Source organism: Zalophus californianus, chromosome 9 (assembly GCF_009762305.2).
Source record: "Zalophus californianus isolate mZalCal1 chromosome 9, mZalCal1.pri.v2, whole genome shotgun sequence".
Taxonomy (NCBI): domain Eukaryota; kingdom Metazoa; phylum Chordata; class Mammalia; order Carnivora; family Otariidae; genus Zalophus; species Zalophus californianus.
The window spans coordinates 114,596,283-114,813,430 of record NC_045603.1 but is presented as its reverse complement, the minus strand read 5'-3'; the positions used below and the strand labels follow the sequence as shown (position 1 = coordinate 114,813,430).

The window sequence follows — 217,148 nt, the reverse complement described above, 5'->3', positions numbered from 1 at the left end:
CTTGTTTCTTTTTTTTTTTTTAGATTTTACTTAAGTTCAAGTTAGTTAACATATATTGTATTATTAGTTTCAGGGCTGGACTTTAGTGACTCATCCCTCGCATGTAATACCCAATGCTCATCACAAGTGCCCTCCCTAATGCCCATCACCCAGTTACACCATCTTCCCACGCACCTCCCCTCCAGCAGCCCTCAGTTTGTTTCCTATAGTTAAGAGTCTCTTATGGTTTGCCACCCTCTCTGTTTTTATCTTATTTTTCCCTTCCTTCCCCTATACTTGACGTAAATGGAACTAGAGTGTTGCTTGTTTCTTTTGCTGTGGAGAAACGTTGTTCCATTGTTTTTGCTTTGATTGCTTGTACTTTGGATGTCATATCCAAAATCATTGCCAAGATCAACGTCAGGGAGTGTTTTCCCTGTTTTCTTGTAGGAGTTTTATGGCTCAAGGTTGTACATTTGAGTCTTTGATCCAGTTTGGGTTAATTTTTGTGAGTGATGCAAGTTAGGGGTCCAGTTTCATTCTTTTGTATGTGAATATGCAGTTTTCTCCGCGTCATTTATTGAAGAGATTATCTTTTCTTCTTTGAGTGTTCTTTATATGCATGGGTTTATTTTTGGGTTCTTGATTCTGTTTCATTGGTCTTTGTGTTTGTTTTTATGCAGGTTCCATATACTGTTTTGGTGACTACAGCTTTGTAACAGTTTGAAAACAGGAAGTGTGATGCTTCCACCTTTGTTGTTCTCTCTCAGGGCTGCTTTGGCTGTTTGGGGTCCTTTTTGTTCCATACAAATTTAAGGATTGTTTTTCCTATTTCTGTGCAAAATGTCACTGGAATTTTGACAGAGATTGCACTGAATCTGTAGATGGCTTTGAATAATGTGGATGTTCAATATTAATTTTTCCAATCCATAAACAACGAGGTATCTTCCTATTTGTGTCTCTGCTCTCTCTTTTATCAAAGTCTTGTAGTTTTTAGTGCACATATCTTTCACCTCCTTGATTGGATAATTTGAAAGTTTTAAAATTTGAAAATTTTAAATTCTCAGATTTTTTTTGATCCATTTTCCTGTCAGTGATTTCTATTGCTTTTTTGCATTTCATTCACTATATTATTCAGCTCCAGAATTTTTGTTTAATTCTTTTTTACTATTTCCAGCACTTTTCTAAAGAAAAGATTTTACGTATTTATTTCAGGGAGAGAGAGAAAAGAGCAGGTCGGGGGAGGGACAGAGAGAGGGTGAGAGACTCTCAAGCCGACCCGGGGCTCGACCCCACGACCCTGAGATCATGACCTGAGCGGAAATCAAGAGTCAGACACTTAACTGACTGAGCCACCGAGATTCCCTTCCAACGCTTTATTAAACTTCTCATTTTATTCATACAGTGTTTTTCGCATTTTATTGAATTGGCTTTTTTTTTTTTTTTGGTGAAGATTTTATTTATTTATTTTAGAGAGAGCGTGTGTTTGAGTGGGGGAAATAGCAGAGGGAGAGGGACAAGAAGACTCTGCACTGAGTGCAAGCAGGATGCACAGCTGGATCTCATGACCCTGAGATCATGACCTGAGACAAAACCAAGAGTCAGACGCTCACCTGACTGAGCCACCCAGGCACCCCTGAATTGGCTTTTTGTGTTTTCTTGTAGCTCACTAAGTTTCCTTCAAACTGCTATTTTGAATTCTTTTTTGGATAAATTACAGATCTCCATGTGTTTGAGATCAAATACTGGAAGATTTGGTGTCCTATATCCTTGACTTTTTATATTCTTTGAAGTTTTGCATTGCTGTCTTTGCATTTGAAGTAGCCTTTGATGACTACCTTTCCAGTGTGTCCAAACCTGATGTTTTTTTGCTCGGGTGGTGTGCTGGAACTTTTCTGCAGGAAATCTGGTGTTCCAAAAAGTCTCTCTCATCCATGGGTGATTATCTAAGACCGTGTTTTCCAGGGGCTCCCAGATGTGGCTGAGAGGAAGGGGCTGGAACCGGTTTATGGGCTATTGCTGGGTCCACAGCTGGGAATGTAGTGAGTGTGCCCGTCACCTGATGCATGGGTAGGCACGACTTTTCCGAGGTCCCTTGCTGTATGGTCCTTGATTCCACAGCTCCTACAAAGAGATCCATAGCAGTTTTGTCCCCACAAATGACACTGTATTGTAGTTGTATATGTATCTGTCTTTGAAGCAAGGGATGTGTATTTCCTTGTATATGGTTGGATTTCATAACTGTTCTGTGAATTAATAAATGCCAATTGAGATGGCTAACAGAATTTTACAAAAAAATTGTTTTTATTCTTTACCCGTAAAATTATTAGAAAACATTGGTTTTTTAATGGATATTTTAACTGGATTTTTAAAAGTAGTGATCCTGGTTTGCATATGAAGGAAGTAAGGAAAGATGAAAATGAAAAATGGACATCAAAAGTATCTGTGATTACGCCAGGGCTTGAGAAGGCCGATTCCCTAACTTCGTGTCCACTACAAGTGAATGATAAGAGCACTTCAGGTGAAATGGATCAGGATGAAGGAAGGTAAAAGCTATAAATTCTTCATTTCCCTCTGAAGGAAGTTTAGCAGTGATTACTTTTTCTGGAAATAAAACGCTGTAGTGTAGGTACAGGCTCAGGCAGGAAATAGTCAAGTATATCAGACACACGGCTTGAAAGGTTAAGATTAAGGACAAGGGACTCTGACAAGGAGCAGTTTCAGTAGTCACCATGGAAGCTGGACTGTAATGGATAAGTCGAAACAACTCCTTAGAGAATTTTTATGGGGAAAGGTAATAGAGAAATGGGTGATAACTGAAAAAGAATGTGGAATTCAAGGGAATTGTCTTTCTTTTTTTATTTTAAGTTGGGAGCTTTTAGAGTACATTTGTATGCTGCTGGAAATGATCCAATAGAGATAGACATGGTTGTTTAATTTTGTTTGCATTTCCAAATATTAGAAAGCTTATTGATTGTATTACATTATCTTTTTTTTTTTTTTTAAGATTTTTTATTTTTTATTTGACAGAGAGAGAGAGTACAAGCCGGGTGAGCGGCAGGCGGAGGGAGAAGCAGGCTCCCTGCCCAGCAGGGAGCCCGATGTGGGACGGGATCCCAGGATCCCGGGATCATGACGTGAGCCGAAGGCAGACGCCTAACGACTGAGCAACCCAGGTGCCCCTATTTTAAGATTTTTGTATTTGCTTGACACAGAGAGAGAGAATGCACAAGCAGGGGGAGCGGCAGGCAGAGGGAGAGGGAGAAGCAGGCTCCCTGTCGAGCAGGGAGCCTGATGTGGGACTCGATCCCAGGACCCCGGGACCATGACCTGAGCCGAAGGCAGATGCTTAATGACTGAGCCACCCAGGCGCCCCTGTATTACATTATCTTTTAAAGATTACAGTAATTGTCCTTAGTACTCCTATTCATGTAGTTTTGTGGCAAGAGGTGGTTTTTTTGTTTGTTTGTTTTAAGATTTTATTTTTTGGACAGAGACATAGCGAGAGAGGAAACACAAGCAGGGAGAGTGGGAGAGGGAAAAGCAGACTCTCGCTGAACAGGGAGCCCGATGTGGGGCTTGATCCCAGGACCCTGGGACCATGCCCTGAGCCGAAGGCAGATGCTTAACGACTGAGCCACCCTGGTGCCCGTGGCAAGAAGTTGTTTATTCAGAATGGGTTCCACAGTGGAGTATTCTCATATAATTGAATGTGCAGATACTATCATTCATAGACTTAAAAACATATAGATAATAGTAAATATACAAACTCTTAGGCCATTCTGAGTGGTACTGATCATTCCTTGATGATTTTAGATATTCAGTGCCTTTGACAGTATCATGAATAGCTATGGTTTTGTTAGGGACTTTGAAGTATCTGGTTGCATTAAGTTAATATTTGTTTAGATTCTGGGGAAGGGGAAAGACTTTATTTATAGTTGAAAAATAAACTATTAATCTATCATAGATTATTACTTTTAGATTATAAAATTTCTAAATCATAAAAGCCATGGTCCCTGTACCAAGAGTGTCATTGACACATACTGTGTGCTCATAAGTATGTATTTGTGAATAAACAGTTGAATGAATAAATGAATGCCATTGATGAACTTCTTTAGAAGAAGCCGATCTTTAGTTTATTGAAAGTGGATTTTCAATATTGCCTAGGTATGAAGACTTTTTATTTTAAAAAATATGTGTAAGATTCAGAGTATAATTATAGCTAGAAATGGAATAATAGTAGATTCATTTGCTATCATATTAGAAAGACTTAACTATTACTTTCACCACATATTGTAAAACACATGTTTTTGAAGGCACATAATCCTGGATAAGTTACTTATTTCTGTGCCTCATTTTCTTCCTTTGTAAAATACCTAATATGAGTATCTATGTTTATAAGATTGGTGTGAGGCTTAAAATACTTTTAAGATGTGTACAGCGTTCATAATGAGGCATAGTAGTTGCACAGTAAATCCTCAAAACACTACTATCATGATTATTAGAAAAGGGTTTCTTTCATATAAGAACTCAACTTGCACTTTCCAGATAGTTTTTAGAGCCAATAAAAGCTTGTTTTTATTGAAAATAACAACAAAAAATGTGGTGTATTTCTTCGTATCAAATAATGCAAGTAACATTATGATTTTCCTTTGCTTTTTGTGGATTTTATCTAAATTTAATCCTTTGTTATTAGTATTAATAATATTGTTTAGCTATGATTTAGATATTCTTTGTATTTTAAGTATTTAATACTTGCCTGAAAGGAATTGTTTTTTTTTTCTTAGACCTGCAAAGAAAAGATCTCATGAAAAGAAAGAGGTAAAAAATATATATATAATTTTATTTCATTTATGAATTTTTTAATTTTCACTTTCTTATATTACTTTGATAAATAATACTTATTAGAAATGTTATTCTATGGTAAGAAATTACTTTAGGAAAGGTATAGTGAAAAAATAGAAAATCTTCCTTTGTTGTATAGACATTTATTGTGAAAAAGTTATTCAGAAATACTAATTATTGATAAAGGTCGTTTTGATAAAAATCAGTTCTTTTAAAAAGTACCTATGTTTTTGCTCCTATAAAAAGATGGGTATTGATCATCTCTCTACACTTGGTATATTTTATGAATATTTGGGGGACATTTTGAAATAATATATTTTATTTGTAGGTCAAAAAGCAAATGAATTTTATGGATGACCTTGACTTAACAATCTGGAACAACTTCAGAGGATTCCAGGTTGCCTTGCTCTAATTATATGAGTTGCGTGTCGCTACCTGCACAAGTTGGCAAGGATTGTAAAGGTAGGACCATTGTATCAATATAAAGCCTTTGTATGCATATCACCGTAGTAATAAGTGCACGTCTTGTATAGTGCTGTACCACACAACACTCATGCGGTACTCATCTCAGAAATACGTTTTATATGAAAACAGAGAACTGTTGAATACTCTCAGCCAAAGGGCTATAATTTCCACTCTATGTTTTGTCATGGGAATGGCACACCTGATGTGTTGTTAACTCCGCTTCTCTTCTGTGCCTTCACCCAAGGTCGGGTTACCATTATTTTTCTCCTAGAATACTGAAATAACCTCAGGACTGTTTTCCCTGTCATTCCACCTCCCAGAATCTTGGTCTCCACTGCAACCGTAGTTATCATAATTTTTAAAAATTCATGTTTCATCACATTACCCCCTTGCTTAAAGCTTAGCTATTACTTCTCATTGCTCTAAGGTGAAAGACCGCAGTATTCTAGCTTCATCTTGTATTGTTTCATATCCTTCTTTTTTTTTTTTAATTTTTTTAAAAGATTTTATTTATTTGACAGGGAGAGACACAGCGAGAGAGGAAACACAAGCAGGGGGAGTGGGAGAGGGAGAAGCAGGCTCCCCGCGGAGCAGGGAGCCGGATGCGGGCCTCGATCCCAGGACTCTGGGATCATGACCTGAGCCGAAGGCAGACGCTTAACAACTGAGCCACCCAGGCACCCCTGTTTCAGATCCTTCTTTCCATCTGTGTCTCAGCCACTGTTTTCGATGTTTTTTCCTATAATAGAGCTTTTTTTTCCCCCAACAGCTTTAGTTAGGTAAACTGCACATATAGGAAGTGTATACTTTGATAGTTTTGACATATGTATATGCCTATGAAAACATAACCGTAATTCAGGCAGTTGACATATCTATCACCCGTAAGTCTCATGTCTCTTTATATTCCCTTATCATGAAACTGCCAAATTGTTTTCTAAAGTAGTTGTACCATTTTCCATTCCCACCAGCAGTGTATGAGAGTTCTAATTTCTCCCTGTATATTCATGAACACTTAGTATTGTCAGTTTTTTAAATCTCAGCCATTCTGATGGGTATGTAATATATATATCATTATGGTTTTAATATACATTTCCCTAATAACTGGTAATGTTGAGCATATTTTCATGTGCTTATTTGCCATCTGTATATCTGCTTTGAACTATCCAAATCCTTTGTCATTTTAAAAATTAGGTTGTTTTCTTATTTGTTGAGTTTTGAGAATTCTTTGTATATTCTAGATATAGTTCCTTTATCACCTATATATTTTTTAAAGATTTTATTTATTAATTTGACAGAGAGAGAGACAGCTAGAGAGGGAACACAAGCAGGGGGAGTGGGAGAGGGAGAAGCAGACTCTCCACTGAGCAGGAAGCCCGATGCGGGGCTCGATCCCAGGACCCCGGGATAATGACCTGAGCTGAATGCAGACATTTAATGACCGAGCCACCCAGGCGCCCCCACCTCTATTTTCTCCCAATCTGTGACTTTTCATTCTTTCCACAGTGTCTTTTGAAGAGCAGTTTTTCTTTTTGATGAAATCCGGTTTATCCATTTGTTCTATGGATTTTTGCTTTCGGTGTTCCTATCTAAGAAATCTTTGCCTAGCACAAAGTCAGAGGTTTTCTCTCATGCTTTCTTTTAGAAGTTTCGTAGTTTAAAAACAAAGTTTTATAGTTTTAGGTCTTACATGTAGATCTGTGATCCATGTGATCCGTGTCATCATTTTGTATTCTTTTTTAATATTTTATTTATTTATTTGACAGAGAACATGAGCAGGGGGAATGGCAGCCTGAGGGAGAAAGAAAAGCAGGGTCCCCGCTGAGCAGAGAGCTGGACATGGGGCTCGATCCCAGGACCCTGGGAGCATGACCTGAGCCAAGGCAGACACTCAGCCAACTGAGACACCCAGGCGCCCCCATTCTCTATTCTTTTTTTTATTTATGATGCATAGTATGGATCCAGGTTCATTCTTTTTGCATATGAATATCCAGTTTTTCCAGCACCATTTGTTGAAAAGGCTATGTTTTCTCCACTTCCTGCCATTGTGCCTTTGTCAGGACCACTTGACCATATGTGTGTGGGCTTATTTATGGACTGTCCCATTGATCTCTTGGGCCTTCTTTATGTCAATATCATGCTGTTTTAATTACTACCAGTGTATGATGATTTTTGAATTCAGGTGGTTAGTGTTAGTCCTCCAGTTTTGTTCTTTTTCAGGGTTCTTTGGTATTCTATTCTAGATCCTTTGTGTTTCCAGAACATGAATTGTATTTATTTATTTATTTTTTCCACATGAATTTTAGAATCAGTTTGTCATTTTCTCAAAAAAAAAAAAAACAAAAAAACGACTCTGGTGGTCTTCTGGAGATCAGGTTTGGATTATGTTGAATCTACAGATTAATCTTAACAATATTGAACTTTTCAACCCCAAACAGGGTATATCTCTCCATTTATATAAGTCTTCTTTAATTTTCTTGGTAATCTTTTGTAGTTTTTAGTGTATAAGTCTTTCTATCTTTTATGTTATTACCTGTGGTTATTTTTTATTTTTCAATACAGTTTCAATTTTTTAATTAATAATTAAAATTAATTTTTAATTCTTAAATTTTAATTTTTGTCTATTGCTAATATGTAGAAATACAGATGATTTTTGTATAATGATTCTGTATCCTCCAAACTTGATGAGTTCATTTATTAGTTCTAGTAGCTTTTTAAAAAATTCTGTCAGATTTTCTACATAACCAAAGGTTATCACACTTTAACTACTGTTTTACTGATTTCTTAAGGTGGAGGCAAAGGTCATCAATTTGAGACTTTTCTTCTTTTTTCATATATACATTCAGTGCTGTAAATGTTCATATGAGTGCTACTATAGCAGGATTTCAGAAATTCTAATGTGTGTATTCAATTCAGAATACTTTCTAATTTCTTTTGTCATTACTTCTTTGACCCAGGGGTTATTTAAAGATCTTATTTATGTGTGTGAGAGAGAGAGAGCATGAGCTGGAGGGGAAGCAGCCTCCCCTCTGAGCAGGGAGCCACATGTGGGGCTTGATCCCAGGACCCTGAGATCATGACCTGAGCTGAAGGCAGATGCTTAATCAATTGAGCCACCCAGGTGCCCTGACCTAGGGGTTATTTAGATGTGTGTTAATTAGTTTGTGGTCACAGAGCACACTTTCATGACTTCTGTCCTTTTGACTTGCTCCTTTTATTACAATTTATTTTATGACCCAAAATATAGTCTCCTTTGGTAAGTGTTCCATGGATAGCTGAGAAGCATGGTGGTGTTCCAGTCTACTATATCCTTGCTGATTTTCTGCCTATTGAAATCTCAGACTATAATTGTGAATTTGCCTGTTTCTCTGTAATGCTATCGATTTTTGCTTTATGTATTTTGAACCTATTAATAGATGCATAAACATTTAGGTTTGTTATGCTTCTTTTAATTGACCCTTCTATCATTATAAAATGACCTTATTTATTGCTGCTAATGTGTTTTGCCATGAAATCTATTTTGTCTGGTATTAATATAGCCACTCAGGCTCAGCCTTCTTTTGTCAAGCTGTTAGTGTGGTCTGTCATATTTCTGGCCTTTTAAAAAATTTGTGTCTTTACACTTCAGGTGTATTTTTTTAATGGGTGGCATATAGTTGGGTCTACCTTTTTCATCCATTTTGACAGTCTGCCTTTTCCTTGAGGCTTTTGGACCATTTTCATTTAATGTGATTATTGATGTGGTAGATTTGAATCTGTCATCATATCGTTTGACTTCCATCTGTCCTTTCTGCTTTTTGCTCCTATTCTCTCCTTTTTCTGCTTTCTTTTAGATTAATCAAGTAATTTTTATGATTTAGTTTTATTTATGTGAGTATGCGTATGTGTGTATTTTGCTTACTCTAGCTATAACTCTTTAGTTGTGCTATTTTAGTGATTAGGGTTTAAAGTATATGACTTAAGCATCACAGTCCACCTTTGAGTAATGTTATACCACATCGTAGTAGTTTGAGAAAAGTATAATAGCTTACTTCCATTTCTTCTCTCCTAGCCAGATCCTTCTGGATCTGTGGGATGATAGTTTTCATTATTTAGAAAGGTTTTGGTCATTTTTTCTTTCCTTTTTTAAAGATTGTATTCATTTATTTGAGAGAAGGAGAGTGAGAGGGCACGAGCGGGGGAAGGGGCAGGGCAGAGGAAGAAGTAGACTCCCCAGTAAGCAGGGAGTCTGACACGGGGCTTGATCCCAGGACCCTGAGATCATGACTTGAGCTGAAGGCAGACACTTAACTGACTGAGCCACCCAGGCACCTCTAAAATATCTTTTATATTGAAGTCATTCAATATATATTTGTTTAATGTATGAGTGAGTGAATGGGAAAACACATAGTCCTTTATATGCAAAAAATACTCATATATTTTATTTCCTTTTTTTTAAAGATTTAATTTATTTGAGAGAGAGAGAGAGAGAGTATGAGCGGGGGGTGGGAGAGAAGAACAGAGGGGAAGGGAGGAAAGAATCTCAAGCAGACCCCGTGCTGAGTGTGGAGCCCGATGCGGGGCTCGATCCCAGGACTCTGAGATTACGACCGGTGCCGAAACCAAGAGTTGGATGCTTAACCAGCTGAGCCACCTAGGCGCCCTATATGTTTTATTTGTTCTTATTTTTTTCTCTGATGTAGATTCTGCTAGTTTACTAAAAATCCAGGATGTGATTCTTTCGTATAAAAGATTAGTAGAACAACTTAAAAGAAAAAATAAAAAAATGGAAAATAAGGTTAATGGACTACAAAAGGAGCTATCAGAAACAAAAGAATTGAAATCGCAGTTGGAGCATCAAAAAGTGAAATGGGAACAAGAACTTGGCCGTTTGAGGTATGACATCTTGGTTTTAAGGAAATATTTGAACTATTTACCTTTTTTTTTTTTTTTTTAATAGGCTCCACACCCAGTGTGGGGCTTGAACTCACAGCTACGAGGTCAAGAGTTGCATGCTCTACCAAGTGAGCCAGCCAGGTGCCCCTTGAACTACTTACTTTTGTAATACAGATGTGTAGGAGAAGTGTTATAATTGCTACCTTACCTTCTGGAATTTTTCTAGGGAAGACAACTTCTTTAGTAGTGTGAAGTATGAGATTCTTCAAAATAATTCAGCAAGTTCTTGACAGTGAATACTTCTACTGATAATGTATATTCCATATCATAATTTTAATGACCATATAGAAGTCCACCATATGGAATCCTCCTTATTTAACAAATTGAAGTTTGGTTATTTTCCATTTTTCTATACTTTAATTAATGCTGGAAGGAATATCTTTTATATAAATCTGTTTCTACAATTCTAGTTACTTACTTGGAATAAATTATTCAATATAGTATTGTTTGCTTAAAGTATAAAAATTTTTAAAGAAGGTCTTTGATCCTATTTTTAAACTGTTCTCAGGGAAGTTTATGTTAATTTCTGTGCCCATCAACAGAGTATGAAATGGCCATTTTTCTCAAGACAGGAAAACTTTTTAAAATTTATTCAGTTTTAAACATATGCAGCCATTAAAAAGTAAAATGGAAAATGATTACTGCTCAGTTTTTTCAATATCTCTCTTATAAAATTAATCCAAAAGTCTCTGCTATAAGCACATACGACTCTTTATTGTTTACGTAATGTGGATCCTGTGTTGTTCTAAAAGGAGTTTTCAAATGATTTATAAAATGGATAATAGGGGCACCTGGGTGGCTCTGTTCGTTAAGGGTCTGCCTTCGGCTCAGGTCATGATTCGAGGGTCCTGGGATCGAGCCCCATCTCCAGATCTCTGCTCGGCAGGGAGCCTACTTCTCCCTCTGCCTGCTGCTCCCTCTGCTTGTGCTCTCTCTCTCTGTCAAATAAATAAATAAAATCTTAAAAAAAATGAATAATAATCAACAAGGTAAATTGAGAGTATTGCAGAAGAAACATAAAATGTATAGGGCAACAGATATTCGACTCCCCAGCCTAGTCCTGGATCACAGTAATCTGCAGGTGTATGTTGTGTAAATGTCATCTGCAGATGCTGTCTTATACTGCAAATTATTTTTGGAGGTACCTGTGATGTTTTGTGAAATAGAAATGTACTTCTAGTGAATTCATAAACTTTTTTATAAAGAGCAACTTCTCTTTTTAATTAGTAACTCAATTATCTGTTCTAATGGAGGAGGAGTAATTATGACTATATGTGAAAAATGACAATTTTTAATTCTCACTTTCTTGAATAATTTCAAAATTCCTTTCTCTACAATATCTACCAGAGTTAGTACTAAAACTTATTACTAAGCTGCATAATGCTTTCTCATTGCTTCTTTTCAACTATATATATCTTTTGGAAGAGATTGAAGTGAGAAATTAAACATGAGCCCGAGAAAGGAAAAAATTGAGAACACAGAAATTTCATTTGGGTAATAAACTAGTGTATGTGGAACCAGATCATAAAATGAACTTTTTATCGCTTACAAAACATTTTAAAATAAGCACATTTATTTGCAGATTTACCTTAAAACGTGAAAAAGAAAAAAGAAGAAATGGTGATATATTATATGAAAAAATGAGGGAGCAATTCAGAGTAAAAGAAGAGCAGTATAATAAAGAAGTCGAACTGAAACAACAACTTGAACTTTCTCTTGGAACACTAGATGTGGAATTGAGGACTGTAGGAAATAATTTGGATCAGGTAAATCTTTGATAAAAATTGCCTATTTCGATCAATATTATTTATAATATCCCCTTGATTAAATGTATATTATTTAGGTATAAAATAGATAAACACTTTAATTTTATCCAAATAGGAACTATAATATTTTTAGCTAAAGTTATTAACTCACTGGGATTCTTGGCTTCTCCTATATGCTCTCTATATATTTCCTGAATGAAGGGATAGAAGGTAAATTGAGATAAATGTGAATGTTGGCTTTTTTTTTTAAGATTTTATTTATTTTTAGAGAGAGAGCATGAGCAAGGGAAGGAGTAAAGGGGGAGGGAGAGGGAGGGAAAAGAATAAGAAGCTCAAGCAGACTGTGCGCTGAATGAAGAGCCCGACTCGGGGTTGGATCTTACAACCCTGAGACCATGACCTGAGCCAAAAGCAAGGGTAGGATATTTAACCAACTGAGCCACCCAGGCACCCCAGTTTTGGATTTTTTATGTTAAAATACAGGGCAAATCGCCTTGAGACTATGATGGAACTAGTTAAATGTTTTGTAAAGAAATTTTATTTCACATTCTATATCTCCTTGTACTTTTACTTTATGACAAATTTAGCTGTCATTTAAATTAAAATTTGAATTATTCAGGATAAAAATCCTTGTATTTAAAAAGGCTACTACTTTTGAACATTTTTTTCAAGTTCTCTTAAGCTTTTGACTTTTTTTTAATGGTGTGATCCAAAATCCTAATGAAAACATGTCTCTAGGTTGTAGAAGAGCGAAATGACGCTAAGTTACAATTTTCTCGAGAACAGGATGCCAGAGTATTACAAGATGGAATTCTAAAGAATCACCTTTGCAAACAAACGGAGATGGAAGTGGCTAATAACAGAATGAATTCTGGGGTATTTTCTTTAGTTATTGTTAAGTACATGTGTATATGTATTTGTGTATATATACATTTTATTTTCTAAAATCATTTTTTCTCCATGTATGCATATATATATTTTAAAAACCAACACCGTAGATCGTGGAAAGCATAGAGGATTTTTAAAGCATATATGTCTGTGTGTGTGTGTGTGTGTGTGTGTGTGTGTGTGTGTGTGTGTGTGTGTATTTGGGGGGGCCTAGGGGGTGGTGACATTTTTGGTCCAGTGGATAAAGTAATAACCTTAATTTAAATGCGTTTGTCTGCAAGAGTCAAATAGTGACGTTCATAATGTCCTCACCCAAAGGAGAGGCTTTTATTATTTTCCATAAGAATTGATGAGCTTTCCGTATGCTCAAGACTATTGCTACTAACAACATATGTTTCAATTTTTGGCAGTTACTTCATCACCTCTGTATTGGAAGAGAAGTTAGCTTAACACTGCCAGTGATGAACAGGAGGAAGAATGTAGCCTGTTCAGAGACTTTATTTTGGATTTAGTCTCTACTTTTGAGAAAAGTAGCCATTTGCTCCAAGTAGTATCCAAAGCGCTTTTGAAACAATCCTATGCTAATGATAACGTATTGATGAGTGTTGTATTCCTACTAAAATAGCTCAGTGTATTTTCCCCTATTTTAAACATTTTAAACATCATGAAGAGGAAATAAAATTTATTGCAGCAGCAAATAATCTCATGATTTTTCTAAGAGCTGTATAAATTTTACCTTATTTACCATCAGTATTTTGAAACATAAGGCTTCTTTTGTATTTATGATTTACACTAGAGAAGAGCTGCGGTTTGGTGTAAGAGCACTAGTAGTGAAGTAAGAAGACCCGGGGAAAGTCCTGCAGCTCACTTAATGTTTTTAACCTCTCCATTCTAGAATTGTGATCACCAAAAAGTTCACTGATGTATGTAGAAGTGTTTATAGTATAGTGCTTAGATTTGTCAGTTATCAGTAGGTGTAATTCTTATAACTGACTATAGAAACGTTAGAAAAGTAGAATTTCTATGGAATATTGTCAGGAAAAAAGAATTTTAGGAAATTTAATCTGTCAAAATAAATGCAGAGCTAGGGATTTTATTGTGGGGGAGCTGTGTTAGATATCAGACTGTAAATTCAGTTTTTAGTGTAATCAGATTTATTAATCTTTTATTTCAGGCTTTCTGGGTTTGTTGTAAATCAGAGAAAGACCTTTCCAATTCTGAGATTCTTAAAAATTTTGTCTTGGTTTCTTTTTTCCTTTCATGCATTCACTGTCTTCAATTAAATTTTTGAACCTGTGGGAATTTATGCTGGTCTAAAGTTTGAGGTTTGGACCCAACTTTATTTTTTTCCAGTTGGGATATCCACCAACTGCAACCTATTCATTGTATAAACATAGGTTATTCTTTATTTCAGAGAAAATCATGATGATGTCATTTTATTGAATTCCAGCTAAAAGTCTCTTTTGTTTTACTTAGATTTCTAATAGTCATGAAAAAGAAGAAGATCTGTTGCCTAAAACCCACATGTGGCAGGATGAAATTGCCATGCTAAGACTGGATCGAGACATAATAAACAATAAGAACCAGGACATGGAAAAGAAATAATGTGAAGGCATTGAAATTATAAAAGAAAAGAATGTCAGTCTTCAAGAGATCATAAAACTGAAGGTGGAAACATTAACAAAAACAATATTAGAATATAGTGGACAGATTAATGCTCTGACCACTGAGAATACAATGCTAAAGTCAAACTGGAGAATGAAAAGCAAAACAAAGACAGACTGGACAGAAAAGTTGAATCTTACCGAGCTAGACTTGCTACTGCTATAGAGGATTATGATCAAAGTCAGGCATCAAAAAGAGACCTAGAACTTGCTTTCCAGAGAGCAGAAGATGAATGGTTTCGTCTGCAGGACAAACTGAAGTTTGATGTGTCTAACCTAAAAGAAAACAATGAGCTTCTTTCTCAAAACCTTTCTAAAGCTGAAAGTAAATTCAATACTCTAGAAATTGAGCTCCATCACACAAGAGATGCTCTCAGGGAAAAGACTTTGGTTTTAGAATGTGTACAAAGAGACCTAAGTCAAACACAGTGTCAGAAGAAGGAAATGGAACACATGTATCAAAATGAACAAGGTTCTTAGAGGAGAGATTATCTCAACTACAAAGTGAAAATGTGTTGCTTCAACAGCAACTAGATGATGCTCACAACAAAGCTGCCAGTAAAGAAAATGTCGTAATTAATATCCAAGACCAGTTTCAGGATATCATAAAAAAACTTCAAGCTGAAAGTGAAAAACAAGATCTTTCTCTGGAAGAAAGAAAAAAAGAGTTAATCAATGAATGTAATCTTTTAAAAGAAAGAATGTATCAGTATGAAAAGGAGAAAGTAGAAAGAGAAGTAAATATCCAGAAAGATAAATATTTTTTAAGCTTTCTAAGAGAAAATTCAAAGTAATATTTGATTATTATTATTTTTAGAGAGAAAGAGTGCACCTGCACATGAATGGGAGTGGGGCAGAGGGAGAGGGAGAGAGAATCCCAAGAGGGCTCCACGTCAGAGAACTCCACCTCATGACCCCGAGATCATGACCTGAATGATTATGGCTGAATTTTGAATCTAGTTGAATATAAAAAATATATAGACTATAATTCAGCATAACTTGTATCCAGCAAATAAAAATTAAGACTTGAAAGGTGCTTTAATTTGAATAAAATTGTGTCGTCTATGAAAGTTTAAGAGGTTAAGTTATAAATTGTTAATAGATAGGCTGATATTAATAATTTAGTCTTATACTGCTAAAATAATATCTTTAATCTTTGTCACCACATTTTAATACCATGATGAATAGATAAATGGAAATGTTCATACCTGAAATGAACATTTTGAAATTGAGATTCAATTAAGTGGATGAACTTGACAGTGTACTCCAGATTTCCCACATGAACTGAATTCAGTGTAGATGCTGTATGTCAGTACTTTTCCTTTGGTAGCTTTTTATACATCTTAGGTTGGAAAAATTTTATTTTTATTTATATAAATTTGAATTTTTAGTCTGAAATTATGTATCTTATGACCTTTTAACTCTTTGCAGACACTTTTCATTAAATCATAATTTGGAACAACTGTGGTGAGCTTTAGCAAAACTGATTTAATCTTCCCACTGCTATTTATAATTTTTTAAGGCAATTTTACAAATAATTTGCTTCTTTCAAAGCTCAATTACTATCATTTGGGCATAAGCTTGTCCAATACAAAGAGAATTGTATCTGAATATATTAATTTGGCATTGGATCTCCATTTTCAGATTAATGGGGGGCGGCAGGATTCTTGTGTAGCAGGAATAGAGGTCAGGGAGGGAGGTGAAAGCCAGGTTATCTAGGGCCTCGAAGCCCATTAGAATGACTTCACTTTTGTTCTGAGATAGTAATCTCTTGGAAGGATTTGAGCAGAGGATGGAATATGTGAGGAACTTTGACATTAATTTAAGCCTCTAATGAAAAAGACGGAAAACATTTCATAATGTCGAATTTACCACTGCTAGGCTCACCTATATACGCACTTCTTTTTGAGACTTCAGTAGGCTGGGAAGCTTTGCAGATTCATCAACAAGGAATGGATAGTGAGGCTGAATTAATTATCTAAGTAAACTAATACTGACTAGGCAGGAGGATCACACCTGTATGTGGTGATATTTTTCAAAGTACATATGTTTGAGTTATGTATTATTAACATAACTTAATAGTAAGATAATTTATAAAATCAGTAACAGAAACGTCTTATTAGATAGCTGTGAGACACCTTCAGCTAGAACTGGCTGATGCCCTAAAAAAACAGTCCTATGTCAGAGGCTTCACTGGAGGTTACATCACATTGCCGTATTAATTTAGAAGATGAGACACAGGATTTGAGGAAGAAATTAGGTGAAATCAGACGTCAGGTATGTTTTGAATGTAGCATGTGTCAACAGTTAATCTGTAGCAGGTTAATATAAAGTGTTTTAGGATGCTAATTTCCATGGACCACTTTCTTTTGTATTTTCATTATAATTTAGTGCAATTTTAGTATCTTCACAATGCACTTATTTCTTAAACTTTGACTTTCATTCTTCTATTTGTGTTATACATTTTTTTTCTTACAGTATTTACCCTTAGGAAAGTTGAGACTTGTGCATCATTCCTCCCAGAAATTGAGGGACTTTTTTTTCCTACTAAACAATTTTTTTAAAGATTTATGTATTATTTGAGAGAGAGCGAGAGCATGTGCGCATGCACACGCGTGAGTGCGGTGAGAGGCAGAGGCAGAGGCAGAGGGAGAGGGAGAGAATCTCGAGCAGACTCCCTGCCCAGCACAGGGCCCCACGCCAGCTCGATTCCATGATCCTGAGCTGAAATCATGAGTTGGATGCTTAACCAACTGAGCCACTCAGTTGCAATGTTTTTTAATGGTATCTCTGTTACCATGATGAGTGAGCCATATAAAATCAGAAGATAATGTTTAATGGAATGTTTCAGAAAATAGTCTTATTTCTCACGTTCACTTTTGTGAATGGATATAGAATCTGTACTGATTTTAGGATAACTTGTACAGAAAAGTCATTTTACAAACCAGTTGAACTTAGGCATTTCCTTCATTTTCTTTTCCTTTTAGATATATTGTAAATGCATAGAAATATTGAGATCATATGTAGTATATACACCCAAAAGATAGAATTAAGAAATTAAGAATTAAGAAAATTATCTAGGTCCTGTCATTGGATTTTTTTTATGATTTTATTTATTTGACAGAGACACAGGGAGAGAGGGAACACAATCGGGGGAGTGGGAGAGGGAGAAGCAGGCTTCCCGCCGAGAAAGGAGCCTGATGTGGGGCTTGATCCCAGGACCCTGCCCGCATGACCTGAGCCAAAGGCAACCTCTTATTGACCGATCCACCCTGGCGCCCCTAGTGGATTTTTTAAAAACTTTATTGAGATAGGGCGCCTGCGTGGCTCAGTTGGTTAAGCGACTGCCTTTGGCTCAGGTCATGATCCTGGAGTCCCGGGATGAGTCCCACATCGGGCTCCCTGCTCAGCAGGGAGTCTGCTTCTCCCTCTGACCCTTCCCCTCTCATGTGCTCTCTCTCTCATTCTCTCTCTCAAATAAATAAATAAAATCTTTAAAAAAATACTTTATTGAGATATAATGCACATACCATACAATTCGCCCATTTAACATGTATAGTTCAATGTTTCTGATTGTATTCATAGAGTTGTGCAACTATCACTGCCATCAAGTAGAACATTTTCATCACCCTGAAAAGAAACCCTTCGCCCTTGAGCCCCCAGCCTCAGGCAACCACCAGTCTACTTCCCGCCTCTATCGAGTTGCTTATTCTGAATATTTCATCTACAGGGAGTCACATGGTGTGTGGTCCTTTGTGACTAGCTTCTTTCACTTCCTCTTTTCAGGGTTCATCTGTGTTACAGCGTCTATCAGTGCTTCATTTTTTTTTTTTATTGTCAAACAGTACTCCATTGTGGGCCAAAACCCTTGTTCATTCATCATTTCATGCACCTTTGGGTTGTTTCCCACTTTATGGCCATTAATGCTGCTCTGAACGTTCATTTAATTATTGTCTGGGCATCTGTTTTGATTTCCCTGCTGTCAGATTTTATCCTCGGAGTGGATTGGTTTGATTTCACCCTCTCTCAGCCTTTTCCTCGTGGTGTCCTTTCTGTCCTTTTAATTTCCCTTCCTCTTGCCTAGTCCTACACTGTTCAGACCTGGCTCCTAGTCTCTCATTCTCCATGGAGCTCTCTCTGACTATTCTAATTCCCACGGCCTTTACTGTCTTCACACTCGTCTCATCTAGTCTGTGCAGAACGGTTTAGTCCTTTATTTTACGTTGGTTTTATTTTTTTCATGAGAGAGAATTTTGTCTTTCTACGTCCACGTTTATCTAAGGGGGAAGGTGTGGGATATGCATGGTACCTATCCTTGTATAAATTGAGAATATTTTAACTTAACAGTTTTTAGGATAAAATTAAGTACTTTATAGCATGCCAGTAATTTCTGATTGAAAACACTGACATAATAAAGCTTTTATTCTAAATGTATTTGAAGCAATTAAATGTAAAATTGAGAGCATTTAATCTGACAGAGGAGAAGTGTTCAATCAAATGCTTGTTTTTTCCCCCTCACTGTGGAAAAACAGTCTAAATTTGCCTTTCTTCATTTTGCAGCCAGTACTGAGATTACTTTACCAACTATAAAGCTCCGGGGACAGCTTTTCTTTTTTCTTTTTTCTTTTTTTTTTTTTTTACCTTTTTTAAAGTTTGTTTGTGAATTTATTTATTTATGTAATTACTACACCCATTGTGGGGCTTGAACTTATGACCCCAAGGTCAAGAGTCGCATGTTCTTCCCACTGAGCCAGCCAGGCGCCCCTGGGGACAGTTTTTTCTGATATGCCATACCACGTAGCCTTAATGTATTCATCAGAGTACTTGCTAAAGTTGTGTAACACAAACAGTTGCTAAGATAATGTAAACGTGAAACGATTTGGGAATGTTGATTTAGCAAGAGTCCATTATTTCCATGTCAGTGGCTTTACCTTGCCTCTGATGGTCCTGTAAATATTTATTACTCAGTCTAGGAGGTACTGTTTGCACTGTAGTCCATGAGATTGTCCACTGAGTAGTATAGAGTTCAGGAAGTAAGTTAAAATTATAAGTGGAGTGGTCGGGGGTGGGAGGGATGGGGTGGCTGGGTGATAGACATTGGGGAGGGTATGTGCTACGGTGAGCGCTGTGAATTGTGCCAGACTGTTGAATCACAGATCTGTACTTCTGAAACAAATAATGCAACATATTTTAAGAAAAAAGAAAAAGAAGAAGATAGCAGGAGAGGAAGAATGAAGGGGAGTAAGTCAGAAGGGGAGCCGAACCAGGAGAGATGATGGACTCTGAAAAACAAACTGAGGGTTCTAGAGGGGAGGAGGGTAAGGGGATGGGTTAGCCTGGTGATGGGTATTAAAGAGGGCACATTCTGCATGGAGCACTGGGTGTTATGAACAAACAATGAATCATGGAACACTACACCAAAACAAATGATGTAATATATGGTGATTAACATAATAATAAAAAAACTCTAATTAGAAAAGAAAAAAAAATTATAAGTGGAAAAAGTACTGTTAGCTAGTGGAATTGGTAAAAGTTTTTTGAAGTACTGAGGATGTATTCTTATTCTGGGCCTCATGCTCCCCATTTGCTGCCCCTTTCAGTGGCATGAAGAACAATTTCAATATAACTTGTATAAGAGACCACTTTCATTGGCCTGCCATCTGCCTAAAATATCAAATATTTTTAGAACATAACATACAGCAACTATAATAATGCTAATTGCAGACAGAATTTGGTGTGTGCCACTTACCCTTCTTTTTTTTTTTTTTTTAAGATTTTGTTTATTTATTTGAGAGAGAATGAGAGATAGAGGGCACGAGAGGGAAGAGGGTCAGAGGGAGAAGCAGCCTCCCTGCTGAGTAGGGAGCCCGATGTGGGACTCGATCCCGGGACTCCAGGATCATGACCTGAGCCGAAGGCAGTCGCTTAACCAACTGAGCCACCCAGGCGCCCTGCCACATAGCCTTCTAAATAGTTTATGTACAGGGGCTCCTGGGTGGCTCAGTTGTTAAGTGTCTGCCTTTGGCTCAGGTCATGATCCCAGGGTCCCGGGATCAAGTAAGTCCTGCATCGGGCTCTCTGCTCTGCGGGAAGCCTGCTTTTCCCTCTCCCACTCTCCCTGCTAGTGTTCCCTCTCTCGCTGTCTCTCTCTCTCTCTCTCTCTCTGTCAAATAAATAGAATCTTTAAAAAATAAAAGTAGAAAAAAGTAGTTCATGTATATTTCCTAAATTCATCTTCCCCACATCCCAGTGTGGTAGATACTTTTATTATCTTCATTTTACAGAGAAGAAACTGAGACACAGAAATTTTAAGTAATTTGTTCCAGGTCACACAGCTAATACCCAGTGAGTTGGGATTCAGACCCCAGGCATTGTGGTTCCTACGAAGATAATGCCTCTCATACTATTCCATGAAATATCTAGTTGTCACTGAAAGCAACATGTTAACTTTTATAATCCCTGGAATAGCCATGGTCATTCACATATGGGAATATTTAAAATTATAATTGATGTGGTGCTTAGAATACAAAAATGGAAATGTTTACCATAAGGTAATTTCCTATCTTTCCCCCTTTGACCAATATATAAATTTGTAGGTTTAGGTGATAAAATATAATTTAAAAACATTAAAAATGTTACATTTTAGTAACTGGAGAAGTCAGCAAACTTTTTTGTAAGGGGATTGTAAATATTTTATTTTAAGATTTTATTTATTTGAGAGAGAGAAGGGACAGTGGGGGAAGGGCAGAGGAAGAGAGAGAGAGAGAGAGAGAAGCGGACTCCCTGTAAATATTTTAGGCTTCGTAGGCCATAGGTCTCTGTTGTAGCAGTTCAACTCTGCTGTAGCCATAAATGAGTATGGAGAGGAGATTGTGGCTGTACCCAATAAAATTTTATTTACAAAGACAGCTGATGATGGTTTTATACTAGATTGCCAGTAGTTAAAATTATTTCTTTTTTTTCTTTCTTAGTTGCAAGAAGCACAAGATCGACATGCAGAGGCTGTAAGATGTATTGAAACGTTGAAAGATCACGTGCAAAAGTACAATTTAAAGCAGCACAGAAAATAACTTGAGTATTTCTAAAGCAGATAAGCAGTGTAGTATGAGAAAGATACCAGTTACGGTAATAAGTACATCATTGTGAAGCTGGATAAAAGTTTCAGCTTTGCGCTATTTTGAAATGCATAAATTTTGCATATTATCTTTAAGTTTTGCACATTAACTACAAAACACAACCAGAAAAATGGCACAATTGCCAAATCTACTTTTTAAATTTTTAAGAATTTATGTAAGACCTTCAGATGTTTTAGAAATTATACGGTACTTTTAAAATTTGTGTGTGAGAGTAATTTTAAAAATATTCATTTTAGGCTTGAAGTTGAAAATGACAAGTTAAAAGTTACAGTCAAAAAACAAGCGGGCAAAATTGAAGAACTTCAGGAAAACCTGTTAAGTACAAGTTCGGTAAGTCAGTCTCTTAATTTCTGTCCTACTGAAAAGGACTTTTTATTTCTCTATAGTAGTATATAAGACTGTTTTGTATAATACGAAAATTCTCACTGATAAAAATGTTTATTATATTCATATTGCTCCTTGCTACTGGTAGTATCATTCATCTTTATAGATGAAGTTGACTGAATTCATAAAGTAATAATTTTTATAGTAAGACTGTAATAAAAATGATTGTGGTAGTCTAAGATAAGCAATATTTTATACATACCACATTTTATTTATCTGTCAGTGGACAATTGAGTTTTTCCACCTTTTGGCTATTGTTTAGTAATGCTGCTGTGAATATTGGTATATAAACGTCTGAGTCCCTACTAATATTTTTCAGTATGTTTAAAAATTCCCAAACTTTGAGTAATAATTTGATGTTGAATTCTGACTTTCTCTTGTCATCTAAACCCTTCAGTGAGATTTGAGAATGGATTACTTTAATGACAATTTGTTGTGACTTATAATTATAAATTTGTAATCTGTTGTCTTCATCAAGAATGACTACTAGGTCATTATGCAAACATTTTTCTCAAAGGAATATATTTTTCTCTTTGTTGGATTTTGAAAAGGAAAAGAGATGCCAGTGAAAAAGTGGAAATGACTGCTCAATCAGGGCCTTACATAGTAACATAGTGTTCCTAGCATTCACTGCAAGTTCAGGAACTAATTTTTTTTCTCATTCATTTGAGTTAATCAGCCTCTCAGAGATTTAACAATCCAATCTCAGAAAAAATTAATGTGCAATCCAGGATTCCAACTTATTGATATGTAGTGAAAACTATAGAACTATTTACCAAGCAGCACCGGATTATCATGCCATTTATACCCTCCTTCATAGAGAGGCTACCAATGATTTAAGATGAGAAGACTGCATTGTGAGTCCTAATTTGGAACAATGACGTAGATGTACCTACCACTAGTTTCTTTTAGTCACAAAAGCTGCATACTTGCAAATTTCATTATACAGCTCTACCTATCAGGGGAACGAGCACATTCTGTTGACTGGTCCTTTTTGTGGCCAAAGAAACATCGAAAATTATTTTTTTTCTAGATCTCATATAAATTAGTCACATTGTATTACTGTACTTTTCATTGAGCAAGTAACGTGACAATATGTGAATGAGAATGCCAGGAGTTGTCCCCCTACGGTGTCATATAGAAATCTATTAAGGAAGGTATCAAATCTTGTAAAGTTTGTAAGAATATCCGTAGATATTCTGTAGATGCCAATGGAAATGAATTAGGGTTATGACATAAAATTATTAGCCACTTTAAGGTCTACCCTGTGAAACAAAAACTTAGCTTTCAACCAACTCAGTCCATAGTCCTCACATCTCTAGAAGGATTTTATCTCATGAATCCCTAGGCCAGAGACTACCTGGGTTAAGATATTGGATGGACATAGTTTTGAGGTGAAGAATCTGGCTTGGGAAGAAGAGATAGCTCTAGGCTGACTTAAGCTTCCAAACAATATTGTCAAGTATGTGTCTGAAAGAACTTCAGAAGAAGACTTCCATAAGATCAAATCTCTGTGGAATAGGAAATTATTCAAAAGAAAACAAAGGCAAACCATTGATAGTCTGACCCTTGTGAGAGACATTTGCATCAGAAAAGAAAAGCAAGACAGAGTATGGTGGTCAGCATCCTAAGGGTAAGGGTGCCCCCTGTGATTATAAAATAACAATACACTCAAAGTAATACCAAAAAGAGTCAACAGAAAAGGTACAAGATTAGCTGTCTAGGGGTACCTGGGTGGCTCAGTCAGTTAAGCGCCTGCTTTCGGCTCAGACCATGATCTCAGGGTCCTGAGATGGAGCCCTGCTCAGCTGGGAGTCCGCTTCTCCCTCTCCCCCTGCTCCTTCCCCTATTCAGGCACTCTCTACTTCAAAGAAAAAAATTTTAAAAACTTAAAAAAATTTAGCTGTCTATAAAGGTAATCCACATCAGGTAATGGTTTTTGAGTGTGTGGTTGAGAATATTGTCTGTGACGAACTAGAAGGAAGATCAGAAAGTAGGGATGACCTCAGTAAAGGGACCAAGGCTGGAAATGTAGATTAGAGAATCTGGTTTTGAAGCCTTGAGACTGAACCAGCTGTGAGAGGATTTGATACAAGGAATAGCAAGAGTCAGGAACTAACAGCGGCTGCTGTCATTTAGAAATAAAATGGGATTAGAAGAGCAGAGGGAGGGTATGGTCATTGTTTTCAGCTGTTGCTGAGAAGTACAGCAGGATAAAGACTTTAAAAAAAAGATCCTTGATGACCCTCAAAATTTTTTAGTGGAATTCCAGGATTGAAACTCAGATTTTAGTGTAAAAGAAGACAATAAGTGTTGGAAAGATGAATCTGTGGATGAGATGACACATTAAAGAATGTTCAAGTCCCGTGAAAGGGGAGGAGCAGGATGATAGAAAAAGCTTCCAGAGCTAAGCAAAAGTTTTTATGTAATATCGAGAAGACTTAAACTTTGTTTAAAGAGAAAGGTAGTTAATAGAAAAGAAGAAATTGAAACCTTGCAGAGATGCTTGAAATGCTTGCAGAGAATGAGGGTATCTCATTCTAAAGTCAGACGATCACCAAAACTGTAATGGGGCCTGCATAGGAATTTTTCGGAGATGATCTTAAAAAGGTATGATCTCACAAAACCCAGGGTATCTTAAGCTATGGATGAAAATATTTCTAGGGCATCTTTAGAAACTAAAATGTAAATATAACCACTTTTTAAAAATTTTCATTAACCCTTAGTATTAATATGGGTAAGAACCTCTGTATTTAACAAGTAAATTTTGGCCATTTAAATTCTAGTAAAAATAATGATGAAAATGTAAAATCAGTTGAAGCTGTTTTTAGGAAAGGTCCTTATATTTGAAATTTATATTTATTGGCATCAGGCTTATAAAACTGCATTATATAAAACTTAAAATTATAAATTTTAAACTACATTATATAAATTTAAAATTATAAATTTATAAAATTTATAAAATGTAGTTTATGAGCCTTTCTAAACACGTTATTCCTCATGAGTTCATGAGAAATAATATTTTATGATAGAAGAATGAGTATCTAGATTTTTAAATATAATTTTCTTTAAAAATTTTTTTCAAAGTCTGATGATAACAGGGACAGTGTTAAGATGAGGGAAGGTTTAAGAGACTTTCTACTATGAGGTGACTTACAGTTATTTTATGGAGGAAAGATCTGAAACAATCCTAGAAAAATAAAAGTATAAATGTGTGGCCAAGAGAACAATAGCAGAGATCTGTTTTAGTAACTACTAGTGGTTTTAATTTTCTTCTTGATTTTCTGAGTTATTTGAGGTTCCACATTCCAAGACTACTTCGAGTATAGATAACATTTTGTTGAAAATGAATTTATTTTAAAATTTGGGCACCTGGCTGGCTCTGTCAGTAGAGCATGTGGCTCTTGATCTTGGGGGTTGTGAGTTCAAGCCCCGTGTTGGGTGTAGAGACTTAAAAATAAAATCTTTAAAAAAAAAATTTGGTCATAGTTTTGCATTAGACTATTTTCACTCTACTTCCAAACGGTATTATTTTATTCAGGCAGGTTGATGATCTTACAGCAAAACTGGAAAGTGCATCTTCAAAATGTCTATACCTGGATGCAAAAAACCAGCTTCTTACCCAGGAGTTATCATCTATGAAGGAAATGCAGAAGAAATATGAAAAACTAGAGAAGAATAAAAAGAAGTTGAAACAACAAGTAGTACACCTCAGAAGTCATTTAGAACTCAGTATGGTAGAATACAGTAAAATAGAACAATATAAATGGGAGCTTGAAGAAAGAATAAGATTGGACATAACAATTAAAAGAAGCCAGTCTGTTTTTACAGGTTAATTTACTGATCTGTAGTATGCTTTAATCATTTCACTGCAAGTTACATTTTGGTTATATGCATTGTATAATTTTCCTCTACTTCCTTGATAGCCATTTGGTAAATTTGAAGGAACATTTGTTCCTTCTCTTTAAAAATTTCACTTTTCATCATTATTCTCACTAAATTGATTTTTCAGAATGATTCACAGTAGAGAATCATTTTATTTTTTAAGACCAGTTGGTATAAAACAAGACTATTGACAGGAAAAGAAAAAATGGTCTTTTAAAAATTTTAACCATGGGGTGCCTGGGTGGCTCAGTTGGTTGAGCAGCTCAGGCTCGTGAAATCAAGCCCAGCATGGAGCCTGCTGGGAAAAAAAAGATGGTACCATACTTGGATTATTTTTTTTAAAGATATTTATTTATTTATTTATTTATCTGGAAAGCACGGGTGAGAGGATGCACAGAGGGAGAGAGAGAATCCCAGGCAGACTCCATGCTGAGTACGACACAGGGCTTTAATCTCAGGACCCTGAGATCACGATTGAGCAGAAACCCAGAGTCCGGCGCTCAACCGACTAAGCCAGCCAGGCACCCCCTGTTTTTGGATTATTCTTAAGTTGTATTGTTCACTTTTTAAAGTTTTTAAAGGATTCTCTTATTCTCTGAATTATCAGATTGCATGAGTTCTAATATAAGAATGATTGAACTTTATCATTCAGATTTAATTCAGTTGACATTGATGAGAAATATTTTACACTTCAGCTTTTTTTTCACATTTACAATTGCTCTCTGAATCATTGACTCAAAACTAAAGGAAAGAAATATACTGTATATACCCAGTTTTAAAACTATGCTTTTAATTTGCTTTAGACACAAGTAGCATCTCAAGAAAGGTTAGGACAGTTAAGAGAAACTAATAATGCTTCAATAAGAAGTCAAATGGAACTCCGAATTAAAGAATTGGAATTTGAACTATCCAGAATGAAAAGTTCTCGAGATTTTTATAAAACAGAATTGGAAAAACACAAGCAACTCTACGTAGAAGAATTAAAAGTTCAAACGTCATTGACAAATGAACTGAGCAAGTAAGTTAAAACAGAATCATAGAAAATAGATTTAGCTTGTTAATTTGCCTCTAAAGCATAATTTTTATGGAGCCAAGTTCATGAGATGAGTAAGATAGTTTAATTTTGGAAAACGATGTTTGTAAAAGAACTTACCTTTGAAATGTTAGTCCAAGACAGTTTGCCTCTCTCCTCCTTTTTTCGGTTTTACATGATTTTATTTTTTTCCCCTTAATATTTTCAGTTAATCTGATCTCCTAGTCTTTAAGCTAATTGTTAGAAGCTTTATAATTTAGACAGCATGTTATTATAAAATTGTTTGTCAGAATTGCCCTGAATAGCAATGAGTTTCTTAATATTAGTGAGTTTATTTTTGGAAGAGTACATCTTTAACCCAAACTGCACATCCTGGCAGCTTGGTAAATTTACTTTTTTGATTGTGATTTTTGTTATTATTACCAAATAGAGGGTGCTTTGAAACAAACTGTTTTTTATATAGTTTTTCTACCTTACATAAAGGTATACATGTGAAATACAACAAGATTCACCTAGGGGTGAAAGGCAGCATAATTCCCAAAGTGGCTAAAAATAGCACCATGGTGGACATGAGGAGGGGCTGGGTGAAAGACAGAAAGGGTAGATTCCACCTCCAGTACCCTGGTAACTGTGTTATAACCTAATTGCCTCCGGAGCTGTTTTCTGTCTTTCTGATCACAACTCTGCCATCTAGCAGTTGTTGGTCTAAATTATTCCTCAGTGTCAAATGCTCAATTTCTCTGAGATAATGAGTGAAATGTACAAGAGTGGTGAAAGCCAATACTTGAAAATGTCTTTGAGGGATGGTTTATTTTTATTTTTATTTCAAAGATTGTATGTATTTATTTGACAGAGAGCAAGCGAGTGAGCTCAAGCAGGGGGAGCGGCAGGAAGAGGTTGAGGGAAAAGCAGGGGCTCGATTCCAGGACTCTGGGGTCATGACCTGAGCGGAAGGCAGATGGTTCACTGACCGAGCACCCAGCCCCCCGGGATGGTTTTATATTTTTGTATCTCTAAACTGGTTTACTAAATATAAGTATATGTAATGGCATGCTGCTTTACTAAATATAAGTATGTGTCGTGGCATCCTCAAGAACCTTGTAAGTACAGCCATTCCAGAAGGCAGCATGTATTACCTGTTAAGCATTGTGCATCACTAATAGCCGTTTCTCTCCCTCCTTAATTTGAATTACTTGTTAGTTAGGAATCTCTAGAAATATATGTACTTCTTTAGAACAATTTTAAACCTATCATTATATATTGTAGGTCTGCTCTGTCACATTTTCAGTGTTAAAACACCGTTTAATGGCACATTCTGTTTACTATTATGGAAACTTTCAAAAAATGCAAGTCATTTAGGAATGATGTGGGGAGAAATGAAATACTAAGCGCTGTGTTTTGTAATCTTAACAGGACTAATGAGAAGCTGGCAGAGAGCAGTACCAGACTTCTGGTGGAGAAACAGCAAAAACAGTCTTTGATTAATACTATTACTATGAGGCCTGTCCTAGACTTGCCTTCTGTTAGAAATATTAATAATAGTTCACTGCTCAATAGAAATGTTGCTCCAAGAGAAAACCTAGTGATTCTTACCCCACGCTCACGGCCTACAAATAATGGCATTGAGACTTTCTTGACCAAGGTTAGTTATGTTATCTTTTTTTCTTGGGTTTCAGATTTCTGATAGAATTTTTGTTTTTAATTTGGTGAAATTCTAAGACTACTTTCAGGGATCATTTCTATAGTTTGTTAATTTGGTGAAATTCTAAGACTGTACTTTCAGGGATCATTTCTATAGTTTGTTAATTTGGTGAAATTCTGAGTTGTTTAACTGACTAATGCACACTAAGTGAAAGTCATAATTATATGTGCCAATAAAGAAATGAGACAGAAATTTTATGATATTTTTTTAGTTCCTGGAGCTCTTACTTTCAAGAGATACCTATTATTAGCTTTATTTAATAAATATAACTAAACTGACATATTTTATTTTTTTTAAAGATTTATTTATTTAATTTTATTTTTTGAAGATTTTATTTATTTGACAGAGAGAGACACAGCGAGAGAGGGAACACAAACAGGGGCAGTGGGAGAGGGAGAAGCAGGCTTCCCTCCAAGCAGGGAGTCCGATGCGGGGCTCGCTCCCAGGACCCTGGTGTCATGACCTGAGCCAAAGGCAGATGCTCAACGACTGAGCCACCCAGGCGCCCCTAAAGATTTTATCATTTTAAAGATTTTATTTATTTATTTGAGAGCAAGAGAGAGAGCATGAGAGGGAGGAGGGTCAGAGGGAGAAGCAGACTCCCTGCCAAACAGGGAGTCCGATGCGGGACTCGATCCTGGGACTCCAGGATCATGACTTGAGCTGAAGGCAGTGGCTTAACCGACTGAGCCACCCAGGCGCCCCAGATTTTATTATTTTAGAGAGAGAGAGTGCACAAGAGGGAGAGAGAGCATGAGACTTTCAAGCAGACTCCCCACTGAGTGTGAACCCTATGTAGGGCCCAGTCTCATGACCTATTTTCTTACATGAGAGTACATTCTTAATTGCTTTCTTACTTATAGCATTTTTTTTTTACTTATAACACCTCTGTTTCACGTTTTACAAAATGTCTTGTTGAGCAGTTGTAGAGCATTTTCTAAGTAGTTAAATCAAGCAAATATTTGATTTTTTTTTTTTTTTCAGAGAGGGAGTACAGGCAGGGGGTGAGGAGCAGAGGGTAAGCAGGCTCCATGCTCAGTGCAGAGCCCCATGTAGAGCTCAGTCTCACAACCCTGAGATCATGACCTGAGCCAAAATCAAGATCAGACACTTAACTGACTGAGCCACCCAGACGCCCCACAATTTGAATTTTTTAAAAAAAGTTCACGTATATCTACCTTGTCATCACTTGAATGATTGATGACTAATATGGGAATGATAGGGAGTCTTTAAATAGCAGCTAGTTTCCATTGTGTATCATTGTTATTAAAATATCCATTTCAATGAATGCACATAGGTTTAATGGTTTTGATGGTATATTCATGGTCTTATTAACGTAGACAAAAGGAGCATAGGCTCAGGGTAAATGAGGCCTCAGTCTTGTTCTTTCATTCGGCATCGTTATTGTCTTGCTCTCTTCCCTTCTAATTTGAGGACTTTCTTTAGTGTTATGCTTGGATGCCTTTCAATTTTTGGTTTGTGATCACCATGAAGTTCGTATGTAACATCCTATGTATATAGCAGTTTATTTTAAGTTGATGGTTACTTAAGTTCAAACACATTTTAAAAACACTACATTTTTACACCCCACCTTGTTTTATTTATTTGATGGCTTAGTTTACATCTTTTTATTTTGTGTATCCCTTAACTAATTACTGTAGATATAATTGATATTACTACTTTTGTCTTAACCTTCGTACTGGCCTTATAAATGTGATTGATCTATTACCTTTACTGTATGTTTGCTTTTACCAATAAAACTTTCTTTCATAATTTTTTTACTTCTAGTTATGGCCTTTCCTTTTTTTTTTTTTTTTTAAGATTTTATTTATTTATTTGACAGAGAGAGCCAGAGAGAGAGCACAAGCAGGGTAAGTGGGAGAGAGAGAAGCAGGCTTCCTCCTGATCAGGGAGCCCGATGTGGGGCTCGATCCCAGGACCCTGGGATCATGACCTGAGCCGAAGGCGGACGCTTAATGACTGAGCCACCCAGGCACCCCTCCTTTTTTTTTTTTTAATTTTAATTTATTTATGAGAGAGAGAGAGAGCAGAGCAAGCGAGCGAGAACACCAGTGGGAGGGGAAGGCCCGAGGGAAAGGGAGAAGAAGCAAGCTCCCTGATCAGGGCGCCTGATGTGGGGCTCGATCCTAGGAGGTCCCTTAGCCTGTCCTCATTTTTAAAATTCTTTTTTTTCCTTTTGGCTTGGGGGATTTCTAGTACCCTGTCTTGCAGATCACGGATCTGTTCTGCAGCTTTTAATCTGCTGTCGATTCCCTCTGGTGTATTTTTCATTTCAGTTATTGTATTCTTTAGCTCTGATGGGTTCTTCTTTATATTTTCTCTTTGTTGAAGTTCTCACTGAATCCATCCATTCTTCTCCCAAGTTTGCTGAGCATCCTTATGTCCATTACTTTGAACTCTTTATCAGGTAGATTACTTATCTCGGTTTCATTTAGTTATTTTTCTGAAGTGTTGTATTGTTCTTTCATTTGGAACATACTCCTCTGTCTCCTCATTTTGTCTGACTTTGTATGTTTATTTCTGAAATTGTTCTTTTCCAGCTTTTTCCCTCTTCCAAGTATGTTGCTTTGAACAATGAATGTTAGTTATAAAGTCAAGGAAGGAGAAAACATTTTAAGTGTTGTCTGGTCATTTTTCTTGTTGGAACTGTGGTGGAGTAGGTGGCAGATGACATTGCTCTTCTCTTTCTGAGTTGAGAACACAGGAGTCAGGCAGATGGAGATAAGCTTAGTAACTTTATTACTAACACATACAAACAAATAGGAGGATATGGTTTAGGTATGTAGCTACAGCGAGCTTCCCAGTACTTTATCCCAAATTAGACGCTTCCACACACAGTTGTAATGGAAGGAACAAATGTTTGATGCCCATCCCACAAAGATGAGAGCAGACTTGAATTCATGTTACTGTGGCAGGCACATCTTTTCAAAGAAGAGATTTGGAACCACGTAGGCATTGCTTAGTGCCTTCTCCCAAATTCACCCTTTAGGTAAATCTCCCTTCCTGTCGTGAGGAAGGTAGAGAAAAGTCCTCGCATGGAAATGAAGGTTTACCTATAATTTCTGACTTGATTTAAATTATAATTAAAGTTAATCATGTCTTTTGTACATACCAACTAATGATGAGAGGTTGGTCAGAGCATGCTAGATGGTAAAGAGAAATCTGTTTTGTGTTTTAAATTTTGTTATAAATAACCCACAACATAGGTAACTCATTTGTTGATTGATTTTGACAAACCAAGTTTTATTTGAAGGAAATGGATAATTCTTTCAAGGAAGAATTTCCTCAGGTTCAGGTTCTTTGGTTCAACTAAAGATGTTCTCCTTCAAGCTCCTTGTCCTTTGGTTAAAAAATTTTGTGCTTGTAAATCCTGCGTATGTTGACTGTTACTAATAGGAGTTAAGATAACTTCTGTTCCTCTATTTTTGTTCATGACTTTAAAATTTATAATTTAGTTAGAAAGCTATTTTGTGCCTAATGCCTGAACATTATTATAGAGCCACATGACAAAGTTTTATGTATTCATATTCTCTGAGTTATAGTTGAAAATGCATGCGTTGTTCCTGAATATGAGGAAGTAACTGGCATAAAACTCTAGGCTCAGTAAGACCTACACCACATTCCCGGCTGGCAACTAGGTGGTTTTTTGACCTCAGGCAAACTACAATCTCTCTGGGGCCTTTTTGTCTCGTATGTAAGATTAGGGACTTTGACGAAGTTAGTGACTTTTATACCTTTGGAAAAAAAATTTTTTTGCATTAAACTGTATTATATAAAACAGAGGCAGGTAGAGCTGTTCAGCTAAAGGAGAGATGGGACTACACCTGTAGACTTCCTTTTCCCTCAATCCTGCTGTGTCCCCAGTGGAACCTTAGATTTCTGTGGGCATAGTTTGAAAACGAACAGTTATGAGAAAATCCTTGTAGTTAATAATTCTTCAAATTAAAATTTGCTGATACATTGTACATTGTTTTTCTGTGTATAATTTTCTTACCCTCCTGTATCTTTGATAAGTGGAAAAGTATAAATAAAATTGCAAATGTGTTCTATTTATTAATGGACTTAAAGCTATTTCTGCTATCTAAGCACAATTCTCACCTGGAAATAAACAAAGGTCACAGAAGTAAATATTTAGGAAACGAGCTTTGGGGAAAAGATAATAACATTACGTTGGTAGTTCCTTAAGTCACGTCATATGAAAAAGTGGTTTATATTTTACATAGTATTTATTAATGGTATTATAAAATTCCTTCAATAAAAGTTTCTCCCATCAAGTGGTATTGAGTCATTAATTTTACAAGGCCTGCCTAGTAATGTTGTCAGATTATTCGTTGTCTAAATCCTGAATATAATGTTACTGTCAAAAAGTGTTATGGTTCCTCAAAAAATTAAAAATAGAAATACGATACAATTCAGTAATTCCACTCCTGAGATTTACCCAAAGAAAATGAAAACACTAATTCGAAAAGTTGTATGCACCCCTGTGTTTTTTGAAACGTTACTTACAATAACGAGAGTATGGAAGCAACCTCAGGGTCCATCAACAGACGAATGGATAAAGAAGATATGTTATATGTATACAATGAAATATTACTCAGCTATAAAAAAGAATGGGATCTTGCCATTTGTGACAACACTGGTAGACCCAGTGTTTTGCTAAGTAAAATAACTCAGAGAAAGGCAAATACCCGTATGATTTCACTTATGCATGGGATCTAAAAAACTAAACTACTAATAGCCTAGTTCGACTTGATTTCTCTTTCTTCTGGAAGCCTTACCCATAACATTAAATAATCCATTAACACATGTTTTGTACATTACATGTATTATGTACTGTATTCTCACAATAAAATAAGCTAGCGAAGAAAATGTTATTGAGAAAAACATAAGAGAAAATACACTACGATGCAGTATCAAAAAAAGTCCATGTGTAAGTAGAGTAGACCTGTACCATTCAAACACATGTTGGTCAAGGATCAACTGTATATTACAAGTATTCCCATCTAGAATGTTCTTACTTAGACCTTTCTTGTAAAAGGTATCCTTTCATTGAATGCCCAAAATGGGGTCTAAAGTAGGGTACTGAGGGGTGCCTTGGTGGTTCAGTCAGTTAAGTGTCTGTCTTCAGCTCAGGTCATGATTCCAGGGTTCTGGGATAAAGCCCCGCTTCAGGCTCTCTGCTCAGTGCGAGTCTGCTGCTCCCTCTCCGTCGGCCCCTCCCCCCACTCGTGCACTGTCTCTATCTCTCATTCTCAAATACATAAAATTGCTATAAACATTGGGATATAGTTGCCCCTTCGGATCACTGCATTTCTATCTTTGGGGTAAATCCCTAGTATTGCAATTGCTGGGTCGTTGGGTAGCTCTATATTCACTTTTTGGAGGAACCTCCGTACTGTTTTCCAGAGTGGCTACACCAGCTTGCATTCTCAGCAACAGAGTGGGAGGGAGGGTTCCCCATTCTCCGCATCCCCACCCGCATCTGCTTCCCGACTTGTGCATTTTAGCCGTTCCAACAGGTGTGAGGTGATACCTCATTGTGGTTTTGATTTGTCTTTATTTCCCTGATGCCGAGTGATATTGGGCATTTTTTCATGTATCTGTTGACCATTTGAATGTCTTCTTTGGAGAAATGTCTGGTCACATCTTCCACCCATTTTCTTTTTTATTTTTTTAAAGATTGTATTTATTTGAGAGAGAGAGCACATGAGAGGGCTCCCCCCTCTCATAGGAGGGAGAGCAGACTCAGAGGGAGAAGCAGACTCCCTGCTGAGCAGGGAGCCGGATGCGGGATCCTGGGACTCCGGGATCATGACCGGAGCCGAAGGCAGTCGTTTAACCGGCTGAGCCACCCAGGCGCCCCTTCCTCCCATTTCTTGACTGGATTATTTGTTCTTTGGGGGTTGAGTTTGATAAGTTCTTTATATATAGATTTTGCATACTAGCCCTTTATCTGATAGGTCATTTGCAAATATCTTCTCCCATTCTGTCAGTCGTCTTTTGGTTTTGTCGACTGCTTCCTTTGCTGTGCAAAAGCTTTTTATCTTGATGAAGTCTTTGTTTCCCTTGCCTTTGGAGACGTGTCTAGCAAGAAGTTGCTGCGACCCAGGTCACAGAAGTTGCTGCCTGTGTTCTCCTCTAGGATTTTGATGAGTTCCTGTCTCACATTTAGGTCTTACATCCATTTTGAGTCTATTTTTGTGTATGGTGTAAGAAAATGGTCCAGTTTCATTCTTCTGCGTGTGGCTGTCCAATTTTCCCAACACCATTTGGTGAAGAGACTGTCTTTTTTTCCATTGGCTATTCTTTCCCACTCTGCCGAAGATTAGGTGACCATAGAGTTGAGGGTCCATTTCTGGGTTCGCTGTTCTGTTTCATTGGCCGATTTTTGATTACTGCTTCAATTTCCTTGCTGGTTGTGGGTCTGTTCGGGTTTTTTTGTTTTTTCCTGTTTCAGTTTTGGTAGGTTGCACGTCTCTGGGAATGCATCCATTTCTTCCAGATTGCCTGATTTGTTGGCATATAGTCTTTCATAATATGTTCTTAAAATTGTTTGTACTTCCCTAGTGTTGGTTGTGATCTCTCCTCTTTCATTCATGATTTTATTGATTTGGATCCTTTCTCTTTTCTTTTTGCCAAATCTGGCGAGGGGTTTATCGATCCTATTAATTCATTCAAAGATCAAAGAATCAGCTCCTAGTTTCATGGCTGTGTTCTACTGTTCTTTTGGTTTCTATTTCATTGATTTCTGCTCTGGTCGTCATTAATTCTCGTCTCCTGCTGGGTTTAGGCTTTATTTGCTGTTCTTTCTCCAGCTCCTTTAAGTTTAAGGTTAGGTTGTGTATTTAGGACCTTTCTTAGGCTGTTACTGCTCTATACTTCCCCCCGCCCCCAGGACTGCCTTTGCTGCATCGTGAAGGTTTTGAACAGTTGTGTTTTCATTTTCCTTTGTTTCCATGAATTCTTTTAATTCTTCTTTAGTTTCCTGGTTGACCCATTCATTAACTTTAACTTCCATGTGTTTGAGTTCTTTGCAAATTTCCTCTTGTGATTGAGTCCAAGTTTCAAGGCGTTGTGGTGTGAAAATATGCAGGGAATGATCCCATACTTTTGGTACCGGTTGAGACCTGATTTGCGACCCAGTATGTGATCTCTTCTGGAGAAAGTTCCACGTGCGTTCGAGAAGAATGTGTATTCTGTAGCTTTAGGTTGGAATGCTCTGAATATATCTGTGAAGTCCATCTGGTCCAGTGTCGACCTTGGAGAGTCGTGGACCTGGGGCGGCGAAGGAACTGAGGAAAAGAGACGACGGTAGAGCGAGGCACAGGGGACCCCGAGCAATCAGCCCGAGGTCCCGAGGTTTATTTTCCGTAATCGTACAGCGATATAGATCTAGAATGGTTTACAGCAGGGGCTTAGTAAGGCACATTCTTCCATGTACATAGGATTAGTCCAGCGTGTATGATAAGAATCTTTAAAGCAGGACAAGGGAACGAAGAGGGGAGTGCACAGCGTGCTATTTACAGGGCAAGGGAACAAAGAGGGGAGTGCACAGCGTGCTGTTTACAGGTGGCTTCCTATCTGCAAAACATCTGCTGCTGCCTATTTTAGAACAGACCACACACGTCCCAAGGGCATTTCACTCTGATCCTTTCAGGTCATTTTTAACCCTGCAATCTCAAGTTTTCTCAGAGATCTCGGAGGCCGAACGAACCTGCACCGGTGGTGGTTGTGGCGTTCTGTTCCCACAGTCCAGTGTGTCATTCACTCTTGTTAATGTATCATCATCAATGTGTTTCTTTAATTTTGTTATTAATTGGTTTATGTAATCGGCTGCTCCCATGTTAGGGGCACAGATATTTACAATTGTTAGATCTTCTTGTTGGATAGACCCCTTTCATTATGATACTGTCCTTCCTCATCTCTTATTACAGTCTTTGGTTTAAAATCCAATTTGTCTGGTATAAGGATTGCTACCCCAGCTTTCTTTTGATGTCCATTAGCATGATAAGTGGTTTTCCACTCCCTCACTTTGAATCTGGAGGTGTCCTTGGGTCTAAAATGAGTCTCTTGCAGACAGCATATCGATGGGTCTTGCTTTTTTATCCAGTCTGATACCCTGCGTCTTTTGATTGGGGCATTTGGCCCATTCACATTCAGGGTAACTATTGAAAGCTATGAATTTAGTGCCTTTGTATTACCTGTAACGTCCCTGTTTCTGTATATTGTCTCCGTTCCTTTCTAGTCTGTGTTACTTTGGGGTTCTCTCTTTGCGTAAAGGATCTCCTTTAATATTTCTTGCAGGGCTGGTTTAGTGATCAGAAATGTTTTAGTTTCTCTTTGTCCTGGAAACTCTTTTATGTCTCCTTCAATTTTGAATGACAGCCTTGCTGGAGAAATAAAGTATTCTTGGCTGCATATTTTTCTCCTTTAGCACCCTGAATATATCCTGCCAGTCCTTACTGGCCCGCCAGGTCTCTGTGGTTAGGTCTGCTGCCAGTCTAACGTTTCTACCCTTGTCGGTTAAGGACCTCTTGTGCCGAGCTGCTTTCAGGATTTTCTCTTTGTCTCTGAAATGTGCAGGCTTCACTACTATATGTCGAGGTGTTGACCTGTTTTTATTGATGTTGAAGGGGGTTGGGTTCTCTGTGCCTCCTGGATCTGAATGCCTGTTTCCTTCCCCAGATTAGGGAGGTTCTCCGCTATCATTTCTCAAATATACCTTCTGCCAACCCCCCTTCCTCTTCTTCTGGGATCCCAATTATTCTAATATTGTTTCGCTTTACGGTATCACTTATCTCTTGAATTCTCGCCTCATGATCCAGTGGTTGTTTATCTCTCTTTTTTCTCAGCTTTCTTATTCTCCATCATTTCTTAATTTTTTAAAATTTTTTTAAAGATTTCATTTATTTTATTGACAGAGTAGACACAGCAAGAGAGGGAACATAAGCAGGGGTCATGGGTGAGGAAGAAGCAGGCTTTCTGCTGAACAGAGAGCCTGATGCGGGGCTCGATCCCAGGACCCTGGGATCATGACCTGAGCCAAAGGCAGATGCTTAACGACGGAGCCACCCAGGTGCCACATTTTATTTTGTCTTCTGTATCACTACTTCTCCTTTCTGCCTCATTTATCCTAGCAGAGCCTCCAAATTTTTTTTATTTTAAATACATAATTTTTATTAAGTATAGCTTAGTAAGTCTGGAAAAGATAAGTAAATAATGTTTTATTTCACCCTTACCCATATGTATGTGATAAATTCTTTAAAATTTCTTTTTATTTTAAGGATTTTATTTATTTATTTGACACAGAGAGATAGTGAGAGAGCACAGAGAGGGAGAAGCAGACTCCCTGCTGAGCAAGGAGCCCAACATGGGTTCGATCCCAAGACCCTGGGATTATGACCTGAGCTGAACACAGCCGCTTAACCAAGTGAGCCACCCAGGCACCCCTAAAATTTCTCTTCAGTTAGCTGACATATGTTATATCATTAGTTTCAGATGTAGTGTTCAGTGAATCATCAGTTGTATATAACAGCCAGGGCTCTACACATCACGTGCCCTCCTTCATGCCCATCACCCACTTACCCCATCCCCCCACCCACCTCCCCTCCAGCAAACCTCAAGTTGGTTTCCTATAGTTAAGAGTCTCTCATGGTTTGTTTCCCTCTCTGGTTTCTTCCCATTTTAGTTTTCTCTCCCTTCCCCTATGATTCTCTGCACTGTTTCTTATATTTCACATGTGTATGAAACCATATGCTAACTGTCTTTCCCCGATTGACTTTTCTCTCAGCATAATACCTTCCATTTCCATCCACGTCAATGTAAATTGTAAGATTTCATCCTTCTGATGGCGTAGTAATATTCCATTGTATTTATATATACCGCATCTTCTTTATCCATTCATCTGTTGATGGACATTTGGGCTGTTTCCACAGTTTGGCTATTGCGGATATTCCTGCTATAAAAATTGGTGTCCAGGTGCCCCTTCTGATCACTACATTTGCATCTTTGGGGTCAATACCTTGTAGTACAATTACTGGGTCATCGGGTAGCTCTATTTTTAACTTCTTGAGGAACCTCCATACTGTTTTCCAGAGGGAGAGCCTCCATTTTTTAGTGCAGCTTATTAATAGCCTTTTGATTTCGATTTGTTAAGATTTTAGTTCTTTTATTTCTCCAGAAAGGCATTCTGTAGTGTCTTCTATGCTTTTTCAAGCCCAGCTAGTATCTTTAGGATTGTTATTCCAAGCTCTAATTCCAGCATCTTACTTTTATCCATACTGATGAGGTCCCTGTCAGTCAGTACTGCCTCTTGTTCTCTTATTTGAGGTGAGTTTTTCCATCTAGTCATTCTGTCCAGAGAAGAATAGATGAATGAGAGAACAAAATACTAAAAGAGCAACAACGCCCCCAGAGAAATCTACTCTTAACAAATCAGAGGAGACCTGAAGCCACAAAAATAAGTAAACTAAGAATTAAAGTCGAAAGAGAATATAATCGGACAGCTGATGAGAACAGAGCAATACACTAGATTCTGGGTGTATTTTGGTCTGTTTGTTAGAAGAAACTACATCCCAAAATTGTAAAGAAAGAAAAACTTATATATATGCAAAAATGAAATTAAATACAATGAAAGTATAGAATGTAATTATAAAAATGAACGTTAAAAACATTTTTAAAAAACGAGTTGATAAAATAAGAAATTGGTTGTAAAGGAAGAAAAATTACAATTGAGAGATTAAGGAATCATGAGAAAAAGCCATGACTTCTATATAGTATTTTCGTCTAGTGCTGGAGTTTTGCAGTTCTGTGTGATCGGTAAACTTGGTCTTAGCCGGATGTTCTTGCTGATTTTCTGGAGGAGAGGCCTGTTGTGCTGATTCCCAGGGGTCTTTGCTCCGGCAGTATTGCACTGCCCTTGCCAGGGGCCAGCCTAAGTCAGGGCCTCGGGATTGCTCTATGTGGCTTCTGTTCCCTGAAGGCTTTCCGCACCACTTTATAGGATGAGAATGAAAATGTCAGCCTCCCAGCGTCCAGCCCTGGAGCTGAAAGCTGGCACCCTCCGCTCTTCAGTGTGCCCTCACGGAGAAGCTGTCAATCACTCTTATCTCCCTGGTTTCTGTCTGCCTTCTGTGTACACCCAGCCTGTGACTGAACATTTTTATCTCAGCCACACCAACTCCCTTTGGAGTTTCCAAACTTTGCAGTCTCCTGTGGCATGCATTCATGCCGCTCCTCCTGGGAGAGGGAGGGAGGTCTTGCCCTGGTTCTGCCACTTGTATGGCCCCTGCTCTGAGAGCGGTCGCCCAACTGGCTGCGGTTTGTGGTTTATGGCAACACTGAGCTGAACGCCCCCCTCCTCAACTCTCTGATTGCAGCCGGCTTCACTGCTCAAATGCCTGGGAACTCTCCCATACTCAGGCACCCCCATTCTTTCTGTGACCTTGGGGATCCTGAAATAAGGCTGTTCCACCTAGGGTTCCACCCTGCTTCTCCACCTGAGTGCCTTTCAAGCAGGGATGTCCCTCGCCGGAGCGGACTTCTAAAATATCCGATTTGCGCACCACTGCTTTATCACTTTCTGATAGCCGGCTTATGTAGGCTCCCTCGCCCCCACGGTTTATCTTCCCATATATCACCTCAGATTCGCTTCTCCACACCTCCTACCTTGCAGAAAGTGGTTGCTTTTCTATTTGTAGAATTGCAACAGTTCTTTTCTTAGATCTCAGGTTGAGTTCACAGGTTTTCAGAATGATTTGGGGAAAGCTACCCAGCTAAATTCTAGGGACCAACAAAACTATGGTCCTCTACTCCTCCGCCATCTTCCTCTTCTTCCAGAAAGTCTATATTCAATAGACCTATATTAATTGTACTTTTTATCAGATTCATCTAAATAGCATTACATATGTTTCTTCTCAGTTACCTAAGATTAAAATAAGTAGGGATTTATTTTATTTATGTGATTATCTTTCTATTGAAGCAATCCCTAACTTAGTTTTAGTCTCTAAAAGTGTTATTTAAAGACCGCATTTCATAAGCTATATATAATTCCTACAGTAATGTCTCTTTAACTTGAACATTATAAATAATATTTGACTTATTTCAGATGCAGCGGGAGATGGAAAGGAATATAACTAGAGAACTAGAAGAAGGTATGTTGCCAAATTTATGAATTAAGATGGTCATTGATTTTGGAAATAAACTATGAATAGTAAATGGCATCCCTTTCCCTTGTTTGGATAATAGGTACTACATAAATTTTTTTATATCTATCTAATAAAAATGTAAAACATAAACATAATGAAGAACATACTTATTCCTCATTTAATCATCGTGTTTGTTCAGACTTTTTTTAAAAATCTCCAAACGTCTACGTATCTGTTATTATTTCTGGCTATAATCTTTCTTCACTTCTGCCTCTCCTATGGAACCGTCAACCTGAATAAGTGGGATTTCTCAAATTCTTGTTTCTGCTAGTGGTATAAGACCAAAAAAACCAGACTTGTCTTAGTAATAGTTAAGCAATTATAGTCCATATAGCTGTCACTTGACAGATGGTATTTAAATCTCCAGTCATTGATTTTGTCATTGGTTTACCTTTTGCCATTGAGTAAAATTCCAAGTTCCTTATATGGAATAAAAACACCCAAATCAATTTGGTTCTTGCCAGATTATTCAGCCTTCTCTGTCGCTACTTACCCTACTCTGTTGCTTTGCTCTAGCACCTCTTCAGCGTAGACTACTTGCAATTCCACAAGTGTTCTTCCTCACTCTTTGTATATGTTCTTTGTATATGTGTCTTCCCTCCACCTGGCACACTTTTTCCTTGTACTTCAGGTATCAGTTTACATATCACCTCCACCAAAAAGCAGACAATATTGATAGAAAAGTAGGATGTCCCTTTTGTGTGTTCTTATAGTGTCTTGTTTTATACCTGTCATGGTATATTCAACTCTAAAATTGCCTGTTTGCTTTTTCAGTTTATAGTATATGGTTGTTCAGGGGTGGGCTCTGTCATCATCATGTAATTTCATCTCGTAATGAGAAACTAGAAGCTCTGATATTTATCCACAATAGCAATTAACTTGGTGGGCAACCATGAGCAAAATATATTTAAAAGTCATCTTGTATTTTGTAGTTCTATGCAGATATTTTTCATTCTTCTTAACACTCATAAGGCTTCAACTTTGTTTTTTACTAACTTGTAGTTAACTACAAAGTTAAAATTTTAGATAAAGAATGTAACTCTTTTTCTTTTCAGCTGCTGCTGAATTTGAATCAGACTCATTGTATAAGACCTCCTCTTTAGAATCTACTTGTGAACCACATGTAAAGTACGATCCACTAGAGAAATCGTCAAAAGAATTTTTACAGATTTTGAAGAAAAAGTACATGCTCTGAAAGATCAATAATAATTCATTTACTGGATGTTTGTATAACATCTTAATTGTGTCCTACTAAACGTATGATGTGTGAAAATCTTTATTAAAGGAAACGGGTTTGGATCATATGTGTAATGAAAGTTTATATAATATTTTAAGCTATGTTTCTTGGCACCTAATTAACTTTTAAGCAGGTTTTGTATGTGGAAACCAGCACTGTTGAGTTTTACATGCTTCAGGCTGCCCAAATACCAGCTTTTTAAACAGCACCCAACCAACCAAATTGTCGTTAGTACTTCAGTGGTGTTAATTGATAGCCTTTTTGTATTTTCCAGTTTTTATTACTACATATGGACCTAGAGATTTACACAGACATCATTTTGATATATTGCTGCTAAGGCTATTGTCAGTGTTTGTATATATTACAATTTTTGTAGTGCCATAAAACCTACGTATAATTTTAATTTTAATTTCAAGTACTGATTCGTAGCTCTTTCCTCATGGTGAAATAAGATTTGCCTAAGGCTTTTCACCTTTTCTGTTTATTTTTGATTTACTTTTTGAAAACAGTCTTAAAATTAGAGAAAAGAAAAATTGGAGAAAAAAGAACTTTTCCACCCCAGAACGATTTGCAGGTAAATTGTTAAATTATGCCTGATTCCCCTAGCATTTATATCCTACAAGTCAGTACATTCCACATAACTACTGTACAACCCTGACAATCAGACAATTAACTCTCATACAATTAACACTTGAATAATGTCGGGGTTAGGGGCACTGACCCTTTGCAGTCAGAAATATGTGAATAACTTTTGACTCCCCAACTTTTGACTTTACTAATAATCTGCTGTTGACCAGAAAACTTACTGGTACCAGAACAGTCAATTAACCTGTGTTTTGTATGTTATATGTATTCCATATTATATTCTTAGAATAAAGTAAGCTAGAGAAAAAATGTTATTGAAATCATAAAAGAAAATACATTTAGAGTACTATCATGTATTTATTGAAAACATCTGCCTATAAGTGCACCCATTCAAACCATGTCAACTATACATTCTATCATTTTTTTAAAAGATTGTATTTATTTATTTGACAGTGAGAGCACAAGTAGGCAGAGCGGCAAGCAGAGGGAGAGGGAGAAGCAGGCTCCCCACTGAGCAGAGAGCCCGACATGGGGCTCGATCCCAGGACCCCAGAATCATGAGCTGAGCCGAAGGCAGACGCTTAACCAACTGAGCCACCCAGGCACCCTGTACATTCTGTCATTTAATCATCATATTTTTAAGTTTTGTCACTTGTCTGTAATATCCTATACGCACGGAAGGTCCTGTTCAGAGCCATGTATTTAATTCAGATGTTGTGTCTCTTAGTTCTTTCAGTTTAGAATAGTTCCTTAGTCTTTCCTTAATTTTCATGACTTTTAATCTTTTATTAAAGAGTTAATTCCAGTAATGGAGAATGTCTTTCAATGTGGGTTTTTCTTATGTTTCCTGATGATAAAATTCAGATCAGGGATGCCTGGGTGGCTCAGTTGGTTAAGCAACTGCCTTCAGCTCAGGTCATGATCCTGGTGTCTTGGGATCAAGTCCTGCATCGGGCTCCCTGCTCAGTGGGGAGCCTGCTTCTCCCTCTGCCTGCCACGCCCCCTGCTTGTGTTTTCTCTCTCGCTGACAAATTAAAAAAAAAAAAAACTTAAAAAAAATTCAGATCATACATTTTTAGCAAGAGTATGACTGAAGTGGTCCTCTACTCTTCTCATTGCATCCTATCATGTGACCTACAATTTGGTTTGTCCCATTGTTGGTGATGTGAGCATTGATCCTGGAGGTAATATCTGCCAGGTTTCTCCTCTGGAATGTTAACTTTCCACTTTATAACTCATTAGTATTTTAGGGGAAGTACTTTGAGACATGTAAATATCTCCTTTCTCAGACACCCTGTGCCAGGCCACGTCTTCTGCAGATGATTTACTGCCCCCACAGGCTCTGAAAACCCCATGCTGGACTGTTCTTTCCCTTCAGTCCGTGATACCACATTCTCTGTTGTTGACCTTTCAGGGGTGTTCCAACACTGCAGGGTGGCTCTCCCACTTTTATGCCTTCCCCATTCTAGCCAGGCTCCAACACCACACTCTGGGCCACCACAGCTCCCTGTTTCTATGCTTTTGAACTGAAAATTTGGGAATAGAAAGAAGAGAGGGGGGAAAAGGCTCCATAGGTCTTTTATAATCAACTTGTCAAGCTTTACAAAGCAAAGATTCTGATTAGAATTGCATTGAATCTATAAATACTTTATAGGGAAAACACATAATACTGAGTTTTCCTAACAGTATTTCAGTTGATTAACTCTCAATGTTAAAAAATTTCCTATAAAGGTCCTGCCGATGTTTTTTAGATTTATTCCCAGTAATTGAATACTTTTGACCCCATTATAGATATTATTTTCAAAAATCAATTTCATTTCCTGTTTGTTGCTAGCTTATAGAAATAACAGTATTCTGTATATTGAGCTTAGATTCACCTATCTTGCTAAACTGTCTTATTATATTGTTTCTCCCAATTCTGGAGGCTAGGAAGTCCAAAATCAAGGCACTGGCAGATTCAGTGTCCAGTGAGGGCCGGCTTCCTGGTTCATGGATGCTGGTCTTCCTCCTGTTTCCTCATAAGGCACAGGGCCAAGGGAGCTCTCTCAGGTATCCTTTATTTATAAGGGCACTAATCCCATTCATGAGGGCTCCACCTTCATGACTTCATCACTTCCCAAAGCCCCCACCTCCAAATACTATTACATGGAACATTAAGATTTAATACATGAATTTGGGAGTGGGGGGAACAAATAGTCTATAGCAAGGTTGTTCCTTGTTCTTGGCCAGGTAGGCTTCCCCAATATGGCTGCTTACCTCATGAGGCCAACAAGGAGAATTTCACTGCAGAGAGGGCTCAGTCCTCTTTTAAGGGTTTCACCTGCTTAAATCAGGCTTACATAGAATAATCCCCTTTTGATCAACTCAAAATTAACCATTGTATCTGCAAAATTCCATTACATTTGCCATTTTCTAATGGCTAGAGTCAAGTCACAGAGCTTGGCTACTCTTAAGGGCAAAGGATTATAAAAGGTGAGAACACCAAAGGGCATTTATTATGGGGTCACCTAGGGTCTTTCTGTTACGATTCTATTAACAAAGTTCCCTTCTACTACTCGTTTTCTAAGTTTTATCATGAATGTTGAAAGATAATAGATGTTTGTTTTGCATATATTGAGATAATTTTTTAAAAATTTGTCAATGTCGTCAATTACATTAAGTGCTCATGTCAAACCAACCTTGCATTTCTTAGGTAAACTGAATTTAGTTGTGATTTCATTCGTCTGTTTCATACATTGCTACTCTTGATATGATGAAATTTTGGTGAGGATTTTGTCCTCTCTGTTCATGGATAATGATAATGCAAGGAGTTTTGAATGCTTTTAACTCAATTTACATGGCTCCAAACTTATGTGTATTGTTGCTTTGTGTTTTAATTCTCTCTTGTATCTTTAAAAAATACTCAACATTTTTATAACTTTTATATGATACTGTCAGTGTTCATTTAAATTGAAGGACATATTTAATTATTTTTTTCCCCTCTCCTCTTGCGTCTCAGAATTTCTACTTGGGATTATTTTTCTTCTGTTTGTTTATGTGCATTCTTTAAAATTTCCATGAGCGAGAGCTGCCAGGTAATGAATCTCTGTTTAAGATGTCTTTATTGGGCGCCTGGGTGGCTCAGTTGATTAAGTGTCTGCCTTTGGCTCAGGTCATGATCCCAGGGTCCTGGGATTGAGCCCCACTTCAGGCTCACTGCTCAGCGTGGAGTCTGACTCTCCCTCTCTCTCTGCCCCTCCCCTCACTTGTTCTTCTTCTCTCGCTCCTTCTCTCTCACTCTCTTCCAAATAAATAAAATCTTGAAAAAAGAATAAAAATGCCTTTATTTCCTCTTACTCTTGATACACATTTTCACAGCATAGAGAATCCTAGGTGAGTAGTTACTTTCTTTGATCATACAGAAAATGTCATTCCACTGCCCTTTGTCTCTCATAATTGCTCTTTAGAAATTAGCTGTCTGCCTATTTCTCCTTTGAACATAATCTGTTCCCCACTCTGCTCCTTTTCCCCACAATTTTTGGTTGCTCTAAAGATTTTACTCTTGCGGGCGGGGTGGGGGAGGAATTCTTTTTCTTTTTGTGTTTACTGCAGGTACGCTATTATGGGTCTAGATTTGATGTCTTGCTATTTATCTTAATAATATTCCATAATTAGAATTCCATTTACAGCAGCTCCAAAAACCAAAATATACCTAGGAATAAACGTAACCTAGCAGGTAAAGGATCTGTATTCTAGAAGCTACAGAACACTTATGAAAGAAATTGAGGAAGACACAAAGAGATGGAAAAACATCCCATGCTCATGGATTGGAAGGATAAATATCGTTAAAATGTCTATGCTTCCCAGAGCAATTTACCCTTTCAATGCAATCTCTTTCAAAATACCATTGACATTTTTCACAGAGCTGGAACAAATAATGCTAAAATTGCTATGGAACAGAAAAGACCCTGAATTGCCAGGGGAATGTTCAAAAAGAAAACCAAAACTGTGGAGGTACCACAGTGCCTGACTTCAAGCTATATTACAAAGCTGTAGTCAAGACAGTATGGTATTGGCACAAAAACAGACACATAGATCAGTGGAACAGAGTAGAGACCCCAGAAATGGACTCTCAACTCTATGGTCAACTAATCTTTGACAAAGCAGGAAAGAACATCGAATGGGAAAAAAAAGACAGTCTCTTCAATAAATGGTGCTGGGAAAACTCGACAACCACATGCAGAAGAATAAAACGAGACATCCTCTTACACCATACACAAAGATAAAATGGGTGAAAGACCTCTATGTGAGACAAGAATCCATTAAATCCTAGAGGAGAACATAGGCAATAACCTCTTTGACATTGGCCACAAGAACTTTTTCAAGTCACGTCTCTAAAAGCAGCAGAAACAAAAGCAGAAATGAACATTTGGGACTTCATCAAGATAAAAAGCTTTTGCACAGCAAAGGAAGCAGTCAACAAAACTAAGAGGCAATCCAAAGGATGGGAGAAGATGTTTGCAAATGACATTTCAGATAAGGGGCTGATATCCAAGATCTATAAAGAACTTCTCAAACTCAACACCCCAAAAACAAACCAGTCAAGAAATGGGCAGAAGATATGAAAAGACACTTCTCTGAAGAAGACGTCCAAATGGCTAACAGACACATTAAAAAAAATGTTCAACATCGCTAGCCATCAGGGAAATACAAATCAAAACCACAATGAGATACCACCTTACACCAGTTAGAATGGCCAAAATGAACGAGACAGGAAAAGGTGTGGAGAAAAGGGAACCCTCTTACACTGTTGGTGGGAATGCAAGCTTGTACAGCCACTCTGGAAAACAGTATGGAGGTTCCTCAAGAGATTAAACATACAGCTACCCTATGACCCAGCTATTGCACTACTAGGCATTTACCCTGAAGATATGTATGTAGTAAAAATAAGGGGCACATGCACCCCATAGTTCATAGCAGCAATGTCCACAATAGCCAAACTGTGGAAGGAACTGAGAGGCCCTTCAACAGATGAATGGTTACAGATGTGGTACATATATACAATGGAATATTACTCAGCCATCAGAAGGGATGAATACTCACCATTTGCCTTGACATGGATGGAAGTGGAGGGGATTATGCCAAGTGAAATAAGTCAAGCTCCTATGTGGAACATAAGGAATAGAGCGGAGGACCACAGGGGAAGGGAGGGAAAACTGAATGGGAAGAAATCAGAGAGGGAGACAAACCATGAGAGACTCTGGACTCCAGGAAACAAACTGAGGGTTACAGAAGGGAGGGGTAGGGGGATGGGGTAACCGGCCGATGGGTATTAAGGAGGGCACGTGTTGGGGTGAGCACTGGGTGTTATAGGCAACTAATGAATTGTTGAACACTACAACAAAAACTTATGATGTACTGTATGCTGGCTAACTGAACATAATCAAAATTCATTTGGCCTTTTGAATCTGATTTGGTGTCTCAGATTAAACATATTTAGACTTTCTTATCTAGGCCCCATATTTCTTAACCTCTCTTTCATGTCTCCATGGTTGTCTTTTGGTCTCTTCCCTTATATCCTCAATTATTTCTTCTATTTTCCTAGTTAATTTTCACCTCTGCTGTATCCAGTCTGCTGTCTTACCTATCCATAGAAATTTCAGTTGGGGTTAAGGCATTTTTAAAATAAGTTTTCTTCGGGTCTTTAAAAAAATCTATTTAAATAATATAGTTTTTCATTATTTGAAGAATATGTTTTGTTTTTTTAATCATTAACTGAGGATCTACTTCAGGGGAGGAAAAGATGGTGGAGGAGTAGGGGACCCTTTACCAACCGGTCCCTGAATTGGGCTGGATATCTACCAGACCACTTTGAACACCCAGGAAATCACCCTGAGATATAAGAAGATATATCTGGATCTCTACAAACAGAATATCACAGGCGGTTGATTTGGAGGTATGAAGCGGGGAGCCGTGATTCCGCGGGCAGCTATCGGAGGATAAACGGCAGCAGGAGGGAGCATGGCCGTCAGGATCCTACACCGCTAGTGAGCGATAGCCTCCCGCGCTGGGGACGGGGCACAGACTCGCACACCGGTAGCGGCAGGGAAGGGACTTTAGGGCAGTCCCCAGACTGAAACGTGGAGCAGTGGGGTGCATGGGAACTGGGGGAGGCTGTCGGTTTTAGAGACACAAAGGGCAGAGACATGCCCCGACCAGGAGGCGAGGACTGGGAGTGCTGCTGAGGGGCTCACAACCCAGGATGCTGCAGTTCATAGCAGCACACACAGAAACGGAGATAGTGTGGCCTGGAGAGCTCACCGAAGAACAGACTGCGATATTTCTGCTCTGAGGCAGAGAGGGTTGGAAACGATCTCTTCTGCGCTGGCTCTCAGAAGAGACGCAGAAAGCCGCCAAGGAAAGCCGCCAGAGAACAAAAGCCCCCCAAAACGGGTTTTCACTGAGCCCAGCCCCTGCCACAGGGGGTAGGGCAACTGCCCAAACAAGGTTGCCTGAGTAACAGCACGGCAGGCCCCTCCCCCAGAAGACAGCCTGGAGAACAAGAGTCCAGCAACCCTAAAGTTCCTATAAAAAGGTGCATCTTGCTTGGGTCGTGGTCAATAATTTGGACTCTGTACATTCCCTCAACCACCCCTCAACAGAATGACTCAGAGAAGGAACCCCCAAAATAGGAAAGACTCAAGAGACTGTGACTTCTGCCACAGATTCATAAATGCATACAGATATAACCAAGATGTCAGAGATGGAATTCAGGGTAGCAATTGTCAAGACAGTAGCTAGGATGGAGAAGTGGATTAATGGCAATGTAGAGTCTCTAAGGGCAGAAATGAAAGCTGAACTGGCAGAACTTAAAAGTGCTATCAGTGAGATCCAATCTAATCTAGATAATCTAACAGCTAGGGTAAGCAAGGCAGAAGAATGACTTAGTGATCTAGAAGACCAATTAATAGACAAGAAGGAAAAAGAGGAGGCCAGGGAAAAACAACTCAGAATCCATGAAAAGAGAATCAGGGAAATAAGTGACACCATGAAACGTTCCAATGTCAGAATTACTGGGATCCGTGAGGGAGTGGCGAGAGAGGACTAGAAGATATATTTGAGCAAATCTAGCTGAGAACTTCCCTAATCTGGGGAATGAAACACATATTTGTGTCCTAGAAGCAGAGAGGACCCCTCCCAAGATCAAGGAAAACAGGCCAACACCCTGGCATGTAATAGTAAAACTCGCAAATCTTAGAACCAAGGAAACCGTCTTAAGGGCAGTTAGGGGGAAGAGATTGCTTACATACAGAGGGAGGAACATCAGAATAATGTCAGACCTATCCACAGAGACCTGGCAAGTCAGAAAGGGCTGGCAAGACCTATTCAGACACATGCAGCGAAGAATACTTTATGCGGCGAGGCTGTCATTTAGAATGGATGGAGAGATGCAGAGCTTCCAAGAGCAGCAGAAACTGAAAGAATATGTGACCATTAAGCCAGCCGTGCAAGAAATATTAAGGGGGGTTCTATAAAAGGAGAAAGACCCCAAGAGTGATATAGAACTGAAATTTACAGAGGCAATCTATAAAAACAAGGTCTTCACAGGCAACATGATGAGAAGAAATTCATATCTCTCAATAGTCACTCAACTTGAACGGCCTAAATGCTCCCATAAAACGGCACAGGATTGCAGATTGGATAAAAAGAGAGGACCCATCCTTATGCTGTCTACAAGAGACTCGTTTTCAACCTAAAGATACATCCAGACTGAAAGCGATGGGATGGATATCCATCTTCCATGCCAACAGACCTCAAAAGTAAGCTGGGGTAGCAATTTTTATATCAGACAAATTAGATTTTAAGCTAAAGACTGTAATTAGAGACACAGAAGGACACTATATCATTCTTAAAGCATATATCCAACAAGAAGATCTAACAATTGTAAATATCTACACCCCCAACATGGGAGGAGCCATCTACATAGGCCAACTGTTAAGCAAAAGAGAGTCATATTGATAACAATATGTTAATTGTAGGAGACCTCAATACTCCACTCTCAGCAATAGATCATCTAAGCAGAATATCAACAAAGAAACAAGAGCTTTGAATGACACACTGGACCAGATCGACCTCATAGATATACAGAACATTCCACCCTAAAACAACAGAATACTCATTCTTCTCGAGTGCACATGGAACTTTCTCCAGAATAGACCACATACTGCACCACAAATCAGGTCTCAACCGACACCAAAAGATTGAGATTATTCCCTGAATCTTCTCAGACCATAATGCTTTAAAACTGGAACTCAATCACAAGAAAAAATTTGGAAGAAATTCAAACACTTGGAAGCTAAAGACCACTCTGCTCAAGAATGTTTGGGTCAACCAGGAAATCAAAGAAGAACTTAAACAATTCATGGAAACCAATGAGAACAAAAACACATCGGTCCAAAACCTATGGGATACAGCAAAGGCGGTCCTAAGGGGGAAATACATAGCCATCCAAGCCTCACTCAAAAAATAGAAAAACCCCGAATTCACCAACTAACTTTACACCTTAAAGAACTAGAGAAAAAGCAACAAACGATTCCTAAGCTATGCATTAGAAGAGAAATAATTAAGATTAGAGCATTGATCAATCAATTAGAAACCAGAAACACAGTGGATCAGATCAACGAAACCAGAAGCTAGTCCTTTGAAAGAATTAATAAGATCAAAAGCCACTGGCCAGACTTATCCAAAAGAAAAGAGAAAGGACCCAAATTAATAAAATTGACTAACAGCAAGGAAACAGAATCAATTTTTAGAAATTATTATCAACAACTATATGCCCATAAATTGAGCAACCTGGAAGAAATGGATGCCTTCCTGGAAACCTATAAACTGCCTAGACTGAAACAGGAAGAAATTGACAACCTGAATAGGCCAATAACCAGTAAAGGGATTGAAGCAGTGATCAAAAACCTCCCAAAAAATAAGAGTCCAAGGCCTGATGGATTCCCTGGGGAATTCTACCAAACATTCAAAGAAGAATTGATACCTATTCTCCTGAAGCTGTTTCAAAAAATAGAAACAGAAGGAAAGCTTCCAGACTCATTTTAGGAGGCCAGCATTACCTTAACCCCCAATCCAGGCAAGGACTCCATCAAAAAGGAGAATTTCAGACCGATATCCCTGATGAATATGGATTCCAAAATTCTCAACAAAATCCTAGCTAATTGGATCCAACAGTACATTAAAAGGATCATCCACCACGACCAAGTGGGATTTATCCCCAGGATGCAAGGGTGGTTCAATATTTGCAAGTCAATCAATGTCATAGAACACATTAATAAGAGGAGAGAGAAGAACCATATGGACTCTCAATTGATGCAGAAAAAGCATTTGACAAAATACAGCATCCTTTCCTGATTCAAACTCTTCAGAGTATAGGGATAGAGGGAACATTCCTCAAGTTCATAAAATCCATCTATGAAAAACCCACAGCGAATATCATCCTCAATGGGGAAAAGCTGAGAGCCTTTCCCTTAAAATCAGGAACACGACAAGGATGCCCACTCTCGCCACTATTGTTCAACATAGTACTAGAAGTCCTAGCAACAGCAATCAGACAACAACAAAAAAATAAATTGTATTCAAATTGGCAAAGAAGAAGTCAAACTCTCTTTGCAGATGGCATGATACTTTATGTGGAAAATCCAAAAGACTCCACCCCCAAATTACTAGAACTCATACAGCAATTCAGTAATGTGGCAGGATACAAAATCAATGCACAGAAATCAGTTGCTTTCTTATACGCTAACAATGCAACTGTAGAAATGAGAGAAACGATTCCATTTACAATAGCACCAAAAACCCTAAGATACCTCGGAATAAACCTAACCAAAGAGGTAAAGAATCTATATTCTTGGAACTACAAACACTCATGAAAGAAATTGAAGAAGACACAAAAAGATGGGAAAACATTCCATGCTCCTGGATCGGAAGAATAAACATTGTTAAAATGTCTATGCTACCCAGAGCAATCTATACCTTCAATGCCATCCTGATCAAAATTCCCATGACATTTTTCAAAGTGCTGGAACAAACAATCCTAAAATTTGTATGGAATCAGAAAAGACCCCGAATCGCCAAGGAAATGTTGAAAAAGAAAAACAAAGCTGAGGGCATCACGTTGCTTGATTTCAAGCTATACTACAAAGCAGTGATCACCCAGAGAGCACGGTACTGGCACAAAAACAGACATATAGACCAATGGAACAGAATAGAGAGCCCAGATATGGACCCTCAACTCTATGGTCAAATAATCTTCGACAAAGCAGGAAAAATTATGCAGTGGAAAAAGGACAGTCTCTTCAGTTGATGGTGATGGCAAAATTGGACAGCTATATACGGAAGAATGAAACTCAACCATTCTCTAACACTATACTCAAAGATAGACTCAAAATGGATGAAAGACCTCAATGTGAGACAGGAATCCATCAAAATCCTACAGGAGAACATAGGCAGTAACCTCTTTGACATCGGCTACAGCAACTTCTTTCAAGCTACAACCCCAAAGGCTAGTGAAACAAAAGCAAAATGAACTTTTGGGACTTCATCAAGATAAAAAGATTCTGCACAGCAAAGCAAAGGAAAGAGTCAAAAAACAAAGAGGCAACACACAGAATGGGAGAAGATATTTCCAAATGACACTACAGACAAAGGACTGATACCCAAGATCTATAAAGAACTTCTCAAATTCAACACCGAAAAAACAAATAATCAAGTCAAAAAATAGGCAGAAGACATGAACACTTTTCAAAAGAAGACATACGAATGGCTAACAGACACATGAAAAATGTTCATCATCATTAGCCATCAGGGAAATTCAAATCAAAACCACATTGAGATACCGCCTTATACCAGTTAGAATGGCAAAAATTGACAAAGCAAGAAAAAACAAATGTTGGAGAGGTTTTGGAGAAAGGGGATCCCTCTTACACTGTTGGTGGGAATGCAAGTTAGTAGACCCACTTTGGAAAACAGTATGGAGGTTCCTCAAAAAATTAAAAATAGAGCTACCCTATGACCCAGCAATTGCACTACTGGGTATTTACCCCAAAGACACAGATGTAGTGAAAGAAGGGCCATATGCACCCCAGTGTTCATAGCAGCAATGTCCACAATAGCCAAACTGTGGAAGGAGCTGAGAGGCCCTTCACCAGATGGACGGATAAGGAAGATGTGGTCCATATATACAATGAAATACTACTCAGCCATCAGAAAGGATGAATACCCACCTTTTACATCCACATGGATGGGAGTGGAGGAGATTATGCTAAGGGAAATAAGTCAAGCAGAGAAAGTCAATTATCATATGGTTTCACTTATTTGTGGCACATAAGGAATAGCAGGGAGGACATTAGAGAGGAAGGGAAAAATGAAGGGGGGAAATCGGAGGGGGAGACGAACCATGAAAGACTATGGACTCCGAGAAACAGACTGAGGTTTTAGAGGGGAGGGGGGTGGGGGATGGGTTAGCCTGGTGATGGGTATTAAGGAGGGCACGTACTGCATGGAGCACTGGGTGTTATATGAAAACAATCGTGAATCACTACATCAAAAACTAATGATATATTTTATGTTGACTAATATAATCAACTAAACTAAACTAAACTAAAAAACAAAACAAAACAAAAAACCCTGAAGACCTACTTTTAACAAGAAATAAAGGTTAAGGGTAGGGACCACTAATCAGAAAATGGGAATGACTACACTTTTGTTCTTTTTTATTTTTTAACTTTGAAATGTACAATGTGAAAACCAAACCTCACTAAAAAGGAGAACTACAGGCAAGTATCTCTGATGATCATGACTAGCAAATCAAACTGAACAATACATTAAAAGAATTATTCACCCTAATTAAGTGGGATTTATTCCTGCATTGCAGGAGTGGTTCAATATTTACAAATCAATGTGATACACCACATTAATAAAAGGATAAGAACCATATGATCCTCTAAATGGATACAGAAAAAGCACTTGACAAGAAACATCATCTGTCCTTGGATAAAAACCCTCTACAAAGTAGGATAGATGGAACCTACCTCAATACATCATAAAGGCCATATAGGAAAGACCCACAGGTAATATCATCCTTAATGGGGAAAAACTGAGAACTTTTTCCCTACGGTCAGGAAACAAGACAGGATATCCTCTCTCACCATTACTATTTAACAGTACTGGCAGTCTTAGCCTCAGCAATCAGACAACAAAAAGAAATAAAAGGCATCCAAGTCGGCAAGGAAGGAGTCAAACTTTCACTATTTGCAGACAACACGATACTCTATGTAGAAAACCTGAAAGACTCCACCAAAAAATTGCTAGAACTAATGCATGAATTCAGCAAAGTCACAGGACATAAAATCAACATAGAGAAATCTGTTGCATTTCTATACACCAATAATGAAGTAGCAGAAAAAGAAATCGAGGAATTGATACCATTTGCAATTGCATAAAAAATAAGATACTTAGGAATAAACCTAACCAAAGAGGTAAACGGTCTTTTTTCTGAAAACTACAGAACACTTATGAAAGAAATTGAAGAGGACACAAAGAAATGGAAAAACATTCCATGCTCATAGATTGGAACAAGCATTGCTAAAATGTCTATGCTACCCAAAGCAATCTACACATTTAACACAATCCCTATCAAAATCCCTCCAGCATTTTTCACAGAACTAGAACAAATAGTCCTAAGATTCATATGAAACCACGAAAGACTCTGAATAGCCAAAGCAATCCTGAACAAGGAAGAACAAAGCTGGAGGCATCATGATTCTGGATTTCAAACTATATTACAAAACTGTAGTCATCAAGGCAGTATACTACTGGCAAAAATACACATAGATCAGTGGAACAGAATAGAAAACCCAGAAGTGGATCCACAACTACACAGTCAACCAATCTTCAATAATACAGGAAAGAATATCCAATGGATATTCAACAAATGGTTTGAGAAAACTGGACAGCAACATACAGGAGAATGAAACTGTACCACACCTTCTTATACCATATGTAAAAGTAAATTCAAAATGGTTGAAGGACTGAAGTGTGAGACAGGAAACCATCAAAATCCTGGAGGAGCAGCAACCTCTTTGACCTTGGCTGGAGCAGCTTCTTACTAGACACATCACCAGAGGCAAGGGAAACAAAAGCAAAAGTGAACTATTGGGACTTCATCAAGATCAAAAGCTTGTGTGCAGTGAAGGAAACAAAACTAAAAGGCAGCTTGTGGAATGGGAGAAGGTATTTGCAAATGGCATATCTGATAAAGGGTTAGTATCCAAAATTTATAAAGAATTTACCAAACTCAACACCCAGAAAACAGATAATCCAGTTAAGAAATGGGAGGAAAATCTGAATAGACAGTTTTACAAAGAAGACATCCAAGTGGCTAACAGACACATGAAAAGATGCTCAACATCACTCATCCTCAGGGAAATGCAAATCAAAGCCATGATGAGATACCACCTCACACCTGTCAGAATGGCTAAAATTAACAACACAAGAAACAACATGTGTTGGTGAGGATGCAGAGAAAGGGGAACCCCCTTGCTCTCCTGGTGGGAATGCAAACCATTGCAGGTACTCTGGACAACAGTATGGAGTTTCCTCAAAAATTTAAAAATAGAACTACCTATGATTCAGCAATTGTACTACTTGGTATTTACCCAAAGGATACAAAACTACAGATTCAAAGGTTTATAGTTCCCCTGATGTTTATAACAGCATTATCAACAATAGCCAAACTATAGAAAGAACCCAAATGTCCATTGATTGATGAATGGATAGAGAAGATGGGGCATATATATATATATATATATAGGAATATTATTCAGCCACCAAAAAGAATAAAATCTTACCATTTGCACCAGTGTGGATGGAACTAGAGTGTATTACACTAAGCAAAATAAATCAGTCAGAGAAAGACAAATACCATATGATTTCACTCATATGTCGAACTTAGGAAACAAAACAAATGAACATATGGGATGTGAAAAAAAAGAGGGAACCAAACCATAAGAGACTCTTAACTATAGAGAACAAACTCAGTGGTGATGGAGGGAGGTGGGTGGGGGATGGGCTAGATGGATGATGAGTATTAAAGAGGGCACTTGTTATGATGAACACTGGGTGTTGTATGTAACTGATGAATCATTGGATTCTACTCCTGAAACCAATATTGCACGGTATGTTAACTAGAATTTAAATAAAGATCTTTAAAAATGTGTAATGTGATGAGTTGATATATGTATACATTGTGAAAGGATTCTCACAATCTAGTTAATTAATGCATTCTGCCCCCACTTATTTATTTATTTATTTATTGGTGAGAACACTTGTTTTAGTTTCTTAGTAAATTTCAATTATACAACACAGAATTATCAACTATAGCCACCACATTATGCATTAGATCTTCAAACCTTATTCGTGTTATAACTAAAAGCTTGTGTGCTTCTACCAACCTCTACACATTTTCCCCACTCTCCAGCCCCTGCAACCACCGTTCTACTGTGTTTATATGAGTTCAAGTTCAAAAACATTTTTTTTAGATTCCACATATACATGATATCATGCAGTATTTATCTTTCTTTTGCTTATTTAGCATAATGCTTCTGGGTCTATTCATGTTTTTGCAAATGATAGGATTTTCTTATTTTAAAGGATAATATTCCTATCTATCTATCTATCATCTGTCATCATCCATCACATTTACTTTATCCACTCATCCATCAATGGAAACAGGATTTTTCCCATCCCTTGGCTGTTCTGAATACTGCTGTGAACATAAGAGTGTAGATGTCTTTTTGAGATAATTTAAGTTCATTTGGATAAATATACCCAGAAGTGGGACTCATGGATCATATGTAGTTTTATTGTAATTTCTTGAGGAACCTCCATACTATTTTCAGTGGCAGCTGTACCAGTTTACATTCCACCAACAATGTATGAGTGTTCCCTTCCTCCACATTCTCAGCATTTGGTACCTCTTGTTTTTTTGATAATAGACATTGTAACAAGTATAAGGTTATTTCTTGTTGTAGTTTTGATTTGAATTTCTCTGGTGATTAGTGATGTTGAACACGTTTTCATGTATGGGTCGGGCATTTTTATGTCTTGGAAAAATGTCTATTCAGGTCTTTTGACCATATTTCAATTGGGTTATCTAGCTCTCTATTGAATTACATGAGTTCCTTGTGTATTTAAATATTAACCCCTTACTGGTTATGGTTTGGAGATATTTTCTCCCCATTTCATAGGTTGCCTTTAAAAAATTTTTTTTATGTTAATTTCTCAGTGCTCATCGCAAGTGCCCTCTTTAATTCCCATCACCTATTTCACCCATCTCCCCACCCACCTCCCCTCTGGTTACCATCAGTTTGTTTTCTATAGTTAAGAGGCTGGTTTTTGGTTTGTCTGTCTGTTTTTTTCCTCTTTGCTCATTTGTTTTGTTTCTTAGGTTCCAAATATGAGTAAAATCATATGGTATTTGTCTTTCTCTGACTGACTTATTTCACTTAGCATTATATTCTCTAGTTTTATCCATGTTGCTGCAAATGGCAAGATTTTTGTTCTTTTTTTATGGCTGGAAAATATTCCATTTATATATACCACATCTTCTTTATCCATTAATCTATCAATGGACACTTGGTTTGCTTCCCTATCTTGGCTATTGTAAGTAATTCTGCAATAAATATAGGAGTGTACATATCCCTTTGAATTTGTGTTTCTGTAATCTTTGGTTAAAAACCCAGTAGTGCAAAAAACAAAAACAAAAACGAACAACAACAAAACCCCAAAAACAAAAAACCCAGTAGGGTCGTTAGTTCTATTTTTAACTTTTTGAGGAACATCCATACTGTTTTCCACAGTGGCTGTACAAGTTTGCATTTGCACCACCAACATTGCAAGAGGGTTCCTTTTTCTCCATCTCCTCACCAACACCTGTTATTTCTTGTGTTTTTGATTTTAACCATTCTGACAGGTATGAGGTGATATCTCATTGTAGTTTTGATTTGCACTTCCCTGATGATACATGATAATGAGCATCTTTTCAAATGTGTGTGTTGGCCATCTCTATGTCTTCTCTGGAAAAATCTCTGTGTCTTCTGCACATTTTTAAATTGGATTATTCATTTTGTGTGTGAGTTTTATAAGTTCTTTATAGATTTTAGATTCTAACCCTTTATTGGGTATGTCCAATTTAAAAAGTCAGAATGGCTTTGGTGTGATGTTTAGGGTTTTCTCTATATAAAATCATGTCATCTGCAAATAGATACAACTTACTTTTCCCTTTCTGATTTAGAAAACTTTTAATTTTTTTCCTTGCTGATTGCACTGAGTAGGTATGTTGAGAAAGGGCATCCTTGCCTTGTTCCTGATCTTAGATGAAAAGCTTTCAAGCTTTCATCATTGAGTGTGATATATGTGGGCTTGTCCTGTATGTGGCTTTTATTATGTTGAGGTTTGTTTCTTTCTATACCTAATTTGTTGAGGGTTCTTATCATGAATGGATGTTGAATTCTCTCAGTTGCTTTTTATGCATCTACTGAGATTATCATATGATTTTTATCTTTTATTCTACTAACGATGTTATTTATTATCTATTAGTATTATTTTTATTGATTTGCATATATTGAACCATCCCTGCATCACAAGGATGAATCCTGCTTGATCATAGTGTATGATAGTTTTACTGTGATGTTGAATTTGGTTTGCTAATACTTATTGAGAATTTTTGCATCTATGTTCAGAGGGGATATTGGTCTGTGGTTTTGTGGGGGGTTTTGTTTTTTATTTTTTTCTTGTAGTGTTCTTATCTGGCTTTGGTGTCAGAGTGATGCTGGCCATGTAAAATGAATTTGGGAGTATTCCTTCCTCTTCAATTTTTTGGAAGAATTTGATAAGGATTGTTGTTAATGCTTCTTTAATGTTTGGTAGAATTCAACCCATGTAACCATCTGGTCCTGGTCTTTTTGTTGTTGAGAGGTTTTTGATTACTGATTCAATGTCCTTTACTCATTATTGGTCTGTTTGTATTTTCTATTTCTTCATGATTCCGTCTTTATAGGTTATATGTTTTTATGAATTTATATGTTTCTTTTAGGTTTCCAATTGTTGCCATATAATTGTTCACAGTCATCTTTTATACTTGTATACTTGTGGCATCGGTTATAATGTCTCCTCTCTCATTTCTGATTTTATTTAAAAGTTTTTTCTATTTGAGTATAGTTAACACAGTGTTACATTACTTTCAGGTGTACAACATAGTCATTCAGTTTCTCTATACCTTATGCTATGCTCACCACAAATGTAGCTACCATGTTTTTTTTTAAACCACTTAAAAAAAGAAAACTTTTATTTCTTTATTTGAAAGAGAGAGCACAAGCCAGGGAGGAGGGGCAGAGGAAGAGGGGGAAGCAGACTCCCTGCTGGGCAGGGAGCCCAATGCAGGACTTGATCCCAGAACACTGATATCATAACCTGAGCTGAAGGCATATGCCCCTATAGCTACCATGTTTCACGATACAAATGATCACAATAACATTGACTATATTCCCTATGCTGTGCCTTTTATTTCCATGACTTATCTATTGCATAGCTAGAAGTCTGTATCTTCCACTCCCCTTCCTACATTTTCGCCCGTCCCTTCACTCCTACTCCGCTGGCAACCATCAGTTTATTCTCTGTATTTATAGGTCTGATTCTGCACTTTGTCTGTTTATTCATTTGGATTTTTTGGATTCCACATTTGTCTTTCTCAGTATGACTTAATTCACTTAACATAATACCCTCCATGTCCGTCCATTTTGTTGCATATGTCATGATCTCATCCTCTTAAGGCTGCACAAAATGCCATTTTGTATTTCTTCCTTATCCATTTGTCTATTGATGGATGTGTAGGTTGCTTTCATATCTTGGCTATTGTCAATAGTGCTGCAATAAATAGAGGGATGTATATATCTTTTCAAATTAGTGTTTTCATTTTCTTGGGTAAATAGTAGTGCAATTACTGGGTCATATGGTATTTCTACTTTTAATTTTTTGAGGAACCTCCATATTATGTGAGAGGAGAGGGAGAGGGAGAAGCACCCACTGAGCAGGGAGCCCGACACGGGGCTTGATCCCAGGACTCTGGGATTATGACCCGAGCCGAAAGCAGGCGCCCAACCGACTGAGCCACCCAGGCGCCCCTGTGTATGGTTTTAGAAAGTGATCCAGTTTTATTCTTTTATATAGCTCTCCTGTTTTCCCAATATCATTTATTGAAGAGATTGTCTTTTCCCCATTTTGTGTTCTTGCCTCCTTTGTCATAGAATAATTGACCTCATGAGTATAGGTTTGTTTCTGAGCTCTTTTCTGTTCCACTGCTCTATGTGTCTATTTTTGTGCCAGTATCATAATGTTTTGATTACTACAGCTTTGTATTATATCTTGAAATCTGGAATTGTAATACCTCCAGCTTTGTTTTCTTTTTTTTTTTCTCAAGGTTTCTTTGTCTATTTGAAGTATTTTGTGACCAAGAAAAAAAGAGAAAGGACCCAAAGAAATAAAATCAGAAATGGAAGAGGAGAAGTAACAACTGATACCACAGAAATACAAAGTATTACAAGAGAATCCTGTGAAAAATTATATGCCAACAAATTGGACAACCTAGAAGAAATGGGTAAAATCCTAGGAACATATAATCTTCCAAAACTGAATCAGGAAGAAATAGAAAATAATTTCTGATTTTATTTATTTGTGTAGCCAAATTTTTGTTTTCTTCTTCTTAGTGTAGCCAAAATTTTGTTTAGTTTTGTTAATCTTTTCTGTTATTTTTCTGGTCTCTTATTTATTTTTGCTCTGATATTTATTATTGCCCTTCCCCCCCCCCAACATTTATTTACTTGTTGATTTTCCGTCTGGATGGTTTATCTACTGTTGAAAGTAGGGTATCGAAGTCTTCCACTCTTATAGTATTGTCTGTTTCTCTCGTCAGACCTTTTTATTTTTTTTTAAGATTTATTTATTTATTTTAGAAAGACAGTGTGTGCAGTGTGTAGGGGCAAAGGCAGAGGGAGAGGGAGTCTTAAGCAGACTCTGTATTGAGTGTAGAGCTTACGCGGGTCTCCGTCTCATGACCCTGATCATGACCTAAGCCGAAACCAAGATCTGGATGCTTTACCAGCTGTGCCACCCAGGCACCCCTCTCTTCAGATCTAGTAGTATTTGAAGTAGGTGCTCTCATGTTGGATGCATATGTATATTAATGATTGCTGTATCTTCTTGATCAATTGACTCTTGTATCATTATATAATGATCTTCTTTGTCTTTTGTTACTATTTTTGGCTTAAAGTCTATTTGTCTAATGTAATAAGTATAGTTACCCCTGCTCTCTTTTGGTTTCCACTGCATGGAATATATTTTTCCATCCATTCACTTTTAGCCTATGGGTATTAAAGCTGAAATGAGTCTCTTGTAGGAAGCATATATTTGGGTCTTATATATTTTATCCATTCAGTCACTGTATGTCTTTTCACGGGAGAAATCAATGCATTTTCATTTTGAGTAATTATTGATAGGTAAAGACTTACTTACACCATCTTATTTTTCCTAGCTGTTTTATAGTTCCCTTATTCCATTCTTACTCTTTTACTGACTTCCTTTCTGAATTGATGATTTTCTGTAGTGGTATGCTTTGACTCTCTTTTATTTATCATTTGTGAATCTATTGTAGGTTTCTGCTTTCTGGTTACCCATGAGGCTTATGTGAAACATCTTATATGTATAACAGTCTGTTTTGAAGTAGTCACCTCTTCTGAACTTTATGTCCTGACTTTGGTAATAAAAGACTTTTCCCTCAGAGTGGGGGCATGCTGATGCAGGACACCAAGTGTGGGGTGTGGGTGGCAATGGGCCTCTTTGGCTCAGGCTGCTGCGGTCCGCAGGATTGATAACTCTGTGGTCCTTGGTGAGCATTCAAGGGGTCCGTAGTGGCTTCAAGGGCCGTTGAAGTCCTCAGTGGCACTTCCAAGTACAATGGTTAGGGACCAGGCAGGTTGTGGTGGTGGCCAGAGCTTGTGGTGACATACTTGGCTGCAGGGTCTAGCTGCAGGTGCCTGTGTAGTGTCATGTGCCAATTGGGCACATAATGTAGTGGTGGGGTCAGGGCAGGCAGCAAAGGACAAGCCCAACTACAGGCTCACTGGCATCCCCTACTGTGGCTGCTGGGTATTGCCATGGGTGCACAGCAGTGTAGACTGTTGACAGGAGTCACACCTAGGGTGTGTGGGTGCACAGCTGGAGGGGCTAGCTGTGGCACAGGCCGGTGATAGAATACAGGGCCTAATCCAGGCCCACAAGCAATTACAGAAGTCCTGGCTGTTGGTGTGCTCCCCTATGCCTCCACAGTCTTACTCCAAGGCATGCCCATTTCAGTGGAGGCCAGGGACAGTTGTCACGCTTGCAGTATGCAAGTGCACAGCTGGATGGGCTAGCCCCAAGTGCACACATGGTGGTGGGGTCAGTGTCGGGCCTAGCCTGGCATCTTACAATTGTGCAACTACAGAGGCCTGGGCTGACTGCTGGTGCAGTTTCCAGGCTCTTTTGGGAGCCAGAGAGGGGAAGTAGTGGGAAGAGACTCAGACAACTGCTGTCAGCAAATTCCAGTACTTGTGGGGTCAAAGCTGGTGAAAACTGCAGGGGTTCCATGGAGGCTAAGTTGGCTATCGATTTCTTCAGTGGCAAAAGCTGCTGGGTTTCTCTGCAGCGGTTCCTGCTGCATGGCTATTAGTAGCTCCTGTGTTTCTTCTTGTTCCTAGCCATCTCTGTACATCTCACCTTTGTTGGTCTCTGGATGGGGTAAAAGTGAAGTGGGACCTTTGTGTGGTACCCTGAAGGCTGGGGAAGCTGGTCACTCACTCTGCTTTTCCTTTTCTGGTAAGTGGAACTCTTTCTGGCTGGGGATTTCCCTTCTGGCACTGAGCAGTGCCCACTTGAGGGGTGAGATTATGCAGGCAAAAATGAAGTGTTCTTCTCTTATGCAGTTATTCTCAAATTGTTTGTTCCACTGTGTTTGTTGCTAAAGTTTCTTAAGAGGATCCTGAGCTCTCCCAGAGCCATTTTTTTTCATGGAAAGCTGTCTGATTGTTGATCTTTGTGAAGGGATGGAGGTCTTCCTACATTGCTATTTTGGTGATGTCACTCCCAACTTTCCCGGATCTTAACATTCACTCCAAAATTTGTGAAGCATTGTGCTAGATAGTAAAAGAGGGAGAAGTCAAGAACAATGTTTTATTGATCCTGAGTTAGCAGAATTCCTTACACTGACAGTCATTAAAAACTTCAATTATTTACTTATCATCACTCTTACCCTTATAATTAATTTTGGAAATACAAGCTGAAATGTTTTTATTATTTCCTTTATCAAGCACTAGAAGGCCATACCACAGTCTGGGGAGTCATCAGTGCCATTGCTGTCAATCAAAGTCAGCTACTCTCATCGCCAGACCATCTCAGAGGAGCAGGAGAGGGTCCTACAGAGGAGCATCTATTTGACTCATGTTGACCCATTAAGAGTACACTACAACTAGGCTCACAGCATGGGAATGTTTGCTGGAGATCCCACTAAAGTGGAGACCTTGGCAAACACCATTGGGAGAAACAAGCAACAGGGGACTCCTGTTCTGAAGGTTGGTCAGTGAAAGGCAGAAGTGGCCACACTGAATCTGCAGTGGGAATAATAGGCCTCATTAAGTTGCTTCTAATGATGTACCATGTGAAGATCCTTCCATCTTTGTGCTATGTAGACAGTGTAAACAGCATAAACACTAACAGGTTTTGAATCTGTCCATTCCAGCAAGCCTAGAGGCTTGGAAAGAATCCTAAGAATTTATCAGGGGAGCTAGGTTTAGCAGTTTTGGATTTGGGGGGAACCAATGTTCATGTTGTCATTAGACAGTTGAAGCAGTAATCCCAGAATCTTAGGAGGCTAAATGAAACATTTTTACAGTCTGCAGGTTCCAGGAAGTCCCTTCAGCTCCCAAAGGAAGACATGGCTTATTATATGGGTTAAAGTATTTAAGTATTACTGCAAAATCTGGCCTACACAGCATCTTGCAGAAGGAGCCACACAAGCTTCCTGTACAGGAAAGCATTTGTAATCACTTCCTCATAGCATCTAAGGCAACATCTACAATCAGCAGCCAAGGAGGGAACAGTTCAAACCTGGGTTCCCCCTCAGCTGATTTTCGTGTTCTGTGGAAATGGACTCTATTACCAATGGGTGGGAAAGATCCTGCTCAAATGTGAAGCAGTGTTCAGAGAAAAATCCTGGGAAATTGCCAAGTTGTTTCTCCAGGAGGATCCCACAAGGCTCCTTGAATTTTTCAAATCCTGAAATAACCCAACCTCTCCTTTGTATGCTCCAAGTAGCTTTGACAACTCTCCTGAAATACTGGGGCACTGTGCCTAATGCCATATTGGATTCCTCCGTGGGAGAAGTTGCTGCCATCCACTGTGCAGGGGTCATTTCCCTTGAAGATGCTGTGAAGGTGATCCACTGCCAGAGCAGGTTACAGGCAGAGGTGGTTGGAGGGAAAATGGTGGTTGGAAGCATTCCCGCAGAGGAGATCTCAAAGGCGCTTGTCTTTCTTTCCATAAAGGTGTGCGTTTTAGCCTTTAACAGTTCTAGCTCCTGTACTCTGTCAGAAGAAGCAAAAGCTATAGCCAGGTGTTGTGAAAAGCTGGCTCAGGAGTTTGAGAAAAGGAATATATTTCTGCGTATCTTGTCAGTTCCAGCTACTTATCATAGTTATCTGATGGATTTAATACTGAAAGATGTTGAAGAGTGCATTGGGAACTTGGTGAGGAGGGAATCAGAAATAGAACGGATTTCAACAGTCACAAGAAAAACAACCCCTGATTGAGATTTTTCTACTGGCAAATATAGGTCCAGGACTGTTTGAGAGCCAATTGCCTTCACCCAGGTTGTCACAGCTGCAGTCAAAGGAAGGGAAAATGCTGTGTTTGTTGAAATAGCTCCAAAGAGAGAAATCCAAAGAAATAACAGGGAAATCTTAGGTGAAGAAATCAAAATTTTTCTTTCTCTACAACCAAATGAAGAGTATGAGACCCTTTTGATTTGGTAAAATCTCTGAATTTGGATACATCCTGAATTGGCCATGCTTTTTTGAAGGTTTGAAAACAACTCCAACATTTTACCCAAAATATTGGTTTGATCACAAGAATCTTAAGACTTATTTAAACAGTCTTCAGTTGTAGAACAAAATTATTTACTTCAACACCCTCTTTAAAAAAAAAGATTGTATTAATTTATTTATTTGAGAGAGGGAATGAGTGGGGGAGAGGAGCAAACAGACTCCCCACTGAACAAGAAGCCTGATGCAGGGCTTGATCCCGGGACCCTCAGATTATGACCTGAGCCGTAAGCAGATGCTTAACTGACTGAACCACCCAGGTGCCCCACTTTAATACCCTATAATTAGTGGTAGCAATGACAACTTAGATTTTACCTGTTTTGTAACTTAGGATAGGGCGTCTTATGTTTTTGAGCACAAAAACAATGGGACTCCTTTGGTTCCTGTTTCCTGGTTTGGAATCTGTTTTGGCCTGTGTGCTGGACAGTTTAAACCTCCAAGTACCTCTGAGTACATGTCAGGTAAGAGTGGGTTTCTTTCTCTTTCTTTTTTTTTTAAATAAGATTTTATTTATTTATTTGACAGAGAGAGAGATAGTGAGAACAGGAACACAAGGAGGGGGAGTGGGAGAGGGAGAAGCAGGCTTCCCACTGAGCAGGGAGCCCGATGTGGGGCTCGATCCCAGGACCCTGGGATCATGACCTGACCCAAAGGCAGATGCTTAATGACTGAGCCACCCAGGTACCCCAAGAGTGGGTTTCTTAGCTTCCTGTGTGGTGAGCCAAAACTTCTTAGATATGAATGAGCAGCTGGAATCAGGAGAAACAGAAACAAACTTTAAAATAATCCCTTCAACATCAGCAATTTATGCAACAGAGGAAGTTTAAAAAAGCTTTGAGTGAAAAAAGCATATTTCTCTTTGTAGGCTCTTTCAAAGGTGTTAGTTGATTTTAACTGGTGATAAATTTTATGAAATACTCTTCCATGTTGGCTTTCAATACGGTACCATTTCAAATAGTTAAATACCATTTTATTAAATATTTAATATGTAAATATTAAACAACACACTAGTGCACAAGTAATGGGCCAAATAAGAAATCAAATGGCAAATCAAAATATGTCTTAAAAGAAAAAGGAAATACAATATTCCAAACCCTATAGAAGGCAGCAGAAGCAGATGTTAGAGTGAAATTTATGCTATAAATGCTTGTATTAAGAAAAAAAGTTCAAATAAACAACTTAACATTACAAGGAACTAGAAAAGAAGAAACGTAGCTGAAATTTAGTAGAGGCAGGAAATAACAAAGAGAAATCAGAAATAAATAAAATAGAGACCAGAATAAGCAATAACATAACATTGAAAGTAATGACCTGTTTAAAAAGTTTGGTAATGCTTTAACTACATTAATTAAAGGAAAAAGAGAGAAGACTCAAAAACCAAAAGGAGAAATGGAAGAGAAAACAATACAACAGATCACCATGGAAATACATACTGTGATAGAAGCTATAAATAATTATATACTAACAAATCAAATAACTTAGAAAAAAAACCCAGATAGTTCCGAAAAATGTGCACGTTACCAAGATTGAATCATGAATCTTGAATCCAAGAAGTAGGAAATCTTCTTAGACCAATAACAGGAATGTAAGTTGAATTAGGAATCAAAAATTTCCCAGCAGAGAAAAGACCAAGACCACATGTTTCATTGGTGAATTCTACCAAACATTAAAAACAAACAATTAACGACAATCTTAGTCAAAATCTTACGAATAATGGAATAGAGGGAGCACATTCAAAATCATTCCATGGGGCCAGTATTACCCTTATACCAAAGCAGGATAAAAAACAATACTAGAACAAAAAAGTCTAGTTTGTCCCATATAAGTATTACTACTTGGACTTTCTTTTGACATCCATTTGTGTGATAAATGTTTCCCCAACCCCTCACTTTCAATCTGCAAGTGTCTTTAGGTCTAAAGTGAATCTCTTGTAGGCAGCATATAGATATATAGATGACTCTTGTTTTTTTTTTTTTATCCATTCTGCCACCCTATGTCTTTTGATTTGAGCATTTAGTCTATTTAGATTCAAAGTTATTATTTATAGATATGTATTTATTGCCATTTTATTACTTGCTTTTCATTGTTTCTGGAGATTTTCTCTGATCCTTTCTTGTCTTTGACAAGACTCTCCTTGGTCTCTCCTTTGCACTCAAGGAGTCCCCTTTAATATTTCTTGTAGGGCTGGTTTAGTGGTCACGAACTCCTTTAGTTTTTGTTTATCTGGGAAACTATCTGTCCTTCTATTCTGAATGATAGACTTGGTGGATAGAATATTCTTGGCTGCAGATTTTTCCCATTCAGCACTTGGAATATATCATACCACTTTCTTCTGGCTTGCCAAGTTTCTGTTGAGAAACCTTCAGCTAGCCTTATGGATTTTCCCCTGTAAGTTAAAGACTTCTTTTGTCTTGCTGCTTTTAAGATTTTTTTTATCAGTATATTTTGCAAATTTAATTGCCATATGTCTTGGTGTTGGCCTGCCTTTGTTGATTTTGATGGGCATTCATTGTGCCTCCTGGATCTGGACGTCTGTTGCCTTCCCAAGATTAAGGAAGTTTTCTGCTATTATTTCTTTTTTTTTTTTAAAGATTTTATTTATTTATTTGAGAGAGAGAATGAGAGAGAGAGAGCATGAGAGGGGAGAGGGTCAGAGGGAGAAGCAGACTCCCTGCTGAGCAGGGAGCCCGATGCGGGACTCGATCCCGGGACTCCAGGATCATGACCTGAGCCGAAGGCAGTCGCTTAACCGACTGAGCCACCCGGGCGCCCACTGCTATTATTTCTTGAGATAAATTTTCTGCCCCTCTTTCCTTCTCATCTTCTGGGACTCCTACAATATGAATGTTACTACTTTTGATGGAGTCACTGAGTTCCCTAAGTCTTTTCTCGTGTTGCATATTTTCATTCTTTCTTTTTTTTGTTCAGCTACATTATTGTCCATTATTTTATCTTCTACATCACTAATTCATTCTTCTGCTTTTTCCAGCCTGCTATTCACTGCATCAATCCTATTTCCAATCTTGTTTATTGAATTCTTCTTCTCTGATTGATTCTTCTTTTCCTTTTTTTTTTTTAAAGATTTTATTTATTTATTTATTTGAGAGAGAGAATGAGAGAGAGAGAGAGCACATGAGAGGAGGGAGGGTCAGAGGGAGAAGCAGACTCCCCGCCGAGCAGGGAGCCCGATGCGGGACTCGATCCCGGGACTCCAGGATCATGACCTGAGCTGAAGGCAGTCGCTTAACCAACTGAGCCACCCAGGCGCCCTCTTCTTTTCCTTTTTTAAAAAAAGATTTATTTATTTATTTGAGAGAGAGAGAGAGGAGGGGCAGAGGGAGAGGGAGAGAGAAACTTTTAGTAGACTCTTCACTGAACTCAAAGCCTGACGTGGAGCTCTATCTCCCGACCCTGAGATCATGACCTGAGCTGAAACCAAGAGTCGGATGCTTAACCAACTGAGCCACCCAGGCGCCCCTCTGATTCTTTTTTAACTCTTTTATCTCTGTTGTAAGGGTCTCACTGATGTCTTTTTTTCTTAAGCTCAGTGAGTATCATTATGATTGTTGCTTTAAATTCTCCATCAGTCATGTTACTTTTATCTTTCACTCAGATCTCTGGCCATGGTCTTTATCTTGTTCTTTTATTTGGGATAAATTCCTCTGTTTTGGCATTTTGGCTAAGTCTCTGCCTTATTCTGTGTGTTAGCTGCCTTTGATTTTATTTTCTGATGAGGTAATGGAAAGCATAACAACCATCAAAATTAATAAACGTCTGTAGAGAGAAATGTATGACTATCATATACATTCAATGCTGTTAGACTATTTCTTGCAAATGACAGTTGTCATGGCCACAAGAGACAGAAAAAATAGAGGAAAAACTGGTGTTTCATCAAAGATAGGCAAATTGACAGTTTCCAAAAAATCTGGAAGGGGAAATGAATATACATAAAGGTCATCAAATGTTAAGAAAACTACTTTGAAGTGTGTGGCCTTTTTTGTGGACAAATATGGTTACCATTTAGCAAGACTAGAAGAGATTGGGTTCATGTATAGTAAACAAAAATTCTAATGATAACTTTCTTCCAGAAAACACTGGAAACACATATCACACACTGAGATGCTTGGGTATGCTGGTGAAGTGCTTCCATTACTAGTTCTAGCTGACACATTTGGAATAACTCAACAGTTTACAAAGTATTTACCTTATGACTCCAAGTATATTAGGTTTCAGGAATGGGAAACAAGCCAACATCCTGAGATGAGAGTATGTGATATGATAAAAACTGAAATAAAAGACTTCTGTCATCTTTTATGCATATGAGGAATTACACAACGAAATGAAGAGATTCCAGGTATACTTCTTCAGTACCTCTCAAAGTGCTGTGAGGCATTTCATCAAATTATTTGTGCCTTAAAAGACCAAAGTGCTGATTATTCTGTGATAGTAATCACTATGTAACAATAAGAAATGTGGATCACATTAATCCAGGATTTGTTCTCTCTGGCATGACTTCGAATGAAGTGCCACGCATCATATTTCAGATGATAGATATTAGTGATAAAAGCCCAACAACACAAGTTTTGCAGAAGCTTTTATTAACTGTAAGGGGAGGGGGCGCCTGGGTGGCTCAGATGGTTAAGCGTCTGCCTTCGGCTCAGGTCGTGATCCCAGGGTCCTGGGATCGAGTCCCGCATCGGGCTCCCTGCTCAGTGCAGAGCCTGCTTCTCCCTCTCCCTCTGCCATTCCCCCTGCTGTGCTCTTCTCTCTAACTCTCTGTCAAATAAATAAATAAAACCTTTAAAAAAAAAAAACAACTGTAAGGGGAAAGATTATCCAAAACTCCCTACTGATCAGGGGAGAATACCTATTCCTGAAATCAGGCATACTTCCTTTGAGAGGCTTTACAATAGCAAACCTCACAAAGGCAACCAGAACTCTGAATTGTTTACTCTCTACACCTCAGATCCTACAGTGTAGTAGAGGTGACAGCTGATGGTGACATTTGTGGAAGCTGAGACTGATAAAATATGTGTTCACTCAGATTATTTTCCTGTGAAGACCTCCAGCTGCTATATTGGCGATCCTTTATATTGGGCTGATGACACAATGGAGAAACATAAATTACTGCACTGTGAACTTCAGTGGTCCAGAAACAGCCATAGGCAAGGATGTTAAAGAAGTGAAGATGGGTGATCACATTGCCACCTGTTTTCCTGTTGTGGCATCATCACAGGTCTTAATTCCTGACATCATGTGTTTTCAGTATTTAGAAATGTACCATGTACACCATACTTTATAATAGCTTGGAAATTCTCACCCAGATATTACCAAATGCCAAATGTCTCTCCATGCTTGCTGTTATCTTCCCACAGCCAGGATCAGTTCTAGGTGAGGTGCTGACCTTAGCTGCTAAGGAAGTAGGCTGGGGGTAGGGCACTCTCCTCTCCCTCTTTGCTGCTCCATGGCAAAAGGTAGAATGCTGCCAGGCACTTATTTTTCTCCCCTCTCTAGGGGAACTCTTCAAAGAAACACTCACTGACTTTCCTCGCCTCTGAGATGCCATATTCCTATGGCCAAAGCCAGTATGAATTTTTATAGCAATTACTGCATAATGGTCAAAATCATGTCCAGATCCACATTCAAAATCTTAGCCAGCTTTTACAGAAATCATGTCTGATAGCATCCAATAGATCTGTAATTGGTTAAAAGTAGTAAATATGAAAAATAATTTAAATTTAGCTCGCTCTCTTTTTCAATAAAATACACTGGCAAATCCTCTTCTGTCTTCATATTTCACACGTGTGGCCACCCCCCCCTTGCTGTGTTAGAAGTCAATGTTCCAGAATGTCAACTTTCACAAATACCTATGTGTAGAGCAAAGAGGAAACTTTTTAAAGTAAATGCGGTGCATGTTGTATCAAGGAGGCTCTCTGTCCTTGGATTTGAAACTGGGAAGTTTATTGTACAGAAAGGAAGTGGCTCTGTTGCAATTCTTTCATGACAAAATCCAACTTCTGAGCAGTTGAAAGAAATGCAATTTCTGGAAAGTTAGAATGAAGGAAGCAGGATTATCAGCTTTTGTTGTGATGTCGGTTTTCGTTCTGAGATGGAAAAGGCAATAAATGCAATAGGAAATATCTTCTCAAAGAATGAAATCAAAAGTGTATTACGTAGTGTTGGGGTCTTGGATGATGGGCCCCTTAGGGCTCTCAATGTGTCTCAGTTTGAGAAAGTGTTAAATCCCAAAGTATCTGGAAAGTAAATGTTCACCTTGCAACCAGAGGGCAGGAACTTAATTACTTTGTGTGCTGTTCATCTGTTTCTGCCTGTATTGGGAATGCAATGCAAGCCAACTATACTGCTGCTAAATCTTCACTAGATGTGTTCTGTCACTACCTGGGAAGTGTGGTCTCAGTGGACAATTAACTTGGGGAGCCTTGAATCTTGGATTGCTGCTAAACAAACACCAACTTCAAAGTGTTTTAGCCACCAAAGGAGTACTTATTCTTCAACTACCAGAAATCCATGGGCACCTTGAAAAAAATGTTTAATACTGAATAATTCTCAACAAGGTATAATCAAATTTAATTTCAGGAAATTACAGGAAAACTTTCCCGAAATTCCATCTCTTAGAATTCATTTCCCAAAAGCTTTCCAAGATGAATTCAATTTTCTGGAAGATTCTTGCATGGCTTATCCTCATTATCCATCTCAGATATCAACAGATGAGTCACTTCTTTAGCTAGTACATTTGTGAATACGAACCTTGAAGACTTTACCATGTCCACATTGCTTACATCATTAGGCATTACCGGCTGTGACAGTTCAGAGTAAGCTCTTTCATGATCTAAAGTTTCAAATTCCTCTAATCAAGCTGCTTGATCCAGGAGCAGCTCTGCAAACCTTAAATTTTTTTCTGGAAGAACAATCAAATAAGACTTGAAATAGCAGAGAGTGACCACAGTCTGTAGATTTTTTTTCTAAATTCATGCATCATGATGAATCAGAGTGAAAATAGAAGTACAAGATTATAAACAGGATCCATCAAACTTGTGTTAAATGTAACCAATGTTTTATGTATTTTTTTCCTGAAAATTTCAGACAACTTTTATTAATATTAAATTGATATTTTAAACTAACTTAACATTTAAATTTGAATGCTAGTAAACATTCCCTATAGTAACTCATTTAATTAGTGAAGGCTAAATCTAAAATTTTTAATTAAAATAAAAAATTAGTCTTACTGACCAAAATGTACGATTTATTAGATTTAGCACTTTTCTAATCATTTGGTCATTGTTGATTCTTTATCTGAGTAATCTCTACAAAATTCCACTAAAAATAAATTAGTAGTCAGAATTTTTCCTAAATACCAAAAGATTATCTGAAGAATTTACTTAATTGGTTTCACATACAAAGGAAGGTAATTGGTTTACTTAGCAGAGATTCTCATCCCTATTGTTTTTTTCTTTAAATATTTTATTTACTTACTTTAGAGAGAGAAAGAGAGCACAAGTGGGAGAGGCAGAGGGAGAGGGAAAGAGAATCTCAAGCAGACTCTGCACTGAGCATGGAGCCCAAGGTGGAGCTCTGTCTTACGACCCTGAGATCACGACCTGAGCTGAAACCCAGTCGGCCGCTCAAACGACTGTGCCACCCAGGCGCCCCTCATCCCTATTGTTTTTATTGTTGGGCTAGTGTTCTTAGACAAATATGATGGTAAGTAATTACACAATTAAAATAAATATATAGATTTTAAATTTAAATGAGGGAAAACTAATGGCTTACAAGAATACAAAGTTTTTAAAACACCACTGCCTAGGGATGCCAGCTGGCTCATTTGGTAGAGCATGCAACTTCTTGATCTTGGGGTCATAAGTTCAAGTCCCTCATGGGCATAGGGCCTACTTTTAAAAAAATTTTATAAATATGTAAATAAAATACCACTGCCTAATTCTAAAGCATTTTACTACTATGCTATACTACATTTAATACCAGTTAAGATCTCACTCTATGCCAAGCACTGCATTAAATTTTAGTAAATTTAACGAGAGCTATAAGTAATAACATGCTTCTATTTCATAAGTTTGTGTACATTTACTAGCCTTGAATTTTCTAGGGAATACTAAGCCAGTAGCCTATTCCTAACATTATACAAATATTTACAATATTTTTCTTATGCTATTTTTGAATTTCTACTTTCTTTCAAAAAAATTTTTTTAAAGATTTTATTTATTTATTTGTCAGAGAATGAGAGAAAGAGAGAGAGCAAGCCAGCACGGGGAGCAGCAGGCAGAGGGAGAAGCAAGCTCCCTGCCAAGCAAGGAGCCCGATGTGGGGCTTGAACTCCCGACCCTGAGATCAAGACCTGAACTGAGATCAAGAGTTGGATGCTTAACTGAGCCACTCGGGGTGCTCCATTTACTTTTTATTTTTTTATACTACTTTTAGTTATTTTTAAGTGTCTCATAATCAATGTCTCTTGTCCAGAATCTAAAGTGTTTCTGCACAACCACTGTTCTGACAAATGATTCAACAAGTGATACAAAGACAAAAACAGGATTAAATCATGTTGATCGATTCTCAAACTGAGAACCAATCCTCTGCAAACAAAACCTCACTTCAAGGGGAATCGACAATAGTGATGCGATGTGGACAATTCCTGTAGGTTTGGCAGAGAGGAATCAGATAGAGGTTACTAAGGGTGAAAGTTTTCTTTTCTTTTTCTTTGGTTATGGCGGAAAGTAACCACCAGAACTGGTTTTAAACCTGTCCAATTGATTAACGATAACTTTACATCAATGAACACATCATCTAAGACCTAGCAAATCAGTGGCAGCCCCAGGCGTCTGGAAGTCAGTAAATCAAAACAGATGTGTTCCAGTAGCTACACTTGCACAGCTAAAGGTCAATCAATCTCTAAATGCTCACTCTACTGTGAGTAGAACTTCACATATCCAAAACCCCATTGAAGATTAGTTTTCTGCTTTGCTCAGAGAGATGATTCCTAACTAGGATAGTTCTCTCCCTTGCTTTGCAAGCAATAAATTCAGCTTTTTGTTTACTCCCTTGACAGAGTGTTGGATGCAATGGGAGTGAACTTTTAGTCAAAGTATCTTCAACCTTAATGCTGCTGTCTTGAAGAATTGATGACTATTATGGGAGATGAAAATACAATGATTAACAGCTCTTCTTTGTCTTCTTCTTCCTAGTTCTCCTTTTCTTCCTTTAAAATTTTTTGGATGTAAAAATTATACCTTCAATTACAAAAAATAAATTGAGGAAAGGATAAAGAAGAAAACAAAGGTCCATTGCAAACCCCATCCTCATAAAGAACTACTGTCAATGTTTCAACATCCTTTTACTCTTTTCTAAACAATTGTCTCTCTTTTTAAAAAGATTTATTTATTTATTTGAGAGAGAGAAAGAGAGAGAGAGTGAGGTGGGGAAGGGGCCAAGAGAGAAGGAGAGAGAAACTCAAGCAGACGCCACACTGAGTGCAGAGCCCGACATGGCGCTTGATCTCTGGACCTTGAGGTCATGACCTGAGCTGAGACCAAGAGTCACACTCTAAACCAACTGAGCCACCCAGGTGCCCCTATGCAACTGTCTTTATATATTTATGTTTTTCTAGCTGTATTGAGGTGTAATAGACCAATTATCCATTTAGATGTTTTATTACAACAACCACCTTTGTCTGTTATTTTGTGAACTTATTTTTTATTATAAAATAATACTTCTAAAAAATAAGTTGTAATGGTTTTTTAGTATTCTGTGTTATGGATATGTAATTAATTCATTTAGTTAATGTATATTGACGATTGACTTTGTGGCTTGTTATAGTAGGTATTAGGAACAAAAGCATGAAGATCAACAAGATAAAGGACCTTGTAGGTGGATGGTCTGGCCAGGTTTATATACAGTAAGCTAGGCACAGACAACAGGATGATTGCAGATTGTAATAACTGCTGTGACAAATAAGAAAACAATGTGATGCAACCGAGAGTAACTAATGTATGTTTATAGGCTACTTTCATTAGGAAAGACCAGAAGGAGGGGAGGAAGCCAGCCAGAGAAAGAGCCAAAGAGTCTGAGAAATAGTTTTCAAAATAAAAGGGGAAAGTGCAAAGATCTGAGGTAACAAAGAAATAGAAAAAAGAATCAAATACATGGATATATAGTAGAAGATGAAATTGGAAACTAGATCATACAGGGTGCTTTGTAGACTATCTTTAACAATTTGTATTGTAAGTATGATAGGATGTCATTGAAAGATTTTTTTTAAAGATTTTATTTATTTCTTTGAGAGACAGATAGCAAGAGCAGGAGCAGAGAGGAGAGGGAGAAGCGGGCTTCCCGCTGAGCAGGTAGCCCGATGCAGGGCTCCATCCCAGCACCCGGGGACCACGACCCGAACAGAAGGCAGACACTTAACTGACTGAGCCACCCAGGCGCCCGTCATTGGAAGATTTTAAGCAATAGAGTGATACTATGTGAATTTATGTTTTTAAACTCTGCCTCTTGGAAAATTAAGGAGGCCAGAATGTAAATTGAAAGACCATTCGGAAGGCAGCTGTAATTTTCCAGGGAAGGTACATAGATAGCTTGGACTAAGGTAGAGATAAGATATTTTTTGAGGTTTCAGTCAACTAGTCAGTGCTAGACTGGACTGGGAGGCCCAGGAAAGGGGTAATCAAGGATGACTCCTAGATTTGGGCTTGAACAGTTGAGTATGTAATGGTGTCATTTGCTGAGATGGGAACAAAGAGAAAGGAACATATTGAGGTGGGAAGGGGAGCAAAAAAGGGAATATTCCATTAGGGACATAGTAATCTTGAAATGCTTGATAGATATCCAGTTGGAAGTTTTGAGTAGACAGTTTGGTCCATGAGACCGGAACGTGGATGAAAGTCTGCCCCGGAAATATAAATCAGTGTATGTATATGGTCTTTAAAGCTATGTAACTGGACAAAGTCACTCGCAGAGAGTTTGTATGGGGAAGAGGACCAGAACTGAGCTCTGAAGTACTGCAACCTTCATTGCTTCAGCAGTGAGGGAAGGCAGCCAAGGAGCCAGGGAGAAACTGTCCAAAAGGGAGGAGCACCCAGGACTATGTGAAGGCAGAAAGAAAGTGGGGTCCATATTGAATGCGGTTGAGGGCAAGAAAGTACCCATCGAATCTGGTAACCAGGAGGGCAAAAGCAGTGTCCGTGGCTTGGTGGGAAAAGTTGAGGAGGGTCTGAGAGATGAGGAAGAGGAGACGGTATGGCTGGAAGCAGGCCCCTGACACTCTCCTCTCCTTCAAGACCCTTGAGAAGAAGGAGCGCTGGTTTACCCGTGCAGTGCAGGGAAGGGAATTTCAAATTATTGCCTCAACTGCTTTTCTTACTAGGTGATGGGGAGATGGCTCACTTTTTTTTTTTTTTTTTTTTAACCCATACATTGATAAACATTGCCAAGTGTTGGTTCCAGGGATGGGGGCTGTGTACTTGCATATACGGGCATGTTTTTCATCATGCTAGGAGTTGATTTAGTTCGGTCAAACATTCTTTTAACTTTAAAATGTATCTTTATAGACTTCACCATGACAGTAAACATCCGTTTAATGCCTGCTCAGATTTCTTCTAGTACAGCTAGTGTTCTAAATTGAAAATGATCACAGCCCCATCTCGTGGACTTGTTTAGCTAGTGAAGGTGCAACTGTGGCGTGTTGTCTATTCTCCGCGACTCTCTCTGGAAGACAGTCAAGGCTTTTGTGAGCTTACTGGCTATCTGGTAAATGAATACAAAAACCAAATGTTTGGCCACTTAGCTTTATTTTTGTTTTGCTTATAATTTCAGAGATTCTATGTTAAACCCCATAACTTTATGGGACAAATAGAGGCCACTGGGCTAGTGGGGATACAACTGGGAGATCCAGACTCATTCCAATGTCAGGAGGCTACAGTACTTCCTAGAAAGTGTCAGAATTATAATCATCCCTTGGCTTCTGGAGGTGAGAGTAGGAAGTGTGTTTCTTCCACGACATAGAGGCAGTTAGGCAGTTTTCTGATTGTGTAAATAATCGTAATTTTTATAGAAAAACTTTGGAGATTAAAATTCAAAAATAAAAACCACTCATCATCCAATCACTTGAAGACAGTTGTTATTACCATTTTTGTGTATTCTGTTTCGGAGTGTAGGATTTTGATGCAGATTTTTAAAGCCATTGAGATCATTATATATAGAAAGAGAGCTTTGTATTTGGTTAAGGTTTGAAGGCTTTGGGGTTATGTAGGAAGCTACAGATAAGCAATCTATTTCTGTTTGTGTATCATGAACAAACTGATATTCAGACTCTGGCTTTTGCAGAGCCAGGCCATGAGGATTCATCTCCTTAGAAGTTTGCAGTGGTCTATTTTGTGCAGTGAGATTGTAATAATTTCTTTTTTCTTTCTAACTTCTCATGACCCCTGGCAAACACTTAAAGTCCTAGGCAACATGAGATTTTGACATTGGTGAGTCACTGTAATTTATGGCCACTTTGACCACAGGGAAGTAAGTGGTTGTTTTAGATGCTGGTCTTGAGCTAATGGTGGGTGGTCATGGTGCCTCGTAGGGGCTGGCTTTAGAATTTGTATGACTACAGTTTTATTTTGAGTGACACTGGTATTTAATAGCTTTCCAGGGTCTCTGCAGACAGTGGGCCATCAGGGCCTCAGGAACAAGTGCATCTGAGGCAAGGATTCACTCAAATGGACGAGAACATCTTGACTGGGGATAATTCTTTGCTGCTTTAACAATTTGATTTTTCAACCTGATCTGCAGGCCAAGAATTTAATGCAGCTAAGTCATATGTGTGAGCTTAATAACTAGCATGTAAGAGAGCTTTAAATTGTATGTGCAGGTGTGGGTTGGCTGCTCCCTTTTTATGCTTTTTTTTTTTTTAAAGATTTTATTTATTGATTTGACAGGACTCTGGGATTGTGACCTGAGCCTAAGGCAGATGCTTAACCGACTGAGCCACCCAGGTGCCCCTCTTTATGCTGTTTTGAATTGAATTCAGAGCCAAGGGAGGAATTTATGGAGGGGCTAAGCCATGGATATACATGGTTTATAAACAGTCTTTAAGAATCATTCCCCACTTTGATATACAGAGCCTGTAACATCTCAAACCCTAGGATGCACGGTCTCTTGAGTAGAAATGACAAAGGGATTTGTCCTCTGAGGCCTCTAGAGGAGCACTTCATCAAAAGCCCCTTTATTTCAGGAACTTGCTGAAAGTGGTTCTCCAGCTGAAACAGTTCTGGAGATGAACATTCCCTGGGAAGCTGGGTTCACAGCCCTAAGAAATTCCACAGCAAGTGGCAGCCGCCATAGTGGCTCCGGACCAAAAATACCAGTTCATGAGAGAGAGTGCAGGCTACGTCGCCAAGTCGGAGCCCACACCAATGCAGAAAAATGGCACTCAAGGGGAAGTCTAAACTTGAGTGAAAATGCTGAAAGGGAAGAGCTTCTTCTCAGGATCTGATGCCTGGGACTGCTTCCATTGCAAATTTTAAGGAAAAAAAAAAAAGAGAGAGACAGGAATATCTCAAATGACAATCCCTGAGAAAAGAAATGAGTGAATCCCAGCCCCTCCTACACCCTGGTCCCACAAAAGTGGTCAATCTCATGGTGTCGAATTTAACCTCTTTTGAGAGGTTCTCCCAAGGGTTTTAAAAATTGAGATATAAAAAGACTCGTTTACAAAAGCCAGACTCTTAACTCTAGAGAACAATCAGATGGTTACCAGAGGGGAGTTGGGTGGGGGGTTGGGTGAAATAGGCAAAGGGGATTAAGAGCACACTTACAATGAGCACTGAGTAATGTATAGAAGTTTTGGATTACTATATTATACACCTGAAACTAATATAACACTATGTTAATTACACTGGAATTAAGATTCAAAAATGAAATGATTGAGATTAAAAATAAATGAATGAATAAATATTATATATATAAATAAAATTCATGGTTTAAAAGTGTACATATCAGTAGTTTTTGCATATTAACTATTACTATTACCTGTTTACCTTTAACTAAAACCACTAACAAATTCCAGAATAGGGGCGCCTGGGTGGCTCAGTCGTTCAGTATCTGCCTTCGGCTCAGGTCATGATCCCAGTATCCTGGGATCGAGCCCCGCATCGGGCTCCCTGCTCTGCGGGAAGCCTGCTTCTCCCTCTCCCGCTCCCCCTGCTTGTGTTCCCTCTCTTGCTGTCTCTCTCTCTGTCAAAAAATAAAGGAAAATCTTAAAAAAAAAAAGAATATTGTCCAGAATATTTTCATCACACCAAAAAGAAACCCCACACCTATTAGCAGTCAATCACAATTCTCTCTCCCACCCCCTGGCAACCATAAATCTGCTTTTTATCTCTACCGATTTGCCTATTCTGGACATTTTATATAAATGGAATCATACAGTGTGTAGCCTTTGTGACTGACTTTCACTTTAGCATATTTTCAAGGTTCATCCATATCATAGCATGTAGCAACTCCCATTCGTTTTGACAGCTGAATAATTTTTCATTGCATGGATATACCACATTTGTTTATCCATTCATCAGTTGATGGCATTGGATTATTTACATTTTCCCCCTTAGATTTTATTTATTCATTTGAGACAGAGAGATACACAGAGACAGAACACGAGCAGGGGCAGAGGCAGAAAACAGGTTCCCTCCTGAGCTAGGAGCCCAATGCAAGCCTCGATCCCAGGACCCCAGGATCATGACCTGAGCCGAAGGCAGACGCTTAACCATCTGAGCCACCCAGGCGCCCCGAGTGTTTACAATTTTTTTAAGAGATTTATTTACTTATTTGAAAGAGAGAGAGCGTGGTGGGGAGGGTCAGTTGGAGAGGGAGAAGGGAGAGAAGCAGACTCCCTGCTGAGCGCATAGCCTAGTGGAGCTCAATCCAGTGACCCTGAGACCAGGACCTTAGCTGAAAGCAAGAGTTGGGTACTCAACTGACTCAGCCACCCAGGCACCCCTGGATTGTTTACATTTTTTTTGGCTGTTAGGCATAATGCTATGAACATTCTTGTGCAATCCTAATTGGTTTTTAGGGTCATGTTCATGGACCCCAGACAAGCAACATAGGTTGACTAGTAAAGTTGAAAGAAATATTTTTCAGATACTTTTGAGGTTCTATTATGGCTTTTGACAACACTAAGTGCTGAGATTTGGAACATAATTATCTTTGGGATAACTATACTAAGATTTGGGGATTGCCTTATTTTTTTGAATGTGTAGGTGTGACAAACAATTGCTGTGTAATTTTGCATGCTTTAGATCCTTCACAGTGAGCCTGCTGAACTGTGTAGCAGTGAACAAACACAATTTCTGAAGTCCTGAACTGCTGCCACTCTAGAGAAAGACAGTCCAGGCTTCAGCTGCTTAAAGAATGCAGACATGGAAAATTCATCCAGCTGAAATTGAGCAGAGTGAGAATTTGGGGAGAATGATTTTAGATTTTAAACTGAGATTTGAGACTTTAATTTCTTGGATTCATAATGCCCAGGGACAGCAGGATTTTTTCATGCATTAGCCCTTTGGGACTGTAACTAAACGATTTTGGATTTTAATTTTTTAACATTTTTTAAAAAAGATTTTATTTATTTATTTGACAAAGGGAGACACAGTGAGAACAGGAACACAAGCAGGGGGAGTGGGAGAGGGAGAAGCAGGCTTCCTGCGGAGCAGGGAGCCCGATGTGTGTCTCGATTCCAGGACCCCGGGATCATGAGCTGAGCCGAAGGCAGATGCTTAACAACTGAGACACCCAGGTTCCCCTAATTTTTTAAATTTTTTAAGATGTCTATCTTTTAATTATATTGCTGGGAAATTAATAATGGGAGGAGGGTTTATTTAATTTTGGAGTATCATGATATGTTGACATATGATTTTTGGAATATTTTAATTTAATTTGGAATATTTGATTTAATTCTAATATTTTAATGTTATTTTAATCTCTTGCAGAAACTCTGAGAGGCTGTTGGACAATATAGCTGGGCAAAATTTGGAATAGGAAATAGAACAGAAGTGAACGTGCATCTTTAAATTCATACATGGCCATTGAGGTCATTCAATTAATATACCATTCTGTCCCACTTCAGAGCCTAGAGCAAAATCTAATTCTTTTAGCAGTAAGAAAGGTCCCAGAACGTCTCAGAAAGATCCACAAAAGAGAATGGAAGGGCAGTTATTTTCTTACAACAAATATTTTCTTCACTATGATAAATGTGTATTAGTTCTATGCTAATAATGCCTCATGGAGTAATTTTTAGACAATATCTAAAAAAATAACCAGAGACCTACATTTAGAATAAAATTAAAAAAAAATGGAGCACAAGATAACTCTTCTGTTCAAAAGTAAAGGAAAAGTACAAGAAATGATGATTGTATTATCACTTACTCTTCCATCTGGGAGATGGAAAATTTCTTTTGCCATAGATTTTTTAAGTAGCTAGATTACAGACACATTCAAATGTGAAAAAAACAGTCCTGGATTTTCCTCTCTTAGTTGAATCACTGCTACTTCCACAGCCAGGAGCGTAAAAATGGTGATTGGACTGTGGCCCTTCAGCGTTTTCTCCTTGGGCTAAAGTGGAAGATAAATTTGGCGGCTCTTCCAAGGGTAGGCCTTGGACCCTTTCCTGCCAGCAGGGAAAGAGGCTGGAAACCTCCTAGGCTCTTTCTACCCCTGACCTGCTGGCACTGTGGGGTCTTCCAGAATTTCCCCACTTGCTGCTACTTCGCATACTCTTCTCTGGAAAGGTAGTCACTTTTCCATTCCTGGCCTTTGGTGCCAGATTGTGGTATAAGATTGGACCTGTTTCTGTTTGTTTGTTTCATCGTGGAAGTTATATCATGGAAGACCTGTTTCTCACTGTTTTTACTTTTTAAGTTCATGTCATTCACTTTCAAGAGTGATTTCAAAAGGGATTTCAAGAAGGGTGCCTGGGTGGCTTAGTTGGTTAAGCATCTGACTCTTGATTTCGGCTCAGATCGTGAGCTCATGGATCGTGATCTCATGGGTTGTGGGACTGAGCCACACGTCAGGCTCCAAGCGCAGTGGGGAGTCTGCTTGAGATTCTCTCCTTCCCTCTCCCTCTGCCCTTCCTCCTGCTTACTCTCTCTCTCTCTAAATTAAATAAATAAATCTTTAAAAAAAAGAGAAATTTCAAAAATTTGTGCTTATATGGCCATTTTATTCCAACTTTAGACTATTTAGAAATCTTTCAGCCTCTCTTTTAAAAAAAAGTCTGGCGTATTTGTTTAGTTAATACATGGACACCATGCCAGGCTCTGATGAAGAATGCTATTTTTATTAAAAGCCATCTCTGGAATTTTGAAGTTAAAGAAAAATTCTGTGAAAAATCCCACCTAGTCATCTAATTTTAGTAGTGTTAGGAAGTTTACCTATTTTTTTTTTTCTTTTTGAAAGATGATTGAATACAATATTGCACAATCAGACCTTCACATTCTACCAGGCATATGGTGAGTGTTCAACAAATGTTGGCATTTACCATTACTACTCTTTAATTTGCTCAGCCAGAGACGATCACCACACAACAGTTTTACCCTGTGCTTATGTAATATCTTCTTGCTCTCCTTCTCTCTCCCCTCACTGGCTCTTTCACTCTTCAATTTTTTTCTTTCTCTTCTTGCTGTGGTCAACTCCACAATCATCCTCAAAGTCCACTACTATTTCTATTCTCATTATTCCTATCAATAATTCCACCAGGCAAGTAGTGCAAATTTGTATATTTACAAATTTCTTTTTTTTAAAAAACAAGATTTTATTTATTTGAGAGAAAGAGAGTACATGAACGGTGGGGGGAGGGAGGGGAAGAAGGAGAGGGAGAGGGAGAAGCAGGCTCCTGGCTGAGCAGGGAGCCCAATGTGGAGCTAGATCCAAGGACCCTGAGATAATGACCTGAGCTGAAGGCAGATGCTTAACTGACTGAGCCACCCAGGCACCCCTGTATATTTACTTTGTAGTCCTATAAAGTACCAATGTGTTTCTTATTGAGGTATATTATTAAATTTAAACAAACTATTTAAATTACTATATCAACTTACACTAGGAGGTCCTATATGCTAATATAAATGCATACCACCCAAATATTATTGCTCATTGGGAGATCCCTTTAGTCTTCATGGACTGATGTGTCCATGGATGTATCAGATTGCATTTATAATGCAGAAGAAGGCCTGCTTCTGCTTTCCATGGCACCATTTTATATTCAAAGTAAGGATGCATGTTAGTTAGCTCATGGCATTTTCTTTCAGTTTAGTCTATAAGATGTGGACATTTGGGATGACATTTTGGCTCATGCTCATCATATTTCTTTGGTCAGTCCAGACATTCCTGGGAAGGATTTTAACACTTCTTTTTATAGCACTATGTTTTCTGGAAGTCAAGCTGTACTTTCATGGACTCTTAAAAATCAAGTCACATGTTGTTTCTAGTGCTTGGAACTATCTCTCAAAGACATTTGCTGATTACCATGTTAATGCCTAAAAAATGTTTTAAATCTTTTTTCCATGAATGCATTATCTTAGTATTCAGAATTGAGATCTGTCTCTGATTCAAAAATCAAAGTATAATCATGGAAACTATTTTTTCAGGAAATTAGATTTTCCTGGCTGAGATTGCAATGAGTCTGATTGTCAAGGAAACCTCTCCACATGAAAATATTCTAAAGGAGGAATAAAGAGGCTTTATCTGGGAATTTCAGAACACGGAGGGAAACGATTGTTTAAGGTGGGCCTGGTTTTGGCAATGATTCTTTAATATATTGAAAAACGTGAGATAAAATTTTTATTTTTACTTCTTCATAACCACAAGATGGCACCAGTTTCCCATTTTTAAAAGTGTGACACTACTGTTTTTCATTTTTTTACATTTTTTTTCAAGATTACAAGCTGTTGGGTGACGTTTGGTTATAACTTTCCTTCACATACAGGCTCATAGACTGTAAGACTAGACTTACTGCATTAACTAAGAATTTGTAGGTGGAATAAGGTTTATAATATGCATTGCTTGTAATAAAGCTTCAATGTGGAGGGAGTGACTAATGAATAAGGTGGAATATTGCAGTAATTTTGCTCACAAATGTGAAATTACAGAGTAAGTTTCAAACTCAAACCCTCATACTGGCAATTTTATGAGCATTTTCTCATACAAACTCATAGAAATGAGTATAAGCCAGCAACTAAAAAGCAATAAGTACTAGAAATCTATTTACATGCTTTGGGATCTGGCTATATGTATGTCTTGTCTTCGTTACCAGAATTGTAACGCATTTATGAGTTTGGATGGCCAAGGCCAAGAATCAAAGCAGATTGTATCTAATTGCTTCCTGCTAGTTTTTCTAGATTATCCTATAAATAAAATTCAGATTTCTCAAAATGACTACAAAATAGATTTTGGCTAAACCTTCCATGATCACATTTTTTTGATGTTGCCTTTAAAGCAACTTGAAGTTGTGACATCCTTGTGACACTCTAAGCCCTGGTGAGTTTGGGATCGGGCCCAGGAATGATGAGATGGCATTGATGAAGCCTGTCTGTTTTAATTGTTTTCCACATTAGTTTACAAGTGTTAGAACAGTTCCAAAGGACTTAAGGCAGAGATGAAATTTTCTCATTCAACTGAAAAGTCCCCAGATAGCCTGGCTTCCAGAACAATTGGATTCTGGGCTCAAACATCATTAGGGCTTGATATCTGACCCCCGGCCCCTGCCTCGCACTGGGCTGGTTTATATGCAAGCTTCCTGTCACGGCCCCCTGGAACTTCTAGGCTCTCTCTTTGTGGCAAGATGACTAAGGCAGTTCTAGACCCAGAAGAGTTCAAGATTCAAGTCTAGTGAACACAAGCCCTTTATTTAGAGATCTGGGAATCACTCATATGTCCACTCACCAACCAAACTCCAAGGGCAGGGGAATGTGATGTGCTGATTGTTGTGGACCTGAGACATCTGGTCCACCATTGGACCAGTGTATGTGGACTAGACTGAGGAAGGAGTAACCTCCAGGTTGAAATATGGGGCTGTTTTGAGAATGGGTGAGGTGACAGGATCTTACTCTAGAAGAATCTTCCACAGCTCTGCGCCTAAGGAAAAACAGTACTGGGTGCAGAGGAGATCTCTATGCTTCTGAAAATATTTTTTGAATGAGTATTTTCGAAGCTTTGGAAAATGCCAAAGCTAAAAGACATGTGGGTCATACACTTGCATTCTTGCATTTGTAGTGCACGCACTGATAAAACTAAGTAGGCAGGGTTTTCTTTGGTGTCCCTCAGATATCTTTTTCTTACCTATTATCACTGTGGAGGTCACAGTTCTCCAGGATTTCTGCATTCCTGTGTGTTCCAAAACTTTTTTACATCCTGCCAAAAAAACTCACGTTTCCTAAATAACATTCTATGTTTGTTATAATTTAGGTGCTAGATATTACCTCCTGGCTTTGAATGCCTTAATTCAAAGAATGACCAATAATATTGATTAATATTTTTAAATTTAATTTAATTTTATCGTGTTATCTTAGTTACCATATAATACATCATTAGTTTTAGATATAGTGTTCCATGATTCATTGTTTGCGTATAACACCCAGTGCTCCATGCAGTACATGCCCTCCTTAATACCCATCACCAGGCTAACCCATTCCCCACCCCCCTCCCCTCTAAAACCCTCAGTCTGTTTCTCGGAGTCCATAGTCTTTCATGGTTCGTCTCCCCCTCCGATTTACCCCCTTCATTTTTCCCTTCCTTCTCCTAATGTCCTCCTTGCTATTCCTTATGTGCCACAAATAAGTGAAACCATATGATAATTGACTTTCTCTGCTTGACTTATTTCCCTTAGCATAATCTCTTCCAGTCCCATCCATGTGGATGTAAAAGTTGGGTATTCATCCTTTCTGATGGCTGAGTAGTATTTCATTGTATATATGGACCACATCTTCTTTATCCATCCATCTGTTGAAAGGCATCTCAGCTCTTTCCACAGCTTGGCTATTGCGGACATTGCTGCTATGAACATTGGGGTGCATATGGCCCTTCTTTTCACTACATCTGTGTCTTTGGGGTAAATACCCAGTAGTGCAATTGCTGGGTCATAGGGTAGCTCTATTTTTAATTTTTTGAGGAACCTCCATACTGTTTTCCAAAGTGGCTGTACCAACTTGCATTCCCACCAACAGTGTAAGAGGGTTCCCTTTCTCCACAACATCTCCATATTTGTTGTTTCTTGCCTTGTCAATTTTTGCCCTTCTAACTGGTGTAAGGTGGTATCTCAATGTGGTTTTGATTTGAATTTCCCTGATGGCTAATGATGATGGACATTTTTCATGTGTCTGTTAGCCATTCATATGTCTTCTTTTGAACAGTGTCTGTTCATGTCTTCTGCCCATTTTTTGGACTTGAATATTTGTTTTTTGGATGTTGAGTTTGAGAAGTTCTTTATAGATCTTGGAAATCAGACCTTTGTCTGTAGTGTCGTTTGCAAATATCTTCTCCCATTCTGTGGGTTGCCTTTGTTTTGTTGACTGTTTCCTTTGCTGTGCAGAAGCTTTTTATCTTGATGAAGTCCCAAAAGTTCATTTTGGCTTTTGCTTCACTAGCCTTTGGGGTTGTAGCTTGAAAGAAGTTGCTGTGGCCGATGTCGAAGAGGTTACTGCCTATGTTCTCCTCTAGCGTATTGATGGATTCCTATCTCACATTGAGGTCTTTCAACAATTTTGAGTTTATCTTGATTAATTCTGTGATGCCTGTGTGACTCATTATGTTGTGAACTTGTTAAATACGTGGAATGTGTTTTGTTCGTCTCTATGACTAATGCTTAGCTCTCAATATATGTTGGTAAAATGAATGAAGGCATAAAAAGATTTGAAACTTAAGGTGGATGGTTACCAGCCATCTGTGCTTTTCAGAGCTTGTAAACATTTGCCTCTTCTGACAAAGAATCCCTGATCTACCTGCCTAATTATAGATTGTAATTATTTTGTCCATTTTTTAGAGGTAGCTGGGGACAATATTAGCTGTTTACTACACTTTCAAAGTAATTTGGCACAGAATAGTATATGATCTCTGTTTTCTTCTTTCTGGATTAGAGTACTAAATAATAGCTCATGCCAGGGAAAGAGAAATGTAATTAACTGGGATTACTATTAAATGTGGGTATTTAAGTGGTTCAGTCCTGGTAAAGACAGTAGAGGGCTACTCCAGTGAAATGTGATTGGTTCTAAAGTAAGTAGGATTGGATTAATGAGAAGGTGTCTGAACGTATCTAATTGAGAATAATAAGTGATATCAGATATAGTCTATAATTTACCCAAAGGGTTTAGAGAGGGGATATGTTGCCCAAATATATACAAGGGCCATATCATTTTTAAGTTATATTTCCCTTAGCATACGAATGTTTTGATCCGCTTACATGTGTGTATAATAGAATAAACAAATGCTGTAAAGGCCAACGCTACAGCATATGGAAGCCTCCTTTGTTACAGGGGTGTGATTTAAATGGTTGGAATCTCAACAGGAGGGAAAGGAGTGTCTCTGGGGGTTTTGCAAGTGAAAAAGGCATTGGGCAACTTAAATTGAGTCAGATGTAAAGAGAAGAGAAATCAGAGGTAAAGTGGTCTTGGCCAGGAGTTCCCTGTCTGGTCCAAGAGTATGAGTTGGCAGAGAATATAGGCTAGGATGAGAAAGAGGGTAAGAATGGCAGCTGTGCTGAGCGTCGAACTCTCCTACAAATGATATTTTGAAGTGAGGGAAGTACTGAGGGTGTGTTTGAGGAAGGAGACGGAAGAGATCAGAGAAGGAGAAGCATGCCTAAGGCAGAAGCAAAAAGTAGAAGGCAATTCCACCCACTTCTCAGCTCTGACCTAACTCTGTTAACATATTCTGGTTTGGCAAACTGTCCTGGGCCTACAGAAGACAAATGAAGGGAACCGCTGGGGAACCAGCCACCTTCCTGTCATAAATGCTGTTGTAAGGTTGTTGTCTAGCTGTAGTTCTAAGACCTTCCTCTCCTCACCCTCCCTTCATCGCCTGTTTTCCTCCTCTTCATCAGTCCAATCCCTTTGGGTTATAAGTAATGGAAACCCAGTGCAAAGTAGCTTAAGCAAAAGGGAGTTTATCAACGCCTAAGACTTAAAAGTTCAGGGTTTGAATGACTCCAAACAGCTGCATATAGATGCTCCACTGTTGCCTCTTTCTATTTTTATTTTTTCTGTTGTCTTCATTCTCCCTCACATCTGTCCAGGGTGCCGGGAAGATTGTCCCAGCAGCATTAGACTTTCATGATTTTCATAGCTCAGTCTCAGAAGCCATTCGTCTCTTTCCCAGTATTCCTACAAAGGACCCTCATTGGTTGGTCTGGGTTGTGTGCCCACCTGGCTGACCACTGCGTAAGAATTATAGGGACCACACAAGGAGCAATACTCAAAAGAAAATGTTTATGGAAAGATTTTAAATGTAACCCATGTCCATTATATCTTCCTAGGAAACCGTCAGGACTGTAACACGGCCCCAGGCCAATGTTCCCAATGCAGTAAGAACTAATCTACTAAATACAGTGAAAATGCACAGTTTGTAATTACGCATAAGGACTAGATCTAAGTTTGGATCTAAGTTTGGAGATCTTCAACCTAGGAGGAAAAACTCATGGAGAGAATTACAGGTTTGACCTGTTGTTACCCTCTAGTATTTCCTGTTCTTTTTAGCCATTTACTTCCATGGGTAAGCATAACGGTGGGCAGGTTGACTTGAGAAGAATTTCTGGTCTCAGAGTCTCCCGACCTAAAATCAATTGCGTTCCCTCTCCCTCCTCCATCCCTCCCTCTGCACCTCCCCCACCCCATCACCAAATGTGACTGGATTTCCCTTGACCCACTGTACGTAGGACTTGCTCAGAATCCTGAAATGGGACATTCAACAGAAATCTTGGGACTGAAATCTTTGTGTTCAAAGTGGGGATTGGGGATGCTTCCTTATACTGACATGTGGTCATATAATTGTGCCAATAATGAAAGCTCTAGATGTAGCTACTTTCATTAACTTCCATTTCACAGAGGTAACAAGCGTTCCGTTGTGAGTGCCTGGGAAGATGTCTCTTGCCAAATCTGGAGAAGAATATATGAAGGGAAGAGTTCTTCTGGGTAAACCTTCTTGGTACGAGTTATCAGAAGCTTTTGTAGAGCTCAACAGCATACTGCAAAGTTTAATTATATACTCATATATTTTAGGCTCTCTAAGTTTATTTGATAAAGGTTCAACCCATTATATTAACATAATGACTGTGCTTTTCTTGTGGAAAACTTGGAAACAGACTAATAAAATATCTCCCCTGCTATGAAAACTAGATGGCTTTAGTTTGAGAGAATTGAATGTGGTTCATCGCAGTCTCACACTGATAATTTCTACACTATTTTGGACAGCATTCTCAGAGCATTTAACATTTACTTTGACGGCAAAGCTGTGGAAAGAAAGGTTCTGACTGAGTGGTTATGAACCAAAAATCAGGTAAGAAGTTTGACTTTTAGGCATAATTTCCACCCTGTTAATCCTCCTATGGCTCTTTAGGAAATGAGATAGAGAATAATCCATTCTTAGTGGGCCGAAGAGGCTCAACATCTGAAAAGTTAGCACGTATATTGGAAGTTAAATTTCCATTTCATACAATTAGAAAATAAGACAGACTATTCCAGAAACAACTATGGACGTTAGGAAAAGGAATATTTCTTAAAGAACATGCACCTGTAAATCAGAGAAGATGTTATCCTAACATTATTTGAAGTTTCAACAACTCAACATTGGTACAATTAATGATGGCAGCCCCTCCGGTGCAGCGTTCTCTCACGCAGGTGCTCTGCATACCACGTGAATAGTCACTCTCGGTGTCATAACTTCCATCTTGCCATCATCCGTCACCTCACCTCCAGAGGCAGAAATGACAGCATTTCACCTTCTGACCACAGCCTTCCCTTGTTCCAGATCACGTGGTCGTCACTTTCCACTACTTTGAACCTCACTGGCACAGACAGGTTCCTCACGCTCTGCTCCTCCCAGTACCCTGGGCCTCTACTCTTACCATTCCCAGCTTAGATTTCTCTTTCCTCAATGGCCAGTCCCCCCACTTGTATTTCAAATTCCATCTTTCCGTTTTTTGTCCAGTTCTTTACTACACTATTAATAACCCCTTCTCTGTCTTGTAACTTCATTCTACTTCTCACTGAATCCTCCTGTTAGCTTTTAAATATATTAAAGACTCTCCCATTAAAATAACTAGAGTTGGTTCTCATACACTGCTTCAGCTACCCTTCTGTATCTCTCTCCTCCACCCTCAGACTCCTTCAGAGAAGACTTGGAGTCACAGCATCCACTTCCTCACCTCCCACTTATTGCCCAGTCCATTCCTATGTAGCCTCTGGCTCGACAGAGGTATTCTCAACACCTTTCACTGAAGTCACCAGTTTTGCGCTTCCACATATAGGTGAGATCATGCAGTATTTGTTTTTCTCTGTCTGGCTATTTCACTTAGCACAGTGCCCTCAAGGGCCATCCGTGTCATGGCAATGGGAAAGATTTCCTTCCTTTTTACAGCTGAATAACTTCCCACATTCTATATATATAGTGGATATCTATATCTATATATCACATCTTCTTTATCCATTCATCCATTAATGAACACTTAGGTTGTATCCATAGCTCAGCTATTATAAATAATCCTTCAGTGAACATGGGGATGCATCTATCTTTTCAAGTTGCTGCTTTTGTTTCCTTTGGATAAATACCCAGAAGTGGAATTGCTGAATCATATGGTAGTTCCATTTTTAACTTCTTGAGGAACCTGCACACTGTTTTCCACAGTGGCTGCACCCATGTACATTCCCGCCAACGGTGTACAAGCGTGCCCTTTTCTCCATGTCCTCACCAACACTTGTTATCTCTTGTCTTCTTTTTAATAGCGGTTCTAACAGATGTGAGGTGATATCTCACTGTGGCTTTGATCTGCATTTCCTTGATGATGAGTGATGTTGAACATCTTTTCAAGTAGCTGTTGGCCACCTGTATGTCTTCTTTGGAAAAATGTCTATTCAGAGCCTCTACTCATTTTAAAATCAGACCGTGTTCTGTTTTGTTTTGCTATTGAGTTGTATGAGACCTTCGTGTATTTTGGATAGCCCCTCCATCCCAAGTCCTATTTCCCCGTTCCCTTTGCATTGACTGGTACCACCATGCATTTGGACATGCTAGTCTATCTCTCATCCTATCTACCACTGGATTCTGACATCTTTACCGCTGGAGCATCTTTTGAATTCTTCTATCAGTTTCTACCATAGTCTAGACACAATTTTTTACGTGGTATATTGCATTATTGGCCTTAAAAGTGACCTTCTTGTATGCAATCTGACCTTCACCCTGGCAGAATATGAATCTGATGATACCACCCCTTGGACAAGACACTTCAGAAATTCCCCTTTCTATTTAGGATAAAGACTCCATTTCTAAACATAAGTCACCTGTGCCGGTATGATCTGGCCCCTCCCTTAAACTCTGACTTTCTCCTGCACCACCTCCCTCACTCATCTATGCTCTAACCTCTCTGGCCATGCTCTCTCTTGCCACAGAACATTCTCACATGAGGCTCCTTCTATCTGGATTACTCTTTTGCCCCTCCACTACTTAACCAAGTTGGCTCCTATCTTCCCACAAGATAAGCTCCAGGTTTACCTCCTCGAGTGTGCCTTTGTGGACCCCCCTTGCATGTATTTCTTGGCACTTATCACTGATAATTTTACATTTGCTTCTATTATTATTGTTGGCCAACAGTGCCTGTCTTCCCTACGGGACTCAAGCTCCACAAGGTAATGAATTATGTTGTTTTTGCCAATCATTATTACCATATAGTCCCAGGAAAGAGAATGTAATAGGAGCTCAATAAATATTTGTTAGATGAAAGATTGCTTAGATTGCTTTACAACGTATTTTTCTATCTAAAAAAAAGCAGTGTGTGATTACTGTTAGGTTTGTGCCGTCTTGAGAGTTGTCTTGAAGTGGCCAGCAGAAACTTTGATGGCATACACGAAAGGGAGCGTATGTAGCAGGCCACTGTGTGTGTTCTTTCAGAGTAGGTTGTGGATATAATCCCCCAATTTCTCAGAAGAAATGAATTGTGGCTCCTACCTTATTTCCTCTCTAGTCACATAAAAAGCAGACTAAATGGAATCAGTTAATTTAGCACCGTTTCAAGTGAAGTTTCACACTATTCCTGGGATGGGATAGCATTATAGGATAGTTGACATGATCTAAGATCGGCCGTGGACAATTGCAGTTGGTGTTCTTCCCTACACGTTGGAAAGCATTTTGAAGTTTCAAGAAGTGTTACCAGAAAAAAAGATCTTGTTTGCATACCTAAAAGCTGTTCCTACCTTTTCTCCAGCTGTAGAGCCTTTATTGCAATCCAGTGTGTAGCCCCAACTCATGTGACTTGAGAAAGACACACTATCCAGGCCCCAGCAATAAATTCTAATTGATCTAAGCCAGTCGTTGTGATCCAGTATCCTTGTCAGTTATTGAATCTGATGTGGGCATGCCACCGTATTTCTGCCCAGTGAGATGTGAGAAGCCTTCGGGTTCTTGGAGAAAAGGCTCTTCTCTTATTATCAGAGGCACACGGATGAAAGGTCCCTCTCCTTCTGCTCAGTGCTGTTGTGTCTGAATGGGGTCCTGAGAAGGCTGCAGCCAGCTTGTGACAATGGGAACTAGTCTGCAGATGAGAGACATACTGAGCATGGCAGAGAAGAAAGATAGAAAGCTCTGGGCCACAGGCTAGTTCTCCTCACTGATATGGCTGGGTAGGCATGCGCAATTTGCCGGACACACACACACGCACATGTTTGTACGTGTGCAACAAAGAATTTGGCAAAACATCATGTGCTTCAGTTTCCTTCTGCTGTTGCATGCATATACGTATAGAGTATACCCATCACAGGACAGAATCTTGTAGGGCTGTGTTTCAGGAATGAAACTGAAAATTAACCACTTCCATCAATTTCATTAAAGGTGAAAGAAAAATTGTGGTATGGCAAACACTGAAAAATTTCCCAGCCTCTCATGGTTTCTTCCACTTTTAAGAGCTTGGAGATTACATTGGCCCCACTTGGATAACCCAGGACACTCTCCCTGTCTTGAGGTCAGCTGGTTAGCAATCTTAATTCCATCTGCAACCTTAACTCTCTTTCTGTATGCAACAAAGCCTAGTCACGAGTTCTGGGCATTAGGACGTAGAGGTATTTGGGTGTCACTCACATCCTTGCTCTCTTAGTATGTCTTCCACTTTAAGTTCATTCAAAAACTTATCCATTTGGTGAACATTTGAGCCCTTGCTATGGAAATGGAAATGAGAGGTGGTCCCTGCAATTAAGGAGGTGATGATTTAGCAATGTCTTTCTCATAAAATGTTTTAATTTGTAGCATTCGATTTAATGGTAAGGGAGATATTGTTCTAAATAGTCTAGATATCCTGTCCCAGATACTCTAGATGTATGTGTATATGTGTGTTTTTCATTTTCTAGCTGAGTAACAGGAAGTTTACTGAGGTAAAGCTACTCTTACCCAGGAGTGCAGTTGGGAAGACACGGAGACAGTGTGTGAATGGTGATGTTCTTGCTTGTCCAATGGTTTTTCCTCTGTATCAGTGAATGCTTTATGTATGAAGAATTCCGGTCTCGTTTTTGTTTTATGATAACTTCCAGAAGTGTAAAGCAAAAAGGGAATGTGGCTTTCCCTGTTTTCACAGAATTTCAGCTGAGAACAGTGGGTGATAGAATCCTCATTGCATCCATAAAGTGCAGGGACGGTAATTTCCAACAGTCTAAAAAGAATAAAGATTTCTTGAAGTTTTCTTTGACATACATCAGGAATACATACGTATGTGAGTGCATGTGAGCCTGTGAGTGGCTTTTCCTCTCTCCTCCTGGTGGAGAGACTCTTGCATGACTCTTGCCTTAAGAATTCTAAAGGCCGGAGTTTGGCAGGAGTTAATCCATCAGCGCCGCAAAGAGGAAGGGCAGCAGAAAAACATGCCATTTGGGAAGGAAGGGTATGTGATTTCATGGGCTGGAGGATATTGCACAGACGAACGAGCTGTGCTTGAGTGAACAGACGGGTCCCTCTCTGGAGGGCAGGGGACCTCACCAGGAGTTTGTGTGGTGGGAACCACAAAGGGGATTTTAAAAGAAGTCAGCTGCAAGAGCATCTGCGTTGGGGGATGCAAAAACTCCACCAAGGAGACCCAAGACAAAACCTACCTTAACAGAGTGAACAACAGCTATTTTAGAGGAACGACAGTGACGGGGACCGCACCCCTTCTCGGAGACAGCAGCAGGATGGGAGAGGAGGAGTGGAGGAGAGGAGGAAGGCAAGAACAGACACAACCCCCTACCCCTTTCCCCTCGCTGATGTCAGTGCTGGGCGTATTCCTTTGTCCTCCCGAACGACTTTGTGCTGAATGGTTCTCTAAAGGACAACTTTTAATTTTAAATGCAGTGTTTCTCAAACTTGGGTTTCTAAGTTTCTGGGAGTTACTAAGTCTAAAGGCTCAAGCTGTATCTTGGGAGGTCATGCTCCCGCCTTACTCATTTTTTCACAATATTACCTTCAGTATAATAATTTGTATTTAAAAAGCTATATCCATTGACATTGAAGAACCCACAAGATGTCACATTTATAGCTTAAAATAAATAACCCCGACTTGAGGAGACTCTTACCTGTCAAATGTCACAAGCACAGGCAGGAGTATGTCAAGATTTGTGTCTCATAATTGGGACTAAACATAGGACGAAACTTCGCTTTCGGTTTTGCCATTTTGTCCTGGGGATTTGTTGCACCAGTCCAAAGTGGAGTTGGTCTCTGATCTTTAGGAAATGAAACAGGGTCACTGTGGCAGTACATAAGACAATTTCTTGTCTTAGGGATGGGCGCTGTCTCTGTATACAGTGGCTTTGGTCTGGGTGGGTCCATGGCGGGAGATGGCCAGGAGAGGAGGTGACTGAAAGGGAGGAAGGCCCTTGTGATTCTCCTTAAGTAGGATGACTACCGCTGCTCTTTTCAAAAGGCACAGGCAGGGTTATCATCTCCGCATCTCTGAATGGGTACATGGAAATCTAGGTACCTTCAAACTTTATTTGTAAGTACACCCAACTGCTTCCCCGCACAGCTGACCCAGGAGAAATGTGGTAGAGTAATATACAGCACAACATACCCTAAGTTGATTTTGGATCTTCATCTATGCACCCTTTGGCGCTGCCAGCCATCGGTGATTTGAAGATTCTTCCTTCGGTCAGAGGAGGATGCCTTAGCCAAATTGAGGCAAGTAGCCATTGTTGATTAGAAACTTTCAAAATCCCCTATTCCTTCTAACCAGTGGCAATGGGGACCGAGTGAGGAAAACACAGACTGTGATAAGTAAAGCTTTACCCTAGAAAAACGGTCTGCTGAAAAGTTTTTGGTCTCAAAACGCTAATACACGAGTCAATCACTGGGAGCAGAATTCATATGAAGAAAATAACGAAGCTTTTTCTCAGGGAATGGGCAAAGTATTTCTCCACATTCCTGAAGTCACCTGAAACTGTAATGCATTTCACCACATTTCAGCAAGATAATAAGAAAGTGCTGTGGGGACAATGGCTTGTCTTGTACGCATTTGTCTGTGTGAGGATGAAATAAGCCACCAGTGGTGTGGAAAATCTGTAACTAGTGTTGAAAAGCATATTGAGGGGTGCCCGGGCGGCTCAGTTGTTAAGTGTCTGCTCAGGTCATGGGATCGAGTCCCACATCAGTCTCCCTGCTCCGCGGGAAGCCTGCTTCTCCCCCTCCCACTCCCCCTGCTTGTGATCCCTCACTGGCTCGCTGTATCTCTCTGTCCAATAAATAAACAAAACCTTTAAAAAATAAAAAAAGAATAGGGTATTGAAATTATAGGTTATATTTATTCATTCCTTACTGGCAAAGGAATTATGCAACACACTGGCTTTTATTCATTTTATTACCAACAAATTGTTGGCAAAAGGCCTCGATAATGTATTTTCTTTTAAACACCAGATAAAGTGTTGAAATAAAAGTAAGCTATTGTTTATTTTTAAAGTTACCAAATTTCTGTTCCAGAAATATTATGACCTTCACTTTTAAATGGTGTCGATAATGTAGGAAATGAACTATATTTCTTGGTCAGCAATCTGAAAAATTCATAAAACCCTGTCCCCTCTTTGACTCTTGAACCTAGCAGCAGTAGGCTGCTCCCAGAATTTCCATTAGAGTTGATGAAAGACACAGGTGCGCTCTGAGAGGCAACCATATCTGGTGGCCTGTTATTTGAATAACATTATAAAAGACTGCTTTAGAGAGAGAACCAGTATGGGTAGGAGGCAAAAACCGAGGGACAAAAGTCTGTGTTTTTCTATGTGGGTGTGTATTTATGGGATTTCATTGGTTGCCTAGTTCAGAGAATATCTCTTGAGAAAATAATTGTGGGGAAAATAACTCAGCAGAAAGAGAATAATGGAAAGTAAAACCTTAAAGGATTAATATATTTGGGAATCCAGTTTGCAATCTTGTGCACGCATGTGTGTGTGTGTGTGTGTGAGAGAGAGAGAGAGAGAGAGAGAGAGATGTGGGAGAGGGAAGGTGAGAGAGGGCGAGAGAGACAGGGAGAGAGGGAGAGAAAGGGAGAGAGGGAGGGAAGAAGAGAGAGAGAGAGACAGGGAGGGAGAAAAAGAGAAGGAGAGAGAGAGGAGAGGTGAGAGAGAGAGAGAAAGTAAGAGGGATTACTGACTGCTACCTCTATTGGTAGCATCTATTCAAAAACTATGCATACCTACTAAGATTGTTTTAGGCTCGGCCATCTCTATGCCAAATATCTGTTTCTTCAATAAATGACTTTTAAAAAACCTCAATAGCTCTATCATGGCTTGCAATTGATTCTTGGCTCAAGATTATTTGGCTTTAGGTTTTTATTGATGGGTTGTGTGTTTTTCCTATTAACATTTTTTTGTGTGTGTGTGATTTCCATAGCAGTTTAACACCTGGAATATAGTTTTTATTTTGGAGGAAGAAAACTTATTTATTTCATTTTATTAATTTTTTTCAAGGTCTTTTAACATCATGACCTAGATGATTGTCCTCATCGTTGTTGATGATAGTTATTATTTGAATGAGTTAACTGTCATATGGGCTTAGTCAACCTGAAACTTTAAATGTGTGAGTTTTATTTTGTTGGACCAACATTACAACAGAGGATGAAAAAAATGTACCGTTCTGAATCCCTTAAGGCAGGCTCTGGACATCTGACATGCCTGTACAAAACATAATCACTTATTCTGCCTGAAAGCACATGCCAATGCTTTTTGCTATATTTCTCTGTTGCTAGATACTGGATTTTGCATATCTCTAAAGTCAATCTACCTCCACATACTTTGTAGTGTCTGATAGGCTGATTCTCTACAAATGTTCAGGGCACAGATATCACACCAGACTTGAGAAAAACGTCCCTTTGGTTGGATTTTGTTGTGTCACATTATGGAATTCCTTTTTCTCTTCTACTTTCCAAAAGGTAGTACTCCTAGAGATTCCTGCATTTATAAGAGTATCCTTCAACATGCCAGAGTGTGCTGAAGATCTGGAGGGCTTGGCGTTTCCAGTGAGAGAAGACTTTTGTTATGGCAAAATAATGAGGTGTGGGCTTTTTATTATGAAGTCTCCCTGGAGTGTCAGTGGTTGTTTTTTTTTTTATTTGCTTTTCTACTTACTAAAAGTAAGTGAACCCTTAAATCTAATAAATTCTATTAAAATAAGGTACATACTTTATAATTCAAAATCAATTTCCTTGTTGATACCCAGAAAGTTGATGCCGATCCTAAGCCATTTTAGAAAAGAGAAGAAAACAGTAATCATGATCGATAATATGTAGGAGTACTACACTTCCTTTACCTAAATTTACTTTCCAGGTTAATGTATGTTAATATACTTATAAGAATAAGCTTTCATTTCCCCCGCAGTTTGCTCATGAACCGCTGTGGCAATTTCCTGCCCTGCCACCAACACATGTGGACACACACAGACACTAACTTGTGTATGTATGTACACACACATTCCTATCTAGTGATGAGGTCTCACGTTATCTTGCTGGACTTCATGGTAATTGCAATCCAGATGCTCAAAAAAATATTTGTGAAATGAATGAACAGATTGCAGGCTTTTAACACTAGAAAGGAGATTTATTATTACTGTTGTCAAAAAGAAAGAAGTGTTAACAACTGCCTCTCATTTACCCTCCCTCTTTTAGTCGGATATTCATTCTCTGAGTCTGTTCTTCTTATCAGGACTGAAATGCCTAACAAGCAATGTGGTCGTAATGGCTCTTCCTGGATTCGGACTCCATTTGCAATCCCTGCCCTGCCTCTTGAAGAAAATCTGGGCTGAAGGTTTCTGTCTCAGGGCATTGTCCATGCAGAGTAAAGATGAAGTCCATAATAATTCCACTGTGAGTCAGGTCAGATGCCCTCTGAGAAAAACTTGAACTTTAGAATTCTTAAAGCCTTTCTCTTTTTGAAGAAAAGAATATATTCTTTTCAATTATCTATGCAAAAAGAGAAAATGAATGCTGATATTCTCTATTAACGTTAGAAAAATAAACAGTAAGATCATTTTAAATCTACAGTTGCCAGGAATATCCACTCTCCTCTGCACAGCGTCAGATAATAAGTATTCTATTATGTATCATGTACAAAGTATGTGTGCACATATGCACACATATACATACATATGTACATATATATAAAACAAAGCAGATATCAGTTGTGGACTGAGTATCAAATCAAAGTGATAATTTTAAATGCTTGTATGTTCTTCATTATAAGTATAGCTGTGTCATAATTTGATTATCTCTTTTTTTCAAAGTTACTCTCAGCTGATACTTTAAAAAAATGTTTATTTTTAAGTAACCTCTACACTCAGCATGGGGCTTGAACTCACAACCCTGAGATCAAGAGTCACATGCTCTACTGACTGAGCCCCTACAGTCTGATACTTATATGGCCAACAAATTCTTTAACTTTACACAGTATGACTATATACTTTGACAAATATTAACTGACAAAGTTATACATAAATCACCTCAAGGATTTTTCTCCATAAAGAAAAGGAAAAAAGTTGGGGGGAGGGGTGGGAATAGAGGGTGAGAGTCATCTTATCTTGCAGATTTGCAGCATAAAAGGATATTATTTATAGTGGTGATGTATTCTTTGGAATTTGAAGGCAAAAGTGTTATATGGAAGAATTTTTCTGAACTTCCTGGGCAATTGGCATAGGATATGTATCAGTCTCTTTTGCAATTTCCTTGAAAACCTATTTACTTTGTTAAAGCAAAGTCTTTTTGTTGTTATTTTAGAAAGTTTAAGAGACAATCAAGGGAATTGTAAGATCATTTTCGCATTATATGGCTATTAATTTATTGAGAGAGAAAAGGGATTTTCCAGATATATTGAAGTCCCATGTAATTAATTTACTTCAAAGCTTACTTCAAGGAGATGAACTAGAGTGAACCCAAACTGTAAACTTAGATAGCAAAATGAATGACATAAATAGGAAAAAAGATAGGGGACTTGTTTCCAGCTCCGATGAGATAATTGAAAGACTGTCCTCTTATTGGAAATAACAAGACAAAATGTGTTGAGCAACTGTCTTCAGAAACCGGGCAATAAACAGTGAAGGACTATGATCCCTGGAAAAAAGGAAACAAATGAGGTGAACCATAGAACCCGGTTCTCTGACCTCCTTAGAGACATTTTCCAGCCTGCAGCCCAGGAAGGAGAATCTAAGCAAAGCATAGCATTTTCTCTAAGTCGAGGAGACCAAGCAGAGTTTAGCGGGGATGAGGTGGCTGAAATATGTGAGGCTGATTGCCAGGGAAGAGAGAGCTTTAGCGATAAAGTGCTTCAGAAATGTGCATGGGGTTCCTTGCAGTTTGTCCTCAAATCCCCAGTCACATATGTGGACGATGAACTTCTTTGAAGTCAGGCAAAGCCTGGCCAGAGTCTGTCCCTAAATACTTAACCACGCATGCATGGATAAAACTCCACGAGCTTAGGCAAAACATAATTAGAGAAATAGATGCTAAAAAGTTGCCCAAGCTAATCCAGAGCTGGGGGACGGTTAAATTTTGAACAGCCAGACTGCAGAGTCCGCCCTGGGGCTTTCAGGAGAAACTCCAGAGAGTTTTGCCTCATACTATGGCACAACTAGCCCTGGGACTAAAGTCTACTCTAGACTTGCCCTAACAAGGCTTATAAATAAGTCTTGAAAGGATCAACCTGATATAGAAACAACTTCCTGTCAGATCAAAGTCCAATAGTATTTAAAGGAAGCAAAGAGGGGCGCCTGGGTGGCTCGGTCGTTAAGCCTCTGCCTTCGGCTCAGGTCATGATCCCAGGGTCCTGGGATCGAGCCCCGCATCGGGCTCCTTGCTCAGTGGGAAGCCTGCTTCTCCCTCTCCCACTCCCCCTGCTTGTGTTCCCTCTCTCGCTGTGTCTCTCTCTGTCAAATAAATAAATAAAGTCTCTAAAAAATAAAATAACATAAAATAAAATAAAATAAAATAAAATAAAGGAAGCAAGGAAATTTAGTACTCAACATATATACTCTACAAGGTCCAACATCAAATACAAAAGTACTAGGCATGCAAAGGAGGAAAATATGACCCATAACTCTGGTAGAAATCAACAATGGTAAACAGTAGCTTGACTCAATGATGGCTCTCAATTATCATCACCTCCTGATAGTCATATCCTTTAGTCTCCTTGCACATTGAGTTAGAATGGGTTGGTATGACCAATAGAGTGCATTAGCGGTGCACCATGTGACAATCTAGGTTAGGACAAAAGGACAATTGGATCCCTTGTTCTGGGAGAAGCCAGCAGCCACATCATGAGCAACCCTGTAATGAGGCCCAGATGGAGAGGAACTGAGACCTTCACAAAATAGGCAACCCAACTTGCCATGCCCATGAGTTAGCCACCTTGAAAATGAATCTTCTTCCCGCTCCAGTCAAGCGTTCGGATATATGCATCCCCAACTGACGTCTGAATAATCTCACGAGAACTGCAAGACAGTGCATCCAATCAAAGCCATTCCCCAGTTCCTTAACCACAGAAAATATGAAAGACAATAAATGTGATTATTGTTTTATGCCACTGAGTTTTGGGATAATTTGTTAAGGAAGAATAGAGAATTAATATAGACATTGGTACTGCTACTATTAACAAAACCCCCAAAATGTAGGAGTGACTGAGCAAGTAGGGAAAAGCTAGAACATCTTAAGGGGCCTTTAGTGAAAGGCAAAAGGCCTTGAAGTTACTATTAACGACATTGTGGCCCTTGAGGAGGCTGCCCCGGAGGCAGTAAGTGAGAAGAATATGATTGGAGACTGGGAAAAAGAGAATCCCTGCTATATGGTGGCAAAAAGTTGAGAGGCACTGTCGATACGCACAATACTGTGGTATCGTGGGAACTAGAAAATGCACTGAATCAGCTGGATGATTAAACTAAGAATCTTTTCGGGCAGGAGGTTGCAGGTGCAGTCTGACTTCCTTTTGCAGTTTTTTGCACAACGTAAAGGACAGAGAGAGAGAAGTTAGAGAAAAAGTTGTTAAACACAAGCAACTGCTAGGTTTGAAAGCAAACAATGCTAAAATTAAGAAATGGCTCTAGGAAAAGATCAAATCCAAAGAACTGTTAGGAAAACATGGTCTAAAGATGAAACCAGACATGGCGGGGAGTGACGGCATCAAGATGGCAACACAGTGGTTCCCAACTGCTGTCCTCTTCACAAGAACAACTAGCAACTTTCCATAGGCAAGACACCATTTGAAAATCCCAGAACATGGGGGTAGGGCTGAAGGCCCCCCCCACCCCAGAACACAGAGACTAAAAATGGATTGAATTAGAAGGCCGAGAGGAGCCCTTATACTCTGATTACATCACCCCTCCCCAGGCCAGCACAGGGAGGCACTGAAAGGCACCCCCCTCCTTCCCATCCCCAGGGCCTATCGTTTCTCCAGTGGGGGAAAAAAGAGCCCAAGATGAACATCTAGTTCTCCCAGCGTTGTGAGACATGCTTCCTGGAGGGCCCACTTGGGTCTTGCCTCACAAGGCTCATAGGAGAAATCTATGAGGCTTGAACTCTGGGGATCAGATTGAGATGGAGGAGTTGGGGTAGGGTTTACAACAACTAGTGCTCAGATCTTGGCCAACAGCATTCTTCCTTGCAGGAGGAACCAAGTAGATATTGTAGCCAGTGGCTCTGCCCATCTGCAGAGCTGAGTTGGTGGCCCTGCCTGGCCAGGGAGCAGCTCAGGTTGATTACGTCCCCAGTAAATGAGCCATACACACCTTGGAGCCCATTCAATCCTTCAGTGTTGGCAGGAAAGCGAGCTCAAAGCCCTGCCTAATGCTGAATATAGCCTTCCGTCCTGCCAGAACAGGAAGCCTAACCAGAGTACCTGGGACAATGCATAGACAATCCTACAGACCCATATATAGTAGTAGCTGCACAGAGAGCCCAGCCAGTGGCTCTGCCGATCTCCAGAGCTAGCCAGTGGCCGGTTGGGTCAGGGAACTTGGTGGCAAGTTCTGCCTGATTCATGGACCCATCCGGCCAGTCATACCAGCCTTGGAGCCAGTTCTGTCACCACACCCAGGCAGGGAAGCAAATTCAAAGCCTGTCTACTGCAGAATATACCCCACAGTCCCGCCTAACCAGGAAGCCTAATCAGAGAACCGGAGAAGCTGTGGAGCCCATCCTACATGCTCTAACCCAGGAGCCAACTTAGCAAGTTGGAGATGAGAAGGATATGTGATTGGAGAGGGCTAGAAATTCACAAGTGAATTTTAAATTAAAAAAAAAACAAAACCTTTTGAGAAAAATTCTGTGCCCAGATGACTTCACTGGTGAATTCTACCAAACATTTAAGTAAGAAATTGTATCAACCATACATCATATATTTCAGAAACTAGAAGAGGACTATTTACCAGCTCATTCCCTGAGGGCAGCATAACCCTGTTATCAAAACCTGAGGAAGACATTATAAGAAAAGGGAACTGTAGACCAATATCCCTCATGATCATAGGAACAAATATCATTGACAAATATGACAAAACTAAGACACTAATATATGAAAACACTAATATGCCATGACCAAATGTGAGTCATCTTAGGAATGCAAGGTTGGTGTAAATACTAAAAAGTCATTCAGCATAAATTGCCACATTCTCAGATTAAAATAGAAAAAATAACATGCTAATCTTAATAGATGGACAAAAATTATTTGACAAAATCCAGTACTCATCCATGGTAAAACATCTTAGCAAACTAGGAGAAAGGAACTTCCCCCATCTGATAGAAACAACTATGAAATACCTCGAGGTAATCATCATTTTTAATGATGAAATTTTGAACATTTCCTCTAGAGTTGGGAACAAGGCAATGAGATCTGCCTTTAGTGTGTTTTCCCACAGTTTACTGGATGTTTTAAGCCACTGCAATGAGTCAAGTAAGAGATAAAGATTATATAAGAAGAAATAAAATGGCCTTTATGTGACCTTTACATAATTGCACAGATAAAACCTGCTAAAGAAACTACAAGTATCTACAAGAACTGATAAATGAACCTAATAAGGTTACACAATATAATTTAGGTATGTTGAAATCAATTGTATTTTTATGTAGTAGTAAAAACAAAATGGAAAAGGAATTCAAATTTATTTACAATGCCATAAAGATAAAAATACTTGGAAAGTAAATCAACCTGAACCTATAAGATATTCCTGAGGGAAATTAAGGAAGACGCAAATAAATGGAAAGGTAAACCATGTTCACAGATTAGAAGATTCCAAATGGCTAAGATACCTATTTTCCCCCAATTGATCTGTAATTCACTATAACCGAGTCATGAACCCGGAAGGCTTTCTGATAAATTGACAAGTGATTCTAAAATTAGTATCTAAATGGGAAGAACCAAGACTAGCCAAAATAATTTGGAAAAGAAAAATGCTGGGCCCATTATACAACCTAATTTCAAGATTTAATATAAAGGTTCAATAATCAAGGCACTGTGGTATTGGCTTTAGGATAGACAAACAGATCAATGCCCAGAAATAGAGCCACACATAAACTGTCAGCTGATTCTTTGACAGAGGTGCCAAATTAATCCTATGCTGAAAATGTAGTCTTTTTACTAATGATGCTGGAAAACTGAATGGGTAACTATTATGGAAAGATAATGAACTTCTATCCACACGTCTCAGCAAATACAGATCTATGGATCATAGACCTGAATGTAAAATTAGAATTATGAGCTCTGAGAAGAAATCATAGATGGATTTTTTTGTAATCTTGGAATAGGCAAACTCTTCTTAGAGAGGACACAGAAAACACTGACCATTTTTTTTATGATAAATAATAAATTGGATTTCAAAACTTTAAAAATTTCATTTTATCAAGATACACCGTTAAAAAAATGTATACAAAGCCCCCAGACTGGGAGAATAAATAAGAAGTTATACTTTTACATATTAATGATCTAGGAAGTAGAATGAAAATAATATTCCATTTATATTATAATGCATAAAATATTTGAATTTCAGGCAGAAACTTCTAACAATGAAACAAAAGGAAAAAATAATTGGAAAGTCATACCTTATGAATGATTGTATAGACCGTAATAAAGATGACAACACTTCCTAATTTAGTAAAGATATTTTAATGTAAGCCTAATTGATTTTTCCAGGATATTTTCAATAACAGTTTAAATGAGATTTCCAAGCCAAGGAAACATGCCTTTGTTTTTAGTTTATTGACTATTTCTAATAGTGCACTGTTATCAGATTGGAGTGTGACAATCAGGAATTTTATAATTGGTCTTTGATTTGTTGGTGGATATTCAAACAAACCTTCAAAAAAAAAAGGTTAAGAATACTGGAATAAAAATTAGGCCATGAGCAGCCCCAAATACCATAACAAGAAACATCATCTTAAAAAATGTCCTGAAGATGTATGCTTTAGCTGCAGATAAAACACACACCCCTATTACTGTTGAAAGTGCACTTTGTAACAGTGGGTAGCCTAGCCCATACACTGCCTCAATTGCTTTTCGGTTTACTGACGGCTTAGAGCTGGAAACAAATGCCTAAGAAATGTGTGCAGAAAAATCGAAAGAAAACCCTATGCAAATGACAAGATTAACCATGGATATGGAATCGAGACTGACATTCCAGAATGCCAGGAGACCCGTTACTCCCACAATCACAGAAGCAGTAGCAAAAGTTACCCACAAGGAACACAGTGGATGAGGAATTAACAATAAGGAAACAACGAACATAGCGGTTGATGCAACAATGACATTTCGAACAGTGTTTTCCAATACGGGGGTATACTGATCAAAATATACAAATGCCTGGTTATACACCATTAGGGGGATTTCGCACTTTTCAGCTCTGCTGCGTAACCGGGGTAACACCTTCTTCTCATTGGCTGAAGAAGAAACACCCACGGTCTGAATGAAGCCCCGGGAAGAAATAATTTCATGTGAGGATGAAATATTAGTATCAGACACAAAAAGTGGAAAACGTGTTAAAAAATTGGGCAAGCCGTTCATAAAAGTGTCCTTATCATTTACATCTTGCTTGCTGTTTTCCATATACTGCACATACTCTCGTAACCAAAACTCTGTGAGATTTTTATCTACATAGTCACTGTTTTCCAAATCTGCCAGACATAGTTCCAGTTTTTGCCTAGCATCTTTATCCCAGTAGTCAAGAGTTTCAGTAACAACAACCATAACCCTGGGACCATAATCCAAAAAATATTCTTCTTCTACATTAAAACATGGTGTGATGTAGGAATCGTCACTTGCCAAATTTCGAAGGTCTAAACCTTCCTGCACTTGGAAACACCCACAGATACTACTTATGATGTACAAAATGTATATAAGCACTACAAAAACTCTGGACTCAGTGCTTGTGAGAAAAGGGCCAAAACAGTCTCGAAAGAACAAATTCATCGGATGGATATCAGTTTCTTGTTCATCCGGGAGAGAATCACATGGGAGACAGCAGGACCTTTTCAGTGAGGAACATTTTTGGTCAGCAGTTTCTGGCTTTTTCAACCAGCATAGACAGACTCCTTCTCTTTTACCATCCAGAGCCATAAATGCTCCGAAACAGGTGATGTTATAGAAATAACAAAAGAGCAGGGTTGTTCCCGTATAGATGCAAAAGTATTGTATGGACCTGAAAGAGGTCATAATCCCTGTATAGAAGGCTAGGACGTTGGTGATGGTGGTGATTGTAATCGACACCGCCACTTTGGAATAGACACTGGACAGCCGCTGTTTTGTGTTATCCACGAGGCTAGTCTTCTGCCAGGCAGAAATCATTATGAACATATCGTCAACCGCAACACCTGTTAAAAGAGGGAAACAATCTTCATGCACATTAATACCCATTAAAAACTAAACACATAAACTCAAACCATCTTCTTTGTCCATCTCTTATAAGGGGTCTTATTTATCTTGCCCAATCTGTGCTTTGAAACTATTTTCCCAGTTGCTTTCTCTGGTTGCTTCTGAATCCACCACAGAATTCACCCCTTCCTCTGTAACAACTCTGTGCTTTGTACGTACTCCCGTTATTTGTACATAGCACAGGATGCTCTACTCCTAGTCTTTATGTAGGGTGTTTTAATGACAAGTCAGGAAACTGTTGTGGGTGTTAGTCGAAGTAGAATTAGCAGCGTATCTTTGATTCCACTGGATTACTTGAGAGACCATTTTCCCTCATAAACCATTTTTTAAATTTTTTATTGTTATGTTAATCACCATACATTACATCATTAGTTCTTTTTTTAAATTTTTTTATTGTTATGTTAATCACCATATATTACATCATTAGTTTTTGGTGCAGTGTTCCATGATTCATTGTTTGTGCATAACACCCAGTGCTCCACGCAGAATTTGCCCTCTTTAATACCCATCACCAGGCTAACCCATCCTCCCACCGTCCTCCCCTCTAGAACCCTCAGTTTGTTTTTCAGAGTCCATCGAATCTCATGGTTTGTTTCCCCCTCCGACTTACTCCCCTTCATTCTTCCCCTCCTGCTATCTTCTTCTTTTTCTTTTTTCTTAACATATGTTGCATTATTTGTTTCAGAAGTACAGATCTGTGATTCAACAGTCTTGCACAATTCACAGCGCTCACCATAGCACATACCCTCCCCAATGTCTATCACCCAGCCACCCCATCCCTCCCACCCCCTGCCACTCCAGCAACCCTCAGTTTGTTTCCTGAGATTAAGAATTTCTCATATCAGTGAGGTCATATGATACATGTCTTTCTCTGATTGACTTATTTCACTCAGCATAATACCCTCCAGTTCCATCCACGTCGTTGCAAATGGCAAGATCTCATTCCTTTTGATGGCTGCATAATATTCCATTGTGTATATATACCACCTCTTCTTTATCCATTCATCTCTCGATGGACATCTTGGCTCTTTCCACAGTTTGGCTATTGTGGACATTGCTGCTATAAACATTGGGGTGTACGTACCCCTTCAGATCCCTACATTTGTATCTTTGGGGTAAATACCCAGTAGTGCAATTGCTGGATCTTATGGTAGCTCTACTTTCAACTGTTTGAGGAACCTCCATACTGTTTTCCAGAGTGGTTGCACCAGCTTGCATTACCACCAACAGTGTAGGAGGGTTCCCCTTTCTCCGCATCCCCGCCAACATCTGTCGTTTCCTGACTTCTTCATTTTAGCCATTCTGATGGGTGTGAGGTGGTATCTCATGAGGTTTTGATTTGGATTTCCCTGATGCCGAGCGATGTTGAGCACTTTTTCATGTGTCTGTTGGCCATTTGGATGTCTTCTTTGGAAAAATGTCTGTTCATGTCTTCTGCCCATTTCTTGATTGGATTATTTGTTCTTTGGGTGTTGAGTTTGATAAGTTCTTTATAGATTTTGGATACTAGCCCTTTATCTGATATGTCATTTGCAAATATTTTCTCCCATTCTGTCGGTTGTCTTTTGGTTTTGTGGACTGTTTCTTTTGCTGTGCAAAAGCTTTTTATCTTGATGAAATCCCAAGAGTTCATTTTTGCCCTTGCTTCCTTTGCCTTTGGTGATGTTTCTAGGAACCTCATAAACCATTTTATACAGATGCCCAAACACATCAAGCCAACATTCTGTTGCTTAAAATATAAGCTGGACTTATCTGTTCTACAGTTAGCATCTAACTATCAATGTGGTATGATTTGAGAGGGACCACATAGTTCTCTCTCTCTCTCTCTCTCTGTCACACACACACGTACACACACACACACACACACACACACACAGAACCGTTCACACTCCCGTGAATACACATACTATCCAATCCTGGTTTACATTAAATCAATTATATACACCTTAACCATAGTTGTTATTGGCTGTGGGGGGTACTGAGTGACTAAGTATAGCTGTGGACTAGACATCCAGTATACAGCTCATCACTGTCTCCCCTGGGAAACCAAATACTACTACTTCCAAGTTCCTTGCTTCCTCAAATATAAACACCTTTGTTTTCTCATGCTTATTATAAATTCTGAAAGTACAGGAAAATACAGAGAAAAAATTTGAGCAACTGTAATTCCACCCTTCATTTTTACATATCTCCATCCAGAATTTGTCCTGTACAAATACGCCTGTACAACTGTATCTCTCTATTTCGAACACCTTGTTTCATAACCGGCATTTTTCTGGTAGAGGTTTTAGGTCTTATATGTACCTTATAGATCTTATAAATCTACCTCTTTCTAAGGACTGAATAGGATTCAAAATCTTAATATGTTACATTTGAGTTGCCCAATCCCATGTCGATAGGGGATTAGATGGTTTTCAAAACATTCCTGTTCTACGTAATGCCAAAATGAACATAATTTTTCTACTTTTTAAGCACTTGTCCAATTACTAGGACAAATGCCTAGAAGTGGCATCAGTAAGCCAAAGCCATTCCCTGTTTAATTTTTAAGTCTTTTGATTTGTTGCAAAACTGGACTAACAGAAGGGTGTACCAGTTTATCATTGTCCCGTAGCAGGATGAGTGTTCATTTCCATACAACCTTCCTTCAATCTTGCTGACATTTATTAATCTGGTAAGAAAACAAGGTGTCTCACTTTTGGTTTAATTTTCATCCCTCAGTTAATTGAGAGAGCAAATTATTTTTTTCTTATATTTCCGGGGATTCATATTTCGGACTTTTGGGGTGTGAACCGCCTGTTCATGTCCCTTGTCTGTGTTTTTCCATCTGGGGTACTAGACTTCTCTACCTCTAAGGACATAGAATTCAATTTGACTTTCTTTTTCCTGTCACCTCATTTTGGATCTATAGAGCCACTTAAATTTAATTATTTTGCTTAATCTAACCTAAACTCCTTCCCTTATCTACCCTGCACCCCCACATTTACAATGTGTAGTCTCAACGTTTTGTTTTACTCACCCAGAATAAGAAACGGTGAATTTGCAACTATGATCACAAATGGCACCCCAATGTACAACATCAGGCCAAAACCGCTCACCACTGCCAAGGCCGCAGAAATCACTCCAAAGGCTGCAGCTCACATTTTGTTGCGTATACAGTCACTCCTGTAAATTTGGAGAGAAAAATCATGGGATCTGTGGTGGTAGCTTCTATACTGAAATTCCATCGGTTTATAGCATTCTCGACTTGGACACCTGGTCAGAAAGCTCTTGGGCAATCATTCCCATACCTGTCTACTGGAGACCTTTAACTCCCAGGCACGATCCCAGACCAAGTGGGAAAAAGGAGAGAGGGAACAGAGAAGTTATCTGTGCTTTTGCCAAACTTCCTGGGTGATTCTTCTGCAGCTGAGCAAGCACTACTCCCCACTGACTGGTAGCTGAGAACCACAAAGATACACTAAAGCACTCCCGATGGTTAATTCCACTCTGCTCTTCAAAGGGTGTCAATGGAATACAACAGCAAAGGGAGGGCAAGCTGTAGCAGAGAAAGTACCCATACCCAGTGCTCTTTTCACCCAACCCTTGACCCCAGCTAGCCATAGATGCAATCCTAAATAACTCCTGTATTTCAGAGCCAGGTTCAATATGCATTGTGCTTAGCAAAATGTAGAAAGACTCCTCCTAAAACATTTTCAGGATTCTTGTCTACTGCTGAAGTGCGCTCAAGAAAAGTTGCTACTAATTGCAAAAGAGTTGGAAATGTAGTCCATTTTGAGTAACAAAGATGTGCCTGTTTCCCAGAAAGGAGAATATATAGACAGCATTTTAAAGTATGGATTCAGTACTTGACCTACCCAACAACCACAACATGACATTTTTTAAAAAGATTATTTATTTATTTATTTATTTGTCAGAGAGACAGTGAGAGAGCCAGGGAGCACAAGCAGGGGGCATGGCAGGCAGAGGAAGAGGGAGAAGCAGGGAGCCTGACGCTGGACTCGATCCCAGAACCCTGGGATCATGATCTGAGCCAAAGGCGATGCTTAACCGCCTGAGCCACCCAGGGGCCCTCCACATTACATTTAAAAATATTGACAACCATCTCTGGTTTTATACCTCACTTGTTTGTTAACCACTTCAAAACAAATGACTGATACTCGTCTCTAGATATTTTTAGGAAGAGAGAGAAATGAAGTTTGGATTGAAAACTAGGAGTCCACTATGGAAATGGAAGCACTGATTCTAACACAGCAAGAACACGACTAAAGACCTTTTACTGTTGTAACAATAAAGTAGCTAAAGTTTCTTATTATGAAAAAAAAGGTCTACGCCATGGCTGTATTTCACTTTTTTTCAGCCCACCGGCGCTAGGAGTTAAATTCAGGGCCCCAAATCAACCACATACGCAAAATTCCAGAGCAAAAGTAAATTGCTTTGTTAGAATAAAATTTGACTATAATGAATACTTTCTTCAAACACTACTGGCTTATAGCAGTTTAAAAGAAGAAAGTAACAAAGATGAACTCTGAAATCAGAAAGATTAAGGAGGATAAAAGTTACATATGACATTTATTTCCATTCCTTCTTTCAAGTTTCCGGATTTTTGGGTGTGAATTTTTCAGATGGGGGAGTATGACTTTACTTTGACTAGTTGCTGAGTTGACTTTCTCTCAATGACCTTTATTTTAATGTTCAATAGGCAATGGAAGAAAAGATTTGAAAGTGGAACACTGTAGGAGTTTGGTGAATATACTTGCAGATATTCCAGTCCCCCAGAAGGATTTTGCTTTAAGCAGTTTATCAGAATGACCTAGGAGAGTCTTAGAACTTTAGATTTCCTGGAACCTAGCTATGCAGATCCTGATTCAGTAGGTTTGTAGTGAAGCTGCTGAGTCTCTGTGTCTAAAACTTTCCTCATATGATTGCAGTGCTCAGGCCGATTTGGGCATCACTGGCAGCAAAATGGCCAATCTTCTGAATTTTTTATTCACTTAGCCGAGAAGGGCTAGATTAGAAATTACTGCCCTTAGAAAACAATCTGTATGGTGAGGGTTACCTTCCTTGAAAGGTAATGATGTCTCCCATGAGTAAACAATAATTTAGAGTGTGTTTGAGAAGGGAAAGATTTTCCCCAGATTGTTTCAGAAACTGATCTAATATTTGGGGTAAGTTTTGTCATTTCCAGAATGTTAGACAATTCTGAAATAGTCTAGAAGCTCAATATACCACTACTTGCTGTAGAATAAGGTTTAAATTAGAACATAAACTTGAAAAAGTCTTGCTATTGTTCACATGACTTCACTACAAGACAATAAACATAGAACCCTAAAATGTGTTCAAGTAAGGGTTCGGGGGCGCCCGGGGGGCTCAGTTGTTCAGCGTCTGCCTGCGGCTCAGGTCATGATCCCAGGGCCCTGGGATCGAGCCCCACATCGGGCTCCCTGCTCCACGGGAAGCCTGCTTCTCCCTCTCCCACTCCCCCTGCTTATGTTCCCTCTCTCGCTGTCTTTCTCTCTGTCAAATAAATAAAGAAAGAAAAATCTTTCTTAAAAAAAAAAACACGGGTTCTGTGTGAGGCAAATGCATGCATGCAAGAAATAACCTTCATACGTAAGTATCTGACACAAACAGGATAGGCAATGGCTTAGGGACTGTCTAGGAGGTCCCGCCCAGAACAGAGAGAAGAGATTCTCAGTGATAACAGAGGGGTAAGAGTGGGAGATGTCCAAGGAACTTACAAACACATTCTTGGGGGAATTAGTTTTATTTTCGAGCCCAGAGAAGGCTTGAAATTGAATTGAATCATCGAACTGAACCATCATGGCAGCATCTGTACCTTAAGAATTTTCCTGCTCCCTTTCCTCTTCTCCCTGGGCATGCTCCAACCCAGGAGGCAGCTTAGCAAGATGGAAAGTAGGGAGAGACGTGATAGAAGAGGACTGGTGAGTCCCCTTTTTCCCCATTAAGGACTATCCCGCGCAGCCTGCTCTGGCTAAGAGTGCTGGGGGGAAACTTAGCTTCAAACCCAGTTACCCCTCTTGATTATTACATGGACACTGGCATTTTAATTCTGAATGGACCGTTTTGTCTTACCTAAGAATGACCAAAAAGTCATAGGACCTGCCTGAGTTTTCGGGTGACAGAGGAAGAACTTGCTCGACCTACAAAACTTAAAGGGAACAAAAGGGAGACCAAAATAAAGTTGCTGTATGTTTATACCTCATGAGTCCCATGTGTTCAGTATGTTGGTTACATCCACATAAAGTCTTCAAAGAGACATAAATATAAATCATTTTCTAATTGCCTTTGGTATAAGATTTTCTGTATTACTATCCATAATCATCTGTTTTTTTTTTTTTTAAGATTTTATTTATTTATTTGACAGAGAGACACAGCGAGAGAGGGAACACAAGCAGGGGGAGTGGGAGAGGGAGAAGCAGGCCTCCCACGGAGCAGGGAGCCCGATGCGGGGCTCGATCCCGGGACCCTGGGATCACGACCTGAGCCGCAGGCAGATGCCCAATGACTGAGCCACCCGGGCGCCCCTGTCCATAATCATTTGTGAAGAGAAGCAAGAATTGATATAAACTTGTAGCTTCAGAACCAACTATCTAGTTGAAAACTCTAGTTGAAAACTTTCTCTAGTAGAAAACTTGTACCAAACCAGTTGTTGGTACCTTGTAGATTCCACACTAGTTTAACTTTTTTTTTTACTCTACCGACTTTAACAAGACTGAATTTTGTCTTTTCCCCTCCCCATTCTTTCTCCCTCTCTCCCTCCCTCCTACCCTTCTTCTTTAGTATTTTGGTTTGTTTGCTTTCTAGGGGATGTGGTCTTTCTTTCCAGAATAACAAAATTGTGAGATAGTTTATTGACTCCAAAGAAGTACCCACTGTGGTTAACTCCCTTTACCTCCTGGGGCCTCATTTTTCTCTACCTTAAAATCTAGAGAGTTAAATGATATCATTTGTTCGCAAACCAACCTATGCATGAGAATCAACTAGAGAAGTTTTTGAAATATAGATTTCCTAACTGAACCCACAGAGACTTCGTTCAATAGGGCAGGACCTCAGAATATGTGGGTTTAGAGATCTCTCTGTGACTGCTGTGAGAATCACTGGAATGATATAATCTGTGGGGTTCTTTCTACACCTCAATTCTTTTGTTTTGCTGATATTTTTCATATTTTGGCTGACTGATCACAAGAGCCCAAGTCAACCCTAATGCCTAAATAACAATTTTTAAGTGCTTAACAAGGTAAACCCACATCAGAACAATGAAGATACCTAAGTCAGTTAAATTAGAGATTAATTTTTTTATATACTTAGAAGTGCTAGTTCAAGCGTATAACAGAAATAAGGACTTGTTTAGTTCTATCAGCATATCTGCCTCCAAATGGAATAATTAGTCATAGTTGGCACAATATGTAAGATAAAAAAACATACGCCAAATCAAACAAAACTGGCCACAATTTCTTTTTTTCTTTTCTTTTTTTTTTTTGAAGATTTTATTTATTTATTTGACAGAGAGAGACGCACAAGCAGGGGGAGTGGCAGGCAGAGGGAGAGGGAGAAGCAGGCTCCCTGCTGAGCAAGGAGCCAGATGTGGGGCTCGATCCCAAGACCCTGAGATCGTGACCTGAGCTGAAGGTAGCCGCTTAACCAACTGAGCCACCCAGGTGTCCCTGGCCACAATTTCTTTATTTCTTTTTACTATTCTCTCTGATTCCACCTTATGGCTAATCGGGAAAAAAGTTTAAAAAATAAGAGTTTAGTGCTGGACGTCAGCAAAACCTGGAGTAGGAATTTCCAAGTCTCATCACCCCTCCCAAGCCCCAGAAATATAGAAAAAGAAGCATATATTTTCAGAATTCTGTGAACTCTGAAAAATAGTCAAAAGCTTACAACAACCAAGCAAATGTTGACTAAAAGAAAAGGTGGGGGAGCACTTCAAACTAGTGGGAAGGTTTTATAGTGAATTTACATGCCCTGTCCCTCTCCCTCTCCAGTGTGGTAGAAGTCATAAAGTGGCAGATGTGTTAAAGTGGCCACAGGCTCAAGGTGGCCACAGCGTTAAGGCAGTGGCAGTCTTAAAGCCGTAACAGCTCATGTCACCAGTATGGAACCAATTCCCTGTTTCTGGAGGAAGCAGAGCAGACCGTATTCCTAAAACATTTTATGTCTGTTCTAACATGTTTGGGGGCTACCTGAAAGACTGATGCGAAGCACTCCTCTGTTTTGTCTAACTCAACTCAGGTTGAGAAAATTGGAAATGCCACAGGTTGAGTTAACAAACCTCAAGTGCATAGAGCAAAAGATAACAGCTCAAAAATACAAAAGACCGCTTGTGGCTAAAGATGAGTAGCATTTCTCTGGGAATTTAGGACAGTAAAAAGCACTCAGGTATACTGGGGAATTTCAAAAGTTACTCAGGGCAAGATGTATGCTCAGAAAAAACCTGAGAAGACCCTAAGCTTTCACCTAGGGCTGATCCCTAGGCATAGTGTAAGCCTTGCTAAGTGCTGAAGGAGGGTCCAGGCATAGAACCACTTTGCAAAAAGTGGGAGAGCTCCTGGCATCCAAGGAAATCTATGTCAAGACACTAGCTAAGGCGCCTGGGTGGCTCAGATGGTTAAGCGTCTGCCTTCGGCTCAGGTCATGATCCCGGGGTCCTGGGATCGAGTCCCGCATCGGGCTCCCTGCTCCTTGGGAGCCTGCTTCTCCCTCTGCTTCTCTCTCTCTCTCTCTCCCTCTCTCTCTCTCCCTCTGTCTCTCATGAATAAATAAATTAAAAAAAAAAAGACACTAGCTAAACACAAGCTAAGGTACAGAAACTTCAGTGACTACAAAAACAAGAATTACAGTCTTTACAATAATAGTTTGAGAAAATCACTAAGAAAATGGACTACTGCAGACTTAAATAAACACATTAAAAAACAACAGAAAACTCTAGGGAAGGGGGAATCTGATTTCCAGTTACTACGTTATGACAGCCAAATGCTCAGTTTTCAACAACAACAACAGCAAAAATCACAAGGTATACAAAGAAAGAGGAAAGTGGCTCAAAATATGTTTGAAACAAAATAAATCAACAGAAATAATCCTTAAGTAAAGACAGAGATAGGACTTAACTAAACAAACACTATAAACACTGTTCTAAATATGCTGACAGAGCTAAAGGAGAACACTGATAAGGAAATTAAAAAAAAGTTTGAATTTATAATAATAAATTAAAATAATGTTACATTTAAGATTTATTTATTTGAGAGAGAGCAAGAGAGTGAGTGGGAGGAGGGGCAGAGGGAGAGAATCTTCAAGCAGACTCCACATTGAGCACAGAGCCCGCTATGGGGCTCAATTTCACCACCCATGAGATCGTGACCTGAGCTGAAACCAAGAGTCAGACGCTTAACCAACTGAGCCATGCAGGCGCCACCCTATTTGTGTGTTTTTGAAGTTAAGCTGGTATCAATTTAATGTAGATTGTTTAAAATTTAGAATTATATGAATCTCCATGGTAAGAAAATCTCACAAAATCATTGCCAAAGGAAATGACAAGAGACTCAAACAGCTCACTAGAAAAATGGAAACTAAATATTCAAGAGGCATAATGGATAAAATGAGGGACAAAAAGCTATAAGATACACAGAATGCAAAGAGCCAAATAGCAGAAGTCTTTTCTTGTCAGCAGTTACTTTAAATATAAATGTATTAAACTCTCCAGTCAAAACGTAGAGATTGACAAAATGGATAAAATAACATGATTCAACTATCTGCTGTCTACAAGAGACTCACTTTAGATCCAAAGACATAAACAAATGGAAAGTTAAAGGATGGAGAAAGATGTTTCATATGAATAGTAACCAAAGGACAGCAGGGGTGGATATACTAATATGAGACAAAAGAGATTTTATTTTAAAAATGGTTAAAAGAGACAAAGAAGGACATTATATATTGATAAAAAGGCCAATTCATCAAGAAGATAGAAAAACTACAAACATACATGCACCACCAATAGAGACCCAGAATACATGAAGCAAATATTGACAGACTTGTAGAGAGAAATAGGTAGCTCTACAGTAATAGTTGGAGAATTCGGTATACCATTTTCTTTTTTTTTAAAGATTTTATTTATTTATTGAGAGAGAGAATGAGAGAGAACATGAGAAGGGGAGGGTCAGAGAGAGAAGCAGACTCCCCGCCGAGCAGGGAGCCTGACGCGGGACTCGATCCCGGAACTCCAGGATCACGACCTGAGCCAAAGGCAGCCACCCAACCAACTGAGCCACTCGGGCACCCCAGTATACCATTTTCAATAATAAATAAAACACCTAGGCAGATAATCTATAAGGAAACATAAGAAATGGACAACACTATAAATCAGTTAGACCTTACAGAGATATATAGAACACTCAACCCAATGATAGCAGAATTCTCAAGTGCACGTGAAACATCCTCTGGAATAGATCATATGTTAGGTTACAAAATATGTCTGAAAATATAAAAATATTGAAATTACACAAAGCATCTTTTCAACCGGCAATGGAATGAAGCTCCAAATCAATAATAGAGGGAAAACTGGATAATTCAAGATATATGGAAATTAAACAACCAATGGGCCAAAGAATAAATCACACAGGAAATTAGAAAATACTTAGCAACAAATGAAAAGAAATACACAGTATACCATATCATAATTTACTGGATGTAGCAACACCAGTGCTCACAGATAAATTTATACTACATTAAAAAAAGAAAAAGGATCTTAAATCACCTTATGGTGATTTCTAGACATTCTGTAGAAATAGAAACAAAACAAAACCCAAAGCTAACAGAAGGAAGGAAATGAAAAGATTAGAATAGAGAAAAATAAAACTGGAATAGAAAAACAAAGGAGAATGAACAAAAGTAAAAGTTGGTTATTTAAAAAAATCAACAAATTGACAAACTTTTATCTAGAGTGATGAAAAAAAAGAAGATCCAAATAACTAAATCAGATATGAAAGTGAAGGCATTACTACTGATTTTAGAGAAATAGAAAGGATTATAAAAAATACTATAAACGACTTACACCAACAAATTAGATAACCTAGATGAAATGCACAAATTTCTAGAAACTCACAAAAGACCTAAACTGACTCAAGATGAAATAGAAAATCTCAACAGACGTGTAACAAGTAAAAAGATTGAATCGGGAATCAAAAACCTCCCGACAAAGAAAAGTCCAAGACCAAATCATTTCACTGGTGAATTTTACTAAACACGTAAAGAAGAATTAACACAAATCCTTCTCAAATCCTTCCAAAAAATTGAAAAGGAAGGAACACTTCCTAACTCATTCTATGAGGCCACATTACACTAATACGAATGCAAGACAAAGACTACAAGAAGACTACGGATCAACATCTCTTATGAATATGGATGCAGATATCCTTAATAAAATTCTAGCAAACCCAATTCAATAGAACATTAAGAGGATTATACATCATGACCAAGTGGGATTTATCACAGCGATGCAAGAGGGGTTCAACATGGGAAAATCAATCAATGTAATACACCACACTAATAGAGCAAAGGATAAAAAGCACATGATCATCTCAATAGATGCAGAAAAGGCATTTGACAAGATCTAATACCCATTTATGATAAAAAAAAAAACCTCAAGAAACAAGGAATAGAAATGAACTTCCTCAAAATGATAGGGGCATTTATGAAAACTGCAGAGCTAACACTATAGTCAATAGTGAAAGATTGAAAGAGTTCCCTCTAAAGTCGGGAACAAGATAAAGGTGCCCATTTTCACCAATGGCATTCAACACTGAAGTAGAAGTGCTAGCCAGAGCAATGAGATAAGAAATAGAAATAAAAGGAATTCAAACTGGAAATGAAGAAGGTAACTATTCCTTTTTACATGATTACATGATCCTATATCTGAAAATTCCAAAGAATCCACAATCAAACTAATAGAGTTAATAAACAAATTGAGCAAAGCTGCAAGATACAAAATCAACACACAAAAATCAGTTGTTTCTATTTGTGTGCAATCAACAATCCATAAATGAAATGAAGAAAGCAATTCCATTTAAATAGTGTCTAAAATAATAAAATATTTAGAAATAAATTTAAACAAGGAAGTGAAAGACTAAAAATTACAAAAATTTGGTAAAGAAACTAAAGAAGACCTAAATTAATGGAAAGAAATCCTTAGTTCATGGGGAGGAGGACAGTATTGTTAAAATGTCAGTCACACCTAAAACAACCTATAGATTCAACACAATCTTTCTTACAAAATTCCAATTGGCCTTTTTTCTTAAGAAATGGAAAACCCAACCCTCGACTTCCTACGGAATTGCAAGGATCCCTGGATAATCCAAACTAATCATGAAAAAGAAGAAAAGAACTGGAGGACTCTGATTTCCACAACAAAGCTACAGCAATCAAAAGAGTGTGGTACTAGCAAATCAACAGACTTGTAGGCTAATGGAATAGAATCGAGAGTCCAGAAATAAACCCATACGTCTACAGCCAATTGATTTTTGACAAGGATGCCAAATCCAACCAACTTGGAAAGAACAGTCTCTTCAACACATGGTACTTGGAGAACTGGATTTCCTTGTGTGCAAGAATGAATTCCATTTGTGAGTAGAATGACCTCTACTCACACCGTATACAAAAATGAACTAAAAGCTGATCAAGGGCGCCTGGGTGGCTCAGTTGGTTAAGCGACTGCCTTCAGCTCAGGTCATGATCCTGGAGTCCCGGGATCGAGTCCCGCATCCAGCTCCCTGCTCAACAGGGAGTCTGCTTCTCCCTCTGACCCTCCCCCCTCTCATGTGCTCTCTCTCTCTCATTCTCTCTCTCTTTCAAATAAATAAATAAATCTTTAAAAAAATAAAAAAAAATAAAAGCTGATCAACAACTTAAATATAAGAGCTAAAACCATGAAACTCTTAGAAAGAAACACAGGGAAAATGTGCATGACCTTGGACTTGTCAATGGATTCATAGATATAACACCAAAAGCATAAGTAGCAAAAAGAAAATGATAAAAGATAAATTGGATTTCATCAAAATTAAAAAATCCTGTGCATTAAAGACATTATCAAAAAAGTGAAGAGACAGTACATGGAAGTGGGAGGAAATATTTACAAGTCATGTATTTTTTTTTTTTTTTTGAGAAAGAGAGAGATAGCAAGAGTGTGAGCAGGGGAGAGGGGCGGGTGGGGGGGGAGAGAAAATCTTAAGTAGGCTCCACACCCAGCACTGAGCCTGATGAGGGGCTCGATCTCACAACCCTGAGATCATGAGCTGAGCTGAAACCAAGAGTTGGGACGCTCAACCAACTGAGCCACCCAGGCACCCCTAGAAATCCTATCTCTGATAAGGGTTTAATATCCAAAATACACAAAGTACTCATCAACAGCAGGACTCAACAACCGAAAGACAAATAACCCAATTAAAAAATGGGCAAAGGACTTGCATAGACATCTCTCCAAAGAAGATAGGCAGATGGCCAATAAACGCATGAAAAGATACTGAACATCATCAGTAATTAGGGAATTGTAAATCAAGCCACACTTTGCCACTACTAAGATGGCTATAATCAATAAAACCAAAAGTAACAAGTGTTGGTGAGGATGTGCAGAAATTGGAACCCTTATACATTGCTGGTAGGATATAAAATGGGGTAGCCTCTGTGGCAAGCAGTTTGGCTGTTCTTCAAAGAATTATCATACAACTCACCAATTCAACTCTTAGGTATATACTGAAAGGAATTGAAAACAGGAGCTCAAATAAATATTTGTCCACCAGCATTATTTACAATAGCCAAAAGGTGGAAACATTCCAAGTGCCCATCAACAGATAAGTGGATAAACAGTGCTGTTTATACACAATGAAATATTAGTCAGTCATAAAAAGGAATGAAGTTTTGATGCATGCCACGTCATAGCTGAACCTTGAAAACATTGTGCTAAGTGAAATGAGCCAGTTACAAAAGAACAAATATTGTATGATTCCACTTATATAAATCTCTAGAACAGGCAAATTCATAGGGATAGAAAGTAGATGAAGGTTAACCGGGACTGGGGCCGTGGAGGGTTACTGCCTAATGCTTTCACAAATTCTGTTTGGGGTGATGGAAAACGTTCAGAAACAGATAGTTGTGACGGTTGCATGTTGAATCTAATTCAACGGCTGACAGTGTGAATCTGATTAATGCCACTGAAAAATGATTGAAATGACATATTTTATATCTTTTATATGTATTTCATCGCACGCAAATAATTTTTAAAAAGAGTTAAACAACCAGTAAAGCTGTTTTACCTGTAGCATGATGCGATTGCAAATAATATGATTAGCAGGTACGCCAAGTGCAACAAAGGGATCACGTTCGTAGAAGTTTCTTCAAATTCCAGTTGTCTAGAAAGTGACGTGAAATAGACCACCTGCCACAAAAATATACCCAAGTAAATAACTTTTCACTCCAATATCTGTGTGTGTTACAAACACTACTGAAACACTATAGCTTATTCATTGAAACAACAGGTTAAAATTTAGCAAAAGATCAAAATATGTGAACTATGACATTAGAATAAAGAAGGCAACATAGATTTGCTTCTTCCCGCAAATCCCTGGCATGCTTTGCAAAGTTTCTTGCAAAAACCCGAAGTTTGACACTCCTGACTATACAAAATCTGAGTTCTGTATGAGACCGTGAAGTCATTGACAGCCACAGAAAAGTGTCACTTTTTCTAAATTTTATTAGGTTGTTGTCTTTTACTATTTTAATTGCATTGATATTTCAGAAAGATCTAGCATCCAAAGGCTTTTTCTAGTAGTTGTCTCACTCTGACCAGGCTTATTCACAAGTACTAGTAGGCTTGCTGGCCCAACGTTACCGAATAGTTAGCATGTGCCTGGCACTATGCGATCACTTACTCAGAAAATGCTAAGCTAGTTCTCTTTTCAAAAACAGCATGGAACTTCTGCTTAAAGGTGGTTTTTTTTTAATTTTATTTTATTTTTTATTTCAGTGAAGTCCAAACAAGTTTTAGGGGGCTCCCCCAAACAGCAGAGACTTTAACTAAAAGTAGAAATTTCAAAGTCATTTGACTAGGAACCCTGATGGTCAATGTCTGTACGGAACAGACCTATGTTGAGGATGTAGGATTTGTGTTTTCCACCAGAACATTACCAAGGATTTAAGATTTATGGCATTCTTTAATGTGTGAGATTAAGGACTCTGGACTCTGGATTAAGTACCAAATAGAGTAGAGCACTCCCAGCTTCAAGCCAAGGACTCCCTCAATCAGGGAGTGCTACTGCTATGATCCTTGGAAGGAGTGTCCTTATTCCTCCCACCTTCTCCTGGCCTCCCTATCAAGCCCAGCCACCAGGGACCTGGATCTTCTTCAGGGCCAGACTCGTTTCGATGTTGCTAAATTGGTCCAGGAAATGGATCAACCACATCTTGCTAAGCTCGTTGATCTCTCCATCCTCAGTCTTCAGGTAGTACAGAAGCCACATGGCTTTGGCTTTCACGAGTAACTGGTTCCTTCCCGTCCTCTTGCCTGAAAGGGTTCCTCCAATGGTGCCGGCCAGGTAGATGGGCTGACCTGTTTGGTTGAAGATTGGGAAGGTGATGTGTCTCAGGTCGAGGTTCTTGTTCATCTGCCAGGCAGCCAGGAGTGGGTTGGAGGGCACGCAGAGGCCCTGGTTCTTAGTGCACACCTGACTGTAGCGGATCTGGGTTCCGTTTTCCTCTGTCACATACAGATCCTGTACCACGTCCTTCAGTTTACCAATTTCCTCTAGGATTTCTTGTTCTAGCAGTGAGGCCGTGTTGGAGACTGCCAGAATACAGGCGAAATTGACTTCGGTGCTCTTCCTGGAGATGGAGAAGCGGTAAGAGTCCTTGCCGGTAACATGTCCCTGCACAAAGCGCCGCTCAGCTTTGGCCGGGCTCCCTATGGGGGTGTACTTCTCCTCGAGGTTTTCTTCTAAATCCTTGGGCCAGGGGTGCTTGGGTGGCTCAGTTGGTTAAGCGATTGCCTTCGGCTCAAGTCATGATCCTGGAGTCCCGGGATTGAGTCCCGCGTCCAGCTCCCTGCTCAGCAGGGAGTCTGCTTCTCCCTCTGACCCTCCCCCCCTCATGTGCTCTCTCTCTCTCTCTCACATAAATTAAAAAAAAAAAATCTAAAAAAAAAAATAAATAAATCCTTGGGCCAGTAAATCGAGCCAGTGCCCAGAGCGGCCGTCAGCAGCATGGGTGCCAGCAGGAAGATCCAGGGGTGCGAGCCCACTTCCCACCCCAGCCTTCCGAAGGCGCGGAGAGGGGCGCCTCTAGGCAGTCGGTGTGGCAGCGAGGTCTCTCCGACAACTGATTTTCTGACCGGGGAGCCGGCCGACTTGAACGTCCCCGCACTGACACCGACTGGGAATGGGACGCTCAAGGGACTGCATGCTCTGCCATGAAGCCCAGTTCAGCTCCGGTTCCCGCCTCGCCTCCGCCTCGGGCCAGGCCTCTGGCACCACCGTGGAGGGACTAAGGCTCATTTTCAGCAAGGAAAAGCAACGTCCTCAAACTGGACAGCTGATGAGACCGCAGCTACTGGGGGGAGTAACGGCTTCCTGGAGAAATTCTACCGGAGTCTGTTTGACTTCCGGCAGTTCACGCCGGGAGCCTGGAGGCGTGGTTGGGGATCACGTTTTTTGTTTTTTGTTTTTTTAAGATTTGTATTTATTTATTTGTGAGAGAGAGAGAGAGAGAGAGTACAAGCAGGGGGAGCAGTAGAGGGAGAGGGAGAAGCAGGCTCCTCACTGAGCAAGGAGCCCGATGTGGGACTCGATCGGAGGACACTGGGATCATGACCTGAGCCGAAGGCAGATGCTTAACGACTGAGCCACCTAGGCGACCCAGGGATCACGTGTTTTGACCCATAGCCTCACTAGTCCCAAATTTGTCTGGGGCATGCCTGTGCCCTCGGGAGTCTAGTTAACACAGAAACACTTCCTAAAGGTGAGTAAGATGCGTGCCTGTTCTACAAGACTTACATTTTATTGGGGGAATTTGGTTTGTCCACACACACACACACGCACGTGTCCTAACCTTTCTGGGATCATCCAGTAACACAGTTATTGGCTAAGGTGAACCTGGTACACTTACTTTATTATTTTTATTAACTACAAAGCTAAAATAGACATTCGCCTTGTAAAAGGTTAGAAGTCAATATGTAGAATGAAATGTGAGTGTTTATCTTTGGTCTGTTCCACAGTTCCCAGGATGGAGGGACCCCTGTGTTCATGTCACCTTTTTTATGAAAGTCCTCACCTACCTTTTAACATGCAGGAACTGAAAGGCAGGTGGTGAGCGGTTCCTAGAGTTAGGAGAATTGCTTGCCATGTTTTCCATAGTTGGCAGTCACCTAGCATTAATTGTGATTGTGTTTTTCTGTGGGGAGTTATGGCATTTTACCGAAATCTCCAGATTGTAAGAATACCAAGGCCAAGAGTTTAAGGAAGATACCTTTAACAGTATTTTAAAGGAGAAAGTAATAAGAGATACTGTTAAGTTGGCTTTACAGAAAGTCATTGCTTAAGAGTGACATTAATAACCACAAGATGGCACACATTTTCTATTGAATTTTTAAAATTTTTAAAATTTTTTTATTTTTTAAAGATTCTATTTATTTTTTGCCAGAGAGAGAGATCGAGAGAGGGAACACAAGCAGGGGGAGCTGCAGAGGGAGAAGGAGAAGCAGGCTTCCCGCTGAGCAGGGAGCCTGACATGGGGCTCGATCCCAAGAGCCTGGGATCATGACCTGAGCCGAAGGCAGGAGCTTAAGGACTGAGCCACCCACCTCATTTTCTATTTTAAAAAAAGTTAGGGTAAATGGGACCGAGGATTCCTTTTCTCCTTTATCTGCACGTTGCAAGTTCTAGTTATAGCTACATCTGGAGTTTATCCTTGGTGTGCTATAAATCTAGAGGCACCTGTATCACATTTAAATGGAGGAACTGATCTGGAAATTCCATTTGTTAAACCATATCTACATTATGGAGAGAAATGGCTCAGCTGGTTTCCTAAACATTTAGGATGTAATGTTAGAGGGAGGGTGTTCACAAGTATTCTGTAATGTGCAAAACCAAACACAGGGCCTCTTACTGCCCATCTTTATGGTATTTCTTTAGCACAGCATCAGCGTGTTATTTTTTATTCTCAAAACACAACATTCAAAACAAAATTTCTACAATTGCTCATAAATCAGCCACTGTGAAGTACTAAATTCTATAGAAAAATATGTACCTCAAGGTTTGATTTTATCGAGTTTTTTCATTCTAGTTCATTGATTCTAGATTACGTAATTTTGCTAATCTAGTTATCTAGATTACTAATGTTTGTGTGGGTTTAGAATGTCAATAAAAAAAACCACTAATAGTTGTTCCCCACCGGTTTTACTGTATTATTCCATAAAAGGAATTTGGCACTTTTAAAATGAGGTCATCTGCCCTATTTGAGTCGTGAAACCCTTTCTATTGGTTTCAGAGCTCTAGACTAATCCAAGTGCAGCTATAACATGGCCTAGAAGTCACATGTCTTAAGTGACAAGTCTCTGAAGTTTCTTCCTTTCAATTCAGACAACCCTCTGGCCTTAATCTGAGAATGGTGTCTACTTTGTCAGGATAGGATTCTCCATACTTTATAAAATACCTTCTGGATGAGAAGGGAGTGGGTATTGGGAATTCAAGAATACAGTTTAGAACTTAAAATTTTATCTAGTATACTTCTTACCCATCTTCAGTCTAGATAAAATGAAGCAGGCAAAGCATTACCTTTTCTTTTCTCTTACACGTTGATTCCATTTTCTTCTGTTCCCCAGTCCCTTCTCAAGCCTGTCCAATTTTTTTTTCTCTTCCCCCTGTTTCTCCTTTTCTAAGTCCCATTCTCTCAGGTTAGCCAAACTGAGTTTGGCATAAATAAAGGGCAGTTGCCCATTATTTTTTTATTTCTTATTGAAAAATTTTTTTTACCATTTTTATTTATAGGATGCTTCTCTTTTAAGTCTGTATTTTAGTTACTTGATAATCTGTTTCCCACACTTGAGTATGAGCTCCTCAGACACAAGGACTGCATCTTGTTCATCCCTGTGTTTGATACTCAGAGGACACTCTAATGTTAGTCATAACTTAGGTGGTCCTGCTTGTGTTTCCACAGCTCTAGAAATGATATAATTCAAATACGGCAGACATAGGGCTGAAATATATTCTGTGGATCCCATAGGGACTGCTCAGATGCCTGTGTTGTAACTGAGACAGCAGGTATTTTTTTGCATCTTTTCACCTGCCCTATCTTAAGCTTTTTTCCTTTTCCTTTCTGGAATTAAAACAGTATAGCCATTCCTCCTAACTCGTATAATAATCTGTCACAGAGCGTTATGAAGTCACTCGGTTTTCCTTTTCTAGATTGAAATCTAAAGATTTAATAAAACGATTGGTCCTTGAGAAGAGGCTCTAAAATTGAAATATGAATAATTAAGAAAGCAACTGAAGAAAGGACAGCAGCAAGAATTGATCATGAATGTAGTGATGGGGAAGAAACTTTTTTTTTTTTTTGAGAGACAGAAGAGGGAGAGAGAATCCCAAGTACGCTCCATGCCCAGTGATGAGCCTGACTTGGGACTCCATCTCACAACCCTGAGATCATGACCTAAACCGAAATCAAGAGTAGACACTTAACTAGCTGAGTTACCCAGGTGCCCCAAGGAGCATATTGTTAAAATGCATGTACATATAATGGTAGGGTGGTAGGTAGGCTTTTATATTGGTGGTCTCCAATGAATCGTGGCTCCCGGTATTTATGACTTTTCATAGTTCCCTCCCACATTGACTCTGGGTTTAGCCATGTGACTTACTTGGTTCAGTGGGACATTAGCAACTGTGACATAAGCAGAGGTTGATAAGTACTTGTGCATTTGGGGTTTGACTTCTTGGAAGCAAGAGAACTCAGGTTTTTATGGACTTGGGGTTCACAGTGCTGCTGGTAAAACTCTTCGAAGTAGTTATTTTATCATTGACCTTCATTAAATTCCTTTTTATGTAATAAGGTGAATTTCTCATTTTTTATACTATAGCGATGCCCAAAAACATGGCTCAAGAAATAGCAGAAGACAAGCTAGAGAATGCTTGAGAGAAAGAAAAATTAAGATTTCCTTAAAGGAATTGTTGGAATTTGGGAGAGCACATTAGACAGAACAGGAAAGCGGAGATCTTGAAGGCCACGCTCAACGTACAGAAAGGAAAACACAGCAACAGTAACCAGACTTGACAGCTTACTGTGTAGGACTTTAAAGGGGGAGGGGGTAATTAAAAATTAATAGGTTAGAGAGAGTGACTAGAGTCTTAAAAAATGTAACAGAGGAAACCAGACTAATGCTCCCAGAGGGAGCACAAATCCAGGGGATACCTGAGTAACTGCAGGTGCCCTTGGGGATGTTCCCTTGAAGAACGGGAGAGCTAGTCACAGTGGTTACAAAAAATCTGAGTAGACTTTTAAGTCTAGAACGTGGGCAATTAGATTAGACTCTTTCGCATATTGTTAAGTCGGTCTCAAAGTGATGAAGTTATTTAGGGAAAGATTTTCGTATCTCCTGAGCCCTAGGGGACCAAGAATTTCTAGAGTTAAATCTTCTCAAAAGAGAAGCACAGGTAAGAGGAGAAATGCTACAAGGAACCAGGGGCAACGAAAGTGATTGACCCTGGGCTTGAAGTCCATTGGGAGAGTATGAATTTATCCAATGGAGGTGAAGGTGGGCGAGATTCGGTAAGCAGTGGGTAATTGGATCATTCAGTAACTCCTTGGCTTTATACTTCTGTCTTATGGGAGCCTTCCCAAAACAAAACTAGAAGACTATGTTAGCAAACCAAATGTCTGAGCCTTAAATCAAGGGGAAATAGTAAAGGGAGAGCACTCAGTGCCACCAAACAGGGCTGCTTACAGGTTTTTTGAGAAGGAAAGGGATCACTCTGAGGGGCAGGATAACATTTCTAAAACTAAGGGAACCTTCTTAAAAAGAGTAGAGCAAATGCAGCCCAGAGGAGCGGGTAGTCTATGTCCTGGATCTCCACCACAGAAAGCAATGTGAGAAAGGGAAGATCTTCTGCCTCCCACTGAAGTGAAGTAAGTTCTTAAGTGTAGAGAAAATCCAAAAGCTGAAAAAGATTAGTTTTGCTGGGGAGAGAACATGGCAGAAGTATTGATCCTTGCTAGACCCCAAGGGGCATAGACTTTAGGAGCATGAATAACAGATTCTGTTCAGGAATCTACTGAGGGTGACTCTACCGCTGAAATGGATATGGGGACCTCATTGGAAAGTGACCCTAAGACACAAATTCTAGGGCCCACATAAATTCTGCTCAAACAGGACTAGACAGAATCCACACTCAACCCAGGAGTACATGGTCTACACGGCCAGTGGAAATTAAGCGGTTTTGGATATTTTTCAAGAAATTATGGCATCCTGGTTAAAAGTATGGACGGACTTTGAGGTTAATGTGCCTGGGTTCACATCCCAGCTCTACCTCTTACTACCTGTGTGATTTTGGGCAAGTTACTTAACCTCTCTCTGTCACATTTTCCACTTGTCAAATGGAGAAGATAATACCTTGCTATTGGGGTTCTTAGGATTAAATTATTGAATACACGTGAAATTATTTAAAACATGAAATTCAGTAAGGACTATTATTATTAGAAATATTTTCACCACTGAGTGGGATTTTTTGTTTGTTTTAGTTTTGTACCTTTATGAAGGTAAGGAAAGTTTGCTACAAAGTTGTTTTTTCATGATGGAGTTAAATTTTTATCAAATCATGTGAGTTAATCTAGTGGGAAGAACCTATGGAGTCTCTCCTTCATCTATGTATGCGGCAAATGGTATTATTGTTTTTTAATCTTGGGAAAAAAATGCTTGAAAACCCTAAATGTCAGAATATAATGCGGGTTCCATCTGCTAACTTTTATATAGCAATACTGCATTCATGTTGTGGTGAGATTGGCCTCTAATTATCTTTTATGGTCCAATTTGGTTAACAAGCCTTATAAGGGTAATTTTCTCTCTTTTTCTATTCTCTACAAAAGTTTATATAAGATAGAAATAACCTGTTTCTTTCCCCCCCTCTTTTTCTTTATTTTATTTTATTTTTCCACCATGATAAGTGTACTCTTTAATCCCCATCACCTGTTTCACCCACCACCCCCCTTCCCACTGGTAACCATCAGTTTATTCTCATAGTTAAGACTCTCTTTCTTGGTTTGTCTCTCTCTCTCTCTCTCTCTCTCTCTCCTTTGCTGGTTTGTTTTGTTTCTAAAATTCTACCTGTGAGTGAAATCATATGGTATTTGTATTTCTCTGACTGACTTATTTTGCTTTGCTTAACATTATACTCTCTAGCTCCATCCATGCCGTTGCAAATGGCGAGATTTCATTCCTTTTTATAACTGAATAATATTCCATTGTGTGTGTGTGTGTTTGTGTGTACACTCATACCACTTCTTTATCTATTCATCTGTTGATGGACATTGGGCTGCTTCCATATTTCGGCTATTGTAAATAATGCTGCAGTAAACATAGGAATGCATGTATCCTTTTGAATTAGTGTTTTTGTGTTTTGAGGGAAATACCCAGTAGTACAATTACTGGATCAAAGGGTGGTTCTGTTGTTTCACCGTTGATTATGATGTTGACTGTGGATTTTTCATATAAGTTCTTTATTATGTTGAGGTATGTTCCCTGTAGACCTACTTAACAGAGAGTTTTTATCATGCATGGATATTGTACTTTGTTGAATGGTTTTTCTGCATCTATTGAAATGATCATATGGTTTTTATCCTTTCTCTCAGTGATGTGACATATCATGTTGATTGTTTTGGGACTGTTGAACCACGCTTGCATCCTGGGAATAAATCCCACTCGATTGTGGTGTATGATTTTTTTTATTAACATACTGTTGGATTCAGTTTGCTAATATTTTGTTGAGGACTTTTGCATGAGAGATATTGGCCTCTGTTCTCTTTTTTGTAGTGTCTTTGTCTGGTTTTGGTATCAGGGTGATATTGGCCTCATCAGAATGAATTTGGAAGTTTTCCTTCCCTTTCTGTTTTTTGAAATAGTTTGAGAGGAATAGGTATTAACTCTTTTTTACATGTTCGGTAGAATTTGCCTGTGAAGCTGTCTGGTCCTGGACTTTTGTTTTTCGGGAGTTTTTTGATTATTGATTCAATTTCACTGCTGGTAATTGGTCTGTTCAAATTAACTATTTCTTCTTGTTTTACTTTTGATAATTTATATGTTTCTAGGAATTTATCTGTTTCTTCTAGATTGTTGAATTTGTTGGCATATAGGTTTTCATAATACTCTTAAAAATATTTGTATTTCTGTGGTGTTGGTTGTAATTTCTCCTCTTTCATTAATGATTTTGTTTATTTGGGTTCTCTCTCTCTCTTTCTTTTCTTTCTTTCTTTTTTTTTTTTTTTGATGAGTCTGGCTAGAGGTTTATCAATTTTGTTGATCTTTTCAAAGAATCAGCTGCTGGTTTCATTGACCTGTTCTTTTGTTTTTTTAGTTTCTATATCATTTATTTCTATTCTAATTTTTATTATTTCCTTCCTTTTGCTGTGTTTGAATGTTGTTTGGTCTTATTTTTCTAGCTCCTTTAGGTAAAAGTTAGATTGTTTACTTGAGATTTTTTTCTTGTTCCTTGGGGCAGGCCTGTATTGCTATAACCTTGCCTCTTAGAACCACTTTTGCTGCATCCCAAAGATTTTGGACCATTGTGTTTTGATTTTCACTCGTTTCTATGAAATTTTTTATTTCTTCTTTCATTTCTTTGGTTGACCCATTCATTGTTTAGTAGCGTGTAATTTGACCTCCATGTATCTGTGCTCTTTCCAGACTTTTTCTTGTGGTTAGTTTCTAGTTTCATAACATTGTGGTCAGAAAAGATGCATGGTCTGACTTCGATTTTTTTGAATTTGTTGAGACTTGTTTTGTGGCCTAATATGCGATCTCTTCTGGAGAATGTTCCCTGTGCACTTGAAAAGAAGGTGGTATTCTTGCTGTTTTAGGATGGAATGTTCTGAATGTCTGTTAAATCCATGTGCTTCAGTGTGTCGTTCAAAGCCACTGTTTCCTTGTTGATTTTGTGCTTGGATTATCCATCCATCGATGTATGTGGGGTGTTAAAGTCCCCTACTATTATTGTATTACTATCGGTTATTTCCTTTATGTTTTTTATTAACTGATTTATGGATCTGAGTGCAAAAATATTTACAATTGTTATATCCTCTTGTTGGACTGTCCCCTTTATTATACAGTGTCTTTCTTTGTCTCTTGTTACAATCTTTGTTTTAAAGTCTGTTTTGTCTGATTTAAGTATTACTACCCAGCTTTCTTTTGACTTCCATTTTCATGATAAATATTTCTCCATCCCCTCACTTTGAATCTGCAGTGTTTTTTGGTCTGAATTGAGTCTCTTGTAGGTAGCATACAGATGGGTCTCTGTCACCCTATGTCATTTCATTGGAGCCTTTCGTCCATTTACAATCAAAGTAAATATTGATAGATCTCCGTATCGATTGCCATTTTGTTACTTGTTTTGTGGTTGTTTCAATAGATTTTCTTTGATCTTTTCCTCTCTTGCTTGTTGGCTTTCTTTCGTGATATTCTTGGATTCCTTTCTCTTTATTCTTTGCGTATCTATTAGTGGTTTTTGATTTGCGGTTCTCATTAGGTTTGTATATAACATCTCCTGTATATAGCAGTCTATATTAAGTTGATGGTCGCTTAAGTTAAAACCCATTCTTTTCTCCTCTCCTTCCACATTTTAGGTATGTGGTGTCATATTTTCCATCCTTTCATTTTATGAATCCCTTGACTGATTTGTACAGAAATACTTATTTTTACTGCTTTTGTGTTTTTTTGCTTTTCATATTCTCCCTTATGGTCTTTCCTTTCTACTCAAAAAGTCCGCTTTAATATTTCTTGCAGGGCTGGTTTAGTGGCCATGAACTCCTTTAGTTTTTATTTGTCTGTGAAACTCCGTTTGTTTGTTTGGTTTGTTTGTTTGTTTGTTTGTTTTAAAGTAGGCTCCACACCCAGCATGACTCCAATGAGGGGCTTGAACTCACACCCCTGAGATCAAGACCTGAGCTGAGATCAAGAGTTTGAGGCTTAATTGACCAAGGCAGCCAGGCACACCTGTCTGGGAAACTTTTTATCTGAATGATAGTCTTGTTGGACAGAGTATTCTTAACTGCATATTTTTCCCTCTGGGCTCTTTGAATATATCATGTCACTACCTCTGGCATGCAAAGTTTCTATTGAAAAGTCTGCTGATGGCCTTATGGGTTTTCCCTAGTAAGTGACTGTCTTCTTTTCTCTTGCTGCTTTTAAAATATTTTCTTTATCTCAACCTCTTGGGTTGAGTTTTTGGGGCACTCTCTATGCCTCCTGGATCTAGATATCTGTTTCCCTCCCCAAATTAGGGACGTTTTCAGGTATTATTTCTTCAAATAGAATTTCTGCCACCTTTTCTGTTATTCTTCTGAGACCCCTGCTTGATGGAGTCACTGAGTTCCTTAGGACTATTCTCAGTTTGCATAATTTTCTTTCTCTCTTTTGCTCACCTTGGTTACTTTCCACTCCTCTGTCTTCCAGGTCATTAATTCATTCCTCTGCTTCATCTAGCCTGCTATTTATTCCACCAAGTATATTTTTAATTTCATTTATTGTCTTGTTGATCGCTGGTTGGTTCTTTTTTATCTGTGTGTTAAGGGGTCTCACTGATGTCCTCCACTCTTTTCTCAAGTCCGGTGAATATCTTTATGGTCGTTAAATCCTCTATCAGAATTATATCCAGTTCACTTAAGTCTCTTACTGTGGTTTTGCGCTGTCCTTTCATTTGGGAGATATTTCTCTGTCTCCTCATTTTATCTAACCGTGTCTGTCTCTGTGTGTTAGGAGAATCAGCTGCTTCTCTTGCTCTTAACAATAGTAGCCGTATGAAGAAGAGGTCCTGTAGTGCCTTGCAGTGCAGTGTCCCCTGTTCCCTGGGGCTTCAGGGAGTGTCTCCTCTGTGTTGTGTGTGCTCTGCTGTTGAGGCTTGGCCTCTTTTTCCTTCTGTCCAGTTGTCTGCAGAGGCTCTCTTTGCCTATTGTGGGCAGCGTTTTGTCCCCAACGGTGGTGGGGGTGCATTTTAACAAGGTGTGCAGTGGTCTCCTTGAAAATGAGACCTGCCCCTGCTACTGCAGGAACTGAGGTCCCGCAAAATGTGCTGGTCTGGAGATGTGGTGGACAGGTGGCCTGGTCTTCTCTGGGAGGGGCCCTGCAGCACTGGGAAGGGCGGATCTGCCCAAGCAAGGGGTTGGGGGCTTGGTGCAAACAAGTTAGGTAGCAAGTATTGACACAGCGCTTGTTCCCACAGATGGCCATTGTTTTTTCTGGGGGGTAGGGGGAGGGAAATGGCACCTGCCTGTTCCTTTGTCCCTGGAGGGGTCTTCCCATGATCCTTCTCTCTCTGGGCCACATTCCGATATGAGGAAATCACTCTCCCTCCTCTGTGACCCATCTGTTTTTCAAACTGTTTGTTCTGGTGCTGCATCTGCATGGGCTGTTTGTTGGCTGTCTCTTTAAGGGTGGGGACTCTGCTTTCTAACACCCTCCAGGCTCTCCCAGAGGTGAGCCTGCCAATTTTTAAGATTCCAGGCTTTAAGTCCCACTAGTTCTAAGAACTCATGAAGTTCGGCCTCTCTCTCTTTCAAAGGCAGATGTTTCGGGGATTTGTCCTCCCTGTTTGTGGGCTCTCCAGTGTGCAAGTCTGTTTTGTACCCTTCTCTGCACCACCAGCTCCCTCTCCACCAAGGACGTCCACGGTCCGTTTAGCTCCTAGACCGCGTCTTCCGTGTCTTTGCCCTTCCTACCTTCTTCAATGTGACTTCTTCTCTTTCTTGTGTAAGTCTTGCGTCATTTTCTGGGTGATTTACATTGCTGTGAGTGTTATCGAGTTGTATCCGTGGGAGGAGGCAAGCTTAGGGCCTTCCTTCTCTGCCTTCTTCCCAGCAGACCAGAAACAACCTTTTTCTAAAAGATTGCTAAATCTGTCCTGTGACTTCTCTGGGTCTAGTGCCTTTAAGAGATGGACATTTTTAACAACCAATTCAATTTCTTTGATAGTATTGGGTGAATCAGGTGTTAAATTTCTTCTTCAGCCAACTTGATAATTTTTCTAAAAATGTGTTTGACATTAATTTTTAAATTGCGGTAACATTTTCAAACTTTTCTTTTTAATTAAAAAAAATCTATTCTTTATCTGTACTTCTGACCCGTTTTCTATTCTTAATATTAATCTGTGTCTATTCTCTTTTTCCCTTAGGAAGGCTTTTAAAGCTATTTTTTATTTACTACTCTCTTAAGAGAAGCAGGTTTTGATTTTGCAGTTGAACTCTTTTAATATGCTTTGATCATTGTTTCTTTAATTTCTACCTTTGCCTTGATTTCCTCCTTCCAACTTTTTAAATTTTTTTCTGACTTAAGTTGACAGCTTAAGTCACGTTGGGTGTAGAGATTACTTAAAAATAAAATCTTAGGGGTGCCTGGGTGGCTCAGTCAGTTAAGCATCTGACTCCTTATTCTGGCTTAGGTCATGATCTTGGGGTTGTGAGATCAAGCCCCATGTTGGGCTCCGTGCTGGACGTGCAGCCTGTTTAAGATTCTCTCTCTCTGGGACGCTTGGGTGGCTCAGTCAGTTAAGCATTGCCTTTGACTCAGGTCATGATCCCAGGGTCCTGGGATCGAGTCCCACATAGGGCTCCCTGCTCAGCGGGGAGCCTGCTTCTCCCTCTCCCTCTGCCTGCCCCTCCCTCTGCTTGTGCTCTCTCTCTCCCTCTCTCTCTCTGACAAATAAATAAATAAAATCTTTAAAAAAATTCTCTCTCTCCCTCTCCCTTTGCCTCTCCCCATCCCTGCTCACGCATGCTCTCTTTTTCTAAAAAAAGTCAAATGAGTAAAAATGAAAATAAAAATAAAAAATAAAATAAAATCTTAAAAAAAAGAATAGAATTTACTTTTTAGAGTCATTTTAGGTTCACGGAAAAATTAAACTGAAGGTACAATGCTTTCTCATCTACCTCCTGTCCCTGGACGTGTGTGTCTCCCTCCTTATCAACATCCCCCACCAGAACTATAAAGAATAAAAAGTGAATCTTTTCAGTTTTTACTGTTTCATTGTTACCATTTGGTGTGCATCCTTCCTCAACTCTCTGTCTCCATACAAACATAGACACACACGGTCCCATAGTGCATCTGTATCATAATACAAATGTGTATATACATTCATATACATGTGGTTGTGATGGTCAGTTTTATGTGTCAACTTTGTTAGACTATATAGTTCCCAGTTATCACATCAAATACTAATCTAGGTGTTGCTTTGAAGGTGTTTTGTAGATGTGATTAAAGTCCATAACCCGTTGACTTATTAGGAAGGGAAATTGTCCTAGATAATCTGGATGGAACTGATTGAGTTATTTGAAAGCTCATAAGAGCAGTGCTTAGTCTTCCCTGAAGAGGAAATTCTGTCTGGGGGCAGCAGTTTCAGTTTGTGCCTGACAGTTGTAGATAACTCCCTTCCTGAAGGTCCGCCTTGTGATTTTCCAACTTGCCTAGCCAGCCCTGATAATTGCATAAGCCAAGTCTTTGCAATAAATCTCCTATTATATATTTCTTACTGATTCTGTTTCCCCTGGTTGAACCATGACTGACATTTATATTTGTATATGTAACTTTTTGTATATGTAACATTTATATATGTAACTTGCTTTTTCACTAACAATATGTCTTAGAGATGGCATTATATTTATCTGCTGAATCATAGCACGTCATATGAATATACTCTATCTTATCTAATCATCCTGTTACTGGTGGATATTTTAGTTGTTTAGATTCAAAGTTAAATTAGATTCAAATTATTTTCAATTGCTTCTTTGGAAATTTGCTTTATTGACTTCTTGTATCCAGCATTGCTATAGTAAAATTGAACACCAGTTGGATTCTTGCTTCTTTGCAGATAATTATTTTTCTTCTTTGAAGGCTTTTAAGATTATTCTTCTCCTTTAATATTTCATAAGAACAGATTATTGGGGAGGAAAAAATTTTCCTTCTACTTTTCAAGCTTATTTGTCTGGTCTAATAATCGACTGAGCCACCCAGGAGCCCCTCTCAACACTCAACCTTTATGTCACACTTCCCACCCAGTCATTCTGTTGTGCTGCATTTAGGGCTGGGTATTCAGCTTATTAACTTGCTCTTCCCTTGTGTCCATTCTATCATTCAGCCGATATATGGAGTTTTATTGCAATAATAAAAACATTTTTTATTTTTAAGATCTAAAGTTTCATTTTTATAATACCTGTTCTTTTTTCATAGTTATGATGTTCTTCTGAGGATAATTTCACTTCTATTAAAGCCTCATTTTGTTTGCTCTATTAAGCATTTTTCCCCTCCAGTATTAGTTGTTTTAATGAAGTTTGGTACCTCTCTTTTATAGACACTGATTTTCCTCATATATTTGGCAGTTTTGGGTGTGGGTACAGCATTTGTCGAGGTCTGTCTCCCGCAATGGGGAGAAGGTACAGGATGGGTTACCGGATGTAGAACGCTAGGCATCCATACCCTCAGCGAGGACCACTTTGCTCGGCTTGCGTGACACCATTTGCAAGGGGCAACTTAACTTTCCATAGTCACTTCTCCAGCCTGGAGCAGATGCCTCAGTGACTTGCTCCTCGACCACGGGGAAGAGGGTCTTTGCAGTAGGAGGAAGGCGGTCCATGCATCTAGCATCCATCTCGCATGCATCGCCTCTGAGTTTGGAAACTTGCAGAGCATCCAGTTCACAGCAGTTCTTTCCTCAGCCAGTCCTATCTCCTTTCTGTTAGAAATGCCTCAGAAGTTTTTCTTCTCTTTTGCTTTCCACACTGTTACAGATTTTAATTTCCCACCCCCTGTCATTTGTAGGGATTTGGGGTAAGAGGGGAGGTGGAAGAGTGTTGTCTCTTCTGGTGCAGAGATAAAATCTCTTTATCTCTGCACTGTATTGCCATGAAATATTTGGGAGGGTTTAATTTGCCAATAACATTGAAAAAAAAACACATACCTTTGTCTTAAATAATAATAGTAATAATAATTTTAGAATTAAAATAAATGACTTGATTAATAATCTAGAAATTAAAAAAGAAACCAAAAAAAATAAATTTTACAATACCCTATTCCCCTGGGACGCCTGGGTGGCTCAGTTGGTTAAGTGTCTGTCTTCGGGTCAGGTCATGATACCAGGGTCCTGGGATCGAGCCCCGTGTCGGGCTCCTTGTTCAGCAGGGAGCCTGCTTCTCCCTCTCCCTCTGCCCCTCCCCCTGCTTGTGCTCTCTGTCTGACAAATAAATAAATAAACTCTTTTTAAAAAAATACCCTATTCCCTTTTTGTCAACCAAGTTCACACATCATGCCATTAAATTTGCTGAAAGTTACAAAGGAAAGAATATCAGGTGTCTTGTTGTTATGGACAATGTAATAAAAAGAAGCTCTAAGGAAATGATGAAAAATTTGCAGGTTCAGAGGCTCAGAGAAAAGCCAAAGAAGAATAAGATGTGTGTTCATGTATATGTGTTTATACACTTTTATTAGGATGCCGAATTTGAAGAAATACAGTTTCTGGAGAGGTTGATTAAGAATGCAAAATCACCATCAGAGAAAATGGAGTGTAAAACTTCAAAACATTTATCAGCGTGAAATGAGTGAAATCTGGGGATTATGAGAACAGCTTGTAGATTTCTGCTGTGATTTCCACTGACGGTAGGGGCTGCATTCAAAGATTGTGTATACCCACTGGGCTTAAATTCTTGAAAGAAGATGCATGGTTGTGTTTTCTTGGTCAGGAGAGCCCTAAGTCAAATGTCTGTTTCTACAATAAGGATAAAAGTAATTCTTTGGCTGCTTTAGGGGCGCCTGGGTGGCTCAGTTGGTTAAGCGACTGTGTTTGGCTCAGGTCATGATCCTGGAGTCCCAGGATCGAGTCCCGCATCGGGCTCTCTGCTGAGCAGGGAGTCTGCTTCTCCCTCTGACCCTCCCCCCTCTCATAGGCTCTCTCTCTCACTGTCTCTCTCTAATAAATAAATAAAATCTTAAAAAAAAATTCTTTGGCTGCTTTATCATGAGCCTCAATGGACTCATGGCCCAAGATTTAATAGGCTCTGGGTTCCTATTGATGCTCTGCATGTTTTTCCTATCAACCACTTTTGTTTGTGGATTAGATTCCCCTCCCCATCCTACGTTGTCTTTGTTTTTGGTTTTGGATTAAGACTGATATTTCTACTGTACATGATCACTATGATGGTGACTTACTTGATTTGCTAGGCATTTGGCTTTGTTCTACCTGAAGCTTTAAATTGTGAGCTTGTTGTTGTTGGGTTAACAGCATAGTAAAGAAACATGTCTTAGATTGTTCATCAATGTCATTTTAATGCCCTAAGAATGTTCCAGGACATCTGGAATAAGTGTCTGTCCAAAGCAAGGTCATCAACGATGTCTCAGGGATACATTGTAAGCATTTCTATATATAATTCTATCTCTTTATATGCTGATGTTCAACAAATATTAAATGTATATTTGGGACCAAATATTGTAGTCCAGTTTGGAAAAAAACCTTTCCTTGCTATAGAGTTCCTTTCTTTTTCAAAAGAAGGAGGAAACATCCTTCCATCCATTATTAAGATTAAAACAGTTGGGGCTTCCTTTAATCCATTTTTAAGATTAAAGCACTTGGGGCATCTCGGTGGCCAAGTTGGTTGATTGTTGACTCCTGCTTTTGGCTCAGGTCATGATCTCAGGGTCGTGAGATTGAGCCCCTAGTCGGGCTCCATGTTCAGTGTGGGGTCTGCTTGAGATTCTCTCCCTCAGCCCCTCCCCCCTGACTCATGCAAGCATGCTCTCTCTCTCTCTCTCTCAGATAAATAAGTAAATCTAAAAACAAAAAAAACCACAAAAAACAAAAGCAAGCACAACAGTTATTGCATACCACATGAATGTCATGGAACTTACTGGAGTGCATTGACAGGTCTAGATTCAAACACTTTAATTGTATAGTGATAATATAACAAGAATGTGAATTCTGTTTTGTTTCCTGCAACTCGAAGGATGGAATCCTTATATTTGTTAACTCCTAGAACAGATTAAATTCCTGGGGTGCCCAGATGGCTCAATCAGTTTGGAGCGGGACTCTTGATTTCGGCTTGGGTCATGGTCTCAGGGTCATGATCTCAGGGTCATGAGACGGAGTCCCACATAGGGCTCTGAGCTCAGTGCTGAGTCTGCTTAAAATTCTCTCCCTCTTCCCCTACCCCACCCCTCCCCCTTGCTCACATGCACAAGCCCGCACACACACTCTCTTTCTCTCTCACAAAAAAGAAGAGATTAAATTCCTAACTCTCTGTAACATAAAAATCAATAAAAGCACATGTTGTACGATTCAAAAGAAATTTCCTTATTACAGTGTAGATGACATGCACTCATTTGCTGCATAAAGATAGATCAGGATTGGGTAAGATCATTTTATTTCTTTGGTGTAATGTGTTTGTATACTAAGAGGAATATGTGCTGTGGGTAAGCTTTAGTTTTCTCTAATTGGCTACATTCTACATCAGTTCTCTTCCTTCTCCCATTTCCTGCTCCATCCTGCAAAATGGGATTGAGGATTCAGGTCATTCATAGTTGAATTTCTAATAAAATATGCTATTTTCCAGCAATAAATGCACCTTAGGTGCTTTTTATTGAAGATGTCAAGTGATTGCGTTATATCAATATACAGTTGGAAGTTTTTAATTCCTGTTGTAACAATGCATTTGAACTCAAAGGTGGAAGCTAAAGAGGGATAATCTCTAAGATGTGAATTCAGTGCTGTGACTCTTGTAAGAAGGTATTGTAAACCGAACAGAGCCATTTGTTCTTTTTCCTTCCCAGTAAGGAAGGAAAGATTACCCAGAGACTGGAGCCTACGTATTGATGAAACAGTCAACACTGTATCAAGTTATGTTGCTTCCTCTTTTAACATAGTTGTTCATTGTAAACCTTACTGCAAACATTTTCAATTTTTCTCTAACTTTGCCTTTGAAGAGATCACAATACCAAGGCATTACATTACCATGAAAAATATATCACAGGCAAGGTTTTCATTTATGGATTAACATTCTTCCTGGATAAGAAAGTTATGTGGGAAGTCGGTTTTACATTTTAAGAGATTTTAGTGCAGTGGGTCTTCATGTTTTAGGATGTAAATAGCTGATAAAAACCATGTGACTTCTTCTCAGGGAAAATGTGCATGTGCACCTGTGTTCATGGTTTTGCCTGTTTCTGGAAGCTCATGACTCCGTGAGGTTCGTTTTTGACTTAGCAGTTTGAGAGCAGAGCAGATTCTTCGATACTCATTTTGCCAGTACTGCAGATGGGACAGTTATGTGATTTAATTCCTATTTTAAAAAAATTTTCACTGTGTGGAATTTGCACATGCAATTAAAAAAAAAATAGGGGCGCCTGAGTGGCTCAGTCGGTTGAGCATCTGCCTTTGGCTCAGGTCATGATCCCAGGGTCCTGGGATGGAGTCCCACATCGGGCTCCCTGCTCAGTGGGGAGTCCACTTCTCCCTCTGCCTGCCGCTCCCCCCGGCTTGTGCATGCTCTCTCTCTCAAATAAATTAAAAAAAAAAAAGAAGAAAAAAAAGACTAAAAAAATACCAGGTTAGAAAGGCTGCTTAGTTAAATCCTTAATAATATAACCTAGGGCAAGAAGACAGGAAGCTGTGTTTCTGTCATTTGTACCGATAAATCTAGCCCCCACATTCATTTATTCAGAGGTAGGATTGTGCACCGGTTAGTGGCATGAGCTCTATTAGTTAGGCACCTGTGTTCACCTCCCAGCTGGGCAACATCTTGGGTGTGTAACCTGGGGCAATTTAAATGGGGACCAACTAGAGCACCTGCTTCTAAGGAGTGTAAAATAGTGCTAGCACTTTGTACAAACTCAAATGCCCAACACACAACAAAAGAACTATGCTAATATTTAGAATACATAAAGCAATTGTTTGGTTATGCCTTTCTGAGCTCTCTTTTTGTGCCAGTTCAGTGAAATGGACTCAATCTAGGAAGAGTTTCTTAGACTTTCCTGTGTTGTCCTGACTGAGCTGTCTTCCCCCAGCACAGTCCCTGGGAAGTTTGGGTAGGGCAGGGACAGATGGGTCCCCAGACTCTGCAGCAAGCTGCTAGAACACGGATAATCTGCGTGCTTTCTTTCCAGGCCTGCAGGCTGAAGGTATGAAGCATTCTGCATTCCCTTTCTGCGGTTTACAGTCTGGATTTGAGGTCCTTAGATATAGGTTTTGACTCTTGAAAGAACCAAACAAACAAAAGATTTTGCAACAGTCCTGCTGAAGCTGTTATAAGGAAGAGATTTCAGCTCTTAAGTTGAATTTTAGCAATTAGATATTTAGAAATAAAGGATGATACATTTTACAGAAATAGAATAATTACAATTTTAAAACATTTCCCAGAGTGAAGCTCTGGAAATGACAACATTCAGGCACTGATTTTGATAATGGGTAATTTCAACAACATATGGTAACATTTATAAAAATGTGTAAGTAAATGATCAAAACAAATTCATTGGACATTTATATTTCTGTCATGTACTTGTGTAGGTGTTTCCTTATTCTGTAGGATCAATGGTTCTTTGGGTGACATACCATGTAGCAGATGGAAAACATTAACTACTATTTTCCATACTTGTCAAAATGTTTGGTAATCATTACTCTAATTATATATATATATACATATTGTACTAAGTCACAGTGAAGAAAATATTCATAATAAAGTGAACCACTGGTGTGAAATGAAAAAGAAGCCAGACTTTAAAATGAAAATAAATATGAATTGGATCTTGAGCTGAGTAGCAATTTTAAATTTAAAACCATACAGAAATAAAATGATAGAGATTTGATTTTGCTTTCTTGGATCTGTATGCAACTTTTCTATGTATTTTTAGTATCTAAAAAATAGAGATGTAACATATTTCACAAATCACACCTGAGAGCTAATAACAATTTGTCATTAACACAAGTTTGTTAACTAACCCATAAAGAATATTCTGAAGCAATTGATCTGATTTTACTCTTGGAACTAAGTCAATTAAGACCTCTATTTTTGATAGTTGTGTTCAATATGAAAATCCTATTTTTAGGACTTTCAAAAATTTATGAATTACTGTTGATGTCTTTAACATCAAAGCTAAAGAATTTTAGAACTAATGCTGGGGGGGGGTGCTCCTGGGTGGCTCAGTGGGTTAACCATCTGACTCTTGATTTTGGCTCCAGTTATGATCTCAGGGTTGTGAGATAAAGTCCTGCTCTGCACTGGGTGCAGAGACTGCTTAAGATTCTCTCCCTCTCCTTCTGCCCCTCCCCCTGCATCCCTCTCTCTCTCTCCAAAACAAAACAAAACAAAACAAAACTAATGAGGAGCTAGGCAGTTATCTGGTCTACCTCTTTTATTTTATGTGAAACAGGAAGTTACATGAAGAAGAGTTTAAATGGTTTATTCCTGTTAATTGGGATCCATTATTCCTACTTTGCTTCTCAATTTTTTTCTCTTTATTTTTAGTGGAGGAAGTTCTGCAACTCTGGTGACTTTACCTTTGTTTGCTTTTGTATCATAGCTAAATAGATTATACTTCTTGGTTTGCTAACTGTACTTTCTCTTGACTGTTCACTAGAAATACTTGTCCTCAGTCTATAACCTACTAACCTTTCAGTGGCCATCAGAGAAACAGTTCTCACTGTCTTGATACTGCCTTGTAGCTTTTTTAAAGATTTTATTTATTTATTTATTTATTTATTTGGCATGATCAGGGGGTGGGGCAGAGGGAGAGAAAGATAGAGAATCTCCAGCAGACTCTGTGCTGAGCGTGGAACCCATTGTGGGGCCCAACCCTGAACTAAGATCATGACCTGAGCTGAAATTAAGAGTGAGACGCTCAACCAACTGAGCCACCCAGGCACCCCTTACCTGCCTTGTAATTTTTACAGCACTACCTGCTGTTTCTTTGATAAATTAGAACTCTGCCAGGTAAAAGTGGAAGAAACTTTTTTTAAAAAGTACTTAAGAAATAATTTGTTAAATGTAGGCTGTGGACTCTCATAAAACAACTTAGCTTCTAGAAGGTCTGGGGTATACTTGGGCCTCAGGAAGATCTGGGACCAAACCTTGAATGCCATCAAGACTCTTGTGGTTCATCTGTTTTTCTGTCTGCCTTGGCTTCCTTTTTTTTTTTTTTTTGAATACAATGAATTTTTTCTCTAAAATCTACCAGCAGGCATAAATTTAAATCTCAATAGATTGCCAATTCCAGTTCTAAGCTTCTGGGAAAAGGACACTGATTGGCTTAGCCTGAGTCATGTTCCTGCTTACAGACTAATTGGCTGAGGCCAGGAAATGAATTACCACCAGAACAATGTCTTCGCTCAAGTAACCACTCTCGGTCCAACCGTGTCCCGAAAGTGGGGTCATAGTGCCTCCCACCATAACCTAGGGTTTTGGGTAAAGGGCAGTTCCTAGAAAAGGGGTGCCTGATAAATGATTGTCATGGAGGCCACTATGTAACCAAACTTGAGATTTGTTCTCCATGGGTTCCCAGATCACCATTCCAATCTCTCCTTTCCCCAGTTCTAAAGAACATGTCTTTAGATTTTACCCACACATCTTTATACTGGTACCAAGATTTTTTATAGTTTTAATTGGGCAGTGGATGATACGTATGAAAGATCATACATAATGGCAATGTAATTTAAGAAGCACAAAACTAAACACCTGTGAATCCATGAGCTAAGCTGAGGAAACAGCATTTACAAATGCTAGTGAAGCCACTGGTGGGCACACTGCAGCACTCCTCCAGCATCTTACTTAATCTATTAAATAAAGGTTAGTATATTTCCCCTTTCTTGGCAGGAAGACAACAGAAGGTAATAAATACAGGCTCTGGAGTAGAATTCTGCCTTTTCCACTAAGTACATGCGTGAACTTAGCAAGTTCCTTCATTTTCCCGTGTCTCTATTCTTCATCTGTAAAATGGGATTTAAAAGCAAATGTTCCCATCTCAAAGAATTTGACAATTATATGAGAAATGCAGCATTTTTTGTCAGAGTGAAAACCTGGAACTTGGAGACAATATAATATGAATATTCATTAACAAAGGACACTTAAACAAGTCGGTAGACTCAAACAGTTGATGGTGACGAAGCAATGAACATCACAGAGCTTAGCTGTAGCTATAGGTATTTCCCTAATAGAAGGCAGCGGACTGTCTACAACACATGTGGCTGTTTCCCTGGTCTCTCTAGTTTGCAACAGTGAGGCCAGAGCTTGGTTGGGCATGTAGAGGCTGAGACAAAGAGGCACCATACGTACTTGTGTCATAATGGAATGGAAAGATTGTTACTGAGTTTTGGCTTTCTCCTGTGGAGGAAAAACAGGCAAAAACAGGGAGCCGGGGACCTGAAGAGAGAAGATGCAGGGAAGCTTTGATATGAGTAGTCATTGGTATGGCAGAGTCAAAGTGTGAAGCAGCCAATAAGTGACACCCTCTGGTGGTGCGGGGAGGGTGTGGGTGGTGTGGGGGTAGGGGCAGTTTGGTGGCAACCTTTGGCCCGTTGGCCAAATCCAGCCCACCAACCTAGCTCTGTATAGCCCGGTAGCTATGGATGGTTTTTCACATAGAAATGATTGAGAAATAAATTTTTTAAAATAATATTTCCTGACACGTGAAGATTATGTGACATTTCCACTTCAGTGTCCACGGGTCACATTCTGTTGGCACGTGCCATGCACATTCATTTGCCTAGTGCCTCTGCCTGTCTTCCCCGATGGCGGGGCTGAGTGGTTGTGACAGAGGCGCTATGGCTCCTGAAGCCAAAAATATTTACTATCTGGCCTTTTACTGAAAAAGTTTGCCGATCCCTGCCTTAAGGCATAACCCGCAGATTTCAGGAAGAGATGCTAAAACTTAATTCATGCTGAGCACTCACTTTTGCCCAGTGTGGCTCTAAGCTCTTCATGGGTATTTAATGTAATCCTGTGAGTAACACTAAAGATGGGTACTGTTATCATCCCCATTTCGCCAGTGAGAAACCGAGACACCCAGGTAAGTTGTCCAATGCCGTACCATTAGCGAGTAGAAAAGCTAGGTTATGAACTTAGGTTGTCTCGTCCCAGAGCAGTAATGTGTAATATCCAGTTTAGTTTTATTTCTTGTCTGTTACACAATTCCTGCCAGTTTCCCTGGGAGTGTCAGTACTATGGTGTAAACAGTTTGCCCCCCAGGTCTCAGTCCTACTGTAGACACTCGCAGGATTACCTGTGCCTACACTTGAGGCACAGCATCAATGGAGGAGGACTGTAGCCTGGAGGAATGGTTCCGGTTTAACCCTGGGCTTTACATTTGATGGCATCATAGAATGGAGGGGATAATTGTGTGTGTGTGTGTGTGTGTGTGTGTGTGTGTGTGTGTGTGTGTGTGTGTGTCTATGTAATACACATAGAAGATGCCCAGGATTCACCGCAAACGGCAGATAGTAGTTGCCCTTGAAGACTGAATGGATAACGTAGAATTGGCAGATTTCTACATTTTAATTCTATGTAGTTTGAGATTTTTAAGTGAAGTTGTAGTCTTTGTATTGCCATAAACAACAACAACAACAATAATAACCCTATAGAATATGGTAGAAAGAACCCTCTGAACCGGTTTTTCCTTTTGTGAGGTAAATTAGCCTAACTCTCCAGTGATTATCTCAGTGATACTGAAAAGAGATAAATTGTTTAATAATTCAATTCCCCAGGATACGGTCTAGATGGAAGAGAGATTATCCAACCACCAAAAAATGCCCTGCTCTTCTAATTGGGATATGCCCAACTTAATCAGGAGTGGAGGACACCCTTTCTTCTTTTCAGAGATAGAGAATGGCACTGGGCTTCCTTTTTATTTTATTTTAAATCCAGTAGAGTTAACATACAGTATTATATTAGTTTCAGGTATACAACATAGTGATTCAACAATTCTGTACACTATTCAGTACTCATCGTGGTAAGTGTACTTTTAATCCCCTTCACCCATTCCCCGCACCCCCTTCCCCTCTGGTAACCCTCCAGTTTGTTCTCTAGAGCTAAGAGTCTGTTTTTTGCGGGGGGCACCTGGTTGGCTCAGTTGGTAGAACATGCAACTCTTAATCTTGGGGTCATGAGTTCGAGCCCCACATTGTAGAGTTTACTTAATAAAAAAAAATTTAAAAAAAGAGTGTTTTTTGGTTTGTCTCTCCTTTTTTTGTTTTCCTTTGCTGGTTTTGTTTCTTAAATTCCACATATGAGTGAAATCATATGATATTTGTCTTTCTCTGACTAACTTACTTCACTTAGCATTATACTCTCTAGCTCCATCCATATTGTTGCAAAGGCAAGAGTTCATTCTTTTTTATGGCTGAGTAATATTCCATTATATATATATACCATTTCTCTTTTTTAATTTTTTTATTGTTATGTTAATCACCATACATTACATCATTAGTTTGTGATGTAGTGTTCCATGATTCATTGTTTGCATATAACACCCAGTGCTCCACACAGAACGTGCCCTCTTTACTACCCATCACCAGGCTAACCCATCCCCCCACCCTCATCCCCTCTAGAACCCTCAGTTTGTTTTTCAGAGTCCATCGTCTCTCATGGTTCGTCTCCCCCTCTGACTTACTCCCCTTCATTCCTCCCCTCCGGCTATCTTCTTCTTCTTTTTTTTTTCTTAACATATATTGCATTATTTGTTTCAGAGGTACAGATCTGTGATTCAACAGTCTTGCACAATTCACAGCGCTCACCATAGCACATACCCTCCCCAATGTCTATCACCCAGCCACCCCGTCCCTCCCACCCCCCACCACTCCAGCAACCCTCAGTTTGTTTCCTGAGATTAAGAATTCCTCATATCAGTGAGGTCATATGATACATGTCTTTTTCTGATTGACTTATTTGACTCAGCATAACACCCTCCAGTTCCATCCACGTCGTTGCAAATATATACCATATCTTCTTTATCCATTCATCTATTAATGGACACTTGGGCTGCTTCCATATTTTGGCTATTGTAAATTATGCCGCAATAAACATGGGGTACATATGTCTCTTTGAACTAGTATTTTTGTCCCCTTATGTACATACCCAGTAGCAGAATTACTGAATCATATGGTAGGTCTATCTTTAGTTTTTTGAAGAACCTCCATACTGTTTTCCAGAGTGGCTGCACCAGCTTGCATTCCCACCAACAGGGTAAGAGGATTCCTTTTTCTCCACATCCTCACCAACATTTGTTGTTTCTTGTTTTTTTTTTATTTTAGTCATTCTCATAGGTGTGAAGTGATATTTCATTGTAGTCTTTTTTTTTTAAGATTTTATTTATTTATTTGACAGAGAGACAGCGAGAGAGGGAACACAAGCAGGGGTCGTGGGAGAGGGAGAAGCAGGCTTCCTGTGGAGCAGGGAGCCCAATGCGGGGCTCAATCCCAGGACCCCGGGATCATGACCCAAGTCGAAGGCAGACGCTTAACTGACTGAGCCACCCAGGTGCCCCTCATTGTAGTCTTGATTTGCGTTTCCTTGATGATGAGTGATGCTAAGCATCTTTTGATCTGTTGGCTGTCTGTATGTTTTCTTTGGAGAAATGTCTGTTCATGTCTTCTGACTGGGCTTTCTCTTGAAAGATATTCACACATGTTAGAGGATGAAGCTCCATGCAGACAGCTTTATCTGTTTGACTTTCTGCTGGTGGGAGTGGGAGAGGAAGTTTCTTCTTTGCTCAAGAGATTAAGGGAAACCAGTACTAGGCTTTGCTCACATGTGATACCTGCTGCTTCCCCTTTAAGATGGTGAAGAATGTGCTTTTCTTCCTAGATAACTGGGTACTCAGAAGGATTACGTCCATTTCTCTTGCCTTCTCCCCCTCCCCCAAATTCCCACGCCCACTTCCCCAGGACCAGGAGAAAGAATACTGCCAGATGTTTGGCTACTCAAGGCTGGAAAGATATGGCAGAACCCTCCAACACTGAGCCATCACTCATACCTGGCTCTAAGCCCTCAGCTTTGGACTGAGGAGTGAGCTCTGGTCTTCTGAACTCCTCCTGGTATTTTGGGAGACTGTCTCAAGTTTAGTAAAAAATAGTAGCGAATGTCGCTTCCATTTTTGATATGGCCTTAAAAATGAAGTAACTGAACAAGCTGGGCATCTCAGTTCTACTTCTTTTGCAATGTTGAATACAGACTCCCATGTTAGAATCATAGCTAAAGGAAAATAATCACAGGACACATGTAACATCACAATATTTTTGCATTCAATGTTAAAAAAATAGCATAAAGTCAAACTTTGTTTCTTGGAAAGGACTATCTTTTTATTTCTGAGACTATCTTCTTTCTGTTTTGGTGGGGGGGATGCCCTTTTATGAAATTAATTAGGAATTCCTATAATTTGCAAGAAACTGTTCTAGGTCCTTAGGTGTTAGCAGTGAACAAAACAACAGGAAGCCTCTTAACACAAGAGCAAATTCCAGAAAACGAACAAATACATAAAGCTATGTATTAAGTAATTATGTAATAAGTGCTATGAAGAAAAATGAAGCAAGGTCAGGAGTCTAAGCAGTGGGGCTCCACCTTGGCTCAATCCTGGAAACACCTGAGAGCTTTTTTTTTTTTTTAAGACTTATTCATTTGTCAGAGAGAAAGAGAGAGCGTGCACAAACGGGGAGTGGCAGGCAGAGGGAGAAGCAGGCTCCCCGCTGAGCAGGGAGCCCAACACGGGACTCCATCCCAGGCTCCTGGGATCATGACCTGAGCCGAAGGCAGACGCTTAACCGACTGAGTCACCCAGCTATCCCAGCACTTGGGAGCTTTAAGAAATGCCAAAGCCTTCATCCCACCTGGACAGATTCTATTTCAGTTGCTCTGGAGTACAGCGTGGGTATCTGGATTTTTAAGCTGCTCAGGTAGGTCTAATGTACAGCCAGAATTGCGAACCACTAGGTTCGAGAGTGACATAAATGCTCCTTTAGGTGGGTGGTCAGACACTGCCTCTCTGACTCAGTCACATGGGGAGAGACCCAAAGGAGGACAGACTGTGAGCCAAGAGCCTATCTGAGGTGCAATCCAAGTAGATGGACCACACAGGTCAAGTCCTGGGGTGAGGGCAAGCTTGGTGCGCTCTCGGGATTGGAAGCCTGTCTATTTGGGTGGAGCAGAGTGAGCCCAGGGGGAGAGCGAGAAACCATTAGGTTGCAGGGGTAGGCAAGAGGCAGATCACTTAGAGCCCTGGAGGCCATGGAAGGAACTTGGGTTTATTCTAATGTGATAGAGAAGCCACGGGAGGGTTTGGGGCTGAGAAGTGAAATAATTTAATCCATCTTTGAAAGAATTACTCTCGCAGCTCTTTGGAGAATAGGCTAAGTATCAGGTGCAAGAGGGGAAGTAGGGGACCAGTTAGGAACCTGTTGCTGTAGAGCAGCCTAGAAATAATGATGGTTTAGACCAGAGTGTTAGGAGATCAAGGAGCTAAGAAGTGATTGGATTAGGGATAATTGGGAAAGGTAGAGCCAAAGGAATTTGCTGCTAAATTGGATGCCAGGTGTGAGAGAAATGAAGTAAGAAGTCAGGAATAACTCCCAAGCCTTTGGCTTGAGCAGACATTTTTGGGTGGATTGGTGGTGCCATTTGCTAAGCTGGATGACACCAGAGAAACAGATTTGTGTTGGCAGGAAGGGATCAGGAGTTTTGTTTTGGAACATGTTACATTTGAGATGAAATGATGCTGGGATAATAAATAGTAGGGTTTTACTTGTTAATATCCTCAATTGACACACAGTTGGTAACATTGGTCCCTTAATTTTAGAAGTGATACTATTCTGTAAATATTTTAAGGCAGTACTTCGCACGATTAGGAATTGTGTTAGTGTTTATAAATAGCTCCTGGCAAAATATGTCTAAAAGAAATTGGAGGATTTCCAGTTTTAAGAAATTAACAATCTTTTACCAACTAAGACTGTCAAAATCAAATGTTCCCGGTTTTATTATCTTCCTGAATTTCCTACATTTATGGCAAAATTAAAGCATCAGTCTAATGTTAGTCTGGGGGATTTCTATAGGAATACATTCACAACAATGGCTGGACTAAAGCCTTTCAGTTTCAGGCCACTGTCTGTGTGTAAAATTAAGATACCTATGATTTTATGAGACCTCTGTAGCCACTGTCGCATCTCAGAAGATGAAAATCAAGAATTTATGTAACCTAGAAAAAATATCTTTTCTTCCAGCACCATGAGTGATACCAGAGTACAATGTGTTATAAATGCAAAGAGATGTTGTTAATATTTAGTAGAATCATATTGAATGTCTGACTTTCCCCTCTATTATTTGGCCAATGGAACAATAAAATAATTCCCTATGATGTCAGTAGCCACATTGTGAATTTGAGTGTTTGTAGGTAGAGTTCCCTGTGGCTCAGAATGTCTGAATAGGAGTCAGAATCCAAAGTGTGATATTACGACCTCTTTCAAATGCAAATAAAATGAAGAGTCCTTCCATGTTTCTCTGGCAATACAAGCAAAAAACTAATTACATTTTTCTTTTAGGAAAAATAAAATATGAAAGAAAAAGCCAAAATTCCCGAGAATCTGAATGTCTTTCAATGAAGTTCATTTCCTAATATCCAGTGATTTTTATCACTAGGTAGAAAGCCTCTACACTGAAAATGTACTTGGCAAAATTGATACAAAAGCAATAAAACCATCCCATGGGGACAGAAGCTGCATTTTGTAATTTCATTTGTCGTGAATTTATTTGCAACTAAACTGTAGCCATCTGGACACTAGTGACATTAAAAGCATGTCCATGTTGTGCCTATTTGGGTCACTTTTTGGGTAATTTTAAGGGTGTCTTCGTAAATATAAGCAGCCTAAGTAACCGAGCATTAGTGAGGTCCCTATGGAGTTTTTTAGGTCCATAATGTTTCTACTGATTTCTTTTCGTAGATCTATGACATGCATCCCCAAAGCAGAGCTTTGTATATTTGTTGAGGAATAATCACACACACACACACACACTAAACCTGCTTCACAGAGGCTCCCCAGAGTGCTCTCTCTTGGTCCCAAAAGTGCTGGGAACTGGAAGGGGCCATTGGGAGCAGCAATTCCGGGGGATCCCTATTCTCCCTCTTCCTCTGCTGTCAGTCTTTTTTGTGATCTTTTCACGGTCGTGAAAAAAATTTAAAAACATGACCTATCTGACGAAAGCTGACAACGAAATCCTACTGGCACAAATAAAAATCGGTCTTCGTTGCAGTTCTATGAGTCACACACACACACACACACACACACACACACACACACACACACACACACAGACTTCTGATAGTAATGCTAACATATGTTTAACATTTACTTTGTGCTCTCCATGCATCATTAATCCTGAAAACAGTGCTATGATGTAGGCATTACTGTTAGCCCCATTTTACAGATGAGGAAATGGGCCTTGGAGATTAAGGAATTTGTCTCAATCTATCCAGCCACCCAGTGGAGCATCTGGAAATGCTATCAGGGTTCTCCAAGAGCAACCACCACGGTCTCCCAGGCTTCTGGGCTCTTGACTAACCCCACATAAGGCATTCACCACCTCCTCTCCACCAGCTTTTCAGGAGACCCACCACATCACTAGGCCCTTGGGTAGAGGGTAATTAATGCCTGTCCTAAATAAGCAATATCCTGGAAGCTTAAGAGAACCAGAGATATTTAAAGCTAAATTCAGCCATCGGACACTATTTACTCACCTGGCAAAACCCAGTCCATGGGAAAAAGGAAAGAGCAATAATTATCCAATAAAACCTCCCCTTCCTTTTCCTGAAAGTTAATTTGAAAAGGGATCCTACTTCTGGTATGTAAAAACCTAGAGTTGAAAGGGATCTCTAAAGGCAAAGAAGAGATCAATTCTAGCTTCTTTGTATTTTAATATAATTCTTGAACATGAGTCTTTGTTTTAAAGTTTTATATATTGTGAAGTTTCAAAATAACAAAAGATGGCTGGTGTTCAGGTCTTAAGCTTCTCCAGAAGGAAAAGACTTGTCTTGAAAGCATTTCTAGCTAAAAGCTTCAGCAAGCTCTGGCAACGCTTTGGAATCATGAACAACCTTGTTCTTTCTCAAACTATTCCACTCAAAAGTCATTTCTACTTAACTCCTTGCCAAATGGTTGGGCTACCCTAAGCCCTGCTGCCTCCCAGAATTCATCTCCAGGCAAATTTGCCTTGTCGCCTTTCCCGATTAATCTGGTTCTGTGCACCTGAGCAGGGGACAGATCCAGAGGCTGTAATGCACTTAGGCAGGATTTTCCCTCTGGGCTGCCAGCCAAAGTCAGGCCCAGGTGGCTGGTGATTCAAGTTGAAACGAACGTTGGCTCAGTCCAAGTTCTTGGTTTTGATCTGTAGGAGAACTTCTTTGTAATGTGTGCCAGGGGAATGTAATTTTAAAATAATAATAATAATAATATAATAATAATAATAATAATAATAATATGCAGGGAATGGTTATATAAGAGTAAGAGTGCTTTATGGTCCCTTGGCTGGGATGGTTAAAATACTGTATTAGAGGGGGGAAAACATAACGTGGAAGAATACCACAACCAAGGCTTTGGTATAAAACAAACCCCTTTTTTAAAAAAATTGGGGTGTAAGTACCCTTTTTAAGGGAATTTGAGGCCGTCCTGTGACTTTTCAGGAAGTCACCCCATTTGCTGCTGCTGGGGTTTTCTCCCAAATCTTGAAAGTATTAGAAGGTGATGAATCACAAAAGCCAAGAAGAAGCTTCTCATTCTTGTCCTCATCACCTGGCATGAGACTATAGATTACTATATGTAATATCCTTTAAAAAGCATCTACAAAAGGAGATCTCTTGAATTCTAAGATTGATTTACATTTTAGGTAAATTTTTACTTGGAACAACATAGGCCCACATGGATATCGAGGTCACTTATTTCTCCTTTCCCCTCATTTGACTGATTTTTATCTGTGGAATGCGGTGGATAGTTGTGAAAACTTCTGCAAGTAACTCTCACAAAAAGTTTTATAACATAGGTAGTTGAAATGATTGCTTCAGTTCTCCATGTATTAATGTTATGCAGACATATCAGTTATAGACCAATTATTTATACTGCAGTTTATTTCTGTGGTTAATTATTTTTTATTATTAATATTTTAAAGCATATCTAATGCTCGTGGGTCCTGAGAATGTGCATAACAACCATCTGCTTAAACTAAAATCTATTGTAATATGTGTCTAAAAATTAAAATTTAGCAATCATAAGCAAAAGCCGTACTTTAGGTAGAACATTCCTGTAAAATTATTTCCACTTTCCTGTATATATGAAAATTTACATAATAAAGGTGGGGGAAAAAAAAACAATTATACTTACCTGGTGGGACCTCTGTAACTTTCCCGTTAAAATACCCAAGAAGGTATACAGAGGGGCAAAAAACGGGAAACAGTACGGGAAAGTAAGGAGGGGGTAAAAAAAAAAAAAAAAAAAAAAAAAGACTGCAAAGTTGAAAGACAATTGCGCTATGATATGGCTAGGGGTGGGCTAAGGGACACACTCTGGGGCTCTGTGTGCTGTGAATTCTAAACTAAAGCAGCAGGGATCACAGCAATAAAGGAAGAAAAAGGCTTTGATTGATCTCAACTACCTGCCCAGAACAAGGAGCTCTCTTGGACTAAAACACCAAAGACGCATTCAGCCGGCTCCCTGCTGCACGCGAGCTCTGAGCTCTGGTGTAAGCCGGTCAGAGTTGCGGCCCCTCAGCACTTACTCTCCTCCCCGCCCCCCGCCCCCAAGGCTCTTTCCTTTCTAGGTCCACTCAGACCCTGCAGCTCCTGCCACATCGCTGGCAGGCAGCGTCGTAAGTTTCTGTATAAAATGATCTTTATGGGGGCGCATGGGTGGCTCGGTCGTTAAGCGTCTGCCTTCCGCTGGGGTCATGATCCCGGGGTCCTGGCATCGAGCCCCACGTGGGGCTTCCTGCTCAGTGGGGAGCCTGCTTCTCCCTCTCCCTCTCCCTCTGCCTGCCCTCTGCCTACTTGTGCTCTCTATCTGGCAAATAAATAAATACAATCTTTTTTAAAAAAGTAAATAAAAATTATCTCATCAAGGGCAAAATAAAGGAAGAACCCCAAGAACAGTGTCTGTAGGGGAAGGGTTCACAAATGTCACAACAGAGCTAGAACCGGTGGCCGACACTTGAGCGCAGCTGGAGAGCTCAGGATGTAGGGCACAGGTCCCCACTACCCATGACACATCCATTAGGGCAAAGTGTTGGTGACCACGGCTTGGGGATTAAATCCATGCTTTTAGGCTGAGTTGGTCTAAACCCACATATTTACTCTTTTGGGTGCTCTTCATTTTGTCTGCAGATTCTTCTACTGGGTATAATCTCCCTTCAGCCTACACATGTTCTGCCGACCTTTCTTGAAGAGACTGTCTATTGGCAATGAATTCTCTCAGTTTTACTCCGTTTGAAAATCTCTTTACCTTGCCTTCAGTTTTGAAGGAAAATTTTGCTGGATATAGAAATTTAGTTTTTCCGTCTCCCCTTTTCAGATCTTTAAAGATGTGGGTCTGGTGTTTTCTGGTTTTCATTGTTTCTGGGAGAATTCAGCCATCATTTGCATCATTATTTCTCTTAAAGCAATTTTTCCCCCCTCTGTGAATGCTCGTAAGATTTGCTGTTCATCTTTGGTTTTTAACAGTTTGACTCTGTTGTGTCCAGGGGCAGTTTTCGTCATGTTTATCCTGCTTGGAGTCCCCTGAGATTCTTGAATCTGTGGGTTGATATCATTAATCCAAGAAATTTCTCAACAATTATTTCTTCAGATTTTTCCTACGTTCCACTCTCTCTTTCCCTTGGGGACTCAGTTTCATGCACAATGTTAGGCCATTATTTATTTATTTTTTTAAGATTTATTTATTTGACAGAGAGAGAGACAGCGAGAGAGCACAAGCAGGGGGAGTGCGAGAGGGAAGCAGGCTTCCTGAGGAGCAGGGAGCCTGATGCGGGGCTCGATCCCAGGACCCGGGGATCATGACCTGAGCCAAAGGCAGACACTTAACGACTGAGCCACCCAGGTGCCCCCACAATGTTAGGTCATTATTGTTACTGTCCCAGAGAACTCAGATTCTCTCTCTTTTTAACCTCATTCTGCCCCCCACCTTTGTTTAGTTTAATTTGAATAATTTCAGTTGACTTGTCTACAAGCTCACTGATTTCTTCTCCTCTGCTGTGTCTAGTCTGCTGAGTCCATTGAATGATTCTCATATCTGTTACGTTTTTATTTCTGTTTTTAATTTTTAATTTAATTTAATTTTTTAAAAAAGATTTTATTTATTTATTTGACAGAGAGAGAGACAGCGAGAGAGGGAACACAAGCAGGGGGAGTGGGAGAGGGAGAAGCAGGCTTCCCGTGGAGCAGGGAGCCTGATGCGCGGCTCGATCCCAGGACCCTGGGATCATGACCTGAGCCGGAAGGCAGACACTTAATGACTGAGCCAACCCAGCTCCCCTAATTTAATTTTACTAAAGATTTTATTTATTAATTTGGGAGAGAGAGAGAGCACGAGGCAGGGGAGAGGGGCAGAGGGAGGGGGAGAAATAGACTCCTCGTTGAGCGTGCTCGGGGTGGGGGGTGGTTGCCTCAATCCCAGAACCCCAGGATCGTGACTTGAGCTGAAGGCAGATGCTTTAACCGACTAAGCCACCTGGGCACCCCTGTTATGTTTTTATTTCCAACATTTCTATTTGTTCCTTTTTTATAATTTCCTGCTCTCTGGATATTGCCCATCTATTTATGCGTTGTCCATTTTTTACCTACTAGGTTCTTTTACATATCTATTATAGTTATTTTAATGTCCTGGTCTGATAAGGCCACTGTCTGGGCCATCTCTGGGTTCACTTTTATTAATTGTTTCTTTTTTCAACCATAGCTCACATTTTCTCGCTTCTTTGAATGTGCCATAATTTTTAATATTAGATCAGGCAATTATGTGTGAAAAAACAATGGAGAGGAAAATAGTATTTACTCCCAGAAAGTAAATGTAGGAGGCTGAGTTAATCTAATCTTTAGCTGAACTGAGTATGGACTTGGTTGCAGCTTTGGTAGATTCAGGTCAACACTAGATTCAAATGTTGTTGTTGTTGTTGTTGTTGTTGTTGTTTAAAGACTTATTTATTTATTTGGGAGAGAGAAAGGGGGGAGGGGAGAGGAGCCGATTCCTCACTGAGTGTGAGCCTGATGTGATGCGTGATCTCACAACCCTGAGATCATGACTTGAGCCCAAACCAAGAGTCAGATGCTCAACCAACTATGCCACCCAGGTGCCCCTAGCTTCAAGTGTTTTGAGGGCTGGACCAGCACTTTCCCTTTAGCAGGGCTTGGGACCTTACAGATGCTTTGCGTTTTTGTTTTTTGTTTTTGTTTTTGTTTTTGTTTTAGGTTCAGGGGTAGAATTTAGTGATTCATCAGTTGCATGTAACACCCAGTGCTCATTACATCATGTGCCCTCCTTAATGCCCATCACCCAGTTACCCTATCCACCCTCCCACCGCCCCTCAGCAACCCTCTGTTTCTTAGAGCTAAGAGTCTCTTATGGTTTGCCTCCCTCTCTGTTTTTATCTTTTTTATTTTTCTTTCCCTTCCCCTATGTTCATTGGTTTGTTTCTTAAATTCCACATATGAGTGAAATCATATGGTATTTGTCTTTCTTTGACTGACTTAACTTTGCTTAGCATAATACCTATCTCTAGTTCCATCCATGTATTTGCAAATAGCAAGATCTTATTCTTTTTGATGGTTGAGTAATATTCCATTATATATATTTACCACATCTTCTTTACCCATTCATCTGTCATTGTGCATCTGGGCTCTTTCCATGTTTTAGTTGTTGTGGACATTGCTGCTATAAACACTGGGGTTCATGTCTTTATGCCTTATAACCAAGTCACCAGCTTTGTAAACCATGGAAGATCCCTTTCTGCTTTACAGGCTAGCTACCAAGTTTTTGGGTCAATGGGAAGTTCTCTTTGCATTTCAATTATGATCCCCACTCAGAGGGCCCCAGGAGATCTCTCTATGCCTTACCCTGATAGCCTATGCAGTGCACTCAGTGAAGACCCATAGAGCCCAGGGGTCTTTATCTCAGGACTCCACTCTCCCCCAGCTATAGGAAGCTGCCAGCCGATGCCTTATACTGAGTGAAACATTTAGAGAGTTTTCTCTCAGTCCTCCTTACCTGCTCCCAGGCTTTGGTTTACCACCTCTGTGTATTCAGTGAAAGCCCATGGGATAGAATTGACAGGTGGGTGTAGAACCGATCTGTGGCTACGGATCCTTGGGATTCCAAAATGTAACGACAGCTGACATGAGGCATTAAGATTATGGGACACTGGAGTGCCTCGGTGGCTCAGTTGATTAAGCATCTGTCTTTGGCTTAGGTCATGATCCCGGGGTCCTGGGATCAAGCCCCACATTGGACTCCCTGCTCAGTGGGGAACCTGCTTCTCCCTCTCCCTCTGTTCCTCAGCTTGTGCTCTCTCTCTCTCTCAAATAAATCAATAAAATCTTTAAAAAAAAGATTATGGGACACAGCTAAAGTTGTCTTATAAGGAAACACAGAGCCTTAATGAATATAATGGAGAAGAAGAAATGCTGAAAATCAATGATAAATCTCCACCTCAGAAGATAGAAAAAAAACATAAAAATAAACCCAAACAAAGAGAAATAAGGAAATAAAAAAATTAATGAACTGTTTAATCAACAAATTGTAGAGAGGATTGAAAGAAACCAAAATGAGCCTTTAGAATGAATTATAAATTTAATACATTTCTGGGAACGCCAATTGAAGAAAAAAAGAAAGGCCTCAATAATCAAGAATGGAAATGAGATACACCTCAGATGTTACAGAAATAAAATAGTTTATAATAAAAACAAAACAAAATACTTCACACACACACACACACACACACACAAAGGGAAATTTAAGGGGATGAATTCTTGAGAAAAACAAACAAAACCTTAAAATGAACTACAAAAAAGAAAAAGAAAGCTTTAATAATCATTAACTAAATAAATAATAAAATTAAAGAAATTTTATCAGTAGTCAAATAGCTAAAAAAACCAAAACTTTGGGCGCCTGGGTGGCTCAGTCTGTTAAGCATCTGCCTTCAGCTCAGGTCATGATCCCAGGATCATGATCCCAGGGTCCTGGGATCAAAATGGGCTCCTTGCTCAGCAGGGAGTCTGTTTCTCCCTCTCCCCCTGCCCCCCCAACTCAGCGCGTGCACTCTCTCTCTCTCTTGCATGCATTCGCTTTCTCTCTCTCTCTCTCAAATGAATAAAGGCAATCTTAAAAAAAAAACTCCAAACTTCAGGCCCGTGTGGCTTCACTGGCAAGGTTTCCCAAGCATTAAAGGCAGGAATAACACTATTCTTGCATAAAATCTTTTAGATAATAGGAATAAGTTGGGGGAAAACTTATTTTGTGAGACTAGCATAACTTTGATACTAAAGCCTAACAAGGACAAAACAGGAAAGGACAATGACAAGCAAACTGAATTGGGTAACGTGTAAAAAAGGATGACCGTTCTTACCAAGTAGGGTTTATATGAAAGATGTAAATTTAACATAAAAAATCAATAATATTGTAACTATATATGGTGACAAATGTTAACTGGATTTATTGTGGTAATCATTTCACAAGGTATACAAATATTGAATCATTATTTTGTACACCTGAAACTGTACATTATGTTACATGTTTTTTATACCTCAATTTTTATTTAATTTTAATTTTTTTAAAGATTTTATTTATTTATTTGTCAGAGAGAGAAAGCACAAGCAGGGGGAGCGTCAGGCAGAGCAGGGAGCGGGAGAAGGAGGCTTCCCGCTGAGCAAGGAACCTGATTTGGGACTCGATCCCTGGACTCCAGGATCATGACCTGAGCCGAAGGCAAATGCCCAAACGACTGAGCCACCCAGGTGTCTCAGGTATACCTCAATTTTTAAAAATGGAAAAGCAATAAATGTAACCGATTGACAAAGGAAATATGTCCTATAATAATCTCAACAGATTAAGAGAAAGTACTTGATAAAATTCATGATCATTTATGATCGAAAACTCCCAGCTATTGTGGAATAAAAACAAATTATTTGTAGATTACCAGAAATCCTCCCATAAACGTTATATGTAATGATGAGTCATTGAAGTTTCCGTTGGAGTTTAGGGAAGGACAAGAATGTTCATGCCACATTTTCAAATTAGCATTTTGGTAATGCCCCTAGGCAGAGCAATAAAACAAATGAGAAACATCAAGTTTTGATGATTGGAAAGGAAGAAACGAAACTGGTATAATTCACATGTGACACAGTTGTGTTTTTGGTAAAACAATATAATATACAGATAAAATATTAGCGTTAACAAGGAAGTTGAATGAGATAGGTCTATATAAAATCAGTACACAAATTTCCATTGCGTTCCTGTACACCAGCAAATTCTTAAAAACATACGATCTACAATAGCATCAAACAAAGTCAGTTATCTAGGAGTAAATCTGGAGATATAGAAAGGATATATTTATAGGAAAAATAGCAAACTCAAGAGACATTCACAGATTTAAATATATGAAAAACACCACGTTCATAGATTAAAAGACTCAATAATGCACAAATTAAATTGTTCACAAATTGATTTATAGATTAAAAAAAGTCAATAACTTTTTTCAGTGAAATCTCAAGAAAAGTTCCAACAGCTTTGTGTGTCTATCTTTGTGAAACTTGACAAATGGATTCTAAAATTTATACAAAAAAGAAAAAGACCCTGAATTTAAAATTCATATGAAATTTTAAAGGGCCAAAAGTAGCCCAGGTATTCTTGAAGAAGATGTACAGGATGGCAGGATTTCCTCTCCTGGCTATCAAGATGATTTCTAAAGCTGCAGTAATTAAGATAGCCTGATATTAGTAATGCAATGGACAAATAGTAAATGGATCAAAATAGAGAGCTTATAAAAGGTTGTCCACGTACATGGACCTTGCTATATGAAAGAAGTTGTAAACAGACTAGTAGGAAAGTTCTTACAATAAAAGTGCTCAGGTAATGGGATGTCCATATGGAACAAAATGAAACTGAATCTCTAACCTTATATCATATACAAAAGTCAAAACCAATCAGATTAAGGCCAAAATGGAAAGGCAGAACTATGAAGTTTAAGAAGACAATAAAGGAGACTATCTTCACTGCTTCAGGAAAGGGAAGAATTTCTTAAACATGGCCCCCAAAAAACACATAAAAGAAAACATGAGTTGCATTACATTGAAATGAAGAATTTTATTTAAGAACATCATAAAAGAGGTGAAAACACAGCCATAGTGTGGGAGAAGACATACTGCAACTATATCACTGACAGAGGACTAGTATTCAGAGCATTTTGAGAACTTTCACAATGTGAAAAAGATAGAGAACCCTAAAAATAGGCAAAAGACTCCAAACAGGCACTTTACCAAAGGGGAAATCCAAATGCCCATAGACACGAATAGGTGCTCAATCTCATTAGTGATTGGGGAAATGTAAATTAAAATCATGAGATACTACTTCGATGTTATCAAATTGGTGGCTTTGCGGTTTCATCGTTTATTAGCTTGACTCATATATTTTCAATATCTAGACATGGATATGAGCTCCACTTGTTAGTAATGTTAGCTGGGATTAAGTGATGAGGACTTTTTTTTTTAAGATTTATTTATTTTGCGGTGGGGAGAGGTAGAGAGAGAGAGAGAGATCTCAAGCAACTCCCCGCTGAGTGCAGAGCCCACTGGGGGCTCAATCCCACGACCCTGAAATCATGACCTGAGCTGAAACCAAGAGTTGGATGCTTAACTGAGCCATCCAGGTGCCTCGAGGAAGACTTTTTGATAAAGAATTTTGAATTTATAGAAAAGCTGAAAGAATGGCACCCCCCAAAACAATTTTTTCCCTTGAAACATTTGGTTGCAACATGTAAGTTGCTACATGATTGAAAAAATGTTACGGTCTCACAATATACCAAGAGTTGGCAAAGATATGGAACTACAAGAACTCATATGTAGAATAAATGAGTGTCTAAATTGGTAGAACTACATTGGCAGATGGTTTGACACTGTAAGGTAAGGTTCACAATATGTCTACCCTGTGACTCAGAGATTCTGCTCCTAATTATACCCGGGATATATGTACGAGAATGTTCACAGCAGTGTTGTTGATTAAATTACCCCAAACTATGGGCGCCTGGGTGGCTCAATTGCTTAAGCGGCTGCCTTGGAGCTCAGGTCCTGATCCCAGGGTCCTGGGATGGAGGCCCGCATCGGGCTCCCTGCTCAGCGGTGAGCCTGCTTCTCCCTCTACCTGCTGCTCCCCCTGCTTTTACTCTCTTTCTCTGTGTGTGTGTGTGTCAAATAAATAAATAAAATCTTAAAAAAAAAAATTACCCCAAACTGGAAACAGCCCAAAGAGTCATCATCGGCAGAAAGGATAAATAAATTGTGGTATTTTTACAAAGTAGAATCTTATATAGCAATGGAATTGGATGAATTATAGCTACATACAATATAGATGCAGGTTATAAACAAGTTAAGAAAATAAACAGGACAAAACTGATCATTCCACCTAAGAAATTTAAAACAGGCAACACTAAATACATTATTTATGGATGGAGGCTTACATGGTAAAAATATAAAGGAGAATAGGAAATGATTAGCATAAAAGTCAAGTAGGAAGTGATTAGCATAACGGTCGGGATAAGCCAAGCCCTCTTTGGGGGAAGCAGGGTTTTGGGAGTAAGAAGGACTGCTCAATGGGTGGCTGCTATGCTAGGAATCTTCTATTTTGTGACCTACAGGATGGCTGCATTGGCATACGGTTTTTTAGCTATTTGTTCAACTATGCACGTACATTTTACATGTGGTAAAAAATAAAGTGTGTGAGAGAGAGAGAGAGAGAGGGAGGGACAGAGGGAGAGAGAGAGAAGATGGAGGGAGAGACTGATTGATTCTTGGTTTGATTTAATGTGGTCCCAATAAACTTATTGTTCACTGGTTTGGTTTATTATGGTTTGCCAACCATAATAAAATTTTTGCTATCTTAAAAAAATGAATTGAGGATGAGAAAATAACCATGTAGTTACAAGAAGAGAAGTCATTATTGTATAGTTCAAAGATAGGATTGAAATGTTACAGAGTTGGTGAGCTAAAGCAAATTGGTTTCATCTAGTGACATTCTTGCCCCTCTTGATCTGTGAAGTTTTGTGCGTTCATGGTGACTCCTAAAATAACTGTCTCCCTGTTTTCTTCTAGAAGTAAATGATACCAGAACAGAGTAGTTTTGTCCACTTGCAGCTCCTCTCATTTGGTGGAAGTGAATGAATCACATCTACTCATTCAGAGTTTTGTTCTGTCTTTGAAGTTATGAACTTTCAAAGTATAGTAGCAAAAAGCAATAACAACATAACTGAATTGTGCTTGTAGAGGTTAAAAGGTGTATCTCCTTAATTCAGGGCCTATATACTAACATGGGAACACTGCATTCTTGGTTTTGCCCTTCACAGTTAGAAAGACAAGCTATAATTGTGTGGCTATATATAAAAAAATTTCTAACTTTTGATAGTACTAAGAGTTAGTTGTGAAACTTCTAGCTTCCCTGAAAACAAACAAACAAAATGAAATCAGAATGACCTCTGTACACAAAAACACACAAAACCCTCATCGAAATGATTTCCTATAATTGGAACAAGTGGGGCCCCACATTCTCAGAAATAAAAAAAAAAAAGATCTGTATGTTCTGTATGCAAACAATTACATGCGTATTCAAGTAACAGGAAGTTAAGGGAACTCAAAGATCCTTTCAAGGGAGAATAGATAGTTAAGAGAGTCAATGCAGGGAATTAGTATATGCATTCAGGTCATGACCTCGCTCCTTTGGAACAAGCTGTTTTCATAGGTTTTTTAAATAATCATCCCGAAGAAAAGCACATTAAATCGCAGTAATATGGTTTAAATTAGAGTGCCGGAGTAAAATTAGGCAAGAACAAAATTGTTTATTATTTTATTTAAAGACTAATTTTGAAAAATCCTACCAGGATGATTGATTATGGTATGGAAATGACTTTTTAGGAAACAAATGGTTTCCCCAAACATTTTTGTAGGGCTGGTCCTTTTTGGTACGGAGAATACCAGCCAGTTCAGATGTTCTTCTGTGGAAATATTTCTGCCCCTTTTCTGCAGGCTGCGGGCCCCACTACAACCAGGTTGTATCCCCCAGTTTTCCTTTGAGCTCCTGCAACTAAGACAAGCCAAGGTAACTGGAAGGAAAGGACCTTAAGGTAGGGTTGATATTTTTGTGTACTTACAAGGTACAGAACTCTGGATTAAGAGCTAGACGATCTGGATCCCAGACATTTAATAGTTGAATGATTTAGAGCAAGGCACTCAAATTTTATTGGTCTGTGTTTTTTTGTTTTTTGGGGGCAGTTGGGGGGGTTCGTTATTTATTTTTTTCATCTGTAACCTAGGGATAAAATTATGTATCTTGCCTACATCACTGGGTTGTTAAAAGGATCAAATAAATATCATGTGTTGAAAAATACCAGTAAAATCTAGAATCATTTTTACGGCACTCTAGAACAATTCTGTGTTGCTTGTTCCCCGGCCCTGTGCCAGCATCCTTTGCCCTTGACCTGGCTCTGACCTTGCTCTTGGACCTCCAGAGCTTATCATGGAGCCAGTGATAGGATGGCAACAGTAGAGGCACAGAAAATGGGAGAGGAGGGACCTGAACAGAGCAGTCCCAACAGCTCAGTTGCCCCAGTTTATTAGCTACACTCTTTGTTAGAGTCCTAGCCCCGAAGAATACAAAGAATAATTTTTATGAAAATTATTGTGCAATGTCAGCAATGTGTTTCTGAACAATTGTATTTTTCTAGCTCTGAGTTCTTTCACTCTGATCTCTAAAATTAAGATTTAAGACCCTGTGGAGGAGGGTCTCTTACTCTGGGGCAATCACCGGCTCTGCCAGAAGGAGCTCCATCCACATTATGGAATCATGAAATGAGTTGAATATGGTGGGATTTGGTTTACTAAGCATTGCTTGAGACAGGAGGGACCGTACTGGTTTCAAAATGGTAACACTTGACAGAATGTAATACATGTTTTAATGGGGTATGGTGAAGAATGTGTAGTGACAGTGTTTTCTAGGCTTTTCTGAGGCAGATCTCAAGCTTTGCATTGATATTACAAGTGCATGGGTTATATACCTGAACATATAATCATAGGGGTCACTTTAGAGGGGAATTTTCTCATTCTTTATGAGGGTTCACAGGCTAAGGAAGGAATACTTTAAGGTTAGAGAATGTTAATACATGCGTAGGCATCAATAAAGTTGAAGCCAAGACTAACCAGAGTAACTTGCCTTACCACCATAATGGAGTTTCGCAACAATGGTGCTATTGACATTTTGAGCTGGATTGTTGTTGCAGGAAGCTGTCTTGTGCATTGAAGGATATTTTGCAGGATCCTTGGCCTCTACTCACTAGATGTTGATAACACTTCTCCAGACATTGCCAAATGACCTGTGGGGGGCAAAAATCACTCCGGCTGAAAATCACTGCACTTAAAACCTTTAATTTGATTCACTGCAGAAAAATAGTCTTTTGCTTCTGGAAATTTGCTCTTATGAAGGAACATACTTTTCAAGTAATCAACAAATTTTAGTTCTCACTAATTTTACAAATAATTTTTATGGATTTATAATTTACAAAATATTTCTATGTACAATATTATAAAATTGAAAGAAGGAAAGGAGTCAACATTTATTAGTTACCATATGCCATCCGCTGAAGGACTTACTTCAAATACATTCTTCCATTTAGATCATGGAGTATTTCTATATGAGAGTCATTGCCTCCAGATTATATAGATGATCAAACAACCTTAGAGATGGTTAGTGGCTTTCCCAAGAAATGTAGTGAATCTCCTGTTTTCAAGTTTTACGACTCTTTATCCCACATCACAGCTGCTAGGGAGGCATTGATCTTTTACACCCCAAGGTGAAATAGCAATTATGATCTGTGTGTCAGAATTAGCTATCTCATAAGGGGCCCCAGTCTTTTTTTACAGGAGTGTTACACTTAGCTGTTTTGAGTTTGACGGGCCCCCAATCCACCATGTATCACCATTAAAAGAAAATTCAGTTCTGTGTTTTGCATTGGGCCAGTTAAAATAACCAAATCACTCACGCTCTCTCTGGGTCAGTAAGTTACATCAGCCTTCCATCTGGCTGGTCTGGATTACAGGGCGTGTGGGTAGCAGAGTAAGTAGGGTAACAGATGTTACTGGGGATTTGGAGCAAAGGAGGGCGATTTCCTTGCAGCTGATAAACAATTTGGAATTAAGTATTAGATACCCCTTTTCTTAAGAGTCCTTCAGCCCCTGCATTTCCGGAATGCACCCATTCTTTCTGGCTATCTTTTTCCCGGGCTTCAGTCTGCCATCACCCACAGCTTCATCAGTCTTTTCCTTCAAGTACCCCTCCTATTCCTGGACTCTCTAGATGCCTTCATCTTTAGTTCTCCCCTAAATTAGATTCCCTTCATTTACAGGACAGAGTGATTAGCTCTCCACCCCTCCTCAGGTTGGGGTCTACCCCACTGTTGGAAGAGGCATTCATCACTCTGCTAAACAAAAGGCCATCTCCTCAAACGCTCACCCTTGTGCAGCACTGAAGGACGGGCAGCTTTGCAATTTCTGCCTTCCCTTCATCCCACCCCACCCCCATTCTCCTCCCAAGCTCTGTAAGTGGAAGAGGTAAATATAACATTTACTTTCCCATTGGTAAGAATTGTCTAGCTATCCCCAAACACATCTTGGAAGGAAGCAGTAGTCAGTTTTTTTGTTTTAAAATACTTCTTATTGAAGTATCAAATACATACTGAAAAGTACACAATTCCTAAGTGTACATCTCTATTAATTTCTATAAACTGAACACACCCATATAACCAGCGTCCAGAACAAGAAGCAGAACATTACAAGCATTCCAGAAGCCTCTTTGTTCCCTCTACCAACCAGTGTAGGATTTTCTAATAACAAAGAGTCTGTGCATACCCACATATGCTCTCCAACCAAGAACATTGCAATGAGTAACTTAGTTTTAGTACTGTGTTGGCATACAATCAGAAGCTCACCACATGAGGCATGATTGCTTATATTATTTGTACACAAGTCATTGAGTATGTAGTGATTGTGTTACTATTGAGGTTTAGGGGCTCAAGAAGGGGGAGAAATCTCCCATATCCTGTTCCTGGGATATCTCAGAGCCCGGGGGCCTTTCCTAGATGGGGTTCTCTCCTAGTCACCCAAGAAACCCCAATCTTCTTTGGGTTCTACAAGTATTACCTGTTCCGGTAAGTGATTACAGCTCTCCCAGCGGAGTTCACGCTCCGGCAGGTGAAAATATTGCTCCTAGAATCACCCAACACCGCCACTTTCTACTGTAGTGTGTCAGCACATAGGAGACCCTGAAGTCGTAGAATTCTCTACCCCCAGTGGATCTCATCTCTGGCAGCACATTAGTATTGAAGAATTAAAAAAAAAAAAAACCCAAACCCAAAACCAGCCAAAAAAACTCCACCAACCAGCCCAAACCACAAAAAACCCCCAACTCACTTGCACGGATTACATCAGACTCTCTTGAGGGGTAGGGTCCCGCACTGATACTTTGCAAGTTCCAGATGTTTCTGAAGGGTTGAACTTCTCATCTTCTCCTTGCAGCACCCCTCCCCATCAACAACTCTAATTGCATTCTCAAGGTGACTGAAGATTTACCCCAGACTTGATTCCCTAACTACCTTTCAAACATAGGGTAGGGCATTTTTTGTTTTTGTTTTTGTTTTTTTTTCCAACCAACGGACTATCCTTTGGTTATCAGAAACTGGCAAAACACCTCCACTATCTCCCAGTTTCCTTCCATTGGCCAGAGCCGCTGGGTTCCCTGTGATGAAGACCTGACCACGAGAAGCCCCTTCCGGGGGAAGCCGAGTCTACTCCAGCATAAGAGGTGCCTTCGTCCAGTCGTGTTCAGTTCAGGACACGCGGTCTCCCTTCACAGAGCCACGTGGACAAGTGGCTTCCGTGTCTCCGAAGGCAGTGTTACTGTCAACAGTCACCAGCCAGTCACTCACCAGCGACCTTCTGATGGCTTGTGAGCCGCACGGGTGACGTGAGGGGGTCGGAGAGTGGAGAAGATAGTCCGATCTGGCGGGGAGGGGCGCACCCCAGAAATTCAGTTCAGGAGAGGTGTGTGTGGCGGGGGAGGTGTTGGCCGGGCCATGGAGGATTTCTCTTACAGGAAAGAAATCAGTCCGTTTCCTTTCACGTCATCATGTGCCTCCTTTTTCTGGCTCTTTCTCTCCCCCTAGGAAGTATTGTGTCCACATCTTCCTTGGAACTGCATCCGGCTTCCACCACCGGAACGATGCAACAAGTAAAGGATGCGCAGTGACTTGAGAAGACAGCCCAGAGGCGACCTGTCACTGAGCCTGGGGGACGGGGGTGGGGGTCACACGCAGGTATGAAATTAGCCCCAAACATCTCTGACTCCTATTACCCCCTTCTCCATGAGTTTCAAGTAACTGGAAATTCCACCTTTTCTTTCTACCCCCTTCTCTTCATACAGACTTAAAAAAAAAAAATTCCTCTTTTTCAGTAGTTCTTCACGTTCTTTTCTTGGGGGGGAGGTGCTACAATGTGGTTTAATTAAAGCACGGGGTCGGCACCTGTGGGCAAAAAGAGCTGCCTGCTCATGTTCCTTCTAACCTAATATTTGAAGGGCAGGAGGATGGATGTTATACTGGAGAGTTTGCTCCAAACTCTAGACTTCCAAGAGATGTCTTTGCTGGAAAACAACGTGTACCCCTTGATACACTTGAAGCCCCAGCTTTGAAACTGGGCCCCAAGCAAATAGTCCTTAACTTACCATTCCACAGTAAAACCTCTGGGGAGTGACCAACTCTGATGGCAGTCTGATGGATGGGACTGGCTGGATTCATAATAATAATAATAATGGCCATCATTATTGAGGATCTGCTGTTCACCAGTCACTATGTATTCATCATGTTATATGATTAATCCTTAAAGGTGGTGTAACTCATGTCATTTTACAAATAAAGAAATCAGCGCTTAAAAACTTGAATGGCGGGGCGTCTGGGTCGCTCAGTCAGTTAAGCGTCTGCTTTCAGCTCAGGTCATGATCTCAGGGTCCTGGGATCAAGCCCCGCATCGGGCTCCCTGCTCAGCGGGGAGTCTGCTTCCCCCTCTCACTCTGCCTGCTTCTCTGCCTACTTGTGCTATCTCCCTGCCAAATAAATAAATAAAAAATAAAAATCTTAAAAAACAAAACAAAACAAAACACAACTCGAATGGCTTGCCTCTGGTCACACGGAGAGCGACTGAATGAAGCTTTGAAACCAGGTCTGGCTGATTAGATCCTTGTGGCCTTTCATAGACAACATCAATCTTCTACATTTCCCCCTATAAGGCAAAGCTGCTAAACCCTCTCAGGTGCCTGGTGCTCTTAGGCCAAATCTGAATTCCGAATTCCCCCCAATTATGACCCACTTTAGGCTTGCCCTCTTCAGTTCCACATGAAGACAGTTATGTACTGTTCTCCACTTAAGGCTCTCTCTCTCTTTCTTTTTTTAAAGAGATAGCTACCAAAGTAGGAACAGTTCCATATTCTATGCAAAATGTCATGAGTTCATCTTTGGTTCTTCTTGGAAAGTACCTTCAGTTTATGAGAGTTTTCCAAAAGCAATGCCTTAACCAAGATTGATGCTGATAGTTGGGATTTTAGGCACCTTGAAGAGAGAGATGTCTATGGGGTACTTTTAGAGGTTTTTTTGAATGGGTCAGTCAGGGCCCTTTGGTTGGCAAGTAAGGGAAATGCATACTCAGTCTAGCTTAAGGGGAAAGAAGTAATACTAGACAAATACTGGAAACATCAGAGAGAGAATGGTAAATACATAGTTTTATGGAATTTAGAATATTGCACTTTAAATGAACTATAACTATGTCTCACAACGTAGGTAAATCTCTAAAACAACACTGAATGAAAATGCCAAGTTGCATCGAGTACCTGTGTAATTTGATGAAATTATAAAGTTAAAAAATCTGTAAACCAGGTTTAAGGATACATAACTAGGTAGTAAAAATATAATGTCATGTTGGGCATGAGAAACACTAAATTTATGACAGTAATTATCTCTGGGTTGGAATTGGGATCTGCTGGGAGCACACAGGTTGTCTCAAATCTGCAATGTTTAATGCTTTACATGGAGAACACCTAAATTGTGATGCTTAACATATTTGATAAAACTGATGTTCATTATATTATTCTCTACTCTCATCTGTGTGTTTAAAATAATTCATAATTGGGATGCCTGGGTGACTCAGTCAGTTAAGTGTCTGACTCTTGATTTCGGCTCAGGTCATGATCTCAAGGTCATGAGATCAACCCCAGAGTCAGGCTCCATGCTGGGTGTGGAACGTGCTTGAGATTCTCTCTCTTCCTCTCCCAGTGCCCCTCCCCCCCTGCTTGCTCTCTCTTTCTCTCTCAAAAAAATTAATAAAAATAAAATAAAATAATTCATAACTTTCTTTAAAAAGGGAATCTACTATAGGGGAGCCTGGGTGGCTCAGTTGTTAAGCGTCTGCCTTCGGCTCAGGTCATGATCGCAGGGTCCTGGGATCGAGCCCCGCATTGGGGGGGGGGGGTCCCTGCTCAGTGGGGGGCCTGCTTCTCCCTCTCTCACTCCCCCTGCTTGTGTTCCCTCTCTTGCTATGTTTCTGTCAAATAAATAAATGAAATCTTTAAAAAAATAAAAAAATTTAAAAAAAAATAAAAAGAGAATCTACTGGCTCATGTAAGAGAAAGATTTGTGAGCATCTGTGAATCTGGCTCAATCCAGAGGATCAAGTGGTGGTGTTAGGAGCTCTCTGTCCTTGTATCATGGCTCTACCTTCTTCCCTCTGGGCTCTGTTCGAGTTCCTATTCATGATAGTTTGAGGGCTCCCAGTAGCTTCAGGCCCATGTCCTAACCTTTCAGCATCTCTTGTAAAATGGACTTCTCTCTCCTGACAGTTTTAGTAAGAGTCCTAGAATTTCATCCCATGGACTCATGTGCCCATCCACGAATTAAATCATTTTGACTAGGGAGTCTAGTCCCTTCCCTTAAGTGAGCTAGGGAACTAGGCCTTAGTTATGAGCCACCCCTTAAGACTGATGAGACAAGGGATCAGCTTGTCTCAAATGGTATTAAAGGAGGAGTTTCCCAAGGTAATTAGGAGAATGTCTGACAAGAAGAAAGGGAGATAGATTTAGGGTAAAAAGAAACATATATACCACAATAAACCCTTTGACAAAGAATGGTATATCTATGATTATCTTGGAATGATGCCTTCTGTGCTTGTCCATCTCTAAGTGAAAGTGACTTATACCAAAATATATCTCAGTCTCACTGAGGAATATATTTATATATGCAAACTCATAAAAAATATGCCAGAAAATATAACTGAACAGCATATAAAGGAACAATTTGCCAAAATCAATCAAGATTTATCTTAGCATAGAATAATATAGTAAAATTCATTAATATAATACATTGCATTGATAAGTTGTGAGACATAACAAACAATAGGTGAAACTCTATAGGTATTCCCATTAAAATTAGGAACAAGAAAAAATGGTGCTCATTATCACTATTAATTTTTTTATGAAATGCTAGTCAGTGCATTAAGGGAGAAAGCAGATATAAAAAGTATCATAGCTAGAAGGTGGGGGAAATGTTCTACCCATAAAAGACCCAAACTAACAAAAGTGGACAGATTCAGTCCAGTTTATGAACAAAGAGAACCTGATCTAAAGGACGAGGGCACAAGCGTGCTTTGGAATGGGGACAATGGGAGTAGTAGATAACAGAGGTGGGTCGTTCTAAGAATTATCTCAGAACTAGAGAAAAAGAACAAGATCCAGCCCCCAGGAAATGAGGCTGGCAGGAATGAAGCCGGAAGGAGGTTCCAGCCAGCTGGCTTGGTACCCATAGGGCACTGATACCGTAGCACCAAGAATAGGGAAGCCCTGAGTCCTCCAGGTAGTAGAAAGTCAGGTAGGGGCCCAGACTTGCCACGTTGTATATCTGTCAACACTTCTGGGTATTCTGGAACTATAGACATACTTAACATAGGCATACTTAGATGAGAGCAAGAGGGCGAGAGATTTTGAGGTGGTGCAGGGCTGGCTCATCATTGGTGGGTGAGGGCAGGCAGCCTATTCCTAAATGAATACTCCTTTAACAGACAATATAACTTGGCTGAGAACAGTATGGGAGAAGCTCTGACAATGCTTTCTATGTGTATCAAGGATTGTGAATGGTATATCATAAAATAAATCATTATGTTTTAAATACACTAATGAAAGATATCTGTTGAAGTTTGAGCCCTTGACATGGGCGATTATCCTCTGTTACTCAATGGATCTAGCCCTCTGAATAGACTAGAGGGCCAGAAATTCCAAAACTGAAAAGGCACTGGTCAAAGTGTCTGCTTTCAGGTATATATATGTATATATATATATATATATATATCTGTATGTATATGGTTATATATATATATATAATTATTTAAAATAACTAATTCTCAGTTAAAATTCTTTTGAAAATCTCCAACCCCAAATAGTTTTCCTGGTAAATTCTACCAGATAAGTAAAGAAGAAGTAACACTAATTCTACCCAATATCTAAATAAATTAAGTCAATAATAAACAATCCTCTCAAAAATAAAGCACCAGGCCTAGACGGTTTCACTGGTGAATTCTACCAAATATTTAAGGAAGACTTAAGTTTAAATTGAATTTAGGTTGGGGTGCCTGGGTGGCTCGGTTAAGTGTCTGCCTTCGGCTCAGGCCATGATGTTGGGGTCCTGGGATCGAGCCCCATGTCAGGCTCCCTGCTCAGTGCTCTCTCTCAAATAAATAAATAAAATCGTAAAAAAAAATAAATTGAATTTAGGTCAATTCTCCAAACTCTTCTAGATAATAAAATATAGAACATTCTCTAACTCATTTTATGAAGCCAGTAAACCCAAACCTGACAAAGATAGTACAAAGAAAACTAGAGACTTTCAGGTATATTCATACCAGGTTTATCTAGGTTTTAGATTCTCAGACTACACTGATTGATAACTCACAACTGACTTTATAATAAAACACCATACCCCTAACACTATATTTTCTTTTGAGATCCTTTTGTTAGCTTACCTCTTCCTGGCTTTTGGTAATTTAAGTTGTTGGCTATTGACATCATGGTCTTCTTATCATTCACTCTAAATATTAGCTATTCACTTAATATGTCTTCATGAAAATCTACAGCCTACCTTGAATTGTTGTCTATCTACTCCACCCCATGTTCAAATATCAGAATGCTCACTTGGAGTTTTGAACGAAAATGTCATCATCAACATGAAATATCTAAAACGTTCTAGTCAGTAGTGAAAATGAGTTCATGCAAATACTTGAATAGCACAGAACTCTTATCCATTTAATCAGTGTTCCCAAAAGTAAATTTCTCTTCTTTTGGCTAAGAGACAAAACTGTAAATAACTGGATGAGTTAGGGCTTCTTTTCCTATACCACTGGGTACTGGTGGTTGAGGAAATAAACCTTTCCAGGTTTAGCTAAAGTGTACATGTTTATGGTGATTCTATGATATGGAGTAATGGAAGTATATTAGGAGATATAATCCTGATTCAATTTTCATCCCCTGACTTATGACCTAGGGTAAATCACTTCAACTCTGTGACTCAATTTCTTTTCTTTCTTTTTAAAAAGATTTTAGTTAATATTTGAGAGAGAGAGTGCAAGAGAGAGCGAGAGAGAGCACGAGCAGGGGGAGGGCAGAAAGAGAGAGGGAGAGAGAGAAGCAGACACCCTGTTGAGCAGGGAGCCCATCACGGGGCTTGATCCCGGGACCTGAGATCATGACATGAGCCGAAGGCAGCTGCTTAACCGACTGAGCCACCCAGGTGCCCTTGATTCAATTTCTTTAACTATAAAATGGGAATAACATTAAATACTTACTTCAGTGAATTGGCGAAGAGAATGGCTACATTGGTCAAGGTTCCGGCAAGGAACAGAATCTAACTCAGGTGTCTCAAGAAACTATCATCAAGGGACTATTTACAGTAATATGGTCACGTTAGACAACCAATAATGTATGAACTCGGAGATTAATGTAGTGGGAAGTTTTTTCCACTCTAGACCTGAAGGGGAAGTGGCAGGCAATAATGGTACTGGAGTCCAGTGAGAGCTGGGACTATAGCAGGTAATCTAGACCTGGGAAGTCAGATGCTCTCCGTGGATTATGAGTTTTCTGAGAAAAGCAGCATCCTTTATAGCTTGCAAGTTTCAATTTTTTTACTGTATCCTAAAGGACAACACTCCAGCCCCACAGGATATTGTCCTCACGCTTGCATCTCAACTGAGCCTGCCTTCAGCTATTCCATAGACCAGCTGCTTCTGGGTGGTAGGGTGTGATGATAACACCAGTGAAGTCCAAGGGCCTTCATGAGCCCGCTGCCAATGAATTCCTTGGTAGGAAGTGGTGTTGTGTAGGTTACAATGGGTCTGGGGTCCAATGGAGAATAACTGCACAATGGTCCTCTTCTCAGTCTCAGCTACCCTGTCCCCTGGGCCCCGAGACAGCCATGCTTGTGTCTAGCTACAAAACCTAGTATGCAACGACATGGATGGAACTACAGGATGTTATGACAAGTGAAATACGTCAGTCAGAGAAAACCAATTATCATATGATCTCACTGATATGTGGAATTTAAGAAACAAGGCAGAAGATCATAGGGTAAGAGAGGAAAAAAATGAAACAAGATGAAACCTTGTTTCATCAGAGAGGGAGACAAACCATAAGAGAATCCTAATCTTAGGAAACGAACTGAAGGTTGCTGGAGGTGGGGGGAGGGAGGGATAGGGTAGTTTGGTGATGGACATTGGGGAGGGTATGTGTTGTAATGGGCACTGGGTATTATATAAGACTGATGAATCATAGACCTGTACCCCTGAAACAAATAATACATCATATATTAATTAATTGAATTTAAATTTAAAAAAATTTCAAAATTTAAAAAAAAGAATGAGGGGGAAAAAAAGCCCAATATGGCTACTCCAGCTCTTGACCCTGACCCCTCTCATCCTAGGGCTGCAGACCAAAGCTCTGGTGCATACCAATGGAGACAGGAGATACCCAGAAGGTGGGGTTGTTTTCGGAGACTCTGCTCAGCCAGGGGCAGAGGGAGCTTGGGGGCTGGGGGAGCGGGGAACGCGGGGTGGGGGGGAAATGATCTATGGCTCTGCACCAGTAGCACCCGAACTCCAGCCACAAAGGCCTGTTGTACTTGGACACAGCAGCCTTGTACAAGCCATGAGTTACAACGCTCATGTCGGTGCCTGTTAGAGCGTGCAGGTTCTGCAGGCGGCATTTCTATTCTCTTCACCCTGATGCTGAAAGGCACAGCAAAAAGATGCAGAAAAGTCAATGGCCTGAATGGGATCTCTTTCCTCTCCTGTCGTCCCGCCCTGGGGCCACTGGTGGGGGCATGTTGTGATCAGCACAGACTCCAAGGCCTTCCCCATCACACTTCCAGTCTTTCTTACTTACAGTCTCTTCCTCCATACTGGGCCTGCTCTTAGGTCATCTCAAGCTTCAGGTCTTAAGCATCTTGCCTTTGATTGAACTGATCATATTTTTGGTTAATATGGAAAGAAGGAATTAATACTAATGTATGGAACCACAATAAGGTGTGTCTGAAGCCTAAGCAAGAATGATTCTTTTTTCCAGGGATTTAAGCATAATAGTGTATGTGTGGAACAGAGCACCCAGGCCAGATCATTGGTTAAGAATGTCATTGACCTGATCGTTCTGTTTTGGTGTCTTGGTATCTGCCCTGAATTTCAGAACCACAGTTCTAAAAGAGTTTGGAAAAGTTTTGTGTCCAAAGCCTACCTTCATATAAAATTCAACATGGTTGAAACCTAACTCATTTTCCTCGCTCTTTCTTTCAGGAATTTTCCTTCTTAAGGGTGGTACTAAGGCTTAAAATATTAGAGAAATGCTTGATATTTTTCTCTCCCTTTTCTTCTCCTTGCCCTTCACCAGTTGCCCCATGCAATTATCCCTTGTGTCTTTTGTAGAGAGCCTTCCATTTCTAGGCCCCCTGCCACCACTATATTCCCACCCTTTCCTGAATACTTCCTATACATAGCCAGATTTATCCATCTAAAAGATTATATTTACCTATCATCCCAATGCCTTTGTTTACACTGAATTCATTCTGCCTGAAGTGTTGCTCCCTTCCTTGTACTGGACGTACTTTGTCAAGTCCTGCTTTCTTTGTGAAGCCTTTTCTGGTTGTTCTAAGCTTCACTGTCCAATTGCTCTGGTCTGACTTTCTGGAGCATGTATTGTCTGTATCAATCATTTAGCACACACACACACAAATACTACTTTGCCTTATCTGTGCACGAATGCTTGCTTCCTTTCTAACAGTGCCTGGTAATGGTTGTGCATTAAGAGTTATTGAGGTTTTGGGGCGCCTGGGTGGCTCAGATGGTTAAGCATCTGCCTTCGGCTCAGGTCATGATCCCAGGGTCCTGGGATCGGGCCCCACATCGGGCCCCCAGTTCAGCGGGGAGCCTGCTTCTCCTTCTCCCTCTGCCTCTCTTCCTGCTCATGTCTCTCTGTATCTCTGTGTCTCAAATGAATAAATAAAATCTTAAAAAAAAAAAAAGGAAAAGAGTTATTGAGGTTTCCCCCTCATATTCGAGTTAGAGATTTAAGAGACATCCCAACTTATGTAAAAAAACAAACAAGCAGATTTACATCATTCCAATTTCCTGAGGTTGACTTGGGGTTTTTATGTTGATAATTTTTTTTTTGGAGCAACTATTCCATGCCTCTATGCTAGACATTATACTAGATGTTGGAGACAGAATAATGAAGGACAGCAGTCAGTTCTGCTTTCCAGAAGCTCACATTCTGACTGGGGAACAAACAATTCAACACAATTATAATACTGTGGAGTACACCCATCGTGATAAATGCGTAGGCACTCTCAGAACACAGAAGAAGAACATGTAATGCCGACGTGGGAAGCCATGGAAGTCGTCCCAGAGAAAGGGACCCCAAAACAGGAACACGGAGGATGAGTAGAAGTTGCCCACGTGAAAGTGCGCGTTGAGTGTGTGTGCAGGGATGGCATGGGGAATGGGGGACAGAAGATTGCTCCAGGCAGAAGGAACGACATGTGCGGGGTCCTGGAGACAAGCAAAACTTGGTTCATTGAAACTATGGAGGGAGTTTAATTTGGCTGGAACACAGAGTACGAGGCATGGGAAAGCAAGGGATGAAGTTGGAGGGATAATCAGGGCTTGTGATAAGATAATAAACACTTGTGAAGACAGTGAGCAGCGGACTGAAGGCCAGGTGACTACATTAGATTCACATTTTGGGAATACCACGTTGCCTGCAGTGTAGAGAATAGTTTGAGGGGACAGGAGAGCGGAGGCAGGCAGGCCAACTGGGCTGCTGAAAATAGTAGGTAATCCAGCAAAAAGTGGATGATGACCTAATCACAGCAGTGGTGGTAGAGATGAAAAAAGTGGATAAATTTCAGGGATGCTTAAGGTAGGACTGCGAGGACTAAGTGGGTGTAGGGAGTGAGAGAGAGAGAGAGAGAGAGAGAGAGAGAGAGGTAGACGTAGGCTAAGGTCATGCCATAAGAAGAAAATCAGGAGAAAAAGCTAGTATGGAGGAGAAGATAATGCGTTCGGTGCCAGGCACGTTTAGCTTGGCATTCTGCACCTGGGCATAGCCACGTGGAGGTGTCTTGGCAGTTATGTACCTTGACCTAACCCTCAGGAGACAAATCTCTGCCAGAGATATCACTTTGGGACTACTCCAGGCAAGTGGGGTAAGGAAGCTGTACAGGTCCTAGAAGACAGTGTGTGTGTAGAGTAGTGTGGAGTAGAAATGTGTGTAAAGTAAGTAGATAAAATCCGACTAAAACCCAAGGAACAAAAGGGTTTAAAAGACGAGCAAGAGGATGTTATTAAAAAAAAAAAAAAAGACCCGGAAAAGTGGCCCAGAGGTAGGAGGATACCTAAGAAAACATGGTGTTGCCTAAGTAGGTCAACAATGTTACATAGGATATCAATCGATCCAGGCCTGTTGTTTAGGAGAAGGTCTTTTGTTTTTATCTTGGTGTGAATACTACAGTGCAGCAGTTCTCACACTTTTTGGTTGTATAAATGATTGTATACTCTTACAAATTATTGAGGACTCAAAAGAGCTGGTTTTGTGGCTACATCTATTAACATTTACTCCATTAGAAATTAAAACAAAACTCTAAACTATTAATTAACAAATAATAAACCTATTTAGTTAATATGTTTATAAAAGTAACTATTTAAAACAAAAAACTTAGAGAAGAGTGGCATTATTTTACACTTTGGCAAATCTCTTTAATGTCCGGCTGAATAGAAAACAGCTGGATTCTCATATCTGGTTCTACCTTCAATCCGTTTTGCTCTCACACGTTATGTGTAGCCTCTGGACAATTCCACTGTATTATCATGAGAGAACAAGAGTGAAAAAAGTAAATAACATCTTAAATAATTATGAAAATCGTTTCACTATTTTGCAGACTCCCTGAGAGGGAACTCTAGGGATCTGGGGACTATACTTGTAGAATCACTGCCCCAGAGACGGAGAGCTTGACAATACTGTGAGCCTCACAAATAACCTCTTGATTCCATAGTCAAAAGTAGGCAGGACAGAGTCGACTGAGGTTTCAAGGGCTATTTTGCGAGAGGTTGAGGTTGCCTGTTTGCTACTATCTTCCAACGTTAGGAATGGACTCTAGAATGTTCATTCAATTAATTCATTCAAGTATACATTTAGGGGCACCTGGGTGGCTCAGTCAGTTGAGTGTGGGACTCTTGGTTTTGGCTCAGGTCATGATCTCGTGGTCGTGAGATTGAGCCTTGTGCCAGGCTCGGTGCTCAGCACGGAGTCTGCTTGGGATTCTCTCTCTCCCTCCCCTCCTCTCCCTCTGCACCACCCCCCACTCACTCATGCATATGCTCTTCTCTCTCAAATAAATAAATAAACCTTTTAAAAAAACAAATATTTATTTAGCACATATTCTATGCCAGTAACTGTTCTAGATGCAGAGGATATAACAATGAACAAAACAGACAAAAATCACCTTCATGGAGCTTCCCTTCCATTGGGGAAGATTACACAGTCAACAAAATAGTAAAATATATAGTATACAGGAGCATGGTAGATACTATGCAGAAGAATAGTATTTACTATTTACTATTTACAGAAGAACAAAGAGGGATAGGGATTGTTGGAAGGATTTGCAAATTTCAGTAGTAGGGACAGAGAAGGACTCATCTGAGCAAAGGCAACATTCCAGCAAAGACCTGAAGGAGGTGAGGGAGTCATTTGGTTGTCTGGCAGAAAAGCTTTTCTAGGTATTTGAAAAAATGAGGTTTTAAAATTTATTCTAAATTGTATTAATATATATTCTTTAATCAGATATCTATTGTATCTGGCATTAGCTGCAAGTATAAGAAAATAAGATCTGAGAGCTAATATTCATTTAGTGTCTGCCACGTACCAGGCACTTTGCTAAACATTATATATGAGGTTTGGTACCTTCACTAATATTTGCAGTTTAGTGAAGAAGACAAAGCCTATACATAAAATTCCTGCAGTTATGGTGTAGCAGTTCTTACAAGGAGCAGTAGTCGGTTTGAAGTTGCACCAACAGAGGTTTGTATGCACCTGATCTACCTGACATTCACATCTCTCTTTCACAGTGAACTGGCGCGTGAAGGGTACAACTCTTTAACCTAACAGAAGCTGATCCAGGAAGTTAATAACACCCGATTGCACCTTTTATAGAGCACTTGAGTTTAGTCGGTATTATTCTGAGAAGTATTGTTGCCTTTTATGAGTCGGGAAATAGGCTCAGAAGGCTAGGTCATGTAAGGTGGTTATATGGTATGCTGTGGGGTCTCTGAGCACAACAGTCAAGAGAAAATTCTTGAGGAGTTGTATGGAGCAACTTAATGTTTATTTAGGTAGCACGGGGACAGGACCCCTGAGCAGAAAGGGCTGTACTTTTTGTTGTATGATGCTGGTGGTTATATGCTTAGTGCTCAAGGGGGAGGTGAGATGTGCAGAGAGTATTAGATCATAAATCTTTTCTACCTATTTCTACTCCTAAAACTACTTTCACAAGATTTCTCTGGTGTTTATTATTCGGTTCAGTATTAACTATCAGTGAGATATACAGGCAGTCATGAGACTGTAGCAAGCAGCACATATTTGAACCTTATCAAAACTATGCAGGCTGCAGGTCAGCCCACTACAAGTTTGGTTGGCAACATTTTCCTAAAGGTATTGGATGGCTGACCAGTTAAGCTGTGTTAAATTTTCTGGAAGGTTACCTAGAGTGTTTATGTAATTGAGGTTCTTCCTCTAGTGTAAAATCAGTTGGGTGGATTTATTGGTTTCTTTAGTTCCCTCCCTTCAGACAAACTTGTTTGGATCTGATCTGCTCCAAACTTTTCTCAGTACTAATGGTCAGCCTTTTGGGCTGAAGATGAACATTTTTCTGCTTCTATCCCTCATCAGGTAGGGTTGGGACCTAAATTTACGATACCTGCCTTCAAGCACAAGCTTTTCCTATTGCAATGTAGCTGTTACGAGCAGCTGCTGAAATAAAAGAGCGTTATGCTCTGCCAACTCAGCCCTTTCCCAAGTACACCACTGAAGGAGGGGTAGGTTAGGACACGGGAGGAGTAACAGCCTACAGAAGCTGGGGAAATTACACCCGGTTCTTCCCATCTGCGCTTGCGCAGGGGATGAATCGGCTCTCCGGAAAGACGCCTGGGACTCGGAGTTTGCGCAGACGCAGAGCTTCCTCAAGGCGGAACTGGGGCGACCAGGGCTTCTGCAACCTAAACACCCGGGGAGAAAGGAAGGTGGCAGAGGCGCAGCGCTGCGCATGCGCGGGCACCTCTCTTCGGTGAAGGGTGGAGAGCCGGACTGGGGTGGCCAGCTGGGCTCAGAGCGGAGTGGGGTCAGGATGGACGAGGACGTGCTGACCACCCTGAAGATCCTCATCATCGGTGAGAGTGGCGTGGGCAAGTCCAGGTGAGACGGGTCTGCGGGCGGTGACGAGGGCGGCGGGGCTCTTTCTGCCTCCGTGGCCGCTGTCTGCTGGGCCGCGTCGGGAAGGGTAAAGGCGGCGGCCGGTGCGGGCCGGGCTGGGGGCGGGCTGCGCTCGTTCTCCCCGGTCTCTCCGCCGCAGGGTTTTGCAGCCCCCGCCCCGCCTTGTTGTGGGTCCCTGGCAGGCCCGCCTTGTCTGGATAGGATTCCCTTTCTGTCCTACCAAATAAAAAACAATTCTGAGGGCCGCCGCTCGGCGAGCGCGGTTGCTGCCGAGGAGCCTAGGGCGTGGCGGGCGGCTTTGGGCCCGGGTCTGGCCGAGAGCGAAGCCCGGACTCGGCCCCTGGGGTTCGGGCTCACTGTCACCCTGCGAGTTGTAACTTTAGCACTTTGGTTTTTCTGTCAGGCTTTCTCTGAATACGTCGTGTTCCACACAGGAAGTTTCCTGACGCCTTGGGTCACATTCCTGGCCTATTTTGGTGCACCCCGTTGCCGCTTCTCTGTTTTCTTCTGAGTCAGCTGTGAAAGAACTCTTTGGTCTTCTGACTACTTGAGTAATTCACTTTAGTCTGAGATGCTAGAGTTTAAGCTGTGGACTTTATTCCTTGAGAATAAAGTGTAATTGTTCCTTCGCATTCTGCCACATCGTATAGAGGTGAAAGAGCAAATTAGCATTTTGTGTTTTCTTTCTTGACTTTTTCTTGAGGGAAAATAGTAGTTGACAGTGGTTCGAGTTGAGTTACCAGGTAAGAACAGGGACGCTCAGTGGGTGTTGCAAGCGGGTTGTGGTTTCATCCAAGCCTAAGAACAAAGTTCTCCAGGTCAAGTTATTCTTGCCATCTGATTATTATTATCACTATCACTAGGTTATATTCTAGGCTGTCTTGATTTTTAAACAATATTCCAATTTCGGGAGCTCTAAGTAATTTCATATTTTAGCTGTACCTGCTGATAAACTTATCTCCAGATCACTTCATCAAGTTATACTTTTTTAGATGCTTGAGGATTTGAAATTTTATTCTGTAATACGTTTTGCAATTTTATATATTTTTAAAGTATGACAATATATTTTCTAATTTTTCTCATTTAGTGTACTCTATATTGGAGTGAGGGATTTGTACATAACAAGGAATAAATTAATGAAACACTGTGGGCTAGCAAAATAGTGTGGGGAGCGTGGATGTGTGTGTACGTATGCATTATTTAAAGGACTGAATAGGGGGGCGCCTGGGTGGCTCAGTTGGTTAAGCGACTGCCTTCGGCTCAGGTCATGATCCTGGAGTCCCGGGATCGAGTCCCGCATCGGGCTCCCTGCTCAGCGGGGAGTCTGCTTCTCCCTCTGACCCTCTCCCCTCTCGTGCTCTCCATCTCTCATTCTCTCTCTCAAGTAAATAAATAAAATCTTTAAAAAAAAATAAAAAAAAAATAAAGGACTGAATAGGGCGCCTGGGTGGCTTAGTTGGTTAAGCATCTGCCTTCTGCTCAGTCCGTGATCCTGGAGTTCCGTGAACGCAGAGGCCTGAGATTGGCCCTGCGTTGGGCTCCTCAGCGGGGAGTCTGCTTCTCTGCCCCTCCCCTGGCTTGAGCTCGCTCTCTCTCTCTCTCTCTAAGAAACAAATAAAATCTTAAAAAAAATAAAGGACTGAATAAAGTACTTTTCATTCTCACTATTATATTTGAGGGTTAAAAAGTTAATATATTGAACATTGTCTTAATAGGACTTCTACAGCCTTGTGGTCTTTTTTTTTTTTTTTTTTGAGATGTGACCCTCACTTAGGTTAAGGCATATGAAATTGCTGATTTTGAAGTCAAGAATGGTTGAATGTCATTTCATGTGGTTCAGCCCAATACAAGTTTGGTTGGCAGCATTTTCCTAAAGGTATTGGATGGATGACCAGTTAAAGCTGTGTTAAATTTTCTGGAAGGTTAACTAGTGTTTATGTAATTGAGGTTCTTCCTCTAGTGTAAAATCAGTTAGGTGGATTTATTGGTTTCCTTAGTTCCCTCCCTTCAGACAAACTTGTTTGGATCTGATCTGCTCCAAACTTCTCTCAGTACTAATGGTGAACTTTCAGCTGCTCACTGCAAAATTTTAACACCTTTAACTACCTCTTTCAAGAAAGGATTGTGTTTAGGGAGAAAGTTGGCTTGTTTTTCTAGCTAGCTGTACATTATTGGTGCATGTTCTTTGCTATGGAAAACAACCTTGAACACTTATTCTTTCTGGGTGCGATCAGAATAAATGACTCTACTAAGATAGAAGCCTATTCTTTTTAAGCTGAGTTAGTACAAAAACATTTGTCATGGATATAATCTTAAGGGTTGTTCTGACCAATAGGTTTGTTTCTTTACAGATCTAGAGGTAATGGAAGCGAAATACCACTTGTATTTTTGCACAACAAAGGACGTCTTAAGTAATTCAAATTAGTGGGTTATTTTTCCAGTTTATTTCAGACTGTTGGAGTGTGATGAGCATGTGTGGTAGCAGCCAGGAGATCAGGATTATGAAACTGGTGCTGCCACTTTTGTGACCTTGTGTGTGATAGTTGAACACTCTAGGTCTTCATTTCTTACTTGAAAAATGGGGTTGGAATAGAAATCCCTCAAACCCTATCTAATGTTAAATGTATAAGATGCTTTGATTCTGTGGCTAGCCATGGTCAAGTAAAGAAGTAGCAAAGTGTTTCAGAAACTGGGAGGGATTACAGAGGTCTTCTGTAACCTAAATTGCTGTCCCTCCTGTGTCTCTGTGTCCTCATCCTTTTTAGCCAATTTCATTTGTAAATTAAGAAATGCAGACTATTTATGATCACACTGTTTATTTAAATTTGGTTTCCTCCAAATGATGTGGTGGTAGTTACTCCTTCCATCTACAGCTCTGCATGGAGAGTATTTTGTTCCTTTGACTTTGAAAATATGAATGTTTAAATATACATCCTTTAGAGCATTGGTTCTTAATTATTTTCTGGTTGTGGAGTCTTTAAAAAGTCTTAGTCTTTAAAAGTCTAAACGTCTCTCTGCCTAGAAAAAAAGCATAACATAGAGTTTAGAATACGTTTCCAGCTGACAGTGTACCCCTGGCTTAAGATCTGCTTATATTCAGAGCCAGTATTAAAATTTGTTGCTTTGTACCGTATCAGCTCCCTGGCTTTCCTGACAAAGTACCTTTAATGACAAGGATTATCGTAAGGATTAGCAATTATGTAAGAAGAACCGCTGGCTCAAGTGTCTGGCACATTGTTGATGTTCAATAAATAATAGCCAATACCATTGTTATTATTTGTATTATTCTGGTATTATTATTATTACTACTGACACTACTCCTCTACAAGTTTCTTTTATGTAATAATGTTTACTGTGGTGACCAAGTATGGATACATATCTTTTCCATTCTTAAAATATGAGTAACTAAATTTTTAGTGAAATTTTTACTTTTATTAATTTAAAAACCTACTGTTGGGGAGAGAAGAAAATTTTTACAAGTGCAGTCTTTTAAGATTCTTGTTAGTGCTGTCACCTGACTCACGTTGGAATAAGCAAAGTTATAGTCAGGAGGGTACAGTGGTAAGTGGAAAATCTGTTTATTTCACTTTTGTGGTGCTGGTTTCATGGTAAACACAAGAAAGCAAAACCAAGAAAGGGAGAGTTAATCCTTCAAATACAGTTAATGACGCCGGATTTTGAATACCAAAAGGCCATTGTGTGTTGCAGTATACTCTGGGAAAAACAATCTCTAGCATCAGTAATTACAACCTACAGAAATATTTGTAAATTTTTTTTTGCATTTCAGACATCTGATAGCTATTTCCTTGATTTTATTTATTGATTTATTGATTTATTTTTAAAAGATTTTATTTATTTGACAGAGAGAGACACAGCGAGAGAGGGAGCATAAGCAGGGGGAGTGGGAGAGGGAGAAGCAGGCTTCTCGCCAAGCAGGGAGCCCGATGTGGGGCTCCATCCCAGGACCCTGGGATCATGACCTGAGCTGAAGGCAGCTGCTTAACAACTGAGCCACCCAGGCGCCCTTCCTTGATTTTATTAATGCATACAGGTCGATAGAACAGTCTTGTCCTATTGTAGGAGATAATGTGAAGGAAGATTGATTAATTTTATAAATCTAGGGCTTTAACAAAAGATTAGATTATATTTTTGAAGAGCTTCTAATACTTGACACTTCCACTTTATAGTAAATAAATAATTCTGGGAGATATAAAATCTTAGATTATTCATATGGTGTCTTTTTTTTAAAATTCAAATTCAATTAATATATAATGTATTATTTGTTTCAGGGGTACAGGTCTGTGATTCATCAGTCTTCTATAACACCCAGTGCTCATTACAACACATACCTTCCCCAGTGCCCATCACCCAGTCATCCCATCCCCTACCCCACTTCCATCAGCAGCCTTCACTCAGTTTGTTTCCTGTGATTAACAGTCTCTTATCGTTTGTCTCCCTCTCTGGTTTCTTGTTTCATTTTTTCCTCTCTTCCCCTATGATCCTCTGCCTTGTTTCTTAAATTCCTACTCATATGGTATCTTTTGCTATTATTTCATCTCTTTCTAGTTTCTTTACTATTTCTTAGGTTTAGTCCTCCTTATCTCTCACCATAACCATGGCAGTTGTCTTCGGTTAATTTTCTTGCATTTTTTTGCTGGCATTAACTTTTCAAAATGTAGAGCAGTCCTTGCCATTCTTTTTTTTTTTAATTTTTTATTGTTATGTTAATCACCATACATTACATCATTAGTTTTTGATGTAGGGTTCCATGATTCATTGTTTGTGCATAACACCCAGTGCTCCACGCAGAACGTGCCCTCTTTAATACCCATCACCAGGCTAACCCATCCCCCCACCCTCCTCCCCTCTAGAACCCTCAGTTTGTTTTTCAGAGTCCATCGTCTCTCATGGTTTGTCTCCCCCTCCGACTTACTCCCCTTCATTCTTCCCCTCCTGCTATCTTCTTCTTTTTCTTTTTTCTTAACATATGTTGCATTATTTGTTTCAGAAGTACAGATCTGTGATTCAACAGTCTTGCACAATTCACAGCGCTCACCATAGCACATACCCTCCCCAATGTCTATCACCCAGTCACCCCATCCCTCCCACCCCCCACCACTCCAGCAACCCTCAGTTTGTTTCCTGAGATTAAGAATTCCTCATATCAGTGAGGTCATATGATACATGTCTTTCTCTGATTGACTTATTTGACTCAGCATAACACCCTCCAGTTCCATCCACGTCGTTGCAAATCTTGCCATTCTTTTTTAAAAAAGCTTTCAGTAACTCCCTATTGCCTACTTGATTTCATACACCCTACCTAGCATTTGCTAGAGTATACCTATTCTGGCTATCGTGTGATCTACCTTCACTTTTTACTCTATGTTTTCTTCCTGCTTAGGTAGTAGTCCTACTACTTACTGCTTGTTACCAAATGATAGATTTTCACAGCTTTCTGTTTTACTTGAATTCAGAGTGTAGTACACATCAGATTTAAACAAAAAATTAATTTGTTGCTTTCCAAGAGACTTACTTCCCCCCTTTTGTCCACGTCACAGTATGACATGTTGCTGATAGTATTTTCTCACAAGGACATACCTTTACAGTTACCAAAACCAAACCCAAACCCAAATCTTTTCACACTTGGGAATTGTGTAGGGGAGCATGGGGAATATATTAAGTAAACTGCTTTGCTCTTGGGATTCTTTTACTGCCTTTCCAATACTTTAATTCCTCTCTGTATACCTGCAGTGGAGCAGTATTTGTGGGAGCAGACCTACATCAGCTATTCTTATCTGTGTCTAAGTTTTTTTTTTAAAGTGGGCTCTCTTTTTTTAGATTTTATTTGAGAGAGAGAGTGAGAGAGCGAGAGAACGAGCACAGGGTGAGGGGCAGGGGGAGAAGCAGACTCCCTGCCTAGCAGGGAGCCCGAGATGGGGCTCGATCCCAGCACTCTGGGATCACGACTGAGCCACTCAGGCGCCCATTATCTGTGTCTACTTTGTGATGAAATCTAATAATCATGAACATTTGCCAAATGGTTAGGAAAAAAGACGAATTTCTAATCTGTCTTTTTAACATCTCTTTTAGCCTGCTCTTGAGGTTCACAGATGATACTTTTGATCCAGAACTTGCAGCAACGATAGGTAAGCCTATGTTTAAAAATTCAATAGAAATGCGGCGTATTTTCTTGCCTTCAGTCTGTTTTATCTAGTTCCTTCTACCCTCCATCTACCACCCCATTGTTTCCATGTCTGTTGAATTCTTTTTCTTTCAAGGCTTAACTTTGGCTTCATTAAATTTCCGAAGCCTTCGTAGATCTCACCAAGCAAAAATAACGTACTTGTTGTTTCATGGCACTTGGTTAACACTGTGGATATTATGATTATCTCTACATACATTTCTTTCTTGTACTATGGATTGTCTTTTATTTAGCAGCATACAATTATCTGAATATTTATCGTATGTCAGGCACTCTCCTAAGGGTGGGGTTATAATGATGAATAATATAGACTTGGTGTCTATCATCATGGACCTAACAGTCACCTAATAGTAGAGTGTGTTAATTTTGCATTTTTAGCATTTGCTACAGTATCCTGCATATATTCTGAACTCACATGTTTATTGATATTAGTTATTAAAGATTACTAGGAGCAGTAATTCCTAACTGCCTCTTTAAAATGAAATTGAGTTTGCCTAAAAGTGGTTTGCCACATTAGCTTACTAGAATATATGAGAAGATTGAGCTATTTAGCGTGTGTATCACATGTTTAGGGAGTAGATGACGATATAAAGGTATCAAGAGACAGCTTGCATTGTGAAAGAGCTGAGTCAGAGCAGGATAGTAGTCTTGACTCTGCCTTGAACCAGTTGTCTAGATCTTGAGGAAGTCCTTTAACTTCACTGTTTTCACCTATAAATGGAGGAGTTTTGGTGAGAGATAATCTGTTTTCCTTACAGCTCTAAAATTTCATGATCTGTTGAGTAGAATGTAGTAAATATGATCCTAGCATTATTATTAGGGAAAATAGTTTCTCTTAACTGGCTTTGTTTTCATTTTTTGTGTGTGTGATTTGTTTTTTTTCCTTCTTTTTTTCAAATGTTAAATAATTTCATACTTAGAGAAAAGTTGTAAAAATAGTACAAGAATTCTTGTATGTCCCCAAATGTTAGTATTTATCACATACGCTTTATCACGCTCTCTCTCTACACACACACACACACACACACACACACACACACACTGTTCTTGTTGTTTTTTGAGTTGATGGTAAAATTGCAGACAAGATTAACCTCTAAATACTTTAATGTGTATTTCCTGAATGAACGTGGATACAGTTCTACTGTATACAGATAGATTTCATTAATTGTCCCCCTAATGTCTTATTTAACGAAAGAAAAAAAATTGTTTCTGGTCCAGGATGCAGTCCAGGATCACAACTGAGTTTAGTTCTCATTTCTCTTCAGTGTCTTAATCTGGGCAGTTCTTTGTCTTTCATGGCCTTGACATTTTTGAAGAGTGCATACCAGGTCAGTTATAGTATAGAATATCCTTCTGTTGCATCTGTCTAATGTGTCCTAATGGTTAGATTCAGGTTATGCATTTTTGGCAGGAATTCCACAAAGTGCTTCTCAGAGCATGGTGTGTATTTTGTACCATATATTTGTACCATTATTGGTGATGGAACTTTGGTTACTTAGGGTGATATATTGCCAAATTTCTTTATTTTTTTTAAGATTTTATTTATTTATTTGACAGAGACACAGGGAGAGAGGGAACACAAGCAGGGGGAGCGGGAGAGGGAGAGGGAGAAGCAGGCTTCCCGCAGAGCAGGGAGCCCGATGCGAGCCTCGATCCCAGGCCCCTGGGATCACGACCTGAGCCAAAGGCAGACGCTTAACGACTGAGCCACCCAGTCGCCCCGCCAAATTTCTTTAAAGTGTCATCCTATCATTCTAACTTTGGTGGTTGTCAGACAGTGATTTTTCAAATTCCATCTACATTTCTTATTTAGAATTGTGCAAGGAATTCAATATGAATTCATTGTGCCTCTAAATGTTTAATAAATTATACCAGGCATTACTTAACATTTGTGTGGCATATTAACATTTACAGATTTACATTTATGTGTGTGAAAAAGAGTCATTTAAAACACTAGTAATTTAAAATCCATTTTAATTTGGCTTCGATATATTATTTGTTCTTTAAAAAAATTAGTAGTAAAACTTCATTTCACTCAGTACATGCCTAGCAATGGATAGCAAGGGGTAGAAGAGTAGTAACTGGAAGGAAAATGAATTTGTCTGGAGTTAAAATTTTACTAAGGGAATGACCAATATATAATATAAAGCTATTTGTCTTCATTTCAAGCCCAAATGGAATCTGGAGAGTTGGACAATGACAAATTATATATTGTCCTCATTATTAGAAAGGCTTTGTCTACTTTAAAAATAAATACTAAGATTGTGGCATACTGACGATGTAAATAATTTGTTCCCCAAATGGGCTCTGGGTCTTGTAAAGTATTTTTTCCATTTAGGTATCAGATTATTTTCTGCTTTAGGTTATAACTAATATACACATGAACTTTTAAAACGAAACAATTAGTTCAGTTGCTAATGACCTTGTAATAATTAGTGTTTTGTGGAAAATTAGTATTTTACCGGTAGGATAGTAAGGAAAGCACACCTTTATCTTTTTAGTAATATAGTGAGACACTCAAGTTTCTATCTTGTATAAAATATTCTTTTTTTTTTTTTAAAGATTTATTTATTTATTTATTTATTGAGAGAGAGAGAGAATGGTAGAGAGCATGAGAGAGAGGAAGGTCAGAGGGAGAAGCAGACTCCCCGCTGAGCAGGGAGCCCGACGCGGGACTCGATCCCGGGACTCCAGGATCATGACCTGAGCCGAAGGCAGTCGCCTAACCAACTGAGCCACCCAGGCGCCCTATAAAATATTCTTTTAACGTAATTGTTGGATTTTGAACCTGAGGACGGTACAATAAAGTCGGGTTTTCTTCTTTTGCTTTCTGGTAGTTAGCCAGAATGACAACAAAGAGAGGGAAAAACTAAAACACAGACCCCATATTCCACTAAACTAGAAGAAAGCTAAAAACCCCAGGCCATGAAATAGGTGGAATGGCTGCCAAGAGCAGTGAGTCTAAGCAGACTGTATGTGGGAAGAAGTAGACTGAGGATGCCACAGCTGCAGAGCTTGGAGCCAGCAAGGGAAGCTTCCTGAACCTGAGCGGCCCACCCTGAGATGCAAAGCCTAATCCCTTGTTTGCAAAAGCAAAATGGATTTTTTTAAGCTAATGGCAGGAGTTTCCCTGCACCTAGGTTTGATACTAAGAAGTTGGGGAGATGAAGCCAAACAAAGAATCACACAAACAAGGCATTTTTACATTTGTCTCTGTAGCAGTAGGGGAAGAGATGTCTGCATTGTGAAAACCTCAAGGCTGCCTATCTCCATTGGCTGTTGAAAAGTAAACAAACAAACAAAAAACCTAAATGATTCCATATAAAACCTTGAATCAAGACAAAGTTTTGCTGGTCAAGAACTGGAGCCACGATAGCCTTCTGCATGAATCTCTTACAGATAGCTTGTCCAAAAAAACCTCACCTCCGTTAAAGATGAATTATCAAAAGGATTTCAGCTAAACACTACTGCTACCACTCAAGAATCAAAAAGGAAGAAAGTAGCAGAACAAAGGACAGATGAATACTCAACAGAAAAAATACTTCTGTAAAGTAGATGAAAATCATGCCCAGCTGTTTTGTTATGAATTTAAAACACTTTTTGGAAATATTTACCACTGAGAGCACAAAGCAGTGATAAAAGAGGTCAGGAAGAGATAGCGTGACTGCATGAGAAAATGCAATGTAAGCTAATTGAGCAGAAAGAAAAATAAGGTTAAGAAAATAAAACCATCACTGAAAGAAGGGCAAAATTAGAAGGATCACAAGGGACAGTAGAGACTGTGGAAAACAAAATAAAGGACGATAGAAGCTAGAAAAGAAAAAAGTGGGTAGAATTTACCAAAATGAATAAAAATGTTTAAAACACATTAGAAAAAATGATGCGGAGGGGCGCCTGGGTGGCTCAGTTGTTAAGCGTCTGCCTTTGGCTCAGGTCACGATCCCAGGGTCCTGGGATCGAGCCCCTCATCGGGATCCCTGCTCCGTGGGAAGCCCGGTTCTCCCTCTCCCGCTCCCCCTGCTTGTGTTCCCTCTCTCGCTGTCTCTCTCTGTCAAATAAATAAATAAATAAAAATTAAAAAAAAGTGATGTGGAAATCAGAAAAGGAGATGCAGCATATGTATATTTGAATCTCAGAATGAGACAACAAATATTTAATATTTCTGACAACAGTAAATATACACACAATTTTAAGAATATTTTGACTGGGTTTTTTGTTTGTTTGCTGCAAGGGGGTGTTTGGAAAAACAAAAGGCATCAGTTTTCTTTTTCTGCTTATGGCAAGGCCTTATGATGGTACTTAATCAGCTGCATAGATAGAACTGATTGAAATTTAAGAATGAAGGTTAGATCCTTGGAGAAATTAGTTACACTAATTTTATATAATCTGATTAAATAGGCAAAATTTGCTTCATGTTAAAGTTTTTATTTTTTACTTTTTAAAAGTTTTTTATTTTTTAATTTACCTTGTTTTAGGTGACCTTTGAGTGTAAAGAGTGCTTTGAGTAAAACTTTTTTCAAATAAAAAATTAGAAAATTTATTTTTTTAAATTAAAATTTAAAACGAGTTCTCTGCTTTTTTTTAAAAAATTTTATTTATTTATTCCAGAGGAGAGAGCGCCCGCATGTGCGAGTGGGGGGAGGAGCAGAGGGAGAGGGAGAGAATCTCAGGCAGGCTCCATGCTCAGTGCAGAGCCTGACAGAGGGCTTTAACTCTCAACCCTGATACAATGACCTGAGTTGAAATCAAGAGTTGGACACTTCACCCACTGAGCCACTCTGGCATCCTGAGGAATATATTTATTTGTTTGAGAAATTGCTTCATTTTTTTCCTTCTCTCCTTCCTACTTTTCTTTTAGTTTATTTTGTTAGTTTTTTAAGAGTAGTATTAAGTTCCCTTCTTTTTAGTCCTTACTCCTTAATAAAGATGTCCTCTAAGAACAAGTTCGCTGTGCCCCATAGGTTTTGGTAGGGTGTGTTTCCTTTTCCTTGCTCTCTGGATAGTTGAATTTTCAGTTTCGCTATCTTTGAACGTTTGAAATTTTTGATTTAGGAATGTGTTTCTTAATTTCCAAGCTGTTTTGTTGTCATTTAATTTCTTATTTATTGATTAATGATACTGGTTTGGAATGAGACCATCCAACCCTCTGCCAGCCCCATGTCCATCAGCAGAAGCCAAGTTGGGAGTCTTGGAATTCAGCCCGCTTCTGACAAGACCTTTCTCCATACCCCTTTCCTCTCCAAACATTTTTTATCTTCCTGTTACTTTCTGCCATAAAACCATCATACTGTTTGTCTCCCTTTAAGTAGTCATCACAACAAGCCCTGGCTTCCCAGGTTATTCTTCATCTCTGAGACTTTCATTTTCATAAGGTTTTGTACATCTTTTCTCACCCCCAGCTTCCCCTCCTTCTCAACTCTTAAGACATATTTACTCTATCCTCTGAGGTAGCAGAGGTAACATTTTATTGTTGATACTTTTAAAGTTTGCACACTCAGATTTGGGGATCTAGGTCCTCATAATTATTTCTCTATTGGATCCTTAAAGCTTTTATAGTATCCCTCTTGATGTCCCCTTACCCCGATGTTCTTCACCCTCCTTCCCCCCAAAATAACTAGCAGGTAAAGCAGGAATTTTTATATTCCTGATGGGAAGGGGGAGACTGACTTAAAGAGGTGAAGCTCCTGCCTAGCTAGACCTTAGTAAGAGAGCTGAGACTAAGCCCAGCCTCCTAACTTCTAACTTGGTATTCTTTTAATCACAACATAGTAATACAGAAATAAAAAGATTAAATCAAACACAGATTTGAACAGAATGTCAAAAATGTTAAACATAAGAAGGAAGTAACAGAATTAAAATACATCCATTAATTAAATGTGAATAGGTCCAATTCTACTAACTCATATTGTCAGATGGAATTGAGGAGTACTTAAAAACAAATAACGAAAGGTTGAAAATAAAGGGATGGGCCAGGCAAATGCAAACAGTATAAAAGCAGAGGTGGTAATATAATGTAATTTAAAGTAGAATTTAAGGTTAATGCACTGGATATAATGAAATAAGATGGTATGTAATAATGAAAGGCCCAATTAATTAACAAAGTAGCTGTAACAGTCATAACAAGTAGGTGGTATATATAAGAGCAAAACCTGTTCAAAACACAAGAGAATTTGATGAAAATACAGTTATATTAGAAGATTTGTTATATCTCTTTCATAATTAAATAGATCCAAAAATCACAAATGAGACCATAGGGAAATAGAAGAACACAATCAACAATTTTTTTTTTTTTTTTAAGATTTTAAATAATCCCTGCACCCACCATGGAGCTTGAACTTGCCATCCCAAGATCAGGAGTTGCATGCTCTACTGACAGAGCCAGCCAGGTGCCCCTCAATCAACAAATTTTTTTGGGGGGGGTAAGATTTATTTATTTAATTGAGAAAGATCCCGGGGGTGGGGCGGGGTAGGGGGGGTGGGAGGGGCAGAGGGAGAGGGAGAGAGAGTCTTAAGCAGACTCTGTGCTGAGTGCGGAGTCTAACGCAAGGCTCGAATCCCATGACTCTGAGATCATGACCTGAGCCGAAACCAAGAGTTCATCGCTTAACCGACTGGGCCATTGAGGCACCCCGATCAATAAATCTTTTGAGGGAAGAACTCATTACTTCAAAAGCCCATGGAACAGTTTTACAAAATCGGTCTTGGACTTAGTAGCAAAGTAAATCGTAAATCAGAAAGAACCAGAAATTTTATACTACATGTTCTCTGGTAATTTATTCTTTTAGAAAATATTTTTGATCTGTTATATTCCTAGCATATGAGTAGATAGTGTGGTTTTTTTTTTAATTACCAAACAGTAAAATTGCCCTCATTTTGGTATACAGTTTTTTGAATTTTAACATGTATTAGACAAATGTATGCAGTCATTTAAATATTACCACAGTAAGGATATTAAGCAGTTCCATCCTTCTAAAAAACTAGTGTCTTTTTAGTCATACTTTTCCCCTGCCTCTAGCCTCTGGCAGCCACTGGTCAGTCTTCATCACTATAATTTTATCTTTTTGAGAATGTCCTATAAATGGAATATATCATGTAAAGTTTTCAGATGTTTTTTTCACTTAGCATAATGCCTTTGAGCTGTATCCAAGCTCTTGCATGCCAGTAGTTTGTTTCTTGTTACTGCTGGGTTGTATTCCATTGTGTGGATGTTTCAGAGTTGATTTATCCATCCACTTATTACAGGACGTTGGATTGTTTCCAGTTCTTGGTGGTTATGAATAGACCTGTATAAACATTTAGGTACAGGATTTTATATGAATATTAATTTTTATTTCTTTAGAGTAAATACCCAGTAATAGGATTGCTGGATCATATGGTAAATGCATGTTTAAGTTTGGAAAATATTCCATCCATGTTTTAATAAAGTGATTGTATCATTTTACATTTCCACTAACAGTATATAGAAGTTCCTGTTTCCACATCCTCACCTGTTATACTTAGCACGATCAGACTTTAAAATATTAACCATTCTAATAGGTATGTATGTGTTGGTAGTCTCATTGTGGTTTAATTTGCATTGTCTAATGACCAGTGATGTTGAGTGTCTTTAAAGTTCTTATTTGCTGTCTGTTGAGCTGTATTTTGAGTGTGTGTGTGTGAAGTGTATAAATCTTCTGTTCATTTTTTGTTTTTTCTTGTTGAATTTTGAGAGTTCTTTATATATTCTGCATATGAACCCCTTATTACGTGATATATGCTTTGCTGATATTTTCTTAGACTGTGGCTCCTCTTGTCATTCTCTTAACAGTTTATTTCTAAAAGCAGAAGTTTTTTATTTTGATGAAATCCGGTGTATCAATTTTTTCATATTAATGGTAGTTTCAGTGTTATATCTTTTGCTTGACAGAGGGTTGCAGTGATTTTTCTTTATGTTTTCCTCTAGAAGTTGTATGGTTTCATGTGTTACATTAGGTCTGTGATTCATTCTGAATTAATTTTTGGATACAGTATGAAGCATATGAATCGAAGTTCTGTTCTTTTCCTTTCTTTTTTTTTCTCTTATATATTCTAAAACTATTTGTTGAAAAGACTGTCCTTTCTGTAGTGCATAGCTTTTGCACCTTTGTAAAAACTTAGTTGTTTATATATGGTGAGTCTATTTCTGGACTCTCTTCTAGCCCACTAATCTGTTGGTCTATGTCAGGATGCTTCACTGTCTTGATTTCTATAGCTTTTTTTTTTTTTTAAGATTTTATTTATTTGAGAGAGAGAGAGCAAATGAGAGGGGGGAGGGTCAGAGGGAGAAACGGACTCCCTGCTGAGCAGGGAGCCGGATGCTGGACTCCATCCAAGGACTCCAGGATCATGACCTGAGCTGAAGGCAGTCGCTTAACCAACTGAGCCACCCAGGCACTCTTGATTTCTATAGCTTTATAGTAGGCCTGGAAGTCATATATTGTTAGTCTACCAATTTTGTTACTTTTTTCAAAATTATTTTGGCTCTAAAGTTTTTGTATTTCTCAGTGAATTTTAGAATCCGTTTGTTGATTTAAAAATAAAAGCCTGCTAGGATTTTTATAGGGGTTGCATTGACTCTATATAGATGAATTTGGGGAGAATGGACCTTTTAACAATATTGAGTCTTAACGATCACAGAACAAATTATGTGTCTCCATTTAGGTCCTTCAAAATTTCTTTCACATGTCTTTTACATATTTGGTCAGATTTAGCCCTAAATAGTCAATAGATTTTTATTAAAAAATGTTATTTAAAGAGAAGATCCTTTGTTCATTGCTGATATGTAGAAATACAATGGATTTTTTAAACGTTTAGTTTGTATCCTCCAACCTTGCTAAACTTGCTAATTAGTTCTGGGAGCTTTTTTTTTTTTTTTTTTTTTTTTTAAATCCTGTAGATTCCATTGAATTTCTACATTTTTTCTTTCCAGTCTGGGTTCTTTTTATTTCTTGTCTTATTGCCCTGGCTTAAAAAAAAAAAGAAATCTTAAAAAAAGTGAAGAGGGCTGATATCCATCTTTTGTTCCTGGTATGAAGGGAAAAAATACTCAGTTTTTTACCATTAAGTGTGATGTTAGCTGTATGTTTTTCACAGATGCCCTTTATCAGGTTGAGGAATTTCCCTTCTATTTCTAATTTGCTGAGAGGTTTTGTCAGGAATGCATGTTGGATTTTGTTAAGTGCATTTCCTGCATTTGTTGATGATCATATAATAAAGTCCCCATTGATTTTTTTTTGCTTTAAATTTTTTTATTATGTTAATCACCATACATTACATCATTAGTTTCCCCATTGATTTTTTTCATTGTTTAGGATAACCCCACTTGGTTGTGATGTGTTGTTCTCTTATACATATTTGTGTTAGTTATGATAAAATTTTGTTGAGGATTTTCATATGTAATCATGAAGGATATTTATAGCTTTTAATTATAATGTCTTTGGTTTTGGTATCAGGGTACTGTATAACTCATAGAGTGACTAAGAAAGTGTTCACTCTTCTTCACGTTCCTGGAGGAATTTGTTTAGAATGGATTATTATTTAAATGTTCAGTAGAATTCACTCTGGGCCTGGAATTGTTTTCATGGAAAGGTTTTTAACCATAGATTCAATTTCTTTAATAGATGCAGGACTCTCCAGTTATCTATTTATTTTTAAATTGTGGTAAAATAAACATAAAATTTACCATTTTAACCATTTTTAAGTTTACAGCTCAGTGGCAATAAGTACATTTGCATTGTTTTGCAACCATCACCACTATCCGTTTTCAGAACTTTTTCATCACCTCAAACAGGAACACTGTACCAATTAAATAGCTTTCCCCTGAGCCTATCGTAACCTTTCTTCTATCTTCTGTTTTTATCAATTTGCCTGTTTTAGATACCTCATAGGTGGAATCATAACAGTATTTGCCCTTTTGTGAGTAGCTCATTTCACTTAGCTTAATGTGATCAAGGTTCATACATGTTGTAGCATATCTCAGAATTTCATTCCATTTTATGACTGAATAATGTTCCGTGATATGTATAAACCACATTTTGTTTATCTGTTCATCTGAGCACTTGAGTTGCTTCAGCCTTCTATTGTAATACTACTGTCAACATTGTTGTGCAAGTATCTGTTGGGGTTTCTGCTGCCACTGCTTTTGGGTATATACATAAGAGTGGAATTGCTGCCTAATACGGTAATTGTATTTTCAGCTTTTCGAGGAAACATCAGATTTTTTTCTGTTCCTAGTTTGTTGAGTGTTTGTTTATCATAAAAGGATGCTGAGTTTTGTCAAGTACTTTTTCTGCATGAATTGAGATGATCATGTGTTTCCCCCCCCATTCATTCTTTAATGGGATATATTATTTTGAGTGATTTGCTCATATTCCACCAATCTTGTATTACGGAGGTAAAACTCACTTTATCATGGTGTATAATCCTTTTAAGAGGCTGCTGAATTACGTTTGCTAGTATTTTGCTGGGGATTTTTGCATCAGTATTCCTCTGGGATATTGGTCTATAGTTTTCTTTATTTGTAGCATCTTTGTCTGGCTCTGGGATCAGAATAGTGCTAGCCTCCTAGAATGAACTTGGAAGTGTTCCCTTCTCTTCCGTTTTTTGAAAAGTGAGGAGGGTTGGTGTTAACTCTTTAAATGTTTGGTGGAATTTACCAGTGGAGCTATCTGGTCCTGGGCTTTTCTTTGTTGGGATGATTTTGATTACTTACGGTCTCTTCAGATTTTCTTTTTTTTTAATTTTATTTATTTGAGAGAGAGGCAGAGTGAGAGAGAGTGAGCACAAGCAGGGTGAGGGGTAGAGAGAGAAGCAGACACCCCGCTGAGCAGGGAGACCGACCTGGGGCTCTATCCTGGAACTCTGGGATCATGACCTGAGCCGAAGGCAGACGCTTAACCGACTGAGCCACCCAGGGGCCCCAGATTTTCTTTTTCTTGATAAGTCGATTTTGTCAATTGTGTGTTTTCAGGAATTTGTTCATTTCATCTAGGTTATCCAGCTTGTTGGTGTATATAATCATTTTTTTGTCTGTAAAATTAGTGGTAATGTCCCCACTTTCATATCTGAGTTTTGTAATGGGAATCTTCTCTTTTTCCTTAGTCTAGTTAAAAGCTTGTCAGTTTTGTCGATCTTTAAAAAGAAAGAAAGAAAGAGAGAGAGAGAGAAAGAGAGAAAGAGAGAAAAGAAAAGAAAAGAAACCAGGCCTTGGGCATGGATTTTTCTCTATTGTGTATCAATTTGCTTTGTCCTTTAATTTGGTTCTGATCGTCATTATTTCCTTCCTTTTATAGCCCTTAGTTTGCTCTTTTCTAGTCCCCTAAGGTGTAAAATTAGGTTATTGAGTTGAGATATTTCTTCTCTTATAATGTGTTTATAGCTGTAAATTTCCCTCAGCACTGCTTTTGCTACATCTCAAATTTCGGCGTATTGTGTTTTCATTTGTCTCAAAGTATTCTCTAATTTTCTTGTGATTTCTTCTTTGGCCTATTAGTTGTTGTTTAAAAGGGTGTGATTTAATTTGCACATGTTTGTGAATTCTCCAGTTTTCTTTCTATCACCGATTTCTAGTTTCATTAGGTTATGATAAAAAATACTTCAGATGAGTTTAGTCTTTTAAAACTTATTCATACTTGTTTTGTAGACAACATACGGTCTGTCCTGGAGAATGTTTCATAGGCGCTTGAGAGAACTGTGTTCTGAAGTCGTTGGGTAGCATGTTCTCCGGGGCCTCACTGGTCTGTGCTGTTGTTCCGCTGCCCTATTTCTCTGTTCTCTCTCTGGTTGTTTGATCCATTATTGAAAGTGGTGCATTAAGATCTCCAACTAATACTGTATTTGTCCCTCCAGTTATGTGAATGGTTGCTTCATAGATACTGGGATCTGTCCTTTGGTGTATGAGTCTCTTAAGAGACAGCATGTACACTTGGATCTTTTTTATAGATTTATTTATATACTTGGGTACTATTTTTATATATATTCCGCCAACACCGCCTTTCATATAATTACTGGTAAGGGAGGATTTACTACTGACATTTTGCTGTTTGTTTTCTGTGTTTCTGTGTGTCTCAGAGAGTTTTTGTCGCTTATTTCCTCCATTACTGCTGCCTTTGGGTTTAGTTGATTTCTTACAGTGACATGTTTTGATTTCCTTTTGTTTAAATTCTTTAGGTATTTTGTTTGTGGTCTGTTTCTTTTTGAGTCACTTCTGATAGTTTTTAATCTTTGATGGAAATTGACATTTCATCTGAATTGTCAAGTTTTTTGGCATGAACTTGTTTATAACATTTCCTCAGTTACCTTTTCACCTCTGTATAATCTGTAGTGATGTGATCTTTCTCATTCTTTATAATGGTAATTTTTGTCTTTGTTTCTCTTGATCACTTTGGCTAGAATTTATCAGTTTCTTGATTTTTCCTTATAGAACCAATGTTTTGTTTCATTGATTTTACTTACTTATTTTTATCTATTTTTAAGGATTTTATTTATTTATTTGAGAGTGAGAGAGAGTACAAGCTGGGCGGCGGGGCAGAGAGAGAGGGAGAAGCAGGCTCCCCCACTGAGCTGGGAGCCTGACAGGGGCTCTATCCCAGGACCCCAGGACCATGACCTGAGCCGAAGGCGGCCATTAAGCTGACTGAGCCACCCAGGGGCCCATTGTGTCTTCATACTCACGTTTTCTTCTGTGATGTCTAATTTTTGTTAATCTCATCCCATGTATTTTACGTCTCAGACATTGTCACTTTATCTCTAGATGTTTGATTTGGGTCTTTTTAATCTCATGTCTACTTTTTAAACATGTGCTATACATTTAAAATAGTTTTTAATTTCCTTTTTGCTAATTCTAGCATCTTTGTTCTCATTCAGTTTCTGTTGATTGCCCTTTACTTCTGACATGGCAGATGATTCCATTGATATGTTCTGGTTTCTCACTGACAAGTATCTCTTTATGATACAGTTGATAATATCTTTGGTAAACTTTCAGGTTCCATTCACTGCTTGTTTTAAGGGTTTTATTGACCATAATGTCTAGTTTTAACTGAACTACCCCTCACAAAATAGCAGATATGCCTAAAAAAAGATTACTTTAAAAAAACTGAATTAAATATTGTATTAAAAGTGCAAGCCCAAACGAACAACAAGAAAAAGCCAAAATGACAGTTCTTCTGTGGATATTGTGATTTATAAGAAATACATATTTGGCTCCTGGCAGAGAGTTTTTAAAACCCTTTGACTTTCTTAACTGATCAAAGCAGTGACGACGTCTTCTGCTTTTCATAACTAGCCCCTTCCAACCGTACCCGACTTTATGTTAGCGCTCTGACTTCTGGAAAGCCTCTAAGGGTGGAGGCTGGCTGCCTGGAGAACCACCCATGTGATTAGAGGGTTGGGATTTTCAGTCCTACTCTCTCCTACCTCAGGAGAAGGGAGAGGGAAGAGGGACGGGAGATTCTGTCCAGTCACTGAAGAACAGTGATTTAATCAATCATGCCTGAGTAATGAAACCGTCATAAAAATGCTGAATTTACTGGTTCTGAGAGTTCGGTTTTGGCAAACACATGGAAGTTCTGGGAGGATGGCATGCTTGGAGAGGGCATGGGAGCTTTGTGCCCCTTCCCCCCATACTTTTCCTTATTTGTCTCCTCCATCTGGCTGTTCCTGGGTTATATCCTTTTATAATAAGATGATACTCTAGTGAGCAACTCTTCCTGAGTTCTGTGAGCCACAAATTAAAGCAATCAAGGGAGGAGATTGTGGGAACCTTTGATTAATACCCGGGTGGTCGGAAGCACAGGTAACAACCTGGATTTGGGATGGCATCTGAAATGGGAGTGCAGCAGTCTTATAGGACTTCTTATTAGTTGTCCCTTACCCTGTGGGATCTGACTGTATCAGACTGAATTGAGCTGTAGGACACTGATGGCCATCCCTGGACAGTCAGAGAGTATCTGGTCACAGAAGTGTTCAGTGTTGTAGGAGAGTAGAGGAGATACACAGGAGTGTTTTTTTCTAAGATGTTCAGCTTCACACTGTTAAGAGCTCCTTGTCATCCACATGAGGAGGTTGAAAAGATAGATTAATCAAATCTAGTAAGAAGTTGGAAAAGTCAGATTTATTAAAAAGATTCCTACTGTGGCCACCTTTTTATAAAAGCAAGTTAAGAGCCACTGGCAAAACAGAAGAACCAGACTTGGTGAAGAAGCCGTTTGAGCAGGTGAAAGCTAAAGAACTCAGTGTCTGCATAGGAGATTCACCAGAGGGACCAAGGAAAGATGAAACGGGGACTTGCAGGGTCTGGATCCAGATGCGGTGCCCTTTCAGGCTACCTGTGTGTATTGACTTTGGTGGTAGGATGCCAGTGGGCATTGTTACCTGAGGATGTTCTCTGTCACTTTCAGATCTAATATCTCAGAAGAGTAACTTAATGATACACATGACAGAGACCGTCATTAGACTGTCAGGAAACATGAAAAACAGGAAATTGTAAAAGAGAAGAAGAAGATTGGGAGAGGGAGGTAAACAAACATTTTGGGAACAGTGAGTTTCTTTTCTTGGGTAGCTAGCCAAAAGTCAGTCTGCCCTTGAGCATGTTGTCTGGAGTAATTAGGAAAAAAAAAGTTCTTTATGCTGTGAAAAACGTATGAGAATTCAACTGGAGAGTGTGTATGACATGTTTTTTCTATGTAATGTCTACATTGGCCTTAATTTAGTACCTGCACCAAGTCAGAACCATTTCCCTCATCTGAATTTTCTCAGGCTTTGTTTTGTTTTTAAAGTATTATGAATAAAATGTAAATAATTTCATACTTTTTAAAAAAAGATTTTACTTTTATTTTATTCATGAGAGACAGAGAGAGGCAGAGGCAGAGGGAGAAGCAGGCTCCCCGCGGAGCAGGGAGCCCGATGTGGGACTCCATCCCTGGACCCTGGCATCATGACCTGAACCAAAGGCAGATGCTTACCTGACTGAGCCATCCAGGCGCCCTTCATCCTTTTATATAAATGGTGTGGCATAATATTTATTTATCTAGACCTGGTGAATACAAGATTATTTAATAGGAGATTTTTGTTTGTTTAGCTGCGAAGAAACATTAACTTAAATTTTCCTGGGACTATGTTATTAGCACTGTCATAATTGCCCCTGATTCTAGGTATGGTTTTATCAGCTCCTTTATCACTCCAGCCCAAAACACAAACTTTTTTTTTTTTTTTAATCTTTGGCATACAGAAAGACCTGGTAAAGTGCATTTTTATTACCTAATTTGTGTTTGTAGTGGATCACCAGAAATTATCCAAGAATTACTCATGTATTTCCATAATGCTTACAGGTGTTGTCATAAGCATTTAGTATATGAGGGTGCTGTTCATCTTACTTGTGACTGTTCTGAATTAATTGTGACAAGCTAATAAGAGCTTTTGAAAGTTTCTTTCCAGGCTTCTTGAGCTAATGTTTTGCCTCTGGCCAATGGGGTAGACTGCACATTAATTTTGATACTCTTTAAAGACATGTGGGCAGTTACTATTCATTTAAGCCAGATGGTATGTGTCAACTCCTGTTCCTGGAAAGGGAGAAGTTTTTTTGGAGCGGGGGGGGGGGGGGGGAGGGGGGGGGACTCTGTAGTAAAACCTTACGTGTCTTCTTATGGAGCTCTACTCTTTACATAATAAATTAGTACATGTCTTCTTATGGAGCTCTTCTCTTTACATGAATTAGTACTTACAGAAGATTTTCATAGCACTTTAAGCGCTCCTCCTTTCACTTATGAAGAAGATTCTTAGAGGATGGGGCACAGATTTTTTTTGTGTGTAAATTCTTTTGCAGTTGTGCAGTAGCAAGGGATCATTGATAAAGTTATATAGAACGAATACTGTTTTTTAGGATAAAAACAAACAAAGAATTCATAAGAGAAGGAGTAAGTGGACCTTTTATGTTTTTACCAAGCTGCTTACAGTCAGAATCTGAGTCAGGGAATTGGCTGGCTCTGGACAGAGCTCTTAATGATGGAGTGTCGATGCATTTGGAGCCCCTTAGAAAATTGCTCTGATCCAGAATCAGCCATAGATAGTCTTCTCTACATGAGCACCGTGAATTCCAGCGCTTGGCTTTTAATGTGCATCATGAATCATCTTACATTGAAGTTTATTTTTCCATGAAAATTTTTATTTTTTTCAAGCAAGTACAGGTAGGTAAGTGTTTGAATTCTGCAAGCATTTGGTTTTCATTTATCCTGACTAAATCCTAAGCTGCTGAAGTGATAGTGACACTTTTTAATTTTCACATCCATAACTCCAAGAATTTAGGGTGTGAATTTGGGTATTTGATAAAGTGGCTTTTCTATGTTCTTATTTTCTTGGAAATTGATTTTAAAAGTATTATTTTACTGGGATGCTTATCAACATTTTCATTTTTTTCAAGGTGTTGACTTTAAGGTGAAAACAATTTCAGTGGATGGCAATAAGGCTAAACTTGCAATTTGGGTAAGAGTTTTAAAAATGTATTTTGTATAAATATTCAACTTGTATTTTTTAAAGAAGCAGAAGTTGATGTGTGTAGAGTTCTAGAGGGAAACAATTTGTATCAAATAACTTTTGGACAATTTGTTGGGTAATGGATAAACAATAAATGGCTATGTCTTATATTGGGTAATGAGGCAGAGACTTGTTTCACTTACTCAAAATTTTAAAATATATAATCCCTTGAGAATACTTAAAAGCAGAATAAAGTATAGAAAAATCATCTTATCTGCCAGAAAGGATTATTGTTACTGAATACGTTTCTTTAAAGTTTTAAGAAGACAGTGTATACTCAGCTAACACTGAAGGCAGTTGTTGGGGAGAAGGGGATGAAGTGATGCTCAGGAAAAAAAGTATTTTTCATGTTAGTCTGTTCGTATATTCCTGAAATTTGAGTTTGCCAACTTTGGATTTATTTTCTACTCTCAGTGCCTAGTCTTTACTTACTGTCCTTTCATTTGCCTGTGAACCCAAACATTCTGATACATGTTGCTTTCCTAAGACCTTTTCATGATAGTGCTGACCAAATAAAATAGCAATAACTGTCAAAGACGTCCAAGATGCTTAGTGTCTGTCTCTGTCTGCCCGTCTCTCTCCCACTCCTGTCTACCTACCTACCTACTTCTCTCTCTATATCTAAATGATTGCCAATAGATTACATTACATATTTATATATGTATACATATATAATTTATAAAACTATGCTCTTATATATTGGATTCCCACATATACTATGATAATTAAATATATAAATACGTTTTTGTTACATGTGATAGTTGGAACTGTTTAGCAGTCATCACATTGAGATGTACTTCAACATGGTGATGACATAGTAAATGTTTGGGCATCAGTTACAGATTGAAACAGCAAGTGTTTATGTATTGTATCATCTGAATCATTTTCCTGGCATTCTCCGAATGGCATATTATTTCTAATACACATTTTATCCCAAATAACAAATAACTGTGTAAGTGTGTCTCATGTTTTTCTGTTAATTTTCTTCTAACATACAATACTTTACATGATTTGTAGCCTATTGGCCCCCTCCCCAAAATATAATTATGATATTAATAAGAATAGTAATGTCTAACAGAAAACAATTTGGAAAATGTTGGACTAGGCCATAATAAAATATATCGAACAGTTTAAGAATGCTAGCTTCTTCCTGTACAAAAGTGGGAGGCTGATTTTCCATATACTTTTCATGGTTAAATTTATCACTTCTTTCTGCCCTTGTTACTGTTTTGTGAGATATACGTGTTAGAATAGGATCTAAGGCTTGGTGGTTTCCGTGAGATCTTTCTTTTATGCAAGAGGTTTTTTTAAATTTACTTTTTAGTGCCTGTATAATAAAAAGGTTGGCAGGTATTACTGAAGTGACATCTTTATCATAGGCGTATAAATATTTTTTTAAATAAGAGGTTCAATCTCAGAACCCTGAGACCCTCATGACCTGAGCTTAAATCAAGAGTCAGAAGCTCAACTGACTCAGCCACTCAGGTGCCCCAAATGTTAATGTTCTTGTGTGTGAGTGTGTGTGTGTGTTTGTAATACTAACTCTGTCATGTGCTGCAAATATTTTTTTCCTGTTTGTCACTTGCCTTCAAATGAGTGAGTGTGTGTACGGGGTATGGATGGTGTGGGGAGAGATGTTCTTGCCATACCAAGGTTTTAGTATTTTTGTGGTCAGACCAGTTTTTTTTTTTTTTCATGAATTTGGGTGTTACGTCATATTTAGGAAGGCCTCCTCACTCACAAATAGAAATACATGAGTCCATTGTTTCCTCTAATTCTTCTGTGTTATATATATATATATATACATATATATATATATAAATCAGTTCCTCTCCTGCTTGGACGCTCCTCCTAGGATCAGTCAAATAGAATAATCAAGTACAGCCCTGTCCTCACTGCTCCCAAAAGTGCCGCACACACATCACGGCCTACTTGGCACCTCTAAAGCTATTTTTCTCTATATCCTGCCCTCACTTCCACTCCCACATTTTAATATTTAGTCTTTCCAGATCCTTCCTTGTCCTTTGTCCATTTCTAATCTTTAATAATCTCTTTTCTCCTCTCCCATCAGAGAAGAAAACCACAGATAATAAGCTCTGCTTTTCTTATCTTACAAGGATGCTATTAGAGTTATTGCAAATTCCTATCTTGAAAACAAAAACAAGCAAAAATCTTAACTTTTGACTATGTAAGCCTATAAATTTTATAGGTGTAATATATTCTGATCCAATATTGTGACACAGGGTGCTTTGCTCAAATTATCATACCTACTTAAACATTTTTATAAGTGGATCCAAAAAAATCAAGGCTCTAAATAGCTGGACTAATTTAAATATTTGTGTGTAAAGTGTCGGTCATGTAGTATTTTAACATTAAACATATTTTTTTTTTTGCTCTAGTCTTTTTTTTTGTTTTTAAGATTTTATTTATAAGAAAGAGCAAGAGAACCTGAGCAGGGGGAGGGGTAAAGGTGGAGAAACAGACTCGACACTGAGCATGGAGCCTGACAGTGGGGCTCAGTCCCAGGACCCTGAGATCATGATCTGAGCTGAAGTCATATGCGTAACCAACTGAACCACCCAGGCGCCCTGCTCTGGTCTTTATTTTTAAAACACTGGGCTTTATGGATATTTTAACTAGAATCAAGAGTTCTGAGTTTTAAAAGATTTATTTATTTATTTTAGGGGGAGGGGCAGAGGGAGAGAGGGAATCCTTAAGCAGACTCCCCGCTGAGCGCAGAGCCCCACATGGGGCTCTATCCCAGGCCCCTGAGATCAGGACTTGGGCTGAAATCAGGAGTCGGATGCCCAAGGCACTCCACAGTTCTGATGTTTATGTTGTGTCTCATCAGAGCAGTTACTAAGTTGATCTCAGTGAATATCAAGGGAAACAAAATTCATGTTCAAATGCTTTCCACTGTTTCTGGAAATTAATTTATTATAGTGTGGATATGGTTTTGATATGAAAACAGAATTTTTCTGTTATAACAAAAAGTCTTGTGACTAAAATATTTCTTGCTTGGTCCTTGCCCTAACCTATATCAAATTATCCAAATTATAATCTGCTTTAGATAGTAAGTACACTTCACTTGATGCACCTTTAATTTATATTATTGTTTTTTTGAAAAGTTGAGTCAATATGGAAATTGAATAATTTTAAATATCAGAGGTTTTGTAAGAAACTTTGAAGCAAAGGGAATTTTTGTAAAGAGAAATCACTTTTATCATAAATTTATCTGTTTAGAAAGTTTAATTTTGTTAATTTTTTCACTTCAAGATGGCAGGGCTGGGGGCAGTTTCTGTAGTGGTGAGAATCTGGAAGCAAGGACATTCTGCATTTATGTAAGCGTAGCTGGGGAGGAGTAGTAGATTTGCAAAGTGGTTTACTTTGAAAGTTATTTTTCTCTTAAGTTTCTCTTCTGGGGCCATAAATTACTCATATATTCTCTACCTATTGCTCTTATATTAAAGCAGTCTCTATTTTGGCCAGGGACAGAAAGTAGGTAAGTAGGAAAGTAAGTAGCTGGAGCCCATCACTGCTGGTTTAAAATGCCTCTGCAATCTTATAAACCTCTTAGAGGTTATGAACATGTTTTCTATCTGAAGGAGCTTCTGCTTGCCCCATAGCTAAACTCGGATTTACAACCATGAGACTGGCAGCTAAGTTGATGTTTGACATATGTCTTCACTTTTCTTCAGGTTATTTGATATTGGCAGACTGGAAACTTTTTCTTAGAGGGCAGTAAATATTTAGTCTAATCCTAAGGCAGGCCATGTGGCAGTGCCTAATCGAACGGGCCTGGCTGTGTTCCAGTAAAACTTTATTTAATAAAACAGGTGGTGGGCGGAGGGAGCCGTTTGTCAACTGCTGCTTTGCATAATCTTAGGTATCTTGAAGCCACAGTCCAAGGATGGTAGAAAGAAGACAGAAGGAACCAGGTCTGGAAGTACAGACTTGTTAATTAGTTTGGGTTGGTTGGTTGGTTGGTTTCCAAGGAAAGTTGAGCAACTGTCCTGTGGCAAGAATTGCTCTAGGCACTGGGGTTAAACCGATGATTAAGCAGATGAGGTCTCTTTCCTCATGAAACTTGCACTTCCTAGCTGGTGTACGTCTTATTTTCCTCCCCCCAATATGTGTCAGAAACATGTGATAGCAAGTGTTTTGGTTTTATGCATTTTCCTAAAAGAAGATACAGAGAAAATACTTTTAAGAGTCCAACCTAACCATTGCTTACCTAAAATAAGATACTCCTATAATTCTCTTTTAAAAAAAAATAAGTGGTTCTCAACCTTGATTCTACATTAGAATCCCCCGGGAAGGCTTTGAAAACTTCTGTCTTACCATAGACCAATTAAACCAGAACCAGTGGGCGTTGGACCCAGGCATTGGAATTTTTCATTTCTCAGGAAATTTCACTGTGCTTCTGAAGTTGAGAACCATGGCTTTCAAGGAAATGGGTTTCATGTGTGATAAAAATCTTAAAGAGATACCCCTTTACTTAGATGCATTTTTCTGGAGATGAATTAGTATTTATTAATTTTATTTTATGTAACACTTTTCAGTAAGAGAACACATCTAATTTAAATTTCAAGTTTTAAATGAGCTTGCGCATGGATATTTTTAATAATGCTGTTTAACTTTCTACTCTTAATACTATTTATACTTTTTAAATTTAGTAATAATTGTTTGTCACCTTTAGGATACTGCTGGTCAAGAGAGGTTCAGAACATTAACTCCCAGCTATTATAGAGGTGCACAGGGTGTGATATTAGGTAAGGTTTTACTTTATGATACTGCTTTAAAAATATTGTTGTTTTATTATCGCAATTTCTGATTTTCCTTATCTGTGAAGGTCAGTGAGTTTTTATTTTTCTTCAGGTATGTATTTATATAACTTGAAGTTATATTAGCTTCATTTAATACTAATGAATATTTAAACTTTCAAAATTTCTTTTCAGTCCTTTGTCTAGCAATTAAAAGAGAAAGATCAGATTAATTTATTTGGTTTAAAAGCACATGTTGATGAAGACATAATTGAGGATTAATCCACATGTAATTGGTCTGTCTGAAGAGTGTTACCAGAAACTGATCTTCAGTCAGCAGTGCATTAACATTTGCTGTGCGTTTATAAAGGAAGAAGCATGCTAGTTGCTTAGTTGAATCTGTTTTATGAGTCCTAAAAAGTCTAACAAGGCACTTAACATCGTTGATTCATAATCATACAGAATTTAAAAACCAAATGTGGATTCTCATTGTAAGTTGTTGAAAAGTACTTCTTACTAATATTCCTGGGAAACTTTTAAAAATAAATATTGGTCAATTTTAGGGAAAATTGTCTTTTTATATTATGTCATAAATAGTGAGGTTTTAGGTTCATTTCATTAATTTAACGGCAACTCTTATTTTGGTTTAGCATCTTTAAGTTTAGAAAACCTTTTTTTTTTTTTAAAGATTTTATTTATTTATTTGACAGAGCAGGAGAGCACAGGCTGGGGAGCAGCAGAGGGAGAGGGAGAAGCAGGCTCCCCGCTGAGCAGGGAGTCAGAGGTGGGGCTCGATCCCAGGACCTGGGACCATGACCTGCCCCGAAGGCAGTTGCTTAACCAACTGAGCCACCCAGGGGCCCCTAGAAAACACTTTAAATTAATAAGGTCTTTATATTAATAAGCCCTTAATATATTTTAATGCAGTGGGATGGAAGATGAAAGTGATAACAGGGAGACAATCAGGATCTTATCCGCTAAGTTTACATACTTTTTCAAAGTTGCAAATTCTGGTCCTTGTAAGAAACAAATTAACAGGGTCATAGATCTTTGAATCCATGGAAAAAAGTTTGGTATTTTGCCACAGATTTGGATCTGAATGTTTTAGTTTTTGGATGTCTTTTATTGTTAAGAACGGGAACAGCTGTTGTTTTGCTTAAATTAATTTTCAGTTATCACACAGGATATAATTTCATTTCTCTCACGGTGTGTCTTAATGAAATTGAAGTGTGTGTATGTATATGTTTATTATTATTTTTTAATACACTTGTTTCTTCCATCTGGCTGAGTAGATACTGATTGTTAAGCATTTGAAGGCTTAGAAACAGACTTGCCTATATAGAAATTTTAGCTTGTAGTGAAATAGAAATATAATGCCATTGCTTCTTATTTTTAATGTTTATTTAATAAGTGACCCTTTTTATTTCAGTTTATGATGTCACAAGAAGAGATACCTTTGTTAAATTGGATAATTGGTTAAATGAATTGGAAACATACTGCACGAGAAATGACATAGTAAACATGCTAGTTGGAAATAAAATTGATAAGGTAAGAAGTCAGACACTTGGCATTTTGACTGTATTTTGGTAGCTTTTCTTAATCTTTATATTTACCTTTTAGGAAAATCGTGAAGTCGATAGAAACGAAGGCCTGAAATTTGCACGAAAGCATTCCATGTTATTTATAGGTAGGTGTGTGAACATTTATCCTTTCATTAGTAATGAGGAATTTTAAAATGGAGTTTTTGCTACATTTTTCTCTTTATGAACAGTAAAATGTGTGTACTTAGTTCATCATTTTCTTGTGCTAACTGTAGAGCCCGGTTCATTTTTCTTTCTGTAAAAAAAAAAGAATCGGATCTCATTATGTGAAATTGTATAGGACAGAGATCATTCCTGTCAGGATACAGCAGCATTCGGCAAAGCCGGGCACCCAGTGTGTGTTGTACCTTGCTGGTCCTTGTGCTGGCAGCAGTGGTACCACCTGGGAGTTTGTTAGAAATGCTTCATTTCAGTCCCAACCCAGCTTTTCTGAATTAGAATCTGCATTTTTTTTTTTTTTTTAAGATTTTAATTTTTTACCTGTCAGACAGAGCACAAGCAAGGGGAGCGGCAGGCAGAGGGAGAAGCATGCTTCCCACCGAGCAGGGAGCCCGATGCAGCACTGGATCCCAGGACCCTGGGACCATGACCTGAGCCGAAGGCAGACGCTTAACTGACTGAGCCACCCAGGCGTCCCTGGAATCTGTATTTTAACAAAATCTTCATGTGATTTGAATGTACATTAATACTTGAGAAGCATGGTAAAATAGGGTTTGGCAGACTACAGCATGGGGCCAAATGTGGTTCCACCATTTGTGTTGGTACACAACCTTACCTGTGCAGTCATCGACATGCTGTGTGTAGCTGCTTTTGGGCTTCATGGCAGAGTTCAGTGGTTACAGTAGAAACCATATGGCATTCAAAGCCTAAGATATTTACCATCTGGCCCTTTACAGGAAACGTTTGTTGACCCCCTGTCTAGAAAAGTGGACAAGATCTATCACTGTGGAGCTTTTTTAATGTTACAGGTTCCCTGGGACTTGTCACAGGTCTGAAACTGGGCCTGGAAGACAGTTTCTAAAACCATCCTAGTTGATTCTGATGTGAAGCCAGCTTTAGGAATTACTGGTTTAACTATTCTGCTGTTAGGATCTTTTAGGAATTAGGAAATGGAAATAAAAGAACATCATCTATAGATAGAAGCAGGGTGCTGTAAGAGGAAGGTAATAGGCAATTTTAGAAAGGAATTGAGTACTACCTTTTCTGTTTACTTGCTGGGTGTCCTTCATTTTGATACATTAGTTCAGTAAACGTTTACTGAACACTGAGACTATAACAAACAGATGAACAAAATGGACAAAGTCCCTGCCCTCATGAAGCTTACATTCTAGTAGAGGAAATAGACTTAAATAAGTAAGTAGTGCTATGAAGGAGAGAGAGTATGATGGGGTTGGGAGGTAATTAGGGGAAGTTCTTTGAGGTAGTGCCATTGGAAGATCTAGAGGGAGAACATCTCAGGCTGACAGAATAGCAAATATTTCCTGAGGTAGGAACGAGTTTAATGTGTTTAAGGGATAGGAAGAAAGCTTGGCTGGGAGCATAGTGTATGTTGGGGGCAAAGGTGGTGACGGTGGGAGGTGAAATTTAAAAGGTCATGTTGGGCCTTGTAGGGTATGGTAAAGAAATGGGTTTTATTCTAAGTGTGGAAAGCAGGGGAGTAGTGCTGTGATCTGATACTCTTTTAAAAAGACCTGTTTGTACAGTACAGAAAATGGTCCATGAGAAGCAGAAGCAAGAGGCTTGTCATGGCCCAGATGAATAATGCTGGTGCCTTTGACTATGGGAGTGGTTGTGGGTGGCTTCCGGAAGGTTGGCAGATCTAGGAGATATTTGGATGGTAAAGGTGACAGGCTCTGCTGATAGATTGGGTATTTTTTTTAAAGATTTTATTTTTTTCATTTGACAGAGAAAGAGCTCAAGCAGGGGGAGAGGGAGAAGCAGGCTTCCTGCCAAGCAGAGAGCCCGATGCGGGGCTCGATCCCAGGGCTCTGGATATTGAGGTTAAGGAAAGAGAGCAGTCGGGTAACTCTGAGTCTCTGGCATTTAGGATGAAGACATTGGATTTGACAAGATGGAGAATGCTGGTATTTTTTAAAAGAAAAGTTTCAACCAGGGACGCCAGGGTGGCTCAGTCATTAAGTGTCTGCCTTCGGCTCAGGTCATGATCCCAGGGTCCTGGAATCAAGCCCCCTCATCGGGCTCCCTGCTCGGCGGGAAGCCTGCTTCTCCCTCTCCCACTCGCCCTGCTTGTGTTCCCTCTCTCGCTGTGTCTCTCTCTGTTAAATAAATAAATAAAATCTTAAAAAAAAAAAAAGTTTCCACGGAGTGGTGAGAACAAAAACCTAGTTAGGGTACAGTTGACCCTTGAACCATGTGGGGTTAGCGGTCCCGACACCCCCCCCCCGCCGCAAGTCGGAAATCTGCTTATAACTTTTGACTCCACCAAAACTGAACTGCTAATTGCCTATTGACCTGAAGTCTTACTGATAAAGTCAGTTAACACATGTTCTGTATGTTGTGTGTATTACATACTGTATTCTTACAGTAAAGCTAGAGAAAAGAAAATGTTATTAAAATCATAAGGAAGAGAAAATACCTTTACGGTACTGTCCTGTGTTTATTGAAAAATATCCACGTGTAAGTGGAACCACACAGTTCACACTGGTGTTGTTCAAAGGTCAGTGAGAGTCTGAAGAAAAAATGTGAAATAAGGAAGTAGAAACAGCTTACATAGGTAAGGCTTGATGACAGTTTTGCTTTGAAGAGAGGAGAGAACCCATGTGGCTTCTAGAAGAGTGTGTGGGCTGGAAGGCAGGGTGGTTGGTTACTTGGTTGGTTAGTAAGATGCACAGTAATTTTGGCAGGCTTTTTAAAGCTGACTGATGTGATCCAGTAGTAAGGGCACATGATTCTTCAGTGAATGAGAAGGGATGGGATCCGAGAAGTAGAAAAGGGGATGCTCCTAGATAGCAGCAGGGACAGTTCATCCACTGTCACAGGAGCGAAGGCAGAGCCTAAGGTCACAAATGCAGACAGGTTGGTGACTCTCTCGGTGGGATGATCAATGCTCCTGTCAGATCGTTTCTATTTTTCTCAGCGTAAAGTTAGGTCATGAGCTGAGATAGAGGAGTTTTAGGATAAAGGAATAAGAGAGTCATCTCAGATAGTGAAAAAGGTAATTACTAGAGAAAGGTAGGATTGGTGAGCAGGGCTCAATGTCCACATGCGTTTCATGGGGAGCATAAATGCCAAAGGAGACCAGTGTCCATGGTTGTATATCATTTATCCAGTCACCTATAGCTGCTTGGTTGGAGGCACAGAACAGCCCGACTGTTGAGCTTGGAGCCTGAATTTTCTTATTCTGAAATGGGAATAATAATCTGTTTTGGGGGTTGATTTTAAGAACTAACTGAAAAATTGAGAAGGAACTTTGGCATAATATTTGAGTAGGACTTTACAGTGTACAATTCTATCACAAAATCCTGGGCTTATATACCCCTCTTCTTGTGGATAGAATTTGAATAGCTCAGCTTTGAGAGTTGGGGGAAATTCACGAATTTTAAACCTCTGGGGAGAAACTGCTCATTTGCCTCTGCATATACTGCCGGCTGATATTTATGCCATAATAATTTCCCAGGAAAACATCGGAATATGACCAGAAATGAATAGACTCTGACATTTTTTTCTTGAATTTTAGAGGCAAGTGCAAAAACCTGTGATGGTGTACAGTGTGCCTTTGAGGAACTTGTTGAAAAGATCATTCAGACGCCTGGACTGTGGGAAAGTGAGAACCAGAATAAAGGAGTCAAACTGACACACAGGGAAGAAGGCCCTGGAGGAGGAGCCTGTGGCGGTTACTGTTCTATGTTATAAACTCTGGGAAACTCCATCTCTTGCATATTTGATCAGATAGTGACATCTTTCTGTATATAAACTTCAACTGCTATTTTAGGGACCTTGCAGTTTGCACATATTTGTTTTGTATCATGGCAGTAAATATTTGCAAGAAATCCCACTCATCGGCTTTCCCAGGTACAATGTTATGGTAAGCATGCACAGTTTGCAGTCTACAGTTTTTTATGTAACATAAAATAGGTGTACTTTTTTAAGTACATTTGATTTTATGATTTACATTTATCATGTGATTAAAAAAATCCACCTATCTAGTCTTTGTTGATACAAGGTCTACTTTTGGTCTCTTCTTTGCTTAAATACTCCTCTATCAATTACTGAATTAATTGGTATGTAGAACTCCCAGAACCACTGGGAGATATTCAGGTATCATCAAACCTGGCAAATTTCCTTTCAGGAATAACACAGAGCATGATTCCACAGCTTTTGTAGGATGTTTGCTGACAGATTCTCTTTTAGTACTAAGCAAAATTCTCTACAGGATGCAATCCAGGCCAATTTATAATTAAATCTCTGTTCTGATGATGCTTCTAAAGTAGCATTGATGTGTTAAGAAGTTTGGTCTTGCTTTTAAATTTTCTTCAATGAGTAGCTCAGTTGCTTAACTGGAGTTTTAACTCTGTGATATGTACATTAGATTCTAACCCTTTGTGCAGCGTTTTTAGTTATGTGGTGTTTGGCAGAATGACAATAAGGTTTTCCCCCATTTTGGTTTTGGAAGGACGAGAATAGTGTGTTTATGTAACTCATGTAGTACTTTCCTTACCACTTTAAAAACCAACACCTTTTTCCATAGATGGTGGTGGGGTTTGTCCAGGTACCTCAATTGTAGCTTGTGTCCTGTTTATGAACATCTGTATCTTATGACTTCCCTAAATGACTAGTTGATATTCAGAAACCTATATGTGTTTTGAGGGTTGGGAAAAATAGAACACTAAATGACAATATGAGAAAGACATATTGCTTCCAGATTTTGATGTGTGTGGGAAAATATTGTTGCAATGAAAATCTTGGTAATTTACTGTAACACGTAGCCAATAGTTTATCAAAACCAACTTGTACAGACTAATAAATATTTTCCACAGTATTCAGTTTTCTAACCTCTTGCTATTATACATTGCTTATTTTTTTCACTCGTATGTTACTTAATTTAACGTTGTTATCTGCTATATTAAGCCCCCAAGTAAGTTATTTGTCCTTTCAAGCAGGTCACCATGATACCCCTCAGTAAGATTTCTGATATTAATTTCTGGGCAGTTTGTTCTTTGTATACAGTTGCAAATGATAGATTTTTTCCTGGGTCGCCTTTGCAATAACTTGTGATAGTGGATTTACTTCAGGTTGGGTTCTTTCTGAACTGTACATCTTCACATAAGAAAACCTTACATTCTACTTGGTTCACACTTGTGAGACCACATTACATGTGATTAAAGGTTTTATACATTATATATGTATTTACTAAATATAAAACATTTACTCGTTTGCTGTTGGAGAAAGGTAGCTAACACATGTACTTACGATTTGTTTGTGTTACCTTAAAGCTGTAGATTTGTATATTTATGTAGTGTCTGTATTGACAAGACATTTATTTCTGTTACTGCTTTTTGCTCCTTGAGCTATATAAATCTTGTGCATTGGATTGTTGTGTTGATTTGATCAAAATTTGGATACATATGAGTCACTTTTAAAAACTAATTTTGTTTGATAGATTTATATTGTAACCTTTTATAGTTTTTGAAATAAATATAGCCTGCTTTCCCTAGATGCATTTGTGGAGGAGGTATTCTACATTTCCCTATTACTCTCATGGGCTGAGGAACATCTGAATATAGTGGTCCTCAGTTTCTAATATATGGCTTTCACTTTACTATTTTGTTGCAAGCTTATTTCCTAGTGGAGTTTTCCTAAGTGTAGTAGTTATGATATCTGAAATTAGTCACTTAAATAGCTGAGGATTTTGTTAATTCTTCATTTCCACATCATTTGAAGTAGTTTAAAAGTGCCTTTTGCAGATGGTGCAAATTAGAAATATTAGAATATAGTGCTTTGCATTCTAGGAGTACTGACACAGACCTAAACAAATAAATACTCAATTTATATTAAGAGTGATAGTCAACTTTTATTGAAAGCTTCCTTGGTACCAGGTGTTCTAAGAGCTGGTTTATTTATTTCATTAAACCTCACAGCAACCTTAAGAGACTGCCTGGTAAAGCTATTATGCCCATTTTAAAGATGAGGATAATGAAACATAGGTTTTCTAGGTAACTCCCCAAAATTCACAAAGCTTCATCAGTGATGGAGTTGGCTTCCAGTGAAGGCATTTTTCATTAAGTCCGTGCGTGGTCTCAACCACCACTCCTTTGTTACTAGGTCTTTTGTTTTAACACAGCAGGATTAAAGGCATTCCCTCATGTTTTCTAAATCATTTTTTTGTTATGTGTAATAGAAGTAGGTCAGATTTCTTGGTTATAAAGTAAATTCCATTGATGTAAACTAACCAGGTAAGTCATTTGATCTAAAAGTTTAGGTAGTAGAGTGGTTGGTCTCTTTAGTCCTTTTCCTTCTTTGGATGGAATGAAAATCCCTGACTTAGGAAAGATATAAAATCAGGAGATGTATGGGACCTTAACTTTGTAACTGGACCTGAGAAAAGGAATTAAATCTGGGAATAGTCTTTTGCTCAAAATTGAAATCTGGGGGAATGTTCTCGTTTCAAATGCTTAATTGCCGTTATCTACAGATTCACACTTGGAGTTGACTTTATAATTGAACACAGTGGAATTGAACTTGATTTTGATTCATTGTACTTAGCAAACTCAAGAAATATATGTGATTCTGTACAAGTGTGGAACTGACCCCATAGCTCATAAAAGAATCCTTATACCACTACCTTTTCTATCTGTGGGATGGCACAGACCTACCTCATATCCATAATACCTTTAAACACAATTTAGTGTATAGTTTT

General features: G+C 39.1%; 4 protein-coding genes across 4 annotated transcripts in view; 3 read left to right on the top strand and 1 right to left on the bottom strand.

The window, feature by feature from the left end:
• LOC113936877 (ankyrin repeat domain-containing protein 26-like) overlaps positions 1–42,208 on the top strand; it is a 101,932-nt gene extending 59,724 nt beyond the window's left edge. The window contains 10 exon segments of the mRNA XM_035721905.1: positions 14,627–15,008; positions 15,011–15,276; positions 21,511–21,581; positions 21,912–22,005; positions 25,605–25,858; positions 25,860–25,890; positions 26,748–26,962; positions 28,391–28,619; positions 40,807–40,852; positions 41,962–42,208. Of these exon segments, the coding sequence (XP_035577798.1) occupies positions 14,627–15,008; positions 15,011–15,276; positions 21,511–21,581; positions 21,912–22,005; positions 25,605–25,858; positions 25,860–25,890; positions 26,748–26,962; positions 28,391–28,619; positions 40,807–40,852; positions 41,962–42,101 (1,728 nt within the window). The 3' untranslated portion in view covers positions 42,102–42,208.
• LOC113921535 (ankyrin repeat domain-containing protein 26-like) lies at positions 3,095–14,741 on the top strand. The gene is made up of 7 exons (XM_035721914.1): positions 3,095–3,155; positions 4,767–4,800; positions 5,153–5,286; positions 9,969–10,161; positions 11,804–11,987; positions 12,726–12,863; positions 14,352–14,741. Exons 3-7 carry the CDS (start codon positions 5,241–5,243, stop codon positions 14,478–14,480), a joined length of 690 nt encoding a protein of 229 aa, XP_035577807.1. The 5' UTR covers positions 3,095–3,155; positions 4,767–4,800; positions 5,153–5,240; the 3' UTR covers positions 14,481–14,741.
• Positions 42,209–105,557: 63,349 nt separating the features above from the next.
• On the bottom strand, positions 105,558–175,392 carry PTCHD3 (patched domain containing 3). The gene is given in 7 exon segments (XM_035729336.1): positions 105,558–107,507; positions 110,585–110,730; positions 121,893–122,014; positions 122,970–123,585; positions 123,798–123,900; positions 123,903–124,002; positions 175,270–175,392. Coding segments are annotated over 7 exon segments (2,484 nt in total). The 3' UTR covers positions 105,558–106,233.
• Positions 175,393–180,883: 5,491 nt separating this feature from the next.
• On the top strand, positions 180,884–215,947 carry RAB18 (RAB18, member RAS oncogene family). Its single transcript, XM_027593654.2, has 7 exons — positions 180,884–181,142; positions 187,251–187,306; positions 203,795–203,856; positions 208,607–208,679; positions 210,100–210,218; positions 210,291–210,357; positions 213,969–215,947. Exons 1-7 carry the CDS (start codon positions 180,994–180,996, stop codon positions 214,142–214,144), a joined length of 702 nt encoding a protein of 233 aa, XP_027449455.1. The 5' UTR covers positions 180,884–180,993; the 3' UTR covers positions 214,145–215,947.
• Positions 215,948–217,148: the final 1,201 nt, after the last annotated feature.

Coding starts and splice junctions, on each gene's coding strand:
- LOC113921535 (XM_035721914.1), top strand. CDS start 5,241: ATGAGTTGCGTGTCGCTACCTGCACAAGTTGGCAAGGATTGTAAAG. Junction 5,287..9,968: donor AGTTGGCAAGGATTGTAAAG/GTAGGACCATTG, acceptor TCTCTGATGTAG/ATTCTGCTAGTTTACTAAAA. Junction 12,864..14,351: donor ATAACAGAATGAATTCTGGG/GTATTTTCTTTA, acceptor TGTTTTACTTAG/ATTTCTAATAGTCATGAAAA.
- RAB18 (XM_027593654.2), top strand. CDS start 180,994: ATGCGCGGGCACCTCTCTTCGGTGAAGGGTGGAGAGCCGGACTGGGGT. Junction 203,857..208,606: donor AGGCTAAACTTGCAATTTGG/GTAAGAGTTTTA, acceptor TGTCACCTTTAG/GATACTGCTGGTCAAGAGAG. Junction 210,358..213,968: donor GCATTCCATGTTATTTATAG/GTAGGTGTGTGA, acceptor CTTGAATTTTAG/AGGCAAGTGCAAAAACCTGT.